The 288,358-nt window shown below is 39.7% G+C and overlaps 1 protein-coding gene and 3 long non-coding RNA genes across 7 annotated transcripts in view; 2 read left to right on the top strand and 2 right to left on the bottom strand.

The window, feature by feature from the left end:
* The first annotated feature begins 19,461 nt into the window (after window positions 1–19,461).
* LOC144588544 (uncharacterized) lies at window positions 19,462–23,759 on the top strand. Its single transcript, XR_013544151.1, has 2 exons — window positions 19,462–19,511; window positions 20,326–23,759. It is a non-coding gene; the product is annotated as an uncharacterized LOC144588544 (long non-coding RNA).
* A 90,864-nt stretch (window positions 23,760–114,623) lies between these two features.
* CDH7 (cadherin 7) lies at window positions 114,624–265,142 on the top strand. 4 transcript variants are annotated; one of them, XM_078391498.1, is made up of 16 exons: window positions 114,694–114,840; window positions 117,997–118,091; window positions 120,571–120,729; window positions 123,089–123,236; window positions 133,256–133,385; window positions 133,787–134,191; window positions 198,977–199,271; window positions 217,264–217,383; window positions 221,554–221,721; window positions 223,594–223,781; window positions 236,661–236,914; window positions 243,518–243,654; window positions 244,927–245,048; window positions 247,401–247,518; window positions 253,364–253,615; window positions 262,133–265,142. In XM_078391498.1, exons 6-16 carry the CDS (start codon window positions 133,982–133,984, stop codon window positions 262,624–262,626), a joined length of 2,358 nt encoding a protein of 785 aa, XP_078247624.1. In that variant the 5' UTR covers window positions 114,694–114,840; window positions 117,997–118,091; window positions 120,571–120,729; window positions 123,089–123,236; window positions 133,256–133,385; window positions 133,787–133,981; the 3' UTR covers window positions 262,627–265,142. The 4 variants fall into 4 exon arrangements, with proteins under 4 accessions (XP_020647417.3, XP_072854867.2, XP_078247625.1 ...); XM_072998766.2 differs by lacking the exons at window positions 117,997–118,091; window positions 120,571–120,729; window positions 123,089–123,236 and having other exon boundaries at window positions 114,640–114,840; XM_020791758.3 differs by lacking the exons at window positions 117,997–118,091; window positions 120,571–120,729; window positions 123,089–123,236; window positions 133,256–133,385 and having other exon boundaries at window positions 114,624–114,840.
* Window positions 242,397–243,377, bottom strand: LOC144588543 (uncharacterized). The gene is made up of 2 exons (XR_013544150.1): window positions 243,250–243,377; window positions 242,397–242,499 (listed from the first exon to the last, which is right to left on the bottom strand). It is a non-coding gene; the product is annotated as an uncharacterized LOC144588543 (long non-coding RNA).
* Window positions 265,143–286,815: 21,673 nt separating the features above from the next.
* Window positions 286,816–288,358, bottom strand: part of LOC144588542 (uncharacterized) — a 13,192-nt gene continuing 11,649 nt past the window's right edge. The window contains exon 2 of the long non-coding RNA XR_013544149.1: window positions 286,816–288,358. This exon is cut by the window's right edge and continues 7,462 nt beyond it. This is a non-coding gene — a long non-coding RNA (uncharacterized LOC144588542).

The raw sequence follows: 288,358 nt of genomic DNA, 5'->3' as shown, positions 1-288,358 counted from the left end.
ATGAAAAACCATAGAAATGTGCAACTTTGAGCAAGGTTACACTATGAAAATGAACTGATAGCAGGATTAGGGGTTTTGAAACTAGGTTAAAGTCATGCGGCAGTCATGTGGTATTTGGGTCGGTGTATGAGTCTGCTTGGGAAAACTTGTAATCTGTTTTTAAGTTGTGTTGTACATATGTTGTGAGAGTCACATGAGCTTTTAAAATCATTGCAACTGAGACTTTTCCTGTGCCCAGCCACTCATGAATGGGTCAGTTACTGCTGCTCCTGTGGTGGAGCAGGATAGTGTGGGAATGGCAGCTAGTGCTGGCAAGAGGGGAGGAAAGAGTAATTAACCAAATCACATTGAGTAGTGGGAGTGACAAATCCCACAGATACAGATATAAATTAGTGGTATTTACACTAACAGAGACATTCCTATATGCTAAAACAATTCAAACTACACTGGGGTCTTGACTTAAGAACGGCTTGAGTTAAGAACATTTTGACTTAAGAACCACTCTCATAGGAAAATATTGACTTGACTTAAGTACTTAGATTTGAGTTGCAAACTGAAAAAAACCACGTGGGAGGCAGGGAAAGTGCAAAATTTGAACTTTCAGTTAACTGTTGGCCAGTGAAAAGGGTGCCTGTCTGCTTCCTCACTCCTCCCAGTGTTTAGAGAGTGGATTGGGAGACAGTCTTCAGACTGCCTGGTACTGTACTGCCTGGACTGTATTTTCCCTGCCTTCCCTGAACCTTTCTTGACCTAAGAAAAAAAGAAACAAAATATCCCCCTCTAGTGGCAGAAGGCGGAATAGCAGCTTCCCATTAGTTTCTATGGACGGAAAAGAGCAGATACAGATCAAATGGTTTTCAATGCATTCCTATGGGAAATGCAGATTTGACCTGAGAACTTTTTGACTTGAGAACCGCCTTCCAATACGGATTAAGTTCTCAAGTCAAGACCCCACTGTAAATCAATTTTTACAAGCAATTTAAAAGAAAAAACCCTCTTTGCTGCCAAGTAAAATACTTCACTTTCCAACCAAAGAAATACTTCCCAGGAAGAAAATCCAAGTTTCCATGTGTGTTGTATAGTCACCTAAAAAGCCTTCTAAATTGTAATTTAGGATGGCAATAAATGAAAAGAAGAAAGAAAATAGGAAAAACAACTCCAGCTTTTGCGGGAAGCTGAGGTCTTGCTGGTGCAGTGGAAAGTCTAAATGGGAAGTCTCAGCATGTTGAGACTCGGAAAATCATGAGGATGACATTTTTTTAAAAAAAAAATCTTCACATCACATTGCCTTATTAAAAAGACAATCCAACCTCCTCCTTATTGTCCAGCATCCCCCAGTTCCCTGTGTTTGTTCATATATTTTTTTTAAATCAGTTCAAGTAATGTGGTATTTAAACCATGTTCATGTATGCTGAATGGAAATCTGTTTATTTCTGATGATTTGAACTGGTATTTGTATCTACACTGCTGAAAACAACTTATTTCCACAAATTGGAATTGATTTTCAAAGCAAAGTATTTTAAAAAGCCCCTGCCAGTCAGCTGGAAAAAAGAACCATGGTAGCCCATATATATCAATTTCGCCCTTGTGTGGATGATATAATCTAAATCGATTTAAATGACACTTATTGCCAATGTGACTGCAGCCTCCTATTTCTGATGCATATCTAAAATGGAAGATAAAGTGATGGCTGGATTTAGTCCCTGAATTTACTTGAAAGAGTAAGAATAGGTTGTAGAAAATTGACTGGCAATCTGAAGCCAATTTGCTCAGTTCAGCTGTTGCAAGAAATCCGAAGCATCTAAGTAACATGTGGACCAAACCAACAGACATTTGTGGATCACAAAGTTCAGGTCTGGATGAAGAATAAGGGGTGAGAGCAAATCCTTTCTGAATAGATGCCTTGGAAGAAATTGTTCTTGGACCATTTTTCTTAGCCTCTGAAAAAAGGGATAGCATTCACTTTGGCTTGGCAGTACAGAAGGATTTTCGTCTCATCCGCTTTGAACCACACATTGTTTCAGATTTTTTTGTGCTGGGTTTAGGTTAAAGGAGCACAAGACATTGAGATCAACAGCAGGTGAAATATTATAGCAGAGAGTTATAGCATGTGGGCTGATTGGTGTGCGAGGTCTAAGTAGACTGGCAACAAGGGTGCAGAGGGACCAATAAAAATTGGATAGCAGCTTCTGACTCAAGACAGGTGGCTTCTGAATTCTTGGATTATAAATTAAAGGAACAAGGGAAGTTCACCTTTAAAAGTCTCTTTTATCCTGGCTGAGCATTGACAAGGTGATCTGTGCCCTGGCGCAACCGCAGCATATGCTCAAACGCCAACTCTTAGAATCAAATCTTTGGCATTAAATATAACTCACTGTTTATAATTCAGTTTATGTACCTGATCTATATCATTTTGATCACTCTTCTTTCAGTGGGGAACAGCCAGAGTATATGTTTCAGGTCCATTTTCCTGTGAAGGTCCATGATAGATAGCTTTGGACATTCTGAAACATTCTACATATTTAGGACTAGAGAAACAGCACCAAACATTCCACTAAAGAAATGTTTAAGATTTTTTTTCAAGGATTATACAGAAGAGCAGCCTGTGGGCCAGGCTGGGGAACCTCGCCCTGAAATTTCATATTGCAGAGCCCCCACCCCATGCATGACTTTCATCAGTTGGAAGACAAGGAACCACCATAGAACATTAGAATCACTATAGACAGTGTCAGATGTTCCTGAATAAAGATGCTAAGGTTTCCATTAAGGCAATGTTGAAAACTTCCAATCTCACTTAAATACAAAACAAAACAAGAACAGAACAAAGTAGCTGTTCCTAAGATTAGTTTCAGACAAGGCCAAACACTATTTGTCTCCGTTTCAGTCTGTAAAACTGTGGATCTGGGTATTCTAGCCATCCAAATATTAAAGAATAATAATTGTGTGATGCATGTTGATTTCCATGTATTGTGTGACCATGTTTTATCATCATAATTAACAATATCACTAATTAGTTTTTCTACATTGAGAGTTGTCATATTGGATCCAGAAAATCACAGATATATAATTGTTAATTCTACAGAAGTCTACGATTAGAGGGCCAAAGACAAATCTTGTAAGCAGGTAAAGTTACTATATATTTTGATGAATAGATGTGATTTTTTTACATTAGATGTGTGCAATCTGCATAGATCTGGGGCTTCACAAGTCCGTCCTTTAACCTTGGATGGCAGTATTCACTCCCATGACTCTTGTCTCTCAATTTTTTCTTCCAAAATGGGTAGCTCTTTAAAATGTGAAGCTGTTTTTCATTCTGTGGTTACCTTGTTTTTTTTAATACTTTACAATAACTGAGGGATGTGTGGATCCTGGACATGCTGGGGGCTCTCAAACAGGTAAAAATTGTTTCCATACTCTAAAGAGCACAAGAGGACTTTTTGACAGGCTCCCATTTGCCACCTCCTGCATTAGAAGTCTTAGATCATATTCCAGCTCTATACCTTGCGAGAGAAAGGTGGAAACACATATACTTCTTCTCTGCAGCCTGCTTAGGCTGTGAGTACATGGCCAAATACTGTGGGATTTGCCTTGCTTATAAAGTGAGTTCAGATTATTTTTTGCTGAGCACATGATACAAAGGCTGATTTGAATCAGTCCAGTCCTTTGTGCTCCCAAAGAAGTCCCCCCCCCCCCCTGTGCTGCTGGGTGGCTTCTACTTTTTAAAAGTCAGAACAATTCAAACAAGCTGATTCTTGTGTGGTCATTGTGATGTATTCTTTTAAAGGTGGGGTATGTGTCTGTAGGTGATACTTCAGTGATGTAGGCTGTTGGGGCATGATGATCTAGACTGGGAGGACATGCTTTCATATTCTTTCCTCTCCTCTGATCATTCTCCAAATTTTTAATTTGTAAAAATTACCTATATGAAATTAGTGCTAGATCACCTTATTGCTGGGTCTTCATTATTATTTCTCATATTTACTTCCCTGTCAGTTCCTGGCAGAGTGGCAGAGATGGGACCAGAGGAAGGAAGGCTCGGGAGAGGCAGGACCAGAGGAAGTAAGGAAACAGGGGATTGTGGGCTGGAATGTGAATCACATTGCATCCAGTATGAATGGTGAACTCGCAAGTGAATCCACAGCCCCTGTGTGAGCACTGACTGTGATTTCAGACATAATAGGGGCTGTGAATCTAATAGCAGCTTTTGAATTCAGCTTTCCTTAATATAGTATGTAATTTGAAGTACATACTAGCTCAACAAGAAAAACTATTTCAGTTCTTATGAATGCTAGCCATTGAAGAGGTGATGAGAATGATATGCATATACTGTCCTCAAGACATAGAGTGGCTCTTGTTTTCTGCTTGCTGAGGCAGCTATGCTCACTTACATGTTGAAACAGGCCCATATGGGGCAAAACAGGAAGTGCTGCTGACTGTGTTTTTGCTGAGCTAGTATGTACATTCAAACTACATATTAAACTAACATAGGATGCAGCTAAAGACAGGTTTTAAAAAACCCTCAAAAGGAAGTGTGCATAAATGCAGGGTTTGTTTGGTTTGTTTGTTTTTTTTTAACTTTTTATCAAGCTGCCAGAAGAGTTAAAAAAGAAGAACTAACTCTGTTGGGATCAAATAAATTACTTTTCTTTTTCTAAAGTACCTTCACATTACATGGGGGATTTAAAATAAAACCTTCCACATGGACTGAACCTTATGCAAAGCAAGGCCACATATTCTTGCTTTAGTCTCAAAAATGAGCTTTTAAACTTTTTGCTGGCACAGGTTTTCAGCTGGATATGTGAAACATCTAAGCAGAGCTACAGGAGTTTTCCCATGCTATGTAATTGGGCTCTAGTTTATAACTTGTCAACTGGCTATGCTCTTAAATACAAACTATGTATTGACTAATATCATTATAAATCTCAGGTTCTCCAGATCTGGTATAAATATGGAGACAAGGAAGAGGTAGATAATTCACATGGGTTTTTTAAATTTTATTTAAAAGTATGGATTTGAACAAATGTCAAATTTTTCTTAGGTGAATAAACACTTATTTTAGAAGGCATTTTTTTCAATAAGTTTCTTTATAAATCTGAACAGCCTATTTATTCAAATTAAATACGGTATTAAATATGGTATTTTGAACATCCTCTGTACTTGCTAATCACTGCATCATTATTATCCTCATCACTGATCATTCCCCTCTTCCTCCTCCTCCACAAGTTTCCTTCCAGACAGAATTGTAAAGGAAAACTTGAATTTCTTTTCAGAAATGAGACTTAGATGCTGCTGCCAAACAGGAATCTTGGGAATTGAGCAATTTCAAAGGATTAGGGAAACTTTACCTTGAGCAAGTCCAGCACTGGAATTATGGGTGTACATTTTTAGTCAAATGTGGCTGTAAATGCATTTAAAATGTTAATGAAGAAAATTAAGAGCCAACTACAGGATTTGGGAAAACAAAGAGATTAATGGAGAGTTCTTCAGAATGAAAAATCTCTTCTTGTAGTTCACATGAAATATCACATAGCGGCAGAATGAAATCCTAAAGTGTTCTCAAATGTAGTGCCGAACTAACAAAAGTCCAGATGGAAGTAAATGAAAAATGTTTCCTATATTAGAAATGGGAAAGTTTGCATGATTTACTAATGTTACGAATTAGCATTGCTTAAAAGGGTACTTTATAAATGATATCCTCCAAGAGTAAATTAATAACAAACCCAGCCACAATCTTCTTCGGCACACCTAAATCCTAATAGTAGCATCACACATGTTTTCCCCCTTGAAATATAAGACAATTTAATTTTTTTCTGCTTCATTTCTCTCTTCTATAACTTATTTTTTCTTGCAAAAACTTCTGCCATAGTTCACAGTATTTCCCACAGAGATGGAAGATGGAGACCTTACATTGGATCATTACTCCAGCTATTCCCATTTTCTAATCAGCCTGGAGCAGTGAAAGAAAATGGAGTAGTGGCTCAGGAATCTCTCTTTTATTTGTATCTCAATCAATAAGCAAATGATTTCTCATCACCAACCAAAGTTAGTTTCACAGAGCTCCAGAATATGGAAATGTTCCACACCTCCTATTTTCCTTAAATAACAAGATTCTCATGTCACATGAAGGCAGTGATTATGAAAACATTCTAGTCACCTGCCCATACAGTGAAGAAAATAGCTTGTATACTATAAATATCTATCCCCTGATCTAAGACTCTTGCAGGGTTTGATATATACCACAAACTGGAAACGTTACTGTTTTGGACTATACCTTCCTGTGTGAGACATTTACAGCTTGCACAGTAAATGAAGTACAGATGAAGTCAAGGACAGAAACAGACATTGCAGATAACCTTCTCATCAGAGTTGAAAACATGTTACTGTTAGAGACACATGATGCATACAGACCTTTATGTTCGAAAAATAAGACTTCCAGGGAGTCCCATGCTTACAACCCAAATGTATTTATTTATTTATTTATTTGATTTATATCCCGCCCATCTGGTATATTTATACCACTCTGAGCGGCTAGTACCAGAACAAACAAGCTAATTTAATACTCCAGGAACTCTTGCTGTGACATTCTCACACTTTGAGGATCTTCCTTTTCGACTGATGGGTTGTCTCTACAGTCTGTTTCTTCCCTGAGGTCCAGCAAAAGCTGTTCCATGGAAATACATTCCACTGGTGAAATAAGCAAGATAGTAAGATAGCTAAGGCCCTCTGAATCATCATATCTCCACTTGTATTGGGAAACAAAGACTTTTTATTGTTTTTTTTTTCTCATATAAGTTCATGAAACTTGGACACTTTGGTAGATCGGTTAGAAGGGATTGGCACAAATATTTCAGACAGATGGGTCTATAGCATGCCATGCATTAATGCAAAGTGTGCTATTCTCCTTCAAAATCTGTTTTAATATGAAATTTGCTGCTTTTCTGTAGTGCATGCATGTTTCTTGTGGACTAAGACTTTCTGTTTGTCTTAGCAGACAGACAGAAAAGAAAATCAAGCCTCACCTGAAAAAATGATGGCCAAAATGGGACAAGGGAAGTACTATTGTGGGCATATAGCTGGCACACGTGAAATAGACACAATCAGCATTCACACACAGAAACGCATAATATACACACAGAGTGATATAAAAATCAGGCATAACCTTAAAAAATTAGAGCCAGCATGGCATAAGGGAAGTGCTGTTGTCAAATTCTGCTACAACTAAAACAACACACACATGTACACAAATTATTATGGACATCAAAAATATACATTTTAAGTTTAGGCTTTCTTGATTTGCTACAACATATTTATGAAGAATTTCCCAACTTCTCAGTATTCCTCACCTTCAGGCAATACTGTGTTATGAATCTTTGTTTTTTCTTGCCAAGGTCTGTGTAATTTGTGCAAACTATCTGCACAAAACTAGCACCCTTTCCTTCTGAGAGTTTAACTCACACATACACAGAGACCATGACTAAGTCAAGAAATGACAAAAGCTTGTACGGAAATAAATTTGTTACTCCCATTATTTGCACACTTAATTTTGGCAAGAAAAAAAAAATCTTTTTCTCATGTTGAGACTGTGAACATCACCCTTCATGGGATGAGGAGAATAACTTTTTGGTTTCTCATCCTCTGTGTGTGTGTGTGTGTGTGTGTGTGTGTGTGTGTGTGTGTGTGTGTGAGAGAGAGAGAGAGAGAGAGAGAAGAGAATGGCATCAGTGAGGATTTTCAAACATAGTCATGGAGCTACTCAAAGGGGTAGGAGAGGGGCTACCAGAATCCAGGAATATCTCTTTGAAAAGATGTCACCATGTCACCAGAGGCAGATTGTGAATGCTCCATTAGGACTAGTATAGACATTAATTCACTGCTATATTTTATCATGATTTTACCTGAGTGATATTATCAGATGAAAGATGTATTATGAAAAAAGAAATTATGTATGCTCACAATTTGGAATATTTTCTGTCACCATGATATCATAAAACCAAGGACACTGCTGTATATGAACAGTAATGATGGTTCACATTCTCAGTATGATCAAGGACACACATAATAATATGGCAGAAATCCAGAAATTGAAATAAATACACTAACTAACTCCAGTGAACTTCCTCCTCCCCTTCTCCTACTCTGAAAGACATTTTAAATGGTTTTTTTTCCTTGCACTGTTTCCACGCAAAGTGCCCTGTAACCTCAATGAGAAGGAAGTTTTGTGCATGCAAATAATAATTATAATTACTGTTCATGCAGAATGCTGCTATTTCAACTCTAGTTTTGGTTTAACCTTTGGAAATTATTCTGACCACAGCATTTGACCTTTCATGGTGCTGCATTCTGGGACTGAGTGCATTAGTAGTATGATGAAGGGCAATGCTACTTTGGAAGAACTTTCATAATGAGAAGTGTGAGCCCAATGTATTTATCTTATCTACTCTGTAAGGTGCTGTGATTAACAGCTGGCGTATGTTCATAAACAACACTGCTATACAGATATGAAAGATGATATTAAAGGAATGCAAGGCCATCCCGTCTACCCAACAGGTTCTTGTATAACTTTTACTTGACTTGCATAATGTTCAAGGGTGGAGAATAGTTGAGATTGTTGTTTTTTTAAAAAAAGTATTTATTTAAGGACAAGGTAGGGTATACAAAAAGTAAGGGGGAATAGGGAAGAGGGAAAAAGGGTTAGGGGGATAGGAGAACACAGAGTATACAATCATCCAATCAATTCATATTACAATAACAAATCGACTTTTTGCTTTTTCACAGTTTGATTATCCTCCTGCTTTCATCTTATCATTTAATTTTAGTTTAATTCTATGTTACTCCAACACTATCTGGTAACTGTAGCCATTTATACAATACATCCCATCATTCAGTTTCCTTTTGCATTGAACAATCTTTCAGCCCATCTGACAGAATATCCATTTTTATCACTTCCCATATTTTCACAATAAGATTCTCTTGTTTCAGTATCTCTGCTTTCTTGGGATTTTTAACATAATGTTTTTTAATTTTGGAAGCTGCATAGGTCACTGGATAACTCTCTATCCCATCTATGTTACCTGGTGTCATGCCCGATAAAGACGGTTCTAAAGTTTGTACAACTTCAGTTAAGTGCTGTTTGGTATCTAGTGTCCCCTCTTTCACCAGATCTTCTATTTTGCTAAGACCTTCATTCGCTTGCTGAAACCCTGTTATTATTGTCTTTTGCATAGTAATCTGCCATTCCTTTTCTATTTCTTGTACCACTATTCCAAAACTTTGGGACTGAACAGACCAAGTCTCCATTTGATGTCATAAATTTTTGGAGGTTGGTGGTTTTGTTGTCAGTGAGCACCTGTCAAGATTCTGGCCAGGGCAGAGAGGTCCACACAGACCAGTCAGCCACATTGCCTGGGTTTTTCCGGTATGGGTGATTTCCAAGGCCAAGTGTGCTGCTGATTGGTGAAAATCTTCCTTTCTGGTCTCCTCCCAACACTGTGAGCCAAACTAACCCTTCGGTGTTTCAGGGAGTTACCAAAAAACACAAAGCTACTTGCTTGAGCCTGCATGCCAACCTTGTAAGCTGAGAATGCCTACAAAATAACAGATCTTGAGGTAAGGCTCCTTCTTTAGTGCCCCCCCCACCATTCTTCTCAGAAGAACAGATTTTTAAAATTATTTTATTAAAGATGCTGCAAAATAAAATAAAGCTTCAAAAACAGAGTCAACATTTCAAGGAAAATCAAAAAGATGTAAAGCAAATCCATATAAAAATGTAAGAGGCTACACAATTCTAGAATAGAAAACTAACTATCCTACATTAAAACATACAATACAGTTAGGGTGAAGCATAGTTCCCAGAGTGCAGCAGAGCAAGTGAGTGTAGCATTTTCTTGAAAAAGACTAAGTTGAACTACTCCATTACTTTTATTTTTGTACCCATCATCTAGTATTATCATTATTTTTATATCCAGCATTCACCTTTCTCAATCTCTCAATGCAATCCCATCAGTCAGATTCCAAGTTACCCTGACTCAGAGTATCTTTTCTTCAAATAACATATTTTTACCTTGGATCTCACAAGATAACACCCATCTGCAAGTTGTCTTCTAATTAACAGGCAGTTGTTCTCCCTCCTCTCCACTTCTCTCTAGCACAAGGTATAAGGCTTACGTTTTTACAGGGCAACTGGAATTACTTAACTCGTCATTTCCCAGATTCTTCACACGACGATGCTCTCCAGGTTTCTGAGCGTTAGAGGAGGATAAAATGATTCAGCACCTTGGAGAGCTCTTGTTAGTCATTCCTAACTGACATGGGAGGCAGTCACCTCCTCTGGCAAGGGCTAATGTGATCCATATAAAACAGCATCCTGTGGAGATCAGGCAGGTCTCCTTCCTCCAGAGTTTAAAAAACTGCCCAAAACAAAACGTTTGAAGGAAGCCTTTAAAGGCACCCTCCTCTTCAAGTATTTCAGTCTGTGACCCATGTGCCACCTTTATTGTTGATGTTTGTTGCCTCTCTTATCTAGGAGGTATTCTTTTTGAGGGTTGCATGCTGGCATTGCTTGGAGCTGAGGCCAATAGTGGGCAGCACTAGAAACAAAAGTAAATTTTTCATTTTTCTCTGCCACTCATTTTCTCTCCCTTTCTGATACCTGTTCTCATTCTTTTTCTCTCTTTCTCTCTAATTCCCCTTTCTCTCACTCTCTTTCTGCCACCCTCTTTTATCTTCCCCAACCAGTCCCTTTTCTCTCACATACACAGTCTTTCTCTTCCTCCATGCCTAGCAAGCTGCCAGGGGAACAAATTACCAAGTCTGAATGGGTCACTTAACACAGGAGTCGCAAAATTTTTCCAGCTGCATTACACTAACCTTCTTCTGACACACCCTAGAAAACAATGTTCCAAAATGGAAAATCATGTTCTCCCCCTTTGGGGTGATGCAGTCTTTAAATATATATTCCCTCCCCCAACAGGTCTGTTTTAAACCAGAAAAAAATGTCCCCTTGCTATTTTAGAGAAATGCTGTGGTTTGGCCAAAAACAGAAACTACATGAAAACAGCAGATGAGTGTTTTTGGAGGTGCAGTTTGCCATTCTTGAGATCAATTATTTTTCCCAAAAAAGTGAAGTAGAGAGAAGAAAAGAAATTGTCTCTGTGTCCTTAGGCCAACTACACAGTCCCAGAGTGTCCTCAATAGAAGAGAATGGTATACAGCTTATTTTATACTTATACCTTGAGAAGGGTAGTCATAAGTTGGCAATGACTTGATGGCACATATTATCATGGCCACTGGTCCCATCACCTCCTGGCAAAGAGAAGGGGAAGATATGGAGGCAGTGACAGATTTCACTTTCTTGGGCTCCGTGATCACTGCAGATGGTGACAGCAGCCATGAAATTAAAAGATGCCTGCTTCTTGGGAGGAAACCAATGACAAACCTCGATAGCATCTTAAAAAGCAGAGACATCACATTGCCATCAATAGTCTGAATAGTCAAAGCTATGGTTTTCCCTGTAGTGATGTACGGAAGTGAGAGCTGGAACATAAAGAAAGCTGACTGCCGAAGAATTGATGCTTTTGAATTGTGGTGTTGGAGGAGGCTCTTGAGAGTCACCTGGACTGCAAGGAGAACAAAACTATCAATTCTAAAGGAAATCAACCCTGAGTGCTCACTGGAAGGACAGATCCTGAAGCTGAGGCTCCAATACTTTGGCCATCTCATGAGAAGAGAAGACTCCCTGGAAAAGATGCTGATGTTGGGAAAGTGTGCAGGCAAGAGGAGAAGGGGACAACAGAGGATGAGATGGTTGGACAGTGTCATTGAAGCGACCAACATGAATTTAACCCAACTCCGGGAGGCAGTGGAAGATAGGAGGGCCTGGCGTGCTCTGGTCCATGGGGTCACGAAGAGTCGGACACGACTAAACGACTAAACAACAACAACAAGTATTATTGTTGTTGTTGTTGTTGTTGTTGTTGTTGTTGTTGTTATCATTATCATTATCAGCAGCAGCAGCAGCAGCAGCAGCACTACTAGTAGTGGTGGTGGTGGTGATAGGGGCGTCCAATATAGTGGAGGCCAAATGTGCTCCCTGAATCCTTCAATGTTGGATAACATTTGCTGTGTTATCCAAATTATATGGTTTCCCTGATGGTTGCTTTCTTGTTCATTCTTGTAATGCTTGAACTTGACAGATAGAACATGGAAGGGTGTCCAACATGTCAACTTCCTGTAAAAACTGGCTCCTCACTAACCAGTGGTATCTGTTGTGCTCCTGCAGCAGCCCAGGAAGTAGAAGGGAGACAGTGGTCTCCTCAAGTGACACAGCAGGTTCCCCATATCCATTGTGAATGTGAAGCACTCCAGAGAGACCTACTCACACCTCTCAAGGAATTCAGAAAGCTCTCTGGATCAGATGGGTCAAGACTGCATGGGGTAGACCGTTGAGTAATCCCTTTCTTATACCATCAGCTGGTAATTTTAAAGGATCTGCTCTGCCTCTCTGCCTCTTTCTCATAACCATTCTGCCTTGCACCAACATGGAAAGTGACTATCTGCTCTGAGTCTTTATTTTGGTCTTCAGGATTACATGGGTTTTGTGAGAAACAGTCACAAAGAAGGGAATCCACGCCAGTAAGATAAATGGTAAGGCATTTCTGACAGTGATTAGATTTCAGGAATGTGTAAGGTTGAAAATCTTCACTTGTCTTATTATAGTATGTGACAATGAAATACTGCACTTCCCCCCCCCCTCGTTCTGAATAAGATGACAAGATTTTCAGGTTAGGCTTCAGTAGAATTTTCACATTAACAAGAACATTTTTTATACAAATGGCACAAGTTGTGCAAAATAATGCAATAACTGCTGTCACATTGCATGGACTGTAATAAATTAAAATAAGGCAGAGTGTTTCTGTCTTTTTGACAGTCAGCCAATCCTTCTGTATTTGACATTTAATTGTGTACTTAGTTTCACAAAGAGAAAGGATAGTGCCTTTGTGTAGAATTTTAAAATTTCTCCAAATTGTAGAAACCTCCTAAGAAACAAGTGCTCATTGTTCCATTTTCACACAGAAGAGGGGGGGATCCTGCTGGAAAATTCTTCGTTAAGCTATGCTATTATCAAGGTACCTAAATGAACAACAAGAAGGAATTTAGTGAGTGTTCTTCACATTTTAAGGATTCTGAAAGTATATTTCTTGTGTAAGAATGAAACCAATGTGATTAATATTCAGTTGGACTACATGGCGACTTGCTAATACAAACAATTAATCTTTGCATCGCTGTGCTCATGTGGTTGTTCTCATGATTTTGTTGGCACCATTACAGGGCTGTGCCTGATGCAATGATGTCATGGAAAGTCATAAATAAAATTGTGTGGGTTGATACCACTAAGCAGATTCAATGGCAGTGAGAGAGAAGAAAGAGGGATGCTGATGGGAAAACAAAGGGACACTGAACTGCTGGCTACTGAAAGTGATACAGATGTTCAGTGCAGTGTGCATTTTGCCCAGTTGATGCCCAGCTGTAATTAATACATTCATTTAAATAAATAGCAATCATTGATAATATTATGCTGATGCCTAACATTTAGTATGCCAAAAGAGTGATGGACTGAGTTCTGAGAAACCAAATTATTTCTTCCTGGTTCCCACTGAAATAACTGTGAAAAGTTTGTCATGGCTTGAGGATTTTAATTTGAAGACTACAATATGCAGACAACATGACTAAGGCTAATGTTTTTACTCTCACTTTTCTCTTCTCTTCTCTTGCTTGGTTTTGTAATATTTTACATCATTAAGAGAAGTGATAATTTCAAAAGTTTGCCCCTATTATTTGCTCTTTGAGTTGACCTAATAAAAGTATTGTACAATATGGATTTTGGATTTCACCCCTCCCTTCTGGTTGACATGGTTATCCTATATTTATTTATATGAATGAGGACTGAAATGCAAATAGCTTAGTCTGGACTCTGGAGCTAATCCAATGTATTTTCCTACTTTTGATATCTAGATCATAATAGTTAATTTGTATTTCTTGTCAAAGAGCCTCGTGGCGCAGTGGTTAAAACGCTGTACTGCAGCTAAAACTGTGCTCACGACCTGGGGTTCAAATCCCAGGTAGCCGGCTCAAGGTTGACTCAGCCTTCCATCCTTCCGAGGTCGGTAAAATGAGTACCCAGCTTGCTGGGGGGGCAATGTGTAGCCTGTATAATTAAAAAATTGTAAACCGCCCGGAGAGTGCTTGTAGCGCTATGGGGCGGTATATAAGTCCAATAAATAAATAAATAAATAAATAAATAACAACCATAAAAAAAAATACCTTTTGGACTCCCATATGTAGAGATGTTTTAATAACTGGCATTTTCTTCTGGATAAAACTATTCTTCTTCTGTTCAGAACTGCAGAACCATTATTATGAGAGCTAATGCTACTACATTGTTACTAGTATTGTTGTCATTATCACCACTACCAGCATTATCAGCATCCGTTGTATAAGAATAACACTAATAAGTAATAGATAAAGGTTCCCCTTGACAATTTGTCCAATTTGTCCAACTCTAGGGGGCAGTGCTCATCTCAGTTTCCAACCCATAGAGCTAGCGTTTTGTCCAAATTCAATCTTCTGTGGTCACGTGGCCAGCGCGACAAGACACAGAACGCCGTTACCTTCCCACTGTGGTGCTACCTATTTATCTACTCGCATTTTGCATTTTGCATGCTTTCAAACTGCTAGGTTGGTGGGAGCTGGGACAAGTGACGGGGGCTCACTAAGACACATGGATTCGATCTTACGACTGCAGGTCTTCTGACCTTGCAGCACAGAGGCTTCTACGGTTTAACCCACAGCGCCAAATAAGTAATAGTAGTATTAACAGCAACAGTGAACAAGTGCAACCTCTTGTCAACAGCAGCATAAATTTCAAAAGTTTGAGAACCGCAGCTACACAATCTCAGCATTTCATACCACAGCTTTTAAAAAACTAAATCAGCCAGCACTGCTTTATCTGTTCCACATTGCAGGTGTGGTGTTCAGCTAAAAGAGAGAATGATTTGCCTAGGCCTGCCTTATATGTTCACAGCTGAGGTGAGGTATGACCTAAAAATATCTCAGCTTACATCTCATATCCTAAGACGATATGCAATACTGACTGAATGGATAGCTGGTTTCATTTATTTGGAAATAAAAATCTATATATTACGCTTGAGGAGACTTCAAGGAAGTTGCTATAGGAGAAAACTGAAGAAAAGAATAGGTGTTCATGGGCATTGGCAAGGTTCTGTGGCCTTCTCAGACCATGTGAGCCTCAGCCACTGTTGACTATATCAGATGCTGATGTTATATTTGCATCTTTTCCAGCATGCTCTTCAAAATTTTGAGCCAGGCTGAAGAAGCTTTGAACACGTCTCAGTGGAAACGGACTTTCATCGGCCACTCAGGTTCTTTCTTGAGCTAAGCTTCCTACATAAGATGGTATCACTTGATCACCTGTACAGCAAGTGTCTTTACATCAGATTGTATTTCTGAATGTTTGAAATAGACATGTAAGGTTAGGTTAAATAATAGCTGGCCGTGATGAGTTTCATTTTCTCAGTAGAGATCTGATCTCCATTTCCTGTAACCAAGCCCACTGGCCAAGACACTGAACCATATTGGATCTAAAGGTCACATTACGCATGATGTTCAGTTATCTGCAGGTTGTTCCATTTTGTAAAACTTCCTCATTTTACAAAATGAAGGAAATTCTCTCCACAAATAAAAACTCCTGTGCTTTTTTGCAGAAAAGCATATGGAAGAAAGCTATTAAGAACCCTTTCTTCTTTTTTCTCCCCTGCTAGTGCCCTCCTCCCTAATTTTTTTCTTTGAAGACAATTCATGATTTTTCCTAATAAAATATGGGACAAACAAATCATCATCACCACATTAAAACATTATAGATCCAGCCCCTGTCAAAGAGGCATGATGGGGAATCAAACGTCCAACTTCTGACTCTGCAGCCAGATGCCTAAACCAATGCACTATCCAGCAGCTCTGTAACTGAATGTGCTGTGTTATGTTATGAGAACCTTGTAAGGTGGTTCAGTATTCTCAGGTTGTTAGGCTTTGGAGGACAATGTATAAAGTGGCAGAGCATACAATAATTTTGGACAACAGCATCCTGGCCCACAGCTAATCCTGTTAAACATTCTGCTACATTCACTCCCCACATATTATTGAAGAAGTAATTACTACATCAGTGAGAACACATTGGAATCCATTCTAATCCATTCTTGACAGAGGAGAGGAAATGCACAAAAACATATACACATGATTACATAATTTTGTTCAGCATTCTCTCTACTTTTTTTATTTAAACCTCAGTGTAGGACTATTCACACTCTAAAGCTTTCTAGACACCTAGAGAAAAGAGGAGATGAATGCATGCAAACCACATTCTAAAAGGCATGTAGAAGTTCTCCGGTCTTCATTATATAAATAATATATAATGTATATATAAATACATTCCATTCCCAAATAATGTAGAACTGGAATGAGCCTTGCCCTTAGATTCAGGTTCAAGAGATAAGCCTGCTAAAATTAAACTGTGCTTATGGGGACGGATGTATAACAGATTTAGAAGGAAAGGAAGTTTCAAGAGACAGATGAATAGAATGGGAGAAAAGTGAGGGAGACTAGAAGGACTATAAACAGAATCAAAGATAGGATTAGGCACAGGAGAAACAACACATAGGGGAGGAACAGATGGGCCGGAGATGGGGAATAAAAGATTTGAGCCATGGCACTGGGGCAAGAACTGGAGACAGAAAATGTAATGACAGGAAGTTGGGGGTGGGGGAGAGAGAGAGAGAGAGAGAGAGAGAGAGAGAGAGAATGATGAAAGTAGTACTGATCTTTCTATTCCAGGCAAATAGCAGTGGCTGAAGGATAAAGCAGAAAATTAAGATAAATAGAGAAGTATTGACATAGGTTGATAAAACAAAAAATAAATAGATCTAACTGGGCAAAGAACAGGTGCTGTGTATATGCTAACTAGGGAAAATATTAACATAACCATTCCCATTTGCTTTTTAGAGAGAAGGATTGTTAGACTTGCCTCCTTGCCTTGAAAATTAAAGCTTTTCAGCTTTTTGTTTCCATCCAAATAAGGGGATTTGCCTAGCCACTGCAGGGAGATGCTACCAAGCAGACTCGTAATCTGTTTATTCAGTTAACGATAAGACTGCAATCCTGTGCAGGCATCCTTGGAAGCACGTCCTGCTAAATTGTGTGGAACCTACTTCTTTGTAAATATACCCAGGGTCCAGCTATAAGAACTCTTGGCTAAATGAGGTATGGTAAAAATGGATGGGTGACACGAAGGAGACAGCTGACTTTCCGAACAAGAGCAGCAAAGTTGTCAAAGTTTGATGCCCTTCCTCACCTTCTTGCCCAAGTTCCTCTACTGTTCTAACAATTTCTTTATGGTAGGTCTAAGCAGATTTCTGCCTGCTCCATGTTTTGGATAACAATTTCCCCAATTCATGACTGGCTGGAACATACGGGGTTTGTAGTTCAAAACACCCAAATCATTTGAGGATATTGGAGTTGTCAGTTTAAATTCAGGGGAATTACCTGGAGAGACAAGGGAAAAGTTAACCCTACATTTTCAACTGTCTTGTCTATGGCCATTTTTATGTTTAAATTACAGGAGGACCGTGGTATCTACAGGGGATTGCTTCCAAGCGCTCCCCCAGCAGATGCTGAAAAATGTGGAAGTATCAAAAACTATACATTGCATGGTCTCTGGCTTCCTCTAGTGGCCAGTTCTGGTAAATATATCTTTAAAAATATAGGTATTTCAGATGTATTTTATTTAATATATTCAGCCAGCAAATAAATGAACCAGCAGTTACAGATCCTCCAGATTTGGGGTGTGTGTGTGTTTCCTATTGAACTGCTGGTTTTAAATAGAGACCAAGTGAACTGAGAGATTCAATCTGAGATTCTTCTGTCTTGTCCAGACACTTTATCATGGCTAGTAACTGAACATGCTGTTCCACAGTTCACCCTTCCCCTTTCACAATCCTTACTCTCTAGTTAATAGGGAATGAGCTGAAATTAAGACACAAAGTGCTAAGGCAGGGGAAATATGTGGCGAGCTCTCCTCCATAGTAAATGTATTGACCACCATTCCTGCAAAAGTGATTCTCAAAATCATATTGAGTTCAAAGGGACTTGTTTCCAGAGTATCTTTGAACTCAACAAGACTTGAAATATAGTTAAAATTGTGCTGCTGAAACAAATTCATTTATCGATACAGCAACACTTACAAAGCACTTTTCTAAGATCAAATACAAATGTGAAAAGGAAAAAAGTACAGCATAGTCAAATATTGCATTTTAAAAATGCAGTTTTCCCTGGGGGGAAAAGGGTTCCTATGAATGGAAATGTTTTTATCTCTCTGGTTACTGTCTGCCTTGCCACAAACGGTTAAGGGGACCTGAACCAGAGTCTTTGAAGACAACTTCAGAACGTATACTTGTTGGTATAAGAAAAACCACACATACTATCATGTAAGACAAAAGTTTTATGATTCCATTGCTTGTAATACTTTCAAATAATAACTTCATCCTTGTCCAGATGGATAGCTGGTAGTGTGTTAGCAGTTTGTTCATCCAATACAGTACACTTCTTTTCACATTCACTGACACATATTTCACTCCAGTCCAACCAATTCGGTGTGAAAATATGGCATCTTTGCAAACAGTGTGAAACTTCTTTCTTGTCATATGATAATTCTGAAGATAAAAGTTTGTTTAGAGTAAAAACAAGCATGCTCTTTGATCTCAAAATGCTTTTTATTATTCCATCTGTTCTTTTGACATTGGTCAAATTTTAATGTATTGTGGTCTGCTTATTATTTTAAGCATAATAAAAAAGGGAACTGATTTTAAAGGATATTGTCACAATTATAACAACAAGGTCTAAGAGCAAGAAAAAGTTTTCTTTTCTTTTCATCATTTACCCACAAACATGTGCAATCAAATTACATTAAGAAGAGCTTTGGATTTCTTCCAATTGACCCGTATAATTTTGTTCATTGTAGCGTGTATGTTGTTGTTCAAAGTTTATTCAACTCTTGATTGATTTAAATACACCACTCTGAATGGATTAATCAGTTGATACAGCACCTGCTTAGATTCTGATTCAAAATTATATTAGTGCATATAATAAAGGTTGTTGCTCTAATTTGCACTGAGAAAAACACCTTGCTCTGTCTTGAAATTAACATAAGATTAGAAATCAGCACTTGGCTTCCACTGGAACCAGTGGAAGAAACAATGACTAACTTTTTACATTGATTTCCATGTTACCCAAATGCAACTTTATCTGCGTCCAGCTATATGATGCAAACAACTGATTTTTGTAATTCCTTTTCCTTCTTGCAGCCTGCTTCAGCTGCCTGAAAAACAGCTCTGTGATACTTGTTTACTCCTGGGAGAACCACAAGAGGCAATGCAGGAGGATAATAGGTGAAAGTCACATTCCACCATCTTCCAGTAGCCACTCTTTCTGGATTCCAATGTTTTTAAGAAATAGAAAAGCCCTCCCACCTACAGAACAACCATTCCAGATCCCAGTTGACATTCTGGATTTTTAAAAGAAAAAAAGTACATTATAAAAGATATTATAATACTCAATTTAAGTTTCAACTGTCTAGTGATAAATAGAAGGCAGGTAGCAAATTGGTGAAACAGAAATAACTTCTTAATTAGAACCAGCCCCATTTTAACATAGCTCATGTTGTCTTCCTTATGTTCCCTGTAAACTTCTTCACTGGGGAGCCTTCCCCTTTGTTCCTGGTATCTGAGTGTACAATTTAGAACCATGCTGTTCTAAAGCCCACAAATTGTGTGAAAATTCTCTACATGTAACAAGGTAATAAGCCAAGGAATTATAGGAACAGGACTAAAGGGATGGAATGTGACCCCTCAAATCCATTTTGTGCTGCGTTGGTCCTTCAAGAATGCATCACCTAAACAGGATATACAGAAAGGAAGTTGTACAGATCACATAGCCACTACTTACACTACAACCCTCACTATTATTCAGGTAGATGGAAGTGTGGATGGAGACAAACAAAGGCAGTGTCTATGTAAAATCCTCCTGTTAGAATTGGCTGTCTGGAAGCAATACATCCAATGCTTTGATAAAAAGACAAAAACAGAGAGGCATGTCCTCTATTGCTTTTGCTTCCATTAATTACTTATGTTGCAGTTGATCCGAAATGGTTAATGAATTTACTGTAGAAGAGTCCTTGAAATCTGATTTATTCTTTCTTTAAAGAAACAGTGTGCTTCTTAGCAGGGGTGTCGTTTCCAAAGCACGTTTGTTGGACTGGCTGCCCAAAGAGCATGTTTACCAAAGGCAATGAACATCAGTCAAAGCTACCTGCTCAGTACTCTCATCTTCCTTATATGTACAGGAACAGCATGCCTGCCATGCAGCATGCTTGTCCCCTACAGTCTTCAACTCTGATTTGTAGAGACAAAGTGCTGGCAAACACTGCCAACATGCCGGAAACTAACCTTAGATGATGGCAGTTTGGCCTTTCTCCTTGACAGATGTTTGGTCCAGACACTTAGGAATGTATATGATGGCAGTGACAGACAGTGAAGATAGTTTCGAGTAACACTCAAGCATGAAGTAGATGGCTGGGTCTTTTGGTTGACAGCTTGGACAGCATCCAGGACTATCTCACAACAGGATGCACATTCCCCCTCTGGACCCGCCTCCTTCTTCAATGTCAACTTGCACTGCTTGGAAAAGTGTCATTCTGGAACAGGTCAGAAGGAAATAAATAAATTGGTTCCATAATTGGCCTCAGATGTTGTTTTATCTGCTTTTCTAAAACAATCTAAAGTAAAAGTTCAGGCAAATTAAAATTAACTTATTCCTCTTATGTGCCATTAAGCCACTTTTGAATTATGGTGACTGTAATTAATAATAATCATGTGCCATCAAATAAATTCTGAGTTACGGTGACCCTTTCCAGGATTTTCAAGGCAGAGAATACTCAGAAGTGGTTTACCATTCCTTTCTTCTGAGTTCATCCTGGGAGTGTGCACAGTGGGAATCAAACTCCCAACTTCTGGCTCAGCATCCAGGTACCTAGACCACTGAACTTTTCTGTCTGCTTTCAACTTTTTACCAACATTACTGTATTGTCTTTTCTAATGAGTCTTACCATCTCATGATGTGTCCAAAGGGACCTAAATGGGTACAATATATACTGGAACTTTAAATTAAGTTTCAAAATTAGTTCAATAAGATAATGGTAGACTTCTCAGGGGATACAGAAGGGTTTCATATGTGTATCTCATTTTATTATAGTTTTGACATACCGTCAAGGATAATTTCCACACTGAGGCAGAACAAGGCCCATGATAATCAGCAGCCATACTTGACAGGTGTGCAAAACGCTGAATCATGCCGTATAGGATAATGCAATGTCCACACTGATTGGCCGTATGTAAATGTGCATGTGTATAACTGTGTGGACCTGTGGAGAAGATGTACAGATCTCTTCTATGAAGGTCATGCTGTCATGCTGCCGGTTTGTACCGCTGAACTTTATATACTGTAAACACACTTGGTGTTGGAAGAAGCTGTCTTTGTCTGTGGCATTCAATTGGACTGCCTGGACTGGAACAAAAACTCTGCTAACTTACACCAACATATACCCATGTTACTTACATAACAGTTGTAATAATCATATAGCAAGCTAACTAGGTATGGGCTGGACAGAATATCTACCAAGTGAATACATTGTTGGTTACAGAATCATACACATACACAGAGAGTGCTTACTAACACCTCCTTCTCAAACTGGGAGGAGGTAACAAGCAGGATACCACAAGACTCTGTTCTGGGGCTGATGTTCTTCAACATTTTAATTAATGAATTGGAAGAGAGCTTCCGGAAATGCTTATCAGACTTGTGGACGACACAGAAGTGGGTGGAATAGCTAAAACTTTGGAAGACTGAGACAACATTCAAAAAGATCTTGGTAGGCTTAAGCACTGGGCTGAAAATAACTTGAATGAAATTTAAACGAGGAAAGTGCCAAGGGGGGGTGGACTCAATGCCCTTGTACACCCCTTCTAGCTCCATTATTATATGATTCTATGAATTCATGGTTGTTTCTTGATTTCATCATTGTGCAGGTGGCAGTCTCAGTTATTAAGCACAGCATATAAAGTTGATGCATATGCATTCCCTGCTTGAAAGGATTATTTACTGGCACTTATATCTACTCATCCTTCTCATACCTACCAGTCATTATTTCCATGCTGTGCTGCTTTGGTAGGCTCTGTATTTGTTATGGATTACTATGGCTGGGTAGCTCAGTGGTTTAGGTATCTGGCTGCAGAGCCCAAGGTTGGGAGTTCAATCCCCCACCGTGCCTCCTGCGAGTAGAGCCAGCTTGTGTGGCCTTGGACAAGCTGCACAGTCCCAAGGCAGCCCCAGAAGAAGGGAATGGTAAACTACTTCTGAATTCTCTGTTACCTTGAAAGCTCTGAAAAGGGTTGCCATAAGTCAAAATTAACTTGATGGCATGTGATTATTATTACTGACTAGAGCACTATTTAAAAATTCAAAAAAGATTTCATTTGGAAAGAGGAACAGGAAGAGAGTTTTAGCCCTAGCCCATTCCTGGAACTGTGAGAGGAGGATGTCCATGGAATCTTTCCTCACACTTAAGACTGTGGGGAAAAAACCCACTACACAACATTGTTCTGGGTAGTATAGAGAGGCCTTGCATGTTACAAACTTACTGCTCTTCAGACTGTCATTCTATACATGGAAAAAGCAACAGACAGGGCCAAAGCTAAGACACTCTATTCTTGTTTCTCTGTGCTTTTATATGGCTTATGACTATCAGTCTCACAGATAATTATCTGTTGATTATGGCTCAAGCTAGCGACAGCTTTTGCATGACAGACAACTGGACATTCTGTCCACCATAGAGATAACACACATCATGTGTATTGAAGGATTTGGATGTCTTAGTATCACACAAATTTGCTTCATTATTTGCCCTCAAAAGTAATTGTATCACAAAAACCCAGTTCAGGTTAATAGTGGAACTAGCCAATTAATTCGATTTTTGCATCTCTCTCACACACACAGTTACGGACTTCTCAGCTGCCCCCTTTCTCATCATCAGCTACCTTTAAATAAGCAAAAATATATTTTCTATACTATTTGTCATTGCACAGAATACTGAGGATTTTCAAAAGGTGCAAGGCAGAATAAACCACTCAATGCAAGTGTTTTTCTGTTTTAAAAATCTGAATATATTTTCCAACCATGTTCTTTCAGCTTTTTCCATCATCACCAGCCACCACAGCAGAATGTATCACTGTCTAGATTTGAACTGCTGTTGTACACAAGATTCACAGAGCTAAATTTGTGATGGTAAGGCATCTGCCATTAAAAAGTAGCTGAAATATATGGGGCTGTAGGGAAATTATGTTCCTCTTGCCACTGTCCACGTTAAATGCTACTTACAAAACCATATGAAAAAAGTATGAATCACTAGAGGAAAAGGAAAATAACTTACTCTTCCATGAACATCCTCACCCCACACCCCAACATTTTGGGTTTGTTTGTTTGTTTCTTTAATATTCTTCTTTCTTCCTATAGTGGATACAAGATAGCTCACAACAATTAAAATCCTACAACAGTAACAAGTTAAAAATACCATTAAAAGCTATAATTTTTTTTAAAAAAACCTCCAAAACTCACTGATTAGCATTTTCACTGTTTGTCTACTGACTATAGGATTTTTAAAAACCTTGCATGTATGATAAAATTAACTAAAATCATGCAGAGGTGAAGTAACTATGAAAATAGATTTATTGTTTCGGGGGGAGTCTATTTACACATTTTTAATATTTATGATAACATTGATTTATATCACATATCTAATCACCACCAAAAATATATCATTCTGATATTCTACCTTTTTAAAAAGGAGAAAATGAAAGCGGAAAGACTGTGGATCATATGAGTCACTCTGTAAATACATTGACCACTAGAAAAAAAATCCAGTCCAGGTACATATCAATCACAATATGCTAGCTACCATCTCTTTCTCTTCTCTTCTCTCTCTTCTCTCCTTTTTTCTTTCTTTCTCTTTCTCAGAGATGTGACCACGAGAAAAGAGGAGAGAGATCTACCATCCCATTTTTCTGTTAGAACAAATAGTATCCCAAGTCTAAACGAAAATGAAAAACAAATTATCATCAAATCAGTGGCAGATAGATGGTAAGAGAGATAGGCAGACAGGGATGGAAATGCTGTCTGCTCTGAACTGACTTAAGGCCTTGCTACTAAGCAGGGTAGTGTGACTGCCATAGGTAGAAGATGGCAAAAGATGAGGAGTCACAGTAGAGGACAAATCTTGGTACTCCATACTGTGCTGTGAACCTCTTGAGCTAGCCTGCTGCCTTCAGGTGTACTGGAGGAATGGAGTCAACTGTTATTCCAGTCACCATCCATATAGTATCATGTTTTCCTCTACCTAATGCAGCAAACTATCTCAAGTCCCCCAGTGACAGCTGGTATCCTAGGTCTGTTGTAGAAATCTTCCACCAGCTTTTCTCCATTAGTGCCACCTGAAAGCCTTACAACAGAAGTTAAGCAAGCATGGTCTATGTGTGTTTTTTTTCAGCTTGATATTAACTGGGATGAAAAAATTAACAGAGGTGAAAAAATCCCATCATATTTTTCCCCACTCTGGCCACCTTGCACTGGTTACCTATTCGCTTCTGCATCAACTTCAAGGTCTTGACTATTACATATAAAGCCCTAAGCGGTTTAAGCCCTCGATACTTGGCAGAGTGCCTTCTTCCACCTATTTCTGCCCATATCACCCATTCTAGTCAGGCCAGGTGGCTGAGGGGCCTAAGACCCAGAGAGGTCGAAAGGGGAAAAAAACCCCTAAAAATTGGGCCTTCTCAGCAGTGGCCCTTTGTCTCTGAAACAATTTACCTATAGAGATCCGCCTGGCCCCCTCGCTGAGGGCCTTTAAGACCAATTAGAACCTACAGCCATCACCTAGCCTATTTTCCTTTTCTCTTTTTCATCTTGGATTCTGTTGTTAAATTGGGTCGCATTTTTAGTACATTTATATTTTCATAGGTTTTTTTTGTGTAGACCGCCCAGAGTAGACACATTCTAGATGGGCGGTATATAAGTCTAATAATTAATATATATGACTTTGTGACTTTATTAATCTATTGCTGTACCAGCAACATGTTAGCAGCTGTTTTTAGTGGTGCTTAAATTTTTAAAAGAGAACAAAATGAAAATGAAAAGAGAAGTCTAAAAGTATAGCTAGGAAAAAGTTGGCTAATCTTTTTCAAGGTGAGCAAAGACACCTTACAATGCTCTTGGGGACACAGCAGCTGTCTTCCCTCTGATCAAAAAATATACTCATGAAAAGCAGACAGGTGGAAGGGATGGGAAAATGCACTGGAGGATGCACTTCATGTGAGCTATAGGGGAATGATGTATGTAATCAATCTTTGAATTTGTCAGGGAATAGTAATGAGTCTGAGCAGTATCAGGTTAGGGCATTTGGATTTAGCTAGGAAAGACATCGAGCAAAGAGGTTCCCTCTCCAGAAGTGGGATGAAAGAAGAAACTGGTAACAGCCAGTATTTGAAAAGGTCTATAGCTTTCTTGTGCTATAGCTCTTAGAATCCCTCCTGCAGTATGGGCAGCAACCAAAATTTCAGCTAAACTAATGGGCAACTAGGAAGTCTGAGAGAATAGCTATTAGTTTCATTTCCCCAGTTGTTTAAAAAGGTCCATTGTTTCAACCTTAGTGAGCCCAGTATCACTGGGACTGGATGTAATTTTCCTTAAAAAGTGGAATCTACCATGAATGTATTGTCTGGAGGAAAACACCTTAATTTCTGTTGTTCTTTTGCCCCTTTTGATTAACCTCAGCTGCTCCATGCAAAGATTCTTCTTTTTGGCACAATTATTTTTCGAAAGTTCAGAAACATTAAGAGCAAAATGTGTGCATCACATATACATTTCTCCCTAGAATTGCACAGGTCCGAGCAGTACGGTTTTGGTTACTGATAGTTTTTTTCAACAAATAAATAAATACAGTATTCAATAAATGCTACGCTGCTCTTTGTCTCCAGGAAATGACTTGAAAAAAGGTGGTCTCGGACTTACTGAGGTGCCTGCTGTTGGTGGCTCCCTCTCCTGACATGGTGGCTCCATGTGGTGGCCAGGCAGGGTGTTTGGACATACTGAGAGGCTGATGTGGGTCAGGGGAGGTCACAGCAGCATGCTGGTCCATTGGGGGACAGTTTGTAATTTGAAGCTGTTGGAGGGGGCATAAGACTTATACATGGATTTTGAACTACACAGGAGTGGAGGCAGAAGCCCTAACCATAGTGTTGTTGAAGGGGAAAGTGTAATTTTTAGCCCTGAGTAAAGACCCTTTCAATAGAAGACTTCTTTCTAGAGGTGGTCCTAGGAAGAAGAATGTCCTGGATAACATATCTTATGGGTCTTCCTCCTCTCCCATCACTTTTGGTATTACAGTATTTATATTCTAGCTAAACTAGCAGTAGTAGATCAGTGTTTGTATGGATAACGTATTCTGTGAGCCTTCCTATCTTTCTCTGAGCTGACTACACAAAGTCCAAAGCTTTGCAATGTCAGTGTGTTGTTAATATCTCTACAGTAAACTCTTAAGTGAATCTGACAGTTGATAGTGATTATTAACCTTGCGCTGAACCAGTAATTAATCCGTTCAAGCTGTAAAGGAGAGAGGGATGGGGTAGGGGAGAAAGCAAAGCAAATTTGCCTGCTGTGGCTCAGTGATTTCGCTGAATACGAGTGCCCTAATCTGATATTGTTTAAACTCATTAGTATTCCCTGTCTAATCTGGAGATTTATTACAGACATCATTTCCCTATAGCTCACACACTTATTTGTAATTTCCAAGACACATCCCCCCTCCCCACTACACACATTTCAATCATAGCACAAATGGAATGTGCCAATTGTGAAAACATGACACTATTAACTGTCACCAAAACATTTCTTATGCACATGAAGGCTTTTTAAAAATCCCAATAATCTTTGCTCTCTTGCAACCCATATCAATATTCAATAGACAGTTCTCATGAAATAACAAATTCTTACAGAAAGGAAAGGGAAATGTACCCTCCCACCCTCTCACAATCTGTATTTCACTAATACTTCAAAAGGAGAAATAGCACAGGGCCTAAAGCTCTGGTATACTGTGTCTCTATAAACAACCTCCATCAGAAAATGGCCAATCTGTTCCACAGAATCGCATGGTTCTATAAAGGCTAATCAGAAATTTCTTGAAAAGAAGGTCAGGAATAGAGTAAAAAGAAAGATCAATGGACAATTACGAAGGTTTCTCTGAATGACACCTTACTGACTAATCTTCACCATCCATGTTTACTATGTGTAAAAGTCAAGTCAAATCTGACATTGTAACCTTAATAGACTTTTCAAGATATTTGATACATTTAAGTGAGGTTTTACCATTTTCACCAGCTTTTCTCCATTAGAATATGCATGGACAAGTAAGGATTTCAGCCAAGGTCTCTTGATTCCTAGTCTGTCATCCTGTCCACCATAACATGCTGGTTCGCTTGCTATTCATAGCAAGAGGAAATCTTGGGTGTATTTTCAAGTACATTTTCAGTTCAGTTAGAAAATCAAAGTGGCCCAAAGAAGTCACATGAACACTACTCTTCACCTGTGCACTCTAGAAGTTACCACAGAATCTTCTAAAATGCTTCGGGTTCTTTGGTATAAGCACATTCAGGAGAATTAAGTATTAGAAAAGTTTAAGAGAAAGCTTGAAAGCCATCATGTATCTTCCATCTTCTGTATATAATTTAGGAAATATATGATTTAGGAAGCTAGGAATCATCCTGAAGCCTCTAGAGCACAGCAAATGAAGGCACATCTTACATTACAGTATGTATAGAGCAGCCATGGAGCCAGACTGTGGTTTCAGATAATGTTATGTTCATTATTTTTTCATGCATGGGTACTACTCTACTGTCACATGGACAATATGGAAGGATAGGGGAGCCTGAATGACAAATGGTGCAGCACAGTCTTCCTCAAATTCCAAATGTGTTTGGCTACAACAGGAAACATCATCGACTATTGGCCATGCGAGCCAGGATTCGTGCTGGGAGCTGTACTTGAAAAGATTTGAAGGGGAGCAGGTTAGTATAGCATAATGGGAGGCACCCCCAGTTTTGGAAAACACAACATTTCTGAACAACAAATATTAAAATGAAGTTATCCAGGTCGAAATTCTGGTCAGCATCATTCAAAGTAATGGATTAGTTAGATATTTTATTAATATGAATATTGCTACCTGTCTTGCAATAGAATTGCCACAAATACAGAAATGGTCCAGGAATTACATTTTGGAGTACTTCAGGCAGCTGGTTACATTCCAAATTTACAGAAAAGTTAAGAAAAGAAAAGAAAAGAAGCTTCCGTCACAGAACAGAAACAAGAAGCAAGCACTGATAGCCAGTGATCCAGGTAGCTGAACTGAGAAGCTGCCTCATTTTACCATTGCATGGTGAGGCATCTTCTTTACCGTACTAGGAATATGCAAATACTATCCACTTTGATTGAGTCTCAATTATTTTTCTTACAAATCATAATCTTTGTGTTGATTTGTACTGAACCAATTTGATTTTTGTTCAAATATTTTTGAAATGTGTACACACTTTGTATTTATCTAAATAATACAGGCAATCTGAAGGACTGTAGCACTTCATATGCATCTCCTCAGCTTTTAAGATGTTATGGGAGGCTTGTTTGCTAAGGACACAAAGGGAGACCTTTTAGTAGCCCTCCCAGTCTATGGAACACACTCACCTGAGAAGCCAGTTTGGTCTCTTCTCTCTTGCCCTTCTGCTGGCAAGCAAATATGTTCCTTGTTTTGGACAAGTGCCATTACACAATGTAGCATGTACATTGTTTTTTCCCTACTGAACTGAGGTGGGCACATTTTTAACAGTTTTTAAATGCATTTTTAATACTGTCATACTGTAAGGTTAATTTAAAAAAAGTTTTAGTTGTTTTTATTATATTATTATATTCTTTAATTAATCGTGAGCCACTTTGTAGAGAAATAACCAACCTACTTACCTACCTACCTACATGTCAGGCATTATCATTAATGGTGCTGCAGATGTTAAGATAAAATACAAACTATCCAATTGATGGAGAATAATACTGATGCCAAACTCATACTCTCCACAAGAGCGTGTTTTTAAATCATTAGAAAGAAAGGAAATAATAGAATTCTGTTTGTGGACACAGCTGGGTGTTATGCATTAGTAAGCTTATGACACTGAAACCATTTAAGCTGAACATATTAAATGTCAAAAGCTATAATTATTTATGTGCTACTTTAACAAAGCAGACTTCATTTTTATTTTAGTTTACAGTCTCTTTACATATGTGTTCTCAGCTATTTTTTCCCCATGGAACTTTTGCCCTGTTTATATTTGGATTTTATTGTTATCCTGCATCTAACCATAGTGTTTTCTAATGGTCCTCACAAAGTTTACATTGATTAGAATTCTGGAACAATGTGACATAATAACATAATTGCTGTAAGCCGCCCAGAGACCTTTGGGTAGAGTGGGCGGCACATAAGTTAAATAAATAAATAAATAAATAAATAAATAAATAAATAAATAAATAAATAAATAAATAAATAAATAAATAAATAAATAAATAAATAAATAAATAAATAAATAAATAAATAACATGAGAAGGACCCTGCTGGATCAGGCCAAGGGCACATCTAGTCCAGCATCCAGTATCTCACAGTGGCCCCACCAGATGTCTCTGGGAGCACACAAGAGAACTATATATTTGTCTCCTGATATCCTTCCCCTGTATCTGACATTCTGACATAGGCTGAAATCCTGTTCTTTAAGCTACGTCATGTAAGGCCGAGGATGTCATCAGCCATGGCATTTTTTTAAAGAAATAAAACATTTCCAATCTCCCAAGAAAGGTCCTGAGGCTTCTATGGAGTCCCTTTCAATGTTGGGAATCTGTTGGACTCCACAGGACAAAGGGGAAGTCTTAAACTACCAACAATCACCATCACTGGGAAAATAATCCTAGCTGCATACAATTTTTGATAATTAAATATGTTCTCACTTCCTGTGGTCCCCAGTGACTCCCTGACAATCAAAGTGATTCCACGGAAGCCTCAGAAGGGTAATCAGAAATGTTTTATTTCTGAAAAATCACCATGAGTGATGGCATCATCAGCCTTACACAAAGAAACTGACAGAACAGAATTTCCACCATTGTTTGGAAATATGTGCAATCCTCAATAACTTACACTCAAAAACTGTTTAAAAGGAGTTTGGTGTTTTTCCATTCACTGTTTGCCCTTTTTAATAGATAAAGTATTAATAATACAACATTTTCAACAATAGAGTACAGTCACAGTGATTACACCACAGGCAAAAGTGATTTTAAAGTACATAAGAAATCACGTTACATGGGAATCAAGATTCTACATGATGTTGTGGTGATCATTTGTTTTGTGTATTTTCTGGAAATCCATCACAGATACTTAAAACATCAGTGGGAACTTGGATATCCAAATGGAAATAAGCTGAAATGCCAAATTAAAGTACATTGTTAAGGAATGTTAAATATCCACGCGAAAGGAAACATGAAATAAAGCAATCCCTGCCTTTAATGGCCAACATTATGTTCTTAAATCTGTCTTTAAAGAGGTGCCCAAATAGATGACTAGCAAGTCTTGGCTCAAATTAATCCCTGTTAGCTTCCTCTTCTGATCAAGATCTTGGTTTTAATCTTCAAAGTACATATAAGAAGCAGATCCCTGCTCTGCTGACTTGTGGTGAATTGTTAACTTACTTCAACTCTTATTTTGAGATACAGATCAAGTAGGCTAGGATGAAGAATTTGAGAGTTAAAGATAAGATGATTTTGGTCATGAGGATCTGACTGTGGAATGAACTTCAAGAACAGATTAGAATAATTCAGAGTCTGGTCACCTCTGAGGTCATACTTTAAGACCTTCTCTGATAAAGCCTTTCCATCATCAGCACACTAACATTCTTAATATATATTTCATAACTCTAAAAGAGGACTTCACATAACTAGGAAGGAAAATGAATCCAAGGTTTTCCGAGAGGTATAAAGAGATTTGTTAGTGGAAACCTTATTATTCTCTTTCTCCATGCAGATAACTATAGATTAAAGTTCATAAAGTTAATGAAAATATATTTTCTTATTGTTTTTATAGTTAACAATAGAGGAAACATTGCAATTCTTAAGAGCAGTTTCCTCTATTGTTAACTATAAAAACAATAAAAAAAATATTTTCATTAACTTTATGAGAAGATGCTTATTACAGAACATCATTGTCTCCTGAGCAAAACAGATTTTTCTTAAGCCCCTGAAAGAAGTTCCTTCTTTATTTGTATCCAAAAGTTGCACAGTTCAAAATCATGGACACACGCAAAATACATACAAAACCAAAAACCAATTAAAATGTTGAACCAATCAGTATTTTTGACCAGAATCAATCTGAGCTTGAGATGTATACAGAAGGTCTTCCTCAACTTCAGCCATCATCCAAGGACTTGGCATTTCTGAAGTGGTTTGGTTCGGCACCATTCAAGTGCACTGCTTCTGGAAGTGAAAGATTTGCCAGCTACACACTATTGCCCATTGTTACATAACAGCACTGATGTTACCTGTCTGTCATGGGTTTGGAGGGAAAGTTCCATCCTATGGGGAGTGGAAGGCGGGACATCAGGAGGAGGGGCTGTACTGTATAAATATGTGATGCCTGTGTGGTGAAGAGTAGATGCTGAGACAGACTGTGAGACACTGGGTTGGGACGAAGCAGCAGCTGGGGAAGAAGAAGCTGTTGTGGGAGTCTGGGTGTCTGACAGGGTACTACTGTGTGTCAGAGTACCAACCTGATAAGTTCAGGTGTCTGTGGGTTAGCCAGAACTGATGGGTTCAGGGTCTGTGCTTTAAGTTAAAGGTTCTAGGTGAACCAAACTGTATGCTTGTGTGTGTGAGAATAAGCCACGTTACTTTATTTTATTCACCTGATTGTTTTATTTACCCTGTTTGTATTTAAAATAAACCTTATTCTTTTGTTGTTTAAAAATCCATCCCTGGTCTGTGTGACTTATTATAGGGAATGGTTGGTGGCAGCTTAGTAACTGTGTGATAGATCCCAGTAGGTCTGGGTTTGTCACATTGATTGGTGTCCAGCGTGTGGGATACGACTGGTCCAGTTGTCCAGCGGTCCAGCAAAGCCTTGGCAAGTGTGCCCAGAGCAAGGGGGGTCTAGTCAGGGACAGTCTGAGGCGCGTAGGTAATCTTCTAGGTGTACCTCACGGGGAGGTGCACTAGTAGAAGAACGTGCCAACTGGGGAGACTTAGATTAAGGTGCTCTGAGGCAGCCTGATTTTGGCGGGAAAACGCTGAGGCAAAACTGCGTAGCAACAGTGAGCTAGCTTGCCAGCTGAGAGGCCCAGCAGAGGGGGGTAGGCTCTGACTCGATACTGTTGCAAATTTAGTGCTGAAGAACAGCAGCAATCTCTGGGGAGAGCTGGTTCTGAGGCAAAAAGGAAAAAAGTGGTCGTTTTATTTTGAGGCTTGACTTTTTAAAGCAGCCTGTTCTGAGGGGGGGGTTATGCCCTTGACTCGAAGCCAAGTAGCAGAAATGAGTGAAGTGAAAGACCCCCAGATTGACCAAGGTTCTGAGGAGGAATTTGGCTCAGTGCAAGGTGACAGCACAGGAGAGCAGGACCCAGAACTCAGAAAAATACTCCTAGCCCAACAGCATGAGCTGAGGGTGAGGGAAATGGAGGAAAGATTAGAGAGAGAAAGAAGGGAGGAAAGGGAAAGGCAATTTGAAATGGAGCAAAGGGAAAGAGAGAAACAAAGGCAATTTGAAATAGAGAGATTGGAAAGAGAAGAAAGATTGGAGAGAGAGAAAATGGCGTTTGAATTAAGAAAACTGGAACTGATGAACCAGAACAATAATAACAATAGGGATTCTGAGGGAGGCCAACTGTCTAAAGCTGACCTGAAGAAATTCCCTGTGTACCACAAGGGAGATTGTCCTGAGGTGTTCTTTTCCTTAGTGGAAAGAGCGTTTGTGGACTTCTCAGTGAGGGAAACTGAGAAGATGACCATCATGCGTTCTTTAATCAGTGGTAGCCTGGCTGAGGTTTATGCCGAGATGCCTGAGGAACGGATGAAAGATTTTGCAGAGTTTAAAAAACTGGTGTTCGCAAGACATGGGATAAATGCAGAGCAGCTGAGACAAAGGTTCAGGTCCCTCACCAAGAAGCCAGAACAGACTTTTACCCAAGTGGGGGCCCAATTGGTGAGGCTGCTTGAGAAATGGCTGTCGCAGGAGGGAACAGAGACCTATGAACAGCTTAAAGACTTGATAGCCCTGGAACAGTTCTATTCAGTCCTGCATGGGGAATTGAAATTCCAGGTGAGGGAAAGGAAACCGAAATCTGTGGCAGCAGCCGCAGAGATCGCGGATTTTATCTCCCAAATAAGAAAGCCCTTGGGTGAGGGGAAATCTGTAGGTAAACCCAAAGAAACCTACAGCAAGTACTCTCAGGGACCAGGGAAAAGCCAGCAAGGGGGAGGGGCCCATGGTGAAGGGAAGCCCTCAGGCATGAAACCAAGCCCTCAGAATTTGGAGGGAAAACCCAAACAAGAGGAGAGAGAATCAAAATACACCAGAAAATGCTATTTCTGTCAGGGAAAGGGTCATCTAATCTCAGAGTGTGAGAAATTGAAGCAGCTAAAAGGAATGGTGCCTCAGAATTCTAGTGGGACCAAGCCAAAAGCTGTGTTCTGTGTCCAGAAAGAGCAAGGCTCAGTGTCACAGAGGGAGCCTGTTGCCATAGCTACTCAGTCTGGAACAGCTACCTCTGCTGATCAGGCTGAGGAAAATGGTCCTCTGGTGGAGGTAAAGCGCTGCTTGCTGATAAAAACAGATTCTCAGTTGTTTGAGACAGCAGGGGTGGACGTAGGAATACTTGACCGTCAGTATAGGGGGCTGCGGGACACTTGTTCCCAGGTAACCCTGTGCCATCCAGATATCATCCCTAGGGAGTTTATAATCCCAAATGAGAGCATGAAGGTGGCAGGGATTGAGGGGCAGGTAATCTCTCTGCCAGTAGCTGAGGTACCTGTCAACTTTCAAGGCTGGAGGGGAGCTTGGCGCCTAGCAATTTCATCGACTCTGCCAGCAGCCGTGCTCGTGGGAAATGACCTGGCTGAACATGTGAAACGGGTGCTAGTGATTACACGCTCACAAGCCACCACAGGGACAGTTCAGGGGGGTAATGATGAGCCAGAGACGGAAGCAGAGGGGAGTTCAGAAGCTGTGGTGGAAACCTTAACCACAGACAGCAGATTTGGACAGGAGCAGAAGGCAGACGCCACTCTCCAAAAGTGTTTTGAACAGGTGACTGACGCCCAGCTAGCACCTGAAACCCCAGTGAGATTTCTGGAGAAAAAGGGGATTCTGTATAGAGAGACCCTGAGGAATATCTCAAAAGGGGGAGATGGGATCAGGAGTCAGCTAGTGGTACCTGAAAAGTATCGCCCCATGATCTTACAAAGGGGTCACTCTGACATGTTTGCTGCACACTTAGGAGTGAACAAAACACAGCAGAGAATCACACAGAATTTCTACTGGCCTGACATAGGGAAGCAGATCAGGGAGTTCTGTAAACAATGTGATGTGTGTCAAAGGCAGGGGAATAACCGCGACAGGACCAAAGCAAAGTTGTGCCCTTTGCCTGTGATTGACACTCCGTTCAAATGCATAGGGGTGGATATTGTGGGACCTTTGCCCAAGGCCACAAAGAGGGGGAATAGGTTCATACTAACAATTGTGGACCATGCCACAAGGTATCCTGAAGCCATACCCTTGACAAACATCGAAACTAACACAGTGGCCGATGCTTTGGTGGGGTACATGTCCAGGATGGGATTTGCCTCAGAGATAATCACAGATTTGGGCACATCGTTCACGTCAAAGCTCATGAAACGCTTATGGCAAATCTGTGGAATTAAGCACAAGGAAACCACTGCCTATCATCCGGAAAGTAATGGGTTAACTGAGAAGTTCAATGGGACTCTGATGCGCATGATAAGGGCTTACTTGGCAGAGAATCCAAACAATTGGGACCAGAAGCTGCAATCCCTTTTGTTTGCTTATCGATCAGTGCCACAAGCCAGTACCGGGTTCAGTCCATTCGAACTTTTATTTGGGAGAAGGGTGAAAGGGCCCCTTGATTTGATCAAACAAAATTGGGAGCAGATCACCCAGGATGACCCACAAGACGTTGTGACTTACATAGACACCTTGATGAATGACCTAAAGCGAAATCTAGAGCTGGCAGCAGAAAACCTGCAAGCGCAGAAGATCAAACAGAAAACATGGTATGACCGCAAAGCTAGAGAGAGGCACTTTGACCCAGGGGAGGAGGTGCTTTGGCTTAGGCCCTGCAGAGAGAATAAGCTGCAGCTCAAATGGGCAGGACCATATAGGGTCATTTCCAAGATGTCAGACCTGAACTACCTAATAGAGCAAGAGGAGAACCAAGCAAGGAGGGTGGTTCACGTGAATGCCCTAAAACCCTACTACAGAGGGGAACAGAGGGTTTTATTCGCGATAAAAGCAGCTGAGAGTGAGGAAGCTGAATTACCCTTCTGGGAGGGTAGAGGGGAAGTAAAATACAACCCAGAGGAGGTAAAGATCAGTCCTGCACTCACCCAAGACCAGCAGCAAGAACTAAAAATGCTGCTTAGTAAATATCAGCAGGTGTTTTCCAACAAGCCGGGGATAGTGAAGGGAGTGATGCATCGGATCCACACAGGGGATGCACCCCCGCAGGCAGTATCCCCATACCGAGTAACGGGACCCTATAGGGACAAGGTGCGGAAGGAGCTGGACGAGATGCTTAGGGAGAACATAATCGTCCCCTCTTCTAGTCCTTGGTCCTCTCCGATAGTCCTTGTGGACAAGCCTGATGGGAGCATTAGGTTTTGTGTTGATTACAGGAAATTAAACCGTGTAACCACTCCTGATGCCTACCCAATGCCCAGGCTAGACAACCTGATTGAAACCATAGGGGGTTGTCGGTTCATCTCATCATTGGACCTGGTAAAGGGATATTGGCAATTAAGAATTGATCCCAGGGATCAAGAAAAGACTGCCTTTTGCAGCCCTTTTGGTCTCTATGAGTTTCGAGTCCTGAGCTTTGGTCTCAGAAATGCACCAGCCACATTCCAAAGGCTGATGGACCAGACCTTGGCAGGGCTCAGTGACTTTACAGTGGCCTACATTGACGACATAGGGATCTTCAGTAATACCTGGGAAGATCACCTGATACACCTGGAGTTAGTGCTGCAGAGGTTAAGTGCAGCAGGGCTAACAGTAAAGGCCAGCAAGTGTCAGCTGGGTAGCCCAGAAATAAAATACTTGGGTCACATGGTAGGGGGAGGAATGATAAAACCCCTGGAGGCCAAAATAGAAGCTGTTCGTGATTGGCCTAGACCCAACACCAAGAAAAAAGTCAAATCATTTCTTGGGTTGGTGGGCTACTACAGAAAGTTCATCCCGAGGTTTAGCGAGATTGCGGCTCCGCTGACCGATCTGACGAGGAAGAAGGCTGATGACCGCATCCCGTGGACCAGCGACTGTGAGGCGGCGTTCCAGAGGTTGAAGGAGGCGCTAATCAACTATCCTGTCCTGCGTGCTCCAGACTTCGACCGGGAGTTCATCATCTACACCGATGCGTCTAACAGCGGGGTAGGAGCAGTTCTGTGCCAGGAGGATGAGAATGGTGACCAGCATCCAGTGTCCTACCTGAGTAGGAAACTCCAAAAAGGTGAGAGACATTTGGCAACCGTGGAGAAGGAGTGTTTGGCCATAGTCTACGCGATCCAGAAGGCCAAGCCTTACATCTGGGGAAGACATTTTATTCTGTGTACTGACCATTCACCATTGCAATGGTTAAAGACGATGAAAACCCACAATAGCAAACTTATGAGGTGGGCTTTGAACTTACAGGACTATGACTTTGAAGTGAAGGTGGTCAGAGGGTCAGTGAACTGTGTTGCTGACGCCTTGTCAAGAAGACCTGAAGACTGAAGACGGCGAAAGAACATGGACTATATGTATATAATGAAAACAAAAAGTTAAAATGTACCTGGTTTTGAATTTGGTTGGTATTAATAAAGGTAAATTGATGTACTGTATATGGTAAAATGTTTAAATGCATATTTGCTATGGTTAACTTGGAGTGTAAGTATGAGTAAGTATAATATGGTATGTATAACTGTTTTTGTGTATTTTATACAGGTTGGTTTTTTGGTGAAAAGCACCTTAGCTTTCCCCCTACAAAACAACTTTTAAAGAGGGGAGGTGTTACATAACAGCACTGATGTTACCTGTCTGTCATGGGTTTGGAGGGAAAGTTCCATCCTATGGGGAGTGGAAGGCGGGACATCAGGAGGAGGGGCTGTACTGTATAAATATGTGATGCCTGTGTGGTGAAGAGTAGATGCTGAGACAGACTGTGAGACACTGGGTTGGGACGAAGCAGCAGCTGGGGAAGAAGAAGCTGTTGTGGGAGTCTGGGTGTCTGACAGGGTACTACTGTGTGTCAGAGTACCAACCTGATAAGTTCAGGTGTCTGTGGGTTAGCCAGAACTGATGGGTTCAGGGTCTGTGCTTTAAGTTAAAGGTTCTAGGTGAACCAAACTGTATGCTTGTGTGTGTGAGAATAAGCCACGTTACTTTATTTTATTCACCTGATTGTTTTATTTACCCTGTTTGTATTTAAAATAAACCTTATTCTTTTGTTGTTTAAAAATCCATCCCTGGTCTGTGTGACTTATTATAGGGAATGGTTGGTGGCAGCTTAGTAACTGTGTGATAGATCCCAGTAGGTCTGGGTTTGTCACACCCATGTGATGCCTCAGTGTGCTTACAATGCCTTCCCACTCTTCAGGGAGGCTCCTTCTATGTCCCCTACCTGAAAGAATTGCAGTAGCACTCGGTCCAGGTCACTTAATTTGGTTCAGGTGCCAGTTCAGTGTTGAGGGATGGTCTTTATTTGGTCACTAATGATTTGGATGTTTCCCAATTTGATTTTTGCCCTACATCCAAGTAGAATTGTAGGTACAGATTGCCAAGCCTTCCATTCACATGACTAGAAAACCAAAATGGCAATGCCTTTTTCTTTCCTTTTTGCCCAAATGTAAATTTGGAGAAATTATAGATTCTAAAGAGGAGAGTAAGTGTATGAAGTTTTGGACAAAATTTGCTTTGGGAGTTTCTACATGGGGGACTTTTAAAATGTGCTACTTGTAAACAATGTGATTAAGAGGAAGTTCTGTCCTTGAACAGCTGTCACTGAGAAGAGCCAGATCCCCTCCTTTCACATAAAGCCTTTCCAAAATTTGTCCATCTCATTTATTTGTTTGTTTAGTTAGTTGTTTTATATCATTTGTAGGATGACTTTTTCCCAGTGAGGGGAATTGTGAGACAGCTCACAATGTTAAAACAAGCAAGACTAAAAACACAACCATAACTAAAAATCTGTTAAGCAATTTAAAACTTTTAAGCCATTAAAAACAAACTTAGATAAGCTAAAAAGCTAAAACCCGGCATTCGGGAACTTAGTCATGCTTATTAAAAACCGGCCTCAAAAGGTGGGGCTTCAAGTATTGGTGGAAGAATAAAAAGGACGGGGTTAGCTTAACCTCCTGAGGGAGAGTATTCCATAACCGGTGAGCAGCTACAGAGACACTTAAATAATGGAATCAATACTTATCCAAAGCCTTCACTTTATTCCACAGTTCATTTGGTCAAAGCTAACCAATAAGCATTTCTCCCAAAGTTTCTATATAGCTCATGAGATAAAACTTTTGAAGATGAAGCTAGTAGCATATTGGGGTGTTCTTAATTATGGTTACATTAATTGAATGTCAGATTGATTGCACACTCCAGCATGATCTACCACCTGGTCATATAACCTGAAATCAAGAACAGGGCTCATAAAATGAGGCAAAAGCAACCTGACATTTTATGAGGACACAGCTGATAGCTTCACATCCTCCCTCACTCAGTTTGCAATGGCAATTTTGAGTTGCATTTGACTGGACCATGACTCAAGCCTGTGCACCTCAAAAGCTGCATTGTAAATGGTATAATACTGGATGGTATATGTGAGATGCTATTGGTGGTACAGCTACAGATAGTAATGATGTAGAATATGGTCTCTTTCTTTCATGTTGGTAAAAGTGACTTTGTTCATGTCAGAAGCAATCCAGTGGTGCTCCCAGGGAGAGGCTTCAGGAGGCTTTTTCTCTGTCCTCCTTTGGTAGAGTAATATGTTCAGGCAACAAAACCTTCCTGCTTTGCTGCATTTCAAGTGAAACATTTTAAAAAGTTGTTCATTCGTTCTCTCCCTCTCCATCTCCCTCCCTCCCTCCCTCCCTCCCTCCCTCTCTCTCTCTCTCTCTCTCTCTCTCTCTCTGTGTGTGTGTGTGTGTAGGATTTAAGTTTCGAGGAAGCTTATTAAAACACTACAGTATTGCAGGCAAGCTAGAGCATATGCAATGATAAGCAAATCAGAATAAAACAAAGGGAACATGATTACACAAAATTACAGCAGTCTTTAAAGTCCATGGTTGTTATATAGTAAGGACTTTCATTTGATTTAAATGAAACTTGCATAGATTTCATGTTTCATCAGAACATTGTAAACACACCTCAAGACTTCTCTAGATTTCTTAAGACAGATTGCCTGGACCTTGAGTTGGATTTCTCAGTGACATTGTGTGTAGTAAACCGGCTAATTTGCAGGACAAGCTGGTGCTCATGAATGGCTTCCTATGTGGAAATAGCCACCACGGGGAGTATATGGTGGCCATTAATGTGTGCAAAACAAACAACCCTCACAATTGCTACAGCATTTGGCACTTCCTCGCTCAAGGTAACAGTATTATTTTCAAAACAGAGTAACTGGTGGAACATTGTTCTTTCCTGGTCAGGGTCACACTATACAGAGATTTCAAGGTTCTGTTCTAAAATGTGCTATTACAATGTTTGTCACTGAGAAAACACACCAGGGCTAGCTCAATCCTTTCCTCAATCCTAGTCACCCAAAGCACTGTATATTTAACCTGCTGGCTGAGTAGTGCCTAGCCTGCTCAGAGGTCAGCAGCTAGAGTGCGCTGCCGAGACTGTACTATATTTTGTACCATCCCCAGGAGACCAAAAACAACATCTGCTTCCTGACAGGTTGCATAGTCCTGAAGTGAGAGATTGATTAGGTTAGGCTTGATCTCTGGTCTCCCAGGAGGCAGGGTGTGTTGCATTATTATACAGCCATCAGGCACAACTAATTCAGCATCCTAAAACGTGAATTTCAAAAGTTCATGCTAATTAGAATGGGAAAAAAAATAAAATGATTTTCCCCCTGCCTGCCAAGGAGAAATGCACAGCGCTAGAATGACAACAGAGTACTGCTAATAGCTGCAGAAACTTGAAGGTCAGCTTCTTTTTGTCTTACCTGTATAAACTTAAGGGATTTCTAAAAATATCAGGAGTTACTGCTCACATTTTAAAAAATTCAGGATTATTCTCTTTTGACTATCTAGAATGCAATTTACTGCTACAAACATAGAGGAGAAACACCACAAAGTATGCTGAAGCCACTATGTATGGAGATCATAGAGATCCTTATAAAGGTAGCTTAAACTTTGCCTACATTCTGGAGAACACTTTCAGGATGCACCTATCTACAGTATAATGGATTTAATCTATAGTTATCTGCATGGAGAAAGAGAATAATAAATACATTTAGAGAGTTCTGAATGTATTTATTGTTTTTTCACAGAGATGCACTGTGTTGTGATGGTATGTGTGCAGCACACATGAATTATGCAAACATAATGTTATGCATTTTCCCTGGTAAAATTCCTACGGATGGCTTTGTTTTCATCTACCATCTTTTCCCCCCAAAGTGTAATAATGCGTTTCATACCACTTCTATTTTCTTAAAAATAGTTTGTTTGTTTTTTAAGAGATGGAGCAGAAGTATTGCTTTCACTGATCTAATGACACCACAAACTCCCGGGCAGACAAAAATTGCATCAGAAAGGAGAGACAACTACAAATCAAATCATATGTTCTCAGCAGGAAATATTCTTCTAGTCAACAGAGAAGAACTATCAAAAAACAAACTGGATGACATTTTCAATCATCTGCAATGGCCTAATTCAGTAGTGGCAGCTATTACCAGTACAGTGAGGTAGAGACTGGAAGAGATACTGAGTAAAGGTTCCACAGTGGATTGAGGTCATTTATTCAGTTTCTTTCTCATTTGGCTCTGTTTGAGAAGGTGATATGGGAGATCACTAGCTGCTTCCCATTTAATCCTTCTGATGTTGCTGGACTAGAGAATAACAGAAAGGGCTAGCGGTTGAGTGAGGCCTTGAACCTGGATCTCCTAAATTCAAGAGCAACAGTGTATCACACTGGCTATCCTAGTAATTGTAATACACAACACACAAGTTTAGTTTAGGCATCCATCCTTCAGTCTCGAGAGACTATGGTAACATGCTCTGTATGGAGGACTTGGAGCAGTGTCTAGTGCAGCTGAGAAGGCCAATTCAAGAGTGATAATCCTTTCCACACTGAAGACAACACACAAGACAACTCTATATAATGTAGAAAGGCCATGATTATTCCAACAAAGCTTAAAGGAACCAGGCTAGGGAAGCTTCATAACTTAAGAGACTTCAACATCATTGACTTCCTCCTCCTTCTCTTTTTCTTAAGTTTCAGTAAATTGCGTGGTTCCCATTGGGGGAGGGAAAGTAAGCAAGCCAATGAGAATGCTGCCTGTCCAGTCAATCAACTGTTGATGGCATTGAGTTTCATTCCCCACCCCCAAGCCACAGCTGTTTATTTTTCTTATTTACATGGTATGTTTTTTTCACAACGCAGACCCATATAAATATGTACAAATATTTTTGAATATTTGGTTGCAAATCAAAGTCGATGGGCCATAGATGTAAGCCAGTGCTTCCCAGACTTGGGTCCTCAGATGTCCTTGGACTAAAATTGCCAGAAGCCTTTATCACTAATGTGCTGGCCAGGATTTTGGGGAGTTGTAGTCTAAGAGATCTGGGGATGCAAGGTTGGGAACCACTACTTAAGCAAATATAGAGGAGACAAATAATTTGGACTGAATTGAAGCAGACTGCATTCACACATCCCTACTTAACACTGTAATTTGATTCTATGCTTTTTAGTCATTGGTAAGCTGCCTTGGATTCCTCTTTTGGGAGAAAGATGAGATAGAAATGAAAAGAAATGAATAAATTTATTTTGGTTAAAATAGAAATTTTGAACCAGTTCAAAAGTTAGTTCAGCTATCAGCATATTAGCTTTTGCCAGGAAATAGACATAAGTAAGTAAGATTGTACATATCCTCACGTATTGCTAGCCAGTTCTTCATTAGTAGGTATTCTGAGTTTTTCTCGTATGTCTACGAGAGTTATTGTTTCTAACGATATCCTTATTCTAATGGAATGAACTCATTCACTGCATTCCTCCTCTTGAAATCAATAAGGCTGCTCTTGAGAAGCAAAGTACTGCATGTGTGAATTAATGACCACTAACTGTCCTTCAGCAGCTTGGGATTAATCAGCTTTTCAGCTTCCCTTTGCTTTAATGGAAATGGTAGCATTTTCGTTTAGCAGCTTCTGACATCAGCTACAGCAATCCTAATGTTCTATGATGGTTTCTTGCCATTATTTCCTTACGTTCAGGAGACATTTCACTAGGAAGCATTTCACTAGAGATATCATCAAGCATGATGATGATCTATGGCCAGGTCCTTTCCAGTAAAGCTATTATGGCAAACTTCCCCGTGTGATCCTTCACTTAGAAGTATTTAGATCAGATTTAGTTTCTCAGCAAGAAAAAAGGAGTGGAGAAGGGGAGAAAACAAGAAAAGAAGAGCTTTAGTTTCCTGAGAAGAAAGGAGAAAACAGTTGTGTTGTCAGTTCTTGTTAGACTTTTTTTCTGGACAATTACCTTGAGACACACTTATAACTACCTCAGAGCACATTTTATATAAGCCCACACTGTGCAGCCCACAGGCACTAATGATTCAGAACCACATTAAAGACTATGGTATGTACATGATGCCAACCACAGTCTTCCCATTTACAAGCTCAGAGATGGGAAAAGTTACTTTTTCCCACCTACCACTCCCAGAGCATCCCAGCCAGCATGGCTGGTGCCCAGTGTACCCAAATACAAGTCCATATTTCTATTGTGGTTTTTGACTAATTTTAATTCCTCTGGCCACCAGTGATTTTCAATACACCGGTGAAAGCAGTGTTGTGTAAGGGAGAAAATTAAAGAGAGGTCCCACAAGCCTAAAGTAGTCATTATGTAATCCAGAAACATCAACATGGTTATAACAAGAAGTTACACCCACGCTGGTTGATTTGCCCACACAAGGTGAGATATGTGTTTTAAAACATATCAGCTTGTGTATAGGCTCTACAACTCTTTAAAACTGAATTCTTGCTTCCACATAAAGCCTACACATTAGCATGAATCTTTTCCTCTTCTGATATGTTCCCACTTCTGTGAGAAAGCTATAAGGGAGCAGGGTGGGTCTAGTCTCTGCTTGGTAGCTATTTTAATGTTTCCAGATTACAGAGTGACTGAAGATGGCTATTGTCACACCATATTTTTTTTGTTTAACTTGTTGAACACTAGTATTCTCTGCCTCTCTCTTCATATTTCAAACATGCATTTTGGCCCTGTCATAACTTACCATCTCCCTCCCTCCCTTCTTCATCTTTTTTTTTTAAAAAAAACTGTCTTTACAGTAAATCCAGCCCAATCCAATATCAACTCAGAAATAAGTCTCCTTTGACCAATAGAGCTTTATTTTAGGTAAAGGTGTACAGGGTTGCAGCCTAAATATCCTGGATGCATCTGAGCACATGCAAACACTCCTTCTAATCCCCTCCAGTACTTCAGTCTTAGCATGGACAACTAGCACTAGGTTGCCTTAATGCCCACAGGAAGCTATCAGGAAGATGGGGAGCAATTGATGCACTCCTCTAAACATCTGCTTATGAAAGTGATTAATATAACATACTCCTTTCTCAGCCTAATAAAGATTTATTCAAATTAAACTAAGCATTAAATCCATTAATTGAATCAAGGTAGATGAAATTTCTGCTTTAGATGGACCAGAAAGTTTGGAGAATCCAGAGAAGCTACTGAGCTGATAGTCAACGAAATGGTGGAGCTAAACATCAAATGGAACATACGTATATTTCCTCCATGTTTTTGGCTCCTACAACAGGATCTTTTTTCACAGAAGCATCTATGATCAGGCTTTCTGATTTATGTCCATGCTTACTTTCCAAGGATGCCTTACAAACCAAAGTCTGCAAGGTGAAAGATAGTCATTGAAGAAAGTAATGTGCAAACAAACTTCCTTCATCACCTGTGAAAGCCCCTCATCTACAGATTTGCTGAGCATGTCATCTTGACATGGACCCAAACTAACATTATTTCAATGCACATCAAAATAAAGGTTCTTCATTTCTTTTTAGGTGAATGCCTATGGTTTCCTGCACTAAGGGGTCTGACTTGCCATAAGCTTTCATAGCCAGTGACCCACCTCTTCAGGGGTCTGCAGTCCATGAAAGATGATGACAGCCAGCTGTCCAGATGGTTCCACAAAACATTTTGTCATTACTGCTGCAATGGATTATCTCCCCTTGTTCCCCATACCGTGTTATCACAAAGCATCTTGAAGAAGGGTGTTGTGGTGCACCACAATTTTCTGGTGAGAGTCCTCACAAATACACAGGAGGTAAAACAAAACATTTTTTGTACTGAAAACATTTGTTTTCTAGTTATTTGGGGAGCTAGCATAATATTGTTGGTGTAAATCTCAGTGGTGAATTGTCATAAATTAAGATGTCAGCATAGGTATTTGCCATTGCAAGCTTTAAAGGTCTTTAAATGACACAGGGCAACTGGCCCAGATGCAAATCTCCTTTCTTAAAGCTCCTTGCATGCATGATGCAAATGCAATCAAAGGCAGGCCCGAGAAACCTAAAAATGCACTTAACTAGATTTCTATTATGTCCCTATAATCTCCAGTAGAATGAAGTTGTTTGAAGTTACAGCAAAAACCAAGAAAAATGTCTTGGGAAAAAATTAGGATGATTTTCTTCAATTTTCAGTTTCTTCTTTCCTCCTATGCTGTGTGATGTCTGGTCTGATGGACTCAAAAGCCTGACCTTTTCTGATATTTTAGTTGTTCAATAAAGGTATTATCAAGACTTGTTTTTCAGCTTAGGAAGAGATCAGATCAAAGGTCTGTCTATGCCAGTTTTCTGTTCCCACCATAGTTAACAGGTGCCTGTGAGAAGCCCATAAGCAGGATGTGAGTGTAAAAAACACCCTACTCATCAGGCTGCCCAGAAACTGGTATCCAGAAGCATATGGCCTCTAATACTATATAATAATGACAGCCTTTCACAGCAAGCTCCTTTGAAAACTGACCAAATTTATGGTCAGGACTATATCTTCTGGAACAGAACATATATGTTCTGAATTGCACACCACTCAGTTTGTATAGATGAACTCAGGTTCAACCTCCGGTCAATTAGTCTACAACAGTGGTTCTTAACCTTTGTTACTCGGATGCTTTTGAACTGCAACTCCCAGAAACCGCAGTCAGGACAGCTGGTGGTGAAGGCTTCTGGGAGTTGCAGTCCAAAACTCCTGAGTAACCCAAGGTTAAGAACCAGTGGTCTACAACACACATACACACTTCCATCCTTTCTCACCTTTTTTGCTAAATTAAAAGTGTTCAGACATTACCATCTTTGTTGTTTGAATCCAAGCCACAGATTGATGGGATTGCCCTTTACGACACTGTTTCCAGCTGTATCGTGTCCTTTCTGAGATTCTGTGATACAGACTCACGATAGAGAGCATTCCAAATGTGCTTGCACCATGGAGTTCTGTAAAGGCATTATGATATTGGCATTTTCATATTTAGATCATTTCCTAATTATCTCCAACAACAGAATCTGTCTTTTCTACATCAACTACATGCCATGTTGGCATTTTAAAGAACTGCCCACCAAGATCCCTTCATTTTTTTTCTGGTCAGTCATTGTAAGCTCGGAATGTATTAGCACATATGTGAAGTCAGGATTTTAGAGCATTTATTTATTTAGTTTGTTCATTTGTTCGTTATTTGCTCCAGCATGCAGTCTTTTCAGTTGGCTTACACTGAGCTGCAGTTGCCAATTTAATTCCCATTCTCCCATTTGGAAAGATCCTCTCAGATATCTTCACTAGCCTTTTTTGTTGATTGTCTCTTTCTGCACCCCTGAACTTCAAACCATTTATGAACAAGTTCAAAGACACTGACCCTCTTATCCTGGGACTTCTCAGTTTGATCAGGAGCTGTGGACTTTGTCAAAAGTCTTTGCAAGTCTAGGTAAATCAGTGTCTCTTGGATCACTGCTGTTCTCATGCTTCTTGACACTCTAAATTGTCAGGACTTAACCTTTGCAGAAGTCACATTGTTTCATTTTTAACAAGATGTGGTATTTTGTGTGCTTCTTTCATTTAATAATAATTCCCAGCAACTTACCCAGAACATGCGTTAAATTAGCTCAGCTCTATTTTCCTAGATTCTACCTCCCATAATCTTAAATGACATTAGACTGGTGACATTCCAGTTGTCTGCTACACATTCACTGTGAGGCCCTCCATCCCTCCAACAGTGGGACTGGGGTTCAAACTGTACCAGTAGCCAATGCCATGGGCTCCAGACCACTGCTGCAAACATGAATCAAGTGTATTAAGCTTGATAATACAGAGGCAGAAGCTACACTATCTACTCCTGAGTAAACAGTCCACTGACGGGCTCAGTTCTCAGCACTAAGTGCCCCCCCCCCAGTAAAGTCCCTTTATTCCTCCCCTTAGTTGTTTATAGAGGGGAAGGGACATGGTTCCCTGGCTGTCAAGTCCAGATAGCTGGGGGTGTTCTGATACATTGTTCTGCTGTTCTAGATCAGTGGTTCTTAACCTTTGTTACTCGGATGCTTTTGAACTGCAACTCCCAGAAACCCCAGTCAGGACAGCTGGTGGTGAAGGCTTCTGGGAGTTGCAGTCCAAAACTCCTGAGTAACCCAAGGTTAAGAACCAGTGTTCTAGATGGTCAGTATGGATGACTCACCAGTAGCTGCTGGAACTCCCTCGCTCTTCCTGAAGCTGCTGCTTCTCTTTTTGACATTTACAGCACTGGCCTGAGTCAGGGTTGGGGCTGCAGAACCATTCGAAGGCCAAAATATGGGAGCACCACTGCCTCTATCATCTAGCTTTTAGCCACCAAGATGTATCTCTAGGGTTCATCTTCCACCTGGTACTTGATGTCCCCATCAGTATAGAAGTCTGTCTGAAGCTCCTTGGCTGCTTCCCCCCTCCTCATGTCTCTTTGCCTTCTGAGATGGCTTCACTGCCATCTGTGAACCCGAGGAAACTGTCCTCTCTTCTTCCTTCTTGCTGGCCCTTCTCCTTTATTTCCCCTTCTTCCTCCACCTGTTCTTCCAGCTGCTCCTTATTACCTCTTTTCCTCTTGGCAGCACTCAATTCTCCATTACACATTCCTGAGCCCCATGAGTTGCTTCCCTCTCTGGGCCACTTAGGGGGCATGAGACAAGAGCAGACATTAATTTATGAACGTAACAGATTTTCATTAATGTGGTAGAGGACATTAGGGAGACAACACAGACAAAAGGGTTGATGGCAAAGATACCTTATATTATACAGTTATAAATGTGGTGCTTTGACCACTGAAGCCATTATTTCTTGATGAAGCCTCGGGTGCAGGTACGTTTAGGCAACTCCTTCACACATTGGAAGTAGCCTCTTGGTATCCATCTGTCTGACCATTGGGCAAAACTCTTGAAAATGCAGATGCCTATCAGTAGAAATACTCCCAGCCAGGGCCCCCATAACGTGGAGGAGCCCTGCATTTGTACAATGGTTTGCACACAGAGCCCCTCCATATGGTGGCAGACAGCACAGGTGGCAAATGTGCATGGCTATCATCCATGGGGTTAACAGTGTTTGTATATGTGCTGTGTGTAATGGCCTAAAATCCTACACAGTTCTGTGCACCATTTTCCTGCCATAGAGTTGGGGGCTGTTCAAGCAATCGCACAATGTTTGCCTTTCTCTTCCCACTCTGAGTAGTAACCCATTTCACGTTTCTCTGAAAGGGTAAGGAGTAGTTCTGCTTCAATATTGAATAAAATCTGAGCTCAACTAATATCAACCAGAGCTACAAATTAAGTTCTTATTGCAAGAGACTCCACTGTATTTCTGATGGTATTTGCTTAGTTCTTGAATGCAGCTAAAAGCTCAGGAAAATAAATCTGCTTTCCAAATCCCTTAGCATTAAGCCTGTGAGGAGAGACAAAAAAATCAGAAGCACATGCTGTGTTTACAAGAACATGAAAGCAGACAGACCTGACAGTTTGTTTCTGGACCAAACAAATATAACGACAGTCCACTTTTGAAGCATTTGGCATGTATCCATTCAGGAAGCAAAGAACAGGATCCAACACCCAGATTACAAGGAAAGGGGAAAGGAAGAGAACTCTGCACCTTGACCACTATGTTCTTTCACTAGTTAGAGAGGGTAGAATGGCAAGACAGTTTTGAAATTTATATTGTATGGCAATCTCAGTTGGATCATTTTATTTGACTTATGGTGTCTTGCTTTTAATAAGTATGTAGATCTCTGCAACAAGGGCCAGCACAATATTGTACAGGGCATACCATCTCTGTATAATGAACACCATGAATTGGTATTTACAAGCAATTTAATGTCTGAGGTCAAGAATCACAAAGAAGTTATGTTGCTTATTAATTCATTAGAGGTGCAGGGCTATCTTATTGGAATATAAAAGATAACCCTAACTTTGATTTAAACAAGCTGGTAAATCTGAAGCTTAAATGATTCTGCTATAAACAAGGAGCTTTTTAAATAGAAGAGTCTATTGTGCATAGCGCCTCTATTTCCAACAACATAAATGTTAATGTGATAATAAAGCTGCTAATACATTGCTGTAAGACATTCACTTTCATATGAACAATGCAGTTTTCAACTTTACTTTGATCATTTTGTGGACACAGAGAGGGTTCAACTGCTAGCTTCTGGTGCTGCCTTTGTTTTCATCAAAAACCCACACATCCCTTATATGCATTGGGCACATGCCAGGCTTGGCCCTGCCATTAAGCTGGGTGGTGCAGAGCACTAGAGGCAGATGATTCTCTTGCTTGCCTGTTGGTTAGCCCAGGGTGGCTGCTGGTGATCTGGAGAACTGTTGCTAGGGACAGCTCTCTAGGACCTCATGGAAGAGGAAGAAAAGGCAACACCGCAATAATCTTTGAGAATTCTTGGAGAACAGGGGAAGTCCCCACAGATTGGAGGAGGACAAATTGTGTCCCTATCTTCAAAAGGCGGGGGGGGGAGAGAAGACCAAAATAATTATCGCCCCATCAGTCTGACATCAATTCCTGGAAAGATTCTAGAGAAAATAATTAAGCAGACAGTTTGTAAATACTTAGAAAGCAATGCTGTCATTACTAGAAGCCAATACGGGTTTCTTAAAAACAAGTCATGACAGACTAATTTGATCTCTTTTTTGATAGAGTTACAGACCTGGTGGATGAAGGGAACGCTGTGAATGTAGCATATCTTCATTTCAGTAAGGCCTTTGACAAAGTTCCTCATGATAGTCTTGCAAATAAGCTAGTAGAATGTGGGATAGATAGTGCTACCGTTAGGTGGATTTGTAATTGGTTGACTGACCAAACCCAAAGGGTGATCACAAATGCCTCCCCTTCATCCTGGAAAGAGGTGACTAGCGGGGTTCTCCAGGGTTGTGTTCTGGGTCCCATGTTATTCAACATCTTTATCAATGACTTGGATGAAGGAATAGAGAGTATGTTGATTAAATTTGCAGATGATACCAAATTGGCAGGGGTTGCTAATTCCTCAGAGGACAGGATTAAAATTCAAAATTACCTTGACAGATTAGAGTCCTGGGCCAAAACTAACAAAATGAATTTCAGTAGGGAGAAATGTAAGGTCCTACACCTAGGCAGAAAATAATGAACTGCACAGATATAGTATGGAAGACACCTGGCTAGACAACAGTACCTGTGAAAGGGATCTAGGAGTCTTGGTAGACCACAAGCTGAACATGAGTCAGCAGTGTAATGCGGATGCCAAGAAAGCCAATTCTTGGTTGCATCGATAGGAGTATAGTGTCTAGATCAAGGGAAGTAATAGTACCACTCTATTCTGCATTGGTCATACCTCACCTGGAGTACTGTTTCCAGTTCTGGGCACCTCAATTCAAAAAGGATGTTGACAACCTGGAATGTGTCCAAAGGAGGGTGATTAAAATGGTAAAGGTTTGGAAGCAATGTCCTATGAGGAGTGGCTTAGGGAGTTGGGAATGTTTATCCTTACAAAAAGAAGGTTGAAGGGGACATGATAGCCATGTTTAAATATTTGAAAGGGTGTCATGTTGAGGAGGGGACAGGTTTGTTTTCCAGGGCTCCAGAGACAAGGTCATGGAGCAATAGTTTCAAACAACAGGAAAAGAGATTCCATCTGAACATTAGGAAGAACTTCCTGATGGTCAGAGCTGTCCAGCAGTGGAATAGGTTGCCTCGAGGGGTGGTGGAGTCTCCTTTCTTTGGAGGTTTTTAAGCAGAGGCTGGATGGCCATCTGTTGGGAGTACTTTGATGGATGTTCCCACATGGTGCAGGGTTGGACTGGGTGGCCTCAGTGGTCTCTTCCAACTCTATGACTCTCCCATCTCACTGTACAATAAAGAGAGGAAGAAGCAGGAGCAGAGGTTGAGGATGGGCGATGGTGACATCATCAGCAAAGTTGAGGACAACTGGTCCTCCAAGAGGAGTGGAGAGGGACAGGAGAAGGTGGAGGAAGTTTATATAGTGTGTGTCTTCTGCCAGATGTAGAGCTGGCTATTTTTAAAATCAGTGCCTGGTTCTTTACAAAATGGAGAGTTTTGTATAGAGCCAGCTGCTGGCAAGAGGCACAGGATGTGTAGCTATCACCACTGCCTCCTTTCCCTCTTCTTTCCTCCTGGGACAGGGTTGTCACCATCACTATTGCAGTTTCTGTTCCTCTTCTTCTGGGGAGGCCTGTAGGTTTCATCACTGTTGCTGCCTCCTGCCCATCTCTTCTTTGTCCTCAAGGGGATGGCAGTGGTGGATGAAGCTCTGCTTTGTCCCTTTTCTTCCTTTTTGTTATGTGGGATGGGTTGGGTTGCTTCTGACTTTGCCACTGTTTCCTGCATGGGGTGGGTGGTAAAGCAATGCTTCCTGCTGCTGCAGAAGGGAGTGGGGAGGTGGTTGTGTTGTAACACAAGGAGAGGGGGGACAGGGGCATGAACACAACACTATATAGGGAAGGTGCCATGAGGGCTAGCACCTCACCTCCTGTTTCAGGCACTGGCAGTGCTAGGGCCACCCTAGTACATGCTTTTGATATGAGTGCTCCACAATGGCAACTGAAGACAGGTCCATGGAGATGAAACAGATTGAAGTCAAGCAAATAGGAATATTTCCAAATCTGATGCTAGGTGCACAGTAAAATTGTTGCTGTTGTTGTAGTAGTTAAGTCATACAGTTCAAAATGCAATGCCAATGATAGTCCTAAGCCTCAAATCATGAATCACATTCTCCTGTTCTGAAATGAAATTGGGGTGTGTGTGTGTCTGTGTGTGTGTGGTGTAGTGTTTACAGCTTATGCTCAGAAAATGGCTCAGTGGATTCATCTGAAACCTGGCAGTGTACAAGAGATGTGACGATGGACTGCTCCAGTCTTGAAGCAGCAAGGATAAGAAATTGTTTACTAAGTTTGATGTGTGACTTTCAGCAGTTTGTTGGCGGCCTGTAACTCCTAACAGTCTGTAGCACTGTGGCTGTGGAATGTCCTCTCCTTGGCTGCTGACAGTGCCAACATTGCCTGACTCTAGTGCCAAGTGAAAACCTGGCTGTTCACCCAAGCATTGGTCACCTAGTGGGATCACAGCTTGGTCTCCAGTCTATCAGATTGACTTTCTGGTTCCATTAAGTTGTTAACCTGTTTCAACACTTTTAAATTTTTAAAAATTATATAACTGGTTTAGATTCTTAAAAAGTAATAATTTCATTGATTTTACCCATTTGGAAATCTGCTAATACAGGCAGGTTAGCAGAGAATGAGAGAGAGGAGGGTGAAGAGAGAGAGAGAAGGTGCCCCTGTTATTGCAACAGTAGGTGAATTTACAATCTCATCTCTGCCAGCTCCACAATGTGCTAGAATGTTGCTCTGTGAAATGCTGTTGCCAGGATGGCAGAGCAGCCTGGAAAGCTGGGCACTGCAGCTCGTCAGAGTAATTAAGATGACAGTGCCAGCAGCACAGAGAGGGAGCTAATACCTAGAGCCAGCCTCCATTCAGATATATAGGTTTTAGCTGTACGAGTGTTCAACAAATGGTGTGTGTAGCAACATCCTTCTGTAACACTATTAAGGTATTTTCTTTTGGATAAGTTCACGTCCAATACTAACAGTTTGTTGTTCACAAATCTTCTCTTCAGTTTTCCTCTCAGGCAGACTGGGAAATCTCTAGCCCCAAAAGCCTCCAATCGGACTTACAAGGGACTGGCTTTGTTGGCCATGACTCCTTCCTTTCACTGTCATTCATTCCTTTTGATCTCCTGTTTTCATTTTTGTTAATTAATGTGCTTGCTTTCTCAACCAGCTACAACTGCACAGACTGTGTTTTACTCCTGTGTTCTGTCTTGCTCTTGGCTTCTAAATGACCTTGTGATCATTTTCAGTGTATTTCAGGGTGGCAGGAATCACCAGTGCTTAGCCAAGCACTTCAAAACTTCAAAGAGATAACAGACTAGGATTAACGAGAATGTTCATTTCATTCCAAAAGTCCTCCTTGGTACATCCTCAATAGCTGGAATGGGGGGGGGATCAGGATGGGGGTATATATAGAAATGGAGACTGGGAGAAAAAAAGAAGGAGAGAGAAAAATAAAGAAAGAAAGCAGAGGATAAAGCAAGAGGTGGATAAAGAGTTGAAGTGGAGATTGTTGGACAACATGGTTTGACAAGAGATAGAAGGGGGAAAAGGTGAGAGAAGAAATAAGGCAACTGTGTCCATTGGAGAACAATAGATAGAGAATGGGATTATGGTGAAGAGAAATAAAGAGATGGGGTGGGGGAGAAACAAGAGAAAGATTACCCGGGTGGGGGTTAAAAACCTTTAGCCACATCCAGTTTGTAGTTTATACTGTATATAACTACTTGGTGTTTTAGCCCTGCTCACAACATGCAGCATGTCACCTTTAACAGGTTTCCACAAGTGATGCAGCTTTCAATAACCACAACCACATGTCGATTTATCTAACAAGGGAAAGAAGGCATTTTCCAAGATAGCAACCTGATTTGAGGGTGGAAGGGGCTTAAAAGCTTGGGACAAGTTGCTTCTTGGACCATGAGCAGTTCGTGCCAAAAGCTCTGCTGCATCTGAAACAATGTAGTAGGATCTGGGCAAGTTACTTTTTGTGTTGTAACACCTATACTCCCTTTGCCAATAAAGACAGTAGGCAAGGAGTTGTAATCTAAAAAAGTAACTTTCCCAAAATTTCGACAAAAACAAAAAAGAAGCACAAACATTATGTGGATCCAAGGATACTTCGGCATCTTTGATGTGCAGGTATGAGGAACATAATATTTTAGACATTCCATCAGCTGATAGAGGTTAAACTACTCTGAATATCCATCTTTTCATGAACAGGACTGCTCAACAAACCACTTCTAGAACACTTGAGAAACTGCTATTATATGAACCTTGCTCTTACATTACAGTGCTGTTGCTTTTAGGGAGATTTAAGATGTGGCATTCTAACAACATTGTCATTTTTTGTGGTGTGCCTCTGTGAATTGTGGGTTGGGTAAGGAATGAGATATGAATAATTTATATATATATGAACCCTTTGATAAAAATAGCCAAGATTATAGATTCAATGACTCAATATGTACCCTTCCTACTTCCCAGAATTATAGAAAGCATGTTCTATTTCCTTATCTGCCAATATTCAGATTTTCAAATGTCTTTATTCCTAGCAAAGTCACTTCTGTATGCCAACAAACCCTACCCGGGAACCAGGGAATCAGCCTGACATCAATCCCAGGGAAAATTCTGGAGCATATTATAAGGCAGTCACTCGGTGAGCACCTTGAAAACAATGCAGTAATAAATAGAAGCCAATATGGATTTGTCAAGAAAAAATCCTGCCAGAATGATTTTGTCTATTTTTTTGATTGGTTAACCTTCCTTGCAGACAGTGTGAATACTGTTGACATAATATATCTTGATTTCAGCAAAGCCTTTGACTAAGTGCCCTATGATATACAGCTTAGCAAGCTAACTTGGTGTGGGTTAGACCAAACTGTCAGGTGGTTACACAGTTGATTACAGAATCATATTCAGAGAGTAGCTCCTTCTCAACTGGGAGGAGGTAATAAGTGGGGTACCACAAGGCTCAGTCCTGGGCCTTGAACTTTTCAACATTTTTATAATGACTTGGATGAGGGAGTGCAGGGAAGACATACAAAATTTGCAGGTGACATAAAAGTGGATGGAATATCTATTATCTTGGCAGACAGAAACAAAATTCAAAAAGATCTTGATAGGCTTGAGTACTGGACTTAGTGCCTATACTGTGGCGAGTAGTGCGGATACAACAGATTCCGGTGAGTCCCCTAGCAACCACAGGTAGGGTATAGCTCATCTGATCTCCCAGCACTACTGATGATGCGATTACAGTGCTTGGAGGGGAAAATGCGCTGGGGCTGCTCCCAGACCAACAGTCAACAATCAGGAGGGGGCTTGAGGTCCAGGGGTGGTCAAATTTGGGCCGGCCATTTTTTTTGCTGTCTTCTTGACCATGGGAACTTGGCGCTTGGGACTCACCCATTATATTGGTTAGGGGTCTATTGAGACCCCTCTGCAGAACCTGATTCTGCACTACCGCAGGGCCCCTCTTTATTGAAGGCATTAATGAATAATTAATAAAGTGTGGCTCATGTTTATTTCCATAATAATTTTCTCATGTCTTTATTCCGGGGTAGGGGGGGGTAATGAAATCTAACAGGGATAAGTACAAAGTTCCACACCTAGTGGGGAAAAAAACAAATGCACAGCTAAAAGATGGGGGATACTTGGCTCAGTAATATTATGAGCAGGAAATACCTTGGAATTGTTGTAAATGGCAAGCTGATTATGATCCAACTTTGAGATGTGTCTGCAAAAAAAGGTAAACACTAATTTAGACTGCATTCACAAAAGTGCAGTCTCCGGACATCATGAAGTACTTATTTGCCTCTCTTTGGCACTGTTTAGGCCTCACCTTGAGTACTGTGTCGAGTTCTGGATACGATACTTTAAGAAAGATGGCAACACACTAGAGCAGGTACAGAGGAGGGCAACAAGGATGATCAGAAAACTGGACACCAAGCCCCATGAGTTAAGGCTGAAAGGACTGGAAACTTTTAGCCCTGAGAAAAGAAGACTGAGGGGAGATATTATAGCACTTTTCAAATACTTCTAAGTCTGTCATACAAAGGAGGGGCAGGATCTCTTCTCGGTCGTCCCAGACTGCAGGACATGTAATAACTGGCTCAAGCTACAGGAAACCAGGTTTAGGCTGAATATCAGGGAAAACTTTTTAACTGTTAGAGCAGTACAATAATGGACAATGCAATCAATTACCTTGGGAGATGTTTAGTGCTCCAATGCTGGAGGCATTCAAGAGAAAATTGGGTAACCATCTGTCAGATCTGCTTTGATTTGGATTCCTGCATTGAACAGGGAGTTGGACTTGATGGCCTTATATGCCCCTTCCAACTCCATTCTTTTATGATTCTAGGAACATTAGGTGGGTGAATGCTAACTAAGCAAAAACTTTCATGCAGATAGTTTAAATCCTGTGTCTAGTCTGTGTAACTCTGGACAAGAACTGTAATATCATGTTCCCACACATCCTGGCAATTAAAAAAAACAGGATATATACACAATGTCATGTTGTCTCTCCCACCTCCAAAAATGGTTAAGAGCAAATATAATCTGCCAATGCAGAACTACATAACAAAAGTGCAACACAGCTGAATCCTGGGGGAAACACACACATTTCTAATTGCAGGAGCTTAGGCAAGTGCCATGATACCACTTTATTAGCTAAAAAGTTATTACTGTTATGATCATCTCACATGCATGCAGATTCTGATCTGCAGAATGACAGCTGGATGAAATCACTTAAATGTGCACTCACACAACAAATATAAACAGCTGAGCATTAAAAAGAATGATGTGCCATTTGAAGATTTCTTATTTATGAGAATAGGCATGGAAAAGTAATTTCTTAGAGTATTTCTGAAAAACTAAAATGAGGAGCCCATTCACCCCAAGATAGCTTTTAATAAAACATTAATGGGAAAGAGAGGCATATATCTTCTTCATAAATATTAAGCCAACTTCACAATTGTTTCAGTTTCAACTGATATGGAATACACAGCTGATTGCTTTAATGTTCCACCCCTCCAAGCTGTGCAGATGTTATGCAAATCACTTAGTGCTTATTTTCAGAAAGTAAAGAAGTTGTGGTAATTACTGGAAGAGTTCTCTGGTTGTTCTGAATATTTGTTTGAAGTAGGTAGTATTGGAAGAAGAAAAGTTGTTGGTTTTGCAAAATATATGGATATTTGGTTATAGTCTGGCTGTAATTTAGCTGTGGTGGTTGATCGGACCCGAGAAAATAATTTATTTCAAGCTGGTAATGAACAGAATGTCCGAAACCACATGGCCATCCTACTTAAATAATCAACAAAATGACAAGATTGGAGACATCATTTCATATGTCTGCTCAGCCAAGGCCTACCCACAAGGACTGACCAGGGCTCTCAACTGGCCCAGTTATTCCTGGATTTGCTGCTGTGGTTTTGTATACTCCTCTACATAAAGAAAAGGTTACACACACTCTCATCCCACATCATACAGGTGCAAATGGAGCCCTATGTGAGCCAACAGCATGTTTAACTGCTACCTTGTAAAATCACAATAAAATCCTGCAAACTGGATTATTAATCAAATTGATTCCTCTTTAATAGCACTCCACTATAGGAACAAAAACAAAAAACAATTATCTAAATGTCTTGATAGGCATCCAGAATATTAAATTTGTGATATGATTGGTTAAGAGGAAATGTCCTTGACAAGATTTTACTTGGATAAAATTTAATTTTGCCAGGCTCAGGATAGCCATTTTTTTTGCAGCTGCACAATCCAAGCAACACTTCCTGTATTGGTTGGCCAGGTTGTCCCAGTCCTAAACATTCTGCTAGATAGGGAAATGGAAAATAAAAAAAGGAAAAAAAGGAAAGGAAAGGGCCAGTGTGCTCATGAAGATGACGCAAATGCAAGAGTAGATGGTGCCTTTTATTGGACCACTAAAAATAAAACAAATAGCAAACTTTCATGGATGAAATCCACTTCCTCAAGCTCTAAGCACATAGAGCTTGTGGGTGGAGCAAAAAAAAAAAAAAGGAACTAGGGCTGACTTGATCTGGACCCATATCTTCATTGTTTTCTTGCTCTGCATCTCAGACTTTGGAAGATGCCTCAAAGCATGCCCTGCATTTCTTAACTTTATTTCATATGGTTAAATGAATTATTTTGTTAGTTTGAAATACAATGTTAAGTGTGATGCAAAACCCAAACAGTGCTACTTGAGAAGTTATGGGTCAAATGTATTTTACAGTTCAGGTTTTTTAGGGGGGTGGTGGTCTGTCTTCATCAACAGCTTGATATATGGCATCATGGAGTACATAAGGTATATTTTCATTTATCTGTATTGCAATTGCCTTATCTTTAGGAACAGAAAAACTGGTATTAAACAGATGCTTCTTTACTTGTGTTGGTACTTCATGCATATGTGCATTGCAAAAGTAACTGAGATCTGGGCACTTACCTTCTCTTTCAAATAAATCTATTAGACAGAGAGATGTCAAAGTGGTGAGCTGATCTTTTAGCAACAGTATGTTATCTATTCTCTGAGCCAAGAGCAGAAGAAAGAGGGCAGGTTGTGCTCCACCATCTTGCATGAAAACCTGGTAGACTTTTGTCTGGTGGGAAATGTTCCCTATTTTTCCCTTCCCTCTGTGCTCAGACAAGAGGAAAGTTTTATTCATTCTTTCCTTCTTTCTTTCATCTCTTTGTATCTTGCAATCCATGCCAAAATATTGCACAGCACAGAGATGTCTCCAGGTGAGAAAGCTAATGTTTCTGCAGGATACATGTCGAATAGGACTATATGACCATGCATCCTTGCATGTGAAAGTTAAAAAAGCAAAAAGAAACAAAAATGCCTTTCTGCAGGTGGCTATATATTTATCTGGTTGATCTCTGAGAGAATTTGTACATTTGCGAGACTGATTTTTGTGTATTTGTGTAGATGTGCAAAATTTCAAGCTCCAACAGCTGTTGCTTGTTGCATGGATTATTACATTTGTATCGTTGTGACCAGTCAGCTTATCCTTTTGTTTCTCCCATGTTTTTGTTTCATGTAGCAAAATCCTGGAGACACTATGCAAAAAGTGTGCAGATCATGACAGATAAATAAGCACTTGATGTCTCTCTGGGACAATGGAGCTGAGATCTCATATGTGGATTGGAGAAGCCTCAACAAGTTGTCTCAACAAGTCAAGACAAGTCAATCATAAATGAGAGATTTGTGAAGTTTCTTAAGTTCTTTAGTACAAGGGTCTAGAGTGTTCTGATGTTTGAAAAACAATATAAGGATTTAAAAAGATCCAGGTATGCTAGAATTGGAAGAAATGCCATCTAACAGTCCCACTGTTGCCTCAGTCTGACTGTTCTGTAGCATTAAGGTAGTTAAAATACAACACAAAAAAGAATACAGGACCCACTAACCCTTCTTACTTAAAACGTCCTTCAGTCTGTTTCTTTTACACTTCCAAGACAAGCACATACAAGAGTAAAGCTGGAATCTTGAGTTCTGCAGATCCAGGCAAGAGAATCCATGGCCCACATGACTCATCATTAAAACACACAATTGTCACCATTTGAAACTTTATTAAAGATGAATTATGAACACGTGAACAAGCAACTGCTTTGATTGGTCTGAGCAGAATAGTCTTGATGCAGCTTAAGGTACAAATCCTGGCACTGAGTGACTCCATGCCAGTCATTGCACCCAATACCACACACTTGATGGCCAACCAATGATTGGTAATCAAAGCTGGGCATGCCCTTTGGGTGCATTGCCACTAGGAAGACCAACAGTATCCATTGTGTGGGAGGGAGGTATGATGGCCTTCCAGAGCCAAGCACACATATGTGAAAAACCTTGATCCCCAAACAGAGGGGATTCCAAGCTAGGGATGGGGCTGAATGCCTCCCTCACTGAGGATCTCCTCTTATGCATAAAACCACGTCTCTACATGACCAAAAAGTTTCAATGACATTTATAGCCCCAACCCAATCCATCTGCCCCCTCTCTCTTCTTGAAATCTTATTACTCTTCCACAATTGTATCAAATAACATCCACTTATACAAGAGGGTAGGTAGACAAAATCCCAAGGAAGACTGACTGGGGAGAAGCCTTTGTATACCTCTCTGACAGACCAGATTGAAGACAATTTCTCTCTGGTCCACCAGGCAGGGTTAACCCCCTAACTCATCCTCTCATTAGCTAAAGTTTTAAACAGCCAATTCCTCTTTTGATTGGCTGGATTTGAATCTGTCCTGACCAATTAACATTTAACAAAGCTCCCAAGGATCCTTGGAACATGGCAATCTCCTTCCATGTGGTCAGGCCTTGCACGGCTGCGAAAGGCCCCAAGGTAAGTGAAACTGGGGGATCAAAACTTGTTGAAGCCACCATCCCTCCCCAAAGTACAAGGATCAAAGACTCTTTCATAAAAGAAACCCTAGAATTAGAATGTGGATCTGTCAGTCACTCAACCCACTCATCCCTTTCTTCTTCCTTCCCTCTCAATCATCTGGGGGATTCCACAGGAATGAAAATTGAGATATTTGTAGCAGCAGCAGCAGACGTAGCCCACTCCACTGCCTTTCCATACTCTAAAAATCTACACTTCTTCCAGCTTTAGGCCTGGTAGTTTCAGAGGGAAGCCCATTTCACCTCAGAAAGCACCAGAACTGGTCAAAAGAGGCCTATTTGACTTGGACTTTGACATTCATCTGAATCTGATACACATCCCTATTTAAGAAGACCGTACTTAGGTGATAGGTGTCTGATAAATAGGGGTCCCATGGTAGAATTAGGCTAAATTTATACTCCTTGCTGTTACTGACGAATGAATGGAGTTTATTCTTTCAAAGTTGGTGCAATGGCATAACGTTTTGATTTAATGCCAGGATCAGCAAACACTATACTGCCACCTGCCCTCTCCCCATTCTTATGCCCCAAATGAACGGAGTTTTGCAGACAAATAATAAACAAGTTTCACTTCAAGCCAGAAAAGACTTCAGTAAAATAATTGCTTGAGGTCTGACACTGATTGATGAAGGGATGCTTATTTGTTCCCTCTATTTGGATTACTTTATTCTTTTTTTCACTTTGGTAGTGATTAGAGCTGTTTGAAAACTGTCTAGATTAATTCTGGCAGAAAATGAAGGATTACCAACATATATTCCCCTCCCTCCATACTTGCCTCAGAAGATGTTGCATCTTTTCCTTCCTGTTTAATTGTTCTCAGCAAGTAATTATTTATAAGGGAAAGATAACTCCCGGAATAAACTTTGAATAGCATTTTGTGGAGGTTATTTGGGGAAAAAAGCTTTCTCTTTTTGATAAAAATGAAAGGTTGATAAAGAATGATAAATTAATTTGAGGGTCTAATATGCACATTATTGGGTTAGGTTTGGATAGTAAAAATGATTTTAAGTGCTTCCATGGGACTCTTAAACTGTGTTTCTCAGTGCAAAATCTGATAGCAATGAATTGATAGAACTTAGCCAACTAGATGATGGACAAGCAAGTATTCAAGTTCCTTTTTAAACAAAACATTCATTTCTTTACTTTAAGAGTTTAGAAGCAGTCAACTAGTATATGTGACCAAATATGGAAAGCCTTGCCAATTTCTTATCGGTGCCCCTGAAAGGGCTGTTTGTGTACTTTAAAGCATAATTTTGGGAAATATATCAGGAAATAAATGTTGGATGATTTGGAGATTTCAACATCATCCACCCAGATGGGGCATTTGAGAATGTGAGAGTCATTGGACCCACAGTGTTAGAATTATATGACATTGCCACCTGAACAGCTGTAAACAATGGTCCTCAGTTTTGGCAATAAGACATATTGAAGAGAAAAAAATGTTTCAACAAATCCATTGTTTGCTATTTGTTTTTCCTACTGGGTATATTTGGAAAAGGAATGGCAAAAATATGAGTTTCAGTGCAAAATCTGATAGCACTGAATTGTTAAATATTGATGAACTGAATGATGGACAAGTGAGTATGCAAGTTCCTCATTACACTAAAGTAAAATACAGTGATGCCTCGCAAGATGAATTTAATTCATTCCACGGTTAATGTTGTTTTGCGAATAATTTGTCTTGCGAAACGCGTTTTCCCATAGGAATGAATTGAAATCTAATTAATGCGTTCTTATGGGCAAAAAAGTCAGAACAAGTCACATTTCGTTTACAAAAGGTTTATTAAGTGCTCTTTAAAGCCATACATATTGTGAAGATGATTTTAAAAATTTCAATCCAAAAACTTGAACTTTTTAAACATCATAGAAAAACATTGAAAAATCAGCAAACATGAGACAGGAACAAAAATGGAAAAAGTTCTTCTTGCGAACCACGGCCATAGGAACATTTGTCTTGCGAGTTATCAACCCCCATTGCCAAAATCATTTGTCTTGCGAGTTTTTTGTCCTGTGAGGCATTTGTCTTGCGAGGCACCACTGTACGCATTTCAGTCCAAACTCAATTAGATTGAATTGCATCTCCAAACTTAAAAAAAAAATCCCATGCTACTTTTCAGGAAAAATAGGACATGAGATAGGACACAGAAACAATATGTTACAGTGGCTCTGATCTTTCTTGGAGGGGTGAAAACAGAGAGTGGTATGGGAGGGGGGAGGCAGAGAAAGAAAAGGATGGGTCTCACCTTGCTGAAATGACAGAACTAGCCATGAACAAAATGTGCAGGTGAAAAAAGAAAGAGGACCGTATGTCTAAACTGATTTGAAAATGTGCAGACTATTTTAAAGATGTGCAAATCGGAGGGGTGGAGCAACGGACAGCGAGAACAGGGGAATTCTCAGGGCTCTGAGAACCCCTGGGTTTATTCCGAGTCAGTGGACCCCCCAAGAAAAAGGAGGGGCGGGTTCCCACAGGAGACGTGGGACCGTAGCAGAGGAGCCGGAGATGCCGAAGAATCCAGACTGCAATCTGCTTTTTTTGGAGGAGTTTCCTTTCCTCAATTGCAACTGACTCATGAAATTGCCATGATGAACTGGTGTGTAGCTGCTCGGAGAAGGGGGAGAAAGGAAGATTTATGATCTGACTGCATGAACAGAAGCTGATTGGCTATCTCTACAGCAAGTAACAGACCAGATATTTTGTTTCTCTCTGGGAAATTTGAGTGTGGAGATGATCTCTTAAGCGGCAGAGGATCTTGGCAAACTTCGGAGGTTTTTCTTACTACGTCATAACTGAGAAAGTGAAACTCAATCTGTCTTTCCCACCCCAACCCCGCCTCCTAAGGTTTGGCTTTTTATAAATTAGAAGTTTGAGAACCGTGAATGACTATGAACAGTTTAAAGTTAAGGAACTTTACTTTGAGCCATAAAGGAGGACTATATATCTAAATAGTAACTTTTATGACCAGAGTGCTTTCCGCAAGACTCTGAATCAGCTTTGACCAAGGAGCGAGGAGGGAAGCTGAGCAACTTCGTCTGTCAGACTCTAATGGTTTTTGGATGAAAATTCTAAGGGCGAGACACATCTATGAGATTTTGAAATGGAAACTGATCTGATATTCTGTCTTCAGGAATTTCAATCTAATCTCGTCAATCATCTTATGGCTCAAATTTCAGAACTGAAGACAGATATTAAAGTAATGCTTCTTGGCTTGGACACTATGATAGCAGGAGACAAACAGACAGTATCTTCTGAATCAGCTGAACAACTATCATCACTAGAGAGAGAGGGAGAGACCACTGTTCCTGAGGAGGAGACGGGAGATGAAACGATTGACTGCTCTGAACTAATCGAACCACGGCCTCCGGAGAGGCAGAGAGAGACTCTTTTTAAAAAAAATCAGAATAAAATACATAAAAATGAGGAAAGGAGGGGCGGGGACAAGGTGGGACAGCACATGGATTTTATCAGGATAAAATAAGGATAAAAATAATGTTAAAGAGAAGACATGGGTGAATTTAGAGGCAGGAATTTATGATCAGAGGTCGACTGAATCTGTGTTGCTTGGAAATCAAGATATGGATTATATTGAGAGGAAATTAGTAAATCGCATAGAAAATGTCTTAATGAAATTTTATAGATGGCATTTTAAAACTGGTAAAAGGGGAGTAAGAAATTAACTGGAGTCGAGAAGCAAAAGTGAAATGAGGGGAAAGAATCCTGTGGATTGAATGATAAAATTTCTTGGTCCTGAGAGATATATATTCACACAGAAAGCAATATGAGTAATTACATTATGAACAATTATGGCCAGATGGGAAGCTAAAAGGTAAAATTTTATAAAAGTCAATGAAGAATAATAATACTAGATGGTTTATATATAGAGCTTAAATATGACTGAATCACTATATTGATTATATAGATAAGATGAGATTTACAATGTTTTTTTACCTGTAAAAGTGGGGATCTTTTAGAAATATATTGAGTTGGCCTGGAGCTTCTATGTGGGGAGGTGTGCATGGCTAAGCTACCTTTATGATGAAATTAGAATTGCTTATGATGAGTACTGGTTAGAGGTGAATGCAGGTGAAAGAATATATAGAGACTATATAAATAGCACTTTAAAAGCCAGTAAAAAGAATGAAAGAAATGATTTCGTAGATTCACAAGGCTATAAATAATTTAAAATCCCTGATTTATATATGGAGCAAAGAAATATAATAAAAATGGGGAAGTTACTTGCTGAATGTCTTAAATGGTAGATAAATATAGGTAATGCTCAAATTAGTTTACATATTCTGATCACAACTGTTTAGAAGGTATTGAGGATGAGTTAGAAATATGAAGATACTAAGTAATTTGTGAACTATAGTTGATCTATGCAACTAAGAATGGCTTGAATATAAGATCAATACAAGCTTAAGATTATATATTAGACAATTTAAGTATGTTAATCTTTTGGGTTTATGTAGTCAGAATCATATATTAAATGGATATGGCCTAAAGATGCTTAGTAGGGCAATATGGTTTATGTAGTCAGGTTTATATGTTAGATGGATATATTCTCCCTGTATATATGTTTTTGTGTTTGTTTTGTATGTTTGTCTGTGTTTAATTAAAAAGAAAAAAAGATGTGCAAATCAGTTCTTCTTTCCATCAGTTGTGGAAAGAAAGTTATAAGATGATTAAACCAGTAAATCTTAGGGAAAATATCTTCAAAATCTTTTATAGATGGCATTATATACCTGTAAGATTGGCAAAAATATCAGAGGGTAATAGCAATATGTGTTGGAAGTGTAAAAAAAAATGTAGGAACTTATTATCATATGTGGTGGACATGCGAAAAAGTCAAAAGATATTGGACACAGGTGTGGGAAATAGTGAAAGAAATTACTCAGCAAAAATTAGATATAAAACCTGAAATGGCATTATTAAATATCATGCTGAAAATTAATGATAAGAAAATAAAATATTGTCTAATGTACATACTCACAGCAGCCAGATTACTCTGGGCCCAAAAATGGAAAAGTGAAGATACTCTGATGAAAGAAGAGTTGCTAAAGAAGCTATGGGACATAGTAGAACTGAACACACTATCAGAAGCATTGGGGGAACAACCAAGAGACTATGTAAAACAAAGCTGGAAACTAATATATTCTTGGGCCCAGAGGAAGATAGGAGTTTAGGGCGAATTTGATTATCTATGTATTCAGTTCACACTGGAACCCAGCTGGAGAGAACAGAAAGTCAAATGAAGCTGGAGTCTCTGACTCCAATGGGGGGGGGTGTTAGCTCAGTAGGAGGGTAATTTTCGATGATGTAAGCTGTGTGTTTTGCAGGCTATTAATTCAATAAAAGGTTAAAAATGTGAAAATCTGCAGATCTGGACGTCATTTAACAAACACAATGTCATTCTGTCTTAATCACATGACTTAAAGGCATTCTCATGCAAGACCACAAGGAATTCTAATTTTAAAGCAAGTTGCCATTCTGTGAAATACTGGCTTCAAGTTCAAATATACAGTTTGAGATGCATGTGGAGGGCTGCCCTTGACAGTGCAATATGGATAGCATTTGACATGCTGAGGCACCATATGCATATCAAGTCTTCTATGTATGTGAGTGGATTTGATCTTAAAACTATTGGCATAGACATTTTGACTGAATTATGAAAAAAACACGTTTAGGATCAGACTATCTAGAAGGACAGGTGAGATCTAATCTTCTTAGGGAGCAGAATAAATGAGTTGTACTCTACTAGCACTAGATTGGTCCAAAGAAGATGGAGAACATTCCATAATCCATTTGCACAGAGATAGCGAGCTGCCATTTGTTGATATGCTCAGTTTGGAGACTGTGAGGCAAGAAATCAGCATGCCCTGGGATGCCTTTGGCTAGTCCCTTAATAAATTCTTTTTGTTGGGATGTGCTCTGTTTTTTGTTTGTTTGTTTGTTGTTTTTTGGATACCACTCTTTTCAATATCATGAAAGGGGATGCCTTTTTTGTGAGATAATTCTATTCCATTCCCCCCCCCTCCATTTATTTTTGGCAAGGCAAGGAGATTAAGGCAAGGAGAGGGGAAGGAAAGAGAGGGGCTGGCAGAACAAGGACGTCCGTGGAGGTGGCAGTAGGGCAAAACAAGAAGGATGGGAAAGGAAATGGGTGGTGGTGCCAGGAGGTGCATGGCAGCAGCAGGGAGGCAAAGAGAAGAAAGACAAGTGGAAAGGATGGGACAGGTAGGGTTAGGAGGCATGTGGGAACTGGCTTCAAGTTCAAACATACAGGCAATGAGAATTTCCTAGGCAATTTGACGAATAAATGCTTTAACAAAAATCTGCATGTTTACTGGTGTATTCTGTGCATTTGAAATGTACACATTTTTGGGATATGTACTTTTCACATACAAACATATTCCCCCAGACATGCATAACTGTCAATGAGCAAATGTTGTGCACCATAACAAACCTTTGAAATGTTTGGTTGAAATTGGATCTTGCACATGGCTAGTTCTAACCACTGATGTGGTTTCATGCTGACCAGAAATGAATGCATATTTATTTACATTGGCATTAAGCCCAATAGTGTAAATTTCAATGCTGAATGGCCACTATTTAAGAAGTTGGCATTTGCATTTATTTTCTTGCACTAAATCACATGCCTGGTGTATGACAAGAAATGCATTCTCTCATTTCTTAACTAGTAGCAGATCACAATTCAGATTTATGCTGCTGAATTTATTCCAGTAGAAGGATTCTGGTCAAAACAGCATAATTTCTCAACCTAAACATAAGTGAGCAAACAAGCATGTTGTGAGGAGCAGTGAGCCCTCCCTTCATCTATAATTTTTCCTCCATTCCTGTTTAGCCCTGTGCCCCTTCCTGGTTTTCTCTCCATACAGGTTATCATCCATGCCTCAATCACCCTCCCTCAACCAATATATGCATATAGCCCATATGTTTCTTTCACATTAGCAACTGTCTAAGGAACTGAATGTGCAAAAAGGATTTACCATGGAGAAATACATATACTTTTTTTAAATAGTTTATATGAAACATTGTGTAAACAGCAATTGTTGTGTGATGCATCTGTTAATGCTGTGTGTTTTGCCCTTGATTTTTGGCATAAAGCCTGCTATGTCTAGTTTCATCATTTGAAATAAATTTTCTCTTTTGCCTTTTTCCCATGTACTATCAGGAGAAGAAAGCACTATAGTTTTGCCTTTGGGGCACATCAAGACATTGTCCCACATAGAGAAATTGGAAAATAAAATCTTTGTATAATAACTGCAACTTCATGCTATTTTATGAGCCATCCACAGCTGCTAATTTTTAAAGCTTTGTACTTCTTTCTTCCAGAAGAAAGATCTGTACAAATATAACTGCTCAAATGTCTTAAACTGTATCATGCCCAAATGTGAACATGAAGAGAAAAGCCAAAAAGCATGGATTACAAATATGGGTGGCTTGAACAACTACAGGATTTTAATTCCATAACTCTGGAAAACAGATTTTGTTAAATGCATTCAACTTAAGGAATTTAACATTATAGCAAAGCAGAATTTACTCCCTTTTCTTTTTTGTATGCACATTGGATTTTGTGTGTGTGCATGCATGTGTGTGTGTGTAAATTAGTGCATTGTTCACTTATATGGGTGTAAACAGGCTGAGATGCATACTTCTAGTGCAATTAGAAGTCAAAATGTAGCAAAAGGCTATTTTCAGTCATACCTTAATTTCAATAATTTTTAATGATTTTTGAAATACAGATACATCAGTCCCTCTACTGCGTTTTGACAGCCACTGTAGGTTCTCCTCCATAGATGGTAACAAACCATAGAAACAGGAAGAAATGGTCCACATCAGTATGTGGCCAGAAAGGGTATTTTGCCAACACAGCGATGTACACAAACAATTGAAAGAAAAAAGAAAAAAGGAACGTCAGAAAAAGGCACAAGAAAGGAAAGAGGATATTTCCTGCTCAAGGAATGTACAGGAACATATTGCATCTAACTGACCCAAAAAAGTGGAATGATTTTTAAAAAGTATGAACCACTATCACAAGATATATACCATGCAAACTCAACACAAGACTATACAGGTAGCAGAAGATGTGGCAAGGAGTTCCATAGACTAACAACACACTGGGTAAAGACATATTTTCTTTTGTCTGTTCTCACTCTCCCAACACTCATTTGGAGTAGATGTCCCCTGGTAAATTAGTAAATTCTAGTTGTGACCCAATGCTGTGTGTGTTTACATGGAAGTAAGCCCCATTGATTTAAAAGATAGTAGCTTTAATCTGAGCCCCATCTTTCTGAATTATAACTTCAAGGTATCTTGAAGTATCACTAAAATATGAATAATGAAGTTCCTGGAATTAAGGACTTGAAGATCAACTTTGCTTAGTTTTCAAAATGATGAAAATAACAATAACAAAATAGAAGTATAGTTTAATGGTGTGCATGGCAGGGAGATATATGTAAATAAATATTTATATGCTCATATACTTTTGACAAATAAGGCATAGACATTTATTTCAAGGATACAAATCTGGAGGAAACAGCCAAGACCTACATTGTAAATCATTGCAGCCACTGAACACAATCATCTCCGAAGTGTATTGAATGTGGCAACATTTTACACGTTAGTTGTGTTTAATGATTCGTTTTGATTTCTCAGAGAGGCTCCAATGATGCAAAGCAGTTGCATGTAGTACCGTATATCAACAGCCTCACTTCCCCACTTGCTTTCTCATGCTCAGAAGAAATACAGAGGCAAAGAAAGAAGTGTATTATCTTCTCTTGTTCCCATGCTTCATTCCCCTCTTTCTCTTTTCTTCTCTTTGAGCCATTTCAAACCTTAATACTTATGGTCTCAGCTTATGGTTTTCTGAATATAATAAACCGGTAACATGCTGAGGCAGCTTGTCCATACTCTGCCTGTTAGTCCACTCAAATTGTGAATTTTTTTTTTTTAATGCAGGTGAGAGGGGACAGGCTGTCTCCATAATGAGATCAGTGCCAGTTTTTGGTAACCTTGGAAGAGCACTTAGGAAAAAATATAATTAGAAAAAAAATAGAGGTGGCAGAGGGATGCATTTTCTCACATATCTTTACATAAAACACATACTCAAGGTGACAATAATTCTTTAATGCGGAAGCTGAGGGAAATCAGGTATGGGTCTACCTCTGAACTACCACTCAATTCTATCAAAAGAGAATGGAACAATAGCTACTCTGACAAAGACATCTGCTCTCATTAATAAGTTAAATGGAGCTCAGGTTTACCCCCTAACCCTTACAAAGGCTCCTAAATGCTGGCTTCTGCTTGCTATACTTAGTAATGATCAAATCACACTCTTCTGGCTAATGACTGCACTTGCCCTTTATTCTGACTCGTTGGCGCCCAAAGAGAAGCACCTGGATGCTGAACAACTTAAAGCCATGTAAGTAGTAATGACATGTCTACCTTGGTTCTTATTATTCTGAAAACCAGCTTGCCAAAAAAATAAGGCTCTGCACCAGAGTTGGTCAAGTCACAAATGCCCAAACACATCAGCTGGATTCCGACTTATTTGTATATGGTCCTGACCAAAGCAGAATGGGCAGATTTAGTTCTAAGTGAATGTACAAATTGATTTGTCTCCAAACTGAATCCAAACGAACACAAATCACTTCAGCTTTTCTTTCATTCATTCATTTATTTTCTCTTTCTTTCTTAACACCCCCCCCCCAACAAACTACTGAATTTAAAGGTGCCTAAGATGCAAATCCATAAAGACATCTGTCTCAAACTTCATAGGTTTATTCTCTCTTCAGGGTCTACTATATACATAAGTGAAAACGGCACCCCACTGGACCAAAAAAAAAAAAAGTTACAATCATGTTAATTTTCCAATGCAAGTCAATGGAAGGTTTACAAATTAGCTTTGATTGATGGCATGAATTGAATTGGACAGGGCACAACTCATTTTGGATTGAATAAGGATACTTAAAAAAACAAACTACCCCATTGGACTGCAGATCAGAGTGGGGGACTCCTGAACAACCCTACCAAAAAAATGTGAATCATGTTACCATTAATATATGTGTGGTTTTTGTAGCCTCTTCTAAACTAATATTTATTTATTTATTTACTTATAATAAGAATTGGACTCAACATTTATAATAAGAATTGGACTCAACATAACATGCTTTCATACCTAAGCATGTGCTTCAGTTTAGCATTCCTTCTTGGTGTTCCATGATATATAACCTTATGTCAGAAATGTAGTATCATGCAGCAAAGGGAATATTATGACTGTAATACAAAAGAAGGAAGCATCAAAGGTAGATAAAGAGAGATATGAAAGGGCATGGCATTTCACCCAGTCGTATTGTTATAAAGCCAGATTTAATTCCCAAAATTATCAGGAGATTTGCAGCCTGTGAATTCTGAAAGTAAAAAAAAACATGATCTGCAGAAAAGCGAGCAAGAGAAGGAAAAGCAATTTTCTTTTTGCAAGCATATACTATCAAATTTACTAATTTGGACACTAACTCTATTCCGAAGCTTAGCCAGCCTTTAATAATTTAACAAGTAGCCCTGATAATCTGCTACATTGTGCACAGTCATTGTGCCATTTCTAATTAAAATTGACAAACCCCCTGAAACTTGCCCTGGACAAATATGCTGGCTTTAAAGCAACTCAGAATAATTTAACTGTTTGAGAACATTCTTGTTGGAAATTGTCCTCATAGTTTCAATGGAGACAGAACATTCAGTGTTCAGTTTGAAATTCTTTTGAAATGCCACAGGAACAAATGTACATGATTAAAAGTTCTTTATTCCATAAAAAGCATCTCTTTCTTATTGAGCATGCTATCACATTTATAAACCTATTAGATGGGTAGTGTATAGTGTAACAGATTAAATGTAACCTTCAGGGATAGGGCACTTTATTTGCATATGGGCAGATGCAATCTGCGTAAGACCTCATTTCTTTATCCCTGAATATGAACCTAATGGTAGCAATTGTGGCAGGTTGCAGAACAGAGGGAGAGGGGGGAAAACAGGGTTATTCTATTGCTGTGGTGACAGCACAGTAGCCTGTCACCTAGTGGCTGTCATTCCAGCAGGCTCTCTGAACCATTTAAATTCACCTGGTCATAATAAGAACTCATAACTGAAATGTATTTCTCCCCTTTGTTTCCTTTTTGGGAATGTCTTGCTCTCCATTCTCCTTATGTCAACCCTACACCAGGATTGACAACCTGTGTATTGATTTGCCTAGTTAAATTTTACATAGACCTATTTGAGAGAGTGGGAAAGGTTGAAGGCAGGAGGAAAAGACGGAGATAGATTGATTCCCAAAGGAAGACACAGGCTTGAGTTTTCAAGAACTGAAGAAAGGACATTCTGGAGATCACTCATTCTTAGAGTCGTCATATGCTGGAGGCAACTTGAGAGCATATAACAACAAACGAGAGAGAGACTCACTCCCCCCCCCAACTGGTAGTCAAGAAACTAGTACCTCTTGTTGGATGTCCACAGACATTGGTCCAGTGGGGTGCCGTTTTCACTTATGTATATAGTAGACCCTGAAGAGACACATGGATAAAATTACTTTTTGGGCAACTCCCAGAACACACCAGTCAACATGGCTGAAAAGTAGCTTTGTCCATGTTTGATTCTGTACTATAATAGAGTAGAACCATGAGTGCCCCAATACACTAATGCTAGAAAGCAAAGCTTCTCTCTATTGCTGTTCAAGTTTCCACAGTGTAGACCTCCAATAATTTGGATTGGGACATAATTTAGAAAATTAGTAAAGTTGATGGTTTACCAAATGGCCACTGGGTGGGGCAAAAGTGAAATTTAGCATACAAAAATTTGTAGTATTCTTCCTTAGGTGCTCCAGAAGAATTCAAGAGGCTCTTAACTGGGTCTAATTATGTAAGGTAATTAAGAAATATACCTATAATATACAGTACTTTTTACTGTATGCCAATTTTAATGTAAAATGTAAATTATATTTTAAAAATTTTCATTCAGCATTTTTTCTAAATTCCTTATTAAAGATGAGATTAAATAAATGAATAAGTGAATGAATGAATAAATAAATAACATAAATAAATAATCTAAGAATAAGTCTTTGAATAATTTCCTTCTTATTCATTATATCTTGTCCATCTTACCCTACCCCCATTTTGAAGTCAGTTCCAAGGGCCAGCTCTCCTGTTAGGTAGAATGAAAAAGGTACCTCTGGTAGGAGATTATTGAGTGAGATGAAAGGGCAGCAAATGCTGAGTTATTTAATTTTCTGTTGTTGCATTTTCAGTGCGAAGTATAAGAGAGTGGTGTTTGTCACACTTTCTGCTTTATCAGTCAAAATAACTTAGTGGGCTTTAGCTTCTATGCATCTTGGCAGAGATGCAATCTGCTGGTTCACTTCAGGTAGCAAAAGGTTTGGGATGACCCCAGGAGTAACTTGTTTCAAGTTAAGACAAACATGGATCTGAGTGGTTGGCTTTGATGGCTGTTATTTAATCTGAGAGGCTTTTTACTTCTGGAAATTAAGGAGTCTATAGTAGTTTATACCAAGAATAACACTATTAGTTCCTGTTGTATGTATGAATCCCCTTTTTATATCGGCCCCTGAGATATTAAACAGGTAGTGATACAGGACAAGTGTGACTGTGACCCTCTATAGATTTTTGGAGTCTGTCAAATTTAGGGAGATGGTAAAACATCTAATTCTGCCTATGAACAGCGTATTTCCTCTCCCCGTCCCTTCAAAACAAGGCAACAGCTTTGCATGGAGATCCTGGAATCATTTTACTATCCCAGTTTTACATTTCTAAGTTCATTTTATTAATAAAAAGAGTGTCATTGGGTAAGAAGTACAAACTTCTGTGCAAACATAGCAAACTTTATGTTAGACTATGAAAAGCGTTCCCCCCCTACTGCAAAAATGTACCTTAAAAAAAAATCAAACACCCAACCCTTCAAATCCTTGCTTTCATCGGCTTTCACATTGCCTACACTATTATATTTATAAATTATGACTATCATTCAGTGGGAAGATATTTAAACAAGCGCATATATTACTGATTGTTTTCCCTCTGGAATACTCCTCCTTTGCCTGAAAGCAGCAAACTGCCTCAAGTAAATACAAATCACAGGGAACTGTGTCTAAAATCTATTTTGAATTTTCTTCCCAACACCCCACCTACCATCGTCATTTATGTTACTATAAATGTGTTCAGAGGTGCAAACATTCCCCTCCCCATCTAAATGGGAGAGGAGAAATTTCTCAACAGCCTGAAGATAGAGGTGTCAATAATGGGGTGAGACACAAGAAATTGATTTAACTACAGCCACATTTGTTTAAACAGAACTGTGAAGGGGAGATGTGTAGGAATCTAGCATGTAAGGCAGGCTGCCAGCATGCATAGAATCTCATGTACAAGGCCTGCCGGGCGAGAATTAGGAGCAACCTTTGATCACTGCACCTCCGAAAGTCACTGCTCTCTGTGTGTATGTATGTGGGAGGAAGTGTTCTCCATCACTGTGGCCACCATTTGCATCTTCTGTTAAGCCCTGGACCTATTTCATTTTGAAGCACAGAGACGCCCACCCAAAAAAATGGTGGAGAAAATTTGGTATACTGTATATTCTGCAAACTAGCCTTTTATTTCTAAGCAAGTAAGAAAAATAACATGCTGAGGATGTTTCTATGGAAAATGTCTTTGGGGAAATGCTGACTCAGCAACTGGCATCATTCTCTAGGGCACAACACTTTTCTCAGGGTCTCCAAATTATTACATTGGAGCGGTCACAGTTGAAACAATACCACTCCTTCACGGTAGGCCCTGTTGCAGGTATGCAGTTCCAGGAAAGAGATGGAAGGGAGTGCCCTAAACTCTCCTCCAATTTCTTGAGAGTTTTATTTCCTCATGTTTCTGCTTCATTCTCAATGTCCTTTACATTTTCCTTCAGTGGTATTTTTGAGATTGCTGTAACTTATTTATTTATTTAATTTATACCCCGCCTATCTGGTCGGTATCTTTCCAAGACAGTGAGAGTTCTGTCTTTCTTTTAAGTTTTTCACTCTATTTGATGTCAAATCGATTCTGACATGATGACCCTTTCCAGGGTTCTCTGGATTCCAAGCATCAGAAGTAGCTTACCATTCCCTTCTTCTGGGGCCCCGCTGTAACTGTGCAGCTTGCCTAAATCTTCACAGGCTGGCTCTTCTTCCAGGAGTCACACTGGAGATTGGAACTCCCAACCTATGTCTCATCGTCCAGGTACCAAGCACATTGAGCTATCCAGCCTGCATATCTTTTTGTCACTTTGCAGCTTCCTTTGTGGCCCACACTTTCTGATCTAAAAAAGGTCTTGTAGGAAAATTTACACTATGACATCTTCCATGGGGTTTAATTAAATTGTGGGAAGCTAGAGATGACTCTCTCTGTCACCAAGATGTTTGCACAATGAAAAGACAGGACATTCATACCTACTCTTGACATAAGAAAAGTTCCAGATGTCTGAAGCCTACCCATGAAAATTTCACCATTATTTTCCCTCTGAATTTCCCCCCATCAAACTGAGTAAAGATGGCAGAGCATCCGTTCAAATCATTTGATTCTGGTTTTAGTATCTCCTGTAATTATGTCAAATAGCTTTCTATATTTAGTGGTGTATTGAAGGCAGTGCTTGCATAGTTGAAGCCCAAGAACCTTCTGAATAGTAGAGACTTTGCATCATCCACCACTACTTGCACACTTTCCTGTTCCCTTGGATCTCAGTTGCAAACGTGTTGATAGCTTGGAGAGAAACTGATTTTCTCAGGAACAATATATTCTTGTAAGCTATCCTTGTTGCAATGAAATATATTTGAGAGTGGTTTGATCTTGAGTGGGCCGTTGAGAGCAATTACCTTTACAAAGGCCCCTCTCTTCAGTTGTTCATAGGCACTAATCCAGTAGCATGCATGTTTGGACTCTCTTTAACAGGCATGGTTGGGGAACTTTCCAATGAGCACCTGCACTTAAAGATGTACAGTTTGCTCTACTTACATTTCAATGGATTATTGCCCCAATGGTCTAGAACCGGCTTCTCCAGCTAGCTCCCTTCCAGATGTTCTAGACAGCAACTCCCATCAATACTGATCGATATCATTAAAGATGGGGAGTTGGTAGAGCCATCCGGAAGGCAATAATGTGTGCAAGGAGCTGGAAAAAAGAAAATAAATAGGAGATAAGCATATTTGTGATAATGGAATTTAGAGCACTATGTTCCAATGCATGGAAAAGGAGGAAGGTGGCTCAGAGTGGATAAATATAAATTGTAACACTAAACAGAAGGAAAATGGATACTTTCCTGCGGGAGAGTTGGTTACCAAATCTGATTCCCTGTCAGCTGCTTAAGATCCAAGCAAGATAAAGGGCCAATAGTTGTTTGCCGCCTGTCATAGAAACTAAAGAGCTGGGTTTGCTCCACATCAGTCATGACAGAAAACTAAAAGGTATTTATCTCTTTCCAGTGGGGAAAGGAAGGGAAATAAACCCTCACATAAACACCAATAAAGGTTTTGCCTGACAGCAAGTGATCTATCTGCTCCCTAACAGTTCCAGCATCCAATTTTCCTCATGCTGAGGCAATTCTTGTCTTTATCAATTTCCTCATTTCTGTGAGCCTAGAAACTACATACAGATCAACAGCACAGGAATAAAAATATGGGCCCAATCTAAAATGTACAGTGGTATTAGGCAAATCGCTGCCCCTGTTCCAATTGCTATTGTCCCAGAAATCCCACACTGGAAGAGGTACAACTGAAGAGAGGCTCTCATGCTAATCAGTAGGCCTCCTCATGTGACTTTGCGACACAGTGTAACTGTTTAAAATGCTTCTGCTCCATCCTATATTGACATATCTAGGCCAGGGTATGACCAATAGCAATTATGCTGAAAATAATACAATTTGAATACTTGAAGCTATTACACTGCATTTAGAAACAGTTTAAAACAGTTCAACTATTTAAAACAGAGAAGACAAAAACCAGCAAGCAGAAGGATGGAAGCTGAAGCCGCTATCTGCCTAGTTATCAAGTCTTCATATGAACAGATAAAAGCACACTGAAAGGCTACCTGTCTCCCCTTCAACTTCACTCATTCTACACAGTGGACCTATTGCTTCAGATTAAAAAGGGTGGGGGAGGAATTAGGTGTGTGTGAAAATTATTTGCTCTCGTGCTATCCTTCCAAAAGGTGCCATTTTTTTGTCTTTTAAAATTATAATCTTAGTTAATTTGTCCTCAGTATTAGTAATTTCAGTAATGATCATTGACACAAATTAGCTAGTGTTTAGAAGCAAACAGAGATGGGGATGAATATAAAAATGGATTGCTTTTTTTCTGACGAATATAGCCGATTTGTTAAATATTCATTGATCCGTATTTGTGGGTTCCAGAGACCCCCACGAATACGAACGGATGACTATTGACCCATTTTTATTCATCCTTTGTATTAAAAACAAGTATCATTCTGCCTACCAGCCACCAATCAACTGATTGGCGGCAGAAAGGCAGCCACCACCCCACACAGCCACCTAATACCACAGTCTACCCCACTCCTTCCTTTCCTTATCTTAGACTCCACCCCACCCCACCCCACCGACACTCTCCTACCTTAATCGCTGCTGCCTAGGTCTTCTGGCCTTGGAGCCACGCATGTAAAAATGGAGACTGACTGCCCTTTGCAAAGATGGCAGCTGCAGCTTCCCTACCCTAAATGAAGCCACAGCCACCATCTTTGCAAAGGGCAGCCAGTCTCCCTTTTTAGATGCTGTGGCTGCAAAGGCATGATGGATACCTCGGCAGCAGCTATTAATGTAAGGGGGTGTTGATGGGAGTGGGGTGGGGGCTAAGGTAGGAAAAGGAAGGGGGTGTAGGGGTAGGCTGTTGATGTGGTTGCCTGTGCGTGTGTGGCTTTTGATCAGCTGATCGGTGGCCAGAAGACAGAATGGGCTTCTGTGCCGTGTGGTAAACTCTCCTGGGGGACCCAATTTGTGGGTGAATAACTTGGATGTCTGATATCCAATCTTCGCCAAAGTTGGCAGGCATGTTGGGGAAAGACATAGGAAGCTCCATTGTGATTCTGGAGTCTCTAAGTACTTGGGGGGAGCTTTCCTGGGGGGTTCTCTTTGTGACTATATAACTTGGGGTCCGTGATCCATTATTCACCAAACTTTCCAGAGTTGTAGAAAAATGTTTGAGGAAGCTTTTCTGAAAATTTGGTGTCTCTAGATCATCGGGGGCCAGTGTTATGGCCATTTAAAGTACAGATGAATCGACAGAGTGATTCATCAATTCATCAAAAAATATTCATATATTCATATTCATTGACCCATTAACTTTGACGAATAACAGATCAAAACAAATCACCATTTTTTTATTTGTCACCATCTCGAGAAGCAAACCATTGGGAGTTATTGGGAGAAAAAACATTTAGTACACAATATTTTAATATATCAGTCCTCTTGAGCGCTTCTTGAACACACCATCTTCAGCAAGGTTAAAGGGCAGCCCTGGCTGCTTCATTGTTTCTTTCTCTCATGAAATGATAATGAGTCTGAAGAGAAGAGCTTTTAATTGTGCGTAGGCTCTATGTGGGGGTTCACATGTAGTACCTATATGAGAATAGAAGCCTTTCCTTTTCAGATTTGTCACTGAATATATGGAGAAAGAAATGACAGAAGGTCTGATGTTTGAGTACTCCCTCTTATCTAGGGAAATACACAGATTCCTATTGCCTGAGTAGAATCTATATATCAATTCTGAAAATTTCATTCTAGAGATTGCATAGTACTGGTATTATTCTTTCTCTCTGTCTCAGTTGCATATTCAATTTTTTTGAAAAGGAAAATGGAAAAATATATAAAAAATTAAATTTTCATTTACGTGCTTTTGTTGTGATATGTTGTTTGCTTTATGCTGAAGAGAGGAAGGCAAGAAGGGATATGGTGGATATCAGAAGTACATCCAGAGAAAGCAACTAGATCCTGAACATTACAAACATAGACAAAGCTTTGAAAGAGACGCCATGTGTCTGAACGCACAAGTCAGGTATGTTGGGCTGATTCTGTGAGACATCACCACGGAGTGTTTCTGTGGAAAAAAATAAGGGTCAGCATTATGACTTTGTCCTGTTCTGCACTGGCTGAGGCCCAGAGGTAACCTACTGGCAACCTCTCAGGACCAGCTGAAGACATTTTGCTGGCTATGAAGAAGGACAAAGTGATTGCTACCCATTCCATGTATGGAAATTGATTGCATTTCTTGCTTTGATACTAGCAATGGCACAATGCTGTCTGCTGGACTATGCAGCCCATATTAATTCTGGTCATCCACACCTTGATACCACTTCCTGCTTTCCCCTAGCATCTGCTGCCTGTAGTGACTACCTCACTCTGCCTAATAGTAGGATTATCCCTGAAGGCTCTAAAGTCTCCAGGGATGTAGTTCCTTTCCTGTCTCTCCCTGTTCATCTGTCCTTTCAGTGAGCTAGTAGAGAAAAAAAGTAGGGAGAAATATAAACTGAATCCATTCACTTTACCCAATGATAACTATGCAATCTGGGCCAGAAGTGGTCGGTCACATGAACTGCCATTGACAATGGCAGCAAAGAAAATGTAGGCCCCCGTCAGAAGTGCTCTGTTCACTAAGGGTATCCTCCCAGACCTAGAGACAGCAATGGAAAAAGGCCACATGAAGAGGCATTCATACTTCATTTCATCTTTAACTATTTAAAACCATGTTTCCCCACTTGAGGGTCATGACCTCCTTGGCAGTTACCAAAGGTTTTCTGGTGGGTCACGTGTCACCTTACATGTGTTGTAGCCCTTGATAAACACTTTCTTCCATGACCTTTCAGAGTTGGATATTAAAGACTATCTATGTCTGTGTGTCTGTGTGTGTGTATGAGAAACGGGCCCTTTGGGAAAACAAAGAAGTCTACTTTCTGATAAAGGATGACTTTACCTAATTAAAATGCCTTTTCATGCAAACATGGGGGGGGGAGTGCCTTAGCTGGTTACTTAGGGGTCATGACCTGAAAAAGTTTGGGGACCATTGATTTAAAATGTTTGTAGTTCATAGTGTCTTCTTCCTTTAGGACAAATCTTTGCAAATTTCTAACTTGGAAAGTATTATTTGTGAAATAACTGAGTCAGGTCCTCATTCAGATATTAAAGGGTAACATAAAGGAAAAGAAAATTCTGAAGCCCTGTCAGTTTATCATACAACAAAGAAAGGCTGTTTCTGGAAACATGAGAGACAAAAATCCACTGCATTTCTGGATGCTCACTACACAGCCCTTGCCATCAATACCAATAGATTTCTTTGTAGTAATACATGCATGGTCAAATATCTGCAAGTGGTTCTTAAAAGTAAAGCAAGTATTAATTTAGAGTTTAAAGTAAGGAGACTAAAATATTCATGAACACTAACATTAAAACAGCTGAATGGAAAATGAGCAAAAAATCAGTTTAAAGTTCATTGTTTAGTATGAAATGCACTTATGCAATAACCCTGCCAGTCTTAACCAGAGTCACTTTCTGCAACATAATCTTGCAAATGATTTCCATAAGATTCAGATTTAACTCTCTGCACTCAGTAATTACATTTGTGATACCAAAATCACTTACTTGGGAATGTTTGTGGAATTCTCTTTAAAATGAGTTGTTTTGGTTTAAATAAATGAAATTTAGATAGAATGAGACTTACAAGCTTGTGAGCTACAGACAGGGCTTGCTCATAATTTATCTCTGTCTTATTTCTATTTATGCTTTACTATGTGTGTGCTTTATACTGTTTGGAAAACATATGCATACAACCAACATTTGTGACTCCATACAGATTAAAGTGACATATAAACAGGGAGGAAAAGTTATATCAGTGCCTTTTTTCCAAGAAAACAGCTAAGTCATCTATATTTTTCTTTTATTATCGTTGCTCAGGAAGGATCTTCCCTTTATATTATTGAATTTAATACTCTGCTGTGATAGTAATAATTGTAGCATTATTCATCTGACTTTCTATTCTTCATTTTTTAATTTAATGTATTACATTTATTTATTTATTTATTTATTTATTTATTTATTTATTTATTTATTTATTTATTTATTTATTTATTTAATCCACATGGTCAGACATTTTGTGTTGTAATGTCAGCTGTCTATGTTAATTATGGAAACATACTACTACGTAGCTTTGCCCCCTGTGGACTCTCATGTGGAAAAAAATCCTGCAGACACTCTTGAGTACGATGTGTTGCCTATTTTCTATTTCCCAATCATAACAAAAAACAGGGAGTACAGATTAAAGGTGCCCAGCAGCAAAGTGACAAACCTGAGATCCTTGACAGTCATTATACTAGCTTAAAATTTTTACACTATATGTATCTTAGGTGTTGTTCTCTCATTACAGTTTTTTTCTGGCAGGTACTGCAAGGCTCCCTGCCTCTTGCTCCTGAGAATTCCTTGACTTTCTCATGTGTCAATAATCCTCAAAAGCTCACTGTGTGGTGCACCTTTATAACCTCATGACAGCTGTCAAAATGTCACAAAACTGCATATGTCTTGCTGTGTACAATGCCTATATTTTAAGGTACAACAACATACAGTACCACAGAACTCTGACAGGAAATATGAAAGAACAGGAATTCCATAAAAATGACAACAAAAATAAAGCCGAGGGATTAAAAAGTTACAGAGAAGAAAAAATTAAAGGAAAAACAAAGTAATTAAGTAATTGAGACTATGCACTGGAAACATATACATTATCTGTCATATCCTGCATTTGGGTACATTATAATGTACTTGGGTACATTAGGTGGACCACATAGTATTTCAAACTGAGGTGATCTATTTCAAGCAACACACATAGAACTGTAGTAGACTAGGCCACATACACAGCAAGTGAATATCTAGTAGAACAGAACATGCATAGTGATTTCACACTAGTATGTACAATCAACACAAGCTTTTAACTTGTGGTAAGCTCAAGCTCCCTTTAACAGCAGAAAAGGATAATTCTCTTGTATTTTCCATTGGGCAATATACCTACAGCATAAAAATTGCATCAGACACATCGTAGATTAATGCAGTCGGAAGGAGCTTGCAGGCCACTGAGTCCAACATCCTGATCAGCACAGGAATCCAAATCAAATGTATCGCACAAATGGCTGTCCGACTTTCCCTTGAATGCCTCCAGTATTGGAGCACACACTACTTCCTGAGATAATTGGTTCCATTGTCATAGTGTTCCAACAGTTAAAATGGTTTTCTTTGTACAGTATTCAGCCTACATCTGACTTCCCATAACTTGAGCCCATTTTACATGTTCTGCACTCTAGGATGATCAAGAGCAGATCCTGCCACTCTCCACTATGACAGTCTTTCACGTATTTGAAGAGTGCCATCATATTTCTCAAGGCTAAATGTGCCCAGCTCTTTCAGCGTTTCCTCATAGGGCTTGGTTTCCAGTCCCCGATCATCCTTGTGGCCCTCCTCTGAACTTATTCCAGTTTCTTGGCATCCTTCTTAAAGTGTGGTATTCAGAACTGGGCACAGCAGATGAGCCCTAGCCAGTGCTGATTAGAGGAGAACTAGTCCATCACATGACTATATACTGTGCTCCAGAATTTTCCCTGAGATTGATGTGTGACAGATCTGTAATTGCCAGGTTCCTCCTCTTGGCCATTTTTGAAGATCGGACAAGTATCATCTGGCATTTCACTCATCCTACATAATTTCAAGAAAATAACAGTGGCTCTGAGAGTTCTTCAGCCAGTTCCTTCAATACTCTTGGATGCAGTTCATTTAGCCCTGGGGATTTGGACTTATTAAAAGTAGTAAGGTATTCCTTGACTATTTGTTTATCAGTCTCATTACTTCTTTAGGCCATGGATGTGTTATGCATGCTTCAAAATGTAGACTAATTTCAGGAAAATAGGCAGTATTAATATTTGTTTCCACTGCTGTTACATTTTATTAACCTTCCTAGAAAGCACTCCTATGACTTACAAAAATAATACAGAGAGTTAGTCTTAAAAATGTAATACTGTGCGAAGCCAAATTAATTGTAATCAATGAGACTTATTCTACTGAAGAATATTAAATTATTGCGATGCAAAGTGTGTGCTCTTTTAGACTTTGACAAACCACTTGGAGGAAGGGGAGCTTAGAGTATAACATGGCTGAAAAGACCAGTGAATATTTCTCTTCGTCTTCTACTGTAAGAACATATAAGAACATAAGAAGAGCCCTGCTGAATCAGGCCAAGGTTCCTGTATCTCACAGTGGCTCCACCAGATGCCTCTGGGAGCACACAACATAACTCGATACCTGTCTCCTGATACCCCTCCCCTGCATCTGGCATTTCAAGGTACAGTGGTACCTCACAAGATAAATGCCTTGGGCAATGAAAAACTCACAAGATGAAAGTGTCTTGCGAGTTTTTAGGTGCCCCGCAAGACAAAGATATTTTCATCTTGCGAGGTACATTTTCCCTTAGGAATACTGTACATTGAAATTTATTTAATGCATTCCTATGGGCCAAAAAACTCTGAAAAAGTCACTTAGCAGGTAGGGAGCTGGGGAACCACCATCGGAGGACTGGTGGGGGTCCCCTGCAACCGCAATTGCTGCTTTCAGAAGTCCCCCGGCAGACCTCTGATGGTGCTAGGAAGCCTCTCAAGACTTCCACAGCACCATTTTTGAAATTTCCACCCTTTTCCCCTGCCTTTTTCCATTCAGAGGCCTACCACTGTACCTTCCATTTAAGCCTGGACATTATACATCCCCATCATGACTTGTAACTTGTGAAGAATCTGTCCAATCCCCTTTTAAAGGCATCTAGGCCAGATGCCATCACCACATTATGTGGCAAGGAGTTCCACAGACTAACAATGCACTGGGTAAATAAATATTTTCTTTTGTCTGTTCTCACTCTCCCAACACTCAATTGCAGTGGATGTTCCCTGGTTCTAGTATTACATGAGAGGGAAAAGAGCTTCCCTCTATCCACTTTATCCATCCCCTGCATAATTGTATATGTCTTAATTAGGTCCCCCCCTTAGGCATCTTTTCTCTAAAGAGCTCCAAATGCTGTAGCCTTTCCTCATAAGGGAGGTGCTCCAGCCCAGTCATCATTTTAGTCACTCTCTTCTGCACCTTTTCCAGTTCCACTATGTCTTTTTTGAGGTGTGGCAACCAGAACTGTAAGCAATAATCCCGTTGCGGCCTTACCAGCGTTTTGTACAATGGCATTATAATGTTGGCTTATTTTCAATCCCCTTTTTAATGAATATCTAGCATGGAATTGGCCTTCTTCACTGCCCTCACACACTGGGTTGACACTTTCATCGAGCTGTCCACCAGCACACCAAGATAACTTTCCTGATCTGTCATGGACAGCTCAGAACCCATCAGCTGATAAATAAATTTTTTATTTTTTCCCCAATGTGCACTACTTTACATTTTCCTATATTGAAACATATTTGCCATTTTGCTGTCCGGTCTTCCAGTTTGAAGAGATCCTTCTGGAACGCTTCACAATCCCTTCTGGTCTTCACCACCCAGAAAAGTTTTGTCTCATCTGCAAACCTGGCCACCTCACTGCTTATTCCTGTCTTTATGAACAGATTGAAAAGCTTCGGTCCCAGGACAGATCCCTGAGGCACACTGCTTTTCCCCTCTCTCCATTGTGAAAATTGCCCATTGACACCTACTCTCTGTTTCCTGGTTCTCAACCAATTCTCAGTCCATAAGAGGACCTGCCCCCTTATCCCCTGACTGTGGAGTTTTCTTAGCAGCCTTTGGAGAGGGACTGTGTCAAACGCCTTCTGAAAATCCAGATAGACAATATCCACTGGTTCACCTGCATCCAAAGTTAACCACAAAATTACAAAATTCTGAAATATATATATATCCCCAAATCAAATGGCTATCTCACCTGCTGTGCTCAACGGATGCACAGAGAGTTCCAGTTTGGAGAACTGCTGCCAGTTTATCTGCCACAGCAGTTCTTGCCTTACATAAAAGGTCACACAGGGATATGAGCTTCCCTTTCTTGCCTGTTTACCTCAAAGGGAGCAAAAGGCAAAATGGCGAAATACAGAAAGATAGAAGAGCTGGAATTCCAAGAAAACTGAATAAAAATGAGCATCACAGTGCACATTCACTTCTGTTGTGGGATCAGTGTGCTTAGGATAGGATATCATCTCATTCTGATGTGGCTACAAAAAAGGCAAATGCTGTTTTAGGCTGCATTAACAGAAAGTCTCCAAATCCCGTGATGTACTAGTTCCTCTCTGTTTGGCACTAGAATTAGTTACATCTTGAGTACTGTGTCCAGTTCTGGACACTGTATTTCAAGAAAGATGCCAACAAATTGGAACAAGTTCAGAGGAAGGCAACAAGGATGATCAGGGGGCTGGAAACCAAGCCTTATGAGGAAAGATTGGAAGAATTGAGAATGTTTAGAGGAGAAAAGAAGACTGAGAAGAGATATGATGTTGCTGCTGTTGTTGTTTAGTCGTTTAGTCGTGTCCGACTCTTCGTGACCCCATGGATCAGAGCACGGCAGGCCCTCTTGTCTTCTACTGCCTCCCGGAGCTGGGCCAAATTCATGTTGGTCGCTTCAATGACACTGTCCAACCATATCATCCTCTGTTGTCCCCTTCTCCTCTTGCCCTGACACTTTCCTAACATCAGGGTCTTTTCCAAGGACTCTTTTCTTCTCATGAGATGGCCAAAGTACTGGAGCCTCAGCTTCAGGATCTGTCCTTCCAGTGAGCACTCAGGGTTGATTTCCTTTAGAACTGATAGGTTTGTTCTCCTTGCAGTCCAGGGGATTCTCAAGAGCCTCCTCCAGCACCACAGTTCAAAAGCATCAGTTCTTCGGCGGTCAGCTTTCTTTATGGTCCAGCTCTCACTTCCGTACATCACTACAGGAAAAACCATAGCTTTGACTATGCAGACTTTTGTTGGCAAGGTGATGTCTCTGCTTTATAAGATGCTATCGAGGCTTGTCATCGCTTTCCTCCCAAGAACAAGGCATATTTTAATTTCATGGCTGCTGTCACCATCTGCAGTTATAATGGAGCCCAAAAAAGTAAAATCTGTCACTACCTCCATATCTTCCCCTTCTATTTGCCAGGAGGTGATGGGACCAGTGGCCATGATCTTGGTTTTTTTTGATGTTGAGCTTCAGACCATTTTTTGCACTCTCCTCTTTCACCCCCATTACAAGGTTCCTTAATTCCTCCTCACTTTCTGCCATCAGAGTGGTATCATCTGCATATCTGAGGTTGTTGTTATTTCTTCTGGCAATCTTAATTCCGGCTTGGGATTCCTCCAGTACGGCCTTTCGCGTGATGTATTCTGCATATAAGTTAAATAAGCAGAGGGACAATATACAGCCTTGTCGTACTCCTTTCCCAAATTTGAACCAATCAGAGATATGATAGCGCATGTCTAATACTTTAAAAGCTGTCATACAGAGGAGGTGCAGGATCTGTTCTAAATCATCCCAGAGTGCAGGACATGCAAGAATGGGGTCAAGTTACAAGAAGCCAGAGTTTGGTTGAATATCAGGAAAAACTTCCTAACTGTTTGAGTAGTACATCAATGGAATCAATTACCTTGAGAGATGGTGAGTACTTCAGCACTGGAGGCATTAAAGACAAATGTAGACAACCACCTGGCAGATATACTTTGCATTCCTGCAACTGAGTAGAGGGTTGGACTTGATGGCCTTATAAGCTTCTTCCAATTTCATGATTCTACGATTCTTCAACAGTCACATTTAGCAACATATGATAGCTTTGGTAAAATTCGTTGGTGTTCAGAATTAGTTACATACGCCAGGATTTTACCAATGATTTGAAATAATTAGGACATAGAATTATTCACATAAAACAGATTCAGATGATTACACACTGTTCTAAAGATGTTACCTGTTAATATTTTAATATGTATCTTTGCCCATTTTGGAATAATTAAACTCCTTATTTTAGAAACCCAATTTTGCCATCTGCAATAGATACTCCCCACTTACAATTTACAAGTTTAACCCTCTAATCTGCTGCTAAATGGTATAATCATATTGATTTCACATCTTTTGCATTGTAGAGGAGTATGGCCTTGTTGATTTAATTTCTAAACTGCTACTGAAATAAATACAATTTAATCTATCTGTCTGTCTGTTTGATAACTAAATTCACTTATAAGATTCTGATTCAATTTCAGAACTGTAGATCAATAACTGAATTCTCAAATCTGACTCACCCCTTTTCTTTTACTTTGTACACCTTTGATATGCAGAACATATTTTGGATGAGATGGTTGTATACTCAGCAGCATTTGATCATTGGGCAAATGTGCATTTTTAATCACTACCGCAACACAAACATTTTTTTCTGTTCATGTTGCTTAATTAAATTGCTACACACCATGCAATATCTGAAGCTTTTGGTGCAGTTCACCAAATAATACATAAACTATAAAGTTCATGTATTATTCGGCAGAGCAGGAAGAGTGGTGAGGGGTGCGGGATGGAGCAGGAAACAAAGAAGCATGAAGGAGCCGTAGTTGGAGATTGAAGGGTAGCAGCAGTGCTGCCAGTGTGGCAGAAAGACAAAGAAAAGCTTCCACATTGCTCTTTGCTGGTCTGATGGTGCACCAGGGAGAAACAGGCCACTGCACAGAGTGTGGGGCATTATGGCACACACTTTGGGAAGCTCAGCTTTAAGGATACTAACCAGGATACTATGGTTGGTGGCACTGAAACCTATAGAGAATCTACAGTCACATCCCCTCTGCTTAGGGATGCAAATAAATTTCACCAAGGTTTTGTTTATGGTCAGAACAACTTGTTTTAAAACGGTCAGACAGCCTGTTGAAGGTTCAGAAAATGCCACAAGCGTTCTTTGCCTACAGCAGAAGAGTGAGACACCAAACATTTTTCCTCATCGTGATTTGTGATATCTGTGCAAAACATATCTAGCCCTAATACAATGTGTGCATATGCATACATGTGCATGCTTGTGTGTGCACACACATGCACACGCAGACACACACATGCACACGTGGCAGCAAGCATAAAGGCAGGGCTGACCTTTTACAAAGATACAAAGAACCCATCTGTTGCTTCTACTATTATGGTTGATATAGAAACAAGGCAGTATTTGTTGTTGCTTTAAATTGTGTGCAATTGCATGAAGACAGTCTTGCAATCCACAAATTCTACCTGAGACCAATTTAAAAAACCTACATCCCCTCACAGTGGTGGGGGGGATTAATATTTCCTCTTTAACCTGAAGGATGAACTAGGGCACCTTTATTTCTGTTGTTGTTGCTGTTGCTGTTGTTGTTGTTTGCAAAATTTAGCCCACAGAGGACCAACACACCTTCCATTCCAAATCCAACTCAAATAGATGTATAAAATTAATTTCATTCAATAATATATGGATGGCAACCACTACATTCTAATAATGAAATACAGTGGTGCCTCACTTGACAAGGATAATCCGTCCTAAAACACAGCGGGGAGCCATTTTGCACAGCGGGTGGCCATTCTGAATCCCCGACGATCAGCTGTTTTGATCGTCGTTAAGTGAAAAATCTGTTCCTGAAACAGGGAACTGATCGTTGTTAAACAAAAAAACCCAAACATCGTTTTGCGATCGCTATAGTGATTGCAAAATACTCATCATTAAGCGATTTCCTCATCTAACAAGGCAATCGTCAAGCGGGGTACCACTGTATCCTTGGCTGGCAACCACCATGCTTAATTAATACAATACTTTATCACAGAAAATTCCAAAGAATCTGCAGTCTCATTTCTTTGATTCACACTACCTTAGATTGTCCTATCACTCAAAACCAGAAAATACCAAGTACTGCCACAGCTTGCAGTTTGTCCTGTTTTCGTATCAAAAATAGATACTAGTATACTCCCAACAGGGGAAGTCTTTTCTGAACTTCACCATAGATCAGCTTTTAGTGAATGCTGTAGCAAGATATATTATGGCAAAGGGATCGACAGATTAAATGGCAGCAATGGATATGCAGATGAGAATAGTTATTCCAGCAGAAGCAGCAAGTACAACAAAACTAAAAATTTTAAATGAACAAACTTTGCCAGAACAGTGTCGAATTTCTCGGCCTTCCCTATATATTATCCACAGAGTTGCAATTTTTTCTCCATAACCCACGGGGCTAGAAACCTGCATTTCCCTCCTCCTTGCTAATTCAACACATGACTTTGCTGCCCCCAATCCGATAACACTCGTGTGCTCATTAACATTGTCCTGTGCCATTGTGGAACATCTACAAAATTTCATTTTGCTGAGGCAGAAAATAAATGCTGCCTCCTCCAAAGCAAGTATACAACACCTAAGATCAGCCAATTTATTATCAATCCAAAACAGAACAATCCACAAGTACCTTTCCCTTTCAGTCAGTAAAAATATACAGTGATTGTGACATAGACTGGAAACATGATATATACATTGCCCTTACATGACATCTAAAACCAGCTGCCTCATAATAGGGCCATACTGTCAGGAGTAAGGAAGGGACATGTTCTATCCTTACGCTACTGTTGAGATTTTAGTGTTGCTGAATCTGATGGCTTTCTGCCATTTCACAGAAAAACTGTGGGCTGTTGATGTCTTAATTAATCTGTTCTGTCTGTTGTCACTTCACAGATTTGCTGGAATGATTCTTAGCACAGACAGAAATGGCATGCTTTTTTAAAGTTGTCTTATTTATGAGAACTGCAGGAATCTTGCTGCATGCTAACCCAATTGCTAGGGCCTACACTTTTGCTCTCCAAAGAGCATTGTGCAATTTTATCTCTTAGCTGTTAAACCAGAAAGAGTTTGAAAAGAGGTTAGACCAAATTCTGAAGGTTCTTCTCATTATTACATTTAGCAATTCAGCAAACATGAAGTAAGCACATAAAATTGTGTGACCTGGTGGCTTATCATTTTTCTTTTTCACTTTTCAGTTATTTCAGGGATCCTTTAAGGGAAATTGCAAGTAGCAATTGTAATGGCTGAATAAAAGATGGGGAAACACGACTACTGGATCTAGCAGACACAGGTTTAATGCCTGCAGCAAAGAAATTGTATTTTCTGCCATTGTGGCTCAGCCTATTCTTCTTTCCCATGCCCATCTTCTTTTTTAATTAAATATATTCACACATGAAATAATTTGGTGTAACTTAATAAATGTTTAAACACCATTTCCATCCATGTAACTGTCTTGTAGTTTATGTCATTATGGCCTACTTTTCAACAGGAGAATGTCTTAATTTTGAGTGTATCAAATCTAATCCTACGGTTTATTGTGGATAACCCCAGTTGGTCCTGTTCTAAGGCTTTCCCTTCCTTTTGGAGGAATAGAAGTTGCACGGTTGCACTGCTGGTGGCCTGAATCACCTCAATTTGTTCTAGCAATCAGAGGCAGCTGCTCCATGTGAAAGGAGCGTGGACCACTGAGCAGAGCATTAAGAGTGACCTCGGGCTGAACGCAAAACACTCAGCCTTTTCTGCTAGGCCACTGGAGCATGTGCAAACAGATTTGCTGAGGTACAAAATGCTCCAGTGATTTAAAGCAAGTTTTCGTCTCTCTCTGTCTCTCTCTCTCTCGTTTTCTCTTTCAGAGATGAAATCAGACAGAAGACAGACTGAGGACAATCTTAGCAACATCTGTTGCCTTTCAGTTGTGTCTTGGTAGAGGACAATATCTTTTCAGAAAGCACTGACATGCATGAGAAAGGAGGGAAAAGGCATCAAGAAAAAAGCAGTTGGACATGTTTCCCAACACACACAGTTGGGTCCCTTTTTATGGGATACCTACCAAAATGCTTTTCTCTAGGGTTTTTTAAAGTATACCACTCCTTTTCCCATCCCCACCCCTTTTCTAGTATAATTCTCCAAAAATAAATCTTCAGCCAAAGTCCGAGCGGGCTCTTTGGCACAGCAAACCTGTTAAGACTGCCTTAATTTGCTTTTCTTCTTGCAGTGAAAGAATGTTTGACAGCCTTAATCTTATACACACTTAATAAGAAGTGTGAAGAAATTTATGCTTAACATTGGTTCACATCTGTTACTTTTCAATTTCCTCATTAATTTAAATCAATTAATTGTAGTTCTATAGCCGTGGCACTACTTTCACACTTGTACTGTGAGTTTTACATTCTTGTCTTGCTGCTGATGTTGTATAACTGTTTAGACAAGTTCCTCTCCAATTCCTCAGTGGCTATCCTGTTTTCTTACATTTCACCCCCTGCCACAGCAAGAAAATGAAATAAATACTAATTTTTGCTAAAACTAAAAGAGAAACAATTATCTGCTTCCCCACCACCACCAAATTTCCCCACACTGCTATTCACAAGGAAATTTCCTCAGTCCATCCATGACATGCCTTCATAAAAATGACAGATGAAGCAGCTGAGTAACTGGTGGGTATATTATCCTCCTGCAGGCATCTGCTGCTCAGAAAAGCACCTCTTTCTATTGTTTGGCCTTAGGACTGAGAAGTAAATTCCATATTGTACATTAAACTATTCTTACATCCATTCCACTTCAGTGGAGAAAAATTAAATGAGGGCTAGTGCCAAGGCAGCAGGGTTTATATAGATTAGTACAAATAATTGTATGCAGATAGAACTTTAAATAAAAGGTGTTATCAAACATACAGATGGAAAAAGAGATGATTTAACACATTTTAATGTCTTAAAAACAAACTACCACCACCAAAACTTTTAAAGAAATAGAATTGTATAGGTCATGCATATTTTGGTCTATGGATTTCTCAGTCTGTGTGTCTCAATAGTCTGGTTCTAATTTCTAGTCCCATTACAGAAGTCCCAGTGAAGGAATGAGACTTCTGAAGTCAAAACCTATCTAATACCTATTGATTCAATGGGCCTTTTCTAGTTGGGACTAGCAATTTGACTTAGCCCACATAATTACACACTCCCATGCAATTTAAAATTAAAATGGGATCACCCCAAAACAAACAACTGGCTACAATGCATTCAAGAGATTCTCTATACAATATAGATAAAATTATAAAAGTTTATTTATAGCCCATTTATTTTATTTCGGGAAAGAAAAAATATATTTTAGTTAGTTGGTTTGAGTCTCAGGGCTGACTCAAATCAGTGGTGAAAATCCTATTCACCTAAATTTACATGAAAAAAAAAGTTCCTGTCTCCCATTGTGGTGTAGTGGATACTAGGACTCTGGAGAACAGGGTTCAAATCCCGACTTGGCTGTGGAAACTCAGTGAGTTAGTGGAACTGGTGAAACCACTCCTTAAATATCTCACTTACCTGGAAAGCCCTATTAGGGTGGCTATATGTCAGTTCTGACTTGACAGCATGGGAAACATACACACATCTCCTATTTTAGGTTCCACGTCTCTCTAGGGCTCTCTTTTATCCCAATCCTCATGACAGTGATTTGTTGGTGAGTTTTTGATGATTTAAAGGTTCCCCTCCTCGTTCTGAGGCTCACAAAAACTTCCCCAAAGCAAAAGCCCCAAAGAGCCTCAGAACCTAAAATGGGAGTGGGATAGAAAGTATTTTATTAATTTAAATTAAATTTGATCATGTAAAGTTACAAGAACAGGATTTGGCTGTTGTCTTGAGAAAGGCTTGGTTCACAATGAATGTTAGACAAGAACTCCTGTTTCCTATTACCTTTTGATAGGAGGAAACATTACTACCAAATCACTGCTATATTAAAATTATTTATTTTGTCATTTGCTATGAGTTATTCTTACCCTTACCTTGGACAAAAGAAAGACAGACAACAGACAGGGTAGGATGGTCTCTCATTAGGCAGAGTGTCCTAACCACTTCAAGCAGCATACATGAGATGCATCGTCAAATCACACAGCTTTGTTAGTTATTTACTTTACTATAATTGTACTTTTGCTGCAAGCAAGCAGATAATATTTGTGAGATTTTCTGCTACAGATGACAGAACAATGTGACTGGTGACTATATAACTTGATCTCAGAAAGCAAAATCAGTTGCTCCTCAGGTGAGCAAATATGACTATATTGGCTGAGTCTACTCCTGAAAATAATGGAGAAACTGAATGTTTGGAAAGGGGGGAAATGAGGCAGCCTGACCACAGCAACAATGTGGCTTCTTAAAGTTACAAGGAGAGGGAGATAAAAACCAAGGGAAGAGGAAAAAGAGAGAAAGAAACGGGTCTTACCATTCTTTTTAAATCTTAGAGCATGAGGTTTAAGATTAAGGCACAGAGTGACTGATGTGAAGTGTTTGTTTTGTTATTGTTGTTTTTAAAGATACTTTCTGGACTATATGGAGGAAACTGCAGAAGGAAGGAAAATAAAATGAACTTTTTACTTTCTCCATTCATCCAAGCCACTACCGCAGTATAAATTCATGACTGTCAGCTTGTCTAAGTCCTTCATACCATAATAAGAGCAAACGTCAGAAAAGAAAGGAAAGGAAAATCCCATCTTCTGTTCTGTCTGGAGCCCTAGACAATATAAATGCCAAATGACACAGAGACCCTGCAATTCCTTTTGATACACTTGTTGTATATCTGTTCTGTGCCATCAAGTCAGAACCAACTTATAGGGATCCTAATACAGTGGGGTCTTGACTTAAGAACGGCTTGAGTTAAGAACATTTTGACTTAAGAACCACTCTCATAGGAAAATACTAACTTGACTTAAGTACTTAGATTTGAGTTAAGAACTGAAAAAAACCACATGGGAGGCAGGGAAAGTGCAAAATTTGAACTTTCAGTTAACTGTTGGCCAGTGAAAAGGGTGCCTGTCTGCTTCCTCACTCCTCCCAGCGTTTAGAGAGTGGATTGGAAGACAGTCTTCAGACTGCCTGGTACTGTACTGCCTGGACTGTATTTTCCCTGCCTTCCCTGAACCTTTCTTGACCTAAGAAAAAAAGGAACAAAATATCCCCCTCTAGTGGTCGAAGGCAGAATAGCAGCTTCCCATTAGTTTCTATGGATGGAAAAGAACAGATACGGATCAAATGGTTTTCAATGCATTCCTATGGGAAATGCAGATTTGGCCTGAGAACTTTTTGACTTGAGAACCGCCTTCCAATACGGATTAAGTTCTCAAGTCAAGACCCCACTGTAGGGCTTTCAAGGTAAGTAAGATATTTAAAGAGTGGTTTAAATTCACTCCTCCAGTGAATTTCCATGGCCTAGTGAGGATTTGAACCCTGCTCTCCAGGATCCTAGTCCATCACTCTTTCCACTACACCACAGTGCAACGAATGGGCTCACAAAACCTGATGAAGGGTATTGCAGAACTCAAAAGCTCATCTTATCTGTAACTTTCTAGTGACCTAATAGGGTCACGAAGAGTCGGACACAACTTAACAACTAAACAACAACAAATAAAGCTACTGCCTGACCCAGGACTTTGCTTCTAAGAGTGCATCGCACAATTCTTTTTTGTGTCTGTCATTTCTACCATTATAATCTTTGCCTGCCCAGCCCGGAATAAAGAGACGAAACATATAACATGGGGTAACTGGGCCACAATTTTATTAACTTTAAATCCCCTTTCACAGGGGGGCCTACCATAGTGCAATACTGGTCTGTGCCTGTAGTCAATTTTGACTTTCCATTCCAGCCCTCTCTTAAGTGAATTCGTAACCCGCAAGCATGCTGTTCTACTATACAGCATGCCCCTGGGCATAAAGTAACAAGAGTACTCTGCTTCCTCTCCCCTCAGCTAAGTTCTGCTAATTCCAACTTGAGAGGAGGGGTGCTCGGCAGCCCCTAAATGCCCATTTTTGAACTAACTTGAACCTATTGCCTTTGCTACCTGCCATGGCAATGGGGTTACAATGTATGCCTCATGCTGCCCACGAAGCTGAAGATCTCGGTCCTAAGGCCCCCTTGCAGGTCCTCTAAGAAAACGTTTAACCCCATGACAAATGAACTCCATCTGGCTGATATAACTCAGGCCTGGAGACTCTAATGTTCAAATGTGATATAACTGACCCCAAGCCTTGTCTAACTGCCCTGCCTAATTCCCAATTAACTCCTTTCCTTGCCTATAAGCCTAGGTTCACAACTAGCCCTCCATAACAATCTTGGAACAATAGCTGACCATACTATGTGTGTTGATGGACAGCATTCAGTAAAGACCTTCAGGTCAGCTAGAAGTATCAAAGACTTGCCTGACGTCTGAGCAAAGTCGTTGCCCCCCAGGTGGAACACTAAAATGTCTGGGACTGCCTGCAGGGGAACCACAGCACCATGTCGAGGAACTTGTCCCACAGCAGGCCTCTCTGTCCCTTCCACTCCAGTGCAGTGAAGGTGCCCCTCCCCAGGTTTTGACCCCAACTGGTCTGATTGGCGTACTTCGCAGCCCAAAATAGGTAACTGTGCCCGACCAACAGAACACAAACCTGGGCCAATGGTCTTTGTGGACCTGAAAGAAGAAGAACCAACCAAACAACAGCAGCACCTAGAACTGTGACAGGGGGCGCACATAATCACAATAACGCTGTGATGTCCGTCTCCCCACTTTTTAAATCTCCTCCTTTCTATGGCTAAGGGCTGTTGCTGTAGACACAGCTCCAATTCGAAAGGAATGTGTACCAAAGTGCCAGGTCTGTATCCTGGCCTTGCGTAAGGCCTGAGATGTTATTTTCCAAAACTGATACCTTGTCAGGGGCGATGTCCTCAGTTTTCCCCTCCAAAAGGATGTACCATTAAAACCTTGGAGGAATTGTAGCCACATTTTAAAGTCCTTTTTTATACCCTGAGTTAGGCATCTCTTGTGATGAGCTTTTTAAGGCCTCTCATCGTCTCACATAATCACCCAAGGAAAGCTCTACCTTTGCAAGCAAAGTTTAGGTGTTCTGCAGTCTGCTGTAGCTCCCTCAGGATGACTTTTTGGCGTGCCAACATTCCCTGCAGTTGTGCTTGCAGGTCTGCTAGCTTATCCTCTGGCTATTGACTGGCCTTAAGAATAGTGTCCAGCTCGATGCCCAGAAATACCAGTCTCTGGGTGGGACCTTCTGTCTTTTCATCAGCCAAAGGGACACCTAGGTCTCTGGCTAACTCCTGAAATACAAACATCAATTCCTGACATTATGACGTACCCTGAATACCCCAAAATAAAAAAAAAATCATCAAGGTAATGAGCCACTCTGGCACCCATAACTTTACGCCTAAGTGCCCATTCCAAAAAGGTTCTAAATTGCTAAAAAACAGAACAGGATATGGAACATCTCATTGGGAGCGCCCTAACCATATAGTAAGGTAAAGGTTCCCCTTGACAATTTGTCCAGTCATGTTCAGCTATAGGGGGTGGTGCTCATCCCCAATTCCAAGCCATAAAGCCAGCGTTTGTCCGAAGACAATCTTCTGTGGTCACATGGCCAATGCGAGTTAGACACAGAATGCTGTTACCTTCCCATCGAGGTGGTCCCTATTTATCTACTCACATTTGCATGCTTTCGATCCGCTAGGTTGGTGGGAGCTGGGACAAGTGACGGGCGCTCACTCTTGTCACGTGGATTTCATCTTACAGCTGCAGATCTATAGACCTTACAGTATAAAGGCTTCTGCGGTTTTACCTGCAGTGCCACCACGTCCCAATCCATATAGTAGCTCCCTTCAAAAGCAAATCCAGGAGGAGTTTAAAGGCTGATTTGATATCACATTTAACCAGATGAGCGCCAATCCCACAACTCCATATCATGTACACTCCTTCATCAAAGCTACAAAGTTCTTGGCAGATTTTGTCATTAACTGAATCCCCTGCTGGAACCAATAAATGATGAATTAATCTAAACTTCCTGGGAACTTTTTTTGGAACTAGTCCCAGTGGTGACACTCTCAAATGTTCAGCTGGAGGTGCTGGGAAAGGATGTAAAACCCTTCCTTCCTTTACTTCTTTACTAATATTCTTTCTCACAATGTCCTCTTGTCCCTTAACTGATTTTAAGTTGTCTGACCAAGTGTCTGTTCTATCACCCATGACAGGAATATGAAAACTGAACTTGAAATCATCTAACAAAGACTTACCTGCCACTTTGTCCAGGTAGAAACTAAGCCACTGTTCCAAAATTGGAACCCTAATTAGGCTAGGACCCTTTTGGTGCAGTAGCTGATGCTGGAGGTGGTTTGCAACACACACACCCCAGAGCCTTTAACCACATTACCACCTGCTTGCCCTTTTAGATATGCTGATGATGCATGTGGGCCGCTACATATGGAACACTGGTGCTTAAATCTGCATGGTCTCCTATTACAAGATCCTCGGACACTGAATTCCCAGCAGAACAGTCAGGGTTGAACCACCTGATCTGTTGTCATGCGGGAACTGCCGGCCTGTGCCCTTTGCACCAAATGCCCACTATCAAATCTATCACCCAGTACCAGGCATCATATGGGATGTCCAAATGCATGTTGGGGCACAATGCTGCACAAATACAGAACCCCTCATCATAAAGGAGCCACACATGCCCCAGGAAATTCACATATGCCCTGTAGATAAGGTCCATATACTGGTTTAGTGCCAAAGCCCTTTGTGGATAAGCATGAACCACTGTCCACGGATAAATAAAAAACCCTGACAGCCAATTAGCCCAGCATCTGTCCAGTTTACACCTATGCAGTTTCTCATGCTCCCTCTTTTTCTTTCTTCTCCCTCTTATCAAGTTTTCTATTTAGTAGATCAAAAACATCTATGTACTTTTCCTTCAATTTTTTTCTACTGGCAGTAGATGGTCTCCTAATGGTAAAGACTGATCACCTTCAGGGAGGGTACACCTCACAACTGAATTGTAACCTGTATCTACTGTACTACAGCCAGCATCACTGTTCCTTCTATTCCTGCTGCCACACCAGCCTGTTATACATAAGACTGGCTCAGTGTCATGAGTGCATCCGAAGACCTGGAACCAGAAGCGTTAACTGAGGCTGAAGAGAATGCTGAGAGATCGGAAACACCTGAACCGCCTCCAGATTCTCCTTCCACAGCAGACAAGCTTCGGGCCAGGCTTCGGGAAAGACTTAGGACAAGGAGATCAGAGGATTGCTCGAAGTCTGTCCACAGAAACCTACTTTCATCTAGTCCTGAGTATTAACAGGATAGAAAGCTTTCCAGCAACTCAAGGAGCTGTTTTACTATAAAACAGCTCCCAGTAAAGCCAGAAATTCTATGGAAGCAAAGAGTCAAAACTTTGGCTTGCATCCACGCTTCTTGAACCGTGTTCCTGACTCTGGACTCTGCCCCTGGACTACGCTGGTATTGGATTTTGGATTCTGACCCTGGACTACGCTGCGTATTGGACTCTGGACTTTGACACTGGACTTCATTCTGTGAGCTGATTTATGGACATTGGCTTTGCATTCTTGGTATTCTTGACCCTGGATTGGTTTATCGGACTCGGCTGTTGAAACCCCCGGGAACGTGACACTCGGGACAACCCCTATATTGGACCCTGTGTGCATGCATTGTCCAAACCCTTCCATCTGTGGAGGCAAGGCCAAAGGAACCAGCACTGCATGGTTCCTGGTACCCCATGGCCAAACACTCACAGGCTGTGTAGTGCCTGGGGTAAAGGTACCCCCATCTGGTGGCATCACTCCTGACAGCACAGTGAGTGCACTCGTGGATGCAGGTTCCTCTGGTGCAGCCATGGCTGATCCACTATCTCCACTCAGTTCCAACTGAACACTTGTGGTCTCAGATGCCCCTTCCATCTGCCCTTCTTCCTTGTTTGTCTTCTAGCCAACAAAGGGGGAGACACTGGGCTCAGCAGCCTCTTTTAAGGCTTCTGTTCTCGTCCGCTCGCCCATGATCCCGCGATACTTCATCTCATCCAGCCGAGCGGGCAAAACAGCCCTACGTAGGCAGGTGCACACCTCGCAAAGAGGCCTTTGCCTTTGCATGTACCTTTGGGAGGGAGGTAACTATCACTACCAGTACAATTACTTGTCCCTGCTGTTCTGATGCATGCTTCTGTTACCATGATAAGAAACCATGTAGTTGTTATACCTGCCATGAAGGTGGGTGTTCATTTTATGAATTCTAACCTTAATACCTGGGACACCAATATAAACAGATGGCTACTGTAGAAACATCTTTGTAGTTGCAAGAATAGCACCAGTAACATCTATCCAAATATGTGTATGTGGTTGTATAACTTATTTTCCATAATGATGAGTTGACTTTGTTGAATGAAGCTGCATCTAGTCCAAACAGAAAGGGTTTTTTGCATGTGAATAAAATCAGTTCAATGGAGACAGGTATATTACGAGTTTTTCAGCAAAGAAATAAAGCATGCCTGAAGTACTTTTTTCTTTTCATTTTTTTTACTTAGCACAGTATTGCTGCAAGCCTTCGTACAATATAGAAGCAGTATTTTTACAAAACAAAACATGAGTTAATCTGGCTGTATGTGATTTGGGTGATTATCATGGTACTCTTTCTGTAGTAGTAAAATGAAGTAAACAAAAATGTAAAACAAAAATTAACACATGAAGTATCTGAAATTTTTATTAAAGCTGAGTCAGCAAAGATGAGCTTGCTCCTGTTATATCATTTAGAATGTATTCATCTTGAGTGGATAGCTGCTGGGGGCATAAAGCATTTGTATTCGTGTATTCATGAAATGGTATAGACCTGCATCTTGTCATTCATAATGACTGACATCAGAGTCAGTAACAGAACAGTGTCCTTGACACTTGCGCATGACCATACTCCATGTCACACTAGCAATAGATGTGCTGAAAAGAGTAAAAGTAACAGTAATACAGTGCATCCGTTTCAAATAAAAGAAACTCAGCCTCAAGGTAGATGTTTGTGTGATGCTAACAGATGGTTAAGAACTTGACATTTATTGTTGTAAAAGCTAGTTGCATAGAAAAGTCCCTTGTGATAAGCTTACATCCACCTGTAATTTTTCAAACTGCTTCAGTTTGGTACAATTAAATCAATAAAGAGTGCAGCTAGGATGTTTTCATGAGAAGGAAAGAAAGAAATAATAAGAACAATTCCTGAACATAAAAATGGAAGTGAGATGATATGTATCAAATAAAAATTTTCCCCAATGAAAGGAATACAAGTACATACAGTATTTTGCTTGTAAAAGAGGATGAAAGAGACTTCCTCTTCCTCCTTCTCCTCTTTCTTTGGTAAAAATACCCTATCCAACGTTCCCTTCTCCAACATTATTTTTCCCATACAAATGACCAGTTGACATGTTTTTACTACCACTACTACTAAATAAATGAATGGGCAGTCTCCTTGTGACAGGCAGAAACTGATGAAGCAATATATTGCACATGCTTCTAATCAGAAAGTGTAAACTCTTCAGGCAAAGAATCAAAATGGTACTTTGTTAATGCTCACTACATACATGCCATTTTTAGCATTTTGTCTGTAAACACACCATGATTAACCCGGCCTTTAACATGTAAAGTGTGTGCTAATCATGGTGCGCTTATGGGGGCATGCAAGCACCTCTGCAGGCCTTTGCAATGAACACAGGGAGGTCTGCCTATCGTCCAGGCACTGTAAAGATGTATTTGTGTCTAAACTGCTACTGAAGATACCAAAAGTCAGGGATGTCAGCAAGTCTTTGGATCCGAGTCCTGAATCCGAGTCCAAGTTTTTGGGCCCGAGTCCCAAGCCTCGAATCCAAGTCTTGAGTCATTTGTCCTGCCCCCCTCAGGGCAAACTACTTAGGACTTGAGGCTTGGGATTTAGACCCAAAGTCTTGAACTGCTCATGTGCCTCCCAGCTGATAGGCCAGCACATGTACATAGACAACAGGCCTGGGAGAGAAGCTGGGCAGGCATATGCACATGCACAGAGAGCAGTTGCTGGAAAAGGAGCTACATAACGTTTAATGGGCCAACAGGGCCAAGAACACGAAACTAGTAACTCAGGGAACCAGAGAGCTAACTTTACTCCCACAGTCTTTGGGGCAGCACCCCTAAATGGTCTCTTACTGGGAAGAGTGGACCCCCACTTCCTTTACCACGTTTATGACCCCTCATAGTTGGGCCAGGCATGGGGTGCCACAAGAAGGGTGCTGGATGCAGGCTGTGGGTTTTCTCTGGAGATAAGAGATGTAAGCTCCTTCTCCTGCCACCCCTTTATAGTCCCTGCTGGCCCATAGATGTGGTAATCCTCCAGAGAGGTGTGGCCAAATTCTACATGGACCTGGCTGGCCTCTCCCATGTAGTCGGGCATAGGCATAGGAGCAGGAGGCTGACCTTCTGGAAGCTAGTAGGTAGGCTACCTGTGGGGTTTCTCCAATGTCCTTGCTTCTTCCTCTGCCAGTGGCAGGCTCAACACTGGTTCTCAAGCCTCCATATCTCTTGATGCTTGTGGTGGCCCCAAAGGTTGTGTCCAGCTTCCTCCAGTGGCACAAGCAATTCAACCCAATAACCAGTCTTGGGACCATGGCAGTGGACCATCTCCTATCCAGCGATCAACTTCTACAGCACTGGCAGCACCTCCTGGACCTCACAGTCCTCCCAGCCCAACATTCCTCCTTTCCTGTTTTCTCTTCCTTTTAAATCCAAGCCCCGCCACAGCCACATCTGTGGCCTTCCGAGTGTCATATGCCTCATGCTTGTTAATGCCCCAGTTTACAGATGAACTGGGGGTAGGGAATCCACAGCTGTGCTTAGATAATTGTGTCAAATATGGTGGACTTCTAAGTATTTTTGTTGTTAAAATAATAATCAAATGACACCATTCCTTTGTGGCTACAAATTAACATCAAGGTTTAAATCGACAATTAATGGAGAAATAGGAAGCAGAAAAGGCAGAGAACTTTCCAATATATAATGATCTATGAGTGGCAGCGGAACGGAGTTCTTTGCAACTGGGAAGTTTTCAGGTTTTTTTCTTGACAGGTGTTTTCTGCTGTTTTGAGAAATGAGAATGAAAGAAATAACTGTAGATTGAAGAGAGTCAGAGTATGTGCATCTGTGGTTGATTTATAGTTATATCAGCATGGATATGGAAATAGATTGCATTTTCACTTCTCAGTTTGAAGGTCATATATTCAAGTCACACACATGGATTTCAGCTTCCACAAAATGTTTGTGTGTGTGCATGGAACTACTGATTGTTCTTCAGGTGTTTATACAGAGAATATGGAGCATTAAGTATGCCTCGTTCTGGTGCAGTATTAATTTGCACCCTCCATCTGGCAAAGCAGAGATAAACATCTTGAGGACTTTTACATTCAATTCCCGAAAATGAATGCCATGTCTGGGGTTGCAATACATTAATATTCCATGTGTATTGTAAAGTATTTTGCAGTTTATGACTTTTTTAAAAAAAAAAGAAATCTAAATTGTATGTGTTCCTTTTAAAGAATATTATTACATATTTTTCTGTCTATAAGATGCCCCATGTATAAGCCGCCCCTCACTTTTCTAACCCAACATTTCTTTCTTTGCAAGAAAGCGGAATGGGAAAGCAATTCCTGCTTTCCTCCTCCACTTTCTTTGTAAAAAGATGCTTTCTCCCTCCACATTATGCAAAGAAAATGGAGAGGAAAAGTGATTCCTGCTTTTCCCCTAAACTTTTGTTGCAAAAAGCAGCTTTCCCCTCCACATTTTGCAAAGAAAATGGAGGAGGAAAGCAATTCCTGCTTTTCCCCTACACTTACGTTGTAAAAAGCAGCTTTCCCCCTCCACGTTTTGCAAAGAAAATGGAGGAGGAAAGGAATTTTGCAATATTTTCATTGCAAAGAGCAGCTTTCCCCCTCCATTTTCTTTGCAAAACGTGGAGGGGGAAAGCTGCTTTTTGCAACGTAAGTGTAGGGGAAAAGCAGGAAAAAGCAACTCAGGCCAAGACCAACCTCTTTCTCACTCAAAACATGAGCACGTTGATATCCCAACTTCAATTAAATAGACAAAAGAAATTATCTTCATTCTTTGTTACCCTAAAGAGGATAAACTACTACACCAAAGTAAAAACTAAAGATCAAACCATACTTTTGCTTAAGGTATTAAGCAAATACCTGAAATCCTTTGCAATAATTTTTTAAACTTCAGTCTTGGCAAATTGACAAATTAATAATGTCCCTGCCTTGGTTCTCAGGGACACATGCACACTTCTCCAAGAATAGTGGCAGGAATACCTTTTTTTTTGCCAGCCAGGAATGGACTGAAAGGTACAAATGTTCATACACCGAGGACCAGGATTTCAGTCAGTAAGATGCTCTCCCCCTCCCCAAAATAGATCAGTTGTAGTGGATTAGTAAAGCTTATGTAACTGAATAGAATTCATTGTCAATTTGCCATATGTAGATGATGCTGACAGTTTCAAAGCCTCTTCAGGATTTACACATTGCTTATCTGCTGTGGGTAGATAGTGGTATTCTGCTACAGTATTTATTTGATGGGAGGTTCAAGAAGTGTGCATCAGTGTTGCATAAGTTTTCAGAGAGGAAGTGAGGGCTCTTCTGAGGTGTGAATGATTCTGCTTTTAGAGTATAGCTTCAACTGGAACTTTTTTTGCTTCAAACCATTCTTTTTTAATTTTAAGAATAAAATTGGATACTACTTCTTTGAAGTGTGTGGCATAAGTTGCTCCTAAGAAATGTGGTCTTAAGTTGCTCCTAAGAAATACCCACTCAGTGCTTTATTTAAAGAGAATACAAGCCTTTCCTGTATATCTTATCATCACAATCTATGTATTCAGCTAATGGCATTCTTGAGCTGTTAAACTGAACATGAGACAGATTGCATGAGAAGGAAACTGGCTTGTGGAATTCTGAGGGGAAAAATGGCCTACATCATACATGTCTCATTGGGAGTTAAAGTGCCAGACACAAAGAAGTTTCTGGACTCATCTTCATAGGTGATTCTCCTATGTTAAGGCAGCTAAGTCCTTGCAGATGATGAATGCTTCTGAAACCTGTCTTAATAGTGTAGCCTGGAAAAACTTTTCCCAGTGCAGCATTAGTCCTTTCACATAAAAGAGCAGTTACTCTGTGTTTGGTAAATCTGGATGAAAAGTAGAACCTGTAATCCAAACACAGCCACATGAGTATAGAACACTTTGCTAGAGAAGTGCTCTTGCAAAGTATTTAGGAAGTAACAGTGACATGTCCGATCTTTTTCCAGAAAATGGCCAGAATCATACTGGTATTAGGATCTGGAATGCATATCTTGCTGTGGCTAATTGCATCTAACTGATGAGGTGGTGGGGTATATACTTGATCATGTGTCCAGCCACAAACTTGATTGCACAAGCAAGATGTGTTTTAGCACTTCATCAATTAGCCACAGAAAGTTACACAAACTGTATGCAAACATTGGTAGGCTTCTTGTTAATAGGTTTTAATTCAAAGAGATATTGGAATGAATTGGTTCTAGCAATGAAGCAGTTAGTTATGTAGCTTTTCCAGGCATGAGAAAGGGCAAGAAAGAAGGGTTGTGGGTAAAATTGTAGCACTGTTATATATACTAGCTTAGGCTTGCAGTGGAGAAGCTGCAACCAGAATTTGGAAAATATTTGGTAAACAGGGTTAGGAAAGAGTAAGGGCATTGATTAATAAAAATAATTGGTTTTTAATTGAGAAAGAACAAAACAAAACAGCTGAAAAGGCCACAAAGTAAAAACAGAGGAATAATAAAAGTCAAATAACATAAAATTTATATATACTTTTCCAGAAGAACTTCCAAACATCTAAATTGCAGATGGGCATGAACCGTGCTTTGGTGTGGTTTAGCACAGTGGTTCTTAACGTGGGCGATAATGCCCCCAAGGGGGTGATTTCATTTTTCAGGGGGGCGGTAGAACGAAAAGGGGCGGCATGGGGGTGCTGGAGCAGAAGGGGGCGGTAGGGGGGCGCTGGAGCAAGCCAAACTTGTGAAGATGGCTGCAGCCTTTTTACAGTGTGCATGAATATATATTTTCCTCCAATTTTAATTTAGTTTCATACTTTTTGTCTTGAAATTTTTAGTTCCTGCATTTGTTTTTATGCCTTTTTTATATTTCTTTTTGCGTCTTAAAATTCACTTGCAATTAAATTATTAAATGTTACTTTTTGGGGGGCATTTCATTTTCTTGGAATTTAATTTTGTTTTCAGGGGTCATTGGATTTAACTGTCTTAAATAAATAAATAAATAAATAAATAAATAAATAAATAAATAAATAAATAAATAAATAAATAAATAAATAAATAAATAAATAAATCATCACCTCAGGGAGGGGGGCGATGATAACTTCCTCAATGGCTCAAGGGGGCGTTTCTTTCAAAAAGGTTAAGAACCACTGGTTTAGCAGACTGAGCCCACAAGTGTTGTGAAGGTGCCCTGGGCTTCTCTGTCCATGTCTTCCTCTGAGGGAGGAGATGAGGTGGGGAATCTGGGGCACCTATGCAACACCTTTCGGCTCAATCTACCAAATCATGCCAAAGCATCAAAGCATGGTTCAACCCATCTCTAATATAAACATATCCATACAGAGTTCTCATCAAATACTATGCATGTAGTCAGGGCATTAATAAATATTTTTCCACTTAATCTCTGGCTCCAGGCAAAGGACTGAACAAAATGTAAGGTGAATACCAGTTAGTTCATAAGGTCAAGTGACTAAGGAGATTACAAATCTAGAAGATCAAGGAAACTCTGATCTGCTCCAGCAGTTACTGACCTTACAAAACAAACTGAACAGTTCAGATATGCCCATCCTCAGCCTCTTGTTCTCTGATGAACAAAAGGGATGAGATTTATTAAAACAAAGAAAAGGCACCCCACATACTTACAACAGTTTTCTTTTCTCAATATGTGTTGTTGTTGTTTAGTTGAGTCGTGTCTGACTCTTCATGACCCCACAGACCAGAGCACACCAGGCCCTCCTGGCTTCCACTGCCTCCTGGAGTTTGGTCACTATGTGTAGTGAGTGCAAAAGTTTGTGGGTCAAATCCTTTTGGATATACTGTAGATCCCTAATCTTAAGGAATGCAAATGCATTTTATATGGTGCCTTTTGGTAGACTGTATACAGTGGGGTCTTGACTTGAGAACTTAATCCGTATTGGAAGGCGGTTCTCAAGTCAAAAAGTTCTCAAGTCAAATCTGCATTTCCCATAGGAATGCATTGAAAACCATTTGATCCGTATCTGCTCTTTTCCGTCCATAGAAACTAATGGGAAGCTGCTATTCTGCCTTGGACCACTAGAGGGGGATATTTTGTTTCTTTTTTTTCTTAGGTCAAGAAAGGTTCAGGGAAGGCAGGGAAAATACAGTCCAGGCAGTACAGTACCAGGCAGTCTGAAGACTGTCTCCCAATCCACTCTCTAAACGCTGGGAGGAGTGAGGAAGCAGACAGGCACCCTTTTCACTGGCAAACAGTTAACTGAAAGTTCACATTTTGCACTTTCCCTGCCTCCCACGTGGGTTTTTTTCAGTTCTTAACTCAAATCTAAGTACTTAAGTCAAGTCAATATTTTCCTATGAGAGTGGTTCTTAAGTCAAAATGTTCTTAACTCAAGCCGTTCTTAAGTCAAGACCCCACTGTAGTGCTTCCTGCGTGATCAGGGCTTGAAAAATTTTAGAATGCCTCTCCAGTCAGTCAAAAATTTTACCAGCCTTGCAATTTATGTTTAAACTTAAATTTAAACTAGACATGTTCTACATAATGTGTACAAACCCAAAATAAATACAGTGGTGCCCCGCATAGCGAGGTTAATCCGTTCTGGATTAACCCTCGCTATGCGGAATCGTCGCTAAACGGGTAGGGAAAACGTATTGAAACGCATTAAACTTAGTTTAATGCGTTCCAATACCTTGCTTACTTACCCGTTCAGCGAGGATTCCCCTTGCCGGCAGCCATTTTCGCGCCCTCGCTAAGGGCAGGGCGTGAAAACGGCTGCCGGCAGCCATTTCCGGGCTTCCAGCGGCCATTTTGGAGCCGCCGAACAGCTGTTTGGCGGCTCCAAAATGGCCGCCGCAATACCCGATCTTCGCAATGCGGGTTTTCCCCATTGCGAAGATCGGGTATGTTTCCGTATAGCGATCCCGAAAAAGGGATCGCTATACGGAAACATCGCTATACGGTGCACTCGCTAAGCGAGGCACCACTGTATACCCTCAGACTTGGGTTGCTTTATTACCTGCGTGCCTATGGGGTAATGAAGCTTGTATTTTGAATGCCTTTCTTTTGAATGTCTCTGTTAAGGAGCCAGGTCATTCGGTTGAAATTGGGATCAGGGAATTTCCATATTCTCCAGCATGGGACCACTCTACATTATCCTGCAGAGCTATATATGTATGTGCCGCTGGAAATCTCTTCTTGCGAGAAGAAGGCTGTTTTTCTTTTTGCAATGGGAAGGGGGGACTGCAGGATCAGAGAGAGAGAGAGAGAGAAACTGAGGGTAAGGAGGCAAAGAGGGAGAGAGGAAGCTGTGGCTTGTCAAGCAGCATTTTTTCACTCATCACAGACGAGTGGCCGAATGGATTTTTCAAGCCCTGTGCATGATGCTTCCCATCTCTGCCATACTGGGTTGATATCACAAGTGCTGAAAAGGAGTTTTGAGAAAGATAGAGGCAAACAAGATTGTAGGTATTTTTGGTATTGAGGATAGTACGTCCAGTAACTTCTGATTGCAACTGTACAATATGCCTCTTAGTACCTAAAGATCTCACTGTGCTTGTATTTTGCTTATATGCAGGGTACTTCAGACTGTTATGAGACAGGACCTTTTTAGTGCTGGTTCCAGTCCCCCTGTATTTTCCAATTTCAATTTCACCCAGTCTTTAAATATATATTTAAACTTTAATTTCATCTTAAGTTTACAAAAATGGTTTGCAGGGCTTTTAAACCATTGCTGATTTTCTGTTATCATTGGATTATAGCTATTGCTGCAATTATATTTGTCATTTGCTTTGAGATCTTTATCCTTGAGTTGTTGGTTTCAAAGGAAACAAAAATAGGGTGCAGCTGCACATACAGCATATGCTAGATTTTAGGAAAGCTGCTTTTAACAAACTCAGAACACTGGTAAGTAATGTTTCATGGCAAGAGATGGTAACAGGAGAAGGAGTCCCATCTGGGGTAAGAGTTTCTTAAAAGAAAATTCTAAAGGCAGAACTACAAACAATTCAAACAAGAGGAAAAAAAGTGGAAGGCAGCAAATAAGACCTGTAGGGTTTCACAAAAAGTTCAGTGAAGAATTGAAAATAATATAAAAAAGGAAACACATAGGAAGTGGAAGGAAGGCCAGGCCACAAAGGAAGAGTACAGCCTAGTATTAAAGAATTGAAGGGATAGTGCTAGGAAGGCAAAAGCTGAGAATGAGCTGGGGTTAGTAAGACACACTAAAAGCAACAACAACAAAAATTCTTCAGGTGTATGTGTAGCAAAAGAAAGAGAAAAGAAACAGTGGCTCAGCTAATTAAAGGGGATGGAATTTGATAACAGATGAAAAAGAAAAACAAGAAGTGCTCAATTCTAACTTTACCTAATTCTTTCTCCAAAAGACAGTCTATGACCATCCAGGCAAATGGATTAGGCAGGACTGCAGCTTGAGATTGAAAAACAAATAGTCAAGGAATACCTTATTACTTTGAATGAACTCAAATCTCCAGGGTTGGATAAACTACATCCATGAGTATTGATGGAATTGGCTGAAGAACTTTCAGAACCACTCTTATTTTCTTGAAACCATGGAGGATAGGTAGATCACCAGATGACTGGAGGAGGGCTAACATTGTTCCTATCTTCAAAAAGAGCAAAGAGGAGGAACCTGAGAACTACAGTCCAGTCAGACATCAATCTCAGGAAGAATTCTGCAGCATATTATAAAACGATCATTCTGCAGCCACCTTAAAAACAATGCAGTAATAACCAGAAGTCAACATGGATTTGTCAAGAACAAATCCTGCTTTAGGATGAGATTAATCTTATTTCATTTTTTGATTTGTTAACCTTCCTGGTAGATAGTGGGAATGCTGTAGACATAATACATTTTGATTTCAGTGAAACTTTTAATAAAGTGCTGCATGATATTCTGATTAGAAAACTAAATAGGTATGGACTAAATGGAACAACTATCAGTTGGATATGTAAGTTGCAGAATCATACTCAGAGAGTGCTTGTCCTCAAACTGGGAGAAGCTAACAAATGTGGTACTACAAAGTTCAGTCAGGGGCCTGGTGCTCTTTAAAACAGTTATTAATGACTTGGATGAGGGGATGCAGGGAATGCTTGTCCAATTTGCAGATGACACAGACATTGGGTGGAATAGCTAATACAGTGGGATCTCTACTTAAGAACATCCCTACTTAAGAACAATTCCACTTAAGAACAGCTCCGTTTGCTAAATTTTGCTTCTACTTGAGAACAAAAATCCAAGATAAGAACAGGAAAAAAAACTTTCTTGCTCTTTTTTAACCTTAGGTCATCTTAGGTTAAAAAAAATTCTCTCCCTAGTGGTAGAGTACGTATTAACCAGCTTTGCATTAGTTCCTATGGGAACTAATGCTTCAATGTACAAACGCACCTCTACATAACAAAAAAACAGCCAGAACGGATTAATTGGTTTTCAGTCCATTGCTTCAAAATTAGCTTAGTCAGAAGTGCTTTTAACATTGTTCCCTGACCTAAGGGGGAAAAAAAGAAAAAATTCCCCCCTCTAGTGGTAGAAGACGGAATAGCAGCTTCCCATTAGTTTCTATGGACGGAAAAGAGCAGATACGGATTAAATGGTTTTCAATGCATTCCTATGGGAAATGCAGATTCTACATAAGAACTTTTCCACTTGAGAACCACCTTCCAATACGGATTAAGTTCTTAAGTAGAGACCCCACTGTACCTTGGAAGACTGAAGCAAAATTCAAAAAGTTCTTGAGAGGTTTGTGTAGAGGGCTGAAAACAACAGAATGAAATTTAACAGGGATAAACAGGATGTGGAGGGTGGGGTGGGGACAAATGCGCAGTTTCAAGATGGGGGATACCTGGATCAGTAATACTATGAGCCAGAAGGATCTTGGAATTGTTGATCACATGCTGAATATATGAGCCAACAGTGTGATGTGGCTGCAAAAAAGGCTAATTCTACTTTAGGCTGCATTAACAGAAGTATCATGTCCAAATCCTGTGAAGTATTAGTTCCCCTCTATTCATCCACTGGTTGGGTCTCATCTTGAGTAATGTGTCTAATTCTAACACTGCACTTTAAGAAAGGTAAAGGTTCCCCTTGACAATTTTTGTCCAGTCGTGTTCGACTCTAGGGGGCGGTGCTCATCCCCATTTCCAAGCCATAGAGTCAGCATTTGTCTGAAGACATGGCCAGTGTGACTTAGACACGGTACACTGTTGCCTTCCCATCAAGGTGGTCCCTATTTATCTACTCGCATCTGCATGCTTTCGAACCACTAGGTTGGCGGGAGCTGGGACAAGCGACGGGAGCTCACTTCGTTGTGTGGATTCGATCTTACAGCTGAAGATCTACAGACCTTACAGCACAGAGGCTTCTGCGGTTTAACCTGCAGCGCCACCACATCCCTAAGACGTGGTGGCACTTTAAGAAGGATGCAGTCAAAGTGGAATAGGTTAAGAGGAGGGCAACAAAGATGATCAGGGAACTGAAAACCAAGCTCTATGAGGAAAGATTGAAAGAACTAGGCATGTTTAGCCTTGGAAAAAGAAGAATGAAGGGAGATATGATGGCACTTGAAAGCTAGTTATACAGAGGAGGGGCAGATCTGTTCTCAATCTTCCCAGAGTACTGGGCACATAATAATGGTCTCAAGTTATAGGAAGCCAGATTTCAGTTGAATATCAGGAAAAATATCATAACTGCTCTTGTAATACAACAGTGGAACCAATTATCTCCTGAGATGGTGAGCTGGAGGTATTAAATAGAAAAATAGACAAACATATGTCAGATATACTTTGGATTCTTGCATTGAGCAGGAAGTTGGACTCCATGGCCTTATAGACCCCTTCCAACATTATTATATAATTCTATAAAAGTGACATATGCACTTCATAGATTCATGAATACATACATGAATATAAAACCACACTCTATGTTGATGTCCCTGCTCTGAAGATTTCCCTGTCTTTGTACTCTGTTCTTTAAGGATTCTATTCCCCCTCAACAAAATAGTGAAATAATGAATGTATTTGAAGGACAGAATCAGTTCCTATACTTAATTGTGCTCGTATTCTATGTGTAATTGTACATAAGGATGCTGCAGGCTTTTGTGATTGAATACATCCTACAATAATGCATCCATGGCCTTGGATACATAAGTTTCAAATGGGATATTCCTTGCAGTTCTACCTTCTAAACATTTGTCTCCGGATGTATAGTGTGAGAAAGTTGTACTGTCAGTCTCTGCTCAGAGAGGCTCATCAAAAGTGCATACCGCAAAAAGAGGTTAGGAGATACAGCAGGGATCATGCTAAAGCTGCACTTTGATTTTACAAAGCTTGTATTTTATGTTTCAAAAGCTGCACAATTTGAGACTGAAATGATATTTGATTTTCTGGGTGATTAGGAGGGAAAAAACACATAGCATCCAACCTTCTTTTGCTTTTTAAAAGGAGGGATATTGCTTTATTCTTGAGACATTTTGTTATCACTGTTGCCACAGTTCACAATATGCTTTGAATTAAAGAACTATGTTTAATTAGAAATCTACATAACAGATCTGCTCTTTGAAAGTATGCAAAAGCTTTGAAGAAAAAGCTAATTTGTCTAAAAGGCAAATCAAAAGACCAGGTTTATTTTGATAAGATTTCCATGGTTGTGATCCATGTTTCTAGGAGCAGTGGGTGTTAAAAACTATCTTTAAAAACATATCCTTTTGGCATCAGCTGCACCAGGGCCACACCATTTCATTTACATTGTAGTGTGATGCCATCTTTCTAGGTAATATCACTCTCAGATTTTCCTCTTTAAGAAAGAAATGAATTTGACAATTTAGAAATTAAGAAAAATATTGGGATTAGTCTTAGAAAAATAACTGGGATTTCAATCTGTTTTAGATTTAATTGCTGTATTTTTCAGACAGAGTTAATTGCTGTATTTTTCAGAGTATTAAAAGCTGCTGTCTCTCTGCTCTTCCTGTCAGTATAAAATATTCACTCTGGCCTTTACATTTTTTCCTACAATTTATGGGCATAAAAACCTCTTTGAATGGGTTTGCCATGAAAAAAATTAGCAATCAGGGGATATTAACAAGTGATGCTGCCCACCTGTATGATCCCAGTTATATCCCAGACAAAATGACCTTGGTAGGTTAGGATGTTACAATTAAATTATCAAGATATCTGGGGATGACCAAGCTTGCATACTCTTCTTTCTTTGATTTTATAACCCATATTTCATGGAACTGTAGGACATAGGATTTTGGCCCACGAACTGACAGATCCAAACTGTGAGGTTGGAGGCATTATTTTCTGGGCTACAATTCCCAGAATCTGCTGGTCAATACAACCATGCTGGCTGAGGGAATCTGGACATTGTAGACCAAAAAGTGATGTTACCAAGATTTGCCCAAATAATAATAAAATGCAATACTCTAAATAGAACAAAGAATATCTCTCTGCATTTTATGAGGATTAACATTCGGCCTCAACCAAAATCTATCCACCAAAGGCAGGTAAAACTGCTGAGAAGTCTGCATTGCAGCACCTAAATTAGATTGTCAGAAAAGCTGAAGTAGATTTTCGGAAGAGGGTATGTTGTCTGGTTCTGACTGGCATTAGAAAGAATTCTGCAATTTATGATAGTAATGTAACTTACACAACAATTTGTGCCCAATAGATTAAATGCCTGAAAAAAAAGCTTATACACATTAAGGTCACTAATTATGCATCTTTACACACTTTGAACACTTTCAAAGGCCTTTTTCAGAGTGCCCTTCAATCAGATATGAGACAAGTGATGACTTGGGAAAGGACATTTCTTATTCCAGTGGTTCATTCATGGAATGCTTTCTTTGGGAAGAATCATCTTAGTTAACAGCTCTTGTTTATCAGTTTTATGAATGAATGATTGCTGCTTCTTATGTTACAGGTCACCCAAGTCATATTTTGATTTTTTTTTCCCTATTTACTTTTAAGGGTTCAATATAAGTACAGTAATTCACATCCAATTTGATATGGCATCAATTCCATTTGCATTGAACAAACTTTATAAATCCAGCCTCTGGGAATAATTAATTTTGACTTTGAAAACCAATTGCCTCAGCATTCTGCCACCCAACTACCATCTCATTTTTTATATAACTGCAACAGGAAGGGCTGCCACTGTACCACCACCTCCAGGGAATGCAGGTGTGGAAGCAAGAGAAAAGGGCAGTTGGTCCTCACTCTGTCCAGTTATCTATTCTGTCTCTATCAAAGTATGAAAAGTTTGATGTGTTGGATTTTAACACCCAGAATCTCTCAATTAACATGTTCAATCTGTAACAGAGATAGCAAAATTTACTTTTTGGACTGCAAGTCCCAGAATTGCTTAACCTCAGGGGTGGGGTGGGAGTGGGGAATAACATTCTGCATCTCTGCTTGTAGTTAAGCTTTGTAACCATTCTGGGTCTATGAATAACTTTTTACAACTCTGGTTTCAAAGTAGTCAAGTGCAGCTCTATAACCATGCCGTAGAAGACAGAATAGTCAGTGAGAGTGGCATTCTCTTATTTGTTCACCTTCACTCTCCTTCTCTCTTCATGGTGTAGTTGCTGGGGAAAGGGGAAGATTAAGCTCAATACTCCCCACTATCTTTTCCAGCCTGAATGGGGGCACTGCCTTGCTCATTCTAAACAGCTCTTCTAGACCCATTCCTCCCTCCATGCCTAACTTTAAATATAATCTAATGACCTCTTATTTGGCATTGGTCTCTTTCTGTGGTCTAGGTAGCAAGCAGGACCGGGTCACAACCTCCTGCAACATTACCTAAGGGGTGCAAGCAAGCTTTCAACTGCTGCCCCATTCCTTCCTTCTTTTTATATCTAGCAGGAAATAATTGCCAAGCAATGGTTATCTGGATTTGCCTCTGCTGCTTCTGAGGATCTTGCAGCTGTCCCTTCTTTTTTGGTTCCTCATTTCTCTATACTAGGCTGACCACTGTGAATGGTAAAGCAGAAGCTGAAGCAGTGAGTCCCCTGACTTGCTTATGCCTTTGTGACCAGGAAACTGGGCCCATCCCCACTCAAAAGTGCAGGCACCAGGACGAAAAGGTTGTCACTTTCACCTAAGGACTGTCTGTGCTTCTTTGCACAGTTCTGATTTTGGGCCTTAGGGCTAACTGTGCCACCTGAGGGAGAAAAAAAAGGCAGAAATTATAGGCAAGCCAGTGGACAGAGGAAGCTACCGCCACTTGGGCACTGCTCCGTGGCCCCAATGCTCACTTTTCTACTTCCTTTAAGAGAAACCCCGGTGGTGTGGGAGTGGGGTCAGCGGGCTTTCCTCCCCTCTCCTCAGCGCAGTGGTTCGGACAGGAGAAGGAAAGGGTGGCTGCGGGTCGTAGGTGTTCGGTGCCCGCGGGACTGTGGGCAGTTGCTTCATGGTCCTATCGTTATTTGTTACGATTTATTTATATATTTATATGTCGTCTCAGTCGTACGTGTTCGGCGCCCGCGGGACTGTGGGCAGTTGCTTCATGGTCCTATCGTTATTTGTTACGACTTATTTGTATGTCGCCTTTCCCCTCATAGAGGACCCAGTGTCGTATTATTCAATGTCGCCGCCCCCTCTGCAAGTCCCCCTTTTTTTTGTCAGAGGCATTCTGTGGAACATTATGCTGAGTGGGACGGGAGACGAAGGGAGGGGCACGGAGGCACGTCGCCGGTGACCTATAAGTATAACTTGGGGCCGGCAGCCTCTCTCTGGATTTCTCCTCTTGAGAGGAACGCCAAAGGTATCCTGATGTGGCGCTGCAATGCCGTCGATTCCCAAGAAGCGCACCGGCTCGCTCCCTAAAAAGCCTTTTCACTCTCCTCCTGAGCCACGCGCGACCGGGGGGGGGGGCTAAAAAAAGAAGCGGCCCGCTCTCTCGCGAGCCGGCCAAGGAAAGGCACGCGGCTCGCGCTTCAGGAGCGAAGCGGCCGCTCGCGCCCAGCCGCCGCGCACCGGCGGGAGGCGCCGATTGGGCGAGTAGGGGGTGGGCCTCGCGCCGCAGGAGCGGCCCCCTCGCCGCTCACTGGCTCGCCTGGCCTCTCGGCCCGCTCTGATTGGAGGGAAAGGAAACCCCCCCTCCCGTGTCGGCGCCTGCCCGAAGCTGAGCCGCTCGCTCGCCCGCTTAGGCAAGCAAGTTCTCCGGCGGAGCCCGGGCACATGGTCCGAGGAAACGAGAGGCAAGGACTTCGCCGCTGCAGCCCCGGCCGTTTGGATTAAAGAGAGGTTTCTTGACATGGCAGCCTGAGCAGCCGGAGGGGAAAAAAAAAAAAAGAAAGGCAGAGGCGGGGGAGGAGGAGGAGGAATAGAAGAAGAGCACCTCACCAGGTAAGGCTGTTTCCGTGAGCAGTGGCAAGTGCGGGCGGGCGGGCGGAGCGGGAGGGGGGGACCCGAGTGTGCGCGAGGAGCGGGTCCCTCCCTCTTTAATTCCAGGGCAAAAAACGGGCTGCTGTTAGAGCAGCCCGGGCGGGCGATTCGCATCGCGAAGTTTCCTTGGCTTTCGCAGTGCTCTTGCAGTGCCCGGTGGTCAAAAGATGCTGCGTAGGCAAAGAGCCTTCCTTGGAGGAAAGGAGCGATTTTTTAGCGGAGCTTGCAAAAAAGCCCCCCAAAGCAGACTTCTGGGTCTTTCCGTTCACCCCCGCTTCCCCTTGCTGCTGTTGCCGGTCCAGAGTGCCCTAGCAAGGTATCGCTGAGCAAGATCGGGGTATCTTTTCATAACGATCACGTAGGCTGCTGGGACGGAGTCAGCGATTTTCACAAGAGGGAGCAAAAAAGAAAGAAAAGAAAACACACAAACTAACGGGCGAGCAAAGCGAACGGTCCCTTTCTCTCTCTTCCCCACCCACCCCCAGCTTTCAGTTGCTGGAGAGCTAAAATGCTACCACCTTGCGCTTGTCCTAATACCCGGTACTGAAGCTGTGGGCTGGAAAGAGGGATGCAGGAAAATCTCTCCTCTAGCTCCCATTCTCCCGAGCCCAGGATGTTTCACAGTTTTTGCTACTGTAGCAGGTGGAGAAGGTGGTATTTTTTAAAATTAGCATTCGTTCGGGAAGGTGATCTTTGCGGTGTGCGAATGTTTCCTGCTGACCTCCTTGGGGTATATGGTTGAGCAGAGGCTCAGATTTTTTTTTAAAAAAATTGGCATTTTGCCCTACTTGTCTGGATACTCAGGTTAATCAATAAAGTAAAATGGACATTTTATCTAACATTTAGGTCTTGCCTCTGTGGTTCCACAGGGTTTGCAGTTGCCTTACAGTTACTTATGTTAGCAGAACAGCAGGGCTTGAGAAAATAGTAACTGGTGAAGCTTTTTAGTTTTGCAAATTGAATCGTTGATACTTTAATCCGTTTTTATTGTTGGGAAGAATAGAATAGCTCTTTTTTTAATAGATAGCATCTGGAATCAAAGCAGACTTGAAATGGCACTTTTGACTTTATAGTTTTCTCTGCTAGGACATTCTGTCCTGGTTTGGTTTTTTTCCCCTTTTTCCTTTTTATCTTCACCAAATTGAAGGCGTCCACCTTAAAGCTAACTGTGTATTGCTAGGAAGACGAAACAGCCAGCAAATCCATGAGCTTGGTAATGATGTGAATGCTACTATATGGGTTTTTATGTTTTTTTTTTTGTTCCCAGACTTTATTGTGACTAATTTTAGTGGGAGATGCTTTGAAGCTGGTACAAAAGGTATCCTTTTTGGGGGCTTTTAAAGTGGCAGTTAGGTATATGTTTCTTTTGGCAAAACTAGACTTACTTTTGACATATGCATTTTGGAGGAAATGAAGGTGATATGTAAGTAACCAGATATCCTAACCGGCTATTGTTAGGAAATGGTAGTTTAGGGTTTTGTTTGATGTCTGGGACGTGAATAGTAAAGATACAGCAGATAAAGGTTAACATGAAAGGTTCATAACTGGCATACTGGCACTAATATTACAGAGTTTCCAATATCATGGCAGCAGTGCCAAGCTTATTAGCAATAACACAACTGTAGGTCCAATTAAAGTACATGCCCATCTGTGCTGTGATTATTACCTCTGGAAATCTCTAGGGAAAGATATCCTGATATCTCATGTTCAAACTCTTGAATCTCAAGACTGTAAGTATCAGAAGAATTGCAACAGAGATGGCCTCTTCTGTTTACAAAGAATGGCAAAGAATCAAGCAGCAGACAGAGCTACAACTAAGAAACTGAATAAGTTGAGGGGCATTAAAATAATCTTCCAGTTAATTCCCCTGTGATCAAAGCAGAACTACTTGAGGATTAAATGAAGAAGCAGGACATTGTGATATATGTATGCCCTGTGGTCTAAACTAGTACGGTTGTTCATCTGCAAATAGCAACAGTTTGTGTGTTTTGTCGGAACAACATATCTAATGTCTGAACTCAGTACCATAAGTGGGGGAGGACATGACACTCTCTAGTCTTTAGTAATAACAGTCTATCTGCAAAAACATATTAAATCTTTGGACTTAATCAGAGAGTGCTGTACCTTTAAGAAGAAGAAGAAGATTATAACAAATTGACTACAGCTCTAGGCCAGAGGGGTAGTGTTAGAAATTAGGTTCACAAATCCGTAAGCCTCCTTGTGCTGATTTAATGACAGTGTGCTGCTTCCCTTTCATGTGAGAGAGTAACTGTTGAACATCTGTAGAACTGCAGTTCATTCTTGAGTTGACCAGCTTGGATTAAAAAAAATCATTTTCAGTTTTAGCATTCATGTCCAATGCTTTAGAACTGCACCCTAGGTCTTTGGTACCTGCATATGTTTAACCTTTAGAAAAGTCAACTGCAGAAGGCTTGGCATATTTGCTATTCATATAGAAAAGCACATTTGATTCATCTTGATTCAGTGCCCTTTCAACAAAGAGAGGGCTGGGACAGTTTTTTCTCCCCTCATCCTGAAATTACTCCAAGTACAGGTGGCAAATGGAAGTTGCTTTATAGCCAACTTTTCATGATCTAGAGTTACTTTTGTATAATAGCATTGGATGAAGTAAGACTCTTGCATTCTGTGGGCTATTTTAGTTCACGCTAGATATTGGAGTAACTGCTTTTTAAAAGCTCTGCTTATTTGCTGATCAAGCACCATTTGTTCATACATACTCTCATGTCAGCCCTGAGCTGTGCTTTCTTCTGGCAATAAAGTATCAGAGGAGTTTTGCTGGGGAAGGGTGCATAAAGATAGATGATGCCTATTTTCACCTCACACAGCTATACATGGAGCTATAAGCAGCGATACATGAGTGCCTCCTCTGGGAACCTGGTGGCTCTGCAGGGAGACACTGCAAAGTAATCCCTTCTCTTGGGTATTACGGAGATGGCTTAATCTTGAGGGGGTGATCAAAATCAAACAGAGCCTGACTGAGTGCTATGATTAGATGCTTGCATCTTTTGTTTTAGTTGGAGAAATATATACTGCTCCATATCTTCTCCCACCCCCCATTTATGAACATTTGGAAAGTCTTTGCAGTTTTCCTTCCAGTAGACATGGTGGAAGAAAAAAGTAAGATTCTTGTGTATGGTGCCTTGGCCAGGCATGGGAGCAGCTCTGTTAAGTCAGCAGTTTAAACACTCAAGGTAAGAAAATGGCTCTCACTTCTATCTAGGAAATATCTTTCCATTTGTATTCAGAATAAGCAGATAGAATTAAAAGAATTCAGTGGAAAGGCTTGTCTGAGATACCCTAGAGAAGTACCTCAGATTGCCCAGTTCCTCTGCAAAAATCAAATGCACTCTTCAAAAAGTTACTAAAATTGCTGTACCCTAGAACGCAGTCCTGAGTGAGGACCAATAACTGCAATTGATTTTCTTTTTTTTCCCCATTCATTAATTGTGGGAAATAATGCTATTCCCAGAAGGAAACCTGTTGCTTTTCTTGCAGACTTTTTGAGCCCTTTCATTCAAGCTGAAAAAAAAGTGGAGTTAGTTTAGCATAGCCAGGCCATATGTTCAGACCACTGCACATTCACTGAACAGTATTCAGATTCCAGGAAGCATGCCATATATGTCTTGGTACCTGTGTGACTATTCAGCCAAGTTTAGTAGCAAGAGGATGTGGGCTAGTTAGTACTCTTATCTGATAGAGGGAATTAAACGGGTTTAATCATGTCAGCTTTAGATTCAGATTTGTCTTACTTGAAGGGATCCTTCTGTACTTCTAATGAACTGACCTCTCATCCATTGAGAAAGGTTAGGTCAGCAGTTGTAATCTCAACCATAATTTGATAATTGTAATACATGATGTAGTTACCTAGCTCACCAAGTGCGTAAGGTTCATGAAAATAATATATAACAATGATCATGCCTGTAAATTAAACAAAATGCATGGTATATTTTGAAACTGGAAATGTAGTTCTAGTTGAACACCCATGGGAGCAGGATATCTGCCTTGTACTCTTAAGTGATGGTTTTCTAAATAAGACTGTAAAATAGAATGACAAATTGCACATCCAGTAGTTACAGCCAATCAGTTATCTAGGGAAGACCTGCTGCTTCCACAGTATTCAAGGGGTCGTAGTTCAGAGATGTCAGACACAGCAGCTAACTATAGAATTAGTAGTACTCATAGGGCACTGCTTGATTTAAAGAGTGTGGAGCAGTGAGAAAATGAAGGGATAACTTTTGCACTGTTGACCTTGACAGGGTATAATTTTTAAGCTACCATTGTCTGCTCTCCACATCAGGATTGTTTTCTGGGATTGTGTGAACCAGAGTTAATAACTAGGCAGTGCCATAATACTGAGATGTTAAAAGCCATCACGAAAAGGAAAAATTGATGGGAAGGAATCACTGAAGGCTTCAAATGGCTGAGTGTGCAATGGAGAACTTTTGCAAAGGAATCTAACCTTGGAAAGCTCTTAGAATAATTGCCTTTCTTTGGTATTGTAATTTATTTAACAATAGTAATTCCTTGTGGGGTGTACAGTTTGGAGGTCAGGAATAGAAGTGACCAGTGATTGAGTAGTGGCCTGTACAGAAGATCAATCTTTGAATGGGATGGAAAGTGAATGTTAGTATGGAAGGGACTTGTGATGCATTTACAAAGAAGATGGGTGGGTGGAAGATTGTTACTGAAGACAGAGGTTGGGAAAGTTTGGGAAAGTGTGTGTTACTTCAAAAAGTGGGGAGACAAAAATGGGGAGAGATAAAGGGAGAGTTTTATTACTCTAAATAACTGTTCATGTCATTCATTCTTTCAGTCTAATGATTCATGAGTTGTAAACCAGTTTTATCAGCATTATGATTTTAAAGACCCTGGCAACAATTATAATAAATACATTTCTAAACTTTTTTTCCAAAATGTGGAAATTTTTTACATTCATTCACACATCCTACCTAAATCCGAGACAGTATGCCGCAAATACTTTCTATTTTGGTTCTTCATATATTAACATCATTATTCACATTTTTCTAACACTGGTACTCAATCCCATGTATGCATTTCAGTAAAATTATATAATTTGTGCATACAGTTAGACATTCCACAGATTACAGTTTACCTGGAAGTAAGTTCTGTGAAAAATTAGGATTAGTTTCAAATTAAATGTACTGGTGTATAAAGATATTTAGGTCACAATGTACAGATTTACATGATCGGTGAAACGTTGCCACTTGCCTCTGTGGTTATAATGCAACTTGAAAATGAACTTTAAAAGTTTTATGTACAAATTATTTTAAAATACATGTTGAAATGATCAAAAACAGAAAAGTTATGGTGGATGATTCGTTACTGTATGGCAGTTTAAAATATAGTCTTTTTAAAAGTACAAGAATAGCTGTTTCCTTTTCCAGCAAATAATTAACCAACTTAAGATTTCTGCCATAGAATATGCTTCTGAATCTTCTAATACTCAATTTACTGTATTTAAATGCTGGACTGTTTCACAGTCCATGGATTGCTATGATTAAAAATGAAAATATTTCAAGTTAGTGTTAAAACAGCTTTTAAATAGACCTTGAGGGCTTTTTGGATTTCTTTTGGAGTTTTTGATCTTTAGGTATAATTAGATGTTTAACATATGCACTAATTGCAACTGCAAATATTTTTTTCCTCTAGCTCTTTTTGCCTATTCATCAATTGTGCATTCTGAAGACATCCAAGGTTGAGACAAGTGCATTTTAAAAACAAAATCTTTGAGTCACTTTCTCCTTCACTTAGTACTTTGCTCCTTGAAGCAGAGATGACAGAAATGACACCTCAAATCATAGGAGGAAGGTACAGTCTCTTTATTGCTTTCAGTGGTAGTAATATCTGTTGCACAAGCTGGCAAACAGAACCCTACATGTATGCTTTGGCAGTTAAAAGGCCTTTCAATAATAAGAAGGCTATGGTGATATTTAACGACTTTGTACAGTAAATGATCCTGAAATGATGGTTATGCCAGCACAAATGTATAACACAGTAATATGTGTTTGTGTTTTTATAGCTATGATAGTTACTTCTTTATGAAACAGGAGATAAAGTATATTTAATAAATAATTGACTGTTCCACAAGAATGGAAGGATATTATAAAGATACTGCTTATAAGATACTGCTTTCCCATATTTTTTTAGAACTTACCATACTGCAGTGTTAAACAGACTGGAAAAGCAAAGAAATAAAAAGTTAAAAAAAAGTGCAGATAAAATAATAGCCATTAAGACTAAAGCAAGTAAACTATCCAATTGGAAAAAATGTGTTGCCACTTAACTGAACAAAAATAATTAGAATAGTGAAACACCCTACTCAAACTATTTGAAAATGAGTAAATAATGAGGCCCTTTTCGAAATGATAAAGAATATTCTGTAAGTCGATCTTGTTCCACTCATCTATTTCTTCTCAGATATTTCCCAGATAGATGGAAATAAAACATCTCTGTGGTTGAGACACCAGGACTGTATAGATCTTCCCTCTTTTAAAGGACTTCCTTGGTTTTGTATACAAATTATTTAAAAAATAATAATCCCCAAATTTACATTGTCCAAAGTAAAGCTCTCCATTATCTCAGTTGTGAAATAAGGACTGTAAGGTTTCTCGCCATATTGGGTAGAAGTACTTATCAGCAGAAACACAGGAGTCTCACCAAAATTATACATATCATTTATATGATAGAGTAGTTTTGAGCCTCTACCCCTTCTTACACAGAAGTGCCCTCTTGAGTTGATATACTATTTGCATTGAATTTGCCAACAAAAGTCGATGTAGAACAGTGATGTAACATTTAACGTATAGAGGCCAGGACATGATGGAATTTTAACTTTAAATGACATGCCATGGAGAAAGAAGTGTGACATAGGTCTGCCTTTTCCTTCAATGACTACCTGTTCATGATAATGTGTAGTTTCACACTTGTGATTTCTGCTGGCACGCCTCTGGCTGCACTCTACATGCCAGTGCTTACCCTCTTAGTCAGATTTAGAAGAAAGAGTAGCAGCAATTTTACCTCACAGTAAAGGTTAAAGCAATGCTAGAGTATAAATGTTTCTTTAGAGCAAGGCATTTCAAAGAGCTTTGACTAGAGGCCCTAATGTATTGCAAATGTTTTACTGACATTTCTTATGAAAATTGAGTTGGTATTTTTATCTCTGTTAAATAACAATCTGTTGCCTCTCTGCAGTAAGCTGACAGTTTATCAATATCAGATGGCTAGAACTGAGCAGGAGCTGTGTGGCTGTAGTGGCCGTTCAAGGGTGCAGAAACAGGCTCTGTTCAGCCAGAGTCAGAGGAACTGAAGTGTAGAGTGGTGGGTTGTTTGAATGGGGAAACCATGCTACCTGTGGTTTGGTGTGACAGCTCCAGTAACTTGCTATCTCTACCGCTTGTTTTTGTTTGTAAGCCGGCTGTGTAAAAGAAGCAGGAGTGTGAAACAAATCGAGCTTCCTGTACTATCAGGCTTGGTGAAATTAGGAGAGGGAAGACAGAAGCAGGGAAGCTTCTCTGATTATTTGTCTGCATGTAATCTGACTCAAGTCCTGGTTTCCGTTTTAAATTATGATTACTGCAAGTGATTTGGGATGGTATCTGAATGAATTCCTTTTTGTACTGAAACAATCTGTTTGAAATTTTACATATGAATTAAGCTGGAAACAAACAAAATTATGCTTCTTTTGTGCTGGTTTTTAAGTTTTGTTTTCAGTTGTGGTGTAGTTAAAAAACTCCATGTCAAGCAGTGTAAAAGATAGCCACTGTTTGTTACATGCCAGAATATTGGCAATCCAGGATAGGCATAATAACTTCAAGCATGTTTCCTTGTTGTTGAGTTATTGCTGGAGGTGACAAAAGTGAATTATCCATCATGACTCATCATTTAGTGACTATGAAGTTAGCTATTTCTATGGCTGAAACTATCAATAATAGCTGCAGTGATCATGTCAGCAATGTAACCTGTACTCTCATTTTCATTTCTAGTTATGATATGTGCTTGAATATTATGTGTGAGAAATTTAACATAACAGTAATTTAACACCTATTCCTTAGTGCGGTTGCTGTGGATCTCAGCAGTTGTTTCATGTATTTTAAAGTTTGTTTGTTTTTTCTATACACTTGTTATTTTTCTTAATGCTAAACTGAAGCTATTGGGCTTTGTTTGGGAGACCTAGGCTCAAAGTTCCATGAAGTTCCCTAGATGACCTTGAACCACTCATTATCTCTCAGGCCAAATTTCATCACAGAGACATTGTGAAGATGAAAATGGAAAAGAGGACCTTGAATGCTGCCTTAAGGATTTTGAAAGAAAAAAGGGTACAGAAACTTGGGTACTGTATGGAAAAGCATCTGAAATATGTGTATGTTGTATTATGTTAGCTATATTATGCTGTCTAAAATCTAATAGTAAGTTAGATTAAATGGAGTAGGCTTATTTAATCAGTGGGGATTTGGTGAGTCAACAGCTAAGTAAATACCTTTCATCCAATGAGCCTAGTCTAATTGAGGCAACTAACAGTTTTCAGATAATGTCTATTAAACCCACCAACATATGAAACAACATGCTCAAAATTAGATGATAACAACAAATATTCCCCCCCCCAGCATGCAATTGTTTATTGAATCCTATTTGAATGGCTGATTATCAATGAATCACAGAATAATGGAGTTGGAAAGGACCTATAAGCCATTGAGTCCAGCCCCTGCTCAATGCAGGAATCCATATCAAAGTATATTTGACAGATGGTTGTCCACATTTCTCTTCAGTGCCTTTAGTGATGGAGTGCTCACCACCTCTTGAGGTAATTGGTTTCATTGTACTACTCTAGCAGTTAAGAGGTTTTCCCTGATATTCATCCTAAAGTTGGCTTCCAGTAACCTGAACCCATTATTACATGTCCTGAACTCTGGGCTGATTGAGAAGGGAGATTGCCCCTCCTCTGTATGATAGTCTAACATTTGAAGAGTGCTATCATATCTCCCCTCTGTCTTTTTCCCCCTCAAACCTAAACATGCCCAGTTCTTTCATCCTTTCCTCATGGACCTTGGCTTCCAGCCCCCTGATTCTCCTTGTTGCCCTCTTCTGAATTTGTTCCAATTTGTCAGCATCCTTCTTGAAGAGTGATGTCCAGAACTGGACACAGTACTCAAGATGAGGCCTAACCAATACCAAATAGAGGTGAACTAGTACCTCATGGTATTTGGAGACTGCACATTTGTTAATGCAATCTAAATTAGTGTTTGCCTTTTTTGCAGACACATCACAATGTTGGCACATAATCCGCTTGTCGTCTACAACAATTCTAAGATCTTTTTCGCTCATAGTATTACTGAGCCAAGTTACCCCCCCCATCTTATAAGTGAGCATTTGGTTTTCTTTTCCCCGGTGTAAAACTTTGCAGTTATCTTTGTTAAATTTAATTCTGTTGTTTTCAGCTCTGTGCACAAATGTATCAAGATTGTTTAAAATTTTGTTTCCGTCTTCCAAAATATTAGCTTGTGTCATTTGCAAATTTGAAAAACATCCCCAGCATCCCCTCATCCAAGTCATTAATAAAAATGTTGATGAGCTCCGAAACTAAGACTGAGCTTTGAGGTATCCTACTTGTTACCTCTTCCCACTTTGGGAAAGAGCTATTAGTTTATGAGTATGGTTCTGTAAAGTTGGGACATGGTGGTGCATTCTGTGTCTAGTCACACTGGCCACGTGACCACGGAAACTGTCTACGGACAAACACTGACTCTATGGCTTGGAAATGGGGATGAGCACTGCCCCCTAGAGTTGGACATGACTGGACTAAAAATGTCAAGGGGAACCTTTACCTTTACCTTACGGTTCTGTAAACAACTATGTATCTACTGACAGCTCTAATCAGAATATCACGGGTCACCTTCCCTTCTTGGGTTGCCCTCTCCTGGGTTATCCTCAAAAGCCAAGTGTTTCAGAAGATTTGAAATGTTCTGTTTAAGTCTCAAGGGTACTAATAGCTAATAGTGGAAGCTATTAGAAAACAAAAGAAGTGATGGAATACCAGATGAATATTACAAGAATTTTGAAGAAGTTCTAGGTTTTCCCTTTAAGGAATTAGCAGAAGAAATAGAAATAGAAAAAGAAATTCCCACTTCATGGAAAGAAGCAATAATTTCAGTGATACATAAAGAAGGTAGAGATAAATCAGAAATCCAAAACTAGACCAATTTTGTTATTGAATGTAGATTATAAAATGTTTGCATCAATATTAGCAAACAGTTTGAAAAAAGTTTTGGTGCAGATCATTCATCGGGACCAGTCAGGATTCTTACCAAAAAGACAAATGAAAAACAATATCAGGATAATATTGAATGTCTTGGAATACTATGAAGCCCACCCTGAAAAACAGATGGCATTAATATTTTTTGATGCAGAGAAGGCATTTGACAGTATGAACTGGAATTTTTTTCTGACACAGTTGCAATTAATGGAAGCTGGAGAGAAGTTTATAGGAAAAATTAAAGCAATATATTCTAAACAAGAAGCAAGAATCCAAGTGAATGAGAGTGGACAGAAACAATTCAAATTGAAAAAGGCACAAAGCAAGAATGCCCACTGTCCCCCCTACTGATTATTCTCATGTTGGATGTCCTGAACCAACAAATCAGAGAGAATAAGAGAATTAAAGGTTAAAGGAGAAGATTTCAAAATTCAAGCCTATGTTGATGATTTAGTTATTATCTTAGAAGAATCTATGATGTCAATAGAAACATTAGTAGAGACAGTAGCTGAATATAGATGTATGTAAGGTTTTAAAAAAAACAAAAAACAAAAATTCTGATGAAAAAATAAGACAAAAGAAAAATTACGAAAACACTCTGGATGTCAAGAAACAAGTAAGGTTAGGTGCTTATGAGTAGGAATTAATATGACAAAAAACTGCAAGTACATTAATAAAGGCCAATTGTATGGAAGTAATGAAAGAAATCAAAGTAGATTTGCAGAAATGGTCTAAACTCCTATTATCCCTAATGAGTAGAATAGCTGCAATAAAAATGAATATACCTTGTTTCCCCGAAAATAAGACAGGGTTTTATATTAATTTTTGCTTCAAAAACACATTAGGGCTTATTTTCAGATGATTGTTTTAATATACAAGAATCTACATATATTTAAATACAGTCATGTCATCTTCTGGTTGCTCCAATAATGGAGGGCAGGATTTCACTTAACTGTGACTTATTTTGGGGGTAGGGCTTATACTGGCACCCTGAAAAAACATACGAGGTTTTATTTTCAGATTAGGTCTTATTTTGGGGAAAACAGGGTATTACCAAAGCTAGTTTTCCTCTTTCAGACAATTATTAAAAGAAGATTTTTTTTAAAGAACTGAATAAGATAATGACCAAGTTTGTTTGGGATGGGAAAAAACCAAGAATAAAACTTAAGGCTCTTCAGGACAATAAACAAAGAGGAGAGTTTGGCCTACCAGACTAGATGAATTATTACAGAGCAGGAGCTCTGTCCTGGGTGAGGGAATGGGTTACTCTACAAAATGGGAGACTTTTAAAAATTGAGAGGCATGATTTAAAGCTAGGCTGGCATGCCCACCTACGGTACCAAGATGATAAGCAATGCAAAACATTTAATTTACATTTGATCAGGAGAGCTCTGTTAATGGGTTTGAAAGACAGTTAAGGCACAACATTATACAGTGGACCCTCTACTTACGGAATTAATCCGTATTGGAATGGGGGCTGCAGGTTGAAAAGTCTGTAAGTCGAGGGTCCACTGTAGAAAGATACTAGTATGGGTAGCTCCATTAGAAGCATTCTCTGACCCGATAAGTACTGTACACCTCAAGGGACAAACGGGGGATATGCCGAGATATTAGATAGTGATTTTAATCTAAAGAACAAAGATGAACTGGCAGAACAAAGTATTATCTTAGATTGTGGTCGATAAACTTGTTGAAATCAAGTTATGTAAAAGATAAAGCTACAGGGTTTCAGAAAGACAAAATACCTTTGGATAAGGGGTTGCTGGACTCGGAGGAAAAATTGATTAAAGATTTATATAATACTTCAGTGGAGCAAAAAATGGAAGATGAATTTGTGAAGGATTGCATGGTAAAATGGGCTCAAGATCATAATATACAACTATTGGTCACAGATTTGGGAATGAAATATTAAAATGACTAAATCTATAAATCTAAAAGAAAATATATACAAAATGTTTTACAGATGGCATGTAACACCAGAGAAATTAACAAAAATGTACAAAAATGTTTCTAATAAGTGTTGGAAATGTGAAAAGAAAGGGAGCTTCTATCATATACGGTGGATGTGCAGTAGGGCCAAGGACTTTTGGGAAATGATTCATGAAATGATAGAGAAAATTTTAGGGGTTAAAATTGCTTTGACACCAGAAATTTTCTTACTGAATATATTGCCAGCTACATACACACAAAAAAACAAGACTTACTTGACCTTACACCTGATAACTGCAGCTAGAATTGTATATGCCACTAAGTGGAAGACTACAAAGGTGCTGACGAAGAAGGAATTTATTGTGAAGATTTTGGAACTAGCAGAAATGGATATTTTGACAGATACACTAAATGATAGACTAGATAATAATAAATGGGAACCTCTTTATACCTGGATGAAATATACACTAATTTAAGTAGAATAGATTAGATTAATATTATGTTAGAGAGTATAAGATAAGATGAAATGAATATATTGTAATAAATTACTCTAGTTGCGACGGATAGAAAAGTAGAAAAAATACAATAAAATATTTATTTAAAAAGTCTCAAGGGTACTCAGTGTAGTATGATGGATTATGACTCAGAAGACTTGGTTTGGATTCTCTGGCTATGCCATGGAAACTCATAAAGGGTGTGTGTGGAACTGGTGAAACCATTCCTTAAACATCTCACTTACCTTGAAAACCCTGTTAGAGTTTCTATGTCAGTTCTGACTTGACAGGAGAAAATGACAATTTAAGTCTTAGCCATTTTGAGAAGAATTATTTTGCTGAAGGCTAGCCTTATTCAATATATAACTGTATATGGATTGGTGTATTAAATCAACATTTTACTGGTATCCATCCCCATCATTATCATCACCTCATTATGAACACATATGGCATTTTGTGTGAAGCACATTGTTGCTGTTGCATATGTTGATGGGTTTATTACAATCACATTATAGTTTGGTGTTTTTTTTGTCGTCTCATTGAATAGCATCTGCTTGTAGGACCCCTAAATTTATGCACTTTCTAACAATGTACATTTAGTGAACAAGCAAATAAATCATATTTTAATTTCCAGCCAGGTGTTTAGAGGGATTGTTGCACTGCAAGGGCTGACTGATGTTGGCAAAGTGAGCAGGCAATGTGTTCATACACCTGTGATGGTGAACTGATTGAATGTGGTTTAGTATTTTGTAATCAGTGCAGGCACATGAGCAAAACGTTGCTCCATCATTCCTCCTGGCCATTTGTAGAAGCTGTTTGGGTTATTTGCTCTCTATGCTAGTACAGAGTGAGATGTTGGTATTTTAAGTAGCGACTTTTAAATTGCTCCTGCCTAGTAAACACAATCCGTTTGTCGAGTTCACTTCTTCCACCCCAGCCCCCCTGCCCACCCCATTGGTCTCTTAAGTAGAGACCTTCTGGTGCTAGGAAGTACCTCAGAAGGGATTATTATTAAAAGGCATTAAATGGATTCTGTAATCAGAAGTGCTTTTATTTGTGTTATGGTTTTGCCCTCTGGGTACCTTTCAGAAAGTATTGCATAGAAACTACACAGCTGAAAGAACTGCTCATAGAGCCAACAGTTGTTAACATAAGTGTGCTTTTAAAGAAGATGACAGTTATTAAATACACGAGTTAAATTCATTTATTCTCTAGCATGTTCTATGGCTTAGTGAATTAGCGATATGAAAACTGGTGAACATGAATGCTTATTTCATTTGAGGCTTGTTGAGTTTTTTTTCTCAACAATGTAAGTGACTAATGCCTCCTTTAATTTCTCTCATATTTATTTGTTAGTACTGTATTTGTCACTTCTCTAAACTGTCTTAAATGCTCCTCTTACAAGGAGAAATAAGCCTTCCTATAACAGGGAAGAAGTTAAATATAAAATTAGAGCTGTCATAAAAATATGTTTGAAATGTAGACCATTCTTCATTACCCAAAGCTTTTATATTGGGGTGTTCAAGGTGGTCTTGTCTGTCCTACCATCTAACATTGCATTATTCAAGGTGATGAACAACAAACAGTCAAAACCAGAGTATAACCATGTCATTTCAAAGAAGGGCTTAGTTTGTACTTAAAATGGCACAGGATACTTCATAATACTATAGAAAAACATATATTTCTCAATACATGTGAAGTATGTCCCTCTAGTGGTGACTTCCAGAAGAAAATTCTATGGACACCTGACATATCAAAATGCCATCCATAAGAGAAAAATGATCATAGCTAAAGAGACAAGGAATGAATGAATGAATGACATTTCCTAGAAACTGAATTGTCTTTATGCCAATATTGTAGTGAACATCTAAAATCAAATTATTTTGGTATTCTTGAGAAGATACCTGGAAAGGTGTTGATCATGTTTTATTAGATACGAACATTCCATTTCAGAATACGGAGTCAATTTCCTCACTAATCCACTTGATGTCAGACATAGGAAGTTTAGGTAAACATGCACTTTATATTATGTAAAAACTGGGATTAATATTGTATCCATAATTCTGACAGGTCAAATTATATTCTTAGCAGAATACATAGGTGATTAAAAGATAAGTGAAAGAAAACCGTTGCTTTATCTGAATTAAGGAGAAAATCATATATGGACAGAACGTTTTATAAAACAAAAGGTTACTTATCTTGAATTCTCCATTTGTCACTCAGTATCTCAGTTGCAAACAAGCATGATACATTAGTGTTGCAGATAACAAATAGACTCATACATTGACACTAAGAGAATGCTCCAAGAAACAGCAAATTGTTTGTTTCTGTATTATATTTTGATTCCACCTTTCTACTCAGTGATTCAAAATATTGCACATATTACTTCTCTATTCTTTCTTTCATTCTGTATCATGGATTTGGTTGCAAAACAAAGATGGGCCCAAGGTCACTCTGAATTTTTATGTGAAAATGGAACTTGAAAGAGATTTCTCATTTTAACACTCTATTGCACTCTTTTAAGAATGCAATGTGGTTAATGTCAAAAGCTGATACATATACTTGTCTTAAATGTAATAATTTCAAAGGGGGTACACCATTACATTTTGTGGAATATAACTGATAAAAACCTGTGCCTAATAAAAATTATTAGTGTGCCACAGGAACCAATGTTGTTTTATTCTTAAATTTGTTGTAAGTTCCCTTTACTTTCTAGGAATGCTTAGAATTGAACAAGGTGGATAAAAATCAATTTTTTAAAAAAATCAAATTGATTTAAATCATGATTTAAATTTTTAAAAATATTTTTTATTTAGATTGTCAAGAAACCTGATTTTTTAAGTTTAAATCAAATACACCCTTAGATTGGGAGGATTATAATGTTCTATTGAAGAGGACTAGCATCCTAGTGTTAAATATTTGCTTCAGTTTATTTACCTGTGATAGTGTTTCACTGGTAAATAAACTGATTTTGTTTCACTGAAAAAGCAGAATTTGGAAAAGTTATATTTTTGAATTTGCAAGACTCAGAATATCCCAGCCAACAGGGTCCATGAGCAAGCTGGACAGATCTTATACTGATGCTTGTTTTGACTGTAAAACCTCTAATGTGTTGGAGAAGGATATCATAAAAATGGCCTCTTCCTCTGCAAATCTACATTATTCCTCTTTAAAGCCTTTCCTTCATGTTCAGTATAATTCCTCTTTGCCTCTGGCATTCAGGTTGTGAAGCAGCATCCTCAAAGAGGAATACTTAGCCTCAGCATATCTTTTTATTTTTTGATTTATTTTTATTGGATTTCTATCCTACCCATCTAGACCAAATGTCTACTCTGGGTGGCATTACAAATTTAAAAACAGCATTGGAGAGATAATCGAGCCCTGCGGAACCCACAATTGAGGCTCCACGGGGCTGAGAAACTCTCTTCAATCTGCACTCTCTGGGGACGGTCCTCCAAGAAGGAACCGAGCCAGGCAAGAGCCAGGCCACCGATTCCCCACTTGGAGAGCCTCCCCAGGAGAATACCATGGTCGACGCTATCAATATCTGCTTTCAAAATGATAGTGAAGTGGATCCGCATCAAGTTAGTTGGGCACTGAATGGGAGGAATTAGTTATCAGTTTTATAGAGTTTAATGGGAATTGAATTCTGCCAATCTAACGTGGAAAGCTAGTATAGCTCAAGGGTTGGGGTGCTTGGCAACAAAGCCAAGGGCTGGAATCCCCAGGGTGCTTCCCAAAGAGACCAGCCAAGATCATCCAGAGCAAGTGTGGCTGATGGAGTTGTGTGCCCTATCACTTGTATGGCATCGGGCAAGCTGCACAATCCCAGAACAGCGCTAGAAGGAGGGACTGGTAAACTACATCTGACTGCTTTTTACTTAGAAAATCTTACGAGGAGTTTTTGTTGTTATGTGCTATCAAGTTGCTTCCAACATATGGTGGTCCTATGAAGGAGTGATCTCTAAAATGTCCACAGTAGCCCTGCTTAGTTCCTGTGGATTCAAGCCTGTGACTTCCTTTATGGAGTCAATCAGTTGCCATAAATTGGAAATGCTTTATAAGCAAATAATTGATTGATTGACTGATTGATTGATTATGTGTTTGTAAGGCATTTCCAATTCATGGAAATTAATTGATTTAGTAACTAACTAACTAGTTAATAAATTACAGTGGTGCCTCGCATAGGGATGTTAATCCATGCAGCAAAAATCGCTGCTAAGTGATTTCGTCGCTATGCGATTTTAAAAAGCCCATAGAAACGTATTAAACCCTGTTTAATGTGTTCCTATGGGCAAAAAACTAACCTTAAAGCGAAGATCCTCCATACGGCGGCCATTTTCGCTGCCTCTTAAGCGAGGAATCTGTGCAAAAACACAGCGGGCAGACATTTTTTTTACCTGGCAGCCATTTTGGAACTGCTGATCAGCTGTTAAAAAATCATTGCTTTGCGATGATCGGTAAGGGAAACAGGGAACTGATCATTGCAAAGCAAAAAAACCATTTAAAACATCGCAATGTGATCGCTTTTGCGATCGCAAAAAGTTAATCGCTATGCGGTTTTGTCGCTAAACGGAGCACCCATTAAGCGAGGCACCACTGTATTAGCCTTTATTTGGAGCCAGTGTTATTCAAGCAAACTTTTAGCTTTCCCTATGATTGCATCTATAGAGTGTTGTTGTTGCTGCTGTTGTTTAAATCCAGTTACAATTGTGTTGATTGGTTTTACTAAATATTATTTGTGTTATTTCTTATAATCTGTTTTTGAACATATTTTACACAGAAAGCTAGAATATAGATTAATAAGCTCAATGATGCTATTTCTTACTGTGCCTTGAGACTGATAACTGGGCTACAGCTTGAGGACTGTCGTCAGCTGAGAAGAATTTTGTTTATAACATGTCACGCTAATAGTTGGTATAACCTTGCCGTGTTGAAGCTAGTAAGTCTCAGGCAGAATCATTTCCTTCGTAGACATTTTAATTCAAGGTAGCTGAGTTGAATGTGACCCTGAAAGCATTCATTCCAGAAATGAGCTGTGGGTATCCCATTCTTGTTTATATAATTATTATCTAGAAACTAGCTTGATGACCATTTTATAGCAGTTGCTGGAAATATGTGGCCCTCCAAATCAGTGTTTGATAGACACAAACCTAGTGTTGTCTGATTCGGGAAGCTAAACAGGGTTGGGGCTAGTTAGCATTTTGATGGGAGATCTTATTCTTCACCTTGTCAAGCCTACTGGGACATTGTTTGGGTCAACTTTTTTCTTCTAATCATTACAGCTCTGCAAGAACACCTTACCAAATTGCTGATTGCCAGTTGATGCTATTTGTAGCATCATAATATCTTTCTTCATATGATTAATGAGAATTGTCATTGTTAAGATGTAGTGATAGGTCAGGATTGCTAATAATTATTTTATCACTCATGAACAGCATGCTCATGCCTATAGGCCAGTGGCTCTTGCTTAGCTTTTCCCACAAATGGCAATGGCTAAGCTAACTGGGAACTGAAAAAGAAACACCAGATTTTGGGTTAGCTTAAATTGAGAGGCTGTAAACAACCATTACATGAGGTTTCTCACGTTCCTAAGTTGTAAATCAGAGTGTTTTTGTTTTTCATTTGATCATCCTGAGATAAACATAGCTTCTCTTTGCAGATTGGTTGTGCACACCAATGTCTGAAGATTACTTCATTATGTGTGCAGAAGCCACCTTCTCTTTCTGAGGTTTTGCATAGTTTGGCTCTGAGATTCTTGGTTTATTGCTCTACAACAGACCTGGGCCAAGGTATGGAACTGGTTTCTGTTCTTAGGAGAATGACAAGCCAGATTCCACCTTCTTCACTTGTTTCAAATTTGTTCAACTGCTCTTGTTGATGAGATGAGCCAAGTGGAGGTGATCTGGCAGTTGTATGAGCCCTAGAAAGGTTGTCAGATTTCTCGGCCACTTTTGCTTGTCTTTGTATTTTAATGCAGCTTCACTTGAACACATGCATGCCTAGTATTTAAGAGCAGTAACATAATCTCTTGGAAAGCACTTGGAAGGTCAAGATATTATGCCTAGCTTCCTTGTGTTGAATGAAATCAAAAGTTCAGTGAAGTACAAGTTGTAGCAAATGAAACCTGAAAGAAATGTAATTTACAAGGAACAATTCTGACAACAATTCTTGTCTGTTTTTTCTTTTATAGGTGCCTCTTATACCATTTCTCTTGTGAAGGCTATTCAGTTCTGGAGACCTTTTTTAATCGAACGCTCTACAAATTATTACCTCTGGACTCCCAGCTGACATCCTGCTGGAGGCTATAGCTACTAAGCCAACTGGAACTGTGCCCATTGTCTTGTCAAGGATTTTTTGTTTTCTTACACAGGGAGAAGAAGTGAAAATGAAGCTGGGCAAAGTGGAGTTTTGCCATTTTTTGCAGATAATAGCTCTTTTCCTCTGTCTTTCTGGGATGAGTCAAACAGAACTTCCAAGGTCCAAATCAAAGCCCTATTTCCAGTCTGGGAGATCACGAACCAAGCGCAGTTGGGTGTGGAATCAGTTCTTTGTGCTAGAGGAGTACATGGGAACCGATCCTCTCTATGTAGGAAAGGTAGGAAACTTTGTATGGTGTTGTTCTGTTTGATGGGAATGGTTAAGATGTGATAGTGAATTGCATTTAAGTTAGACTAAGCTGTTATTAAAGACTTATTTCAACTCAGGTCTGAGCACCCTGACGTAAGGTAAAGGTTCCCCTTTACAATTTTTGTCCAGTCGTGTTCGACTCTAGGGGGCGGTGCTCATCCCCGTTTCCAAGCCATAGAGCCAGCGTTTTGTCCGAAGACAATCTTCCATGGTCACATGGCCAGTGCGACTTAGACACGGAATGCTGTTACCTTCCCACCAAGGTGGTCCCTATTAATCTACTCGCATTTGCATGCTTTCGAACCGCTAGGTTGGTGGGAGCTGGGACAAGCGACGGGCGCTCACTCTGTTGCGTGGATTCGATCTTATGACTGCTGGTCTTCTGACTCTGCAGCACAGGCTTCTGTGGTTTAGCCCACAGCACCACCACGTCCCTTTTACCCTGACGTAAAAGTATATTCAATTCATCTCAGCAGATTCAAGACTTCTGGTACAAATATCTTGAGTGGAGTGGCTGTTGGAACTCTTTGATTTCTATCACACTCATAGGAATATGTATAAAGCAGAGGCAGATAAGTAGTGGACCTTCCAATGTTGTTGGACTACAAGGTTGATTAGAAGTTTCATTTAATTTCTTTTACATTATATTATGCTATCTTAATTTTATATTGTGTATTCTGCAAAGGCCTGTGTGCTATATAATAAACTGAATGTGTTCATTTGACTACAGATCCCATCAGCTTTAGCCATCATAGCCAATATTGTGGACAGATGGGACTTTCAGTTCAGCAACATCTGGAGGCCATGCCTTTCTGGTTTCTTGGTATAAGATTTTCTGCCCCACATTGAGCAAATAAAAATGTACATAGAAGGCTTTTAAATTTTGATAAATTTGACAAAAGCCATGTCTGCAGCCCTCATACTCCCCAAAGTCATTGTAGAACATTTTCCCATGTATTACTCTTCAGTCCCTTTGCTTGATTATTTCTGGTGCTTTTTAGTAATCTTCTGTTGATCGTGGGGCCACCAATACAGCTAGATTTCAACTTCCTTTATCACCAGTTATTATCAGTGTTCAGGGATGATGGCATTATTAGTCCAACAACATCTTGAGATTCCAGGTTGGAGCCAGAGCTCTGAAACTTTTGCACAGTTCTCTTGGGAATTGATACTGAATTAAGCAAGCTCTCTATCACCTATGAGAAAGAGGCAGAATGGTGGTAACTCCTCCTCTCAGAAGGAGTTTATGACATCATCCAGGAGAGTTTTCTCTACACTGAAGAATCAGCCAAGAGCTTAGCAACTTTGGGGAGAAGCATTCCCCTGCAGCCAAGCTACTTCCATGATTGCCACGATGATGATGATGACGAAAGCCATGGGTGCTGCAAGGCGACCAATGAGTGGGCTGGCCAGTTCAGGGAGGGGAGAGACTAGATGTACGTGGTACCTGTGATGCCGGTATTCATATTCGTAACCCCATGGATATGGAAACAAATATCTCATGTCTACAGTAGTAGGAATCAACTTTTAGTTTGAATAAGGAATGAAATATTTAGTTCTGGAGTTCATTTGGCTGATCATGCATGCATTGACAATGATTAGGAAGGGGTAGGTGACTTGGAAGCCAAGTAACTGCAAAAGATTATTATTATTATAGAGAATGCCGGGTGAAAATGTATTACTTTGTGCTTTTTGTACTTCAGCAGGGATTGTTTGGCATACAAATAATAATACACAGAACTCTTAAATTCTGTGCATATGGGTTTGAAGCTGCAGAAGAATATCATGTGCTGTTATACTATTTAAGAAATACTGCTATGGAAATCTGTATAGAAATACTTGTGCAGAGGAAGACAAAGTTAAAGATGTGCATGCAGCCAAAATATAGGAATTTCCATATTTTCTTTAACAACTTAACCATGCAACCCTAATGGTCTTTAATTTACCGTATTTTTCGCTCCATAAGACGCACCTTTCCATAAGACGCACCAATTTTTTAAGAGAAGAAAACAGGAAAATATAATCTGTTTTCTTCACTCCATAAGACGCACAGACTTTCCACCCCCCTGTTTTGTGGGGAAAAAGTGCGTCTTATGGTGCGAAAAATACAGTAGTTTCCTTGGACTGAATGCTGATCAGAATTCTCTAGAAGCAATGAGTATGGCATTTCAACACCTTCCAATATTATATAGTATTAAGCTTCAAATTAGGAATTTATGATTCCCTTCTCTTTATTTTTTATTTTTATTTGTTGGTTCTGAGCATATATCTGCATCCAGAGCCTAAGCAGGAGCTTAGGGGGACAGCTGGAAGAATTTGACAGCTGAACAAGTTTTCCTTTTGCAGCTTTTTGTTGCAAGTCTAACTCATAAATAATAATATTTGACTAAACAGCACTAAGTGACATGACAGTGACACAATTCTTATATTTTCATATGCAGCATTTGAAAGTAGTCTTTGTAGGATGAAATCAGATTATTGTGAACCGTTTAAAAGTGCACTTTTGCTACACCTTTTCCTGTTCTAATACTAGCTGTTGAAAGCATTTTTGGAGCTCAACATCCAGAAAATGATATTTGTTCATATGGTGCAACTTTATGTAAGGTTTTTACTACTCCCACCCTTCCAATCAAAATTAAGTGTCATCTAAAGGTTAAGTGTAGTTCATTTTTCTCCTTTACTTTGCTTTCAAATGATTTTTCTTCCCAAGATCTTGTCAGAATGTTCATCAAGACTGTGGTTCAGATATTCATTACCTCGCCCCTTCCATCTTTCACAGTTCTAACATGCTTTCTGGCCTGTGACAATGCAATATGCTCTAAGTCATTACCTTCCCCAGAAGGCTTATGGTGTGTCCTTTGATTGTGGCTGTACATCCTCTTCATGCTTGCTTTACTATTGTAACTGTATTCTGTAGCTTTTCTTCAGTGACAGACTGACAAAAGACAGTGATACGGGAATGTGGAAGGTGAGGTGATAATGTTTGAAGGTAATTCATCCAGCTGCCTGTTTCTGTTTATTTGGCTGCTTATCTTTTACATTGTGAGAAGTGTAACCCATTGAGTGCGTTATTAAAGGAAACTGATTATACCTGCACCCAATGTATGGGGAAAATATGCACTCTTTTCATAGGCAGTTCTGCATCTCTGTAAGTGTACATAGTGACTCACCTTGAGGACAAAACCTTTATTTTTATGAAGTCTTTGAAAAAACATACCTTCTGGTATTTATAATTTTAAGCATCTGCTAAACCAGCAACATTTTCCAAAAATGAACTTCAGAGTAAGATTTTCTCTCTCGCTCGCTTTTATACACACACACACATGAGTACAGTATTAACCAACCTTAAATAAACAATAAACAGCAATATCCTAAAACTGATGGGAATAAAACGGTAACAGTGGTTATGCAGACAGACTAAGGTATGCTGCAATGAGAAAGACTTTAAGCAAATAGTAGAGCATGAAAGTCACGATTCACTAAGGAACCAGGTGAAAGTGAGAAGATAGAAAAAACATGTAATATGATACTCCTGTGGCATATGTCCAACTACAGAACCTTCAGACACACCAGTGATACCTAGTGGATGTACAAAAAGTCTATTTTGTATTGACCATTGGCTAACGCATCCAATTTGCAACTGGTTACATGATCATAGGGTATATTTTCCAGATGTATATACTGACCATCCAGTATCTATATCCAGTATATGTTCCACTGTTTGGAGGCAGGTCCTTTGAAGGCAACCAGGGAAGGCCTTTTTTAGAATTTGCCACTAAATAATCAGTGACTTTAAGACTTGAACAGTAAGATCTGCTTCCTAGAAACTGATTGGAAAACACAGTTACATAGTGAGGTTCCTCACAATTTCAGCTTTTCAATAAGGAAGAAAGTATAACCTTCCTATATACTTCCTTCTTGAATAACAAAAGTACAACATTCAGGACATTATGGTACCTTGATTTTTCTGTGCAGGATATTCAGCTGTTTTCTTGAGTAAATTGGTTAGAGATGGTCAAGGATCTTATTTTATACACATTTTAAAGCAATTCAAACAGATTTGAGTCTGATAAACACCGGGATCAGAATGGATGTAACTTTGGCTCTGGCTTGTCCTGTTTTAATGGGTACTTTTCAGTTGGTGCAGCCTGATGATGTGGGCAGGATTCTTGGAGAGGTGAATGCCCCACATGTGTGCTGGACACTTGCCCTTCCTGGCTCATAAAAGCAGCCAGAGGAGAATGGCCGATTGGGTACACGGAGTGGTAAATGCCTCCTTGCAGCAGGATAGGATCCCAGCTTGCTTAAAAGAGGCAGTGATAAGACTGCTATTGAAGAAGCCCTCCATGGATCCCAGTGAACTGGATAACTACCGGCCAGTCTCAAACATCCCATTCCTGGGCAAGCTACTGAAGCGTGTGGTGGTTTCTCAGCTCCAGGGATTCCTGGATGAAGTGGATTATCTAGACCCATTTCAATCTGGTTTCAGGCCTGACTATGGGACAGAGGCAGCTTTGGTTGCCTGGGTGGATGACCTAGTCCAGGAACTGGACAGGGGGAGTGTGTCCCTGTTGGTTCTGCTGGACCTCTCAGTGGCTTTCAGTATCATCAACCATTGTATCCTTCTGGGCTGTCTCTTTGGAATGGGACTTGGAGGCACTGTTTTACAGTGGCTAGAGTCTTTCCTGGAGGGAGAACTCAGAAAGTGGTGCTGGGTGGCTCCTGCTCAATGCCCTGGCCATTGGCCTGTGGCATTCCTCAGAGTTCTGCTTTTTCACCCATGTTTTTTAACATCTACATGAAATCGCTGGGAGAGGTTGTCTGGAGTTTTGGAATTCGGTGTCACCAGGATGCGGATGACACCCAACTCTATCTCTCATTTCCACCTAATTCCAGGGAAGTTGTCTTGACTCTAAACCAGTGCCTGGCATCAGTAATGGTCTGGATGAGGGCAAACAAACTGAAATTTAATTCAGACAAAACAGAGGTGCTCCTGGTTAGTCTGAAGGCAGATGAGGGAATAAAGCTACCAGTGCTGGATGGGGTTACACTCCCCCTGAAAACTTAGGTCTGCAGCTTGGGTGTACTCCTGGATTCATCCCTAAGCTTGGATGCCCAGGTCTTGGTGGTGGCCAGGAGTGCATTTGCACAGCTAAAACTGGTCTGCCAGCCGTGCCTGTTCCCTGAGATGTTTGATTTGGCTACAGTGACACATGCCTTAGTTACATCCTGTTTGGATTACTGTAATGTGCTCTATGTGGGGCTGCCTTTGAAGACGGTTCGGAAACTTCAGCTGGTGCAAAAGCCTTCAGCCAGTCTACTGATTGGGGCCAGTTAGAGGGACTATATAATGTACCTGTTACAAGAACTGCACTGGCTACTGGTCCGTTTTCAGGCCCAATTCAAAGTGCTGGTCATTACCTATGAAGCCCTGTACAGCTTGGGTCCAGGCTACCTGAAGGACCATATATCCCTATATGCACTTTCTCAGTGATTAAGATCAGCAGAGGAGGCCCTCCTCTCAGTCCCATTGCCAGCACAAGCACAGCTGATGCGGATACGGGAGAGGGCCTTGTCTGTGGCAGCTCCCAGGCTATGGAACGCTCTCCCTTGGGAGATCAGGATGGCCCCTTCCCTGTTATCCTTCCGAAAAATGCTAAAGACCGATCTTTTCAGGCAATTAACAATTACAACTGAATCCCTGAACCCCATTTTAGCAGATTATTTTAATCTTTTCCATGTTTTAATGTTTTAATTTAATTTTAAACCATATATTGTTTAATTGTCTTTTAATATTTAACTTGTCTTTTTAATTGTGTGAATTTTAATGTGAGCCGCTTTGCGTCCCTTGTTGGGAGAAATGCAGCATATAAACAAAATTACTACTACTACTGCTGCTGCTGCTGCTGCTGCTGCTGCTGCTGCTGACATATTTTCATTGGCTGCCTGTTTCCTTCCATGCCAACTTCAAAGTGCTAGTGCTAATTTACAATGCTGTTAATGGTTTGGGACCTCATTACCTATTTGGGTGTCTCTCCTAAAGGTCATGTAATGTGGCCACCCAGACTGATAACATGCTTTCAGTAGTGGAACTGATTTTGCAGTACCTTTCATAGAAAAATGCACTCACTTTCTTCATTTTATCACCTTTGTTTATGTTGTGAAAAATAACAACTTTGTTGTTAGCTGGGATCCCGATCTACCTACTGCTCCTCACCTCCATTATTGTGTGACACAAATACAAATGGCAATTTTAATTGTATTTTAATGATTTTATCTTTACTGTATTGAATTTTAATTGTTGTAAGCCGCCCAGAGACCTCTGGGTAGTGTGGGCGGCATATAAATTAAATAAGTAAATAAATAAATAAATAATACCACAGATTTTGGCTGGATTTAGCATCCAGTCATTATTCATGGTCTCCTCAAGCTGTACCTCAGTTTTAGGTCTTCTACTACACGCACATGACTTTGGAGCATAGTACCTATCTCTTCATACTGGTGTTAGAGAAAGAAAGGCCAAGAAAGAGGACAATAGTACTCACATATTCTATTATATGTACTTTGGAAATATATATTGTTTCAAAATGTCTATAGATTAAATATGGCCTAGCCACCATAAAGGGTCTTGGCCAACAGTGATGGGTAATGGGGGTAGTATTTCATCACCATCTCTATATCCATTGGTTTTCTATTCCTTGTCTTATATTCTCAGAAATTAGACTGATATTTTTTACAATTGGGATTTATAAGACTCGGGTTTCCTGGAGGCTTCACTCTGGGATTCCTTATGGAAGCATTATGTGATATGTTAAGTAGTTATGGAAATTCATGTTGTAGGCTAATGTTGCTAGGAGGCGGAGCCAAGAGAAATGTAATAAAGAGGCGGAGTCAGAGAGTGAAAGCAGTCAGTCAGAGTCAGAGTGAGAGATCAGAATGGAGAAGGAGATAGAGTGTGGTATTTGGGAGATCTGAGGTGTGATTAGAGTGAAAAGTGAATAAGAACTGTAATGAAATAGAAGGTGAGATTGATGATAATAGAAGATACCTATGATTAATATTCATACATCTGTAATCAATAAACAAGTTTTATTTAAAAGACAGTGAAGTTTGGACCTGCATCTTCATCCTTCCGTAATTAAAGTTGATTTAGTGATCAACTGGTGGCAGCGGGGTGAAAAGGAGTAGTAGTTTGCCTTCCTGTGCTCTGTGTTTGGAGGGTCAAGCAAGGGGCATGAGGGTGAACACTACAGTAATGGGGGTAGTATTTCATCAACATTTGTATATCCATTGTTTTCTATTCCTTGTCTTATAGTCTCAGAAACTAGACTTTGATATTTTTTACAATTGGGATTTAGAAGACTCGGGATTCCTGGAGGCTTCATTCTGGGATTCCTTATGGAAGCATTCTGTGAGTCAGCCTCATGGTGTAATACCCTGTTTCCCCCCAAAATAAGACCTAACCTGAAAATAAGCCCTAGTATGATTTTTCAGGATGCTCGTAATATAAGCCCTACCCCAAAAATAAAGCAAAGCATGCTGCTCATACACCGCCCCATAGTGCTTCAAGTACTCTCTGGACGGTTTACAAGTTAATTATGCAGGCTACACATTGCCGCCCCCCCCCAGCAAGCTGGGTACTCATTTTACCGACCTCGGAAGGATAGAAGGCTGAGTCAGTCCTGGCTATCTGGGATTGAACTCCAGGTTGTGAGCACAGTTTTGGCTGCAGTACAGCAGTTTAACTACTGCACCCTCCCTCCACCATTGTGCAGCATTGTGCAGCAACCAGAATGAGATGAAATGACTGTATTTGAATAAACGTAGATTGTTGTACACGGAAAAAAAATCCCCTGAAAATAAGCCTTAATATATTTTTAGAGCAAAAAATAAGACCCTGTCTTATTTTTGGAGAAACAGGGTAGTTAAACTGTAGTCCCACACTCAAAACTCTGCTGATGGGTTCAATTGCAGGTAGTGACCTTCAGGTTAACCCATCCTTCCATCCTTCTGAGGTTGGTAAATTGAGTACCCAAATATTGGGGGGGGGCAATATTTAGCCTGCATAATTAAATTGTAAACCATCCAAAGAGTGCATTAAGCACTATAGTAAAGGTAAAGGTTCCCCTTGACATTTTCAGTCCAGTTGTGTCCGACTTTAGGAGGCGGTGCTCATCCCGCTTTTAAAGCCATAGAGCCAGCCCCTGTCCGAAGACAGTTTTCCGTTGTCACGTGGCCAGCGTGACTAGGGAACGCACTCCCCCCCTTTTTGGGGGGTGAACTTACTGACAGTAGTAGCTAATTTCCTCTTGTAGCAAACAGTAGGAATGACTTTTGGTGTGGAACACAGCAGCAGGAGGAAAGAAATAAATGTCTCCTTTCTGCTAGCTGCAATAATGATAAATAATGGCCATCTCTAGAACAGAAAGCCAAGGAGGCCACTCTCGGAAACTTGTGGTGTGAGTTTTTCCTATTGATTTGATGTAGCCAGCCATACCTTTGGCTTTATACTTATGCTGTATTGCTTTTCCTGTTTTGGCAAGTTGTGTATATTGTATGCTGCCAAGCCAGGACCAGTTTGTAGTGACACTTTCAGGATAAGTGAGGTATATAAGGAACAGTTTTACCTGTGCCAGCCCACTCCATGAGTTTCTATGACTTAACAGGCATTCAAACCTAGGTCTCCTGGGTGTTACTCATTGCTTTATCCTCTGCACCACACTGAGTTGGGAAATTAGGTAGATTACGTGCGACAGTAAAAACATAACTAAAAAGGCTTCTGCTTTCTTTTTTTCTGGATGAAAGTTATAAAATAATTAACAGCTTGTTTGGATGAAAAATTGTATTTGAAAAACCAAACTATCAACAATCTTTTTCGTATTCATTTCTCAAGCAGTTATTTCATGCTGTGTGCTTAATGGCTGGAAGACATTCATTCACTTTCCCAATTTTTTATATGTGGGACTGAAGCTGAGATCTAAAGCCTTTAAAGAAACTTTGCTGAGCCTGTGGCTGTTATGGGATTTTGCATCTCTGATGTTTCCCCCTGATTTTTGTGAGCTTTTCACTGAGGGTATCATTCCACTGAGATCAGGAAAAAGCATGGCAGGGCACCAATTGCTCGTTTCCAGATGATTATTAACCCATATCACTTCATACTCCAGTGCATTTTACTTCTTGAAAATGCTTACCTGGCAATTCAGGGTTACTTTGATATATGTTTGGTGTTTTCTAGACATCAAATCATTTGCATTTTATAGCAGAATCTTGCACTTGGGTACTTAGAAGGTGACTTTCATTTCGGCACTCTTACTTCACAGATGTCTATGGGGCTGCATTGCAACCTCACAGTGCAATCTTAGACATGTCAGAAGTGAATCTTTTCAGGTTCAGTCAGGTGTGGGTAGTAGCTGTGTGATTGCAGTACAGTCCTAAAAGGAGACTACTGCAGAGTGAATTGGCACAGCTCCAATCTCATTCCAAGCCCTGTCAGTTCGTGCAAACTAGGGCAGAAAGTTTGTAGTGGGTTTGCTGGCATTTTCAGCTTAGTTGGTCTTATTATTTTAGTTCCTACCTTAAGGATTTTAAAAGATTGGGAGCATAACATACTTTAGGTATTTTACAGTTTTATTCATTTATTTCAGTGGTTCCCAAACATTTTCAAATTGGGGCTCCCTTAACTCTACCCCAGAGCCTCCCTGCACAAAAAGGATGCCTCAGCCTCTTATCCTGCTGCATAGGTGGGTGTTCAGGGAAAGGAATGTGGCTCTTTCTGGGCCTGGGCCTGGGCAGGTTGTTAGGCTCAATCCCAGCTGGCATGCAAGGAGACCCACTGGCCAAAGGGAGGGAAAAGAGGCAGCAGTGAAGCATGAGAGGATTCTGCTGTGCACCTAGCTGGGTTTGGTGCTATCCCAGGTTGTCACAGAAACCCACTTTGGGAATCACTGATTTATTTCATTTCTGTGTCAGCTCTAGGCTGGTGTAGCTGAGCGGCCCAGTATAAGCTTTCCTCATGTAGAATTGGGCGTCCAGAGCAGATGGGACTCCCCTCATGCCGAGTGATCTACTTTGACTTTCACCTCTGTGGGTGATCATGGAGCAAAAGAAGGCTAATTGCCTTAGAGAGAGAACAAAGGAGTTGAAAGCGGATGTCCGAGGCAGCGGAGCCTACTGACAATGCCCCGAGAGCTCTTTTATTTACTTAGCATGATTACATAATATGTTATGAGAGGATGCTAGTTACCTAATTGTAACTAGGATTGGCTAAAATAACTCTTTGATCTTATGCTCTACCTCTAAGCAAAAGGGCAGAATAAGGGGTTACCCCGCCTGCTGGCAGCTGCTGCATCCTGCCAGGAGTGTATGCACGTAACTGGTACAGAATGTAGCTACAACCTTTAGGCAGGAGTTTCCCACATCTCCCCCTTTTTTGTTTATTAAGCAAAGGCACATATTCTTTCATGTATTTTCAAACTACATATAAGTCTTTTTGGTGAAGACCTGAAAGTGAAGGTTTGAGACAGGTAGTTATCATGGAAAAGGAGGTTGGTATACATTGAATGAAGCAACAGGAACTTATAAGGAGTATGAGGAGTATAATTCCACACATTAAAATGAGAACAAAACACAACAGCGTTATGGAGTTGGCATTCAGCTGTGAGATAATGGCTGCTAAAAAACCCTCAGGAGTTTCTGGGATCTGCTGCTGGTTTAGAGTTATTTTTGCATCAGCACTCAGCATCTTTATCATCCCCCAAGTAACTTTGGGCTGAGTGCTTCCAGTGGCACGCAATCACCTGCTCCTGCTCCAGTGCTATCACTGGATTGAATTCCAGAATTGGGTTCTGCAGGTTGCGATGCCAACTCATTCTTTCTACAATATGGCCTCACACATCGAGCCAGGATCCACAAAAGACCTGTGGGAGTAAGCACAGCAGCATCGCCACGCCCCATGTTAGTAAAGGGGCTGGACACTCCCATTGAGGGTCAGGAGGTTGCTTCTAAGTCACCAGCGGCTGTTCCATGGGAATTTCTTTGCATAAGTGTTTCTCTACTGGCGACAACTTATGCTGACCAGCAGATATATTATTTAATGTGAATAATGCTATTGATACTGCATCTGGAACATCTAGGGGCTTAATTCCTCTGTTTTTTGTTTGTTTTGAAAGGAGAAATTTAAAAGAGTGGTGTGCTCATTCTACAATAGCCTGTTCTGTGCAATTATAAGGAATACCATGGGAAAATTGAATGTCCCATTCAAAGCAGAAAGTGGTAAAAGCGTGAGAGGTATAGGCAGGGCCATTGTCTGTTTTTAAGGCTTGAGGCCGGCCCATAATTGCAAATGTACATAAACAATGTTGTATGATGGTTGTTCTGGGTTTTTTGGGCTCTTTGGCTGTGTTCTGAAGAGCCCAAAAAACCCAGAACAAGCATTAGATCCCGGCCGTGAAAGCCTTCACAAATATAATGTTGTATGACATGGCAAGAGGTCTCACCACGAAGAGAGGCAGCCCAGATGTATCCTGAATAAGTATTAATAGATGAACATCAGAAAGAGGAGCAAAGGTAGGAACGTAAGTGACATCCATTTGCCAAAGTTGATTGGCACCCGTTCCTCGTGGGTTAACAGCATCAAAAGGAATGGAAATAAGAGACATGGAACAGGAAGAGCAAGAGGATACGATGTCTTGACCTTGAGAAAGCGAAATAGAAAACTACTTATAGAGTTGTTTAGCACACTGATGAAACAAGGAATGGCTGTCAATAGGATTGGAAAAGAGGGGGCACAAGGAACAGAGAGCAGAGTCTGCACGATGATTTCCCTCTGAGACAGCATCTTGAAATCTAGTATATCTGATGTGAGCTTCAAAAAATGGTTGTGATCAGGTAGCGAGGAGGTTCTTTAAAGTTAGAAACAGGGAAAGTAAGGAAAAGTCAAGAGCAGGAGAAGGATAGGTATGTGACAGATGATTGAGAAGGTTACATGCGTATTGAGTGTCTACAATGAGATTTAAAGGTTGCTCTTCAAACATTTGAAAGGCAAGGATGACAGCTGCCAATTCTGAACACTGCAAAGAGGTTTGAATAGAAGTTAAAAAAAGGTTTTCCAGGTTCCGGGAGGTTGCTGAAAAGTAATGACACCTCTGGTAGGCGCATCATCAGTAAAAACAATTATTGCATCAGGGAGAGGAGTGGCAAAGAAAAGAGAAGAAAAGCAAAAGGGTACTTGCTGAATGAATGTTAAGTGAGGGTCTTTAGGTGGATTAAAACGTATGTCGCCAACATAGTCTGCAAAAGCAATTTAATAAGTTAGTGATATAGACATTAAGTGATCATGGTCAGCTTTGGAAATAGGTAAGTAACAACACAGAAGATCCCATCCTGTAATCGCATTTAAAGTGGAGTAAACATTTCAGGGAGGAGTGTTAGATAAAGAAAGCCATTCTGCTACAGAAATGGCCTTGTCAGTCTTCAAGCTACACAACAACCCAGTAGGCAATTGGGGAATGTTCAAGATAACCAGCTGTAAGGGACCAAGAGAAGGAATGTCGTCGACCATGGTATGTCGCATTAATTTGATGTATGGCATCTTTCATAGACTTGCAATGGGTATGGAGTCAGCAGTAAAGACAGATGTCCCTGGAGTGCATTAAACAAAGGCTGCAATTCATGAGTAGGAATGCACAAAAATGGACGAGCCCAATTTAAGTGCCCGAGGAACTCTTGCAGTAATGCAAATTGAGATGGAGTTTTTAGTTTTGGTGAGAATGGTGAAGATGTAGCTTGCAACAGTTTGTGCCCTAGATAAAGAAACAAAGGTGTTATTTGTATCTTTTCTGGAGCTATGTGAAGGCCTTTTTTTCTAAGCAGTTAGCTAGAGAATCATAGACAGTACTGGGGAGGGATTGCCCAGTCACCAAAATGTCATTCCTGTAATGATATACAGTACAAGCAATTCATGATGTTCTAAGCAAAATTGCTGTAGGGCTAGATCCACAAAATGTTGACATAAGGTCGGGGAATTCAGCATTCCCCGAGGCAAGACTTTGCACTGATATCTTTTAAGTAGGTTGGGAATTGTTGTACACAGGGACTGTAAAGGCAAATTTTTCCCTGTCTTGTGGTGCTAAAGGAATAGTGAAGAAACAGTCCTTGAGATCTACTACCATTAGCTGATAGTGTTGGGGTATCAGATTCAGAATAGGTAAGCCGTATTGTAAAGGGCCCATAGGTTGAATGCGCTTGTAAACTTCCTGAAGGTTGTATAGCAAACACCACTTCCTAGATTTCATTTTGATGGTGAAAATGGAGGTGTTCCATAGACTGGTGGAATACTCTATATGTCCTTGATCTAACTGCTCCTTAACTAAGGCCTCCACTGTGTTTTTCTTTAGACAGTGCCCATCAATCAACCCAGACACATGGTCCAGGGAGCCACATTAAAGGCAAGGCTATGTCAGATTGCATAGAGGCCTGCATTATAAATTTGTCTGCAATTTTGCATCAACCTTTTTAAAGAGATTCTGACCCCAGATGGAAAAGGGAATTGGCAGAATGTAAGGAGTGATTGTAATTTGTCTAGGGGAGCCAGCTAGACTTTCCAGAACAATGGGCTGAAGGCTCTTCTGGGCTTGTTCATAGCCTCCAACTCCCCAAATGTCATGTACTGCCTGGGTGGGATAGCTTTCTGGTCAGTCTTTCTTTGCAATACTGGTAACATCAGCTCCTGTATCAATCAGGCCATTAAAAACAAGCGATCCCATTTTAAGAGAGAGTTGGAGCTGCGAGTGCTGGATGGTAGTTAAGGTAGCAACTCGAATAGAACCAAAATCCCCACTACAAGGGTTGGTAGAAGGACCCGTCTGTGTTAATGGAAACAACAACAATTGAGCGATAGATTCACCCACAGGAAGGACTTGCGATATATTGGACCAGGTTTGAATAATTAGGGGTCCTTCATAAACCCCATCAGTGACGCCTGGTACAACAAAAAAAAAAAAAAACCCTGTGCAGATATACTAGAGCAGGGGAGAATGAGACCCACAGTGTCTTTGGGTATTGGTCCATGATGTGCTGTTTTGACTTTGTAGACAGCGAGAGGGAATTGATAGTCGACCTCTTCGGCTGTGATCAGATCGTGACTGGTACTTTTAACAGTAGCAGGTTGGATTTCTTGAACTGCGGTAGTATTCACTGAGTTCCCCCCACTTGACCCGGGGCTGGAGTTCCACCTGACTTGGAGTTTCCTGGTGTTGGAACAGACCGGCATTGATCGGCCCAGTGATAAACTTTTCTAACACTGGGGGGGGGGGGGGTTAGAAGGACACTTATTATTTTGGGTGGTTGATCTGCATTCCCGTCTGAAGTGCCCTTCCTTGCGACATTTACAATCTTGGGTGGGGTTCAAGGAGGTAGCCATGGCTGTGGCCAAAAGCTGTGTGTTTTGAGTTTCTGCGCTGACATAATTTTAGCATGGCAGCAATGTCATTCTCTGGTTTATTGTAAATAGCCTGAAGGGCCGTTTTATAATCCATGTTAGCATTTTCAAATGCCAGCTGTTTCATCAAAATATTAGCAGCCTCAGTATTCTACACCTGCTGTTCAATCGCTCCTTGCAATTTCTTAATGAAAGACATATAGTCCTCTGTAGGACCCTGACACAAGTTGGCAAAAGACCCTAAAGGGGTGTCTTTGTCTGGGATTTTTATCCAGGCTGCCCTAACAATATCAGCCACTTGTGCTAATCCTCTGTTAGGAATGATAATCTGCTGTGCTATGGTGACAAAGAGCTCACCTCTATTTAGCACATCTGTAGACACAGCAATATTGTTTTGTAAATTATCCATGGCCAGAATCTCAGCGGCGTCTTTCCATTCCATAAACAATACATTGAACAGGAGTGAGCATAGCTTTAACCAAGGCTTTCCAGTCAGCTGGAATAAGATTTCCATTTCCTTGTAGCCCATCAACAAGCCTAAGAGTAAAACTGCTATGGAGACTGTTTTTGACTACACTTTTTTCAACTTAAACATGCCAAGGAGAAGACCCCCATGAACACAATGTTTCTGATTATTATGAACCACAGGACAAACAGACATAAGGGGGGGGGGCAGCAGCAACATCCTCCAGGCTTCCTTGGTCCATAACATCAGATATCTGCTGCGCTGTTGAACGAGGAGGGGGAGAAGGGGGACGAGAAAGAGGAGAAAGAGGAGAAGGGGCTGTTGGAAGGGCGGCAGGAGCTGTGTAGGAAAGAGGATTGTTTCTATTTTCATGGCTTAGAGGATGGCAAAATCTGAGGGGATGTTGGAAGGTTAGCTAAAGACTGGGCTAACAAAGGTTTCACGATCTTTGAAATCACATCCCGGCAAAGATGCCATGTATTGAGTACTTTAACTGGACAAACAGGGTCTTTGTGCAGTTTATTCCCAATTTTATCCAAATCTGAAAACTTAAAGCTGCCCTCTTCTGGATACCAAGGATAACAAGTACCTATTTGTGTCATTAAAACCTCTACCGAGTTAGATACACCATGCTGGCCTTCTTTATGGAGCAAGTTAATCAGGTGTTTCATATGTTGATTTTGAAGCGCTGTGAAGGTGTTTCCCATCTTGAACTAATACTCACCGGGACCCAAAAGAGGATGCAAGGATGTGTCTGAAGCCCTTGCCGGGTGAGGTGAGCTGTTTTGATTTTCTCAGGTGATGTCCCTGTTTGGGCACGGATTGTGGGTGATCACGTAACAAAGAAAGGCTAATTGCCTTAGAGAGAGAACAAAGGAGTCAACAGTGGATGTCCGAGACAGCGGAGCCTACTGACAATGCCCCGAGAGCTCTTTTATTCACTTAGCATGATTACATAGTATGCTATGAGAGAGACAGTTAGGATATTAGTTACCTAATTGTAACTAGATTGACTGAAATAACCCTTTGATCTTATGCTCTACCTCTAAGTGAAAGGGCAGAATAAGGGGCCTCCCCACCTGCTGCAGCTGCCGCTTCCTGCCAGGAGTTGTATGTACATCACTGGAACAGGATGCAGCTACAGTATTTAAGCAGAAGTTTGCCACACACCTCCACAGCTGGTAAATCTATACGTGAGGATTTCTCTGCCTGTCAATATTTTCTTCTGAACTTTTTTCTTCTGAATAATTTGCTTTTATTCAGATTCTATAACATGAATGTTTTATTTTGCTGTGATAAAAACATGGTACATGAAGACTACGCCTCTGATTCTGTTTTTTAGTAGATATATTTGCCTCTCCCCCCCCCTCTTGCCAAGTAAAATCACTATAAATCTGCCACCTGCCTCATTCTCATAATGGTATTAAAGACCCTAGTGTACTTTTTATGAAATGAAGTGCCATTGCTTGAAACATCATTTTAAATGGATTCGTGTTTGAAATTTTTCTCACAATGAAAACATCTGCTTTTGCAGAAGGGACCAATATTAATACTTTCTTAATATTTTCGCAGTTCAGTTTCTTTGGGGGTAGGGGAACTATTCAGTCAAAAGAAAGAAAAATAATTTTATTTGATGGGAATGCAATGGGAATTTGTATGAAGAGTATATGGCTTCAGTTTAGTCAAGACCTTTTAATAAACATACCATCTTTTAATCTGCTTCTTAGCAAAAAATGGAGAGGCAATGTAGGACCCAGTTGTGACAACTTCATGTGAAATGCTTACAAGATTTGGATCCTTTGGGAGAAAAGTGGCATATAAATATTTAACTAAATGAATGAATAAGATAAATACAGCTACATGTGAGAGATTCTAATTTTTTTTAAAAAGAAAACACTTCAGTGATTGTAAGCCTGTTCCACAACAAAATTAACTTTTCCAGTGAACAATGAGTTTGGCTCTTTAGAGGACATTAGCACACCTGGGGTGTTGAATCTCATACTGTTTTAAACGAGTAAGGGGCAGAAGAAAATCCAAACCTCATGAGAGAGCTTCATTCATTCTGGAGGAGGAGACTTTTAAGAGCCGACCATTTCAAAAAACGAAATGACAACCACTACTTTTGAATATGCTTATTCTCTGCTGTCCATGGTACTTGCATTTAAAATACTTGTTCATTTGGTAACTGGCCAGTTCAGTCTCTTTTTCTGAGAGCAAGGGGTTCTACCCTCCTGCTCTTTTGATAGTTTTCTTCAATTTTCTTTGCAGTGGACTTAAATCCCCTCTCCTAATGTGTAAGTGGTTTGAGCACACAGTGGAAGGTACGTGGAGATTTGTATTTTGCCTATTAGGTTACATTTAAATTAGTGCAACTTAAATCCATGCAATTCATTTCAAACCAGGATGTCAGAGCAATTAAAGCAGAATTACTTCTTAGCTGATGTATATTATATAACAAGTGTGGGTGGTCAGCTCTCTTTCCTCTACCCCTGCAGTTCTCTGTGAGCCAGAGGAAAGCATGGAAATTTTCTAGCTGACACATCAGATGGAGGGCCGCTAGCATTGCTACTCCTACCCATTCTCCGCACAGTGGAAAACAAGCACGTTCAGCTGGTGTTTGGAAGCAACTGCTGAGAGTAGCTGGCTTTGCTCTTCGTCTCTAATTCTGATCCAGTTCGGGATCAGCTGGTGTTGGCTTGGTAGCTGGCTTTAATCTTTCTCCTTTTCTCACAGAAATATTGGAGATAGCAGGGACACCCTCCAGAGTACCCCAAAGGGGAGAGCTAGAGGAGAAGGGTGAGCATGCACATAACCATCCATGGGTCAGAGGGAGAATGCAGGCAGAATTAGTGGTTTCTTTCCCTTTGTTGTACAATTACCACAGCTTATCAGGTCTCTAAATCAAGTAAATTAAAAAAACAAACAAATAAAATGTTAATATTAAACACAGAATACAAAATCATTTGACATTAATTGGAAATGGACCCTGGAATACTGAGGCAGATTAATGTGACAATGGAATAGAATGGATTTATGGTAGACATATGGAAAATGATGGGTTCATAGAACTAATTTTAACTCATGTTATTTTTTTTTTAATTGTTAGCATTGGTTTCTTTATTGTGCAATGACAGTATTTTCCCTGAATTGCTTAGAGGCTTATTCAGATTACCTAGCTTTCTGATATGGCATGCTTGAAAGTGAAATATGTGAAAAAGGATTATATTTTCAAACATAAATTATTTGTAAAATACAGCTCCCCATGCTCACAATCAACATTGTCAGTTACTTTCTAAACTGGCACCTTAGATACTCCCCTCTCTCCCCCTCCTGAGCATGAGGCAAAGTAAATTATAGCAGATAGTAATAGAAGTGGAGATATGTAATTAGGAATGAGATAATATATACATAAATACAAGATGATATAGCTTCCCTTTTTCCTTTTTCTTTCAAACCTTGGTTTTGGGGAAACATACAAGGACCACTGGGTAGAACGTCACAGGCCTCTCTGAGCAACTCACTAATTTCAAAAAGATTTGAATGGAGCAGGCCTGGTATACCTCGGATGGAAGTCCATTCCACAAGGGCAGAGCCAGAGCCAAGAAAGCCTGCTTCCTTGTAGCCATTCTTTTTTATTTTCTTGATGTGGACAAACTGAGTAGTGCATCCTGGGAGGACTGAGTAGGCCAGGTAGAGATGTTCTTAGGGAGAAACACTCCAATAGGTATCGAGTTGCCAAACTGTAAAGAGCCTTGTATGTTAATATCAACGCTTTAAATCTGGAATGGAAGTGGACAGGGAGCCAGGGTACGTGAGCGAGGATTGGAGAATTATGCTCAAGTCTGTTAGCCCCAGAAATGAATCTGGCTGTAGCATTCTGGACCTGCTGAAGCTTCCACACTGTCTTCTACGGCAGCCCCACATAGAGAGTATAACAGTAGTCTTTTCTTGAGATTACCAATGTATGGATCAATCTCAGAGGTTTCCCATCCATCTCCTCATCTCCCTTCCATTTCCTATCCATGGAAACCTCCCCCATATCAAACAGTATTTCATTGGAGTGACTTCATTGGCTACAGCCATCAGTCATGAATAACAGATCTCTTGATAACAAGGCTTAAATAGGAGTTCAAATATCTACTGTATGTCGTGGGTAAGGGCCTGCCAGGATTGCCTGAGACATGAATAGTTGATGGGGTTACATGCCCTGCACACAGAGCATCATGAAGAGAGACTGCTGAACCACCTCTGATTACTTTGTACACAGAAAACCCTGGAGACAGTTGCCAAGAATCAGAATCGATTTGACAGGACACAACTGTAAATTAAAGTGGTCAACTTGCTGGATCAGTCTCTTGAGCACATCTAAAAAAAATATTGCTCTGAAAATAGTTCAATCAAACAAAATACCAAGATTCAGGCATATGTGATGGCAAAGAGTGCTAATGAGCATCAGAAAGAGATTCATGTCTGGAAAATTATAGAATGATTAACAGAAGGAGACTGTGGCAGGTATCACAGTTGGATCATTAAAAAGTGAGTTATAAAGTTTACAGTTTTAAAAAAGGTGAAAAGCAGAATTAACGGTGCTCTATAGTGTGATAGAACACATGTTTTCAGTAAATTTATGGAAATATATCAGACAGCATAAGCTAAAAAACCTGTGTCTCTTTCTTGCAAGTAGCACATGATAATATGGGTCCAGGGATTTTAGTCTGTCAGAATATAGAAGCCCAGTATTACACATACAACAGTAACAACAAAAAGACATTGTAGTGAGAGCGAGGCTGCGGAATAGATTAACCACTGATTATTCTGCAATATCAAGGTCAAAAGTATGACAATTGAACAAAGTCCTCAGAGCAGTATAGAATATTATAGTTTGAGTCTGGTAGTCCATCAGAGGGGTATCAGGAGACAGGTATCTAGTTGTCTCGTGTGCTCCCAGAGGCATCTTGTGGGGCCACAGTGAGATATAGGAAGCTGGACAGGATGGGCCCTTGGCCTGATCCAGCAGGGCTCTTCTTATGTTCTTATCAAACCTAACATTTATCCCTGAAAGGGTAAATATTAGTGTGAACCTGATTATCAGGACAATCATATCAGAGTTCATCTGGGTATCATGTTTAAGTAATTTACTTGCTCCTGCCTGGTTTAACAGAAATGTAGCTTCCAAACTTGCTACATCACTCTTCCGGGTGGGGGGGGAGGTACATCAAAGAGAGAGAAAAAAAATCCCAACTTCAAAGTGGAATGTTCCCTCTAAGCCATGTGGCTGCGTAGGTGCACAGCACTCCATTGGGTGTGCACAGCTGAGGTGGTGTTGCTGCCCATTTGCTTCTAGTCACAGCCAGAACTCGATGGCATGGGGCAGAGTGCCTGCCCAGTACTCTGGAAAATTAGAGGGAATGTTGGCAAAGAGGCACATTGGCACAGGAAGGCTATCTGGTGGCAGCAGCAAAAGTAATCCAAAGAAATGAGAGGGGATAAACCCCAAATCATGGGGAAAAACATAAAAAAATTGAGGCACAGAGGCAGAAGGCAGGCAGCACAGTCTAAGTTGATGGCCACAAGGAGCTCAAGCATGCAACCTCCCCTCCCACTCCCACCCAAGAAATGACTGAAGCAAAGAGCACTCCTGGATGGGTTCTGGCCAACCTAGATTTTTTTAAAAAATTGAAATGCCTAGTTTCTTCTTTCTTCTGGATATTCTGATTGGCTGCTGACTAGCTCTCGCAACTATTAGATGGAAGTTACTTAGGTAATTTGAGAAAAAAAGGTGAAACAAATTTTATATGAAATACATGAGGGAAGGAACATGAAATAAATTATAAACATTTGTATATCCCTTTTATATTAATATGTGCACACACAGAGAGAAATACAGGACCGAGAGAGAGAGACTTTTTCATGTTTTGGGTGTTCCATTAGAATGAAAATGCTCATCCTTAATTGCAACCTGAAATCTAAACTAGGAGTCAATATTTGGCACTCATAGTAACATCTGAAAATACAGTAAATGACATTGATGAAAAATAAGATCTAAGTTTAATTCTATCAACAATTTTCAGATAGAAAAGCTTAGAGATGTAGCAGACTTTCATATTGCAGGTCAGATTTATTTGTCCAGTTTTTGTGTATTACAATTGGCTACAGTTTTCCAGGGACTCAGCCAAGGCTTTTTCTGACTAAACCTGAGACTTTGTACTTTTGATATATACTCTTATCTTTAGAAATATTCTTCATTTCCTGTAAACTTCATCATCCTTTTAGTGCCTTTATCCAAATATAAATACAGTGGTGCTTCGCAAGACAAATGCCTCGCAGGACAAAAAACTCGCAAGACAAATGGTTTTGGCAATTTGGGGGGGGGGGTTGATGATTCACAAGACAAAGTTTCCTATGGCCATGCTTCACAAGACAAATGCTTTCCATTTTTGTTCCTCCCTCATGTTTGCGGATTTTTAAATGCTTTTCGATGCTGTTTAAAATGTTTTTGATTGAAATTTTTTAAATCATCTGCACAATATGTATGGCTTTAAAGAGCAATTAATAAACCCTTTGTAGATCAAATTTGACTTTATTCTGACTTTTTTTGCCCATAGAAATGCATTAATTAGATTTCAATGCATTCCTATGGGAGAATGCGTTTCACAAGATGAATTTTTTGCAAGACAACATTAACCGTGGAACGAATTAAATTTGTCTTGCAAGGCACCAGTGTACATAGGTTGAAAAAAACAGCACCTTTACATTGCCATCCCTATCTCTCTTTGCTTGTAACTGAAGCAGTGAGTGTAATAATTCTGTTTGCTGATTTTTAAGTTAATTTTTACAGTATAATACATGGTAATTAAAAATAAATAACATGTTTACATGACTAGTTGGATTTGGTGAGTTTTGCATAAAGAATCAGATGGTTAAAATTTGTATTTATAAGTTGAATATCTTTGATATGAATACATATTTGGATAAAATGATGTATTTTATTGGGCCAAGTTAATGGAAATGACAACTAAAATGGTGTATTTAAAGTTTGGCACATAGTTATTGTTTAAGTGGAAAATGCAGTCCAACGTCCCTTAAAGATATCCAGGTTTATTTTAAGGACTAGTAGATTTGATTATGTTTTCCTGATCCTGGCTCACCTGCACTGGCATTGGATTCCGTATCACGTTTAAGGTGTTAGTTATAACTTTAAAAATGCTTAGAAAGCCATAAATGGTTTGGGACCTCATCACCTAGTGGAACACCTCTTTCCAAGAATAGCTACTTGTTCAGTCCTCTCTTCTCAGGCCACATTATTGAGGGAGCCTACCCCAAGGGAAATAAAGAAAAATAATACCAGGACTTGGGCTTTTTCAGCAGTGGCACCCTCACCATGAAACAAACTTCCATCAGAAATTAGACAGACCACATTCCTACAGATCTTTAGAACATTACTAAAGACCGAACTGTTTAAGGAGGCCTTTGGCAACATTTTAGGTTAATGCATAAGATCAGTGCATTAAATTTGTAACTATGGTCATTGATTATTTTTATTCTACTAATTTACATTTTATTATGTTATGTTTCATGTAATTTGGTTTGATTGAAGTTTTCAGGTGTCAGTCTTAGATGTCTTTTCTGTTTATTTTGTCATATGTTTTTTGTTATTTTATTATTTTAACTGGTTGTATGCTTTTTTTAAATTATGTAAGCTGCTCTGAGTAGTGTTCTATTAAGTCAGGCAGTCTATAAACTCCATAAACCAGTAAACTTTCTGCCCTCTGTTGTGCCAGGTCAAATAGTCTGATTGTTTTGCTGATACAGCAAAACATTCTACAAAACAATGTGCCACTCTACATTGAGGATGTACAATGTACGGCTGTTCCTGCAAAATTATTTTCCAGAGTAATAGGGACAGACCAATGGCACACTGGAACAGGTGGAAGAAATGACAATAAAATCTATTATCAATGTCTGCAAGAGTATGTTCTGTGAAAAAGTGTGGCCATATCAATGACTGCCTGGAAGAAGGCTCTTGATGATGAGTACTATGTTATCTCTAGACTTATAGAAAACTAGAACTCCACTAGGTAGAAGTACAGAATGGTTGAGAACCAATAACCTGCAGCAAGATGGTTTGTTTAAGTCTGAGTGATGTGTTCAATAGGTTCTCGATATAGTGATATTTCCCATTCAGATTGCATTTCTAAAGGCTAATAGCAGTGACCCTGAAAGCCAAATGGATTTCACAGGTAAAATAACCTCTCACTGCTAAAACCTGAATACTGTGAACTATTCTGATCAAAGGATACCTAGTGATGTATCTTTATATTTTGGAAACTTCTGCCACGGGTTTTTGTGTAAGCTGCCTTTGAAGGATTCTCAGAAATGTTGATAAGATCAGAATGCTACTACTATTTATTTCAATTAAAGTGTTGAAGGCAATTTAGTTCTTTAGCATGGACAAGACTTGAAACGAAATCCTGTGTGGTAGAAGTCCTCATGATCTAGATTTCTTTCCAAGTAGGTATGCATAGGATTGGGCTGAATGCTGATGTAAATTCAGATATTTTAGTTGAAAAGCTGCAGATTGAACTGAAGTCTTGAAGTCTAGGCAAAAATCTCATTGATTTTTTTTTTCTGGACTACAAACGTCTCTGTAAATACTTTGTTGCCATTTAGAGATAATTGGGAGGGATAGGATGTGGGGGGAAAAGTAACTATTTTGAAGAAAGTAAAACCTCAACATTAAAAAGCTTTTTGTAACTTTTACAGCAAGCTACAATTAGTAACAGAAGGCCTCTCAATGAAATGGTAGTGCTTTACAATATAGAAAGATGAGACAGTTTGGAGGCAGAAAGCTTAAACATGGGCACATTAAAGTTGGTAACAGAGGGCCTCCAAACCTACCATATGTTTTGTACTCAAAGTGATTAGATTGTGATCACATAGTCCATGTGTGTGGAAGTGATAGACAATTCTGCCAAGATGAGATTTGCAGATTGGATCAATTAGGACTGGAGAGTGCTTAGACAATCTGGTGGAAATGTTTACATGCTGTATCAAGTGAAGCTTACGAACAATCAGTCATCTGCACTGGGGGCAAGCACACTGACTTTAGCTCTAATGTATACAAATAGCATGTGCTTTGGAGGAAAATTAGGTTGAAAAAGATGTTTTCTGTTTTTAAAAAAACCTTTGCAAAGGATAATGGCAGCTCCCTTTAGGAGTCAGCTGGTGATGTACAACATCCCAAAGTATGGCAGGCACATTAGTAAGAATGAGCTTAATGAAGATAGATCTGGTAGAGTTAAGTGAGAATAGAGAGAGTCTGATTTAGTTTGGAGTTAATGGAATAACTAATGTAAATACTTCGCTTACTGTCATCAAGATCACAGTCCTTCAATTAGATGAAAGAGTCAGCCTCTGGGTGTAGGTGGAACTCACTACGCTTAAGCAGATTTCATTTCATTTGGAAAAGACAGCAGGAGGAAAAATATGATTAGAGTTGAGAGGTCTAATTTTAATCTGTGGTGTTTGGAAGCCTTTGTGTGCTAAAATGATGTCTTTTCTGATAAATCTTTTGTAAAGAGACGATGACTGTACCTGTACTATCTAATCAAGTAAGTCTGTGTGTAAATCTCAACTCCTTTATGGTGAATAGACTGTAGAAAGCTGCAATCACTGCTAGCAGACTTAAGCTGGTTCAGGATTTGCTCAGACTCTAGAATTTGAATGTTAGTGAAGATTCAGCAAGCCCACAGGACCAAAATATAACAGCACAAATCATTTCTGTAATTTCTCACCATTGGGTCATTAATGGAACATAAATCTACTATAAAACCAGCAATTAGCAGTCATGGCCAACTTACAAGAAATGTGGAGAAAAGGACACATCAAGACACTCATGCCTTTTTTCTGATATAGGTGAGTTGGAGAGGAGGTAATGTATCAGTGTCTTAGTTTTAATCCATTAATGTCTTCATTTGCACTTAAATCCTACAAGGTGCTTTGTTAGCTGAGAACATTTCATTTACTTGTATGGAGTGTTTGGGGATTGTTTAATTAGTGGCAGTGGAACCGTGAGTGGCAGGAAAAACCGTAATGGTGTAGTTTTCCCCAGTGTTGTGGGTGTGTAGTTTACACCATAGCTAGGAATGGGGAAATGAACTGATTTTGCTTTCCATTCCATTTAAGAAAAAATGAAGGCAAGGCTGCATGGTCGTCAAAACAATACAAATGCAGGAACAGTTGATGCCTTCATTAGACCATTAAGAAAATAAAGCAAAAAACAAACAAACAAAAAAAACGAAACACAAAAAATAAAGGGCTTTTGATGATAGTTCATCTTCTTCAGGCTGTGCATTCTCATGGCTAGTTCCAAAATTATATGCCTTTATTAAAGTCACAAAGTCTTATGGCCAACGTAGTGGCCTGGTTAGCTTCTTGGAAATAGTTGCTTTTCCTTTCACTTTTGGATTCACTTTTTTAGTTCAGTTTTTAAAAAATCTTGAGGTTCTTTCTGCCCCAAATATGTGATCAGCAAATTTTAAGAATTCTTCAAAATCTGATTGGAACAAAATTTACATTCACCCTCACTGGCTAAATTCAATAGCTTGAGCTATTACCAGCATGGATAGAACTGTCCTGTAGCCTGGACTACACTAAATACATAAGGATTGAAACCTATAGTTATAAAAGTTAAGTTCTCGAAGTCCTGAGCTTAGATGGATGAAACTGCTAGTTTCTTTGTTGTTGTTTATTTATTTATTTATTTAATTTATATGCCGCCCACTCTACCCAAAGGTCTCTGGGCGGCTTACAACAATTAAAATTCAATGCAATAAAATAAAATGATTAAAATACAGTTAAAATACAATTAAAAATACAATTAAAATTGTTGTTGTTATTGTTGTTGTTGTTGTTGTTTTCAAGTTCTTTCCATTATTGTTGTTCTTATTAGTTACATTTCATACTGAGAAGGGAAGGGTAGAAATTTCAGTTGGAACAGAGGTAAGAGGGAACCTTATTTTGGGTATCTTAAAAAATTGCTTACCTTTTTATATTCATTAATGAACACTGTATGAGCTCCTGAAACTAATAATCTGAATGGGGTTTGAGAAAGATGCCCCTGTTTACCTCAGTTCTCTGATTACTGCTGAATTCCCCATTGTTCCTCTTCTGGTTTGACACAGATTTCATGGACTGTTCTTTGTGATATGAAGGCCTCTGCAGTGACTTCAATACTGCCACTCATCAGTTTGTTGATATTAAAAATTGGAATCCTTTCCTCTTGTTAGGTATGGTTCAGAAAATTAGAAAATAATTAGCAAGGATATTGCAACTTCCTTTCCCTTCAGAGGTGGCTGAAATCAAAAATTGAGGAAGGAGATGTGTTTTGGCACAGGGATCAAAGCACTCATTGGTCTTGCCTTAGAATTGTGGAATTAATATTCTCAGATTCAGTATCTTACTTCAAATTCAGAGAAAGAGGCAAAGTGTGCATGTTTCTAGTCCTCACAGCATAATCTGAGAGGTGGAAGACAGTGTCCTCTATGTGAGGAAACAGGACAACGGCTCAGTAACCTGGTGCAGCTCTATTTGTTATGACTAGCTGAAGAATACATTTGGCAAAACAGGTATATGTGAAAAGTGATTAATATTTGAATGAATCCATATTTTGTCCTTCTGCAGGATTTTAATGTGTTACTACAGCAGAACATGCATCAAGAATGTGCAAATGTTTTCCAACCCACAGGTACATGGATTTGTGAATGTTTAGCTACAGCAGTGCTGAGGAACATATTTTTTTCATCTGAAGGGTTGGATTAGTTTGAGGAAATCACCTTGGAGGCTGCATAGTAGCAGTGAGTAGGGCTATTTATCAAACTCGTTGCTGCCACGTGTCTCCAACTGTCCAGAATCTATTCACTAACACATGTACAGTCATGTGAAAAAGAAAGTACACCCTCTTTGAATTCTGTGGTTTTATGTATCAGGACATAATTAAAATCATGTGGTCCTTAAAGGTAAAGGTAAAGGTTTCCCTTGACAATTTTTGTCCAGTCGTGTTTGACTCTAGGGGGCGGTGCTCATCCCCGTTTCCAAGCCATACAGCCAGTGTTTTGTCCGAAGACAATCTTCCGTGGTCACATGGCCAGTGCGACTTAGACACGGAACGCTGTTACCTTCCCACCGAGGTGGTCCCTATTTATCTACTTGCATTTGCATGCTTTCAAACCGCTAGGTTGGCGGGAGCTGGGACAAGCGACAGGCGCTCACTGCATCGTGTGGATTCGATCTTACGACTGCTTGGTCTTCTGACCCTGCAGCACAGGCTTCTGCAGTTTAGCCCGCAGCGCCACCACGTCCCATATGTGGTCCTTAGCAGGTTGGAAAATTAGGTAACTACAACCTAAGATCAACAACAACACATAACATATGATTTTTATTATGTCATGATATGTAAAACCATAGAACTCAAAGAGGGTGTACTTATTTTTTCACATGGTTGTAAGTATACACACATTCAAATATACGTACCCGCAGGCTCACACATACACTCAGATATATAGTCATCTTACACACACCACCCCTCTGAGGCTTTTAAAAGCTTATGGCTCCATTGGCAGCTTTTAAAAAGCTGATCACCACAAAGAAAAAGGGTTACAGGGGGAACTATGACACTAGGAAGGAGAAAGTTAATTTTTCCTTGCCCAGCAACTATTTTTCCAAAAATGATTCCCGCATGACACATGAGGCTTCAACAGAAATCCATTGACCCGTGGATACTTCATGCAGCATGGGATAGAAGAAAGAGAATAACTTATCTACCAGTAGTGAATGTACCCAGCCTTGTCCTGGTTAAAAACCCATGGGTCCCACTTCACCCCATGATTTTTCTCTCCTCCTAGTTCCTTTTTTGGTTTTTTTGGGTTTTTTTGTTTTTTTTGTTTTTTTTGCAGAGGACTTTTTCCCTCCCCGATTTGGTATTCATTTGCTCTGTACCAGCTCAGCCTGGTTATAAGCCCCTTGTCTCTCTTCCCCCCCGCTGCTGCTTCTCTTGTTACCTATTGGTCTTATGTGTGGTCAAATCGCTTCCAACTTACGGTGATTATTTTACTGCTTTTGAAGTATTTAAAATGTTCAAGCAGTAGTTTTCGATTGCCTCCCCCACCCTGGTGTATTGCCATGGCTGAGCAGAGAGTTGAACTGAAGTTTCCTGCATCTTATTCTGAAAGTTTGTTACGATATTTAAAAGGTGGTAAGAAAAAGAGGCAGTATAAGAAAATGCCTTGTGCTGAATCAGGCCTTGGAGCAGTTATCCCAATATTATCAATGCTACTTAGGAACAATGGGTCTTCAAGTTACGTGCAGTTTTTTCTCACTCTTTATCACTGAGATACAGAAACAAGTAGGCAAGATGCTCCCATAATAGAGATTCTCTATCACTGTGCTGCAATTATTTTTTCAATTTCCTTTGCTCTAGGTATGTGCTTAAGTACTCTCTAAAATATTAGTGCAATGATTTGGGAACTGGGAATGTAACACACTCTTTTCTCATATTTAGTTAAACTTTTTCTTGCATATTAACATGTGCATTCTGCCCCCACCATTTTGCTCCACAGTCTTGTTCACTAAAACATCAAAAGCCTCAGAAGCACAGTAACCCTCCCATCCATTTGAGCACCTTCTTGAGGGCCCACTCACCTCCTTGAAATGTTACTGAAGTGTGATAAGCACCATTTCGGAAAAGAAATGCATTTTTGAAACAGCTGTTATTAAACCTGTATCTGGGGTAATGTAGACTTGAAGGGCCTCACTTCAGTTATGAGCAAGCTCAGAATTTGTTGCTGAGGCAGAGGGGTTTCAGAAAAGAAAAGTGTTCTAGTTCTGTTTGAAATAAGCTTCAAAACACAAATTGATACAGATACGTAGCCAGTGTATAAAAGTAATGGGATGACCCACTTAGGAGAAGCAAGTGAAAGTTTAGAATTGACTCCAGATAGCAATTCACCATGGGGGGGCTGTCTTTTTTTATTTATTTGGGTAAAATATGTGAGTGGGTGCTAACTGCAAGGGAACAAGCAAGTAAACCTGGCACGTATATAAATAGTGCCTGCAAAGGGAAAAAAAAAAGGGGGGGGGAGGAATTACTTATTTACTTTGACCTTATACTGAAGGTTGAAGTAGATATTAAGGGGAATGCTTGTTTTGTTTTATTTTAAGCCATAGTTTCTCCAGCAACTGGATTCCCTCAGAGTTATGTGCAAAGGTAAGCTTTTTTTTATGGACTAGTAACATTTGCATGTGTGTTTACACCCTTGAGAGAAAATCTTTCCCTTTCAGTTGTGCTGTAATGCAGTATGCACCATTCAGATGGTTAGCACCCAAACAGAAAATCTAGGTGCTTGAGCAAGATCCAGATATGTCTTTAAAAAGGAAAGACCATGCTTTTTAAAAAAAATTATTTTTATTTTCAAACTACTAGGAATGAGATAGGGAATACAAAAGGTAAAAGGGGATGGAAAAGAAGGTTTGAGGATAGGAGAACACAGAGTATATAATCATCCATTCTATTCATATTAAGTATGTATGCCTCTGATCCACTCATTTTCCAGTACAAAAAAATTCTATTTGATTATCCTCCATATATCCACTTATATTCATGTTTTAATTTAAATCTAGGTTATTCCAACTCTATCATAAAATCGAGGCCAATTATAGAACACATCCCCTCTTTGATTTTCCTTCTGCCATGGACCTATCAGCCTATCTGGAAAGCTATCCATTTCTGGCACTTCCCATATTTTCTCAGTACATTTTTCCCATTTCTGTGCCTCTATTTTCTTCCAATCTTGGGGAGATAAAGTTAAATCCAAAACAGTAGTCTGATTTTTAACATCACCTTTTCTGACTATTGTAGCTGGGTATCCCACGTGGAAACCTCCAATCCCCTCTATGTTACCAACCATGTTACCTGGCATCTCTCTCAATAAAAACTGCTCTGGAGTTTCAATTTCATTCAATTGCTGTTTAGCCTCTAATGATTTCCCCACAATCAGGCCTTCTAGCTGTCCAAGTTTTTCTTTTATCTGCTGGAATCCTATTATTGCCATTCGCATGGTAACCATCCATTCTTTGTCTGACAACATTCCCACTAAGTATGTCCTCCCCCTCCTTGCCCAGAAATTATCACAGTATACTCAGAATCTACACAGTCCAGTCAAGAGAGGGTCCAAAGTAAACGTCAAACAGGAAATCAGTCTCTTCTAAAAAGAAAAAAAACGTCGTAGTCCTGTAATAACTCCAGATCTAATTTTCTTCTGTCCTCCGTCTGTTCTGTTGAGCTCCTGTCGCTGCTCAATTAATAGTTTACTGTCGTTTCCCGTGGCTTTATTCTTCCTTCCAAAACCAAACACACTTCTGTTTTCAAAGTCCTGTTCGACTGCCTTCTCCCCCTCTTCAGTCTATGTCGCCACACTGATAATTCCTTGCTTATTTTTTATTCCCGAAAGCCTGTGCCTCCTGCTCCAAAGATATGGTTTTATTTTCAAAGTCCACTCAGTTAGTAAGGGAAGTCCAGATTGCACAGCTCTGACAAGAATTCAGTCCCTTTTGAGTAGTATTTCTTCTGGGATTTTTTCCAGAAACACAAAGTTTTTCTCGTAATGTATCTGAGTGACCTTGGCCAGCTTGCAATACGCTTGCTATTTATCAGATAGTTCACTTTAGGAAAGAAAAAGAAAGACAAGCTGGTATGCTAGCTTGCCGCTTCCCCTCTCTCCTTTTGGTCAAATATTTTTCACTTTATTTTCTTCAAAATATTGATGAGGTTATTCATAAATCAGAGGCTTACTTTGCTATTGTTTCTGTTCTCCTTCCTCGGGAAGTTGGGGGTGGAGTTTTCCCACAGCTTTCTGCCATAAGATATGGCCTCCCGTCTCCGGTCTGCGCGTAGGTGAATTTTCAGAGGGAAGAAAGACTCGGTTGCTGCCAAATCTTCTACCCTTCTGGGCTCATCTGCTTGGGGGTGCCTCTCCTGACACCCCCTTCCGTCACCCCCTTCTTGGAGGGATGGGCAGGCCGGACGGTTCCAGTTTTCCCCGGAGCTGTTCACCGGGTGCTGCTGGCTTCACTGCAGTCAAGCTCCGCCTCCGAAAGACCATGCTTTTCAGTAGCCTTCATAGCTTGGAAGAAAGCGTGAAAGCATGATAACTTTCTGTAAAGTCTTAGATGCCTGATAGTGTTTCAATACAGCTTTGAGAATTTAAAAAGTGTCTCCTAATTCTGAAACATAATACAGTACAGATATTCAGATATCTGATATTGAGTTGAATCTAGATAAAGGTAGTCACACTGTAGTCCTGTTGAAAGAAATGGGACACATAAGGCTAATGTAGCATCATTCTAATAGACCAGTATTCTAAGTGGCATCAAGAGAGGGTTTTTCATCATTTTTCATCAGGATTTCTCATGGACATACACTTCATAACGAAACATCATTCTGAAGGTATTACATAGAAGTAATGCATTTTTTTCAAGAGGTACAGTGGTGCCTCACTTAGCAATGTTAATCCATGCAGCAAAAATCGCTGCTAAGCAATTTCATCGCTAAGCGATATTAAAAAGCCTATAGAAATGCATTAAAACGCCATTAATGCGTTCCTATGGGCTTAAAAACTAACCTTAAGTGAAAATCCTCCATAGGGGCAGCCATTTTCAGTGCCTCTAAAGCGAGGCAACACAGCGGGTGGCCATTTTGTTTACCCAGTGGCCATTTTGGAACCGCCAATCAGCTGGCCGAAAATGGGGGCTTTGCGATGATCGCTTCCCTGCGATCATTGCAAAGTGAATTTTCCCCATAGGGACCATTGCTAAGCGATCGCAAAAGTGATCACAAAAACATTGTTGCTAAGCGATTTCTTCATTAAATGGAGCGATCGCTATGCGAGGCACCACTGTACTTTGGAAAGGTAAAGATGGCTGCCAAAAGTCCCATAGACCTTGAAGAAGTTTGGGTGAGTTTTGAGAACCCCAGCCCTGAAATTCATCCTGGTTTATGTGATTCATTGAGCTTAAGTAATTTAAGGGAGTAATTGTAGAATTTGGACATTTTTGGGACAGGCTTGAAATTCTTTTTATAGAAGTGTGTATTTGCTTTTATTATCCTTAAAAAGATGATCAAATCAGAGCAAATAAAAAAGGGAAAAAATAAAAATAAAAACCCTGGTTTTTGACAGTAAGTATAAGACATAAGATAGCTGACATGGTTATATATGCCAGTGTAGAAATACACATCTTGATCAGGCAAGAATGGAAATGTAGTTACTTCTCAGTTATATTAAGACAAAAATCATTTATTAATGAACTCCCTATTAATAAGTTAGCTTGCTCTACTGTATAACTGAAGATTTGTCTTATTGACAGTGAAGGTTTCAAATCATGAAACTAAGCAGGAAATAATGCATTCTGTAGTACAACTCTTTTAGGGCAACTGGGCAGTTATGACTGTCATCCTCATCATATTTACTAAGGTCAGAAACAGACATGAAAAATAGTCCATAATTACTGCTGAAAGCACACTAATGTTGCTGGTAGGTGACTGGCAGTTTTGCCATTACCGTGAAAGTGTACTTCAAAGGAATTCTGTGGTTTCCTGAAAGCAGTCATAAAACAATGCAGGCTACTTTATATAATCCTACAGGTGAAGAAAGCTCATGCTGTGGCATTCAGATGCTTAGACTAGCTATGAGTTTCCCTCCTCCAGTCATGGGCTATCTATAATACTTTTTTTTTGGTCCCAGACTATCACTGTAACTCCTATATGTGATCTCTGAGGAAGTCAGAGAGTAGGATGGTATGAAGGAAGAGGCCTGTTGATTAAAAGGAGTTCCATGATAGACCAGCCTTCCCCACAGAAGACTAGATTGTGGAATCAAATGTAACACCCTCAAGAAGAGTACTTTGAGGGGAAGGCGGAATAGGTTTCAAACCATTAGAATCAAAGCAGCTCTGAGGACCAGCTCCTTACCTGAGAAGAAGTCAAATTACACCATTCAGTTATTGCAGCCTGAAACTACAGCACTTCATTTTGCCCTTGCTCCTGTTGCTGGAAAATGTAAGATAAAACAAAAGAAAAAGATCAATCCGGATGAAAAGCCCAGTACTGTGGTGTACCGCATTCTACTCTGGCTAGTGTGACTTGGTAGGGCAAAGCAGAAAAATCCATCACTTTCCACTCAGCAGAGTGAGATTCCCTTTCAAATTAAAATGCACTGAATTGCAGTATAAAACAGAGTATTCTTTACTTCTAGCATCTGAAAGGGAAGACCGTCCAGATCTTATTTTATATTGTGAAGTAAAGAAGGCTTGAAGTAAAGCATTGCAGCTTATTTTATTCAAAGAGTGCTTTAGGAAGGATAGAAGGGAGCATGAGCTAGTGTTATAACATCTTGCAGCCACATGCCAAAAATATGAGTTTCCCCACACATTTTCCCTCAATATTAATACTGTCAATCCGTAACTCTTGACCTGTTTATATACGTTGTAAGTTTTCTTCTTACTGACATTTCACCAATTCTATATATTTCTAGCTGAAAATAATGTATTCTTCCACCCATCCTCACCGTCTTTAATTTCAGTTTAATAATAAATTCTATGCAAAGCTAGATTATAGAAATATTCATTGACCACATTATTTTCTTTAGACCCCCTTTCAGTTTGGGAAACAACACATTTCACCTTGGGACAATTTGAACTACCCTGTTTTTGTTTTCAACTTGAGAGTTGAATCCAGATTAAGATTCAGAAAGGTGCTTCTTGTTGTCTATTTCTGAAAGTCCAAAAATAGCTCTATCTGCCCCCACTCACAAAATGGATGAAGTTTGCAAGTATAGGAACTTCTTAGAGGGAATTATGCTGTCAGCTTGCTGACAAAAAATGCAGGGATTACTGCACTGAGCACCTTTAAAGTCTGGTGGTTTTTTTTAAAAGGGAATTGTCAATAACATGTTTCATTCTTGGCAGAACTGAGAAATTTGCAGAGGTAGTTGCCTCATTGGGGGCAATCATGGCTCTAATTTTTTCACAGGAAGAAGTGTAGGCATTTTTGTGCAAGGGCTGCCTTTTCATTCATTTGTTATCCAGAAAGGGATACATTTGTTGTAGATCGTTATTCTGCAAATGATATACACTCTAGATGTGGATGTAGGTAAGACATTTGCAAGATTTCATAAAGGTGAGTGCGGTGACTTGTGTTGAAGGGGAGACCTTACCCCTTAGAACAGCTGTGTCTATGTGTGTTGTTGTTGTTTAGTCGTTAAGTCGTGTCCAACTCTTGGTGATCCCATGGACCACAGCACGCCTGGCCCTCCTGTCTTCGTGTCTATGCATAGTCTGTATGAAAACATAATATATTGTAGAGGCATCCTCAAGAAAGCCGGGTAGGTGGGGCTCATCAGCCATGGAAGGCAGCCTATCTAGGAGAAGGAAAACTCTGATTTCAAACCTCCACTGCCTTGTGGTTATATCCACTGATGGAAAAGGCTTCAGGAGTTAACCTAGAGGCAAAATCCAGAGCTGGAGTCCCGGAGGCAGTTTGTGTCATTCTGCCAACTCCTGCGACGTTGCTGGAACCAGTTGTATTGGCTCTTGCCTTTCCATTGGAACATTTCAGCAATGTGGAGAGGGGGGATCTGCTGCTTGGGTAACAGCCTATCCTCCATATTACTTTACCCAGGCGTCATGCTCTGGAGAGGACACTCCTCGATTCAGAGCATGTTACCATAGTCTCTCGAGACTGAAGGATGTTTATGTCTCAAGAAAGAAAGTACCACAATTTCAGAAGAATAGGTGCATACTCCACTTAGTATAGGTTCAAGATCTGGGTAGATACAGTGTTTAATATTCAGTTTATTTAAAATACTAATGAAACTTGGCAGTATTGTCCCATCCTTGCCCCAATTTAAATAAATTATGACTCCTTATAAAACACATTCCAGGATTAAAAGGTAGACTGCTTCATCATGCATCTCTACTACATTCTTCCCCCGTCTTCATTATGCTGTGTGTTTTTACTTAAGCAAAAAAGAACTCACTGTTTTGCTTTTTCTCTTCCCTTCTACGTCTGAAAACCACATGAAGATTTTTCATTCATTCATTCAGTCATTCAGTCATTCAGTCATTCATTCAGTCATTTATTTAAGATTTATACCCCACCCATCTAGACCAAAGTCTACTCTACATCATATTCAGGTTCAGTGCTTCTAGCTTGGAGAAAGGTCTAGTACGTTGGAATACCTCAGAATGAGGCCAGGGCTTTCTGATTTGGCTTGGGTTTTGAGTTTTGTCTCAGTCTGATTCACATCCATATGTAGATCAAATAGTAAAATATATTGTTTTATGTTTTGACACTAAATCATAGGAGCTAAGGAAGGAATGCTATACAGGATGTTAAATAGAAAGATTGTCCAAGATCCTATTACAAATAAGCTCCTCTTTTGACTTGTTTACCTTCAAATTGCAACTTTCTGAAAAATCCCACAAACAGAAAAACATTAAAGTGGATCAAAATAATATGCATGATAATATATAACATTTATGCAAAATCTGATTAAATTCTAAGGGAAGTATCCTTGTAAAAGCTACAAATAACTAGATACTGTACCCCCTTCAACAATTGCATTCCTTCCCTCTAGTGGTTTATGACTGCATGTTGTATATCATGTTTTGTACCCAATTTAGAAAAACCTTGGTTGTATTTTTATTGGGGGGGGATTCATTTTCACTAATGTGGCAGCAGCTAGTTGATACTTTTTTAAAAAAGCAAGTAATATAAATAGTAGGAATGGGGTAGAAACTAGAGAGCATTTAGAATAATAAGTGTTTTTAGTCATATATTAATTTAGCAGCATTGTGTATATTATTTAATTGTACTTCATTCTTTTTTAAAAAGTAAAGGTCAGAGTGTAGTTAAAAAATTTTTTTGCAGTGTTGCTGTATTATAAATCTTTCATCATTAAAATGCACCAATTATGCAAAGTGTTGTAGTCCAGTGCTTTATGGGCTTCCTCTGAGTCAATTAGTTATAGTAATTACTTCAGTGGCTTTATGTTCACAGATTACAATTTACAGTTGCCCTATTAAGTCACAAAGTTTCCAACAAACAGATAACAGAACAGTAGAGCAAGTGAGGGTTTTTTTTTTTTTTTTTAAACCGCTGAACAATTTTCAGCAAATTGATGCAATGTCTCGTTTTGTTTCAGAAATAGCCCCTGGAAGCCTGTTTCTTTTCAATTATCCATTCTGGAAGCAGGGTCCTATAAGAACATTGCTATGAACCAAGTGGTACTGCACGCTGTTTTCTGTGGTTTATGCTGAAATGGAATAATTCTGTTGAACAGAACACCAGTAACTTGACAAAAGAAATGCATAGGTTATACAGTGGCAACAAATTCTGTAGATATAAATGTTGATATATAATATTTCTATCCCTTTTAAATAATCTCGGAAACAAAGGTTCACATTTTGAAACTCAAGTAATTTGGGACATATTATTCAGACTAGGACAGGTTAATGCTAAGGCAGAAGAGGTGTTTCATACTCCTCCCCACATCCTAGAAATAAAGTTTTCTTTTATAAGTAAAGCCCTTATTCAGCATTAAAACCTATGTAGGGTTCATGGTATGGTTGGACAGTGTCATTGAAGCTACCAACATGAATTTGACCAAACTCCGGGAGGCAGTGGAAGACAGGAGGGCCTGGCATCCTCTGGTCCATGAGAGCGTGAAGAGTCAGACATGACTCAACAACTAAACAACAGCAACAGGGCTCAAAAGTGTGGTGGGACTGCTGGTGTGCATGTAAACGTGCCCACACATGTCCCTATACTGCACTCTAGTCTTGTGAAAAAACAAGTTTTATTTGAGGAGTAAAAAATAATCAAAACAAATCAGGAATGCTTTAATGAAAGTAATGGAGTCACAATCCTCCAGAAAAGGACATTTTGCATGTATTTCCAGGGAATTAGCATATAGTTTTGCAAAGCATATTCAAAATAGTTCTGCATTACAGAAGCACAGAGCAGTTCTGTTTGTTCCAGCCCTCATTACTGCCACTAAATATTCTCTCAAGATTCCTGATACAAGTCTTCGAAAGGGAAATCTGCTCCAGGTCTGGGGCAATCTGAATGTTTGACTCTTTCAGTCAGGACCCAGTTAGCTGATTCTCAGGAGGAGAAATGTTTAGCTCCTTCCTGGCCAAACAGGCATTTGTGCTGGCAAAGAGATTCTGTATCTGATTGTAAAAACATTTAAAAGAGATATTTTAAAAACATGGCCTTCATAGATCTCACAAAGGCATTTGACTTAGTTAGCAGGGATGGCCTTTTTAAAATACTTCCCAAGATTGGATGTCCACCTCAACTTCTTAACATCATCAGGTCCTTTCATGAGGATATGAAGGGCACTGTAGTTTTTGATGGCTCAACATCAGATCCCTTTGACATCCGAAGCGGGATAAAACAAGGCTGTGTCCTCACGCTGACCCTGTTTGGGATCTTCTTTGCTGTCATGCTGAAGCAGGCCTTTGGAACTGCAACAGAAGGTGTCTATCTCCAGACTAGATCAGATGGAAGCTCTTTAATCTCTCTAGATTGAGAGCAAAGACCAAAGTCCAACTGAAATGCATGCGGGACTTCCTCTTCGCTGATGATGCAGCCATTGTTGCCCACTCTGCTGAAGACCTGCAACAATTCATGAATCATTTTAGTAAGGCCTGCCAAGACTTTGGATTAACAACCAGCCTGAAGAAAACACAAGTCATGGGCCAGGGTGTGGACTCACCTCCCTCTATTACTACAGTGCTGCCTCGCATAGCGATCGCTCCGTATAGCGATGAAATTGCTTAGTGACGCTGTTTTTGCAATCGCAAAAGCGATCACTTTGCGATGGTCCCTGTGGGGAAATTACGCTTTGCGATGATCGCAGGGAAGCGATCATCGCAAAGCACCCATTTTCAGCCAGCTGATCAGCAGTTTCAAAATGGCTGCCAGGTAAACAAAATGGCCGCCCACTGTTTTCAGGCACGGATTCCTTGCTTTAGAGGCACCGAAAATGGTGGCGCTATGGAGGATCTTCACTTAAAGGTGAGTTTTAAGCCCCTAGGAACGCATTAATCACATTTAATGGGTTTCTATGGGCTTTTTATTTTCACTTAGTGATGTTATCGCTTAGCAGCAATTTTTTTCTGCACGACTTAACATCGCTAAGCGAGGCACCACTGTATCTCCACGCACGAATTGGATGTTATTTATGAATTTGTGTACCTTGGCTCAACAATCTCTGACACTCTCTTCCTAGATGTCGAGCTGGATAAACGATTGGGAAAGCAGCTACCATGTTCTCTAGATTCACAAAGAGAGTATGGCTTAATAAGAAGCTGACGGCATACACCAAAATCCAGGTCTGTAGAGCCTGTGTCCTGAGCACACTCCTGTACTGCAGTGAATCCTGGACCCTCTGTGCATGGCAGGAGAGGAAGCTGAACACATTCCATATGTGTTGTCTCTGACAGATTTTTAGTATCACCTGGCAGGACAAAGTTTCAAATAGAGTAGTCCTAGAATGAGCTGGAATTTTTAGCATGTATACATTACTGAAACAGCGCCGTCTACGTTGGCTTGGGCACATTGTGAGAATGGCTGAAGGTTGGATTCCAAAGGATCTCCTGTATGGAGAATTAGTGCATGGAAACCGCCCCAGAGGGAGACCACAGCTGTGATACAAGGATATCTGCAAGCAGGATCTGAAGGCCTTAGGAATGGACCTCAACAGATGGGAAACCTTGATGTCTGAACGTTCATCCTGGAGGCAGACGGTGCATCATGGCCTCTCCCAATTTGAAGAGACACTTGTACAGCAGGCCGAGGCAAACAGGCAGTCCCGAAACAAGCAAACCAGGGAGCTGGACAGGGGACAGATCATATTTGTCTTCAATGTGGGAGGGATTGTCACTCTCAAATTGGCCTTCTCAGTCACAGTAGATGCTGTTCCAAGACCTCCATACAGAGCACACATTACCATAGTCTCTCGAGACTGAAGTATGCCTACTACTGTGTTTGGGTTAGAAATGGTTAACTGATGAAAAAAAGGAATCTGATTGTGGAATTTTCTGGGACTGGAGGTTTTTGAGGAATTGAATCTTCTCATGGTCAGTGGGAAGGCCAACACAGGAGTTGTAAGTTTTTATTCAGCAGTTCTTATTTATCACTGATGCTGACCGTTGGAATGTTGAACATACAGCACCTATGCAAACTATCATGCTGAACATGTGAAACTATGCATGAGTTCAGTGTGGTGGCAGTATATTGTGTGTGGGGCTAATCTATCCACACCCATCCCTTGCTATGCTTTCTGCTCTGCACACTTTCAGGCTTAGCAACTGAACAGAGTTTCTGTCTCGCTTCTTCTTATGAGTTCCTTTGCCTGCAAAACCTGTCAGTACAATAATCAGTCCATACTTCTGCAGGTGATGTGATCTGTACTTTGTCCACTTCAGCAACTTATACTGTATGTTCACTTTTTTAAAGCACCTCTTTCTGATTAGAGGAGCTAAGCCTTCAAAGTTAACTTTTTCAGTGAACAGAAAGCCTTTGGACATGGATAGGATTCTGGATCAAAATAGATGTGAGATTTCATGATCATTGCTCAGTTCAGTATCATGCAGCTTTACCATTACACAGTGAGAATTTATATTATAAGGTAGCCTTCTAAGGTTGAATGAAAATAGCTACCACATAGAGCTTCTGCTATTTGTTTTAAAATACAGTGTTGTTTCTCAGCATGTAGATGAGGTGATCATGCTGATGCACATGATACAGTGGTATGTAGAATACCAAATATCTGCATTATATACTTCTGATATAAAGAACTACAGTATCTCTTGCATCAGGCTGTTAAATGATAATTATTTTACTTAATTCACATGTTGGTGACAGTGAGTCGTCATCATCACATACACTGCACACAGAATATAACCCCAACATGTCCAGTCGGATAAACATTCTTGCTCAGGGTTGAGTGTGAAGTATTCCTCAGTAGCAGAAGTTAGGAGTGTGATCAATGAGCAGGTCCCATTATCGGATGTCTCTTGGCAGAACATTAGAATAATGCGGGAAAGGCCCAGTCTCTCTTTTCTGCTGCAGCCCCCTGTATATCACAAAAGCCTGCTTCAGAGGAATGGGAAAGCCTGTGGAGGTGGTTCTTGAACAACGCCAAGGACTGCAGGGAGGAGATTTTTGCTGTGCTGCTGCACCAATGCAAAGCTGGATTCAGACCAATAACTGTGGGGATGATCTATTTGTTAAATGCAATTTGTTCAATCTATACGCAGAACATATACGGAGAGCCAGACTAGATTCAGAACGTATTATACAGAAAGCTAGACTAGATTCAGATGAAGGAGGAGCAAAAATTGGTGGATGAAGCATCAATAATTTAAGATATGCGGATGATCTCATCGTACTGGTAGAAAGCAGCAATGGCTTGAAACAACGGCTAGGGAAAGTGAAAGAAGTCTGGTCTTTACATTCAGCAGGACTGCAGCTGAATGTAAAGACCAGAATCATGACTAGAGAAGAACAGACAACAGACTACAACTTTAACATTGACAATAAGAAATTGAAATAATTAGAGATTTTGTGTACCTTGGTTCAGTCATCAATGAAGACTGCAGGCACATACAGCACTAATCCTCAGTTATTTATCATTAATTATTTGGCATGATCACACATACTTTTTAAAAAACTTCAGTAATGAAACAATGAGGAATCTTAATTGTACTCACTTTGATGGAATTGAATAAACTGAACTTCTGTTGTATAGTTATTTTGACTGGAAAACAAATAGAGAACTAAATGAAATGTATGGAGGACAGTTTGAATTTACAAGAATAATTCAGTTAGTTCATTATTTTTTCAGAATTATTTGCTGGATAGTATTTGGAATTCCCTTAAACTGTTTTTCAGAGAGTTGCCTGTGTTTTTGTGTTTTGTTTTGTTTTACAATAACTGACATTTGATTTGGTGCAGATCAACAAAAAATCACCGTATAATTACTTTCTGGAGTAGGTTATTTTAATATTTATCAGGGATCCTGTACTATTAAATTCAGTGGAAGTTTTGACATATTCTTCTGTCATGTTTTGTTTGTTTTCCTTTCTTGTGTTGGATGATCTTTCAGTGTGGAATTGTTTCTTTACCAAATTAAGTTTTAAGTTGTATACTCAAGATTAGTTATCCATTACTGGTTTGTAATCCTCTGGACATATTATAAAAGGATAGATTTAAAAAGAAGTCTTAAAGGTGATATGGGATACTAATCTGTGTAAATGATTCTAGGGATGAGAGTGGTTAACAAATATTACAAGTCTGAAAGCTTATCTGTAGAATAGCAGAGGATGAGCAAATAGTATATATCATCCAGGTGAATTCAATTTTTTGCCATATAGACTTGCTGAACTGCACTTCAAAAAATTGTTACTGACAAGTGACAGTTTTGTTGATGGACATTCAATGATGGTGGCACATTGATGCTCCATGTCTCCATGACAGCCTCCCCTCCTCTCCTACATTCTGTTCTCCTGTAACAGCTACTGCCTCGTGGTTTTGCTGTGACTGAGTTCCTTGTAATGGACTGGCTTCATATTTCTTCATAGCCAGAGGGCTTTTAGTGCAGTTATTAAAAGAGAAAATGGAGAAAGAAAAGTAGTTTACTGCAGTAGCTGCACAGATGGAAAATTGAGAAGGAGCAGGAAAGAAATTGTTCTTATGTATAGTTTTTGCTGCAACTTAGTATGGTGCTTGATCTTAAACAAACAATGCAGCTGCTGTTTCTTCTTCCTGCCATCCACATTTGTTTGTTTGTTTGTTTATTGTGAAATAGTTGGATTAGGATGGAGACTCAGATTCAAATCTCCCTGAACTATGAAACTCTCTGGTGAGCTTGGGCAAGTCTTCCCTTTTTTAGCAGTACTTAGTTCACAGGGTTGTTTTGAGAGTATAGCTGGGATAAGGAGAACCGTATGTGCCACATGGGGCTCACCAAAGGGAAGGTAAAATATAAATTTAACTAGCAAAATAATAAATGCATAAATAAATCTAAACTACTTAAGTATAAATGCTTTAGAATAAATGCATTTTCTTACCAGAGAACTGATATCTGCACTTGATCTTTCATAAAATTATAATTTGAGTATACTTTGATTTCTTTTTAACTTTCTTGATGAGATGAAAATTTAATAACTCTCTGATTGCTTCAAAACATTGTTCTGCATACTGGTTTGTGAGCACTCAGAAGTATTTTGAAAGATGCCTTAGCTAGCACTACAGATTGAAAAGACTCATATGTGTCAAGAGATATTATTTCCCTCAGCTGCCTAATTCTAGATACAATACAAGTATGATTAAACAGATAGATTTTTTCCCCTGACCGAGTTTTTCTTGATGTGGTGCACATCAGGAAAAATGAGACCTCAGGCTCATGAGCTCTCTCTTGTGTTTGTTTTCTTAGCTTTAGTTTTAACTAGGACCCAGAGGGCCATCCAGTAGTACTGGAGCAAAAATAGAGACCTGGAGAGCGGATATAAACCAAGAAGTAATAAACAAGGTGCTTCTAAGTGCATGCTAAATGAAGGGATTTATTTTCAGTAATGCAAAACAGAGTTCATGTTACTTTCACACAAAAATCTATCAATTCTCTTCTCATTTTTAGCTTCAGAACTTAATTTAGGGAGGTTTCAGAGCTTTTCGTCATTGCTGTTATTAAACAATTAGGAGTCACAAACAGTTGTCAATCTACTGATAATTGGCCAGTGAATTCTCTTGTGCATGCAAGATTATGTAAAGAAGCTACACATGTGAAAATCTCTTCAATTTTTCTTCTGCTGTGTTTCTCTAACACCTTCATTTTCTCGATTACTTTATTGGCGGTGGTGAATTTCGGTAAGCAAACAAAGTTTCCTCCCATCCTTCAGCCTGCATGGGATTCTCATGATGAAAGAGATCACTTTGGACTCATAGGGCCTTAGAATGGAATGGAGAAATTTTTAATTTTCACACACATTAAAAAAAATCCCTTGGCTAATGCCATTATTAGCCTTATACCCTGGAATTTATATCAACAGGGTTTTTTCTTTGTGCCTCTTTTATTTCTCAGCAATGCCTTATAGACCTCACAAATGTTCACATTCTTGAGGTGAAGTAGGTTTCTTCTTTCAACATGTTCCTGCTGCCATATTGGTCAGGGAACATCTCCCTGCTTTACTTCCACCTGCCTTGGTTTCCCTTTCCCCACATGGGGCAGTTGAGAGGGGAGCATAGCTAGGTGGACTCAGCCAGCATTTAGAACACTGGCTGAGTTCTGAGGAAGGCAGGGGAACAAACAAAGGAGGTTAAGACTTCAGGAAGGAGGTAGAGATTCAGAGTGAGGTGACCAGAGAATGTCCACAGGGAAGCAGTTTCATTCTAGTGTACTGCCAGTGCCAGTTGTCTTCTGCCTGTCTCTGGTGTCCATATTACAAAAAAAGTGGGCTTTGTTGCTTGCTTTTCTTATGTGTGTGTGCTTAATTATGCTGTTTTCTCCATGTGTGTATCTGTGTGCTTTCTTTGCTGAATTGATTTTTCTAAATGGTTGCTTTGTTAATTTACTGTTTATTTCTTCTGTAAGATGTGTATATTTTGGTGGGTTCTTTATTTTTCTTTCTTATGTGCCTGCTTTTGGAGTAGTTTGATTTTTCTCTGTTGCCTTACCTCTCTGCTTTTTTGCAGTAGTTTGCACAAGGTTTTCTAAGGCCTTTGAACTGATTATTGTGTGGCTTGATCCTCCTTTTTTAAAAAAAGTGGTTTTCAAGGGTTCTTCATGTTTCTTGAACTTCTGGCACAGAGAACAGAAATGGGGAAAACCAAAATGAAATAACCTGAAAGAGGCTGCTTGTTTCATTTTTAATGAAAGCACTGATGCAAGAAAGATACAAAAATGAAAGAGGCCACTGCCTCCCTGAAAGAATCTGAAACAAAACAGAACAAAAATGCTTTCACCTCTAGTAATATATCTCTGAAAGTTATTCTTTCCACGTGATTGCATTGGTAGGAGATGCAAGAGGATGACATGGGATTGAATGGCTCACAACTAGACATGGGGACAAATAGCCGCCTAGAGTGGTCCTATGTGATTCAGATAGGCGGGGTATAAATTAAATAAATAAATAAAATAAAAAAAATATAAAAATGAATCAGGATATTGATTCAGTGGGGCTTAGCAAAAGGAGGAGGAAAGGGATAAAATCACTGCAGGATTGCTTTGATCCCTTCTTTCCCCGGTCTTGCTTTCTTTTCCCCCTTTCTTGGGGGGGGGGAGAAAAGGGATCAAAGCATTGCAGGATCGCCTTGATCTTGGGGGGGGGAGAAAAGGGATCAAAGCACTGCAGGATCACCTTGATCTCTGCTTTCTCTCTTCTTGCTAAGCCCCGTGGGGCTTAGCAAAAGAAGGGGGAAAGGGATCAAAGCAATCCTGGAACCATGGCTGTGTGATCACTTTGATCCGTGCTTTCCCTCCTCTTGCTGTGCCCCGGGGCATAGCAAGAGAAGGGAAAGCAAAAAAAATAAAATTGAAAAATTACCCGACAAATGACAAATTGATTCGTTGTTCCTTGGGTCACTGGGGGGGCAATTTGTGGTTCATGGGTTGTCAGGTTTGATGACCCACGAAGCAAGATGAAGTGCCATTTTGACACTTCGTCCCCATCTCTAATCACTACCATGAAACAAAGCTGGATTATAGCAGACTAAAGAGTTATCTCTTCCTCTGCACAGGTGGTTCTTCATTGCAGCCATTACTACTTTGTTTGCTTCCAGTTTTGTGCAAGCCTTGTAAACATTCATTCTTATAACATCAGTTCTGAGAATCCCTAGGCCACTATGCTCTGTTTTTCTGTGTTTCTGCTCTAGTGTTTCAGATGTTTTAGATACAGCATTTCCCATTATGTCGCTTTCTTTCTTATAATTGCTGTTCTGGATTCTTACTTGTTCCAGATGTGATCATTGCTACTATCTTTGCCTCATGTCTTGCTCCTGTGGAAACTCAAACACTCTGGATTCGGACTTCCCCATTCTATCGGCTGTTCTGTGGGTTTAGCTAAGTTTCCTGCAGTTAGTTAGTTAGTTAGTTAGTTAGTTAGTTAGTTAGTTAGTTAGTTTCTTTCTTTCTTTCTTTCTTTCTTTCTTTCTTTCTTTCTTTCTTTCTTTCTTTCTTTCTTTCTTTCTTTCTTTCTTTCTTTCTTTCGTTTCCATACAATAATGTGCACATTTACAGATGTACCTAAGTCAATGTTGCAGTCAATGTTGGTGTATAGATGTAAGTTCCTGCCAGCTTCCTCTTTCCTTCTGTCCTCTCCATAGGAACTTGCTCAGCTCCCAACCATCCATGAATCTGTCCCAGACCAGCACACATCACAAATGTTTTTTTTTTAAATAACAAAAAATAGAAAATAATGTGGTGGACATTTTTTCTAGTGCCACTTTGTCCTGTCTAACCAAAGCCCAGAAAGGACAGTCAACCATACGCAAATTCAAATATACAATCAGTCCTAATGAAGTCTTAGTATACCTACAAAAAAGGAAAATGAAAAGAATTCCAGAATGCAACCAGTCTAATAAGCAACATAGCACCCTCACTTTGCTATGGTATGGCTGGATGCAGAGTGAGTGTTTGATTTGGTGAATGGGAATATATGTAGCCTGGTGAAGTCAGTCTGAGCCCTCAAGGGCTCAGCAATAAGAGCTTCTTGGAATGTTTTGGCTTTCATTGTGGCTTCAGTTGTCAATCTTTTCTATTTTGATGCTTCCTTCTTTTGCTGCAGTAACCAGCATACAGGATTTTTGGTTTAAATTCCAGTATTTCTCAACCCCAAGACACTGAAGGAAACTTGAGTGATTTGAAAGTGCACACAACTAGCCCAAAGGGCAACTGGGAGTTTCTTGATGTGCAACATCCGGCTCCACCCTATTTGGACATCCCTTATGTCTGCACTTAAAATGTCGGTTTTGCCAACATTTTTGCTTTTATGTGTGCATGATCGCTCTTTTAGTGTGTATGTATTTTTTAAAGACTGTGAAGATACATTAAATAAGTTTGGATAAGAGAAAGCCTAAAGTAAATCTTGATCCATTACTGAAAAGATCCAAGTAGGAAGATATGAAATTCCATGATTAGATACTGACATTAATATTTTCAGAGAAGTAAGGACTGAACAGCATTTATTTTTAGTTCTGTGGGTGGTTAAAAATCACAGCTCATTATTCTATTGTGTGCTACTGATATGGTCCTAGATTTTTCCCCTTTTAACCCAGCTTTAAGTTTACCTCTTCTGTGTAGTTTTTGGCTTAATTTCACACCTTGTTCCCAATTGAAATGAAGCCAAAGTGCATATACATGCATTTGGTTGCATTTTTGTTTGTTTGTTAATGTTTTATTGTCTTCTCTCTATGTAAACCTGCCTGTCCCATCTAAATATATATTATCAGCAGGAATGTTTTGTTTACATTATTCTGCAAAGTCCCTTGTTCATTAAAGGTACTGGGTATTGTGATTATTACACAATGTAGAATTCAGTTTTTCTCAGTATTGCTACAATTTATCTGATTTAAAATATTTTTACCCTGCCTTTCTCCTTGAAATAACCCAAGATGGCTTACATCATTAAAAGACAATACTTAAACTAACAATGGTGAGTATACAAATACTAAAGAGGATCAAATAAATGCCATACTAAAAAAAAATAAGCAACACCAAAATACATTCAAAGCAATAAGGTACAACTATCCATTTGAAAACTTAGGCAGCCAGTCAGTAATGAAAAGCTTGCCTGAAGGGCATGGTCTTCAGCTGCTTGCAGAAGAACAGCAAAGATGGGGCCAGCCTGGCCTCCTGTAGGAAGGAATTCCAAAGTCAGGGAGCTGCAACAGAGAAGGCACTTTCTTGTGTCCCACCAAACACATCTGTGAAGGTGACGGGACTGAGAGACAGGGCTCTCCTGATGATCTTAGCACCCAAGTTTAATGCCCATATCATTCTGTGTGGCCTTAATGAATCTGCTGGTGAAAACCTGAAATTTCTTTGTATCCTTTCCATTGTGCTTTTAAAACTATTATTTTATCTTTGGTTAGGATTTAGAGTACTACATCAAAATGCCAGCAAGTCCATTGTATTGCATTCACACATCCTTAGTACTGCATTCACACTGTAAAATAATTTAATAATGAGATGTTGTACATCTGCTCTTTGAAGTAAGGAGATACCATTCGGTGACTCAAGTCTTGTGGAGTAATTATGCCTGCAGAAGGCAAACAGCATAGCTTTCAGTGGCTTCTCACTTGTAATGAACAATCCCCCCTTGTTTTTCGGGACACATGCTTGCCTTCTTGCTTGATGTGAGCCCAAAAATCCAAACAGGGACTTATCAATTAGCAAGGGGAAGGCACTGCAAGTTATGCTGTTTGCCGCAGGCTTTAACTATGCCACAGGATTTTGGCCTATTAAGTTTTGGGGTATTGGTGATGAAAACATGTCAAAGAGTAAGAAAGAGTTTCCTTCCTGATCGCTAGAACTGCCAGCGTTGCTCTATCCAAGACAAGACCTTAGTTACATCACAAGCTTACAATATGTCAATGCCAATTTGAGGGGCTAGTAATACAGATTTGAGAAGTATTACAGGAAGGCCTGGCGTGCTCTGGTTCATGGGGTCATGAAGAGTCGGACACGACTAAACAACAACAACCTATGCTGACAGCTTCTGGGAGTGGATGCAATATCTGTACATGGGCTTGTTTATTTCATCAAGTATTCAGGGGCTGTTATTCCTTAGTGTTTCACCTGGGATGACAGTTCTTATCTGAGCTGAAAAGAAACTCAGCCAACAACCGTGCTGACTAACATAGGTCAAGCAGAGGTTGCTATTACATCTCTAGGGATAGATTATTCTCACTGCCTCCCAGAGAGAAACAAATGTTTTTTTTACCTTGTTTACTGACCAAGAATCAATTAACTCAGGATTTATACTGTACCCCTACACTGTTTTTCTGTTTTATATGTTCAGCCATTGAGGGGGAGGGAAAATAAACCAAAATAATTCGAAAGTATGTTGGGATCTCATACTGTATCTCTTGAGTATAGAAATATTTTTGTGTGTTTTGTTTCACTTTCAAATCTATCAGATTTATTTTCTGCATATGAGTGGCGCACAGGCAATCCTTGCTAAGATCCTTGGGGACACACACCCCTGCATTAAATGTGGGGCAGAGCTATCTCTGCTTTAGACCGCTCTGGGTTTGTAGAATCTCAAAATAGGCATCAGTTTTGGATGACATTCATAATTTCATATGAAGCCAAAAGTTCAAGCTGAGTTGGCCCTATTCAGGTCAGGCCAGAGTTGTCAAAGGTAGAAGAGGCTTCTTGCCAAAGAGAGCAAAGAGAATCTGGAACCTAAATGAAGCTTTAGTAGAAAGGCAAACTTTCAAAATGTTACCTCCATGTGCTGTTCTTGTTTCTGTGAAAATGTTTGGCAGTGAAGAGAGTGAGAGTGAGAGAGCTGGGTTCAATAATTCAGGGTTTTACCTTCACTGTGGTATCACTCTATTTTGGGAGAGGGCTATGAATTGCATTAAATGCACAATTCCTCCCTCTGTCCTCCCAGTTCTGCATTTGTTTCACAGAAAGCAGGAAATATTTGAATAACTTGGATTGTGGACTGGAGTGAGGTAATGATTTCAGGTTCTTTTTCAAAATCTGTTCCATTCCCCTCTACTCATTTCCATCACCTTGAACATTTTCAATTTTTTTTCTGCACCTTATTTTTGTTATTGTCTTGTTGGTCACTATCTCTGCTACTCATTTGTGTGTGAGAGACAAAGTTTAGGCAGAGAGTTCATTTTTCCTTGCATTAGTGAGGAAAAGTTAATTACAGTGGTGCCCCGCATAGCGAGGTTAATCCGTTCTGAATTAACCGTCGCTATAGGGAAACATCGCTATACAGAACGGAAAAACCCAGTGGGGCCCAAAACTCACTGTTCTGCTATGTTTCCCCATCTGGCCGCCATTTTCGCACCCTCAGTAAGCGAAAACGCTGCGCGTGGCCATTTTGGGCATCCGGTGGCCATTTTGCAACCGCCGATCAGCTGTTTTTAAAAAATCACTATGCAAAAATCGGTGTCATGAGTGCACCCGAAGATCTGAACCCAGAAGGGTTAACTGTGGCTGAGGAGAATCTGGAGAAATTAGAAACAGCTGGGCAGCCTCCAGATTCTCCCTCCACAGCAGACAGGCTTCGGGGCAGGCTTCGGAAAAGACTCAGGGAAAGAAGAGCAGAGGATCGCTCTAAAGCTTTCCACAGGGACCTGCGCTCACCTAGCCCTGAGTATTAGCAGAATGGAGAGCGTTCCAACAGCTCAGGGAGCTGTTTTAGGATAAAATGAGCTTCAGCAAAGCAGGAAACTTCGTGGAAGCAAGGTGTCGAAAACCTGTTTGGCATCCACGTCTCCTGCTCCTGTACCCTGGACCTTGACCCTGGATCTGCGTTGTATTGGACTTCGGACCTTTGGCTTTGGACTACGTGCTTTGTACCCTGGACTCTGACCGTGTATCTGGACCTGGACTTTGCCTTTCGCTCTGCACTCTGTAAGTTTGTTTGGAACTCTAGCTTTAAACTTTTGGTATTGCTGACCTTGGACTGATTATCGGACTCTGGCTTGTCGTAACTCCCGGGAATGTGACATCGGTAAGTGAAATGCTTACCGATCGTCGCAAAGCAATTTTCAGCCATAGAAAGCATCGGTGTGCGATCGCATTAGCGATCCCAAAAAACAGATCGCTATGCGAATTCGTCGTTAAACGGTGCACTCGTTATGCGAGGCACCACTTTTATTTGAACTGAGTTCTTCTAGGGTATGTGCACTACAGTATATTAGGTACCGTATAATTTAGGCGCTGCATCCATCCCGTCATTCCCTACTCTGGTAGTTAGAAAGTTAACTATTTGCCTAATTTGGGTCCCTGTGTGATGTATGTTTCATTAGCATTCATGATTATGCCTAGTGCCTACTCATCTCCACTTCTTAGGTGGTGGAGTTTGTGAGGGCTGAGACTTCTTCAAGGTAACCACTTCAGAACTGAGGTACTGCTGGGATGGTAGTACCTTCAGTCAAAGTGTTCCATTTCTGATGACATTGGGTACTGGCAAGGCAGCAGCCTCATTTCTGGGTTGAAAACAAAGCCTAGAATGGCTCCTGTGCAGCAGTCCTGCCTACTATTTCTCCTAATCCCCACCCTCCATCTTGGATTGGTAACTCCTTCAATTACAAATCCTACTATTCTCATCCAGTCAGTCTACTCTTAGCTGTTAGCTCACCTTTTGTCAACTAAGTGGCATTATTGTAATTCTTCCTAAGCTTGTTCCCTACCACCCCTTTCCATCACTACTTCAGAATGAGCTCGTTAAAGTTTGAAGCCTCCAGTGGGCTTCTGTTGTTATCTTATTTTACATTGCTACTGCTCAAAACACAAATAGTAAACCCCCAAAGTACACACCTTTTGTTGCTCCTGTCAGAGTCAGCCCATCAGTGTAGAAAGCCTTTGTGGCTTCTGTCATCCCAAATCATCCAAGTATGCCTTTGTGGTTGCTTGCATCTACTATTGAATGCCTTCCAGATGCAAAGAGCTGATGTAGGCCTGTGTAGCTCAAAGTATCCCCTCCTGGCTTAAATACTCAGGGAATGCATTTTCAGCTAAAACAATCAAACTGTGTCATTGTGACTCAAACTGCTGGCGTATGCTCCTGTAACTCAAAATTCTCAGAGTGCACCTTTCTGTGTTCTTTCTTCCTACCATCAGTCGGTGGATGCTTTAATTGTTCTTGTCTGCTAGTAGTGGAATAAACTATTGAAGTGCAAAGTTCTTGTCTCCTTTTCATCAATGGGATGAAGAGGCTAGGTTTATAAGCTGTGTTGCATGTTACAGAAATTGTTTTATGTGTGTGGAAATGAAGGCAAAGAAAGCAGCATTTTTGTGTGGGTCTCCACTTTCTACACAATGGCAGAACACCCGGACCTCGGTCCTTGTTGCACATATTCTCTCTAGTTCAGTAATGCATTTGATTTCCCAGCTTTCTTATGCCAGTTGATTCTTCCCACTTGCCCTTCCAGCACTCTAAGGAAAAAAAAAGTAGAATTTAACTTTCTCTTCATGGTGTTGTGAAAATGTAGATAGAACTTTGCATCAAAGGTGAGAAATGTCCATATAGATGACATGGACATTAAACGTTGGCAGCAAAAATGTGAATTTAAGCAAAAGCACCTATATAAGAACTATGGCCATGATAATTAAGAAAATTTCATCATTTTTCCTTTTAAAAACAAGATTACAGTATTAAAGAAAGCCTTGAAACATGTCTCTGTAACATATCAAAATTTATGTGGCTCGTTTATGTAATAAGAGGACTCTCTCCATATTCCTAGCTGCACAATCAAGAAATACACATCAGTCTACATTAACAAAGTTTTAAAATAACCTTCAAACATACGTTGCCTTTGTGAATACTGCTTCAGACAAAACCAGAGTATGACTTGTTAATTCTCCTGTTGTAAGAACAGTGTTACTGGAGAGCCACAGACAAACTGTATCAATTAACTGGGATGTCACCAGGGGAGGTGGGGCAAGGATGCATGCTTCTCATGAGAGCTGAAGTGCGTATGGCAATTCCAGCACTACCACAATTCACTTTCTATTTAAAAAAACCTTAATCTATTTTTTTAGGCATCACAAACCCCTAGCTTCACACATCCAGTCTTTTTTCAACTTTGCAACTTCCTTAGGTGCTCTTTTATAACGTGCAATATTTTCATAAAATGTGTTGTAAAAACTGGGATGGGGAGTGGGCAGTGAAATCTACAGAAACATTTAGGATTTCTCTTCTATGAAAAATGTACCTATCCTTTTGAATTTAATTTGCTTCTGAAACTTCTTACTGAGGGTCACAGTAAGAAATAGATGCACTGTCCACAATTTTCAGGAAAATGGGAATAAGGAACCTATAGAGATGAGCATGTTCCAAATATAAAGGGTTCCCTTTAATAAAATCATTTACTTTTTAAAACCATGTAGTGTAAGACTGTGCACTTGTTTGACAGCAATTTGGCAGTGCAGTTTATTGCTCTGAGTCCAGCATATCTACAAATGCATTCAATTCTGATAAAAAGAGAAAACAAATCACAATTGTTTTATTCATATTCAGCATTACTCAATAGGTGACAGGAATCTTGGCATCTCAGCTTGAATTTTGCATCCAAATTGTACAGGAGAGACACTGAATTGGAAGTAAGGTATTTTCTAACTACCAAATCAGGTTCCTGTATCACAGGGCTATGTCTTGGGCAAGATGCTGTTCAACATCTTAGTAAATTACCCGGTTGAAGGAGTACAAGCACTGCTCTTCATACTTGCATGCAACACTAACCTGGGAAGGATAGATTCAGAAGCCGGTGAGGCTTCAAAGTGACATAACAAGTTACAGACCTGGAGAAGACAATCAGTTTCAGCAGGGAAAATGAATTTTTCTGCATTTAAGCTGAAATAAAATAGATGCAGAAATATAAATTGAGTGACACATGGCTTTGCAAAGATGCACATGGAAATGATCTGAGAGGGCTTAGTAGGCTATAAGCTAAACATGAGTCAACAGTGTGGCGATGCACCAAAAAAAAAAAAAAGCATGCTGGGCATACAAAAAAGCATGCATTGATAGAAGTATAGCATCCAGATCAAGAGAATAGGATCACACTGTTTAAGAAAGATATTGACAAGTTGGAATATGTCCAGAATTGGGTGGCAACATGATGAAGAGTCTGGAAACCAAGTCCTATGAGGAATGATCTGGGAGATGGGAATGATTACTTAAAGAAGAAAAGAAGGAGAGGTGACAGGATAACCATTTATAACTACCTGGGCCATCACAAAGGGCTGTCATGTAGAAGATGGAATGCACTTGTTTCCTCTGGCTCCACTGAGCAGAAACAATGAATTCACATTATAAAAAAGGAGATTCCAAATGAATATTAGGAGGAGCTTCCTTTCAGTAAGTTGTTTGACAATGGCACTGACTACTTTGAAAAGTGGTAGACATTTTGATTGGATGTATCAATCAAGCTGGATAGTCATATGTCATGATCATTTTGATGTGTATTTCTTGTAATGGCAGAGGGGTGAGCGAGTAATTCAGTATACCTTCCAACTTAATAACTGTGTGAGACCACGCCGTCAGGGTTGCAATCAGGGCTTAGACTTTCGCATAGATTTTTTAAAATAGAAATTGCTATTTTCTATTTGTTTTAGGCACAGAGTTATATGCTAAGCTGTTTGACTTTAAAGATAAGCTTGTATTTAATCACCTGGTGACGTCATAAATCAAAGCAAGTTAAATTGCAAGATAAGATATTTGAGAAAAGTTTGTGCTACAACACACAGATATTTTTCAACACTGAGGAAGATATATTCATTCTATCACTGATGGAGGCTATCAATTATGAATATTAGGAGGTTATGGCTACCATTCCCAGTGTTTTCTAAGTACTCAGAAAAAGTGTTTATTCATTCCTTCCTAGGGTTGCTTTGTAAATCTGTAGCTTGCCCAAGGCCATAAGGCTAGTTTTCCTCCTGTGTGATACACTGGGGAATCAAATTCCCAACCTATCACTCATTCAGTTCAGTTTCCCATGTGTTCCAACTCATTGAACTGTCCAGCTGGAAGGGACAAAATGTTGCAGTCTTCAGTGGTCCAGCCAACCTGAAGCTACAGGCTTGTGGAACTGCCTGGCACTCAAAAAGATATGGCTACAGAGGAACTATATAACTTAGAGGTTGAGCATTACTAAGCATTACTAATCACTATTGTTTTGAATTGTTTTTAACTGTTTTAGTTTACAATGTTTAATGGAACCCACCCGGAGTAGACTTTGTCTAAAAGGGGGGGGGGGGGGATGGATGGATGGATGGATGGATGGATGGATGGATAGATAGATAGATAGATAGATAGATAGATAGATAGATAGATAGATAGATAGATAGATAGATACTGTAGATAATGAAGAAATTGAAATACTTTGGTTCAAGGCAGGATACTCTGAAAAAGACAATAATGCTGAGAAAAGTTGAAGGCAGCAATAAAAGAGGAAAACAAATAGTACAAGATAGATTAATTCCCTAAAGGAACCCACAGGCTTGAGTTTGCAAGAGCTGAGCAGGGTTGTGGGAAAGGATATTTTGTAGATCACTCATTCATGGTTTATCAATAAGTCAGAGGTAACTTGATGGCACAAAATACAATATCATTTAAAAGTTTACATGTGAGCCGCATGCTGTTCATTATTCTGATCTTAAGGAACATTGCTTTTGAAAAGAACAATATTCTGCACTCAAAAACCTTGATTCATTTAGAAACCACAACTCCTAATTACCATAGGTTGGCTTGTTCCAGCATTTGTGACATTCTCAATACTGGGAACACTGAAGAGCATTTGAGAAAGAGTCTAAATATAGATTTCTGCTACAGGTTTCTGCTCCAGAAGAAACCAGCTCAGGTCATGCAGTCCATGTCCCTTCTCAGTTTAAGAAGGGATGTGGGACAAAAGGAAATGCTCCTTCTTAAACTGACACCTTCATTATTCTGTGGTTGTACTGTCTCCGTAGACTGCATGACGTGAGCTGCATTCTTCTGTAGCAGATATCTGTATTTAGAATCCTTCTAGTTCCTTTGTATCGTTTTACAGAAAACTAAAGTATGACTAATGTGAATGTTGCAAAGAAAATGTGTATTTGAATCTTCGTAACATATTTTGGTTATATATTGTTCCCTTGTCACTTTCTTTCATTTTCCTCATGCTGGCAGTGAAATACTCAAAACACTCTTCTCAATAAGTCTTCAGAGTGTTCACAGTACTGGGAATATCATAAATGCTGTAAGAAGCCAACATATGGTAATTAAGAGTTGTTATTTTTTCCCCCAAAATGAATCAGGATTTTTGAGTGCAGAATATTGTTCTTTTTTAAAACAATGTTTATTTTTTTAAAAAAAAACAAGGAGAGTATAAAGGCAATGTGTTAAATGATTTAGCTTCCACGATATCAAAGAAGTTTGTAATCACCTTTTAAGTTCGCTTAGTAGAAATGATTTACAAAGTTTAATCAGTATAACAGTGTGCAGAAAGCAGATGGACTTTCTTTAAATTACAGTTTCTATAGCTGAGCCAGTACACATTAAAACAGCAGTCTCATTGGTTAACATGGGCATTTTAAATTCAGTTGCTTTTTTGCTTTTTATTCATTCTCCAAATATTCCTGGTCCTTCGGATGCATTAAGGGTGCCCAACAGTGCACCTCTGATATTATATAACCTGTCAATGCTGCATTCTGTAAGTCATTGCTGATAGGAGGAACAGTCTGAACAAAGCATAATTTTTCATCTGATTCTTGAATAAGAAACGTATTTGACAGAGTGGCTGTCAGTAGACAGTAGGGGATTTGTTTTTGTTATGTGCCATCAAATTTCCTCTGACGTACGACAACCCAACGAATGAGCAGTCTCCTAAAAGTCATGTCCTCAACAGACCTGCTCAGTTCTTGTAAACGCAAGCCTGTGGCTTACTTTTGTTCATTTTTTCTGGCAGTCCAGGCCTTTACCCTTGAAGAGGGTGGATGCATCTTAAGTCTGATGTCTCAGGGTCTGTTTGTATTTCTCAAAAAGCCCACCATATGTATCATTTTAATTGTAGCCAACTCAAGTCACATAGTTTTAAAAGTCATTTCCTGCATTCCTACTTAGGAATTGAAATGTGTATCTTCTTCTGTTAATGTACCAATTTCGGAGGCTACATACTTTCAGCTTGTGTTCTTAAATAGGGTACACATGGAGAGGTTCCCTTTTGAAATTCCCTGTAAAGTTTACAGGGGGCTTAAGTCAATTAAGAAAACAGTGTGCTAAAAATAAACAGGCCTCTAAGAAAATAAATCAAGACAGAGGAAAATAAATACACACTTTGAAATTCATTGTGCGAATGTTAAACTCAGCACACTTTTTAACACAGGTCGAATCCCAGGGTTTTTTAACTGTGTGACCAGGCTCTCAGCCATGACTGTTCCACCTTGGGTGACCCTGCTATGGATCTTGACCTCCTGATGGATGGCATTACTCTCAGCTTCACTGACACCTTCAAAGTCCCTCATCATGTTAAAGTATGTAAGATTGGGTTGGGCTTGCTCTATGCTAAACTTTGAGAAATTTAGAAAGTACTTTTAAAGTGCTAATTTTGTTTTATTTTGTTTTGGTTTATTTTTAAATAAAAGTTTCTTCCTCAATCAACAATCATTTTGCTTCCCCCCCCTCCCCGACACTTAGCCAGTTCTGTGGACAAATTTAAAATGCAGACTTTTGCTTCCTGAAGAAAAAAAATACTGTTCCCTAAGTTATTTACTTATTTGAAGTTGATTTATCCTGCAATTATAAATACTTGATAAAGAATTATTTTTCATAAACCCTGGATGCAGTTACTTATTGAAGTATTATGTAGCAGTTGCCCAAACATGTTGCTAGTACTTGAAGAAACTCAGTGTTTAAGTCTCCTTAAGGTGAATGAGGGTTACATCTGGGCAAGATGCAGGCTTAGGACTGCAGTGTCACTCAACAATGTTGTTGCTATGTGCCATCTCTGACTTATGGTAATCCTACCAATGAGTAGTCCCCACAATGTCCTGTCCTCAACAGCTCTGCTCAGCTCTTGTAGGTTCAGTCCTGTAGCTTCTTTTAGGAAGTCAGCCCATCTTTCAAGTCAGAGAGGGTGGGCAAAGAGGAAGAGGAAAGGAAGCTACAGGGAGAAAGAAAGAGAATAGCAATGTTCACAGAGGATTTATTTTAAGCACTCAGATTTTTCTGTGCCCCAAGTGATAAGGATCTGGAGAACTTGTTGAAAAGCAGGCATGGACATTAATTACTTTCTATCCTTGCCATCTAAATCTGAAGATGATGTTTCAGCTCTAGATCAGTGTCTGGCATCAGTAATGGACTGGATGAGGATGAATGAACTGAATCTTACAGTCGAAAGGAAGCTCAAGAAATAGAGATGCAGCTTGTGCTGAATGGGGTTACACACCCTCTAAAAACACAGTTGCACAACTTGAGTTTGCTGCTGGATGAATCTCTGAGCCTGGATGTCCCAGTTTAGGGAGTGGCCGGGAGTGCATTTGCACAGTTAAAACTAATGTGCTGTCCGCACTCATTCCTGATGAGGTCTGACTTGGCCACAGTGATGCATGCCTTAATTCCATTCTGGTTGGATTACTGTAATACACTCTGTGTGAGTCTGCCTTTGTAGAATGCTTGGAAATTTCAGCTAGACCAAAATGCTGCAGCCAGATTGGTGCTGGTTACAGGGATCACACAACTCCCCTGTTACAGCAGCTCCACTTGCTGCCAGTCTGTTTCCAGGCTCAATTCAATGTGCTGGTTTTAAATTAAAAAATTCTAAACAGCTGGAGTTCAAGCTATCTAAAACAAAACCAAACAAAAAAACTATCTCCCTTTATGAGCCTCCCCAGGTATTAAGACCATCAGGGGAGATTTTTCTCTGTGTCCTAGCATTCCCCAGATGTTTGCATGGTGAGGAGAGAGCCTTCTCCGTTGCTGCTCCCCTGCTCTGGAACTCCCTCCCACAAAAGGGAGGCCCCATCATTGACGTTTTTCCACATGCAGGCAAAGACTTTTCTCTTCAGGCAGGCTTTTCCTAAGAGGTAATAAATGGGATTCCTCATAAAGTTTTACCTAAAATTTTAACTATAATATAATATAATATAATATAATATAATATAATATAATATAATATAATATAATATAATATAATATAATATAATATAATATAATATAATATGTGGGGCACCTAATGAACCAGTTTGGTTATGTTTTATTCTCTTTATGTCAATAAAAGTTTTGTCTACATTTAAAAATATCTACATTTAATATAAAGTTTATTTAATTCTTTTTACTATTTGAATAATTGACTGATTTAACGTTTAATATTTTGTTTTTATGTTGTAAACTGCCTTAAGTCCTTTTTTAGGAGAAAGTGAGTTAAAAATATTTTTAACAATAACTTTGTGTTTGAATAAGAAATTGTTAACTGGTGAAAACAAGGAGTAAGGTTCTGATATTTTCCTTTCCTTTATGTTTTTTTGTGTATGGTTAGGAAACACAAAAGAACACATGTCATGTAGACCATCTTGGCTTCTGACATAGGTGTTGTCAATATTCAGGCTGGTCCTTGCTGAATAAAATTTGTTATCTTTTTTCCTGCTGGCAACTTGGGCATAATACTGCAAGGCAATATCGCAAAACTACATACACATTTTGAATTACGAACAAAGAAACATTAGTAAACCAAGATTTTCAAAGGATTGAATTATGTTCATACTTAAATAGCAATATAGATATAGAGATCTCTGAAGATTTGTGATAATTATTGCCTGGAAATGTTAAACTGGTAAGAGAGAAAATGACAGACATTACTATAATTATGGTGATATAGTGTAAGAAGGGTTCATTTTAATGTAATATATGAATTTCCCTTCACAAAAAGTTAAACCAAAAAAGGAGGTGAACACATGTTAAATGTTGCATGTGTTTTCATTTTAATGTGTTTGATTGTGTGGGAAAGGAGAGGGGGAGAGAGAAAAAGAGATCATCTTTTGCTAAAGCGTGGTTAGGGACAGAACTGTTTTCTATTTGCATATTTATGATTTGGTCAAATATGCATAAACGTTGGAGGTTAAGACATTTGTGGAAAGATACTAAGTGGGACTAGCAATGAACTCCCTGCTGGCCAGAGTGAGCTCTCTACCTCCCCAAGAGTCAGGGCAAGATTCCTGATCCACAGTTCACCTGTGGACAGGGACGTTAACAAAGGCAATGCAGATGACACCCTGTAAGCCACAGTGTGGACATGGCAGAGATGGGATTTAAGAAGGGCAGTGAGGCAAGAGAGGAGAGCTGTTGGGCCAATATGGTTGATTAGGAGGCATTTGAGGCCCAGAAGGTGCAGCCATGGCTGGAGTATTTGACAGCAGCTGGGAGACTATCACCCACTATAATCCTGTACAATTGAACCATTGTGTCTGAACTTTGTTGCTGTAAGAGGAGAGTGAAGAAGGAGGAGAAGAAGAAAAATACAGAGTCCTGCCTTTCCTGAACCAGATGTAACATTAGCTTATTCTGAACCAGGGAAAAGTTGGTGCACCTTATTTCAAATTGTGTTCATGTTTAGAGCTTCTTCATGCAGTCGGTTTCAGTATACATGATGATCTGTAATCTGACTCACACAGTTGTGAGAATCACTTTGAGTGATACTGTGCACAGCAGTTTAAATTCATTGGAGAAGAGGTGGGAGGCTAATATAGTTTAAAAATTTGCATGTTTCATGCCTGATTAATATGAATTGGAATCACTATAGATACAGAGTTAATGAGTCCTCACAAGCCTATGAGGTAGTCAGTTTTTCTTGCCGTATTATATGGGAGGAAGTTCATGGAAATGCAGTTTCCCTTAGAATAGCCTGAGGATCAATCACTTAGGTGATATTTCAACAATGGGTTATCTTGTTCACAGAGTATACTCCAACCTATGTTCATCCTCAGAAAGAAATATCAATGCGTACAATATATTTTACTGGGTGTGCACTTTTAGTTTACACCAAAAAGGACAAGACTACTTGGGTAAATAACCCATTGATGGCAGATAGGCAGATAGACTTTCAACTTCTGCCAGCTGCAAAGGAATACCATTTTTGGTTTATCTTTATTAACTATAATTATTTCCACTATGTTTCAACTTTTTTTCCCCTATCAACTCTGTACTAACTTAGGTCTGGTGTCAGGGGCTGACACCATTGGATAGTTCAGATGTCCCATTTTGGACTCTGTAGTGTGGTTATAGCTGCCTTGGCCAAGCTTCATTCAATGCCAGATGACTATGTCCCTGAACTGGCAACTGGATGGCTCTAGCCAATTTTTAAAATTATCTTCACCAATGTCCGTGTAGCTTCGTTGTTTAGAAACATTGTGGAAAAATTAGATGGAAAGCATATGGATTAGACCAATGTTTTGCCAGTGCCTCTTGTGCTTTTGTAGTGACAACAAAAAAGAAACTGCACATTGAACAGCCTGTTGCCATATGAAGAAAAAGCTTACAGAGATCCCTGCCAAGCATGCAGCTAGCCTTGTGTCAGATGCAGAGCAGAAAATATGGGTTTTATTGCTGTCTGGAGGATTTACAGATCAATATTAGAAGCTGAATCATCAGCACATTAGTATTGGTAAAGAGATCCATAATGATTCACTTAACTCATCCAATGTTTTTGTTCTACGGGCAGTGCCTTTTGCACCAGGTCTGTGCTTTGCTATTGGAACATTGACATCTGCCGTCCGTAACACTCATCTGTGTGAGTAGTGAACAGTCCTGTCTCAAACTTCATGGGCTTTTGAGTCTTTCTCACTCTTAGCAGTTTTTATGGCTGAAGTCAAGAACTGACTAGTGAATACAGGCAGTGAAGCATAAGAGAATTAAGTCAGCGATGTACATCACTTTGAATTGGTACATGTGGTAAATCCAGATTAGCTGGGCAATTTTTTGCTGAGGAAGTGGTCTGAGCAGGGATGAGGGAAATAAGTGATTGAGTGAGATGGGGAATATATTTCAGTGGTGATCAATTCCAAAGGGGGAGGGGAAAGAGGTAAGAAGGGATAGATTAAATATGAGCTGAATTTTTATGGAACCAAGAACTCTTTTTATGGAACTCTCGATATAAACACTTCCCACTGAGAATAAGTGGCGCACAGAGGTAGAAAACAGAGCATCCCAAGAGTGCAATAAAATAGCAGCTTGTGACCAGTGCAATGCGTATCCCCTGAAAATCTGGGGTGAAATGCCCCATTGTCAAGTTCCATAAACTGCCCTTGGTGTAAAAGCATACAGAATTAATAATCAAAACATGAGAAGAGTAGTTGGACAGTCTTTTCAGGGATGTTGGCAAGGTTGGGTGTACTTGGATATGCCCTGACTCTAAGAACACCATAAGATATGAAAAATGACTGATGATATTTATTTAGATTGACATCCAGTAGGGTCAAGCTGGAGTTGCAGAACTGTGGATTGTTCCAAGCAGATGGCTTGGTTCAACACAGTTCAAAATTCAGCAGAGGCCCTTTAGCTCTCTCAGGGCCATTTTTCCCAGATGGCATACTGTTGTTAAAGAGCAGAGAATCTTTAAAAGACAATCATCTGCTCTAAGCCTAACACTCTGTTGCTTTTACAATGTACTGCCACATACATTGCCTGTGCTGATGAGCAGACACTAGTAATGTGAAGCAAAAAAAGTCTGATTCAAGAAGTTCATTTTTTTTAATTCAGGGAGTAGGCACTCAGGATATTTTCATGTAAAAGGCTGTGGTCTGTGGGTCGCTTCAGTACCTTCAAGCTTTGTGCCTCTAGCTTTCTTGGTCTAGTTGGTTTCTCTTCCTTTGTGTCAGAGTCCTGCCTGCTCCTCAGTGCAGGGGTTATTAAGTGTTGTACACAGGGGAAAATACCATATGAGGATGAGGCCAGGGAAATGTGTGCAGTAGAGAAGTCTGGTAGTTGAACATTTGAGTGGAGAAAGTAAGAGTTTTGTCTTCACTTTTCCAATTTTTAAAATATATTTTTATCCTGCCTTCCTCCTTAATAGGAAGTAAGGTGGCTTACGTCATTAAAAAGACAATTTATTTAAAACCTAAAAAAGTAAGTATACAAATATTGTTAAAGTATATTAATTTAAAAAGCTAAATAAAATCAGTACTAAAAACAGTTCAAATGAACATGTCCCTAGCTTAGCTGAGAAGAAATGGAAGGAAGATAGCTAAGATAGAATATGTCAGGAGAGAATAGGTTCAGGTATCAACATTACAGACTTAGATGGTTGAAAGAGGTGACAACATATACAATATTTTCCAACTAGCCCAGTTGAATTCTGTTTAGCATCTGTAAGGTAAACCTACCTAACAGTTGCTAAGAGGGAGGCTTTTCGCCAAATAAAGAGAAACACAGAAATTGCCCTTGGATTAATAGTTCAAACACACAATTGCTTGTATGTTTTCTGAGTATTCTTGGGGTAAATGTACTATATCTAATGATTCCTTGCTCAGTTTTCCATATTAACTTAATTTAGTGCTTGTGCTTGAAGACCGTTTTCCATGGCATAAAATATGTTTTATTTATAACACATGAATATAATCTACAGTGAACATTTTTGCTTATTACCACATACATAGGCAGTGTTTATACAGAATGTGGGAGTGCCGTATATTTTAATGTTTTGTCAGCGTTTATTAACGCAAATCACGGTTTTAGCAATCGCGGTTTCTACAATAATTATTTGCCTTCACCAGGCAAAGAATTATTGTAGATAGAGCTTTCTCATTTTTCTTTTGTTCCTCCTCATCTATCTCCCACAATTCCTCCCGTCTCAGGAACATCTCAGCTTTCACTGACCACATCTGGTAGTTATTTTCATTCAGTCTGGTTACAGGAAAACCTCCCATACTGCCAAACACCTGCATTTTGCTGCTTTTCTGTTGGTCCTCCGTTTTTCTTCCCCTCCTGGGCTCCAAACGGCAGAACTCTCACTTCCCTGGAATCTCTGTTGCCTCTCTGGTACCCACTGGTACTCACCAGCTTCCTTGACGCAACACAGGTATCGCAGGGTGCAGCGCTGGGCCCATAACCTTCTGTCAGCGTTTCTTAACGCAGATTGCAGTTTTAGCAGAGTGATTCGCAGTCCAGGCAGTCCAGAAAAAACTCACACACAGTCCAGCAGCATTTCCTTCAGCAACGTGTATTTACAGCATTCTGGCAGCATAACATGTAGAAGTGATCTTCAAGCAGGAAGAAGATACAACTGACTGTACAATTCACACATATATACATATACAGGAACAATCAGATCACACATTGCATCATCCCTGAGTTGCATCATCCATGAGTTGCATCAGCTCTGCTGAGTCATCCTGACTCAGTTTTAACACACCTGATCATTATGGGTTCACATTAATACACTCCATTCTGCTCAGGCCTGTAATTTTCCTTGACATGTTTCTATATCCAAAATGATCTAAAGGACTTTCAAAAATTGCTTTCTGTGTGTCATAAAACTGATACAGTGGTACCTCGATGTATTGGAACGGCGTTCGTAAGTCGAAATGTTTGTAAGTTGAAGTACCATTTCCCATTGAAATGCATGGGAACGGGATTAATCCGTTCCAGCATTTCAAAAAAACCAACTCCAAAAATAAAAAACAAAAATAAACAGAGGAAGTCCCACACTGGGACTGTAAAAAAACAAGCAAAAACCACAAATCCAAAAATAACACAGCACAGAAACATAACCCTCCCAGTCCAACCCCCTCCAAAACCCACCCAGAACAGTTTTTAAAAAAGGACTTACTATTCCAAAGCCTCCCAGCACTCCACTGCCTCCATCACGGTGAGGCAGGGTGCGAGTGTCCAAGTGCCCGGCCAGGTCAAGCCTCACGGCGCTCCGCTACCGGGGGCGAGTGGCGGTGGGGGAGCATTTTTAAATTTCCTGCCCTTTTCCATTGCCACAATCGGACCCCCAGGTAGTCTCCCAGGACTTCCCCGCTGCCATCGGAGACCTCCTGGGGGTCCTCTGCCACCATAATTGGACCCCCAGGAGGTCTCCGAAGGCAGCGGAGAAGCCTTGGGAGCTTCCCTGCTGCCATTGGAGACCTCCTGGGGGTCCCTTTTCCTAACTCATGGGGCGAAAAAGCCACCTCTTTCCCACCAACGGTTTGAATGGAATAAAAAAAGGCAGGGGAAATTTGAATTTCCCGCCCTTTTCCACTGCCTTTTTTTCGTTCACAAGTCGAGGCTCCGTTCGCAAGTCAAAGCAACATTTTCCGAGCGGAGCTGTTCATACCTCGAAACGTTTGCAAGTGGAGACATTTGTCAGTCGAGGTACCACTGTACCAGCAAAATAGTTTCCTTAAGATCACACTGTTAATTTCGTGTGTGACACAACTTCAAACGACATAATCCATTCTCATTCTTTAAGTTTGTGCAGTACGATTACAGAATTACCAATTTGCTGTCAAACGGCAACTATATTAAAGAAATGTGTGTGTTGGCATTCACACAAGCCCATTGTCTTACATCTCTTTTATGATTTTAGAGACCTTGCAGAGCATTTCTGTGATCTTTGAGTTGGGTTTATATGAGGCAATGTGTTAATAGGAATTTTAGTGTTCACTCAAATTCTTTTTTGAAACACCTTGTAAGACAAATAGCCAGTATTGCATATTTCTGAAGCACTTCTGAGCAGTTCTCTGATCCTGGAGTAACTGCTATTAGATTGTCAGTCTCTAAGATAAGTCCCTGTTCTCATAGAAAACTATAGCAAATGGGGTCCCTCCTTTGACTTGTCATTAAATGCTTTTGAAAATAAAACTCTTTATGGAATGAGATGGGTGTGTTTTCTAGCTCACCAGATCTGGCTGACAACTTCCAGTCATTTCCTACATGCTGTGCATAATCAACATTTGGTTTATCTCTCCAAAAACAATAAAAATTTCACATAGTGCTGCCTGACATGTGAATTACTATTTTTTAAAATGTGTATTCATATCACTGGCTTTCCTGTAAATTAATTTCATTTCTCATCAATTTTTCACCAGCTTCACTCTGATGTTGATAAAGGAGATGGCTCCATCAAATACATCTTGTCAGGAGAAGGGGCAAGTTCCATTTTCATTATTGATGAGAACACAGGGGATATTCATGCTACAAAGAGGCTTGATCGGGAGGAGCAGGCCTACTACACCCTCCGAGCCCAAGCGCTGGATAGACTGACAAGTAAGCCCGTGGAGCCAGAGTCAGAATTTGTCATTAAGATTCAGGACATCAATGACAATGAGCCTAAATTTCTGGATGGTCCTTACACTGCTGGAGTACCAGAAATGTCTCCTGTAGGTAAGTACATACAGCTGAATGTGAATTCTTACTGCTTTTAAAATCCTTTTGTCTTCCTACCATATGTGGCTTTATCACACCCAACTGCTATGTTATTGGTGACTAAATTCTCCTGAATGGAAGCTGTGCTTCAAAACTAAACAAACAAACAAAAACTGACTACCAAAAATGTGCTACATACCACTCAAAATCCAAAGTTATATATTTCAAGAGCAATGGGGTGGTCCAAGTATATGAAATTATTTTCTAAAACAGGTCACAGATATAATATGTATTTCAATTGTTTGGGAGACTCATTCATGAGCATTTGGTTTTGAAGACCATGTACACTGTTGCATAAAAAAATATTTTTCCAACCATGTTTTGACAGAGGACCTTTTTTTTTTTTTGGTCTTTCATTTGTTGATTTATTTTATGTTGATCTGTTTTATTGGGAAGTTGTAAGTTTAGACCCTTCATTCATAACTGGTCAGCTTAAAGCCAGGTATGTTAATGGCTGCAGTATTCATCAAAGGCTCCAAGTATTCAGTAATAATGATGCTTAGAAAATTGGAAGATTCTGTCATTTTGAGTCAATTGCATAACCAGGACAGATATCAGAACTCATCATCCATGTGCACCTTCTGAAGTCTTAGCATCTAACCAAAGCCACTGCTGGTTGTCTGATCTGATAGTCTTAAAGTCAAGGAAATATGTAAATTCTTCACAGTGTATCTGATACAGCATGACCACTTATAGCATAATGAGAAATTGAGATGGAAACGCAATTAAATCACAAGGCACTATCCAGAACACTGTTGCCTTCTTTCACCTGATAAACCCTCTGAAAGACCCATTGCCCAGGGTTTGCCAGGCCCACATCCCTTTAGATTTTTTATTTGAATTCTAGTACCTCTACCAGTTCTCCTGTACCAATATCTGTCCTTTTATTAGTAAGGACAGCTTGGAGAACTCACAGGTGGATGCCAGTGGAAATAACACAGGGGCATAATTTTCATCTTAGAGTGGGATAGTCATGTATGCCAGTGTGCCCTGTTTGTGTGGTTTCGTTCTTCTCATGTGCCCTGTTTGTGTGGTGTTGCGTCCCCCTAGTGTCCCTTGTTTGTTCTCCCCAAACACAGGTCCACCCTCTGGATGCGTTTCCTCTTTCTACGCTGCCACCAGAGGGTCTAGTCCACAATTTACCAAATATATTTCAGACATGTGCTGCCAACACAACAGGTTTTATTGATCATTTAGTTGGTATGTAAATCACAGATGTAAATCACAGTTGTTAAGGACCATTTATTAAACAGGATTTGATACTTGTAAGAGTTTTTATTCACAGTAACCTTTTAACAATATTCTTTAATCATCTATCTAATTCTCTATTCTCTATTCCTTGTAACTCTTTCCTATTCTCTATAACACTCCAACTTTCCAATCTCTGTCTTAACTCTCTCTCAATTCAATGTCCTAATGCTCTCACTTACATTCCCCCCTCTCTTTCTCTCTAACTCTCTAACTCCCCAACTGTCACTCTAACTCCGCCCCTCCTGTCCTATCATAGGCTTCTGCACTTGAGCTCCATATGATGGACAAGAGTGACGTGGGCATTCCGCCACATATTCGTCTTTTTCAAAAATCTAAGATTTTTTTTGCTGGTGACATTTGGAAAGAAAAACAAAAAATGCTCACTCTTTTTCCCAGTGCTCCTCCAGTAGCCCCAGCAACAGATGACTGCCCTCCTTCATGGATTATAAATCCTTGATTACCCCCTCAGGCAGGTGTGGATATTATTTTACTGTTGTTATTTTTGCAGTGATTATTTATAACTTCGTTCAGGCTTGAAGATTAACCCTGCAAGGCAGGAAAAGAACATTATGATGTAGGAAGTTTCCTGGCAACAAAATACATTGTTTAGTGGTTCTAGTTTGTGAGAGGACAAGACATACTAGTAGCAACTGTGCACATGAAATATTAATGGTTTTCTATTCTCTCTTCCCCTTCTATTGATAAGCTTTCAGAGTCTAACTGTGCTGGAGCTAGCTGTTACGATGGAGAGATGGCAGAAGTTAAGTGGTAAAGCAAAAGGCCTGGTTAAAGCTATTTTCACCATAGGTTCTGCCAGTTTTTTTATTATATTTTCAGCATAGATCTTCATATCTCATATCTGAAATTGTTTTCCTTAATTCTGAGGGAATCATAAAATAGTTGTGAAAAGGCCTGAAAGCTATGATAAAAATAGGAGTAGGGGATAATAAATATTCACATGCCTGTGGTTTTATTAGTAAAGGAAAAGTGCTTCGGTAACATAGACTACAATCCATAGCTCATTCATGCTAGAGTAATCCCATTAACATTACCCTGGCTTCCGTGGTATAATTGGGTTTTAGCTTGCAGCTATAGGGACTGACTAGTTTATTGTGGAATAAATTTTTATAGTCCCTAATCTCATTTAATACAGTGTTAGGCTGTAATCCTGTACATACTTACCTGGGAGCAAGTACCATTGAATTTAATGGGCCTTACTACTGAACAGACATACAAAAAGTTGCACTATTAGAGATAAGTCTGTTCTGCCTAAAGCTGAAAGGAGATAAATAGCATATGTGAATAAGCTTACTGTGCTGTCTCAGTACTTTCCATTACTTACTAAACTCCCTTCCTTCCTTTCTGCTGATAGTTTCTCTCAGAAATGACCATACATAAATATGGCACCATCTTGGGATGAATTCTATTTTCTCGACTGATAAGTGTGAATGTATTAGCAAATGTCTCTTCCAGATTGCAGAGTGAAAGGATAAAACAACAACAGCAAGAACAACAACCCCAGACTAGACCAAACAAACTCAAATTGCTAAGCATTGTACTTGAAATATTTTGTCCCCTGTAGCAACATAAAAGGAGAGTAGTTTGAAACATGAATGAGGACAGAGGGAAGAATAGTAAATCACTTTTACTGCAATATGATTTTACTACAATGTAAGCATAAATATCATAGCTGATAGCTGCCTCTTTTCCTCAGTCCTTTAACACAATGTCAAGGCAAAGGAAAAGAGAGAGAGAGCAACCTCTGAAGCTAAGATGTAGATCTCACAAGAAAAAGATGAACTGAAAAGACAATTCAATCAATCAAACACCTGTATTGGCATATACAAATCACCTAGTCAAAAACTACATTCAGTAAAACTTGTTTGCAACTTTCTGAAAGAGTATCAAAGTTTGTTCAGATTCAATGTAGTTTTACTATTTATGCCGCAAGACACACTCTCGACTCTGTTCTATGTACCTTATAATAATAATTAAAAATTTTATTGTCATAATTAGCCCAGTGATTACATCAGAAGATCCTTACACCTTGCTCAAGGAGGGAGTGCTGGTTCAAACTATGCTATTTTTGGCATGTTCACTGTGTGTGCTAAGAAGCGTGCTACTTTCTCTACCCTGTCTTCCACTCTCTTACCTTAAGCAATATTCCCTCTTACCTTAAGCAATATTGAGCCCAGATATTGAGTGTGGGGTTGAGAATAGCGAGGGCAATATAAACTCATGTGTACCAGCGACTCAGTTTCTCCCAGTTCACAGGAGCAATTCCTCTCATTTTAGGAATACCCTGAAACCTGCCAGATAATACTGCTGAAGGCATTACATTAAATCTGGCCAAGGAATAGGCTCTGCATTTTTGACATGATTGTAACAGATGATAGTATAGGGCCCTTTGGCCTTCTCAACATCACAGTAATCCAAGTTTATGCACCAACCACCAGTGCTGAGGAGACTGGAATTGACCAATTCTATGAAGACTTACAACACCTTCTAGAACTGACACTAAAGAAAGATGTTCTTCTCATTATAGGGGACTGGAATGCTAAAGTAGGGAGTCAAGAGATGAAAGGAACAACAGAGAAGTTTGGCCTCGGAGTTCAAACGAAGCAGGACAAAGGCTAATAGAGTTTTGTCAAGAGAACAAGATGGTCATCACAAACACTCTTTTCCAACAACCCAAGAGGCGACTCTACACATGGACATCACCAGATGAGCAATACCGTAATAAGATTGATTATATTCTCTGCAGCCACAGATGGAGAAGTTCTATACAGTCAGCAAAAACAAGACCTGGAGCTGATTGTGGCTCTGATCATCAGCTTCTCATAGCAAAATTCAAGCTTATACTGAACAGAGTAGGAAAAACCACTGGGCTACTCAGGTATATTCTAAACCAAATCCCTTATGAATACACAGTGGAAGTAAAGAACAGAGTTAAGGAACTAGATTTGGTGGACAGAGTGCCTGAAATACTTTGGATAGAGGCTCGTAACATTGTACAGGAGGCAGCAACAATGACCATCCCAAAGAAAAGGAAATGCAAAAAAGCAAAGTGGCTGTAGAACGAGGCCTTAGAAATAGCAGAGAAGAGAAGGGAAACAAAATGCAAGGGAGATAGGGAAAGTTACAGAAAATTGAATGCACACTTCCAAAGAATAGCAAGGGGAGACAAGAGGGCTTTCTTAAATGAACAATGCAAAGAAATAGAGGAAAATAATAGAAAAGGAAAAACCAGAGATCTGTTCAGGAAAATCGGAGATATTAAAGGAACATTTTGTGCAAAGATGAACATGATAACAGAAGAAGAAGACATCAAGAAGAGGTGGCAAGAATACACAGAGGAATTATACCAGAAAGATTTGGATATCCCGGACAACCCAGATAGTGTGGTTGGTGACCTAGAGCCAGACATCCTGGAGAGTGAAGTCAAGTGAGTCTTAGAAAGCTTGTCTTAACAACAAGGCCAGTGGAGGTGATGGCATTCCACTTCAACTATTTAAAATGTTAAAAGATGACACTGTTAAGGTGCTACACTCTATATGCCAGCAAGTTTGGAAAACTCAGGAGTGGCCAGAGAATTGGGAAAAGATCAGTCTTCATCCGAATTCCAAAGAAGGGCAGTGCCAAACAATGCTCCAACTATCATACAATTGCATTCATTTAACACGCTAGCGAGGTTATGCTAAAAATCCTCCAAGGCAGGCTTGAGCAATATGTGGACTGAGAACTCCCAGAAGAACAAGCTGGATTTTGAAGGGGCAGAGGAACTAGAGACCAAATTGCTAACATGCGCTGTATTATGGAGAAAGCCAGAGAGTTCCAGAAAAACATCTACTTCTGCTTCTTTGACTATGCAAAAGCCTTTTTTACTGTTTGGACCACAGCAAACTATGGCAAGTCCTTAAAGAAAAGGGAGTGTCTGATCACCTTATCTATCTCCTAAGAAACCTATACGTGGGACAGGAAGCAACAGTTAGAACTGGATATGGAACAACTGATTGGTTCAAAATTGGGAAAGGAGTATGACAAGGCTGCATATTGTCCCCGTCTTATTTAACTTATATACAGAATACATCATGTGAAAGGCCAGGCTAGAGGAATCCCAAACCGGAATTAAGATTGCCAGAAGAAATATCAACAACCTCTGATATGCAGATGATACCACTCTGATGGCAGGAGTGAGGAGGAATTAAGGAACCTTGTAATGAAGGTGAAAGAGGAGAGTGCAAAAACGGTCTGAAGCTGAGCATAAAAAAAAAAACTAAGATCATGGCCACTGGTCCCATCACCTCCTGGCAAATAGAAGGGGAAGAGATGGAGGCAGTGACAGATTTTACTTTCTTGGGCTCCATGATCACTGCAGATGGTGACAGCAGCCACGAAATTAAAAGATGCCTGCTTCTTGGGAGGAAGGCAATGACAAACCTCGACAGCATCTTAAAAAGCAGAGACATCACCTTGCCTGCAAATAGTCAAAGCTACGGTTTTCCCTGTCGTGATGTATGGAAGTGAGAGCTGGACCATAAAGAAACCTGACCGCCGAGGAATTGATGCTTTTGAATTGTGGTGTTGGAGGAGGCTCTTGAGAGTCCCCTGGACTGCAAGGAGAACAAACCTATCCATTCTGAAGGAAATCAACCCTGAGTGCTCAATGGAAGGACAGATCCTGAAGCTGAGGCTTCAATACTTTGGCCATCTCATGAGAAGAGGAGACTCCCTGGAAAAGACCCTGATGTTGGGAAAGTGTGAAGGCAAGAGGAGAAGGGGACAACAGAGGACAAGATGGTTGAACAGTATCATCGAAGCTACCAGCATGAATTTGACCCAACTCTGGGAGGCAGTGGAAGACAGGAGGGCCTGGCATGCTCTGGTCCATGGGGTCACAAAGAGTCTGACACGACTAAACGACTAAACAACAACAACAACAACAGGAATCAGGCGGCTGAGGGGGAACAGGTCTTATTTGCAGCACTTAGGAGATCCTGGAATTGTATATCTATTATCCCGCATTTAATCAGCTGAAATTCTTCCTTGTTGGGCAGGGAGCCAAGTGATTCTCTTGCGATGGTTGGTTCTTGGAAAATGTGGTATAAAAAAACTGCCTTATTTGAAGTTACAGTGTATCTTCAACCAATATTTGATTGATCTCAGCCATGCCTGAGTTGCTACCATATTTTGGCCCATCTCTAAACAGAGGGCGACATATGGCACACAAGTTTGTACTTCCAGGATTTTCTGCAAACATAAATTGGATTTCCTCTAGGGAATGATCCCAGGTCTTTATCCATAAAGGTATACCGTACAGCAACTGTGGAATAATCTTTGCATTAAACACTTTTAATGCAGGAGGAACATATCTATTTCCTGTATTATAAAAGAATCTATGGGTTGACTGGGTAGTCCTCTTGGCCCGTTGTATTGCTGCTTTACGGTGTAGGACCAAGGTATGTTTGAAAGGAAACTTAATGCCCAGATACCTGAAGTTTTTAATCTTTCTTCCCTGAAGAATCCACTTGTGCAAGTTCCATGGTTTTTCAAATACCACGATTTTAGACTTATCATAATTCAATTGTAAGTTATTATTGGCTAAAAACTCAAGGCATTTGTGCATCAGACGTTTTAAACCAAGTTTGGCATGAGATAAGATAACTGCATCAGCTGCGTACAAAAGTAAAGGGACCTGTGTAGAACCAATTTTTGGAGGGTGGCCCTCAGTTTCCAATAGGAAAGGGGCTAATTCATGCAAAAACAAGTTGAACAGGGAAGTGGCTGATGTATAGCCCTGTTTGACCCCTCTGTTGGTGGATATCCAGTTAGTTAAGATCCCTGAGTTTGAGCATTTGATTTGGCAGGAGGTTGTAGAATACAGTCTCTTAATAAGATGTATCAGCCTTCTGTCAATTAAAAGTTTGGCTAGTTTGTTCCACAATTTTTCTCGGTCAACTGAATCAAAAGCTCCCCTTAGCTCTATGTATATTTTAGATTTGGCCTGCTTTACATATTTATTTATCAGATGTGCTAAGGTGACACAATAATCAAGGGTGGATTTTGCTTTCCTAAATCCCGGTTGTTCTGGTCCAACTATTGCCATCTTCTCTTCCCAGGCTGCCAGTTTATTTAAAAGATGTTTAGCATAAAGTTTTCCTATGAGAGATAAAAGACGGATTGGTCTATAATTGCTAGGGCTTAGGGGGTCACCTGATTTGTAGATTTGAACTACTGTTGCATTGGTCTAGGCTTCTGGTAATAGGCCCATTTTGCTTACCATGGTAAAAAGGGCAGCGAATGGTGCCACCCACCAATCAATATTGAACTTTAATAGCTCTGGGGATATTATATCAGTTCCTGGTGATTTGGCCAGAAATTCGTTCCTTTATTTCTGTAGGGGTGACCAGAGGCCACTTTGGGACTTCCTTAGGCAGGACTTCACCCTTGACACTGGTGAAGTTGTCTTTATTATGAAACAAGGTTGAGAAATGGTTGCTGTGGGTTTTTCAGGCTCTTTGGCCGTGTTCTGAAGGTTGTTCTTCCTAACGTTTCGCCGGTCTCTGTGGCCAGCATCTTCAGAGGACAGCACTCCTTCATAGGAAGAACAACCTTCAGAACATGGCCAAAGAGCCGGAAAAACCCAGAAGAACCATTGATCCTGGCCATGAAAGCCTTCGCGAATACAAGGTTGAGAAATGTTTGGACCAGATATTTGGTTCGATGTAAACTGGATCTGAGAAATTACTTTTAGATGTGTTATTCACTATGCCCCCAAATAGTTTGGATTTTCTAAGGGATATTGTGGTGAGTAGTTGCTTTCATTGGTTATGAATAAAAGCTTATCTTTCTTCCTTATTCAGTATCCATACAGTGGTGCCTTGACTTACGACCATAATCCATTCCAGAAGATGGGCGTAACTCGAAATGGTTGTAAGCACCATTTTCCATAGGAATGCACTGGAATGCAATCAATCCATTCCAGAAGAAGAAAATACAAAAAATAAAAATAAAATAAAAATTAAAAAATAAAAAATTAAACACTACAAGCCCCATAGGAACGTGCTGGGGCCAAAAAACAAACACACCAAAACAGAAAAAAAAACCACTGCAAGTCCCGTAGGAACACGATGGGGCTGGGGGGAAAAATCAACCACACATACACACACAGCCAGCCCCTTTGGAACATGATGGGGCTGGGGAAAAATACACAAAAACAACCCCCCCATGTATAGCCAGCCCCATCGGAATGCGATGGGGCTGGGAAAAACCCCGCAAAAACACCCCCCCAAAACACAGCCAGCCCCATCGGAACACGATGGGGCTGGGGGGAAAAACACCACCAAAACACAAAAAACATCACAGCACAGAAACGTAAACCCCCCCAACCCAAACTCACCCTGCAAAACAAAGTAAATGTACTTACTCAGGAGCAGAAAGCAGCTCCAGGCAGTCCAAAGCCACCCCCGTTGCCCTCACTCTAACTGTTGGGGCGAAAGAGCTACAAAGAAGCAGGCTCTTCGCCTACCAACAATTAGCAATCTCTTTCATCATATATGTGCATGTGGTTCTTTTCATCTTTCAAACAAGTTCCCAGAGATGAGAAATGGTTTTTTAAAAAAGTTAATAGATCCCAGAATCCCACAGCCAGCAAGTGAAACTCCAAGCATTTCCCATCTATCCATACCTCAGTATTTGGGACCAGATATGAGTCAACCTATACTGTACCTTACTGATGCGAACTTAGTCCATGACCCAATTTATCTTCACCGTTAGTGTGATAACTCTAATGCCAACTCTAGTATATCTTTAATATAGTGTATCTGCCACTATATAAGTGCTTCTGAGATCACACAATCAGTATGCTTCCTAAACTACTCTGTGACATTGTGGGGTTCTGCCTGTCAGTCACATGGGTTAAATGTTTTACTGATACTGGTGCTAGGGTGGACATTACTATGGAGACAGAATGAAGTATTTGTATAATAAATGAGCTTTCACTGAAGTAAGAAAGATTCAATCTCGATTGTATACCTAGAATGAAGCTCCCTATCACTTGTAACTAAAGAAACGTTTACTCCCTGTTTTATGATGCTACCACTTCAGAGTACAATCTTAATTGGAGAGAGGAGATTATCTGCCCAATCAAAAGTAGGCTTTATTGGACTTTTAAAGCCCATTTGATCATGTTTTACTCCATCTCTCTAATTAAAACCAGAAAGGACTGTACCAGTTCCAGGATGTTTCTGGGGGGAATGATCCAGGCTGCTATCAGGGAAGAAGAGAGGCTTGGGATCCTGCAGATGTAAAGCCCTTACCCTGCCCCAGGGACCCCCTATTGTGGGGCCTACTGCTGACAGAAACATTGCCAATAGTACATAGTTTGTCTGTGGATCTCTTTCCCCACCCCCAGATCTACTAAAGCCTCCACTTCCATTTATCCAGCCCACCAAATCAAGAGAGAGGCAGCTCTGCTCAGTCCTTACCCCTTGGAGCTGCTTTGGAGCTAGGATTTCTCTGCCTGTGTGTTTTCATATTATTTCTGTACCATATAGAGATTATTTTGCACAGTGTATATTCAAGTTCAGGTGGTAAACCAGAGCAGAAGAATTTCCTGTACAAAGGCATGGCAAAAAGGTGTATAAATCACCAGAAAATAAGGTTTAAATGGGATTATATGTGGTGCATGGGCCTTGTATACTACAGCAAATTAAATCTGCTTCAGGTTTCTTGGAATGGTATATTGAAATGCCTTTGGGGTTAACAGTGGAGTAATATTTAATACTGCATTAATATTGGATTAAGGATTTAGCTGCATGAACTGCTTGTGTGGCATTTATTTTACATGGTCACATTGATTCATAGTTTATTTATATGACACAGTTTCTAATTACATATCTACAGTATTCATAAAATATTAAAGGGAAACAAAGTATCTACCTCCTATTTTTTGTTTAAAATTATATCCGTGACAATGATTTTGTTAATTAGGTACTGAAGGCAGCAAAATAATTTTCAGTCACAATGAACTATGAAAGCTTAAAAACTACCAATCTACATGAGCTGTCTCTGATAAAAATGCCAGTCCCTTATAAATTCAATTTCCCCCCTTGTAAATTTCTGCCTCTTTAACAGGTTGTTGTACATACAGCTTTTCTGCATTCCCCCCCTCCATCAGGGTTATCAGTGTGTGTAAATGTTCATGCACAGCAGTGAAACAATTCTTGAATATTATACAGTAGTCTTAGAGGGTCACTATGAACATAAAAGTGGGGGACTATGCATGCTTGAGCTTTCTGGAAGAAATTTACATATGCATGATTACTTCAGATTTCTTTTTTGTTTTGTTTGTTTGTTTGTTTCATTCCACACAGATGTTTGTCAGGGTTGCTGATAAAATTTTTGAAAGATAGCAACAGAAACTCTAGAAATTGTATCTCTTATATTAAAATTAAATGTTCTGAGGTGCTTCCTTTAGAATTGCTTTCTGAGATATGTTTGTTTTGAGAACTGAGTCATATACATTGGTGATACAGTTTTCTTTTGGGCAAGGTTGGGAACTGTATGGCCTGTGGTCTGCATGCAGCCCGCTACTGTCCCCAGTGTGGCTCCAAGAGCCCTCCGTCACTAAGGAAAATTAGCACTAAAATGGAGAAAGCTTCTAGGTGACTCATGCAATTAAGTTTGGAAGCCTGATTAACTAGGATTTCCATGTAAATAGAGCATTTACACCTTTTTGAGTCTACACTCACCTGTGTTGTGTGCACCACATACATCAATATGCATAGGCTGTTGAGAGTAGAAATCATGCTTCTTGCCATGCAGGGGCATGTGGCTAGCAAATGTGATGCTTCCCCAGCCACATTCTGTAAATATATGACAAAGGGCTATGAATGTTTACCTTTGTGGTAATTAATTTACACAGCTCTGCAGTTGTAAGAGTATTATTAAATATTTCCCCATCTATGTGACGGCTTTTCATGAACCCCTAAATAGCAGGGAGAACTGTTAAAGGATATGCCATTTTCCCCAGGCCAAGTTATTAATTCTAAAAGACACTAAAGGTCTTCATGGACCTGAATGGGCCTTGCCATCTAGCAAGTGTGTTGCATGTTGCAGTTTCAGTTAAATAAGACTTTGCAGTTTTCTGAGCACATTTTTTCATATTTACCTTTGTTCATTCTGTTCTACTGTATGTTGGATTAATTTTCAAGGTACATTTCAAGCTAAGTATCTCACATTTTCTGAATAAGATCTTGTCTTCTGTCTATATTGCATGAAGAGGGTTGGGCAATAAGGAAGAGTTTTGCAAATTGTATAAGGATTGCAGTCCATGTTTCATTTGACACCTGGAGTTTGGCAGTTGAATTTGTTCAATCTGTGATATTGAACTGGAGTTAGCAGTCCAGCAGGATTTACAAGATGCCCCTAGTGTAGCTGTAGAAGCTGTCATCACAGTTATATGTTTCTGTGGCTCCCTTAAGACTTATCAGCAGTAAACATGGAGCTCACTGCTGGAAGAATTTGCAAGGATTATTGTCGAGCCTTGAGAGCTCTGTTGGCACTTCCCAGAGAGATTGTAAATTCCAGTCAGACAACACACAGGCATCCAGAAGAATGAAAAGGCACTAAATAATGGTTATAGCATTAAAAGGAAAAATGGACCTTCATGAATTTTTCGGAAGGACCCCATGCTACATTTACAGTAGATCTCATGGCAGCTTGAGAAGTCATAATTTCCCTCTACCACCTAGGACCTGTCTGCACTAGCATATAGTTATGGTAGTGTATATGGTTCTCTGATAGCAGTGTTTGGAACAGAAAAAAAGACCATGTCCACTTGTGTTTCTACTTAAAATGATCTATCCTTCCTCTTTAAGAATTGGCCCATATCATTTTGGCACAGGGTAGGGCATGCAATATTTTTGGGATGATTCATTCAGATGTAAAATAGCTCTTTGTTCTCCCTTCGAGGAAGGGTACCAAGAGTTGAAATAGATTGCACTGAAGATAAGGATCTTTGAAGGACTGAGCAGATTGACCCAAATTTCAAAGGGTGAACAAGCTCTTAGGCTTTCTTTCTCTTGTCTAGCTGTCAGAATAAGAGGATGACAAACCAGGAAAACAATGTGTTAAATGCTTTTACTCTTATATATTATACAGTATATTAGTGAAATATATTTTTGTAATATATTTTAATGAAGTCTCCTGTATGAGGATGGATATCCATATATTAAGCCACTTTTTTCTCTGGCAAATATAACACTGTGACTGTGAGTCAATCAATCAGTCAATCAAAGTCCTTTTTTGCGGGTGGGGGGAAGAAAGCCATGATTCTGAGAAGTATTGAAATCCTCAATGATTTAAAAAGAGGTCTACATACACTGTAACACATCTGCTATAAGAACTGCACTGGCTACCAGACATTTCTGGGCCCAATTCAAAGTGCTAGTCATTACCTATGAAGCCCTATACAGCTTGGGTCCAGGCTACCTGAAGGACCATATCTCCCTGTATGCACCTTCTCGGTGATTAAGGTCAGCAGAGGAGACCCTCCTCTCGGTCTCATTGCTAGCACAAGCACAGCTGATGAGGACACGGGAGAGGGCCTTCACTGTGGCAGCTCCCAAGTTATGGAACGCTCGCCTTCAGGAGATCAGGATGGCCCCTTCCCTTTTAAACTAAAGACCCATCTCTTCAGGCAGGCTTTTAACAATTATAACTGAATCCCTGACCCCCATTTTAGCAGGTAATTTTTAATATTTTTCATGTTTTAATGTTTAATTAATATTTTAATTGTATTTTATAGCATATATTATTTAATTTATAATTTAATATTTAACTTGTGTTTTTAAATTGTGTGAATTTTAATGCTGTGAGTCAATTTGGGTCTCTTGTTGAAAGAAATACAGCATATAAATAAAATTACTACTACTACTACGACTACGACGACTACTACTACTACCCTATTTCCCCCAAAATAAGACCTAACCTGAAAATAAGCCCTAGTATGATTTTGCAGGATGCTCGTAATATGAGCCCGACCCCAAAAATAAGCCCTAGTTAAGTGAAACCGTGCCCTAATGGGTTTTTTGGAGCAAACATTAATATAAGACCCTGTCTTGTTTTCAGGAAAACACGGTGGTGGTGGTGGTGGTGGTGGTGGTGGTACTACTACTACTACTACTACTACTACTACTACTACTACTAATAATAATAATAATAATAATAATAATAATAATAATAATAATAATAATAATAATAATAATAATAATAATAATAATAATAATAATAATAATAATAATATAGAAGGTATCCATCTGCTAAACCTAAACCATGTTGTACAACCTCTCCTGCTAGAGCATGCAATGCAAATGTAACTGTAACCCTAACTCTTAACACACCAAAATGCTCAGAAATAATTAATATATATGCATACATAGACAGACATATGCTCTTACTTGCTCATTCTGTCTCGCTGTTACACACATAAATATATGGATAAGAATTTAAAAGCTAAAGCTAGATCATATTGCAAAGGAAAGGGACTTTGTGTCATTTAAGCCATCAGTTAATCTCCCCATTCTGTCTCTCCTTCCACCCTTCTGCAGTGGACTACCTGGATGCCGTGCTGGGGTGGATGAGGGATAACAGACTGAGGCTGAACCTGGACAAGATGGAGGTCCTGTGGGTGGGTGCCCCTAGTCTCTGTGGTCTGGGGGCCTCCTTTTCCTTTAGGAAGGGCTACTCTCTCTGCTAAGGATGAGGTTTGCAGTCTGGGTGTACTTTTGGACCCAGTGCTATCAGTGGGGCCCCAGGTATCATCAGTCATCTGTACCACCTTTTTCCACCTGAAGCAGATCACCCAGCTGCATTGCTACCTTGATACTGGTCCTTTATCATGCTTACCAATAAATAATAAATAAATAAAATGGCATTTCACCCCCCTCAAACTTCTCTGTGTCTGGGCAACGGGATTCATTCTCTGTTACACTGAATGTCTGCAGCTGGAAGAGAGTTTGTGCAACACCTCCTGAGGAATGGGGCTTACACATCTTTAACTTTTGTGTTTTCTTTGGCTGTTGTCATATATTATAGCAGCACCACAAAGGCAATATTGTTGGTGTCCTGGCTACCATTTTTTTACGCCCCAGTGCCCTCCTATTATCATCATATCGTGAAGGAAACTGCAGCCACCATAGACACAGAATTTTGCAGAATTTTGCATAGTGGTTTTCTTTTTCTAAAAAAATGAGAAAAAGGAATATCTCGAGAAATAACAGCTCAGCTGTGATTTAGATGCACTTTAGTGTTTGGTCCCTTTGGAAGCAGTCCATGCTCTGCTGGAAACATTTTCAGGTAATGAAGCTTTTTAATGGTTCAGTTGATGCTCCTGAGTTTGGCTCTCCCCCCCCCCCCATATTGCCGTTAGCATGGAAAAAATTATGTTCACTTCAGCTCGGGTAGAGAGGTTTTTCTCACATTGTCATGAACTTAAGTGTACCATTTCAAAAGAACCCTTGGTCAAGTTTTCAGTGCAGGTCAAACTGAGAAAGTGCTGTCATTTTTCAGAAAGATCTTAGTAGCTTATAAGTGTCCAAGCCCTCTTGATCTACCCCTGCCCTGACTTTCTTTATACTCAGCTTTCAAGGACTAGTAGCAGTAAAATAATTCTAGGAACAAGTCACACTGCAGTTGATAGGCAAAGCTAAAGGTTGCAAAGCCTTGAAAGTAACTAATTACAACCAGCATGTCCAAAGGGAAGGGCTTGCAAAGGCTGCAATCTGAACTATCTGGAGGGCATAACATTGCATGATTGTCCAGTTGTTACACATTTTTTCTCTCTTAAGTTGTTTGGCCACTGGTGATGATTTGTATGTGAAAAAATGGTTGGATTACATTGTAACAGATTTCAATTTATTTATTTATTTATTTATTTATTTATTTATTTATTTATTTATTTATTTATTTATTTATTTATTTATAGCCTACTCTATATCACATGGTATGAGGGTAGGTTACAGAGCCATATAAAATTACTTAAAACACAAGAAGTTTAAAATCAAGGCATTTAAAATATGAATCTTAAACATTAAAACATTAAAAACATTGCTTTAAAACCTGCACATTAGAGCCATTGGAATTTTTATTAACGTCTGACATTATAAAGAGAGCAATTAGCTTATATAAGAAAGGATGCTAATAATGAGACAAGCCCACTTCCATTTTGTGTCCACACTGTCACCTGGACTTCAATGTGTCTTATTGCTTGATAACTGAGTTAGTGTAAGATACACAGTACAATCGCTGCTGTGCTTCCAGACTTACCACAAATATAGTATCCTGTATGGTGGTTCTTGCAACCAGTTGTACACAAATGTGTACAATCTGTTGCATAATCCCATGTACAGCTCATCTAGTTGGACAGCAGTGTAATCTAGCTAAGTTGTGCTACCAGGGAAGTTTACTGAGAATGATGCTGGATTTTAGAATGTAATCAATATCTAGTCTGTGACAACTAGGTGTCAAGCCAGAATTAACCACCATTTTTAGTGCTATGACCGAGAAATCATATTTGCCCTTCCCCTATTTCACCTCCAGCTTTGTTTTTGTACATCGGCTTCGGAGACAGCCAACCAATCACTTCGTGGAATCTTGGTTTGGGTGCCCTTGTGGTCCATGATTGTTCCCACTGATGTTTAGCTGTGAGCTAAAGTGCCTGCTCCATTTAGATTGACCCTGAATATTAAAGGTTTTCTTCTTATTTAAACTTATAAAGTTTCTAGAGAAGCTCTTGTTCTCGTTCTGTTTCTTCTACAAGGACACTCCACTACTTAGGTTAACGTTCCTAAAGTTACTTATGTTGTGCCATGTGGAATTTTGACATTCTGTTTTCTCAGCTAGCTGTAACAAACTGACAGCAGAGCAGGACTAAAGCTGAGAGTGAAAAGGTTCCCTTAGAACTAGAGGAATTTCCCTAGTCCCTCCTATTCCTGAGGGGCTTGCTTTCTGAATGTGAAAATGTAGTTTTCAGTCTTGCATAGAGATGTGCCAGTGTCATGTAATTGGAAAATGTAGGACCAGGGCTAAGGACTTCTGGGTTGAAATCCTTGCTCAGTCATGCAAGCTGACTAAGGGGATGGCACTGGTAAAACAGAACATTTGTTTCATTTGGGCCTGTGGGGGGGGGAGGGTGAATGGACAGGTTTGGGAATGGGGAAAGGGAAGTGCCCCCCTCCCAAGAGAAGAGCCTTATAAGTATGTCTCATCCAAGGTCCCTTGCCCCCAAGCCCAGAATCTGCACTGCATTGCATGGCCAGAAAGCACAGAAAAATGTTGGCAAAAAGATTGCATAAATCAGCATGATTCTTCAAAACCAACACACTTGTGGGAATATTTTTTATGGAATATTGTATGTTTGCTGACTTACACAGTTATGCTTATAGTGTGGCATACAGGGCAACCCTTATTAAAGAAATCAGATTGACAGAACCTTTTTCAGATGTCAGAACATTTTTATGTTTTCAGATTTCATTAGTCACCAAAGAGCAATGAAATTCCTCATTTCCCTCCATTTGTTTAATATTAATAATTTGCTGTGCAAGTGAAACATACAGACTTTCAGACAGAGCAGCCCCTGATTTCTGTGCATATTGAGAGGTCAGTGTTGTATTTAGAAAGGCAGTTTTCCAGTGCCCTTAAATATAAATCCACAGTTGTACTTTTATAACTATCTGGTAGCACAAGTCAATTTCTGAGTAAATAAATGTTTACATAGCAAATTACCTCTACTCAAGGATTGTCTTGCTTGTAATTTCATCAGAGAGAGGCCAGGGGTTAAGCGTTCACTGTGAATGAACAATCTGCTCACTTCTGTCACGGTCTGGAGCAAGCCACCTTGACACCAGTGACTTGAGAAAGGCTTTTTTGTACCATTCCATTCTTGTCGCCGTATGGGTTAGTGGAGCAGCAGGATCATTAAAGAGCAGTCAAATCTGCACTTTTTAGTAGAGGAAAGAATAATTTAAGTGGCAGGAAAATAGGTTTAGAGGCTTATTAAAAGCTGAATTTGTCTCTGTTTTTAGTGACTCAACTATTTCTAGTGATAGGAGGAATAAATTAGATTGCAGTTAGTCTTACATCACAAAACATTCTTCCACCTCAAAGATCAATATATAAATCCTGTCAGATAGCTGTTTGAATTACTGGGTTGCCTCAGCTGTTGGCTTGTACACATTTTTTTTATAATGGAAAACTGAAAGAACATTATCTTTCTGCCATCATTTGTGTTGCAATATAGGAGTAATAGCAGGTGAACCATTGATAGAAAAACTGCATTTCACTGATGTGAAAAGAAATTGCAAAATTATAGGTGTCATGCAGGAAGTTCATGCTAAGTACTTAGCTCTGTATCATTTGTTAGACCCAGCTAGAGTAGATCCAGTAAATCTGTGGGTGCTTTTCAAGTCAACATTTACATAAATTTCATTGATTCAGTGTTCCACAGTGCTTGGCACTGACAGCTGGATCTAGGCCTTATTATTGACTCTGGATCTGGACTTTTAGTAGTACATTGTTGAATACCTTTCCACCCTCTCTAAGGCAGTAGAAGCACAAGGCTGTGTTTCTTTATTGTATGGCTGTTGTGTTTGGCAAAGCAGTGCTTAATAAGGTTTTCATTACTCTGAACATTTTGCAGGAACCTCTGTGGTACAAGTAACAGCAACAGATGCAGATGACCCTACGTATGGCAATAGTGCCAGAGTGGTTTACAGCATTCTTCAAGGGCAGCCTTACTTTTCTGTGGAACCAAAGACAGGTAATTGCTTTAATACTTCCCATAACTCTTACAGGAATAAATATATACCCAAATAAACACTGACTCTACTATGGCTTGGAAACGGGGATGAGCACCGCGCCCTAGAGTCGGACATAAGTGGACTAAATCTCAAGGGGAACCTTTACCTTTACCTAGATCTAATGAACTAGCAGGATTTACATGTGTTGACCTACCATTTAGTAGCTGCTTCACATCATTCTCTACACAAAATAGATACCTAGACTCTATGTAGGTCTTTGAATTGGATTTACACCAATTCTATGCATATCCCATCAATCTGGCAAGGCTTACTCCCTACCAGGTGTTGAGGAGAACTGGATAATCCATACTCTTCTAAATGTTGTTTACTGATGATGGCCCACATCATCAGACCTATTACTGATGGGCTTTGTAGTCTAAGAATATCCGGAAGTCTACAGCATGAGCAAGACATGGGCTACAAGCCATGCATGACCGCTCTGCCCTTCTTGCACCATCAATGCCAAAAAACAATTTTGAAATGCAGAATCTATGACTCAGGACTGGTAATTGTCCTTTCAAACAAATTGTTTGCCCACCATGTGCCTAGTTTAGGTAAAGAAAGAGGTGTTTTTAAAAAAGCAGAAGTTGGCTTCTGACCGTTTTGGGGTTTCGAGAGGGAAAGCAGTGGAGATCATGGCAGGCTGCGAAGGGAGTAGTGAACCTTGGACAACCAAAGTTGGATCATTTTACAGAGTGGCTTCAACCTTTACGTTCAGGATCTGCTTAGACACAGAGGTAAATTCTGGTTTCAGTCACGTTCACTTTTCTATACACAGATATGTACAGTGGGGTCTCTACTTAAGAACTTAATCCGTATTGGAAGGTGGTTCTCAAGTTGAAAAGTTCTTATGTTGAATCTGCATTTCCCATAGGAATGCATTGAAAACCATTTAATCCATATCTGCTCTTTTCCGTCCATAGAAACTACAGTGGAACCTTTACTTAAGAACTTAAACAGTTTTGGAATGGTGTTCTTAAGTTGAAACGTTCTTAAGTTGAAGCAAAATTTCCCATAGGAATGGACTGAAAACCAATTAATCCGTTCTGGCTGTTTTTTTTTGTTATGTAGAGGTGCGTTCATACATTGAAGCATTAGTTCCCATAGGAACTAATGCAAAGCTGGTTAATACGTACTCTACCACTAGGGGGAGAATTTTTTTTAACCTAAGATGACCTAAGGTTAAAAAAAGAGCAGGAAAGGATTTTTTTCCTGTTCTTATCTTGGATTTCTGTTCTCAAGTAGAAGCAAAATTTAGCAAATGGAGCTGTTCTTAAGTTGGATTGTTCTTAAGTAGGGACGTTCTTAAGTAGAGACCTCACTGTATTCTAGATATTAGCTATATATTTCTAGAAGAGTTGGGGTGGGATTCATGTATTTTATTTATTTATTTATTTATTTTATTTCTATCCCGCCTATCTGATCATATTAGACCACTCTAGGCGGCTTATATGTACAGTACTTATATGTGTTTTTATTGTTTCCACATGCCGGAAATGATAGATTCTATAATGAGAAGTATGTATTCAAAGGATGTACATACTTGAAACTGTTGGTATTAATTTTTCCCTTTTTGTTCTTGTGATCTCAGTAATTTCTTTATTCATTTCCCCTGCCTCATTCATTAGCACACCCTCAGGTTTTCTGAACCATGTTTTATCTTTTAAATATCATGGGGCTTTTTTTTTTTGCACTTTTTATCTTTTTAAAAGGATATTTGTACTTCCAGAGTTAAAATATTTCTAAGTGTGGAAACTGACTTCATTCTGACTTCTGCCATTATCAAAACGTAAGAGTGGTCCTGCCTCTTTGTTTAATAAAATATTTCCCCAACCATTAGGGCGTTTTGAACACTTTGAAGCACCTTAGCTGTCATCTGCATAGAATGGATACAGATAATGGTCCTGAATTATGCAAAATAGCATTGTTTATGATCACGGGAAAAGCACCTTCACCACATGTAGCTATATATACAAACCAATGGTGCAGACTACACATTATAACATAATGTGTAGTCTGGTGGCAACTGATCACTATGATGTACAGTGTACACAAAAAGAGCTTTAACAGCCTCTGGGAGAATCAGTGTAATCTAGGGGTTGAAGAGTCACAGAGCCTCATTAATCACAATGCACCATAAATGGTATGAAACAGCAGCCTCTGCTCGAAGTGAAGGCTTGAAGAAGACCCTGTAGGCATGTCCAGCTTTTACAGAGCCATATTCAGACCTTAACGTGCATTGTGCAAAGGTCTAATATATTTCCAGGTGAAAATGTTTGTGAAGAAGGGACTTGTGCTCCAGACTTCTTTGTGGTTGTCAGAGTCTCATAGTTCAAGACATTCTTGTAGCCAGCAGTAAGGATTTGAGAATGCCTTTTGCAAAGAAATTGCAGAAGCGCAGGGACACACAGTGTTCTTTTATTCTCCCTCTCCCATAAAATGAATAGACAGATGTATTCCTGACATGTTCACAGAAAACACATTTTATATGTTTTATGTGTAAACAACGTAATAGTCCTGTACTGGTCAATAAGAAAAGGGTTTGGGTAGGGAATATTCTACTATGTCATGTCATTTTGTTAGAGTAAAAGTCACTTGTCAGGTGGCAATCAAAAGAAAGATTGCTGGGCCCACCTTGAGGCAGAGTGAATCAATCTGTTTCAGTTGCATAAACTAGTTGGTGGAAATGGCAGTCCCTTGGCTGTTCTGCCTGACCCTGTTGGAAGATAGACATATGGTGGTATGCTCCACAGTATGACTGTTCTTCTCACTTCTGGTAGAAGGTTCCATCCTATTTTCAGTACTCAGTTTGCAGTCCCGTTTCCATTTGTATTTTGAATGCAGCATATGGTACCATCTTGTTTTTCATCTCAGGCAGCAAAATGTCTTGGGCTGGCCCAATCTTCTAGTGTCTATTACCTCCAGTCCTTTTTCACACCTTGTAGAGTGCCTGGGATTTTGCAGGTGTTTTTCCCTTTCTCACTTCACTGGAGCTAAGATCACCAGCTGTCTTGCTAGTTGAGATAGGAACAATGCAGTGGGAAGGGTTTGAGGCCTATAAAGCCCAATCCCTGTTAATATTTAATCCATTGCTTTGTGTCCTCTCCTCAATAGATCATGAAAATGATTATTTTTCTCTCAGATCTTTTTAGCCAACTTTGCAATTGCTTGTAATAATATTACTTACAAAAACCAACAATAATCTATGTAAAGGGAGACAGCCCGCAAACATGTGAAGTCAGAATGTGATTTAGTCAGGGGTAGAGTTGCAGAAATAGCACAAGGGAATAATTTGTAAAATTGCATTTTAGCCTTCCTAGCCTGTTTAGTATGGACAAAATAAAGTTATGAAATCTTGTTTTTGGCAGAAGGAAGATTAATGGACAACTCTGAATTCAAATGAAGGGGAAATAAATAAAAAAGGAACCAAAGAGCTTACATACATCAGATGGAGACATAGAAGCCCCAGTGCACCTCTCAGTTATCCACATATTTCACGTTTCCTCCACAGATGACATGGAGTGTTGGTGAAGTAAAAAGCTGTCTCCGAAAATCAGTGTCAGCAACAATGCTGTATGACAAGCACAAAATAGTTGTAAAGCCTTCACGGTTTGAGGAAGCATGTTTATTTATCTGATATTTGTCTGCAATATCAGACAAACATCAGATAAATATCTGGTGGAATGGTGACAAGTTCACATTTTTCTGCCCTCCTTTCTCCCTCCCTTTTAAATTGCAAAGCATAATTACACATGGCACAGAGATAGCCAAATGGATAAAACTGTAAAACTATTTCAGATAATAGAGTGCCTCAATTACTACATCAAAGATCCCTAATTACAGTGAGTGCTTTAGAAGTGGGTTTTTTTTTAAAGAAGATATTAGCTAATTCAAGACAGTGTAATCAAAATGCATACTGTGATACAAGATTATTAACAGCAGCAAGATTCTGTTGGGTCATTCACAGCTTTGAACCATCAGAAAATTCATTCTGGAAGCCTGGTGGATTGCAAACCAAATTCTGAATGACATCTTTTTCCTGTCCTTATAGTGAGAATATATGGAATTAATGAATACATGAAGTGTGCACCTTTCACTGATTCACTGTTACTTGTTTTGGCATGTTCCAGGTATTATCAAAACTGCACTTCCCAATATGGACAGAGAAGCAAAAGACCAGTACTTACTTGTCATTCAAGCAAAAGATATGGTTGGTCAAAATGGAGGCCTCTCTGGGACCACTTCCGTCACTGTGACTCTTACAGATGTCAACGATAACCCTCCACGTTTTCCCCGCAGTAAGTGTTTGTAATTAATAATTGAAGAAAGTAATATTTTAAACGGTACCGGATTTGTGCTACTGTGCCGTTTGGAGGATAATGTCAGGTCCCATGAAAAAGATGCAAAGTGTGAATTAAATTCAATTTATCACGCCTGCTTGTCTTGGTTAGGTACTGAATCCAGACATTTAGTACTTTCCAGATGCACTAATAACAAGATGCAAGCCATCTCATATAATGTATGGAAATATATGGTCCCAGTTATCTGGTGTAAAACACAGATATATCATGAAGATTTTTGACATTTGGAGTATTTTGTCTTAATTTGATTGTTTGTAGTTCCCATTGTGAGCCGTTTTCTTTTCCGGGATATTTCTGCTTTCTGCCCATACCTCATTTTAATTTGGATGTTGTAGGTTTTAAAAAGTTGGCATGGGGAAGTTTAACTGAATTTGTGAGTGTTGTTTTCTCCCCTATATGTGATTACTACTGTACATCTGTGTTTAACTGCATGAGAGGTATGATGCATGATGCCTAAGTCACCAAATGCATAGCTTTTTTCACTCTAGTGTGACACATTGTATGAATACTGTATCTGAGATTTTTGTTGCTCCCCACGCTGCAGATTTATGCCTGCCCCCAATTTACTTCCTTTGGCCAGGGTAGGTTATGACTAAACTAAGAAAAAGAAGAAAAAGAGTCTATTCCCAGACAAGAGCTATGCTGTTTATAAACAATCTGTTGATTTCCCACACTTTGCTGTGATCTTTCTTGTAACCCCATTGCAGGGGTGAATTAGACTAATGTGAGGAACATATATATGTTCAATCTGGTCTCTTCTCAAGTCAACATGGAAAAAACAACAACAACAGACCAATCAAAAGCCAGAATGAGAATTGAATTCTTTCCCCCTTTAATTGTTTAGGTAATAATAAAACACCAGGGAATTGGCTTCTGAAAATGCGAATGTTATAGCTTCAGTCTACATTTTGTTAATCTGCAATCTGTATCAATTTCAGTTTGAGCCTCAGGTTCAGTTTTCAAGAAAGAAGAAAATGCCTTTGCAAGAATAGTATTTATCTCAATTGCTTGACATGAAAAGCCAGGAAATGTTCTCCTTAAGACACAATTAAGGCGTATATCTGATCTTACAAATGTATTTATTATTTTCCTGTAGTGAAAATGGACATTAGTAAGACAAAATGGCTATGGCTGTGGCCTGCCTTGGTAGAAATGCTAGATTAAATAAATGGAAATAATAGTAATATTTATACATCAAATGCTTGTATGAGTTTGTTCTTCATATATCCAAACAAGAGCACTAAAGGACGGGACTCAAGGAATTATAACTGGGTCATGTGAACAAAAATGTCATGCTTCAGACCTGATCTCACAGAAAATCTTTGCAATCTCCCTCATCCAATCTTGCACTAAATTTTATGTGCAAGGCAGCCATTTGAGCAAGGCATGAAATCCACAAGTAAACCAAGAAGCAAGAACCTTTAAAGTAGATTTTCTCGCCTGCTGGCGTAGACGGCAAGCTCCTAGCCAACTTATGCAGTTTGGCTATGTCTTTTTAAAACATTATTGAAGTATCACTTGTCATGCAGTTAAGTACAGTAGTCATCAAATCCATGGGGGAAAACAACTTTGAACCACACACACAAATGCATTCTCAAAGTATCACAGTGATACTGAGGGCACAGTGCAGAGAATGCTTGTGGTTTATCTTCAAATAACTTTCACCGTAAGGTATGTTGAAGAAATTTAAAAAATGTCCATTCATAACTAAGATTGTATATATATTTTCTTTAACGACAAACTGAATGGCACCATTAATTATTTGATCCTTAAATAATTAAAATCCACTGAATGTTGTGAATTTTATAGGGTCCTATCAGTATAATGTCCCAGAATCACTACTGGTGGCTTCAGTGGTGGCTAGACTGAAAGCTGTAGATGCTGATGTGGGACCTAATGCCGAAATGGAATATAAGATTGTGGATGGTGATGGTTTGGGAGTCTTCAAAATTACAGTGGACAAAGAGACACAAGAAGGAATCATTACAATACAGAAGGTACCCTGATTTCATTACTTCTGTTTTTATTCACTTAAGATCATCTTATTCTAATAGATGCAAGAAAGAGGCTTTACCTGTACACATATGACCTGCACAAGTAAACTTAATTAGAGGTATGTAAAATGCCTTAGAAACATCTCAAAGATTAAATTCCTTAATCTTCATGCACCAGAATAGGATAAAAAATCCAGATGCTTAAGAGAGGAAGTACCCACTTCCTTTCCCTGCTATTCTCTGCCTTCCTAGGAAACATTTCCTTTACACAGACAACAGATTCCCAATCTGGGGATCAAGACCCCCAAGGGGGTTGCAAAGTATTCTCGGGGGGGGGGGAGTGTCCCATGGTTATTTTTAGTTGTGATTATTTTTAAATTTATTATATTAAATATGGTATACACAATTTATTTATTTATTTATTGCATTTATATGCCGCCCATCTAGACATAGTCTACTCTATGCACAATGCATTTTTACTTTAACCCTCTTGGTCCACAGATAGATAATTTTAATCTGAATTGGAATTGCAGTCAACCAACAGTTCTTTGTTATATCTCTACCCCTTTCGATGAATTTTCCTTTTATGCAAGCACATCACTCCCTCCCTCACCGAAAGAGACACTCTTGCTCATTTCTGTCTGTTCCTCCCTGTCAATCTTTAAAGGATTGATGTCAGCCCTTCTGACCAGAGCATTATCCCGGCTCCCAGAGGCCTGGATGAGGCAGGCTGGGAATGCTGACACCCCAAGATGGCGGCAGGATTTAAAAGTTTGTGCCATCACAGCCTTGGTTCTTTTCACTCCACCTGAGTCTCTAGTTTTGCTGGGTACAGTAATGGTGGCACAGTGAAGGAAGAGGGACCTGGGCAGAGAGATGCCTCTGGGCCCTTTCTGAGTCATAGAGGAAGAAGCAAGAATAGCAGAAAGCTGAGGGAAGAGAGACAAGGAGGGGGTGAGGTATGGGGCAAGGGCCTGTGGAGCAGGTGTTTATTTGGGTTTCACAGAGGGGCTCTTCACTGAGTGTTTTTTTTTTTTTTTTTTTTTGAGGGGGAGACATGAAAGGAGGGTCATTTCCACACACCAAAAAGTAAATTAAACCGAAACTGTATTGACATTTTTCCTTCTCAAATTTTATGTGGTAGAGGCAGATGTACAGCCTACAGCCTCACCATAATTATGTATTATTATATTAATATTAATATTTTAGGGTAGAATGAAATTTTAAAAATTCTTTCTTAATGTATTTTCTTTACCCCATTAAAATGCCTTTTTATGCAGACATGGCAGGAGATTGCAGGCTGATGTTGTCTAGTCGTTAAGTCGTGTCCTACTCTTCATGACCCCATGGAGAAGAGCCTGCCAAGCCCTCCTGTCTTCCACTGCCTCCAGGAGTTGGGTCAAATTCATGTTGGTAGCTTTGGTGACACTGTCCAAGCATCTCGTCCTGTGTCGTCCCCTTCTCTTGCCTTCACATTTTCCCAACATCAGGGGCTTTTCCACAGAGTCTTCTCTTCTCATGAGATGGCCTAAATATTGGAGCCTCAGCTTCGGGATCTGTCCTTCCAGTGAACACTCAGGGTTGATTTCCTCCAAAATGGATAGGTTTGTTCTCTTTGCAGTCCAAGAGACTCTGAAGAGCCTCCTCCAGCACCACAATTCAAAAGCAGCAATTCTTCGGTGGTCAGCCTTCTTTATGGTGCAGCTCTCACTTCCATACATCACTACAGGAAAAAAACCATAGTTTTGACTATGCAGACCTTTGTCGGCAAGGTGATTCTGCTTTTTAAGATGCTGTCGAGGTTTGTCATCGCTTTCCATACATCACTCCCAAGAAGCAGGCGTCTTTTAATTTTGTGGCTGCTGTCACCATCTGCAGTGATCATGGAGCCCAAGAAAATAAAATCTGTCACTGCCTACATATCTTCCCCTTCTAATTGCCAGGAGGTGATGGGACCCGTGGCTATGATCTTAGTTTTTTTGATGTTGAGCTTAAGACCATTTTTTGCGCTCTCCTCTTTCACTCTCATTATGAGGTTCTTTAATTCCTACTCACTTTCTTCCATCAGATAGGTATCGTCTGCATATCGGAGGTTGTTGATATTTCTTCCGGCAATCTTAATTCTGGCTTGGGATTCATTCAGTCCTGCCTTTTGCATGATGTATTCTACATATAAGTTAAATAAGCAGGGAGACAATATAAAGCAGGTTTCAGGTTACATGCCTATTATAAAAGGGGGATCACAACTTGGAAAAGTTTGGGCAACCTGACAGTGTTAAAGAAGCAGCAGTGAGCAGGCCAAAGGCACCCTGCACTTCTCCTGGTACAGTAGGTTTTGGGAGAAGTAGTTCTTTCAGAGACTCTTACATTGAAAAAATGGGTCCTCCTAGAGTTCACCATGTCTGACTTAACTTTTCCTGGGAATACGGATAATAGAAGGGAAGGAGAGAAAACATCAAAGGGTAGGGAGAGATGGCCTCTCATTATAACTAGCACTGGGAATGCTAACAGTGGAATGGGTTTGGGGGCTGGGATAATTTTAGAGGGTGGGATACAATACTAGGGTAAGGCAGCACAGTTCTGATGCTTTCTTTTGGTTGGGCAACAAATAATTTTAAAGGATGATATGTCAGACGAGAAATAGGCAAATTTTCTAGGGCTTTCTTTGGAGGGTTTAACTCTAAAATATCATGCAGTTTAACCATATAAAAAGTCAGATTTGCTTTATAGCCTTAAGGTTCTAGAATTCTGTGAGGTAGTCTGATTCTGTGTTGATTTTGAATTCCCATTCCACAGATTCCCCTGCGGTTGTTCAGCATTCTTGTGGGTGATATCAAGTTAAACAGATTCAAAAATAGTTCAGAGGAAGAAGTTTGATATCATTGAAGCATCATTTCAAAAGTAACTGTTCCAAGATGAAAACAATTAAGTTTTCATACAAAAATGTACAGATTCTGAGGTAGCAGAGCCTCGGTTTCATATGGAATCTTGTGCAACAGGATTCCATTGTAGCAGGCTGCTGCCCCATTAGTAGCAGCATGATGGAGGTATGGCACTGTCCCATTCTTTCCACCATGGAGAAATTGGGCAGAAGGGACCAAACCCAATGCTTTAGTGCATGGATGAGGGATTTCATTAAGGCCAACAACCAAATTTGACCTCAGAAATGTTCCATGGGGCCACGTTAAAGTGACGGATGAAACAAAAAGTAGGAGAACCAAAATGCTATCTGAAAGCACATACAGTGGTGCCTCGCATAGCGATGATAATCCATACAGCAAAAATCACTGCAAAGCAATTTTGTCACTATGCGATATTAAAAAGCCCATAGGAATGCATTGAAACCCCTTCAATGCATTCCTATGGGCTTCAGACTCACCTTAAAGCGAAAATCCTCCATACGGTGGCCATTTTCGCTGCCCGGTAAGCAAGGAATCTGTCCCAGAAAACAGCAGGCGGCCATTTTTTTTACCCGGTGGCCATTTTGGAACCACCGGTCAGCTGTTAAAAAATCATCGCTTTGCGATGATCGGTAAGCGAAACAGGGTACTGATCATCGCAAAGCGATTTTTCCCCATAGGGAACATCGCAAAGTGATCGCAAAGTTAATCGCTATGCAATTTCATCGTTAAACGGACCGCCCGTTAAGCGAGGCACCACTGTATTACCAGTAACTAAGCTTTCAGAGTTATCTGGCTGCAGAGCCAGAGATTGGGAGTTCAATTCCCCACTATGCTTCCTGTGGGTAGAGCCAGCCTGTGTGGCCTTGGGAAAGCTGCACAGTCTTAGGGTGCCCTCAGAAGAAGGAAATGGTAAACCATTTCTAAGTAATCTCTACCTGAGAAACCCAGGAAATGGTTACCATAAGTCATAATTGACTTGATGAAATACTGTATGATTAAGCCTTCTGACGGTCAATTCTAATTTTTGGAATAACTGAGAAACCATCAAATAATGGTGTCCATTTTTGGCCTTTTGTGGAAATGTAGAGGGCCAGGCTGGGTTCTGCACCTGTCCTTTAGTGCCTAGTTTTCTTTACATTTTAACTGTTTTCATAGTAATGCATTATTATTATTATTTACCAACAAACTAGAAGAGTTCACAACAAAATATAATGACTGAATTTCAGATTTGAGGTATACTTACATAAGCTAATGGGTATTTTAGTTGTATCATGCCAGAAAGTCTATGTACATCTCAGAAACAGTGAGATATTCCACATAATTATTTTTAGTGCTGTCACTGAGTTTTGCAACTTCTCTTCCTTTATGAGAGATGCTGATGTAAGCTGAACCTGCATACTCTTTGATGCTTGTGCAGTGGCCCAATTCAAGTTGAAAAGGTGCATGTGTGGTAAAAATTAAATGGTCCATCCTGCTCCCTCCTCATACTTCACCACCCTCTCTAAATGCATAAATGAGGACCTATATTTGAAGAACTAGGGGAAAAGATTAGAAAAGTCAATGCATTCTTTTTCAGCAACCAGTTAAATGTGGCATATATAGCTTACTCATTTAAAGTCTTTCAATAGAGATAGGCAAGAACTACATGCATCCAAAAAAAGACAACATTTGTCAGTGTCACTATATTGACTGTCTAAGGTCAACCGTGTGTGCCAAGTCAGATGACATACATTTTGATTTTTACATTGAGCTGTTTGAAAATGTAAAGCTCTTTATTTTTAGCACCATACAGAATGCGGTCAGTAATCGGTGATGTTCATTCTCTCCCTTACTTTCCATGGAGAGAGATCAAAAGAATTTGAATTTCACTCTTCATCGAACTGCTGGGAATCTCATTTTGATTATGTCATAAGAGCTACGTATTGGCTGGAGTCCAATAGACAAGATAGAGTAGACCCCTTTAATCAGTGGAGATCTGGTGAACCCACTCCTCTGTAAATTCCATTAATTGGATGGACCTAACCAAATTGTGATTTATCACTGGATTTCAGCCATAATTGTAGTCATCAGCTGTTTACATACTAAACTTTTTTTGTCCACATCTGGTAAATCTTCCTTTTCATGCAGTGGAGCTTGAGATACTGTTAATAATTATAATAGCATATTGTCAAGTTGATTCTGACATATGGCAACTCTTTCCAGAGTTTTCCAGGAAAAAAAGCTTTCTGTTTGCCTTCTTCTGGCCACCCTGGGACTTCGCAGCTTGCCCATGGCTACACAGGCTGGCTCTTTCAACCAGAATGCACAAGGGGGAATCAAACTGCCAACCTCTCTAGCCAAGTACCTAAACCATCGAGCTATTCAGCCAGCTGGGATACTTACCTACCAAAGAAGAAGAAAAAACCCTCTGAAATTGCCCTTCTTCCATTTTAAAAAGGAAGCAAGTTTACTATCTGTGTGGCTTAAAATTGGCTGGCAGAGCCTGAAAAAGTCTTAAGTACCATGAGCTGAAACTGTGTGGGAATTCAACAATTTTTCTTCTTACTAGTTTCTGTAGCTTTTCCATAGAGCAAAATTAATATATGTCAGAAGTGGTTTCATCAATAGCACAGTGATTTTATTAAGGTTTATTAAAAAAAAGTATAATGGATCAACAAGAAAGGAATGTTTACCATGTGCCAGCAAGAAAAGCTATTTAACATTTATTGTTCGGTAGACAAAATCGGGGAAAAAAGAAAGCTGAAACTTAGGGTCTGTGAAGATTGACACCAAAAGACAAATGGATCCAGTTGCTTTCCAGATGAAGTCATTTTCACAAACTAAAACCCAGCATGTGAGGCAGTGGCTTTCCCTTTTCTTCTCAGTCTAGCTGGTTATGAATCTGATTTACACAAAACGATAAAAACTCTGTAAGCTGAGATCAGGGCTTTCAAATAGTGGCTTATGATCAGTTACATTATGGGAAAGTTACCATACAGTTTTCCTTTAAGAAAGACCCACAAATTGCTCCCTTTGAAAAAAGAACAGCACCTCTTTTTGATACAGATGGGCTATTTCCTTGAGACTGGACAAAACACTAATTGTTTTTAAAAAGAAAAGCAAGAAGGATGAATGAATGAGGCATAGGATAAAATCAGATAACACTTTAGTGAAGCTGTCAAGCTCCATTCTCTGTACTGAAGGAGTCACTAAAGTATGCAATGTCCTTTTAACCTTGAGAGCTGTCTACTGATTTCTGAGATGTTATCTTGTCATTCCAACTGGGCTTCTGACATAGTAATGATTATCCAAAGACCAGCTAAAATCCTAGGTTCCCAACCTTTGTTACTCGGATGTTTTTGAACTGCAACTCCCAGAAACCCCAGCCAGCACAGTTGGTGGTGAAGGCTTCTGGGAGTTGCAGTCCACAACTCCTGAGTAAGCCAAGGTTGAGAACCAGTGAGCTAAATGATTGCTGGTTTAATATAAAACAAATATTATCACTATCAGATCAAAAGTGAAACAGAATACCATTATAAATATAGCTTATATATAATCTTCTAGGTCATAGGTCGGGGAACAGGAGTAAATTACCCCAAATTGGGTAAAAGTGAAAATCCTGGGGGTAATGAGCAGAGTGCTACCTGGGATTTGAACCCCAGGTCGTGAGCACAGTTTTAGCTGCAGTACAGTGGTTTAACCACTGCGCCACGAGGCTCCTAAGAAGCAGGCATCTTTGAATTTCGTGGCTGCTGTCACCATCTGCAGTGATCATGGAGCCCAAGAAAGTAAATTCTGTCACTGCCTCCATATCTTCCCCTTCTATTTACCAGGAGGTGATGGGACCAGTGGCCATGATCATAGTTTTTTTTATGTTGAGCTGCAGACCATTTTTCGCACTCTCCTCTTTCACCCTCATTAAGAGCTTCTTTCTCCTCACTTTCTGCCATGCTTTTGCGTAATCAATGAAGCAGAAGTAGATGTTTTTCTGGAACACTCTGGCTTTCTCCATAATCCAGCGCATGTTAGCAATTTGGTCTCTGTTTCCTCTGCCCCTTCGAAATCCAGCTTGTACTTGTGGGAGTTCTCGGTCCACATACTGCAGAAGCCTACCTTGGAGGATTTTGAGCATAACCTTGCTAGCGTGTGAAATGAGTGCAATTGTATGGTAGTTAGAGCATTCTTTGGCACTTCCCTTCTTTGGGATTGAGATGTAGACTGATCTTTTCCAATCCTCTGGCCACTGCTGAGTTTTCCATTGATGATGATAAAAAAAGCACACTGGTCCTTTGATATTGGGCTGTGGTGCCAGAGTGGGTGACATGGCCTTTAGCCTGGTTTCTTCCTTTTTGCACACCACACATAGAATGATTAAAGTGGTAGGGAAAGCCCCCCCCCCCAATTCTGCGTCGGCTGTCTCTAGCAAGCATGTCATTGCTAGCACCACTCTGGCAGCCACTGATGATGATTAAAGCCTCTGCGAGCTAGCAAAAATTTAATGCAACTTGCTAGGCATGTTGAACACGTTACTACTCCCTATACCACACCATGGCTGGAGTGCAATGTATTCCAGCAAAAATAGTGCACATCTTTATCAAATTTGGTGCTTCCTGCTAGTTCAGTACACAGCCTGTGTAGATTCAATAATATTTTTAATTCAAATAATGTATGATTTCCTTCCTTTCGAATCAAGGGGGTAATGTCAGCGTATATACATTTTTTGGGGGGTAAAAGGTGAAAAAGTTCCCTGACCCCTGTTCTAGGTGGTGGCGGCACTGGTAAAATCACTCCTTCAATATTTCACCCGTCAGAAACCCTACTAGGGTCACCATAACTCAGAATTAGAGATGTGCAAAAGCCACCAGTTTGTGCTGCTTCATCCTTTGGATGAACAGGTGTGTGATGGTTCCGAGCCCAGCCTCCTCCAGCGAGCACCCACTCAGAGACAGCACCTAGAGGAGGTAATGCTGGGAAGCCAGGGTACTGCCTCTGAGTGGGCCTCTGCCAGAGCAGATGGGGCTGGGAAGCACTGAACACCTGTTCATGCAAAGGACGAACTGGCATGAACTGCTGAACTGGTGGTTCATGCCCATCTCTACTCAGAATCTTTTTGACAATGTGTAGCATACATAATCCAAAAGAATCCCCATAATTTGAGCATGTTTTCTGCTTTTCCTCTTAACATTAGCTCAAGATTTCATAGCAGTGACTGTATGAGAACATCAATAGTATTTGTTAAAAATAATTTTGGAACAGATTCTTTAAACCAATTGTAGTGTATGAAGGTTGAATCAGGCAAGCTGAGCCAATCAAATCTTGCCCGCCTGCCTGTTGATTCAGAGTTAGCAACACCTCATCAATCCTATTCAGGCATTACCAAATTCAACATTCTGAACATGCTTCAAGAGGAATGCCTATCCCTGCCACCTCCATTGTTGTTTTCTTCACATTTCAGCATCAGGTCTGAGGAGGAGAGGTCCAGGGCTCTTGGTAATATGGAGAAGCCATACTTGAGCTTCAAGCTCTTCTTTTCAGATTTGGCAAACATTTAAGCAAGTTTGAAGGTAGGAATTTTAAAGTGTGTCAAAGCAAATTTTGAATGCAAGATTTCGTCATGTCTGATTAGGGCTATAGAGTGGGAAGAGACTAAACGTGACATGCAGCCTCAGGAACAAATGTGCAGTAAGCAATAGGACAAAAACAACAACAACAAACCAGTAAGAAGGTGTCTTCAGCAGTTCACTTCCTAACACACAAAAGGGGCTGTAGGAACCTGTGCCTTCCCCTAATGATGCCACTTTCACTGATAACATTGCCTAACTGATATGTGAATGCCTGACTCAAGTGGGCTAGAGTCAGCTGCCAGAAAAGCACTAAGAGCATCAAGAGTCCCTCTCTACAACAAAGCTGCAGGGAAATGCACAATTTGCAGCATATCCTGAAGAATTTTCATACAATTGGTATGTTGTTGTGTGTCATGAAGTCATTTCAGACTTATGGCTGCCCTATGAATGAGCAATCCCCAAAATTCCCTGTCCTCAATAGCTGTGCAAACCCAAGTCTATGGCTTCCTTTACAGAGTCAATTTATCTTGTATTTATCTTCTTTTCCTGCTGCCTTGAACCTTTCCCAGCATTATTATCTTTTCCAGAGAATCCTGCCTTCCCATGATGTGCCCAAAGTAGGACAGCCTCCGTTTCAACATTCTTTTTCAGAGATAGTTCATGCTTTATTTAGATTATACCAATTGATTTGTACAATTGTTATAATTCATGTGATAAACAATTTAACTAGATGTGCTATACTTCATTAATATGGCTTTTAAAGAAGAGTTCCCACCTTTTTCCATATTATTATTACTATTAAGAGTAGTGGTGGAAGTGGTGGTAGTAGTACTCATTTTACCAACCTCAAAAGGGTGGAAGGCTGAGTCACCCTTGAGCTGTCTCCCTTATCCATCTGGATTGACCTTAGGTCAAAAGCAGAGGCTTGATTGCAGTACTGCAGATCAATTATTGTGCTGCAGGGCTCGCATATCCATTGGAAGTTGTCCAGATGGTTTTCATTGTTGCCTCTTAGTATTCGAAATTACTTGGAGAACCTCCATGGATACAGCGGAGTCTTTCAGCAAGTCACCATGCATTTTTAGAGGGCAATGAAAATGGAGAGGGAGAGGGTGGGGTAGCCCAAACCAATCTTCCTGTATTTATTTTCCCTATTTTAATAGTATCTGCATGACATTTTACATAGTCTCATTTTCAGCTCAAAAGAGAAAGGGAAATCAATAAATGTCCAGAAACCATAAATTAAAGATGTATGTCTCATGCCAAATGACCATTACTGTATGGTCAGCGAACTCTTTCCTCCGGTTGTATTTTAATTAGAAAATTTCCGAGAAGGCTGCTTTAAACAGTTTTTTTTTTCTCAATGTAGTGCAATGTTATTCAATTTTTCAATGCCTTGAAAAGTTATTTTTTATCTATAGCCACATTTCACTTAATCCTAAAGAGTGGCCTTGGCTGTGTATCATATGGCTTTCTTTGGTTACAAAGCATTTGTTCCAAAGATTCAAAACATCTTTCTTCTGGTTCTTAAATTCACTTAATCCTGTAAGATAATACATTGTTTTCAGTACAACACTGCTAACACTATAATAGTCAGTAGTGGCAGTCCAACATTAGCTGGAGGACAATAAATTTGCCTCCCCTGATGAACACACTTATCTGAGAGTATGTTCACTGAACTTGGTAGAGCTCGCATCTGAGTTGAAATACATAGGATTATAGTGGAAATGAAACACATTGCCTATGGAAGAAACATCAAATGAGAATTTTTAGAATCTCAAGAAACGGGCAGTTCTGTCCCTTAGGTAAGAGAATATACAGGTTAAAAAGTAAATACTAAGAAGGTTTTAAAATTAATTATTATCTATTTATTATCTAACTCCATGCTAAACTGTTTAGTTTACATTTCTTATTCTTGTAATTGTAAACAGACATCAGTTTAAAGGCAGTCGGATGCTTTTTAATTAAAGGGCATAAAACAACGATTGGTTATAGCACTAGATCCGTCTGAGAGCACAGTGACTGTCACCGACTTATGCAAGCAAGCTCTATCTTCTCTACACCTATGAACTGCATTGTGTCACCTGTTTTTATTTTTAAGTTCTAGAACTTCACAGTGTGAAATTCAGGCAATCATTCAAGCAATGGAATAACCTATATTAATCTTTAATACCTTTTCTATTTTAAAATTCTGAGTTTCCTGTTTCTGACAATTCTGTAGTCTTCAAAAACTATAGGAATGACAATATGGAGGAAGAATATGATACGTATCAATCTGGAGACCAGAGGTGTGCATATTTATGTTTTTGAACAATGCTGCCTGGGGAGTTCTAGGAGCTTTAGTCCAAAACAAATGAATGCATCTATACTGGAGATATAAAACACAAACTTGTAACCATAACAGGCATCAGACTCTTCTGGTGTCCTTGCAACTGATATGGAAGAAATAATGGAGAAATGTGGGTTAGCTTAGTGGTTACTTGGATGTTACTTTGTTACTTGGATGTTTTTGAACTGCAACTCCCAGAAACCCCAGCCAGCACAGTTGGTGGTGAAGGCTTCTGGGAGTTGCAGTCCAAAACTCCTGAGTAACCCAAGGTTAAGAACCAGTGGGTTAGCTGAAGAGATCACTGCCTAGGCCCCATATAAAATTCCATAAATCATGCAGAGTGATTTCACAATAAAGCAGCCCATATCCTCTTTGCCTAAATTAACAGAATCAGTGATCAAAATCCTGTGGCTTAGCATAATACATTGCATTAGAGTAGGCCCATTGAATCAATGCGTATTTGGTGGATCAACTCTGTTGATTTATATGGATTTTACTGTGTGTCTGTACAGCACTGTTAGAATCCTTTCAGATCTCTGTAACTACATTGGATACATCATAAGAAATCATGATTTGATGTTTGATAAAGTTTTTAGAATTACCTTCTTACATGATATTGTCTGGTTGGACATATGATATTGTCTGGTTGGACATATATGATATTGATGGTTGGACAGTGTCATCAAAGCCACCAACATGAATTTGATCAAATTCTGGGAGGCAGTGGAAGACAGAAGGGTCCGTCATGCTCTGGTCCATGGAGTCACGAAGAGTCGGGCATGACTTAACGTCTAAACAACAACAATATCATCTAGACATTATTTCCATAAATAGATCTGCCATGCTTTGAGGGGAGTGCCTAGTCTCTCACCTTTCCATCACCACCTTATCTACACAGAAGGCAGCTACAGCGAAAACATTCATGCTCATGTGTAGATTTTCTATCTGAACAAGGAGAATCGAGCCTATGTGAACAGGGATGTCTCCTCCACAGACATGGCATTTTCTACACTGAGAAAGTAAAATGGAAAAAGGGAGGGCTATAAGCATGGTGAATCTACTCATGTAAGTAATGTCAGAATTGCTCTCAGTACTCCTACTGCTATAGGTTAGGAGAGTGCACCAGAGCTGTCCAGTAGAGAGTACTCAAGTACTCAACAGTGTGCTCATTAAGCAGGCCTCCATTGGTGATCTTGATGCTCTTAAAAGGCATGTAAATCTGTATTTCCAGTCTTACCCTGGCCCGTCTTTGAATCTGTAAGCACTTTCCTTATTAGCTGCAGTCTCCATGACACTGTGAACCAGTATGATAGTGACATTAGCAGTAATTTGTCCTACCATTCTTTTTAATCAATCTAATTTACATCTTTGATTGTGACATTAGCAGCAGTTCAACCAATTTCCGTTTGGCTGCTTTATATGGTTTGAAAGCACATTCATGTATTTGTACAATATGATTATGATAATTACTGATCTTTGTTAGCTTAAATTCTACTGTTTACTCTCATTAAGTAATTACATTGCCCTCTGTTTATATGTATATAAGTGGAAATTACTTGACAAACCTTGGTTTCTTTATTTGATCTTGCAGTGTAGATTTTCAGCCTTTTATGTACGGTAAATTGGAACATTAGCAGTGAAAATAAATTCATGTAATTTACTGATGCCAATAGTAATACCCAGGTTGTATGACTGTATGCTCCCAACATGCAACATTTTCTGTAGAGTACTATATAGAACAGTATCCTATAAAATATTCAGACAGAACCAGAAGGTTATATGGAATCTCGCAATTTTTCAGATCTGTCATTAATGTGCTGTATGTAAGACCAAATAAATCAGTGTATTTCTCTTCTTGGGCCTCTTTTTATGTTCATTTAAAAAATCTCAGCTGTAGTGGGAGAAACCTATTCCATAAATTAGCTTAGACTGTGAGAACATTTGGCATTTTTGCACACTACTTTCCAGAAAATATAACATTTTGTACGTTCATGAATAACCCCTACATATTCACTGGAATTTCAGGTCAGTTTATGATTAAACTTTGGAAGGTCTCTCTACTTGGTGATCAACATTCTAAATATATATTTTTCCCCCTCTGCCATAGGAACTGGATTATGAGGCCAAGGCCAGTTATACCTTGAGGATAGAAGCTGCAAATAAGCAGGTTGATCCTCGTTTTCTTAGCCTTGGGCCGTTCAGTGATATGACAACAGTGAAAATCATTGTAGAGGATGTAGACGAACCACCTGTATTTACTTCACGCTTATACACTATGGTGGTATCTGAAGCAGCCAAAGTGGGTACCATCATTGGAACTGTAGCAGCCCATGACCCAGACGCATCTAACAGTCCTGTCAGGTAACTTTTCAGTTTTTTTCTTTTGCTCCTGTAGGCCTCCAACCAATGTTGTGCTAGACTGAAGTCTTTATGTTTTTCCAAAATGGGTTTGAGAGGGTTTTTGTCCACTCTCCACAGGTTTGGGCAGCAGCAGTTGCAAGGGAGGAATACATTCTCCTGGTTTCTCCTGTTTGAAGCAGAATCCATCAGCAAAATCACTCCTGGATTTTGCTTCTAGTTATCTGCTTGTCTCTTCTTCTTTTCTCTTTGTATGAGAAGAAGTAGCAGACACATTTGGTTTGTGCAGAAACATTTTGCACAGATTTCAGAGACCCAGATCAGCTGCCTTGCCTTGCTCTTACGTAGGATGAGAAATCTTGTAGGGGTTGATAGTTCCTTACTGAGGGGTCCATAAATTCTGAGAAGACAGACTCCAGTGAGCAGTCTTTACATGCCTATTGCTAAACAGAAGGAGCTTATATTTTATTGACACTGGATAGTTTATGAAGGAATCAAATATTTGCTCCTGAGGTTTCCAAGTCTTCTGAAGGTCTTATGGAGCTCTAGAAGGGAGAACCTCTTTGTCTCACCATTGGTATGTGTCTGTACACTTTAATGCTGCTGAGTGATCTGTGCGCACCAGTTATGCACACATGAACTGAGTGGTGCATTGAAGGCCAAAAATCCTTACTAACGGTGCACATTGAACGCTGCAACATCAGAACTAGCACCACAGAAAGCTATTTTTACTTTGTAGCTATATATACACACTTAATTCTTCAGGGCACAGTGTCACACAAACTTAAATGAATAAACTTTCTTTTTCTCACTTGCAGTGTGAATCTGGATAATACTGATAAAATTGATATTTCATCTAGTGGGCTGTGTTGCCATGGATCTGTTGCATCAGTGTAATTCTAAACTCATTACAGATATTTAGATAGATAATGGAGAGAGAGAGAGAGAGTATATGTGTGTGTGATTCAGTACTATAAATGAAATTAACCAGATTATATAGAAAAACATTCTATAGAAGGCAAGAATCCATTATTATCCAAAACTCATAGTGTGAGTTTTCAACTTAAATTAAGTATTCCACTTAATAAAAGTATTCCACTTAAATAAATGGTGGTAATGCTTTGCAGAACAAAATATTTACAGAAAACAAGCAATGTGCAGTCTGACTGCACACTGAACGTACTGTTTACAAAAACCTGTTCCCAAGTCACCCCTTATTGGAGATGCATTTTTTCCTTATACATATCAGTATTGATGTATTTCAGCCTACAATTATGTGTAATGTAAATTCCTCTTGTGTTATGCATGGGGGCATGTGAGGACATTTTACCTTTTGTTGGAAATCCTTCAGAATAACCAATGGCATATTCTTTGTCTAATGTTTATGCATTTGTACAAAAACTAAAGAGACAAATAATCATAGAAAAGTGAAGTTGGAAGGGGCCTACAAGGCCATCAAGTCCAACCCCCTGCTCAATGCAGGAATACACTCAAAGCATATCTGCCAGGTGATTATCCAAGTTTTTCTTGGATGCCTCCAGTGTTGGAGCACTCACCAACTCCTGAGGTAACTACTGTCATACTGCTCTAACAGTTAGGAAGTTTTTCCTGATATTCAACCGAAATCTGGCTTCCTTTAACTTGAGCCCTTTAACTTGAACCCTTTGTTGCGTGTCCTGTACTCTGGGATGATTGAGAAGAGATCTTGCCCCTCCTCTGTATCACAGTCTTTCAAATATTTGAAAAGTGCTATCATATCACCCCTCGGTCTTCTTTTCTCAAGGCTAAACACGCCCCATTCTTTCAGCTTTTCTTCATAAGGCTTGGTTTCCAGCCCCCTGATCATCCTTGTCGCCCTCCTCTGAACTTGTTCCAATTTGTTAGTATCCTTATATAAGCCTTATTTCTGCCTGGTTATAGTGAAAGAATGCCAACTGCACTTTCTTTGCATTCTTTGAGCATAGGCTAATGAAATAATTAATTGTGCTTTTACAGCCTGTCTTTCCTCCCGTGAGCTCAAGGTGGTAAATGTGGTTATTTTCCTCCCACTTTAGTCTCACAATAACACTGTGAGGTAGGTCAGGATGAAGAATTTTGATTTGCCCAAGATCATTTAATGAGCTTCACAGCTTGGAAGGGATTTGAATGGAGGCCTCCTGAGTCCTTGTTCATGTCCATTAATTCTATTGCATAAAGATTGTTCCATTTCTTTATGTAGAGTGCATATGTGCAATGCTGACAAAAATGGTATAAATCATATTAGCAGATGAAAGAACAAACAAGAACCTGGTGTTATGGGTGGCATTGTTGGGGCCTGTAATGGTCCTGCCAGAGTAGATGTGGGGACAGATTTTGCATCTAGGGGTTGTAAAAGGTTCTAGTTGCCACCTCTTTATCTGTGTTGCATGATATGGGGGCAGGGGGTTTTAAGCAAGCACAAGTCACCCACCAAGGCTTGGAAGAGTGAAATACCTTTGTCCAAAATCAGTTTTAGATTATTGATATTGTGTATGAGTTGTTTCAGTAATGAGCTGAAGGAGACAACTAATTATGCTCAGCATTTTCACTTCTGGGCCTCTCTTGTAGTTGTTTGTTTCTGGATATCCATCTGGGTATACCCAACAATAGTAAGGGAGTTTGTTTGTTTGTTTGTTTGTTTGTTTGTTTGTTTTGACATAACATATCAGTAATGTAGACATGCATACATAAAGCATGGAAGTTAACTATCTGGTTTACAACTGATTGGCCAAAGGAAGGACATTCCACGAGGCCATTCATTCTAGAATCTAATATTACCCAGTTGCACCATTCTTCATGCTGAGAAATGTAAGACACAATGGAACATTGCTGAAGGTTTCTTTAACTTTGATTAATCCTGATTAGTCATTAATAATGCTTGCCAGATGGACAGAAGAGGAAAGTGAGATAGTATACCTAATAATAGTGCTGGTGGAGGAAGATGTCACTTATTATAGATCTCTTACACTTGTTTATGATATACTTTTACTCAGTACATAAATCCATGCTTACGATATAGATTCCCAGTTAGTCTTTTCTTCTAGCAATATTTTATTTCACAACCATCATTTTTAAGTTTGCTTGAGGAAATGAATATTTCAGACTATAATATATGCTTCTTTCAAATGACTGGCCCCATCATTTAAACATATAGACAGTGATTTAAAATATTTGTGTAGTCAAGGACTCATTGGACAAACCTTTATGAATCATTGTCTTCCATCCTCATTTCCTTAGCAGCGGCCCATGAATTAAAACAATGTGTTTTGGTTTAAGAACATTCTTACTGTTTGGCACTGTATTCCAAACTTCAGGAAGTAGTATATTTTGAACATGCAGATTTCACAAAAAATACTTCTAATATCATTAGGTGTCCTTTTAATAATGTAAACAATCAGTGGAATTTTCCTTAAGAAAATAGGTAATGAAAATTAATATTTTCAGAACTCGCTTTTTTACTAGCTATACTGACCAGTGACAGAGTTAATAACTAGGATGCCTGATTGCTGGCCAGACCTTAAATTCCATTTTCCTGGGCCTGCCACAACTGACTCTACTGTGAAGGTGGCAGTCAGTGTCTCTGGAGAAAGGATGCCAACTATGAAGCTGTTCAAGAGCAGTGCATTGTTGACCAAATGCAGCACCACAGACATAAGTGCAAATTCAGGGACTAAAATAAAAGCCAAATTAGCGTGCCAGCCTTAGAGAGCCATGGCTAAATTCCTAAATGATAGAGAGGAAAATACTTGATCTTCCTCAGGTCCGTTATCCTAGGTAGATCAGTGTAGGAAACAGATGGTAGAAACAAATAAATAAAAAGAGTTGTAAGCTAATGTTTGATCTCTGCTAGGTCTCTGACTGATTCATATAAAGAAGGGCCAATTTCTGTTCATTCTCCTTTTTATTGCTAGGGTTGTCCAACTCCTGGAACAGTTTTTCTGAGAGCAGGATGCTAGTGAAGGAAAGAAAAGATGGAAACTCAGTTCCATGTGTGTAAACTGTATTTCACTCATGGAAGAGAAGACAGGATTTAGGTCATGTCCAGGATTTACAGTTGTCTAGTTATAAAGTTATGTACAGTAAAATTGCTGCCACTGTCAATTTTTAGGAATGCTGGGACTTGCGCTCCAAATCATCTGGAGGGCACCTACTTGCCTACACCTATATTAGTGTACATAGCAGCATACAAAGTTGTGATATTGTAAGCAGCCTTGGGTCCTCTTGGGAAGGAAGGCAGGGGAAAAAATAATAAAAATGAATGAATGAAGACAAAATTGGGATGTGTGCAGAAGAGCCTTGAGTAGTGTGTAATGGAGTGTTGTTGTTGTGAAAACTAGTGTGAACTAGAGATGGGGTACTCGTATACAAATATCCCCGCACAGGTGGCATTAACGAGGGTCTAGCCCCATGGGGCTGGACAGTCCGCTCACCAATCCACTGCGGACGTGGACGGTGCGATTCTACGAATGGCTGTGCAGTGCTCGATCCGCTCACCACTCCCGGCAGGAGGCGGGAGGACAAGCCTTGCTGCAAGGTCGAAGAGTGGCGAGCGGATCACGCGCTGCGGAGCCGTTCGTAGAATCACACCATCCACAGCGAATACCCCCATCTCTAGTGTGAACCTGTTTTCATGTCTGAAATGATAGAAATTATGAACGTATTGTAACCAGCAGAAAAAAGTAGAAAAAAGTTTAGCTGTACCCAAGCTGCTCTGGAAAAGCATTTGTCTTTACACCCCAAAGTCCTTGATTATAGTCTTATAGGGGCAGCATTTGATATTCTTTTCAATAATATGATGAAAACCTCTGCCATTCCTAAAAATATGAAAGCACTGCTGATTCAAGGAGTAACTGTGATGTATGACTGTACTAAACAATCGGATGAAGAGTGCCCATCTGGGTATAATAGAGTGAAGTACAAATGAGCAAAGCATTTTATCTGTACAGTAAAAATTTTCACTGTTTGAGCTGTTCCATCTTTTTGAAGATAGATAAAAATAACACTTCGATGTATATTTTCAGGTCCTTTTATTGTGGGGGGAAAAATTCTGGAGAAAGTGGAAGTGTTTCATGTGTATAGAACATAATTGATAATAACTTGTCTTCCACATTTTGCAAATAATGGTATCTATGTCTTTAAACATGCTCCTACACCACAGTATTTCAAGTTATCTGTCATTGCTGTGGAAGATCTAAACTCTTTGGCCATTTCACCATCCTGCTTCTGCATATCTTGATCGGTCAAAAAGGTGAAAATCCTGGCCAGGTCAATGATCAATGAGGACTGGGTAGAATACCTTGTAGGCTTTGGATGTATAGGGTTGCTTTCAGAGTCATCCTCCTGTGACAGAAACTTTCTCTCAAATAATTTGCCCCAATGTATGTATCATTTGTGGAATACCTCAGTCATGTCATTCTTGCCACTACTTACACTCATGTCGCAAGGAAGAAGTAGCATTTTATTAACATTTTTGCTGATTTGGGAAAGGTTGAAGTGTTTTTCTCAACACCACTTTGTGTAAAGCATGAATGGGCTACCCCAAGATCATGTTTAAGGCTTCTAAAGGTCCCCTGAAAAAAATCTGTGTCCATGCAACACCTTTGGTTAGGATGGCAACAAGGTGATTTTTTTTTTAAAAAAAAAATATTTTTCTTATTATTATTATTTATAAAATCCATCCATGCTTATTTAACATCATGTCACTGAGGTTCAGCTTATAATCATTTGTTAATACAGTACAACTACAATACATATTAAGCTCTTAATCAACAAGGTGCTTTTGAGCTCCCATGCATTCACTGCTAGTCCACATTGACTATAGCTCTATCTGGTCTTCTGGTAAATAGTTTTATATCAATGAAGAAGCATTTCTAATAAATCTCAAAGTGCATAGCCATTTTCAAAGACTGTAACTAAACTGTCAAGCAATGGTCAATTTCTCCTTTATTCACAAGGTATTTTCTCTGTAAGGATTTCTCATTCTCAAAAACAGCCTAGAGGGCCAAAATAGAGCATGTTTAAGCCAAAGCAGCTCAGTGACAGGAGCCTGTGTTTGTATAATGACAATAAGGCCCCAGGAGCAAATGTGGTAACATGTAATCCCTGACCTGCTCTACAGTTTTCTTTTCCAAACCAGGCACTTTTCTGCTAGTGACAAAAAGTTCTGCCTTTCACAGTGGAAATTCTGCTGGCAATAGTATGAGGCTGATTCAGCCAGGTGGCACACTTCCAGATCCATTCCACTTTAGGTTTGGATTCGGAAGATAAATAAATGAATGACCACCCTTGGAGTAAAAGAAGAGAAAAAGAAAAGGAAATACCTATTGTATCATTTAGGAGGAGGGTATCATGATAATCAAACCAGCTTTCCTCAATATAGTTGCATTTTGCAGAACTAGATGGTTCTGTAGACTGTACTTTCCTCATCTTGGAAGATCATAGGATACCTAATTTAAAAAGAGAGAGAGATAATGTGAATAAAAAGAAAAAATAGCGAAAGCTCTTTCACCTTAATGTGAAATCAATGAAACATTTTTAACCAAGTGCAATTCTACATACATCAAAAGTTTGCTTTTATCTTTCATCCAGGTACTCAATAGATCGAAACACAGACTTGGAGAGATATTTCAACATTGATGCCAACAGTGGGGTCATTACCACAGCAAAACTGTTGGACAGAGAAACAAATGCTGTCCATAATATCACAGTCTTGGCTATGGAAAGCCGTAAGTTGCCATTTCAAAGATTTTGAAAAGCTTACCAAGTGCTGATTTTCACTATATAGTGTCTGCTGATTAGCTTGGAATCACATACTTTTCCTGCAGTCCAAATAACTCAAGAAGTTCTAGTTGTAGATAGATTAATAAAAAGAAGCAGTTAAATCTAGAATAAATATCAAAAGAAATTGCATTCTGCTTCTGGAATTTGACCTGGTATAAACATTATAGGTATGCATTTTGGATTTCTTAGACTACAAATCCCAGTATTCTCCTCTCTGGGAGTCCCATATGCAGGACCCAGGCCTTACAGACACCTAAACTATGCTCACCTTGAGAAAAGGCCCAGCGGGCAGGCTTCATATTTTAGATAGGCCTCACTTTCTTTTTGAAAGAGAAGCTTCCTGGAACCATTGAAGCAGTTTCTTTATCAAAGAGAAACTTGCTAGCTGGAACATCTACGTATCCAGGTGAGGATAATTTAGGTCTGAGTCCTGCGAGTGAGACCCCCAAAAATGAAAATTGTGGGATTTGTAATCCAAAGAAACTGAAATACATATCCCTAATTCTCATAGCACAGGATTATGGTAACAAAACCATGATGCATCAGAGAGTGTAGAAGCATCCCTCCCATAAACGAAATCTCAGTTTTTACACAAAGTGCCCTATCCCCCTCCATAGATGAAAATATCAAATAAACATGAAAGAGAAAAGGAACGATTTGTACTTGCTAACTTCGCTGTTTTAGACTACAACTCCCAGGGTTTTGCTTTTGAAAGGGATAATGGCTCAAGGTTACACTGGCTAGTGACTTCTGAAAGTTGTAGTTCAAAAGGAACTTTCCAAGCTCCTCAAAATATGTAGAGTTGGAATCAACATTGTAGAATTTACTGCAACTTTATGATTATACAGTATTATGTATTTTTCATCCCAGCCACTGCTGAATTATGTATAGGCGGTGTTCCAATGGTTACAGCATAGTCTGAGATGATAGTTTCATTATATTCCAAAATGGTTGTTAGACAAAAGAAAATACTGTAGCAGAAGCTGGATATATTATCAATGTTTACTCCTTTCATTTTAAAATGAAGGGCTTTAGGAAAGACAGGGCAATGCACCTGACAAGTCATTGGTCCAATCAACTATAGCAGTTCTTTTGTTGTATTCATGTTTGTTTTATTATTGGTTAGCAAAACTTCTGTCTGCTTCATAAGACATATAGAATATTTACAAAATTAGTTGATAACGAAAATTATAACTAATTCTTATCCTTTTAAACAGAAAACCCCTCACAAATTGGGAGAGGATATGTGGCCATCACTATCCTTGACATCAATGACAACGCTCCTGAGTTTGCCATGGATTATGAAACTACTGTCTGTGAAAACGCAGAACCCGGCCAGGTGTGGATTTATATTCCTAACAGCTTGATGATATGTGCTGCACAGCAGTAATTTGATTTGCAGTGATGCCTCTTTTAAGATAAAATATAATCAGTTTACTGCAGTAAAAATGACATGTTGATTTGAAGCTAAACTAAACATTAACTAGATCTGAAACCTTCATCATCCAGGAACCCGTAAAAGAACTAAACAGGTAAATCTGCATCTCATACAAGTATAAACATCTTCTAGACTTCCTAACCTGTGAAAATACCACATTTCCATACTTCCAGTTATCTCACTTTTGTGATGAAGAGAGAAATGTTTTAGAGTAAATATATACTGAACATTCACTGATCAACCAAATTGGCATATAAGGAATTAGTGTCAGATTCTATAAACAACCTTCTCTCATAATTATTGCTTTACTTTACTTTTATTAGATTTTTACCCCGGCCCCCTAGACAAAGTCTACGTGTGGCGGCTTACACACCTAATAAAAACATCACAATATAACAAGTATCATAAAATCATTTAAAACCTCATAATTTGAAACTTACTTTAAATAATAGCTAAGATGAAATACCTGTACATAGTTTAAAAAGATAAAGACTAAAGATCAGTTAATTGACTGAAGGGAAGGCCTGCCTACATAGCCAAGTTTTTAAATGGCTTTAAAAAATACCCAGCAAGGGTGCCAGGTGTTTTTAAAAGCCATTTATCCTCAAGTGCTTGGAATAAATCATACATAATTCCTATAGTCACAATAAAACACTTCACGTCTGTCTCAGATCATACTAAGGTCACCATGTATTCTGTCGCCGGAATCCTATTACATGTTTATGCTAGTGTAACTACATCCATTTACATTTCAGTGGTGAATTCCCACAAGTCTGGATAGGCATTTGCTGAGTCATGAGACTGATGTGTGCTAGCACATGGCTATACCAATTTCTTAACTTGTGGCAACTCAGTGCTGAAATGTTTTCCAATGGAGTTACACCAGCAGTAAGAACAAATATAATTATTAACTTTTCCCTTAATTATGTAAGTGTTTATTGTTGTTCCTTTGAGTTCCTTTGTTTTATCAGAGCTCTGTAAAATGGGTTGATCTTTTTCATCCTGCTAATGGCCCCAGTACAATAATATCTCTCTCTGTGTGTGTGTGTGTGTGTGTGTGTGTGTGTATACGTATGTACATATGTATGAATACATGTACATTTCCATAGATAGAGATAGATAGATAGATAGATAGATTGATTGATTGATTGATTGATTGATTGATTGATTGATTGATTGATTGATTGATTGATTGATTGATTTGCCAGAAACTGACAGTGACATCAGGGATGTAGGGAGATATCTTTTACATGAACTACCATCTCTTTCTGGGAGTCATCCATTAAAGAAGAATTCTTTATACTGGGACTCTTTTCACATGTATTAGTCCTTTCTCTCTATTGGGAAGGAAGAGTTTTGTAGGAAGCAGCAGAAGACCCTTATGAAGATGAGAAAGGAATTATATTCTGAGCACCACTTTCTGCTAGAAATTATGAGACTTCACTCATGATCACTAGCAGTGTTCAAAGGCTTACATTTCAGTCAGTGTGAGTTGATCAGCCTAAATGGCTTTCTCTTCCACTGGGAAATTATGCACTGAGAATCATTACTTCTGAAAATTATAGTTTTACCAATCCTGTCAAAGAAGGTGATCAGAATATTGTTCATCAATCACCAGAGGAAACAACCCTTGATCTCTGTTTTTCAACTGAGTGGAGCAAATTTCAGAGAGGTAGGGAACTGCAGAGATTGGTGGAAATCCATGGCAATGACCAATGCCATCAGAGGAAGACACCCATGGGAAATCCACTGTTTCTCATGTTGCCTTTTCAGGATTTTATCCTGAAGTTTCATCCCTCCCCATCCTTCTGAAATTAACAGAGATGTTGTATGGCTGTACCATAAAGCAGACTGAACCAGTTACCTCAGGCAGAAGATGCTGGGAGCCTGCAGGAAGGTATTGGGGGAGAGATTCATGTGTCAGCTGGTCACATTTCATCCCTTAAAATGTTGTGTTTCCTTCAGATACAGTAGAAGCCACTGTACTATATAATGAACTTCCAGTTCAGCCAGGTTTTGCACTAAGGAGTGGGAAGAGTACACCTGCTCCTTTGCTGCTGCCTTGGGCCAGCCCTGGGAGAGGGAAACTAAATCAAATTCAGGTAATTGTTTGAATGGAACAGGACTCATAGGAAGGTAACAGGAACTCTAGGCTAAAATTCCCCTTTATCTTTAAAGCCTTGAGCAAGTCATCTTACATTTTATACAAACTAAAAATCTAACGTGAAGGCAAACCACTCTTTTTTCCTCCAGGTAATTCAGAGAATCAGTGCCATTGACAAAGATGATCCCCCGAGTGGTCATCAGTTTTCCTTTAGTTTGGCAGGAGATGCAGCAAATAACCACAATTTTACATTACAAGATAATAAAGGTAAGGCACCAACTGCGGTGGGCCATCCAAGGGCATTTGAGCTTTGACACACCAATGCTCTTATTTCTTCAGACAAGCCATACTGATTGTCATCTGGAGTAACTTCCTTGTCAGGAAGAGCATTAATTAAGAGCAATCAGACCCCAAAGTAATTCTTATGTATAGATTATGTGTCAAGAGAAAGAATCTGCTTCTTAAATCATTTCAAGCCATGAGCCAAACAGATGGGCTTCATATCCTTTCTTAAACTGATTCTTTTCACTTTTTATTTTTATCTAAATTAGATTGCACCTCAGGGCAGCAGCTGAAAAATTTCCTGGGTCTCATGTTTGATTAATGTAACTCAGGAGGTACAAAAATAAGCCCTTAAAACACATGGCAGAGTGGCTGATGCTTTAAATATATAACTTTTTTCACCATATCTGCTGCTGCAAAAAAAAAAATGCTTTGGAGTTTAAAAATTAGGGATTCTGCATTACTGGTTGTTAGTAGTACTTCACTCATCTGCATTTGGGTACACTGAACTGGTGGTTAAAATTCATACAGAGACTTGCTGTGTTGTTTTTGTATAATATTTTCTAATGTTTTATTTTTTCTGAATGGTGGATGAATCCTGGAAGAACCATTTGGCTCAAGCAGGCACACTGTTAACTTATAGTCCAAAGAGGGGTTCCTTTCCCTACAATTTAGGGTAAGGGGGCACTGATCAGATCATGGCTCATATGAGCATAGCAGACTATCCTGTACCATGTTAGACTTTTGATCCCTCTAGCCCAATACTGTCAACTCTGACTAGAAGTAGTTCTCCAGGTTTTCAGGCAGGACTCTTTCCTAATCCTACCTAGAGATTCTTTCTTTTTTCTCATAGTTCCTATCCCATCCTTTGTTAGGAAAGTCTGAGGGTCTCTGATAACAAATTGTGGCAGATTTTTAATATAGAACACCATTCACTTCTTCTCAAGGGACCTTCTCACTCATCAAGCTAATGGTGTTGTAGTTGACATTTTGGAAGATGAGAATGTTTGCAGATTGTGAAGGTTTACTTGGATAGCCTACTTCCATGGCTCTGCATTTTACTTCTTCCTTTTCAGAGGTATATATCCTGCTCTTACTTGCTGGCTGAAATCCAGTAGTAAGTCAAAACTAAAGTAGGCCCACTGCATCAATGCAATTTACAGTTGACCCACCAAATCTCAACTGATTCAGTGCATCTGTTGTGATTACAGCTTTCTGCTGGATTTCAGCCTCTGTTTAGTATTGTGATTCACCAAGCATTTCCTGTTGGACTCTCCTTTTCCCCACCAGCCTTCTGTTCCTTTTCACCAAATCCCTCCTATAAAATTTTGATGCCATCACAGATTTCCATCAAACACTGAAAGGCAAAATCCATTATCAGTCACACCTTCTATTCTTGCCCTTCCAGATTAATGTGCAAAGAGCTTGTGCTGAGGTTTCCCATGGAGATATTCTTTTGTTTGAAATTGGATATCAATCACATTCATTTCATCTGCATGCAATTCCATTTTGTACATTGTCCACAGAACACAAAAAATAAGAGAGGCATGTTCATTGTGCACAGAACTAGAAATTACAGAGACATATAAAGTTGTGAACACTATGTTTCCGTCATTACTCTTTCACCAGAGAAAGAGAATGGCAAAGGGAAGAAGAAAATTGTCTGACCCATCCTTGAGGCTGCTTGATTCTTGCCTGAAAATGCCTTCCAGCCTTTTATTTTTTTATTATTTTTTTCTTCAGCATGTCTTCAGAACTAGGTTTGTGTTTTCCCCCTTTCTTTTTGGTAAAGGAAATGTTGAGAGTCTGATTATCACCCACCCTCTGTGCCCACTGATTCTGAAAATCCTTCCACTCTGCTCTTCTATTCCATTTCAAGAAGGCAAAATTTTGCTTGTTTGTTGAGAGGTTTTTGTTTCTGGGACATAGATTTCCCTAGTAACAGACAGAGCCACTCTTATTTTTCCAGGTGTATATTCTGGAATCTTCTCTTTCATACAGTGAGCATCTATAAGTCAGGAGATAATTTGCAAAGGAGTTACTTTGATTTTTAGAAAATGGCCTAATGTGTTTCTTCCACCAAAACATTTTTAAGTAGAAATATGCAAATTTATACTTTTTGAATGGGTGATGTTTAGGTTTATCCAACTGAGAAAGTTTTGAACTACTAAATTTAACAGAGTTTTTTTTTAAAAAAAAATCCATTGTCTATATTGCCATACATATTTCAGTATCTAAGCTACAATCTTTATGATGGCTGTACTTGAAGACCTTAGATGTGATCCATCACCAAATATTTAATTATTAGTTTTATTTGCCCAGTCATTATACAATACATTGAAAATCAATTGTGACAGCAGTACTTGCTTGATTCACATGTCAGTTCCAACATTACAAAATTCTAAATACATGTACAAAAAATGTCTTAGATTTTGTGAAAAACAAATTAGCATGCATAATATTCAGAATTTGTTCTATGTACAATTCAGTTTTGCCCCTTGAAGATACCCTGATGGATTTTCATGGTAATTATTTACCCAGTGACATACCTGCATTTCCTTAATTTTAAACTAAATTATTTCTGGTCACTGCTGATGTATTTCTGCACATAGCCACCATCATAATTCAATATATGTTATATCAATCCTAATTCTAATATTTTAAGTTCCACTCTTCTACTCAGATGTTATACACATTCACCTGTAGTAATTTCAAGATGTCTGAACTTGATGATAGAGCTATGGAGAATAGTAAGAAGTCAAGACAGAAAGATATTAACCTATCCTCAGTTGATCAGAGTTGTGTTTCAAGGAATCACACACTTTCCTTTTTGGCAGGGGGAGTGGGAGGCATTGCTGCTCCATACCAGCAATCAAGAAAAGCAGGATCAAGATTCTTTTGTGTTTTATAGTAACTAATTGCTCAATGTCTTGTACTGAAAACAAAACGGTATTGTTAGCACAAAGCACTTAATGTGTGCACATATAATGGTTATTTTGTGCTTCTTAGTAAACACTTGTGAGCATGTTGTGTTTGGCAAGAAAGAAGCAGCCGCTGTTCTTGGAATAGCCATAACTTTAGTTAAATTTTACAGACAGAAATATTTATTTTGTTATTAACAAATATTAACATAGAGGCATGAGGTTCTCCCTTATCCTTCCCTTTTCCATTTGAGGAACTGGCCTGGTTGCCCATATGACAGCTGCCTTTGGTATGGTTTGCTCATGCTTAAGCTTCTCACTTGGTGAAGCCATGTGTTTCAGAACTATGTGTTAGGTAAACATCAGATTCCATCTCAATCTATTGTTGGAAATCTCTGGTATTACTGCTACACTGCTATTATTTAATGTAATACCTCTTTTTTATTATTTTATTATAGTATTACGAGTCTGTAAGCTGCCGAGAGTGGTCACAACAACCAGATAGGCGGGATATAAATAGAATAAACAAATAAATAAATAAATACACTGCTCACTGTACTACCATGGACACCTTCCCAGAACTGACAAAATCCCTGTTTAAGCAAAGAGTATGTTGGGAAAGTTATGTAACTTCACCATTTATGGATCTAAGTTTTCTTCTGTCATTGGTTTTCACTGACTATATTATGGCAGTTGCAAGCGTCCATTATACAGAATTATCTATCTATCTATCCTTAAGGCAGTATTGTAAGGAAGATGTAAAATTTGCCCAGTCTTAGCTAATGTTTGTTGGACTTTCACAGAACAATGACTAGTATGTCCCATATAATGAGGATGACTAGATTGAGTGGGCTGCCAAAATAAGTTTTGTGACTGCTTATTGGAAGGTAATCACAGGCTTAATTTCTAGGTCTGGGTGTTGAAAAACATCTTTGAAGATATCCTTTGTAGGAGGGTGCAGGTTAATAGGAGGAAATAAACATTCCCCTTAAGGCAGGGGTCTCAAACATGCTGCCCAGGGGGCCAATTGCGGCCCGCCAGATGATAGTTTGTGGCCCCCACCTTGCCTGCCCCCCCCCGAAGTGCCCGCGCATCTTCTGCTGTCAAGAGCCAAAAAAGCCAAGCCTCGCTCGCCGGCTCTCTCGCAAGACAGCGCCTTTTGCACCCTCCATCCAGAACTGCAACCTGCCAGCCAGCCCACCTGTCTGCCGGCTAGCAGGCTGCAGTTCCAGATCAAGGGTGCAAGAGACGCTGTCCTGGGGGAGAGCCGGCAAGCGAGGTGCGCTGCTGGCCCTTTTCCCCAAGCACCCAAGCTGCTGCCAAACGATGCCTGGGAGTGGAGCTCGCTCCTGTCCTGTCCTCAAAGAGCGCCTCCAAGCCGTCAACAGCAGCTGCCCCTTCCGCTCCTCCTTTAAGGGAAGCGGCTGTCTGGCTGTCTTTCTCGGCACCCCCAATGCCAGCCCGGCGAGCGGCCACCTCAGCACCCAGTGGTGCTTTCTTCTCCTACTGCTCTTTGTCCTGCTTCAGCCGCCTCGGCTCTGGAGGTTGCTTGGCCTCCTCGCAGAGTTTGCTCCTCTGTCGTGGTGGGGGGTAGCTGCTGCTCCTGAGTGTGCCTTTTTTGAGGGGGCCCTCAGAGGAAGTTTGCTGGACTTCTGTGTGTGTGTGTTTGTGTGCATGCGTGTGCTCATGCACCTGTGGGGACCCCGCCCCATTCTGTTTAATTTTGTGGGTACCGATGGGGGCTTTTCTCCTTTGGCAAGGCAATTCTGTGAGGGTTTTTATTTTATTTTAAGTCGTGCCCTCCTCCCCCCGGCTAGGCAGTCGCCGGCACTCCCTCCCTTCTCCGCTTCTTCGTCCTGCTGCTGCTGCTAGTGGTGGTAGTGAAGAAGGAGCCAGAGGGGGTCGTGGCCAGCAACAAGAGCTCACGCACCCCTCCTCCTCCTCCTCAGAACCCCAGCCAGGCTAAGGAAACTCCTGGGCTGCTTCCTCGGGCTCTTGCTCTGCTTGGCGGAAAATCTGATGTGGCCCAGCCTCACCCAGACTCTGCCTCCAGCGGCCCCCAGGTAAATTGAGTTTGAGACCCCTGCCTTAAGGTCTGTTTCACCCTGAGCAAAATAATCTGTTTTCTTCATGGAATAGCAAGTTCCTATTACCCATGCACTCATAACATGTGATCCAAACAAGCATTCCACAAAGGTATCATGTTTCTCTTCTATTTCAAATGTAGGGGACAGTTTGAGCAATATGTAAGCACCACATGAAGCCCCCATGTGGAATGCTCCTACATGGTAGAGCAACATATTTGTATATTTCCTCCAGGTATGTAAGCATGTAAAATGTGAGTAGATAAATAGGTATCACCACGGTGGGAAGGTAACGCCGTTCTGTGTATAGTCGCGCTGGCCACATGACCACAGAAACTGTCTATGGACAAACACTGGCTCTACGGCTTGGAAACAGGGATGAGCACCGCACCCTAGAGTCGGACACAACTGGACTAAATGTCAAGGGGAACCTTTACCTTTTAATCAGTATCGTAGCCAGGGTAGGCCTTTGATATTAAATATAAGAGAGGGAGCTGAAACTTGTAACCAGCCCCTGTTGTCTTTTCTTGGTCTCCTACATTAAAATCATGCCAAGCATTGACTAGATCATCAGATCACGTGAAAGGCATTTCACTGCTCAACTATGGAAATGAATTCAGCAAGGACAACATATTTAGTATTTACAAAGGCGCTAGCCCAATTCCCAAGGCTTGTTCATTGCAATTTCAACTTCATAAAGCTATGAGCTTCCTTGTATCAGCGTGGCTAAAAATAAGATGGTAATGTGTTAAATTTTAAATGATCCCTGGAATATTTATATAACAACTCCTTTTTTGTCTCATTCTTGTCTTTTCTTTGATGTAGACAACACAGCATCTGTATTAACCAGACGGAATGGATTTCGAAGGCAGGAGCAGTCAGTATACTATTTGCCAGTGTTCATTGTGGACAGTGGCTCTCCTTCACTCAGTAGCACCAACACACTCACTATACGAGTATGCGATTGTGATGCAGATGGAATTGCCCAAACATGTAATGCAGAAGCCTACATCTTGCCAGCAGGACTAAGTACTGGAGCACTGATAGCTATCCTGGCTTGTGTTCTGACATTGCTAGGTATGTCTTTGACATTTTTCACATGAGGGAAATATTTTTCTTGGAGCAAGTAAAATCATTTATGTGTTTGTCACTTTTTCTTCAAGGAACTTAGGGAACAAAATATTGAGGATATCAGGAGAATCTTACCTAGAGGTGCTGATCCAAGCAAGCCTAGGTTCAGTAAAAGAAGTTGGTTGTCTTAGCCTTTTTAATATGAATACAAATATGCTCATGCATATGGCTGAATGTGATTATTGAGAAGGAAGAAGGAAAGCATAAAGTCAGTCAAAATCTTTCACTGAGCAGAAAAATCATTTTCTGATTTCAGTTAGTCTTCACATTTTTTTATATCATGAAAAAGCATTTACAAATTGTTATTCTTACACAGTGGCCAGAATCTTATTGGTGTTTGTGTAAAGTATGCATAACTTGCTGTGGCAAATTGACACCAAATGGTTTCAGGCTTCAGTTTTGCAGTCAGGAGCATAACCAGACATGCAACAGAGGTGCCCTATCACTTCATCAGTATTCTGCAATTAGCAAACCTTGTATGAATACCAATAGGATTTTGGCTAGTGTCTCATACATCCCATTAAGTCTGCTTCAGTGTTTCGCCCAATTTATTTCTTCAGGACTAACGTATGTTTTTCCAACTTACAAGACCCAACTGAACTTTTTCTTAGAGTAATGGGTACGCCATTCTTTTCTGCACTAGAGATTGGAAGCAATGCGTCTTTAGAACCATAGGTTACAAGTGAAAATCTATTCCATAGATACTGTACCTAAAAGTCATAGGAGTACATCACTGCTTTTAGCAATGCATCTGAGCTCAGACAGGGCAAATTTTCATTTTCATCACTGACACAGATGCTGCAAAAAAAGCTGCACAAGGCCATCTGAAACAAATATATAAACAAGCCAGATGTTATTAGTAAAATTGGTGAATGGAAACACTGTAACTAGAGCCTGGTGGAACACTGCTGCCTTCACCTGTGAGGGTGCCATTCCCAAGGTTGCTAAGCTGCATGGGTGTTGTAGTGAGGGAAAACTCTCCTAGCATCCTGTGGCTGCTTCTGAGGGGAGGAGCTGCCACCATTCCTCCTCTTTCTCATTATCATAGAGAGCTTGCCATAGAGGCCTTTCCTTAGGCCAATCAGAGGGCTTGATTAATTGCCTTTCCCCAGACCAACCCTAATAACATGATGTAACCATTGTCCTACCTGAACCCTGGCTACTATCTGTAATGCTGTCACTACGTGTGACCTTGTAATGTTAATAAAAGGACAGTCTCCTGGGGGCAGGGCAAGAAGAGACAGACAGGAGAGAGAGAGACCAAGAGGAGAGCAGAACGTCATAGAGGGAGAGACAGACGACTTCTCATTCTGCTTCCTTGCTAAGTCACCCACCAGGAGTACTGCTGGCAGACATCCATCTGTGTGTGCGGCTGACTTCTTTAATCTATTGCTAAGAGACTTTTTGCTATCCTAATATCCATTATCTGGTGATCACCACAAAGCCCATCAGCCTGCTCATTGCCTGAACCCAACATTCACCAGCCACTTAAAGGACAAGAATCTTTCCGAAGTTTGAGAGCTCCTAGTGTACAGGGCTGCAGTCTACTTTTGTGAAAGGTAATAGATTAAATACACATATCTTAATGGATTTGTGGCCAGATTTTGGCTGGCTAGTTCAGTGGGTTTGACTGCTTTGCTGTGAAGCCAAGAGTCTGAATTTGATTCCCCACTGTGTCTCCCAAAAGAGGAAGTCTGTGTATTTCGGAGTACTTTATACCTAAGGGAAAAAAAACTGGAAAGGGTCTCCATAAGAACTACCTGATAGTCATTCTGATGGTGGCAATGGCAGTGTTGGTGCTAATTCTTCTGTGATCAAAATTGTTCAACAGATGCAATTATTGAAACATACAACTTCCAGTTTTAAGAATAAGTAATGACAGAACAGTCACATTAAAAAATTCCAATCTTTCCTAGTTTTATTTATTAATATGAAACCCACTTAGTATGTGGAACTGAGGTCATTTCATTGACTCCTTTCTGGTCAGCTCCTACTCCTGATTGCACAATCTGTGGATTTATAGAGGTCTAAAAGAACATTTTTTTTGCAGCACAGTGTCAGGATGAGCAGTAAAGCTACAAGGGAAATCAATAGCAAGTATCGTTTTCGTACGTCCAGATATTGATTTGTATTTCTGTTTTGTTCTGGGTGTTAAAAATTGAACACATAGGTGCATGTGGGAGAATATAGACCTTAAACCAGTTGTAATGTATTCCCTGGCAGCTGTATGCAAAATTCGTATCTCATTATAACCCTTCTATTTTCATCTGAATTTTCAAAATTGAGACTTTTTTTCATTTATGTATTCTGCTATACAGTCCAGGCCTCCTGTGGCCTGGGAAACTTTAAAGATATTTGAAGACAACATGGCTATTCCTCCCTCCCCCCCTTTCCCGGTGGAGTATTGTATGATAGACAGGAAGAGGAAGCATGTTGTAGCGAATTTCTTTCATTTATTTCTTACTAGGTTTTTTTAACCACGTTACCTGCTGCAAAGTTGTATCAGAAGGCAGCAGCATAGAATCTTTTTTCCTTCTTCCCAGCAAGAATGATAGTACATCATGGTGGGGCAACATCACCGATGCTATCTTCTCCACAAGTGTTTGTGATAGTTGAGCAACAAGCTATCTCTGATCCTCTACTAGAGAAAGAATCACATTAGCCCACCAACCTCAATTCACCATTTGATTCAGCGCTTGTCAGAGATCCCACAGTGTGAATAAGGAAACTGATGGGTAGCAGTTGGTCTTAGCTCTGTAATCTTTCTAGGGCTATTGCAGCTTCAGTTCCAGAGCCATCTGTGGAACATCACAGCCTGTGAATGGCAGATACTATAAAACCTTTAGGTTAACCAGGACTGCTATAAATACCATCATTCCATGTTTCTGCCTGTGCCTGGTGTTTCTGTCAAAATGCCTGCCGTCTTCTTCTGGATGGAGCTCTGATACCTCAAATCTAATGCCAACACTAAAGCTTGAAATTAAATGATTTCAATAACTAGTTATTTGAAATTAGTCCCTTCTTCCAATAACAAAGATACAGTACATTGTGATTATGACTTATCTTTCATCCTTTTGCAATTCACCTTTGACATTTTAGTTACTTTCATAGTTATAGGGATGCTTAACAATGGAGAAAGAATATAACATGATAGAAGTGGTAGCTAGTGCTACATACTACTGTCTCCTGCTCTCTTGAAGGTGTTGAGGTGACCACGTAGGTTGTTTATGGACTGAGGAAGTAGTGCCTCACTCTCAGATTTTTTGAGAGTGTGCAATCATGAGTGACCCATAGGCCAAGCTGGATGGGAAGAGAGTGTCCTTTGTGCTGCAGGCCAAAAGCTTGTTCAGATTTTATTATTTAAGAACTTTTTTTAAATGTATCTATTTTTCTAAACAGGAAAATAGAGGTTTGTCTTTTAAAAACTAAATAATTAACAAGCTAATTGTTATAACAATTTGGGAATATAAAACTATAGGTGTGGCTACATAGATTTTCAAACTAACTTTCCAAGCCGTGGCCAACAGAAATGACTCTTGTGGGTTTAAAAAGGGTGCAAGTGTGGCTACAACATAGCCCCAACCTTGGTCCTGACAGCAGTGGAGAGACATGTCTCTATTCATTTTAATAAAAGGGGTGCTGTGCATGCTCTCAGTTATCACAAAACATCCAAGACCTCTATAGATGTGTTAGAATCAAATTTTATTAATCTATGTTTATATAGGCTGAATTACCTTTGCAACTTAAATACCATTCACTCTCCAGCCAACCATTTGTAGAATGAGAGCAATAGTGACCCATCGCTATCAATTTGATTTTTAAGTAATATAGCTATCTATGGCTATTGCCAGCATGAGGTGGGAAAGGGAAATGATGAGATTCTAATGTGTACCACCTACGATCGAAGATGATATAGTCAGAAAATTCTCTGCATGTTGTCAACTGACAGAGCAGAGAAACAAAAACAATACAGGTATATGCATCTCTGTAAGTGGCTTAGGTTTCCAGGTAACTCTTTATAGGCGGAAAATATTAAAAAATATAACCAATTTTGCAGTCTGAAGTTCTACAGTCCATAATTCTATCTGATCAGTTTATTATTCCATTCTTTATAATGAGCAGATAAGCTCTAAATCTTCCAGATCCACACAGTACTGTTCTTCGCCTTTAGGCATAAGGCAGGCTGTAAATCAAAAGTAAATTTTATTCTAACACCGGATCAGTTATGGAGTGATGTTGTTTTCATTTTTTTTCCTCCCCCCCCCCCAAAAAAGTAAAGAGCTAACAAATAGGATTGTAATTTACAAAAGCACATAAAAATATTTGTGCTGGGTATCATTCCCTTTATGTTGTATATAATTCTTGAAAAAAATAAGTGAGGAAAATCTTTAATGCTTCTGAGAATTATATGGCAAGTGCAGAGTAATTTTTTTTCAATGAACATCACAGAAACACAATAGTAATGGCTTTTATAATAACTGTTTAGCATAATCACAGGTATGCATATCTGTTTCTTAATTTCGTAAGGTGTTGCTGCATTTTACTTAGACAAAATCCTTTCTGGATCTGAGACATCAGTGCTACAATAACAGATGCGTGGAAACACACAATCCAAATATGTCTGTCTAAACAGTGCCTACCTATTATTTTGTCATATTGAACTGGGCCCTGAAATAGAGTATGGAACTTTGTGCAGATCATGAAGGACTAGAATCATCACTGATCATATTGGCCAATCCTTCTTAGCAGTTTTCTTGCCTTTTTTTGGACCAGCTATAATTTCTGAACCATTTTCTAGGGTATTTCCAGTAACGAGTATCTGTTTCATATAAGTGCAAGCATTATAAATAAATAAATTAAAATAAGTGTATTTTGACAACACCCACCCACTCCTATTCTACTCTTACACTGGGCTCTTGTGGAGTACTCCACTGAGTTCAAAAAACTGCAGACCTTTTGATGGGGGGGGAGATCTTTGATAATATCTGCGTTAATCTAAGGCACACTTTGAAGTTTTTTCTACATATCTTCTACATTGCATGGTTTAATTAGAACTTATTTGCAGCAATGATAAATTTCTAGTTCTGAAAGTACAGAAATGTTTCATTTAAGAATAATGGAAAATTCCTGGTCATTCAGTCAGACAGTAGTTTTGTAACTGTGCCTTTTGAAAAGGGGGACTAAATGAGTTTGTTGTTGTTGTTGCTGCTGCTGTTGCTGTTAATGCATTGTTTTTTTAAAAAAGATTGTTATTTTAAAACTACTCTAAAATAACTTTCTCCAGACCCAGTTATTATTTCACTGAAATTCGTGCCCGGATACGCTGGCTTTGCAGGCAGTACCATCTCTAGTACTCAGCTGCTAAAATGGCATTTATTCATGTAGAGGTTAAAAATTATTGTTCAGGAGCAGTTGGAGTGATTAGAAATTAATATTCTCTTAAAGCCATTTAAATGCTAAAATGTTTAACCTTTCAAAGGACTTCATATTTTTCTTGGCTTCAAGCAACTGCGAGTTGTGCAAGGCATAACCACATAAAACATTCATTTTATCTTGATTTTTATTGTACCTCTAGGCAGGCAGATCTATGAAGTTTCATATATTTTGCACTTATTAGCAGGTATTTAACTCCCCAGATGAAGTCTGCAGAACATGTCATAGTGTGAAGACACATTTTCACTGAAGTAGGGAAGAGATTAACTGCTCAGCACATGGTTGTAGAACTACCCTAGTATCGTCAAAAGTCATTTTGAAGACCGAAAAGCGTAGCTTCAGCAATTTTAATTTTATTTTCAATTATATTATTATTATTCCAGCATTTATTTCATAATATTTAAGGGTTAGCCAAGATCCAGAAATACTTCTTATTTAAAGTCCTTTGCCCCATTCCTGGTCATTGTCATCCCATGAAATCGAACATGTTAATGAGGTTCATGGCCAAGCAATGTTAGGAAATACAATCTTTTCTGTCCACATGTTTTCTGCTACAGAAAGCAAGTGTTCCACACTGTAAAGTTCCATACAGTAATGTTCTATAACACCATAGCCATGCTTAGTACCATCTTCCTCAGGATAGGTAAGGGTATAAGTGGCATTAGAGTATCTCATTAAAGGTATTTGCTATAGTGAAGAGAGGGAAGGAGAGATGGGTGTGTGAAGCTGATCAAGCAGGTAAATAGCAGAGAAGGGTCTAGTACAGTATAGCATAACACTGAAGATACTAGGCTCTCACAAAAATCTTCTGATCCTTATAAAACACTTTAAGCCCTTACTATAAAGCAGTAAGGGTTGTCCAGCCGCATGAGTTAAGATTACCATAAAAGCAAAGCCAATGTCTTCCTAAGAGTGTTGCTGGTGGTACCGTCTTGAAGTCTACAGTGGAGGCTCACATGTCCAGAAAATATAAAGATACTACAGACATTCTGTCTTTCTTTCCAGATTCCTTTCTTTCCTTATATTCATGGTATCACCATATATTTTTACACATATTTTTCAGAGATCAGTTTTGAATTGGGCTTCAAAGATCAATATGTCAGGGTTTTTTAAAAAAAATTCTTGAGCATAACATTAAAAGTAATGTACAGATAACCATCCAATCAAATGAAGTATTCAGGAAAAGGTCATGACCGGCTTCCTGAAGTAATTAACAGGAGCCCTACATTTTATTTTTAAAAATTGCTAGAGTTAGTAGTAGCAGCAGCAGTAGCAACAATAATAACAATATACCATCATGTCAGTTCCCATTTATGGCAGTCCCTTCCAGGGCTTTCTCAGTACAGTGGTACCTTGCAAGACGATTACCCCGCAAAATGGTTTTTTTTGCTAGACATTGACTTTTTGCAATCGCTATAGCGATTCGCAAAACAGTTTTTCCTATGGGGGATTTTGCTGGACGATGATTTGGTCCGTGTTTCACAGACCGTTTTTTCGCAAGATGACGATTTTTACAGCTGATTGGCAGCTTCGCAAAATGGCTTCCTTATGGACGATTTTCACTGGACCACAACTATTTCCCCCCATTGGAATGCATTGAATAAATAAATAAATTAAAAGGGTTTCAGTGCATTCCAGTGGGGAAACACTTTTCGCTAGACGATGTTTTCACAAGACAGCAATTTCAGTGGAATGGATTAACATAGTCTAGCAAGGCACCACTGTATAACACACCCTTTTTCTGCATGGGATTTGATACTGTGTTGCTTGTCCAGGAACAAATGGACTAGCTCAAATATTATATCAATACTAATACAGTACTAATATTGTAATACTAATGTTAATAAAGCAACCATCACCATTATGAGAAAATGGCCATTCAATTTGTGTTGTGATTAAGGACAAGTAGTAGATACGCCACACACCAAAATTCTGTGAGGGAAGGACCCACTCTGTTCATGACCCTGCCAGTGTTTGTAGGGCCATTTGGACCCTCACATTCTGTTTAAGAGTAGACCATTGGTCTAGATGGACGGGGTATAAATCGAATAAATAAATAAAAATAAATAAATAAATAAATAAGGGATTATCATGACTTTCCTTCTATTGAGTTATACTGTTAGAGATGTTTTGTTAATGGAAATAAGTTAGGCATTTAATTTCTAAAATAAGCTGCATTAATATTTTTGAAAGGGGTGAGTCATCTTGAAAATTATGTTTTATGTGTATTTGAAACTGGTGTGTGACTTGGCCGAAATGTATGCTCGAAGTATGAACAGTACTGTACAAGTTAGGAATGAATGGAAGTGTAGAGTGCAGCGTAAATACTGAATGCTCTTTTTGCTAGTTGCATGAATATTAGTCTTGGCACTAAAACCTACAAGAAACCCTCTTTAAGTAGCAGAGATCTTAAAATTATTGCCTCCTAGTATCGTGGGCTGATCTAATAAATGCCAAACAGCCTTTGCTGTTCTGGCTAGAAGTAATTCACATGGTGCAGTACTTCATGCATTAAGGCAAAGTGCTACCAATTGAAGTAGTGCCTTTAATGGGCAAACCAAGACTTATGCTGGATATTATTAAACAGCTCTGAATTTTCTAATCAAGGATCAGATACTTCATCAGTCAGCTGATCCTTATATACTATAATAATTCAGTTACTTCCCACATCCTTAAAGTTAAATTACACATAATGTGCTTATGAATGTTCTTCTATCACTTAAGCATTTAAGAGGTCAGAAAAAGGTCTAGTTTTATTTCGTGGCTGTAAGGTTGTGGTATTTCTTACAAACTGGATTTTAAGTTTATGTATTGTAAGCCAGAAATGTAGATTAAATTATTTTAAAATTAAATCAGAATGCCTGTTGTAATAAGGTGTGTTTTTTAAAAAAATCTAAAAGTAATTTTGGAACATGTTAGCAAATTTAAAAAACAAAATATATTTGGTGAGTACTGCAGTGTTTTCTCTTGCATATTCAGTGCAGTTCTGCATTTTCCCTTTACTTAAAAGTGTTGTTGCTTTACTTGCAGTGCTCGTTTTGCTGATTGTCACAATGAGAAGACGGAAAAAAGAGCCTCTTGTTTTTGATGAAGAGAGAGATATCAGGGAAAACATTGTGCGATATGATGATGAAGGAGGTGGAGAGGAAGATACAGAGGCCTTTGATATGGCTGCCTTGAGGAATCTCAATATCATTCGAGATACAAAAACCAGGAGGGATGTGACTCCAGAGATCCAGTTCCTGAGCAGACCATCATTTAAAAGCATCCCAGATAATGTGATTTTTCGGGAATTTATTTGGGAAAGATTAAAAGAGGCTGACGTGGATCCCTGCGCTCCACCCTATGATTCCCTGCAGACATATGCATTTGAGGGGAATGGTTCAGTGGCTGAGTCACTTAGCTCCTTAGATTCTATCAGTTCAAACTCTGATCAGAATTATGATTACCTCAGTGACTGGGGTCCTCGTTTTAAACGGCTTGCAGACATGTATGGAACTGGACCAGAAAATTTGTATTCATAGCCTTTGAATCTTTTTATGACAGTGCACTAAAGGATAACAAAAGCGAAAAACTCAATATTGGGACTAAGAAAATCTGTAAATATTTCTCCATTTTTAACTTTTTGGGTTTGGGTTTTTTAATTTTTGTTTTTATTTTTGTTTTGCCTTGTTGAAGCATATCTCCATTAGAACTTTGTACTAGGACTGCACTGAACACAGAGGTTCTGAGCGACTAATGGCATTTTTAGTAATATTTAGGTGCTCAGACATGTGCAAATAGATGGCAACCTTTCCATACCCACAGAGGCAACTGACCTCTTAAGAGTAAGTAGTGCACTGTGACTTCAATGAGCCAATGATACCCTGTAGATGCCTTCACAGTACTGCTGGGTCTAGACTGCAGAATCTCTGCCTGGTAGAGAGAAAGACAACATTCACCATTTACAATACTATTGCAGTATATTGCTGGAAATCCTGTTGCATAATACAGTAGATTCACTGAATCAGTGGAGATTTGGTGAGTGAATTCCTCCATAAATTCCAGTGGGCCTATAGCAATTATGACTTGCTACCCTAAGTCACAATTGAGTAGGCCCATTCAAATGAAGAGATTTACAAAGAAGTAAGATCAATACAACCTACTACTCTAAGCAACAGGATTTCGGTCATACTATATTACCAATGCAAAGTTAAGTATTCTATTTGCAGTGCTGCATGCAATTTACTGGCTCAAAATATATCCAACACAATGGACTTTTAAGATATTGGTTTTGCAAGCTAATTCATCCAAGCACCTTTGTAAATATCCAGGTAAATCTGAAAAGAGATTGCAATTCAAATCTGCAACATATGCTATATTGCCTTATCAAAATTCTTCAGAAGGTACGTTAGTTGGAAAGCTGGAACATGATTCTTGCAGTTTTGTGATGCCTATGTAGGTATGGGGGGAAGTTGCTGTCTATTTATTGGGTTTTTTTAATATTATTATCTCTTCTGATTAGTACAGGAGAAGTTATACTTTCTCATTTTTTAAAATAAAATGCTGACATGTAGAAGTATGGTTATTTTGGAGTTCCAGTTTCCATCACATTCAGGTTTATTATATTGCATCATGGTATTAGATGCTTGAAAACATGCTGTTTTTTCCTCCAGTCTCAGCTACATGAAGGAAATGAAGCATGGAAATAGAGAAATTACAGTGAAGCAATTGAACCCGTCGTTCATCTCTCTGAGAGGAACACAGCTACAAGGACACACCACTGTCATTGTTCTTCTGAGCCATTACAATGTCTGGGGTTTTTGAATAACATGTTTGTACTTTGCATTTTCAAAGGGAGACAACAGAGGCAGCTAGGGGTGTCTGTAATGGAAGTTGTAGTTTTCAAGGTCATTCATTCTGTGTGCTCCAGTGATTTAAATAAACCTACTCCTTCCATCAAGTTCCCTACCTCTTGCTGCTGTGGAATCACAGGAAAGGACTCTTTTACATTTCTTTCATATGTTAAGCAGTATGATGCGATTAGCACCAGAGTCCGTCTTCAGATCCCAACGCACATAAGTATTTTCCCCCAGGGAGCTAACTTCATAACACATCATCTTTGTGCTGGTTCAGGTGTGCCAAACGTGAAGGATGATTGCAGTCAGTTAAAATAATGTTGGAGTTTTTGAAGTAATATTTCTTAGAATATGACAAGTTTTTATGATTCAGGCAATATTTATATTTTAGCTGTCCTGATTTATTACTAGCAAATAAGACATGGATTCAAGTAGAATAGTGCTTTATTTTAATAGTCTTTTCCTATTTTCTTCTTTCTCCCTCCATCTCTCTAAATATTACTCATTGTGTTCCTGAAAAAGGACCAATCCTGATAATATTTACCAATATCCTTAGTCTTCAAGACTTTGCAGCAGCTACATATATGAAAATAGCACTAGAATCAAAGTGTTTATAGGACTAGGATGAAAGTCTTGAGGAAGTAGGGATTCCATAGAACAGAAGTTCTTAGAGTCTGTTGTGAGCCACCCTGTGGCAAGAAGCAAATGGTTTAAGCCTACCCAAATTTTGTAGCTGATCCAGAATTCACTAGATGAGTCTATTATTGTCCCAGGTAGAAAGTTCAACAGACAGCCATATCAGAGAAGGGCCACTGGAATGGCTTGTGCACTCATGAAGGAGTGAATGTTCTTTTAACAGCTGAGGAGTGATCAGCTAACACAGCCTTCCTGTTACGTAGCTGCAGTTCTTTATAGGTTCATACTCTGCATAGTGAACAAAATGGTGTAAGAGAGTAAATTATGCCTTCTGTAGCAATGTTGATAAGTATATGGAGGCCCACCAAGCGGCTTTAGAATCCAGGATATAGGATTCCTTTTGGATAAGAACTTTTGTGGGGTGGAAATCCTGAATATATATGCAGTGCAATGGAAGGAGAAATTACCTTAAGCTCTGTAATTCTTGCAGCTCAGCATTATTAATGAACTAATGAAAGTGGCCTTCAGTTTCATCAAATAAATAAAATTTGATCATGCACAACACAGCTCCTTACCTTGGGTAACTTTTTTGTAGACAATCATTATTTCATGATCCAGTAGACTTTGCTTCTAGTTGTATTAATATAATATATGACTGATTTTGTAATGGAACTCAAAAGCTATTGTCCTTGACTTTCAGTCACATATGTAGGATTTCCAATAAAAAGTGGAAAAAGAGGGGAAAAAAACAAGTGTATGAAACTCAATCTCAATTGAGCTGCAGGAGTTATGTAGGTATCACACAAATAGGATTCAGAGAAACCCATTATGGAAGGAGTTCCTTATTTTCAGCAAAATACTACCATGCCAAGTAAGGAACCAAACCAACCTGGAATTTTCATACACAAGGAAACCTGCTTGTGTTTTCAAATAGTAGTCTCTCATGTCATGTGGTAAAATATTTCTGAAACTCGGGGGACTTTGTCTGAATTCTAATACAACATCATCCAGGAAAGGGGTGAAAAAGACCTAAATTGCACTGAGCACATTCTAGTCCTTTGAGAGATTTAGCTGCAATCTTAAGTACATTTATTAGGAATAATCACCATCAATTTACTACTGAATAGGGTATATTTCTAGATAAACATACAAGGGGTCGCACTGCTCACGTATCTCACTGGATCCTGGTCACTATATTTCACTTAGGTGTAATCAAACATCATTCAAAGCAGACAGAATTGTAATGTGCATGTTTGTCTCATTTCCTCTTTACATATGCATAAAAAGTACTGTAACTGAGAACATCTTGTGTTTCTGTTACCTATTCTATGGTATTTCAGCCATAAAAAATGTGTAGGTTGCCAGTTTTACAATAAACCTCAGCCATCACTAATATAGATAGTCTGAAACAACACAGTTCTAGTCTTTTCCTCCAGTCTATAAATTTACGTGCATTCCTATTGTGCACACAAATCTCTTATTGATCTTGGATATGTTTCTTTTTTTAAAAAAAAAATACAATTCCCAGAATCCCCCAACCAACATGAGATTTGTAGTCAAGATTAATTTTTCTCCCAAGCTGAGATCTCCCATATTAACAGGGACAGTCAGGCTGAACAATGCTTGGTGGTTAGTCCTCCCCACTAAAATGCATTTTTGCAGATCTGGAAGAGTTCACATAACCTTAAGCAATTATTGAACCATAATAATGCCTTACTGTTTGTTTTTAAAATTATTCCAGTTATCTGATGACAACCAATCTTAGAGTTAAACCTTCCCAGAATATGTGAGAATGGCCTTTGCAGAGTTTCTGTTCTGTTAGGGTTTTGAATACAGAAAACGAGAAGCATAAATTAATTCCAAGAATACTTTGCATTGGCATAAATTGTTTTGGTAGAAGAGAGTCAGGCCCTGGACACATGAGGGAAATGTTGCGTAGTTATCCACCAGTTATGTCAGTATTTTTTTTTCCTGATCACACAATGCAGAGGCAAAACTCAGACATTTTCCCGGCTAGCAGTGTAACTGCAGAACATTTTCCCATCGCCAGAAGGGTTGTGTTGTTTTGTATCTTCGTTGTACCAGTGCATTCCTTGCCAGGATTGCCTGTGTGCACAACATGCCCTGCTTCTTTTCATAATCAAAGCCAAGAAAGTGGTGGCCATTACTGCAGTGCGCACTTTTAAAAAAAAAAATTAAAATTGTACCTGCTATATCAATAAATTGGTAAAAGTATTTCACCGGGGGGGGGGGCTGCCATCATTACATTACTGCCAAGCAATAAATTTTTTTCCTGTGGAAAGATACATTGAAATATTGATATGCCAATGTCACTGGCGGTAAAGTGATCGCCAGTATTACTGTGTGAATATTCCAAGATCATTATGTGTAATGTATTTCTGCAGGAGCAGCCAGTGCAACAGAGGGACTCTTTCCTAAACAGAAGCCTCTTTCTGATCAATGTTCCCCCTAATTTCCACCCCCATGTGCAAGTTCCCACATGGGGTTCCATTGCGTCAGGAATGAAAGGGGCTAGAATTGATAGCTGTGGGTGCACGGGGAAGGAAGGGAGCTGTGTGGAGATGGCACTGTGTCAAGTGCTCACAGAGTCATGCACCTTAGAGGGAGACTTGATTCTGATGTATTGATAAGTTTATAATATACTTATCAATAAATATTACCAAAGTAGGTCCTAGGATATAAACCATGTGACCACAATTCAGTACAATAGAGGTCTGGAAAGTATTAGAAGAACTAGAAGACATTTCCCTTCTGTGACCAGGATCTCAATTTAAAAACACAGACGTCATTTTTATTTTCGGTCAACAGTTACTGGTTCAATTACAGATGTCTCATTTTATAAGTTGTTGCACATCTCAGTAAGAGTCCATGTATCTAGGCCAATTTCTACTGCAGTCTGAAAATTGAGTCCACCAGTCAGTTAATAAAAAGACTGTGGCAGCAGCTGCAGAACTATTAAGTTACGCCACTTTTGATGCATATGGAAATGCTTAATACAGGCGTACCTTGGTTTACGAATTTAATGCGTTCTCCAGGACATTTTGTATTGTGAAAAATTCATAAACCGAAACACGGTTTCCCATAAGAACACATGCACGGAAGCAGCGCTATAAATCTCCCAGGCGCAAGGCATCCTGAGGAAACTTGCTTCATATTGCAAAATATATCGTAAACTGAGTCATTATTTTCAATGGATTTTCTTTTGTAAACTGAAAATGACATTAACCGAAGCATTCGTAAACCAAGGTACACCTCTACATGTACATATGTACACACACATAGAGAGGGAGATAATATTGTAGCTTTGAATCTGTGTTTTCAATATGTGGAATTAATTAGTCTAAGGTTTTAGTCCTATCTGGGGACGTGGTGGCGCTGCGGGCTAAATCGCAGAAGCCTGTGCTGCAGGGTCAGAAGACCAAGCAGTCGTAAGATTGAATCCATGCGACGGAGTGAGTGCCCGTCGCTTGTCCCAGCTCCCGCCAACCTAGCGGTTTGAAAGCATGCAAATGCAAGTAGATAAATAGGGACCACCTTGGTGGGAAGGTAACAGCGTTCCGTGTCTAAGTCGCACTGGCCATGTGACCATGGAAGATTGTCTTCGGACAAACGCTGGCTCTATGGCTTGGAAATGGGGATGACCACCGCCCCCTCGAGTCGAACACGACTGGACAAAAAAAATTGTCAAGGGGAAGCTTTACCTTTACCTTTAGTCCTATACCTATGCTTAATGTTAATACCTCAGAAGAAAACTGCATTCACGTGCCAATTTTTTGTCTGTAATATGTAGTAACACTAACTCCAAAATCCAGTGGTCTTTTATTTTATTTTGTTCCCTAACTTTCCTACTCCATATTGCTTATAGCCAGAAGCTCAGAACAATATACTATGGTGATGATATATTGTTGGAGTTAATGGAACTAACCAATAGCTGCTAACAGTTCCCTCTTTTCCTGCTAACAGAACCCCTTATCTCAAGTGCTGTTCCCTTTGCCACACCTGTAACTGATCTCTCATGGTTACTTAGTCTTCAAACGTGTTGATTATCTAGAGGGGGCTAAAATGGAGAGAGGGGACCATCTGCTCCCACTTCTGGTAGATTCCATCATTCTAGGAGTAGAAGTCCACACTGGATTCTATTCCATTTCTCTGTGGTTATCAACCTTTTCTTATAGCAATAGTCAGAGATGAACAGTATGACATGGCTTCTATTTTCAATCGCATCCCCGAGATTCGTAGGGGCAGAGAAAGCAGCATTAAACTAAGAGAAACCCTTGGTCCACCAATCCCAGGATTGTTGGCATTGACTGCCAGCAGCATTCCAGCAGTATCAGGAGACCTATGAGATAGAATCTGGGATCTTCCATAGGCAGTGCACATGCTCAGCCACTGAGCAGTTCACTTATGACAACATAGTAGCTGTTTGAGCATTCCTGGGGCAAACCACTGTTTTTGTCATCTTCTGTCTTTAATTGGGGACTTCTGCAGCTCCCCTTAGATGTGCTGGTGTCCTTCTTCTGCTACTAATAATCTAAATAGCCAGCAAAACCAGACCTAAGAATCTTCTAAGGTTCATTACCTGTAACATGGTGTCTTCATTATCCTTTATAATATATACTTTGTCTGGGTGCATAACAAGGGGAGGAAATATGTACAAGAAGGAAGGTCAAGCTCCAAATTTTCCACACGCACTGACATTTATTACATCCCTGCTCTGCCTCAGCACGCCCTGATATAATTATAGTGGAGCCTCTCACTGAGACTAACTACTCGTCAATTGGGACTAAGTGTGATATCAAACTAGACACTGAAGACACCATTAGACCACTCAAGTCTGACCAAAATGGTCAGTCTGAGTTTTACTGCCTTTGTATTTCCTAAATGACTGAAGTATTTTAGAAAGAAAGAAGTCAGTCTCTGAAACAGTACAATATAATGGTGGTGTGGTATAGAGAGAGGGAAAAAATGCTTGTTAAACGATCACAGAAAATGCAGCCAGGGAGAAGGATGTGAAACATCTATTAGAGTCATTAAGGAGGAGAGAAAGCGAGATGGGTGAATCAAATTTAAATGTTCCATCCGTCCCTTAATTGCTTTCCGTATCCTTCCTTACACAGGTGAGCGTTCATTGCACTGCTACCAAATAGGTGCCCTGCATGTTTTGTACTCTTGTTTGGCAGGGGTGTTTCAGTGGCAATATGAGAATTGAACCACTTTCAGTTTGATGCTGCGCATCACCTTGTCTTTTGAGTCAATGTCCTTGGATTTCTCAGGTTACTTTGAAAAATAGACATTGTATGGGGGGTGGAAATTAGTGGCATCGGTTTTTAACTGTTTCATAGCATGTGTTGAAAATAAGAGTGGGGGGAGATACTGGGGTTCTTTAAGGAGATGATCAGTACTGGCCTTTAAGCTTCCTTGGAAAATAGCTTGCCACCTTGTCTGATATTCCTCAATAATGAAGACATATTGGCCATTTTTATGGTATCTTCTCTGTTCACACAAGTGAACAGTGATTCTCTAGGACTAAACACTGCTCTGCGGGAGCAAAGTGTGCACCTAAGGTCTCCCCCCAAAGCGCATTTGACCTCCCAGATTAAAAGCAGTTTTCTGTTAAAGAAGTTGGGTATGAATAGCATAGTGTAGCATAACAAACAACATACAAGAATGCAACTTAATAAGGAAATAATCAGAATTCTCATCCTCTTACAAAGCAGCAGCTATCAATTATTCTTGTTGCAATATTTGGAGAACATAGCCCTGCTAGTTTGTCTTTCACTGACACATGAGGAATGTCTTAGCCACCTCCCTTCCATCATCCTTTACACACAGAATGTAATAGGTTTGAAGAGGAGAGACACCATTACATGGAAAATCAGGTCTCAGCTCATATAGAGAGTCTCTGAGGATAGCGGTAATTCTACAGTTGATGCTCACATGTTTGGGGCAAAGGAAATGGAAACAGTAGATGTGCCTAGTGAATTCCCATATGTTCAATAAACACACTTCAGTAATAACTGAGAAGGGCTTAATTTAATGTGACTTGCTAAGAGAAGGGGACAAAAAGCAATTTAAAAGTTTACCCCTTTGATTCAACTTCAGGCGCTGTGTGTTATACATTATGGTTAATCCCTGCTCTTCCATATTAATGTGAAATGGTCACATGGCAATTTAAAGCAATGAAACAAAAATGATTAAATCTCCATGTTTGTCAAACATACTTGGCACTTAGTATTTGACTGTTGTGAATAATTGAGTAAACACCTCTGGATGAGAAAGGCAAAGAGTTGCTATAGCCCAAACCTGTAGTAGTGTCTGTGTCACTTGGCCCATGAGGCATTATAGGCTTAATTAGCATGCACTGCTGCCAACCCCTTCCCCTTTGCCCAATCTTTCTTTAGGACAATTTTATAGATTTGTTCAGGCGATTAATAGTTTGAGGAGGATTGGTTACTGCAAGGTGCCACCATGCTTTGAAACTCTTAGGGTGAGCTGAACAGATTCAAGGTCAGAAACAGGGCCTAAGAGAATTGCTTTCTCTAGCTGATTACCTGAGCTGCATTGCAAAGGCATTTTGAACTGGTGGTTGCAGTAGGAATGTGTGTTATCCTGGGGGTGGAGAGAATCAGCCTCTCTGCACTTCCTTTTCTTGCACTATAATGATGGAGTGGAAGCCTTGGGGAAGTAAATGTAAACAAAGCCCAGAGTGAATCAGAACAAAATAATAAAAAGAGTTTATTTAGACCAAAATCCTACACCAGATAATACTTACCTGAGAGTTAAATCTATTGAATTGAATAACATTTGCCCTATATGTTAAGATGCATAGGACTGCACTGTTTTTGCCTCATGAATCAGTAAGGCGGTTCAACAACAGAATCAAATATAACTGCTGGATAGCTCGGGGGCTTAGACATCTGGCTGCAGAACCAGAGGTTGGGAGTTCAATTCCTCACTGAGCCTCCTTGACAGGGACTGGACTTAATGGTCGATAGGGTTCCTTCCAGCTCTGCAGTTTTAAGATGGTTAGAAGGTTATAATAGGGAGGTTCAAATAGTTGAACAATCAGCTGGTTGGTTCTGTGCCTCTCAGAACATCTATTTTTCCATAGGACTTAGCCCAACAAACTTCTGTTAGGTGAAACCTGGTTTTAGCAGAAACCAGTGGAAGAGGGGGAGTACTTTGCTTTCTCATGGCAGCTCTCTCCCAACCCCCAAACTAGCCCTAGAATATTGGGAAAGCCTCTGCACCTGTTTTTGGAGAGTTGAGGAAAGATTGAATTAAACCATGTTGTAATGTAGAATTCAGCCCTTTTGTATTGTCTGGAGAATATTTTATTCCAGAATCTTGCTTCTTCCATGTAAATTCATTATATGTGTGCATTTCAGATAAAATTCCTGAAATGAACTCAGAAAACATGCAAATGCAAATATGTATTTATTTATTTACTTATTGCATCTAGTTAACTATTCAGGGCAAATGGCTGCTCCATCGGCGAGCGCACTTCGCAGCATGGAGCCTCTTTGCCTCCCCCCCTCCCCCAGGATAGTGCAAGACAGATGGTCTCACAAACACGATCCTGGCAGGGAGGGGAAGTGAGTGCCTATTTAACAGGCTCTCCTTCCCCCATTCAGCCTCTTTCGAGGCATGCAACCCATCACCCACCCAGTAGTCAGTGTGAGTTACACTGGTTGCCTTTTGGGGCTGGATAGGAATTTTTGACCTGTTGCTTGATTGGCTGTAAGTGGCAGGAATTTTTTGCCTATCCCACACTGGCTGAAAAGTGAGGCCATTTAAGGATCGTTGCTAGGTTGGTCATAGTGGCGAATAGTGCAGAATTAAGTTGGGTTGGTGAGTCCCATTGAGAACACAAGTAAGGTTATAGCACATTGAAACTCCCAGTGCTGCAGATCATGAGATTACAGTGTGTATGTGGGGGGGGGGAGAGGATGCCCTGGGGCCATGCCCGGACTGAGGGCCACCAATGGAATCAGAGGCTTGAGGCCTGGGAGTGGTTAGAGCAACGCCGGCTGGAGTTGTGCTCTCTATAGGACCGCGCAGCTTTGGAGCATGGAACTTGCCCATTGTCTTGAGAAGGGGGTCTCGTGAGACTCAGTTGTACTCATTCTGTACTATGGCAGGCCCCTCGCTGTTGTGGGATCTTAAAACATTGTATCGGTCAATAAAGCGTGGCCCTAGTTTACCCCATTACTTTGTGTCTCACATCATTATTCTGGGATGGGAGGGCAAAGAATTACTTACATCCTCAGAATCTGGAAGTGACAAGCTAGAAATAATTAGTTCCATTTGATTCCTCTTCTCTTATAATGAAGGAACAACTCCATCACAACAAAATTGTGATGCAATACATTCTAACTAGAATGTTAACGTTTCTTTTATAGCTACAGAGTGTGGCTTCATGAACTGGTGGAAGAATATCTGATGGCCCAAGGGTCCGTTCATCATGTGCCCTCTGCCGCTGACTTATGCTCTGATTCAGACATTGATATGATGACAAGATGTCCCGGAAGATGGGGTGTTTTCTATCTCAGACCAACAGCTTGTTGGATTATGATTTTTTTAAAGGTAATTTAAAATTGCAATTCGAGTTATTTTTTAAGAAGCAGGAAAATAAAGAGACACTTTTATACTGATAATTACTTGAGGAGCAATGGAATAGAATTGCAACTAATTCTTTTTAAAAATTTGGGCCGATGGTTGCAATGTCAGAAGTTGAAAGAGGTCAATTCCTCCCTGTGCTTCCTTGACACAGGCTGGACTCAATAATCCATAGGGTCCCTTCCAATTCTGCAGTTCAAAGGTTGTAAATTGCCACTTTTTCATTACTTCCCATGGCATACTTTAGCACCCCTGAAACTGTGCTGTATTGACCACCATGATAAAAATTAAATTGCTCTTTGTGACGACTAAGCTTTATCAAGCCGTGAGCATTTCATGTTCAGCACTAATCTGCAGCAGTTCATAAGAGCAGAAGTGGCAGAGGGATCTGACTGATTAGCAAATCCAATCAGAGAGGAAGTGGCTATCTGATTGCTCCATTGAATAGCTTGGATGATTCTGAGTTTATGAAGAGGTAACTTTTTTTTCTGCTCCACATTGTAGGTGAAGAATAAATCTAGCCATACAATTGAGTAATCAGGTGAATGTTTTGCAATAATGCACACAGAACAAGCTGCATGATTGAAGCATATAGTCCATCTATCTTGGAAGTCCATCTCTACCAGTAATATTGTAGCCTCATGAAGGTGATTCAGACAATTTGCCCAAGACCACTGTTAATTGTGGGTAGAGGGCAAAGACTACAGGATCACATATTTTTGCTTTCTGTTTTCTACAGCTACACAGCTATTCTCATTGTGTGATTCATGTTATCATGTGCACATTCCAAGAGTAATTATTTTGCAATTTAACTTTATTTTGCAAACTTCCCAATCTGCAGAGCAGAAGTGAGACATGTAGGTCCATCTAAGGACCTTTTTTTTTTTTCCTCCAGGGCCTAAGTGTACCGAAAATGTAAACACACAAAATGAAAGCATAATATGTTGAGATTCCAGCTTCCAGTTTTGGAACACCTGGTGATAAATGATGGAGGGAGAAGCTATGGCCCATTTAAAAAATGGAACCTCCATTTTATAGATGTTTTCAAGAGCTGCAAAGTGCCTATTTCAGCTTGGAAGAAAAGGTAGTTGGGGAATTTTGTTTCTACTTGGGGGAAGAAGAAAAAACAGCCTGAGGGGTGCACGTGCACTCTTATGCTAGACAAAGCTTCTCTTCTCCACCACAGGACAGATAATACTGCCTTATCATATCATCATATCAGCATATAAACACATTCTCTCTCTCTCTCTCTCTCTCTCTCTCTCTCTCATTTGATAGCCGTTCATAGTGTTGTATAAAATCGTTGCCTTCTCTTTTACTATCTTCCATTTATTACGAGAGTTTATTATGAGTCTAAACAGAATTCTCAAAGCATCTGAATTACAATTCAAAATCAGTCTGTAAGTTTAAAAAGATACAAAATTTTAACTCTTCACACATAACGTATTCATTTCCCTCCTTTTCTTTTGTATATAGCTGTTCCTCATGCATGTAGCATAGACAACACTTGTGTAATCACTCGGATTCTATTCCTATCTTTTGCTGAGAGCTTTCTCAAGCCTTGAAAGGTCCCTGCTACCATCAGTGAAGGAAAGGAAGACCATACTACAGGGTTGGTCAACCACTGGGGGTCAAAGCAATATGGCTGTTTTACAAACACATTTAGGCTCACCACCTGCCTGCCTAGCTTTTTCCTTCTTTCTTTGTCTGCATTTTCTTGACCATGATGCCGCCATTGTTCTTTTGAGGTTCTGCTTTGAATCCAAATTATATTTCTGATGAGAGTTGACTCAAATAGTATTTTCAAAGTTGTTGAATCACCAGATCAGACATTGATCCAATGGGTCTACTTTAGTTAGAAGTAGCAATTTGATTCTAGTCTGTGTGGGTTGTTTCACTGATTATGACCCCCCTCCCCCAATTCAATGAGGAGAACAACTGTGTCATAATTTTGTAGTAGAAAGACAACAGCAAAGAAGCAGAGGGAGAATAAATTCATCTAAATATTATAGTGACAAGATATCTCATAAAATAAATTCAAAAAACAACTAATTCAAAAATATGACTTTCAAAAGCACCAAGTGAAAGGATAGTTTCATGCTAAAGATGAAGTAGATTTTGGAGAGCCATTAAATGGAATAGATTGAGCACCAAACCTGAACACAAGAAAATCAAGTTCAAATCCTTGCTCATCATGAAGCTCAGTGAATGGCCATGAGCACTACCTCTCTTGAGCACAACAAGGCCTGTTGTGATAATAGTTAGATAAACACATATATTAGCCTACACTGAGCACTTTGAAAAGAGGCAACAAAATACCAATATTAATAGTAACACACTTTGCTGTATGATGCATTTGCTGGTGAATTAATGCATGTTATGATTTTTGGGTGTGTATTAAAGTCAATACACCTTGTCTAAAATAAACCTTGAATAAACATTTAGAGCATTCTCTTCCTGAGATCTGGGACACTCTAATGTCCACTGCAGACAATATTCTGCAACAAAGAACATGGAATGGGGACAAGCAGAATTGTTTATATTGTCCCTAATCATTCTTCACTAAATCAAGAATGTGAAGTCTGCTGGGCTTTTAATTAATCAGAAACATTATAAGAATCCTCCCTTCAAGTTGGAGCCACAGGAACACAGGATACAGGATCACATGGGCAATTCTAAACATTGTTCATTCAACACTCAAAGAATTTCCCCTTCAGACCTTAAAACTTTATGCGTGACAACTGGAGAATTAACTTTGGGTATATAGCTCCACATACCTCTGCCCCCTAAGACTCATGGCTTAGCCAGGCACTTTGCAAACAGCAAGCATCCTTGTCAAAGCAAGTTAAGCTTATAAAATAATGTGAAATACAGAGTTAATCAAAAGCCAGACCAATATAGGGAAGACAGCAGAAGAATAACCAGGTCAATGCCCAATGAGTCAAGAGTCCAGACAGTCACTTATAAAGGGACTGAGCATTAAACAAAGCAGTAGACAAGGTGAATCAAAGCAGAAAGGATTCAAAATAGAGAAATATAAAACCAGTTACAACAGCAGATATTTTTGCTGCTTCAAAGCAGCTTAAACTGTGAATCCTCTTTATAACACTTGACCCAGGCCCTTTCCTGCTTCAGCTGCATGCACTCCCATGTTGGAGATCTTTCCAGGTGGAGTCTGCTTACTCCTTATTTCTGCTGTAACACCTGGTACAATTGAGACAGAGGATCATGCTTTCCTCCTCTTCCTTCTCTCTTTGAGCATCTATCTCTTTTCTACCTGACCTGGATTCTTCTGGTCCTCTCATCTGAAGAGTACCCAGCCAGGTAAGCCATGACACAAAGCTTGGCAAGTTACATCTAAGAAAAATGGCTACCATGGCATGATGTAGTTGTCCATAACTGTATGGTAGCTAGATGACACTCTAAGTCCCAAAGCATCATCCTATGCTCAACAGTCCCTCTAATTTTCAGCCTCTCTGGGTGGGGCTCCACTCCCAGCATGGGGTTCCATCATTACCAGAACCAAAGGGGCTGAAAATGATCACTATAGGTGCACGGAGGAGAAGGAGTCCTGTGTGTATTTTAGAGGGAACTTTGCTGCCATTCCTCCATGATGAAGGGCTTCAGCACAACACTGTAGTCATATTCCTTTATGTTTCAGATTCAGGTCTTTCCGTGCATTGTTTGAACATATCTCTCAAACAAATTTTTAGTGTTGGTTGAAAATGTAAAAGGACTGTAAATGCTTTTCACACTTGATTAAATATTTGGAAGGATGCTTGTTTTCTGTTCTTCTCTCTTTCGGAAAGTTCAAGGCAATCTGAAATTGTAGTGGTGTACATTTGATATGCCCACACTTTCATGAATTCAGTTAGAATGTCAATGGCTGGCCAATAATAAAGATTTGAGAGAACCTGTACAAAATAGGACACTTGATAAGACAGTCTATTAATTTTGTCTTCCAAAAGCATTATTCTCACCCATCACTTTAGTGGTGAGAGAGCCATCTACTGACTGAAGTACACCAGTATTTTGCATCTTCCTGATAATCACCCAATATTTACTTGGCTTCTTTCTCTGTATTGAAACTGTCAGCAGAAACCTGTTAGTGGAGTCAATTACCTTGAGGCTGCAGAGGAGAGCATGCAATTTTAGACATTCTAATTCTGTCCCAGACAGCACAGTTTACAATAGCATGACCTAGAGAAATGTGCACTTAGATTCCACTAATTTCAATGGGATTTGAAAAAAAAAATCTAAAATGGTACGTAGCTGCTTTAATACCAAGGTTCATTGAGCCCAATACTGGCAGCACATCCACTGTCAAGCAGGATTCCTTCCTGGCCTCATATGCAGATGCCTAGTGGTCTCCCAGCCAGTTCCAGTTCTGCTTAGTTTTTTTTTAAATCAGAAAAGATTGGTTATGTTCTAGATGATGTAGTAAGACTACCTTTATCCTGCTTACACCATGCAGCAGGGCTTTCATGCTGCAGTGACTCTGGCTGGACTAACGTTTTTTTCCCCCACCCCAAACACTCGCATTTTCATAGACCTCCTTCTCATCATCAAAAGGGGAAAGATATCTGGCAGTTTTGTGGGTAAGGAAATGGTAAGGATTTGGGGGGGTGCATCTTACCATAAAATACAAGGAAGGCAAATAATTCCCCCACCACCACCTTCATTTTCACAAGAAGAAAACAAGATATCACTATAAATAGGGTGGTGGTTGTGCCTGGAAAACTCTTAAGAAGGGTCACCATAAATCAGAATCAACATGATGGCAGAATAGCCTTCTAATCTAGCAACTTAAAAAAAAGAATATGCCTAAAATTGCATTTTTCTCCCATACCCATGTGTATGGGAGAAACTGGCAGGCTCATTCACAACAGCCCGTGGCTAACAAAAAAACTAAAACTGACTTTCAGAATATGCATTTTTCATTGCTATGTATTCCCAGTTCTGCTGTATGGCATGGAATCATGAACTTCAGTATAAAAGAGACAGAAATATTTTAAATATAGTTGTAGAGGGAATAGCAGTGTTAGTCTCTGCAAGCATTATAGGTGAAAACAAAATAAAAAGTAGTCAAAGGCAAAAACATGGTGGCACATTAAATACTAACTTTGACATTTTTTTAATGTGAGCTTTCACAGACATGTCTGATGATGTGGACTTGCCCATGAAAAGCTCACACTAAAAAAAAATTAAAATGTAGATTTTTGGCAGTATTTTGAAAACTGTGGCAGCTTTAATTTTCATCATGGGATCCATTGTAACAGATGTAAATCGTCCACTTAGAGAGGGGTATCATGCAGGAAACTTCCGAAAGGACTAGAGGGATTGTGTAAATGGAAGAAACAATCCCAATTATTTGGACAAGACATCAAATAGGACTGATAATATAATCCGAAACCAATGATGCTCCCAAGGTCATGGAGGATGTTTTTCACTGAATATCCTACAGTTTTTATTTTATTGACCTAAAAGGATCACTCTGATTTATGGCATTTAAAATAATAGTGCCAATTAAGCATTACAAAGGATCTCAGAAGCACCAGCGACAGAAGCATTTGCGTCTGCCAGACAATACTGTGAATAATGTGCAAGGTTGACTGGAGGTTAAACTGCGAGCTTGTAGTCCTTACCAGCAAACTTTTAGATGACTTGTTTACAGCTAAGTACACTCGCTGGTGGGCTGTTAACTTAGCAGCATGAAATTGACAACAGTTTAGGAATGAGCAAAACTGAACACTGAAAAATGAAAATGGCAGTTTGCAAGGCAGCATAAATCAAACCTGTTTTAAGATTTAAATTCAAAGGATAACGTGCAAAACAAATTAGAGGCCACTTATATGAAGAAAATCAGTTTGTCATCCTTCCATTTTTAAAATCTTGGCTGTTTCTCTCTTTGCCATCTTGAATGAAAACAGTCATACGATGATACAGATTTTTTTTTAAAAAAAGTTTTTTTGCTTGCTCTTCCTTATTTCTGTTTATATCCCGTGCTAATGAAAACATTTATTTTACAAATAATCACATTTTTATTTAATGTCATTACCATATATTTCTGTATATAAGACAACCCGATATATTAGACAACCCCCCACTTTTCCAACCCCAAATAAGAAAAATGGGGGTTGTCCACTTTGTTCCTACTTTGGGTAAAGCGGCCATGAAAGGGCTGCAGGATCAAAGGGCTGCAATCCTGCAGCCCTTTGATCCCTTCCCCCTTCCGTGTATAAGACTACCCTCAATTTTTACTCTATTTTAGAAAAAAGTATCATCTTATACACGGAAAAATATGATACATTTTCACCTAGCCATTTTACAGGAGATTACTGCCATCATTCCAAAAGCTGTAAACACGACACGTGATGTCCTATTAACATTTGCTTTCTTATTTGTTTGGTCAAGTCAGAAATTACTGTGTGAAATTGTTTTGCAGTTAGAATTTATGTGCAGGTCAACGAATTGATGGCGTGTGTATAGGGATTTGGCCATCTCATGAGAAGAGAAGACCTTGATGTTGGGAAAGTGTGAAGGCAAGAGGAGAGAGGGACGACAGAGGATGAGATGGTTGGACAGTGTCATCAAAGCTACCAACATGAATTTGACCCAACTCCGGAAGATAGGAGGGCCTGGCATGCTCTGGTCCATGGGGTCACTAAGAGTTGGACACGACTGAACGACTGAACAACAACGACGTATAGGGATTAACTTTCATCATACTGAGAAGTTGATAACAACAGATATGAACAACAAACCAAGAGAACAATTTTCTGTTTTCTTTTTTGAATTGTATCAACCTAGTCTTCTGATAGTGGATTCAACTTTCCTTATTTTGGTTTACATCATCAAATTACTGGGTTTGTTTCTTCAAGTTCCTTTATCCCTCTGGCCCTTCTGGAAGTTACCATCTCCAAGTAGATTATGTAAAGGTCTACATATATTAAAATGACCCAATTTCCCCAACACTTCCTGATAGGTTTAGGTATCTGGCTGGGGAGCCAGAGGTTGGGAGTTCAATTCCCCACTGTGCCTCTTGACAGGGACCGGACTTGATGATCCATAGGGTCCCTTCCAGCTCTGCAGTACTAAGTTCATTATTACTATTATGTCAGAATAATTTCAACCGGATTCTTCTTTACATGATAAATTAACCGTACAGACCAATCCAGATACAAAAACAAGTAAGAAGCCTTTCCAATGAAAAGTCTGAACATCCAGAGTGATTTTGACTTTGGAGCAATTGTAATCACCAGGATGATGAGTTTCTGTCATTTTTGAGATTGAGGATTAGACATGATTTGCCAGCCTCTGCTGAACAACAGTATCTGCAACTGCAGCATTTTCTAGTATCTAAATACAGTCACAATTGTTATATAAATACAGCATTAAGCCCTCAGAGTCTCCCTTACCCTTTGAAATGCTCATTGTATCACTGCAGAAGTCCACAGTATTTGTTTGTTGGCAGTTAATAAATAGATTACCCTAGACTACCTTCTTTTGCTAATCAATGGAATATTGCCTTAGTTTCTGTATCTGCTAGATTCATAAAGGTTAAGATGAAACTTATTAATCAATATGTGTATATTGGACACCACATGTCCAGTGTAAGACACTAGTGAAGTTTTGAGCAAAATGCTCAAGCCGCTGCTGAGCCAGAGCATCAGCAGCGTGGCTTACCTTTGCCTCCCTCCCTGGACAAAGCAAGACCCTCTGTTTCACAAGATCAGTTGGGCTAGAGGGGAGAACATTAGGTTATTTAAGGAACATTCCCCCCTCTCCCCACCCTCTTCCTTTCTTGGCACCAGATAGAGTTCCACTGCTTGGAATTTTACTTGCTGCGTCATTGACTGAGGCCTATAAGGAACAATGCTGAGGAGGCTGGGAGGGTTTGATCACCAGTTTTGTTTAATTGGCGTTCCTTTGTTCAGTTTTGCTTAATTTATTATAAGGTTGATTTTGTTGCTTTTGAATATTTACTATTGCTGGTGACTGGGTAGTTGCAAGGTGGGCATGACCACATGACTTCTGTGGATCGGGCTTCAGTGCAATTGGGGTAATTTGATGACAAACACTCTGCATGAACAGCTCATGGGTTTCCAGTCATGTCAGTACATGTTTATTGTTTAAATAGTCCAAGCTTCCAATGGCAACATCCTGCCCCATCTTTGTCAGGGGAGGTGTTTTAGTTCTTGCCTTCTATGATGAAGATGGCATAGGATATTGCCATTGAAGGCCTGGACTATTTAAACAATAAACATGTATTGACACAACTAGAAACCCACGGGCTGTTTATGCAATGCGATAGATCTAATCATGTCCAAACATAGGTTCTTTTGATGGTGATGGGGTGTCATTGCTTGTATTAATTTTGCACCAGAGCATTCTCTGACTTTTGTTGATGCTTATGAGCTTTTAAACTATGTGCCTGTTCCCTTGAGGTTAACTACTTGTCAATGAAAATGAATTCTCTGTGCCCTTACTATGTGTAAAAGACTTACGTTAAAATAGTGCGAAGATAAATGTCCACCTCCTGTCATTGCCTGCAGCTCTATCAACATTTGAATGCATGGCCTATAGACAAAAGTCATGGATGCATGTTTACACTTTAGGCTTTCTGTGTGTAGGTTTCAAAACAACCTATTATTATTATTATTATTATTATTATTATTATTATTATTATTATTATTATTATTATTATTATTATTATTATTATTATTATTATTATTATTATTATTATTATTATTATCATTATCATTATCATTATCATTATCATTATCATTATCATTATCATCATCGTTGTTGTTGTTGTTGTTGTTGTTGTTGTTGTTGTTATTATTATTATTATTATTATACTTCTTTCTTACTGTATGTGTGTTTTAGCTATTTGTGGATTTTTTTAAAAAATGGGTGCTGCAGCATTTGAACATCTGTATTTTAATTTATTAAAATGTTGTTTTCCTGACCTTAACTTAGACTGGGACAGGAATTTATCCACACAAACTTTGCTCCTGAGGATTGAATGAATAAGAATTATTGTTAAAAGACAATATAATGTTGTCAGCAGCTTAGGAAAACATAGATAGGTAGGTAAGCTGAGCCCATGAGCATACAACATTTTCAGTCAAGTAGAATTTCTCTTTATCATTGTCACTGCAGGATGCTGTTCCTGCGTGTGTTTTTTTTTTTTTTCCAGCTCCCACAGGACCAATTTCCAACATAGCACTTCAAGCATTAAAAACTAGTGCTTGCATCTAATAGTGTCTGTCTACCAACGTGCCAGCAGCTTTGGAGGGCTTTCCATTTGGTGGTCCTACTGTAGCAGATTGGAGGGGATGGATGGAGATTGAAGAGAGAGGAGTAGGTAGAAATTTGCACAGTATTGCCACAGGTCTGCTTAACCAATATGGGAAGTTGTCTTAAAGAAGCAGCAGGAGAATCTTCTGAAACAGATAATCCCCAAACCATTAGGATGTGACAGCTGTCACCAAATTGTTCAAGGGCTGAAGGCAGGATAGGTTGGAGATGTAAGTGGCACACCGCTCTCAGGAAACTACCTTGCATTTTATATGGGAATGGGCAGCTCTGTGTTGGGTTGCTTTGTGCTTAGGAAAAACTGCACCATCCCAGCTACTGCTAATATTTCTGTGCAGTTTCATAAGATGGAGAAGAAACTGTTGATCCAGAATATTCTCACACTGAGATACTGCTACATATGAATGAGCCATGGATTCCTATAAAATCATCAAGAATAAGAAATTCCTGGTGGTCAGAGAAGAATATGTAGAAGAAATGTATCTTAGTTATCTTACTCTCTAAAAATATCTTTCATCTTCAAATGATCAGAAACTAATCTTTCAGATTACACCAACCTCTGATCCTTTGAAGACAACATGCTGGGGGACACCTTGAACAGGTAGTCCTTCAGCCTGCACACAGTCCAGTCTAGGAAGCAGTTGATGTTTCTGTTGGCATATTTCTAGGTGTGTTCTTTGACAGGGAGGGTGACAGGTGGCTCTGCCACAGGGATAGCCATAAAGACTGAATGTAACCCAAAGGGTGGGGTCAGGAAGGGAAGTAATAACAGGCTTCAGAAAGACATGAGGGAGGTATACTTTACCTTTTTCCCACTTCTGAATCCTCCTGAGGCCAAGAGACACTCCTCTTTGCAAAGACAGTTTGCTGCAACATTTTGTTCTAGATCGCAAAGATAAATTATAAATATCTCTTGGTGGGAAATCTGATATCTATCTCAACAAACAGAAAGACAAACAAACAAACAAAACTAATTTGATCCAATCCATTAAAACTAGAGATGGGGATGAATTAAAAACAATGGTGATTCCTTTTAATCCATTATTCATCAAGGTTAACGAATCAATGAATACGAATGTATGAATATTCTTTGACAAATCGACCAATCTGTTGATTATCTGCAATTTAAACACCTATATCACTGCCCCCTGATGATCTAGAGACACCAAATTTGCAGCGAAGCTTCCTCAGATGCATTCCTACAACTCCTGAAAGTTTGGTGATCACGGACCCCCGAGTTATATAGTCACAAAGAGAACCCCTCCGGGAAAGCTCCCCCCTGGTACTTAGAGCCTCCAAAATCGCAACGGAGCTCCCTATGTCTTTCCCCAACATGCCTGTCAACTTTGGTGAAGACTGGATATCAGAACACTGAGTTATTCACCCACAAATTGGGTCCCCCCAAAAGAGTATACCACACGGCACAGAAGCCAATGGAATTGAGGGAGTTATATTTAGCCCCAGCAGAATGAGACGTCCCTTTGGCACAGGTATGCATGAGGCATCAAGTTTGTCTTTAGCTCAGCACTACATTACATTTGTCAGTGGAGTTTGCCCTCAGGGGGACTGGAGGCAAGGAGGTATTTGGCAGCACAGCAGTCTTTTTTGCTCCATCGGGCACTGAGGAAGTTGGCAGCAGGAAAACAGGCTCTTTTGGCCCTATAGGGCACTGAGGGAAAAGGCAGCAGGAAAGCAGGCTTTTTTGGCTGCATCGGGCACTGAGGTAGTTAGCAGCTGCAAAGTGGTGTGTCTTTCCCCATCAGGGCACTGAGGCAAAAGGCAGCAGAACAGACTCTGGTCTTCTTCAGCAACATCAGATTTGCCTGCAAAGGAAAGATTTTTGCCCCCAGGAGGCAACTGAGGTTGCTTGCAACTTCCAACAGCACCAGCAGCACCATCAGATGAACAGGGTTGGTGCTACTAACAGCAGTTAATCCACGGAGCTGGGGGGGCTGTAGGAAACAGATCAGCTCTGCAATCCGAAGACGGGCGATGGGGCAATGGGGAGACAAAGATGCTCATTTAGAACTGGAAAGCTGGGGATTGCTTTCAACTTGGCTGCTGAGACCACATGGATATGATAAAGACAGCCCTCAGAGGTTTTTTGGGGGGGCTTAGACAGGCTGGCCCTCTTGGTACAGGTTGAAAACCAGATGAGCTCTGCCGTCTGAAGCCGGGTGATGGGGCGATGGGATGACACCTCGATAGGCTTTGGGTGGGGCTGAGACAGGCCCTCTTTGGTACGGGGGACACCCGGACACAGACAGGCTTTGGGTGGGGCAGAGCCTGGCCTAGGAGACTCACCTGTCCACCAACATCTAACTAGACTTGCAAAGAAAGAAAGATGCTCAGGTTGAAAACCAAACGAGCTCTGCCGTCTGAAGCCGAGCAATGGGGTGACGCCTGGACAGGCTTGGATGTGGCACAGCCCAGCTTTCAGTGTGCCAACATGGCCAGACAGCCCTCTGTCTTGGCACATTATGGGACTCACCCAACACTTTGCTCTTGTACACATTATTATTATTATTATTATTATTATTATTATTATTATTATTATTATTATTATTATTATTATTATTATTATTATTATTATTATTATTATTATTATTATTATTATTATTATTATTATTATTTTTATTTTTATTTTTATTTTTATTTTTATTTTTATTTTTATTTTTATTTATTTATTTATTTATTTATTTATTTATTTATTTGTTTGATTTATACCCTGCCTATCTGGACCGATGGACCACTCTAGGCGGCTGTACAAGAGCAACTATTTATTCATTGTTTTACTGCTCAGTCTGGGTCTGCCAAGAGAGCTGGGCAGCCCTCTTTGCTTGTTCAGGGGTTCCGGGGCCAGTTCTGGGTGTGCCATGCAAAAGGGTTAGATGGCCCTCTTGGTACATTTGGGTGATGCGCAGACAGGCTTTGGGTGGGGCAGGATATATGTTGGCTTTTGAGGTCCAGTTTGTGCGTTTGAAGAGGGACTATTATCAGTAATTGATGACAGTGAAACACTAATAAATATCAAGTGTCAGCATTGTCAGAAAGGTGCTAAAGAGGGGCCTTGAGCACTCTCAGCTGACAGTGGCAGAGGGGATCGTGCACATGTCTGCTAGCAGCTCTCTGGGAAATATTCCTCTTTCGAACAACCTTTGTATCTCTAAATAGATTAGTACTTCAGAAGAACTACTGTATATACCATTTATAATGTATCTGGCTGTTGTTGCCTAAAAAGATTTACTTTGAAATGTGTGACTTGCCATTTCTTTTAAAAACAAACAAACAAACAGTGCTGTGTTTGTTAATCCAAATGAGACTGAAGTCTTTGTATAGATCATCCTCACTGGAGTGACTATATGCTGGAGTCACAAACTTAGCTGGCTGATGGGCTTTGTGGTGATCACCAGATAATTAGGATAGCAAAGAGTCTCTTAGAAATAGAGGTTAAAGAAGTCAGCCACACACACAGGGATGTCTGCCAGCAGTGCTCCTGGTGGGCAGCTAGTAGAACACCGAAGAACACCAAATGGGTTCCCAATGAATTATCCCAATGAATTCTGCCCTGCCCCCAGGAGGACTCTCCTTTTATTAACATTACAAGCTCACAGATAGTGGACAGTATACAGACAGGTTACAGAGTTCAGATAGGAGAATGCTTACATCATGCCATTATAATTGGCCTAGGGAAAGGCAATTAAGCAAGCTCTCTATCATCTATGAGAAAGAGGAAGTATGATGGTAACTCCTCCTCTCAGAAGCAGCTTATGACATCATCCAGGAGAGTTTTCTCTACACTGAACAATCAGCCAACAGCTTAGCAACTTTGGGGAGAAGTGTTCCCCCACAACTATATATAGGAGTTTGCCTACATAAATCTTGCAGATTGTAGTCTCTCACTACTACACTTACAGTGGTGCCTTGACTTACGAACTTAATTGGTTCCAGAACTCTGGTTGTAACTCAAAATGGTCGTAAGTTGAAGCACCATTTCCCACAGGAATGCATTGAAATGCAATTAATCCGTTCTGGCCAAAGGGAAAAAAATCATACACACACACACACAAAACACACCCTGCAAGACTAATCAGAAATGCGATTAATATGTTCCGGCCAAAAGGAAAAAAGCAAAGCAAAGCAACCAAACAAACCGTGCATTTCCCTTCGGAAATGCAAAAAAAGCAAAGCAGAAAGCAAACAAACCTTGCAAGACCCCTCAGAAATGGGAAGAAGAAAACAACCCAAAAAAGCAAACAAACCCTGCAAGACCCAATGGAAATGGGGGAAAAAACCCCAAAAGCAAACAAGCCCTGCAAGATCTATCGGAAATGGGAAGGAAAAAAACCCGAAAAAGCAAACAAACCCTGCAAGATCTATCGGAAATGGGAAGGAAAAAACCCTGAAAAAGCAAACAAACCCTGCAAGATCTATCGGAAATGGGAAGGAAAAAACCCTGAAAAAGCAAACAAACCCTGCAAGACCCATTGGAAATGGGAACCCCCCCCCAAAATCCTGCAAAACCCATCACAGCATAGAAACATAATCCCACCACCCAACCCAAAACCACGCTGCAAAACCCACCCAGAACAGTTTTTAAAAAGTAGAAAGCAGCACCTTACCAGGCAGTCTGAAGCCTCCTCTGATCACACACTCTCTAACTGCTGGGGAGAGCTACAAAGAAGCAGCCTCTTCACCACCAATGGTTAGCAATCTGAATTCCCTGCCTTTTTCCCTGCCTTTTTCTGGTTGTAACTCGAAGCTCCGGCCGCAAGTAGAAGCAAAATTTTGCAGCCAGAGCTGGTTGTAACTCAAAACGGTTGTATGTCAGAACATTCATAAGTTGAGGCACCACTGTATTTCCCTCTCTGCCATTTTGTCTTCTCCCATGGTTTCCCAACAACCCCCCAAATGAAAAGTTAAGCTATAATAGCCCATTTACATACTATCACTTGACAAGTATTTCAAGCTTTTCACCTGTTCAAGCACTTCATTTTTAAATAGCTTTGAGACAACCCAGAGCAATAGCAAAATTGGCAGATTTCCCAATGTCATCAGGAGAGGGAGGAAAATGGGGGAGGGGAATTCAAGGCTACTGTGTAAATCGTCAGCAATTAAAATTAATTAAAACACATTAGTTAACTCCTCTCTTCAGTCTCCCTATTGATGTTTATTTAATTTTGACATTATGGTTGTGGTCACCCAAGGCACAGGCCATTGAACAATCAGAAACCAAACAAAAAAAGGCCTCATTTATAATATGCTTTTCTCACCCTTTTTTGATGCTAAATTACTACTTATTGGATTCCCTTTCCATGTAGCATCTGTAATTGATGAGTTATTGACTAGATATGTAGAAATACTGGTTTCTGTCATACCCCTGTTTGTGCATTTTGCCCCACACAATTATGACTTTGCACAGGAAGGCTGAGGTGATCACTGTCTCTGAATCCCACACACATGATTAAATCTGAAAGTCTCCAGAAGAAGGCTTTCATACCCAAGTAGGAGCCCTACATAGTTTAGAAACTTAGAATTTTCACTCACTCTAATAAATTGTAGCTTTATGAGAGTGCAGCACTGATACTGAGCAGCCGAGCAAATACACATTCTATAAAGCAATTCTAAAATTGGGCACAACCCAAACAAAAAAAAATTAGAACTTTTAAACACATTTCAATTTTGCCACAGTTGTAGCAAACAAATATCCATATTTTCCAAGCAAGACATATTAAGAGAACTTATTGTAGAACCACCCTGACAATTGCTTTGTTTTTGTGAGAGAATAGCTTAACTGATAAAAAAAAAAGAGGCAGCCTTT

This window comes from Pogona vitticeps, chromosome 4 (assembly GCF_051106095.1).
Source record: "Pogona vitticeps strain Pit_001003342236 chromosome 4, PviZW2.1, whole genome shotgun sequence".
Taxonomy (NCBI): domain Eukaryota; kingdom Metazoa; phylum Chordata; class Lepidosauria; order Squamata; family Agamidae; genus Pogona; species Pogona vitticeps.
This window is presented reverse-complemented; position numbering and strand designations above follow the sequence as displayed.

What these genes read in the sequence shown, in the direction of transcription:
- CDH7 (XM_020791758.3), top strand. Translation starts at nt 133,982, where the DNA reads ATGAAGCTGGGCAAAGTGGAGTTTTGCCATTTTTTGCAGATAATAGCT. An exon ending in ACCAGAAATGTCTCCTGTAG is followed by an intron (nt 199,272 to 217,263) that starts GTAAGTACATAC and finishes AACATTTTGCAG; the next exon opens with GAACCTCTGTGGTACAAGTA. An exon ending in TTGTGTTCTGACATTGCTAG is followed by an intron (nt 253,616 to 262,132) that starts GTATGTCTTTGA and finishes CTTTACTTGCAG; the next exon opens with TGCTCGTTTTGCTGATTGTC.